Genomic DNA, 288,358 nt, shown 5'->3' on the forward strand with positions numbered 1-288,358 from the left:
TGTATAGATATAATATAAATGTTTATTGTTTATTGTATTTTATTATTTGTTTATTTTATTTTTTAATATCTCTTTTTTTAATTAATTAATTAATTTATTTATTTTTGCTGTGTTGGGTCTTCGTTTCTGTGCAAGGGCTTTCTCTAGTTGTGGCAAGTGGGGGCCACTCTTCATCGTGGTGCACGGGCCTCTCACACACGCAGGCTCAGTAGTTGTGGCTCACAGGTCCAGTTGCTCCGCGGCATGTGGGATCTTCCCAGACCAGGGCTCGAACCCGTGTCCCCTGCATTGGCAGGCAGATTCTCAACCACTGCGCCACCAGGGAAGCCCTATTTGTTTATTTTAAATTTTATGATTTATTTCTTTTTGTTATATTTCCAGCCCACTAACAGAAAATCATGAACATTAATAATTAAAATTTTATCTTTGATATCTTCCTTTCAGTCATGGCAAAATAATAACTTTACACATTTTAAAATGTTTGTTATAATGAGCAATGTTTTTCAAGGAGGTTATAATATATTTTCTTTAGCAGTTATCTCTCAGTCATAAAACATTTCAGTTGACAATGTGCCAGAAACACTTGTGCTATGTGAGGTCAAGGGCTATGGCCTATTTCAGTTACACCTATTAGGTAGAATGAGATTGAGAAGTGGCAAGAGTCCAGGCCCTCAAACACCCTACTCCCATTATGTCACAGCTACACTTCCTTGCCAAACTCCCCAGGGATGAATATGTGGAGAGGATGATACCAGGCAAATATATACTTTTTGCTCCCATGAGCCTTTTGCTACAAATTCGAAGTCCTCAGTTGAGATGGGCATGACCCACTGATGTCTTCCTTTGCCTAGGCTAGAAGCAGACTGTTTGACATTGTGATTTATAGTAAGAAATATATATATATATTTATATTTTTAAATATATATGTATTTAAATATATATATATATTTGGTGTTCCTCCTATTTCTTGCACAGAGCTCCTAAAATCCTTAGAATTCTCTAAGTGATGAAAGCTAAAAGGTATCTTTTGTTATCTTAAAGAGGTGACTTTTGGACCCACACCTAAGGATGAGGACTGACTGCCAGGAGATCCAATTATATGATTAGAGGAAAGGGGAGAGGGGCTGGAGGTTGAATGGATTGATGCCTATGTAATAAAAGCATCCATAAAAACCCAAAATGATGAGGTTTGGAGAGCTTTCCAGTTGGTGAACACATAGAGATTCCCAGAGAGTGGCACCTGGGGAAGCATGGAAGTTCTGAGCCCTTTTCCCCATACCTTGCCTTATGCATATCTTCAATCTGGCTGTTCCTGAGTTACAACCTTTTATATAAAACAATAATCTAGTGAGTAAACAGGTGCCCTGAGTTCTGTGAGCCACAGGAACCTCTGATTTATAACCAGCTGGGCAGAAGCACAGGTGATAACCTGGACTTGGAACTAGTGTCTGAAGTTGGTGGAGGGGCACAGTATCAAGGAACTGAGCCCTTAATCTGTGGAAACCGATGCTCTCTTCTCGTAGATAGTGTCAGAATTGAGTTGAATTGCAGGACACCCACCTGGGTCTGAGAGTTGCTTGGTAGTGTCGGAAACCACCACCACCACATACACACGCACATTGGAATTGGGTCCAGAACCTTTAAACCCCTTTGGACATCCTTTATGTCTCATTTTACATCCTCCCACTCACTTTTTGGTTCCAGAACTGTTGCCACAACAAAATGTAGGAAGGCGTAGCCTGGCAGCTCCTTGTCTGGGCTGCAGCAAGTGTCTCTTTCTTTCTATGAGACTTTTCTTCTGTCACCACGTACGATGCCTTTGGAAGCACTCTCAGCCATTCTGGCGCAACTGAAAGAACCCTTGATAAATGGGAGGACAGGAGTTTGAAAATAAATATCCTCCTCTTCTGTCTCTCCAGCAGGTAATTTTAAGGCACATTCTCCACAGTTCTTATCTCACCTGCCACATGATGGAGAGAGAAAAATCTCAGAGAAACTACAGCTCAGGAAAACTTAGGTGGAGTAAGGAATGAAGGTGAGGAAGAGGAGAAGAGCCTGGCATTCTCTCTAGGCTATGCCCAAATTTTACACATCTTCATAACCCTCCAATGTTCAGCTGAATGTAGCTGGTTAATAGCTGTGTTGAAAAAATGAGTATGTGTAGTACAGTAGGGGAAAAGTAAAGAAATACTTTTCTGGAATATATTTGACTAAATTCCTATGGATAATCTAATGTATTAGCAGTCTAGAAAAATCAGCTTAAAAATTTTGATTTACAATCAGGAGCCTTAAAGTCCTGCAGCCTGAGAAAGGAAAATCACATTCACAGAAAGACAAATGAAAAAGGAGAGGGCTATGTACCAGATGAAGGACCAAGATAAAACCCCAGAAAAACAACTAAATGAAGTGGAGATAGGCAACCTTCTGGAAAAAGAATTCAGAAAAATGATAGTGAAGATGATCCAGGACCTTGGAAAAAGAATGGAGGCAAAGATCGAGAAGATGCAAGAAATGTTTAACAAAGATTAAAGAACAAACAAACAGAGATGAACAATACAATAACTGAAATAAAAACTACATGAAAAGGAATCAATAGCAGAATAACTGAGGCAGAAGAACGGATAAGTGACCTGGAAGACAGAATGGTGGAATTCACTGCTGCGGAAGAGAATAAAGAAAAAAGAATGAAAAGAAATGAAGACAGCCTAAGAGACCTCTGGGACAACATTAAACGCAACAACATTCGCATTATAGGGGTCCCAGAAGGAGAAGATAGAGAGAGAAAGGACCCAAGAAAATATTTGAAGAGATTATAGTCGAAAACTTCCCTAACATGGGAAAGGAAATAGCCACAAGTCCAGGAAGCGCAGAGAGTCCCATACAGGATAAACCCAAGGAGAACCATGCCAAGACACATAGTAATCAAATTGGCAAAAATTAAAGACAAAGACAAATTATTGAAAGCAGCAAGGGAAAAACGACAAATAACATACAAGGGAACTCCCATAAGGTTAACAGCTGATTTCTCAGCAGAAACTCCATAAGCCAGAAGGGAGTGGCATGATATACTTAAAGTGATGAAAGAGAAGGACCTACAACCAAGATTGCTCTACCTGGCAAGGATCTCATTCAGATTCGATGGAGAAATCAAAAGCTTTACAGACAAGCAAAAGCTAAGAGAGTTCAGCACCACCAAACCAGCTCTACAACAAATGCTAAAGGAACTTCTCTAAGTGGGAAACACAAGAGAAGAAAAGGACCTACAAAAACAAACCCAAAACAACTAAGAAAATGGTAATAGTAACATAACTATCGATCATTACCTTAAATGTGAATGGATTAAATGCTCCAACCAAAAGACACTGGCTTGCTGAATGGATACAAAAACAAGACCCATATATATATGCTATCTACAAGAGACCCACTTCAGACCTAGGGACACATAACAGACTGAAAGGGAATGGAAAAAGATATTCCATGCAAATGGAAATCAAAAGAAAGCTGGAGTAGCAATACTCATATCAGATAAAATAGACTTTAAAATAAAGAATATTACAAGAGACAAGGAAGGACACTACATAATGATCAAGGGATCGATCCAAGAAGAAGATATAACAATTATAAATACATATGCACACAACATAGGAGCACCTCAATACATAAGGCAACTGCTAACAGCTATAAAACAGGAAATTGACAGTGACACAATAATAGTGGGGGACTTTAACACCTCACTTACACCAATGGACAGATCATCCAAACAGAAAATTAATAAGGAAACACAAGCTTTAAATGACACAATAGACCAGATAGATTTAATTGATATTTGTAGGACATTCCATCCAAAAACAGCAGATTACACTTTCTTCTCAAGTGCACACGGAACATTCTCCAAGATAGATCACATCTTGGGTCACAAATCAAGCCTCAGTAAATTTAAGAAAATTGAAATCATATCAAGCATCTTTTCTGACCACAACACTATGAGATTAGAAATCAATTACAGGGAAAAAAACGTAAAAAACACAAACACATGGAGCCTAAATAATACGTTACTAAATAACCAAGTGATCACTGAAGAAATCAAAGAAGGAATCAAAAAATACCTAGAGACAAATGACAATGAAAACACGATGATCCAAAACCTATGGGATGCAGCAAAAGCAGTTCTAAGAGGGACATTTATATCTATACAAGCCTACCTCAAGAAACAAGAAAAATCTCAAATAAACAATCTAACCTTACACCTAAAGGAACTAGAGAAAGAAGAACAAACAAAACCCAAAGTTAGCAGAAGGAAAGAAATCAAGATCAGAGCAGAAATAAATGAAATAGAAACAAAGAAAACAATAGCGAAGATCAATGAAACTAAAAGCTGGTTCTTTGAGAAGATAAACAAAATTGATAAACCATTAGCCAGACTCATCAAGAAAAAGAAGGAGAGGACTCAAATCAATAAAATAAGAAATGAAAAAGGAGAAGTTACAACAGACACCGCAGAAATACAGAGCATCCTAAGAGACTACTACAAGCAACTCTGTGCCAATAAAATGGACAACCAGAAAGAAATGGACAAGTTCTTACAAAGATATAACCTTCCAAGACTGAACCAGGAAGAAATAGAAAATATGAACAGACCAATCACAAATAATGAAATTGAAACTGTGATTAAAAATCTTCCAACTTGGACTACCCTGGTGGCACAGTGGTTAAGAATCCGCTTACCAATGCAAGGGACACGGGTTCGAGCCCTGGTGTGGGAAGATCCCACATGCCATGGAGCAACTAAGCCTGTGTGCCACGACTTCTGAGCCTGCACTCTAGAGCCTGTGAGCCACAACTACTGAGCCCGCATACCGCAACTACTGAAGCCCATGCACCTAGAGCCCATGCACCACAACAAGAGAAGCCACTGCAATGAGAAGCCCGTGCACCACAACGAAGAGTAGCCCCTGCTCGGCGCAACTAAAGAAAGCCGACGTGCAGCAATGAAAACCCAACGCAGCCAAAAATAAATAAATAAATAAATTTATTTTTTAAAAAAAATCTTCCAACAAACAAAAGTCCAGAACCAGATGGCTTCACAGGTGAATTCTATCAAACATTTAGAGAAGAGCTAACACCCATCCTTCTCAAACTCTTCCAAAAAATTGCAGAGGAAGGAACACTCCCAAACTCATTCTGTGAGGCCACCATCACCCTGATACCAAAACCAGACAAAGATACTACAAAAAAAAGAAAATTACAGACCAATATCACTGATGAATATAGATGCAGAAATCCTCAACAAAATACTAGCAAACAGAATCCAACAACACATTAAAAGGATCATACACCATGATCAAATGGGATTTATCCCAGGGATGCAAGGATTCTTCAATATACGCAAATCAATCAATGTGATACACCATATTAACAAATTGAAGAATAAAAACCATATGATCATGTCAATAGATGCAGAAAAAGCTTTTGACAAAATTCAACACCCATTTATGATAAAAACTTTCCAGAAAGTGGGCATAGAGGGAACCTACCTCAACATAATAAAGGCCATATACAACAAACCCACAGCGACCATCATTCTCAATGGTGAAAAACTGAGAGCATTTCCTCTAAGATCAGGGACAAGGCAAGGATGTCCACTCTCACCACCATTATTCAACATAGTTTTGGAAGTCCTAGCCAGGGCAATCAGAGAAGAAAAAGAAATAAAAGGAATACAAATTGGAAAAGAAGAAGTAAAACTGTCACTGTTTGCAGATGACATGATACTATACATAGAGAATCCTAAAGATGCCACCAGAAAACTACTAGAGATAATGAATTTGGTAAAGTTGCAGGATACAAAATTAATGCACAGAAATCTCTTGCATTCCTATACACTAATGATGAACATTCTGAAAGAGAAATTAAGGAAACACTCCCATTTACCATTGCAACAAAAAGAATAAAATACCTAGGAATAAACCTACCTAGGGAGACAAAAGACCTGTATGCAGAAAACTATAAGACACTGATGAAAGAAATAAAAGATGACACAAACAGATGGAGAGATATACCATGTTCTTGGATTGGAAGAATCAATATTGTGAAAATGACTATACTCCCCAAAGCAATCTACAGATTCAATGAAATCCCTATCAAATTACCAATGGCATTTTTTACGGAGCTAGAACAAAAAATCTTAAAATTTGTATGGAGACACAAAAGACCCCGAATAGCCAAAGCAGTCTTGAGGGAAAAAAACGGAGCTGGAGGAATCAGACTCCCTGACTTCAGACTATACTACAAAGCTACAGTAATCAAGACAATATGGCACGGGCACAAAAAACAGAAACATAGATCAATGGAACAAGATAGAAAGCCCAGAGATAAACCCACGCACCTATGGTCAACTAATCTATGTCAAAGGAGACAAGGATATACGATGGAGAAAAGACAGTCTCTTCAATAAGTGGTGCTGGGAAAACTGGACAGCTACATGTAAAAGAATGAAATTAGAACACTCCCTAACACCATACACAAAAATAAACTCAAAATGGATTAGAGACCTAAATGTAAGATCGAACACTATAAAACTCTTAGAGGAAAACATAGAAAGAAGAATACTCTTTGACATAAATCACAGCAAGATCTTTTTTTTTTTAATTTATTAATTAATTTATTTATTTTTGGCTGTGTTGGGTCTTCGTTTCTGTGTGCGGGCTTTCTCTAGTTGCGGCGAGCGGGGGCCACTCTTCATCGTGGTGCGTGGGCCTCTCACTGTCGCGGCCTCTCTTGTTGCAGAGCACAGGCTCCAGACGCGCAGGCTCAGTAGTTGTGGTTCACGGGCTTTGTTGCTCCGCAGCATGTGTTATCTTCCCAGACCAGGGCTCGAACCCATGTACCCTGCATTGGCAGGCAGACTCTCAACCACTGCGCCACCAGGGAAGCCCAGCAAGATCTTTTTTGATCCACCTCCTCGAGTAATGGAAATAAAAACAAAAATAAATAAATGGGACCTAATGAAACTTCAAAGCTTTTCCACAGCAAAGGAAACCATAAACAAGACAAAAAGGCAACCCTCAGAATGGGAGAAAGTATTTGCAAACGAATCAATGGACAAAGGATTAATCTCCAAATATATAAACAGCTCATGCAGCTCAATATTAAAAAAACAAAAAACCCAGTCCAAAAATGGGCAGAAGACCTAAATAGACATTTCTCCAAAGAAGACATACAGATGACCAAGAAACACATGAAAAGCTGCTCAACATCACTAATTATTAGAGAAATGCAAATCAAAACTACAATGAGGTATCACCTCATACCAGTTAGAATGGGCATCCTCAGGAAATGTACAAACAACAAATGCTGGAGAGGGTGTGGAGAAAAGGGAACCCTCTTGCCCTGTTGGTGGGAATGTAAATTGATACAGCCACTATGGAGAACCGTATGGAGGTTCCTTAAAAAACTAAAAATAGAATTACCATATGATCCAGCAATCCCACTACTGGGCATATACCCAGAGAAAACCATAATTCGAAAAGACACATGCACCCCAATGTTCATTGCAGCACTATTTACAATAGCCAGCTCATGGAAGCAACCTAAATGCCCATCGACAGACATATGGATAAAGAAGTTGTGGTACATATATACAATGGAATATTACTCAGCCATATAAAGGAATGAAATTGGGTCATTTTTTGAGACGTGGATGGATCTAGAGACTGTCATACAGAGTGAAGTAAGTCAGAAAGAGAAAAACAAATTTCGTATATTAACGCATATATGTGGAACCTAGAAAAACAGTACAGATGAACCGGTGTGCAGGGCAGTAACTGAGACACAGATGTAGAGAACAAACGTATGGATACCAAGGGGGAAAGCGGTGGGGGGGGGGGGTGGGGGGGGTGTGATGAATTGGGCGATTGGGATTGACGTGTATACACTGATGTGTATAAAATTGATGACTAATAAGAACCTGCTGTATTAAAAGTTTTTTTTAGTAAAAAAATATTAGGAACCTTAGACGCAAGAGGGAGGAGATATGGGGATGTATGTATATGTATAGCTGATTCACTTTGTTATACAGCAGAAACTAACACACCATTGTAAAGCAATTGTACTCCAATAAAGATGTTAAAATAATAATAATAATAATAATAAATAAATATATGGGAGCAGATATTCAAAGAAAAAAAAATTAGGAACCTTGAAAAACACCATGTGTAGTATTTGGCTTCTGATCAGAATTTTTATTGGAATAGGCCTATTATTTCTTCTACAATGAAAATTTTTACTTACATCTTCTTTTTGCAAACAAAACGCTAGCAAGTGTTAGCATGGGTTGATTGGAGGCAAGAGAAGGAAAGCAGGAGGGAACCTGAATAAATGCTAGCAAGGACTTCCCTCCTGCTGATTTTACTATTTTCAAAAGGCAGATGAGAAAGTATGGAATTTATTTAGTGGAATGTTTAATAGTTTTTAAAGAGCTTACTTTCAGTTTAAAAACATTGACAAGGGCTACTGACATTAATTTACTTGAATAGATAGAAATATACTGAATCTTTTATTCCAGAATGTTATAAACAATAAATTTCATGTGTATTTATTGCAAAATCTGCCAAATTGTAATTCTTTTTTTTTTTTTTTTTTTAAATTTATTTATTTATTTATTTATTTATGGCTGTGTTGGGTCTTTGTTTCTGTGCGAGAGCTTTCTCCAGTTGTGGCAAGTGGGGGCCACTCTTCATCGCGGTGCGCGGGCCTCTCACTATCGCGGCCTCTCTTGTTGCGGAGCACAGGCTCCAGACGCGCGGGCTCAGTAATTGTGGCTCACGGGCCCAGCTGCTCCGCGGCACGTGGGATCCTCCGGGACCAGGGCTCGAACCCGTGTCCCCCGCATTGGCAGGCGGACTCTTAACCACAGCGCCACCAGGGAAGCCCCTGTAATTCTTTATAGTGTATTGTTCACCTAAATTTTCACTGTCATAAAGTCATAGCACAGTAAGAGTCTGGAATGCCTGGTATAAATATTTACTAAATGAATTAGAATCAGGGGTAGTTTCCTAACCATTCTGACTCCCTCTGATTCCACCAGGGCTTCTCCAGCTATACCATCACACCCAGAGGGACTCTAGGAGGTAAAGGACCCCATCTTCCAATACAGGAAGGAGCTTACTGGTGTTTTGTTAACAAGAGGTAAGTGTTCATTCAGTGCATTAAATTGGATCCTCAACAAAGTCTCAGGGCAGAAGTAGGTGTCCTGAGGAGGTGGCAAGGGGCCTTGGAAGGGATCAAGTATATCTGTATATACTTTAGTCTCTTATCTTTGATTTGGCACTAATTATGTATGTCTATCCTTTCAGGACCCTAATATTTTATTCTTAAGAGACTTAGCTGAAGTCTTAAAAATAATAAAACTTGCATTAATTTCTGCTATAACAGTTTTAGTTTTCCCCCAAGGTAATAAAGATAACACTGTCAACTAGATAGAGAACAAGTTGGAAAGTTCAAGAAAGAAAGAAAAGCACACGGAAAGAATGGATAGGTCAGAGAATCATAAAATCTTAGTGTTGGAAGATGCTGTACAATAGTGGTTCCTAACTACCGGTCAGTGGGCCAATGCAGAAGAGTGAGAGAGTTTTTACCAACCTTTGGTTAATGAGAGAGAGAGGGAAAGAAATAGAAGGAGAGCATAAAGAGGCGTCACTTTATTTAGAAGGTTTCTTTTCAGGTAATCATAATGTCTTAAAAAATGGACTATAGTGATTTTTGAGCAAATCTGTAAATATACTGTCATTACACTGTTTACCTAACATGAGTAAATTTTACAGCATGTGAATTACTTTTAAAAATAAAGATAATTTTAAAAGTTAAAATAAAAAGAAAAAAGACTGATAAATTCAAGAGTTTGCTGAGCACTGACAAAGTAGAGAAATGCATTGTTCTGCTGTCTGGAGAGATGAGTGGATTTCGAAGAGTTGATTTAGGGTTTTAGAGACATATTGACTAACAAATAGACCCCCACTTGCACTAGCTTTGCCGGAATGCTTTTCCCATTCTCCCACCCACCTCCACCTCCATATTCACAAGGCTGGCTCTTCTTTATCATTTGTATCTCTGGTTTAATATCACCTTTTCATAAAAGTCTTCTCTGACTGCTTAATCCACACTAACTACCATTCATTCTCTATCACATACTATATTTTAATTCTTGCACTGCTGTTTTAACTATCTAATGCGTTTGTGATTTTAAAAGATAACTATTGGTTTTAAAAATTGAAACCATATACAGCCATAACTTACCGTCTACATAAATATGACTTTACTATTCTGCCGTCTTCACTAACAAAACTTTATTCCTCCATCTTCATTGACATGGTTTATTTTTTCAGGAAACTCTTATCCAAAAAGATAAAAGTTACAAACAATATTTGTAAAGTGGCTTTATTGAGATATAATTTACATACCATAAAATTCACCCTTGCTAGATCTATAATGCAGTAGCAGTTATATTTATAGACTTGTACAAAAATCATCATCACAATCTAATTTTAGGATATTTTGGTCACTCCAGAAAGAAACCTTGTGCCCAGTCAATCTCCCTCTCCTCGTGACAGCCTTAGGCAACCACTAATCACTTTCTGTCTCTATAGATTGGCCTATTCTGGACATTTCATATAAATGGATTCATATAGTATGTGATCTTTTGTATCTACCTTCTTTCATTAAAGATAATGTCTTTGAGGCTCATCCATGTTGCAGCATGTATCAGTGCTTCATTCCTTTTAATTGCTAAATAGTATTCTTTGTGTGGATATACTAAATTTTGTTTATCCATTCACCAGCTGATGGACATTTGTATTGTTTTTACCTTTTAGCTATTATGAATAATACTGCTATGAACATTTGTGTAAAAGTTTCTATGTGAGCATATAATCTCACTTCTCTTACAGAAATTCCTAGGAGTAGAATTGTCAGTAACTCTGTTTAACGCTGTAGGAAACTGCCAAACTCTTTTCCAAAAAGTTGCACCATTTTACATTCCCACCAGCAATGCATGAGAGTTCTCATTTCTCCACATCTTTGCCAACACTTGTTATTTTCTATTTGTTTGTTTGTTTGATTATCACTATTCTAGTGGCTATATTTCTTGTGGTATCTTTTGAGGTTTCAATCAACATTTCCCTACTGCCTGATGATACTGAGCATTCTTTCATGAGCTTATTGGCCATTTGTGTATCTTCTTTGGAGAACTGTTTGTTCAAATCTTTTGTCCGTCTTTTAGTTGGGTTTTTTGTCTTTTTATTGTTGAGTTATAAGTTCTTAATATATTCTGGATACAAGTCCCTTATCAAATTATATGATTCATAAATATTTTCTTCTAGTTCGTGGGCTTGCCTTTTACCTTTCTTGTGGTGTTCTTTGAAGTGCAAATGTTCTTAATAATGATGAAGTTCAGTTTATCAAATTTTTCTTCTATCACTTGTGCTTTGATGTTGAATCTAAGAAATCATTGCCTAACCTAGGTAATTTTATAAGTTTTAATTTCTAATTATTCATTGCTAGTATATAAAAATACAGTTCATTTTTGTGTACTGATCTTATATGCAAAGATCTTGTTAAATTCATGTATTAGCTCTAGAACTTTAGGCAATCATGTCAATCACGTCATCTGCAAACAAAGTTTTTCTTTCTTTTCTATCTAAATGCCTTTTATTTTTCTTTAAAGCCCTTCTTCTTAATATTAGTTTTTGTGCTTTTAGTCACTTGGTATGAATCTAACACCTGGCTGCAATTTACTCGTGAATTGACTAAAGTATACAATCTTCCTGACTCTTCGGTTTGTATACATTTTCCTTTGCGAGACACTCAGCTTTCCTTGGCACCAGTTTATTGTAATGAATCAGTTGGTTTCCTGGGCAACTGGACTCAATCATTATGTGAATATTTACATGGTAAACAACATAATAGGCCAGACAGCCATAAATCTAAAATCCCCCATCACACTGTCCCTACGATAGGAATGGAGTTTTGTATCTTTGCTGAAACAATAATTGGGGTGCTTTCATACGAGTTAGCTTTTGTAGTCAATTGTTTACAGAAAAAGAACTTCAAAGAGCTTTAAGGAGCAAGGAGCATACTACCTCTTTTTTGCTTTAGATCTATCTCAGCATCTTAGCACTACAAATAGCATTGCTTGGTACCAGACCATGAGTGATGCCAAAATGTTACCACAGTATTTGACAGCTCCTCTGGGTATTTTGCCGGAAAACAGATCATCAAGTGGCTCTTAATGACTGGTATAGGGTTTGTGGTACAGAAGCCTACGGGCTTTTACCTAATAAATGGGCAGACATTGTACCTTGGTAAAATGATGTCAGACATCATTTGGGGTTCATTTTAGACATCAATACTGCCTCTTGGAAAAGGAAATCTTTAGGTAACAATTAAATGAAGAGAAAAACTGGGGCTTAATTTGAGATCCAAACCCTATCTAATCAAGAGGAATTCTGGACTGCTTTCTTTTCACCTCAATTCTCTTGAATCTGTGCTTTAAAAAAGGCCAGAAAGTTGGGAGGATTTTACATGCTATGAGTTGGAGAATAGTGAAAGTGTTAGACAACGCCATCTGGACTATTGAACTCTTCACTTGAGAAGTTCATAAAATTGGACAGGCAGTACTTCAGAATAGAGCCACACAGTTATGATATTGGCCTCTCAAGGGGAAACAAGTGCTGTTTTAAGGGAAGAATGTTGTGCTTACATGCTTACAGATATCTGTTGAATCTTTAATATTACAAAAATGATCAAGAAAGTAAACAAACAAATCTGTGATATCTTCACATTAGGGATGAGATCTAGTCTCTTGGGTTAACTGTGGCACTTTTGATTCTTGATGAGAAGTGGACTTCAAGCACTGATCATGTGTTTATCCATGATGTAGAGTTTATATGTGTTGTCTGCAGTGTGTTAAATGATGCTGCATAGCCAATGTGTCATCACATGATTCAGTAAATAATCATGCTAAAACAAAACAAAAACAACAGGGAACCCAGGTATTTATGGAGGTTGAAAAACCAAAACCACACCAGAAACCTAATTTGCATGCATGACACCTCAAATAGAGTGGAAAGTGGGGACTGATACGTCCCCAAATGTGAATGCTCTACCCTTCAGCTTAGACTGAAAATTACCACAAGGGGGGGGATATTGAGAACAGGAACCATCTACCCAGCTTACTGTCTGTCTACATTAATATGACTTCACTAATATAACTTAACTTTTCCACTGTCTTCTTCAACTTGATTTTACAATTTCAGGAATCTCTTGCCCAGGAAGAAAAATATTACAAATGACTTTAACTTTGTTTCAGAAACTTTCCAGAAAAATCCATCTAAATGAAATCAAACTCTTCAAATTTTCAATAGATAGCATCAAATAACTATTAACCCACCAAATCTATTTGAAACCCTTGCTTCAACATCATCACCTTGCTTTATCCACCGGTCTTAAACTGTTACATTATGATCCTTACCGAATCTTAACCAAGTCTCCTCACCGCCATTAAAAGACCTCCTTTTTTTTTTGTTTTAATATTTATTTATTTATTTAGTTGTGCCAGGTCTCAGTTGCAACATGCGGGATCTTCCTTGCGGCGTGCGGGATCTTTTAGTTGCAGCATGTGGAATCTAGTTCCCTGACCAGGTATCAAACCTGGGGCCCCTGCGTTGGGAGCATGGAGTCTTAACTGCTGGACCACCAGGGAAGTCTGAAAGACCTCCTTTAACACATCTCTAAAACCTCTTGCTGTCTTCCTGTGGAGATGGAATGAAGACTCAGTCAAGGTTGTGCTCTCCCTTACTATGGTAAAAGTAAATCCAGTTTGGTCCTATCAACAAGTTGTTTCACAATATTTGAGGCGAGCCTTTCAACAGTTTGAGCATAGTCTTTCTCTTTCACTATTATGTATCCATGACAGTAGAGGCCTTGCCTTGCTTGTTAATTCTGAATCTACAATGCCTAGAATAGGCCCAGCAAATAGGGGAGCTGACTACTGTATACATTATTCATTTATATACTCATATTACTGTACTTGGGAATTAATGGGAATATTTTTGGAATAATGTTTACTATGCTTAATCTTAACCTTCTGTGCTAAATTTAAAACCTAATTCTCTTATAAAATATGATTTCACCAAATTGAATTTTTGCTAAATGATAAGCATATCGAAGTGCGGTCTTCTTATTTCTTTAAAACTTTTTTGATGGTAAAATACCCTATATTTTGTAAAAAAAAAATGCCCCTGATAATGACAGAAGAAGTTTCTTAATGTTCTTACTTGGTGTTATGGGTCGAATCATATGCCCCCCAAAATGATGTGTTGGAGTCCTAACTCCCCGTACCTCAGAATGTGACTTCATTTGGAGCTAGGATCTTTACAGAGGTAATCAAATTAAAATGAGTTCATTCGTGTGGGGCCAGATCCAACATACCAAGTGTCCTTATAAAAAGGGGAAATTTGGACACAAACAAGCACACAGGGAGAATGCCATTTGAAGATGAAAGCAGAGGTGCTTCCACAAACCAAGGAATGCAAAGATAGCCAGCAAATCACCAGAAAAAGGGGTATAGTCATAGAAAAGATTCTTCCTCACAGCCCTCAGAAGAAACCAACTCTGGCAACACCTTGATTTCAGATTTCTAGCTACCAGAACTGTAAGACAATAAATTTCTGTTATCTGAGCCACTCAGTGTATGGTACTTTGTGAGCCACAGCGCTAGGAAACTCATAACACTTGGAAAAATAAGGAGTGTTGGTTCTCAAAATTTGGGAAAGACTTACTGCTTCTTTTTAGCTTGTGTTTATTGGCCCTAAAAATCGAAAGCCTAGAAATTATGCTTTAGATATTATGTAATTCTTCAGCTTTCAAACATTTTGGATTTCTTTTTGCTTTTAAAAACTGGGGACCCCAAAAGTTTTTGTTTATGTGGTTTACATCTAATGACATTTACCATATTAGAAATTTAAAAATGGATATTTAATTCATTTAATAATAGTAGTAAACCCATTACATGTTAACATAAATATTTTTATTTTCCAGAACAAAAATAATTTAGTAAGAAGCATGGCATTGTTTTATATTTATGCATTAATGTATGACTTAATAAAAATAATTAGATCATTATATCAGTTATTGCATTCAATCTGTCACAATATTACACCACAGGTAGCCTCCAGAAAACTCAACTGTACACTTATGACAGAATTCAAGTGAAAAAAAGCAAAAAATCTTAGCATTATTATGTAAATGGTTTGATCTCATGGACCACATTTTAAGAATTGCTCTAACCTGGTACTGAAATCTTCTCTGTACTAATATTAATAATGCTTTTACCTATATATAGATTGCTATTTATATACCTCATGGTAACCACAAACCAAAAATCTGCAATAGATACAAGCACAAAAAAGAGAAAGGAATCCAAACATAACACTAAAGATAGTCATGAAATCACGAGGGAAGAGGACAAAAGAAGAAGAAAGGAACTAAAAAGGGCTACAAAAACAATTAACAAAATGACAATAAGTTTATACCTATCAATAATTACTTTAATTGTAAATGGATTAATGCTCCAATCAAAAGCACAGAGTGGCTGAATGGATACAAAAACAAGATCTATATACATGCTGCCTACAAGAAACTCACTTCAGATCTAAATACACACACAGACTGAAAGTGAGGGGATGGAATAAGGTTTTCCATGAAAATGGAAACAAAAAGAAAGCCACAGTAGCAATATTTATACAGACAAAACAGACTTTAAAACAAAGACTGTAACGAGACAAAGAAGGGCATTACATAATGATCAAGGGATCAATACAAGAAGAAGATATAACAATTGTAAATATATATGCACCCAACATAGGAGCACCTAAATGCACAAAGCAAATATTAACAGACATAAAGGGAGAAATTGACAGTAACACAATAATATTAGGGTACTTTAGAATCCAAGGCAATCTACAGATTCAGTGTAATCCTTATCAAAATACCAATGGCATTTTTCACAGAAGTAGAACAAATAATTCTAAAATTTCTATGGAAACAAAAGACCCTGAATAGCCAAAACAATCTTGAGAAAGAAGAACAGAACTGGAGGCATCTTGCTTCCTGACTTCAAACTAGACTACAAAACTACAGTAATCAAAACAGTATGGTACTGACACCAAAACAGACACATAGACCAGTGGAACAGAATAGAGAGCCCAGAAATAAACCCACATGCTTATGGTCAGTTAATCTACAACAAAGAAAGCAAGAATATAGCGTGGGGAAATATAGTCCCTTCAATAAGTGGCACTGGGAAAACTGGACAGCTACATGTAAAAGAATGAGATTAGAACATTTTCTCACACCATTTGCAAATATAAACTCAAAATGGATTAAAGACCTAAATGTAAGACAGGAAACCATAAAATTCCTGGAAGAAAATACAGGCAGAACACTCTGACATAAATCGTAGCAACATTTTTGGGTCTGTCTCCTAAGGCAAAGGAAACAAAAACAAAAATAAACAAATGGGACCTAATTAAACATAAAAGCTTTTGCTCAACAAAGGAAACAAATGAAAAGACAACCTACTCAATGGGAGAAAATATTTGCAAATGATATGACCAATAAAGGGTTAATATCCAAAATATATAAACAGTTCATACAACTCAATATAAAAAATTAAACAACCTGATTTAAAAATGGGCAGAAGACCTGAATAGACAAAGAGGACATACAAATGGCCAATAGGCACACGCAATGATGCACAACATCTCTATCATCAGAGAAGTGCAATCAAAACCACAAAATGTCACCTCACATCTGTCAGAATGGCTGTCATCAAAAAGACCACAAATAATAAGTGTTGGCGAGGATATGTAGAAAAGGGAAACCTCTTACATTGTTGGTGGGAATGTAAACTGTTTCAGCCCCTATGGAAACTGTATGGAGGTTCCTCAAAAAACTAAAACAGAACTACTCAGGATGTATGAATTAAAATATTGTGAAGGAAAAAGAGCAGGCTTTATATACAAACAAGCTGGAATTAAAATATCAGTTCTGCCTACTGTGGCCTTGGGCAAATTACTTAGTCAAATTAAATCCTGGTTTCATCACCTATTATATTAGTCAGGATTAAGTAAATCAACTTTTGGATAGTTTTAGCACAGTGTTTGGAATACAAAAAGTATTGAACAAATGTTAGTTCCCTTTCCCTTTTCCAATTTCCTTTTGTTAGTTTACATTTACAAGAAATCTGATTGCCATTTATGATCTCTGTCCACATACTGAAATTTAATATCTGTTACTGTACAAATATCAAAGAAGACACAAGCCACTTCTGAGATACTAGCGTTGCAAACTGAAGTTAGTGAAAAGAAGAGGACGTAGCGATCATAACATCTGACTCCCCCAAATTCTCACTATCTACTTGAGCTGCAGATATAGCTTGTTAAAGCTAATCTATTATTAGCTCTGTATATGAACGTGGTTAACATTTTCAGGTTAGCTGCAAAGGTGGAAAGTAGAGAATGAGTCACTGAGGAATTTATTGTAGGCACTGAAGGGAAGAAGAAAGGAGTGAGGCTAAGATCCACTTGGGAGGAGAGTCCTGGGTGACTCTAAAGTGGACCACCAGCCGAAAGGAACTGGACGTGGAATGCCACATGCCACCAAGAGGAGAAGGAAGGGGATGTTGACTGTATGGTTTGCCTAATCATAATTATCATTAAAAATATTCTCTCATTTCAAGTTCACAACATTGCTCATAAAAAAGAATGAAATAATGCCATTTGCAGCAACATGGATGGAACTAGAGATTATCACACTAAGTGAAGTAAGTCAGACAAAGACAAATATCATATGATATAGCTTATATGTGGAATCTAAAATACTACACAAATAAACTTATTTACAAAATAGAAACAGACTGACAGACAGAGAATACAAATTTACAGTTACCAAAGGGGAAAGGGGGGGAGGGATAAATTAGAAGTTTGGGATTAAAATATACACACTACTATATATAGAATCAATAACCAGTAAGGACCTACTGTATAGCACAGGGAGCTATACTCACTATTTTGTAATAACCTGTAAGGGAAAAGAATCTGAAAAGGAATATATATATGTGTGTGTGTATATGTATGTATAACTGAATCACTGTGCTGTACACCTGAAACTAACACAATATTGTAAATCAACTGTATTTCAATAAAAATTAAAAGAATAAAGTTCACAACACACCTGTGAGGTAGTTATTATGATTTACATTTTTTTTAACCAATAGTGATGCTCAGAGGGTCGGGTTGGGTTCTTCATACTTAGCTTGCAGGTTAATAGTGCTAGCATTTAAATCCCAGCCTGTCTAGATCTAAAGTCCAGGCTCTTAACATTGTACTCTGGTGTCCTTGAAGAATTTTCCCGAAAGAACAGCTATAAAGGTCTAAGCCAAACTTTAAGCAATTGCCTGCTTCCTAAATGGTAATTCTATGTCCTGGACTTTTGTGAGAATTTGGTCTTTTTCCACCTTCGTCAAGATATGCTGGTGAGAATCGGGCTCATTATAACTGAATCACTTTATCGACACACTTGAGAGGTCATTTTCCTGGAGTATTCTGGCAGGGATTAAAAAATCAAAGTACACAAAATAAACTGAAAACAGTTTTGATTGCCAGCAATTGTATCCAAGAATTTTTAAGATTCTCTTCAAACATGTTGTTCATGACTTGATTTTTTTCTGGGTGGCATTACCAATGTGTATGCCTACGTTTGGAGTTACTCTTAACTGGAAAGAGGCTCTGATTTCTGTGCAAAGACTTCAAGCCAAAAGACAACAATTAAGAAAAGCAATCCGGACAATCATTTGTTTGAAACACCAACGTGGAGAGGAGGAAAGTTAACATAAACATATCATACCTTAGACCTATATTGGAACACCCTGTTTCATATTGGCTACAGGCAATCTTTGAGCCCTTTTTGCTAAAAATCATGTAGTTACCCAGCAGGAATGGTATCATTCCAAACACTGCTGTTAATAAACCTGCTTATTATCCAAACAACCCTGAAACAAGAGACCTGAAATTGATGTTTTGGGTGGTGCTTCCTGCTGCCAGGAGGTGGTGTGTTTGATTTAAAAGACACTGAACCAGGGTTAGATTAAAAATTTAGATCAAAACATTCATGTGAATGGGACATTGAGAAAAAGAATTCTGTTTGGCAGGAAACAACAACCCACGTTTCCTAAAATCTATTTTGATTCAAGTTCAAAATTGATGTAAAAAGACTGGTCAGGCAAACTAATATAAGGAACATTTTAGAATACACTGTGAAAGCTCCATTCACAAATTTATTAACACTGCTGATAGCATAGAATATGCTTGACAAACACTTCTTGATCGTGGAGCCATACACTAATAATGGTCATATGCTTATTTTGTACAGTATTCTCATTATGACCTGTACACGAGGTGATCAATTAAATCAACTAATTTGTTTTGCAACCATGGGATGGAAACTCTGTAGCACTAATGCCATTATTATAGATGTTAAATATATTCCAAAGTATTCAAATACTTTGCTGAGAAATAGAGAAGAAAGCTTTAGGAATAGACAAGGAGAGTGAGAATAGAGAGGGTAAGAAAAAAATTCATTAAAGGAGGAAGTGAAAAATACAAATCTGAGGTAAATATGGAAGCAGTGACAAGATCATGGTAGAGTAGGAATAATTAAAGCTGGGGGAAAGATAATTACTTCTATTTCATGCTTTCAAATGTTTGTTAGAAGTTGGTGAAATAGAATTTTGGGAACAGAGTCCCATGTTAGCCTGTATTCTTAGAAGGGAAAAATTGTGACATATTTTAAACTGTGCTGGCCAGTATGGTAGCCATTACCCATGTGTGGCTAATGAACACTTGAAATGTGGCTAGTGCAAATTGAGATGGGCTGTAATGTAAAACATATACCAATTTCAAGACTTAGTACAAAAAAATGTAAAATGTCTCAATAATCTATTTCACTGATTGCATGTTAAAATGATAACATTATAGACATATTGGGTTAAATAAAATATATTACTTCAATTAATTTCACCTATTTCTTTCAATTTTTTAAAATATGACTATTAGAAAATTGCAAACTATATATGTGGCTAACACTTGTATTGGGCAGTGATGGTCTAAAGAATTGCTGAGGAGAGACTAGACGGACTCTATTCTAGAGTTCCTGAAAGGAGAACAGTCACCTTGCCTACCTATTGTTTTTACCCCTGTCTTTTAGTTGTTTTAGCACCATTGCACATGGTAGACTAGTAAGTGGAACAGAGAAAAACTGGCATGTAAGGGACAGAAGTAGGAGGGAGTAGGGAAGCTATTTGTTCCTCCCCTTGCATAGCCTCCAAAAGAAGTACTTTTTTGTAAGGCAGTATGTTGACATTAGACTTAAGTCTATAATGATATAATAAAAGATATTGAAGAAAGATGTGTAAAAGCCAAAGTGGGAAACATAAAAGTGTTTTTACATGTTTGCTCACTTCCTCAACATCTACCAACAGCCCCCTCCCTGGCCCTCTCCCCCTTCCCAACACACACCCACGCTCCATTTCTAGGTCAAGTAACATAAGAACCTGACTAGGCCGCTAATTAGACTTTTTTGAATGCTCCCTTTTAAAAGTGTATTTCTCATTGTGTGCCTCTGCTAGGGTTCTGAGTAGCAGGAAAATTAATATAATAAAAGTTTTGTTCCAAGATCTCAGGGATGATCACTAGTTAGGGGAGCAGATAGATGAGGTGACGTTGGGTGCTAGACAGAATGTTGACAGGAATTGATAAGGAGTGCTTTAAGGGCAAAAAGCTAGAAATTTATCCTCAAGGTAGACACACATTCAGGGACCTATCCTAGTAAGCAGGTAAGCAGATGAGACTAGGATCTGCCAAAAATATGGGTCAAGTATTTGTTTCAAGTGTGGGTAGGAGATGAGGATCAAGAAAATCTGCCCCATGTGAAAGACAAAAAGGGTTAGCAGAACTTCAGTAGGGCTAACCAGGGGAGGAATGGGTTGCTGTAAAGGACAGTTTAGTCCAACAATGTGAATTGATTCTAGGTGAGTGGTAATGTAAGAATTAGTGCCATGGTGCAGGGCCAGGCCTATCAGCATTATTGTATAGCAGAATATTGTTACTTTTCTAATTAAATAGTACCATTCTTCATTTTCATTTGTATGTCTTTGGGGGTTCAACAGCCCTAACTTTGGAGGCAGCAGTTTAGGGGGCAAAGCCACAGAGCTTTGTGAAGTCTCCTTAATAGTAGGGATGTACCCTAACTTATTCAATCACCTCCCTCCTGATAGACAGTTGTTTTTAATTAGAAGTGCTTCAAAAGCACTAGTATGTTTATTTCTATAGGAGAACCCCAAAGTTGAGAAGATTTGGTCAAAGAGTTAGTTTCCAAAAGAGTTGTAGCAGTGCATGCTCCCAGTATATGAGTATGTATATTTTACTACTACACCCTCCTGGTATTGGATGTTGTAAATTTAAAAAATGTTTGCCAATCCAAGAAAGGAAAATTAGTTTTTAGGTTGTGTGGTAGTGAGGTTGAGTATTTTTTTGTTTATTGTCCTTTCTCATTTCCTCTTCAGTGATTACTTGTTTGTTTCTTTTGATTATTTTCATTACTTTTTGAAAAAATCAATAAAAAATTTTCACATTAGAGTTGTTAACCTTGTATTGTATGTACTATAAATATTTTCTCATGATCTCTCATTTATCTTTTGATGTTTTATGGTGAGTCTTGCCAAAGAAATACTTTAAACTTTAACATAGTTCTATGTCTTTATAGGGGAGGAAAATTTTTTACCTTTACCTTCTTATGTTCATTACTTGGAGTTCTGCAAATTAAACTGACAAATTAATAGGAGAAAAGTTATAAAATTTTTCTTTGTAATTTTACAGACACAGGGGTTCCACAGAAGAGTGAAAACCCAAAAAAGTGGTTGGGCTTGAGTGCTTATATACCATTTTAACAAAGGGTAATAAATTGTGGAGTGACTAGACAAAAGAGGAAGGATTTGGGCTTCTGGGAGTGGTAAATTGTGGGAAGGTAAATATGTGGGAGAAACTAATGGTAGACAAGGGTTATTTAGTAGGGCTTTTTTATGCAGACCCATCTGAGTGTCATCTCCATCTCAGTGATAAGGGGTGTGGAGGAGGGGGACAGCTTCACAAAGGGAAATTTATGCCCTGCTTTTAGTTAGACAGGGGGGCAGAGAGTTCTTCCTGTGTCTGCTTTTTCTCAATTGTCTTCAGCTCAAAATAATCTTTATGCTAAAGTGGCATATTTTGGGGTGGTATATACACATCTTTTATTTTATGGCTTCTAAGTTTCCTTTCTTCTGTAAGAAGTCCCTTCTAACCTAAAGTCATAGTTATTCTTCTAATTTTTCTCCCATTTCATTTTAATTGTATTTTTTATATTTCAATCTATAATCCTTCTAGAATTTATTTTGGCCTATGGTGCAAGGTGGAGGCCTAACTCTGTATCTTCCGTATAGCCAGTTATTGCCATTTGTTGTTAATTTATGAACAAAAACATCCTTTTCCCACTAAACTGAAATGTCACCTTTGTATCAGCGTACAACTTAATTTTTCTGATTCTCTCTGCATTTGAATTTTTTTTCACTATCACTCTTTGATTATAGTAGCTTTGTGGTAAGTTTTTCTATTTAGTAATATAAATTGTCTACTCCCAGCTTTTGCTAATCTTCTTTTTTAAATGTCTTAACGATTCTTAAATACTCATTCTCCATTTACAAATATTGAAATTAGTTATGTTCACCAATTATATTTTTTAAAACATCAGGTCCTATACTTTTCTTTAAAATATATTTCTAGCCATTTTATTGTTATTGTAACTCATGTTGGTTGTAGTAAGAACCTTTCAAAGTAGGGTCCAGGAGTGCTTCTGCCAAAGCATTTTGTATTGGCTCTTGTGTGTGAGCTGAGGACCACTGGTCCCAGGAGTGCTTTTGTTTCGTTTTCTGCTGCCTAAGGAGTGAATAGAAGGAGGAAGGCAGGGAAGAGAGAAAGTTCCATTAGCTATGATTCAGATTTTCTATGAATTCAGTTCTCAGCTAGCTCAGACTCCTGAAGGGTTATCAGAAACTACATAAAATTCTTTGTTCTTTTTTTTTCAGTTTTTGCAGCTTTTATTAAGTGCAATATTCACATCAATATATTTCAGTTAATTAAAAAAAATTATTAGCTATCAGAATGTCCAGTCCAATGGCCATATTTGTTAGATTTAAATATGTCCTGTAGTGAATATTTTCTTTAAAAAGTTCTTAAGTCTGGATTTACTCAGGCTCCTTGAAATAGTCAGTGGGTATTTATTGCAGATCTTCTTTGTTCATGAAATACTGTAACATTACTTGAATACTGATTGTATTCAAATTCACCTGCACTCACTCTTGGTAAAAAAGGGAATAACAGTTTAAATATGCAAATACCTTGATATTCCATTCAATAAACACTAGCCCTAGGCAATTTATACATTAAGCCTGACCAGTCCTACGAGAAAAATATGTCAGTGACTTTAAGGCGCTCTCTATTGCTGAGGAAAAATTAATCTCATTGGACTGACTGATGGCAGGGCTGCTGGTTGATGATAACTTTGTCAACATTTTGGTGGAAAAAACTGAAGAATTCATTAAGGGTCCTAAAGAAGGACTGACTAAAAAAAGAAAAACTCAGAGGACAAACATTAAAAAAACAAAACAAAACCTGCTTATATAGTCATATTTAAAAAATCATATATCTAGGGCTTCCCTGGTGGCGCAGTGGTTAAGAATCCACCTGCCAAGGCCGGGGACACGGGTTCGAGCCCTGGGCTGGGAAGATCCCACATGCTGCGGAGCAACTGAACCCGTGCGCCACAACTACTGAGCCTGCGCTCTAGAGCACGTGAGCCACAACTACTGAGCCCGTGTGCCACAACTACTGAAGCCTGCGCGCCTAGAGCCCGTGCTCCGCAACAAGAGAAGCCACCGCGTGAGAAGCCCACGCACCGCAACGAAGAGTAGCCCCCCTTGCCGCAACCAGAGGAAAGCCCGCATGCAGCAACAAAGACCCAACACAGCCAAAAATAAAATAAAATAAAATAAAATAAAATAAAAAATAATGTATCTATATATTCTATCTATATATACTATACATATTTTTATGATTGTTTGGGGAGTTTTTCAAGGGCACTTTGAGTACATTTAACTTTTTTTTTTTGGCTGCACTGTGCAGCTTGCAGGATGTTAGTTCCCCGACCAGGGATTGAACCCTGGCCATGGCAGTGAAAGCACCCAGTCTTACCTAGTGGACCACCAGGGAATTCCCTGAGTATATTTAACTTTTGCTTGCAGATTAACTTGAGAATTTAATTCCTGTGAAGGATGGAACTTAATGGTGGGAAGGTGCCAAGAATTATGAAAAATATAGGAAAATATATGACATAGTTTCTGCCTTCAAGGAACTTGAAACAGCAATATATTTAATGGGGCAGTATTACAAATGTGGGACATTAAGTAATACAGCATATCATGAATGACAAAATGTGTGGTCAAACCATTACTATGTAACTGCTGAATGAATTGATGAATGAATGAATGGACACAGATTATTCAAACATTATACATTTCCCCATTTATTAAACCTGATTCTTCATCTAGAATATACTCAATTTCTAGCAATCTTCTTTTAAAAGCAATTAAAATTGCAAGAGTAAAACATGCTTATTTAAAAAATTCAGCTGGTTATAGAGCAAAAGTTTCTTCCCGTCCCCATTCACCAATGGGGTAACATTTTACAGTTTATGTATCCAAATTTTGTATGCCATACACATACACATACTTTAAAAGGATGCTATATATATATATATATATATATATATATATATATATATATAGTCTTTCTGAAGCTGATTTTCAATTGAGTACCTACTGATCTACATCATTATTTTTAGTGCCTGCACAGTGTCAGTATATCAGCTACTAAATTATCATAACTTACAGTATTTAATCATTTCCTTATTGGTAAACACGTAGGTTATTTTCTACTTTCCACTGTTAAAAACAGTACATCACTTAATAGCTTTACACACCCTTATGTCAGATTATCTATAAAATAAATTCCCAGAAATCTAGTGAATCTTTCAAATTTCAGTTTGATAGAGTCTGAAGATGTTCTGTTATGGCTTGGTTTGAACTGATCAGTTTAGGTCAATCGATGCTCTTAGATGTGAGGATGATCTGGTGGTAACATCAAGATCAGAGTTAGAGGGTTTTTTTGTTTGTTTGTTTTTGCCTAACAACATGTTGTCTGTCCTTCCTTTCCTTTCTGTACACTTTTCGGATCAAGGACACATTGCGCGGTCCTTGGCAAAGGAAAATGACACTGTTGTCCCAAGAATCTCATAGGACAACCACATAGTAATCTTGTAAAATGGTCTGTAAGAGGGGGGGAAAAATTTGTCGCTTTCTAACACTTATCCTCAAAAATGTTATTTGGGACCAGGAACCTTTCCGACCACTCCATTTTCAATCTGTTGCTGGAATAAGGTGATTGGCGCACTTGGCTTTTTGTCTCCCTCAAACAGGGGAGGGAAAGAGGTTAAAAGCCCTGACTGTGCCGCGACAGGTCTCAGGAGACCCAAAGAAACCCCGTACTAAGTATGCGGAGGGTTCGTTTCTTCCTTCCGGCTGTAGCTCGTGCTTAAGAGACGGCAGAGGGGTAAAAACGTCCGGACTCGGTTAGTGCTTTTATTCTCTCCTTTCCTGGAAGTGAAGAAAATTCAGCATGTCTCGATCCACTTCAGAAACAAGAGGATCCTCTCACGAGCCACCCGGCAGCAACACCAACCCCGCTCCCGCACTTCTCTCTGGACCTAAGTAGGGAGAGAGACAAAAGAAACTGAACGGAAAAGGACCGAGCAGAGACGGCACTCCGCGGAATAACAGCGGTGGGCGCCTCGCCCTTCCACAACTCCCGCGTCGCCGCGGGCCCCGCCTTTCAGGGGCGGAGCTGAGCCCTCCTTCCGGGTTGCAGGCGGAAGTGGACGAATTTGAATTGTGTGGGCCGTTGGATGGGGCAGCTCCCGGATGGCGTGTGGCGCAGCGCGAGAAGGGAAAAGTGACACGGCCGCTCTGGAACTTCTGCCCAGCGCGCCTCGGTGAGTGGATGGCGAACGGCAAGGAACTGAGTATTTCAGGGGGAGAAGCGGAACCGTCGGATGGCACAGGGGGTCGGGAGGCGGGACAGTATAGCGGGGGCCTCGGAGTGCCTTTGGGGGTGTCGGGTGGTGGGGCCGGACGTGGGGACTTTGGGAAGTCGGGGCAGACGGTTGGCGCACACAGGCCAACTCTATAGAGTACTGAGGATTCAGAAGCCAGACCGCCCCCGAGATTAAACCTTGTTTAATCTCTGACTTTCTGGTAATCGCAGTTCAGTATTTCCGCCAATTCGTCTCGAACGCTGAAGCTTCAACAGTAGTTATTGCTAAAGCTTTACCGTAAGCAAAAGAATCTTTCTTTATTAAAGATGGAAGGTTGGGGGCAGGTTTAGAATGAAGAGATCCTCTGGGGGAATCCGAGTACCTCCGAAGAGGAGTAGTCTTTATTACTCTGGACCGCAGGTAATTGACAGCCTTTGAAATGCCTGGTGGGGATTTAAACTGAAATCTGAGTATCCTTTGTGTTCAAAACACGGATATTTTTCTTTCACGGTTGACGTTTTTCACGTAACGCAAAAATCCGAGACTCTTGCTCATTTAAACTGGCTATGTTGTAACAGCGGTGATTCACAGGGGTCTTAGTTTGCTAACAATAGGGATGAGGTTTAGTTCCACAGACCTGCCTTTTCACCCCCTTCATTCATTGGCCAACTGGGTTATTGGGGAGTCATTTTGAAAGTACTCTACTAATGTTTCCAGCTTCGGGTTTTCTCTGTTTCGGTTTTTTGTTTTATTTATTTTTAATGACTGACTATCTCAGATATCAAACTCTAACCTACTAACAAAGTCATGCTTTCTGGAATAATTTAAATGTGTATCCTACATGTAAACTATAAGTGAGCATTTAAGTGTGTAGAAATTTTATATCTTGCCTTATTGAAAACTGTCAGAGTAATTTTGTTGCTTTATAGGATCAGATATTTTATGCTTCTTTTAAGGTTTTAACACCAGGGTATCTTACCATATAAATGTATAAATTTCTTTTAAAAAGTAGGATTTAATAATATTCAGAATAAACGTTCCTTCATCCATGCTGGCTACTCCTACTCTCCCATCCCTGGTAATGAACTTTTGTTTCGTTATTAGCCAGGAAAAATAAATTTAAATATTCAGTAGTTATCGTTAAAATTTAAACATTTTGTGTAGGACTGCAGCAAAGATATAAGCTATACTTTGTTAAGCTTTGCTTATTCAAACCTTAAGATTCTGTTTATTTCATATAAGCTACCAGCAAATGGTAATTTCCAAAAAAGGTTAGTCTCTACATTTTAATCTGTTCCTTTTCCTTACCTGGACTCTTTTCTTTGGATTTTTGCTCTATCTACCTAAATCAGTGAGTTTCAACTTTTATTGTGTACACATTACCTTGAAGGGTTTGTCAAGTGCTGATTCCTGTATTTCCGATCTCAGAGATTCTGATCCCATAGGTCTGGAGGATGGGGTTCTGTAAATTTAACTTGAAGGTTAGAAAACTTGACCAGAATTTTTAAAACACTGACTTGATCTTTCTTAGAGAGGCATTGTAATATGTTGGTTAAGGGCATGAAACTGGACCCAGATTGCTTGCATTTGAATTTCATCTCCACGACTTGGTAGTTGCCTGACCCTAAGGAAGCTGCTTAACCTTTCAGTGCTTCCGATTCCCTCAACTATAGTGGAGATAATAACAATACCTATCTTGTAGGGCTGTTGGGAGAATCAAATGAATCAGTACGTATTAAAATCTTAGAATAGTGTGTGGCACATAGTAAATGATACATATATCTCCTATTATATTGGGTAACTAAGCATTGTGCAGTATTTACATTCATTATCTCATTAATCTTCGCAAATAACACTGAGATATGTACTGGAATTTTCACATAAGAAAACTGAGGCTAAGAGAGGTTCTGTAATTTGTTCTCACACAACTAGTAAAATGTTTAACTGGGGTCAAAAACTAGATTTAGTTAGAAAATTTATAACTGTTACTGATTGATTGATTGTAATGCTTCCTGCCCCTGTCTGCAATCTCTCCTTCCAAATGTTGCTCTATAAAAATCTCTGATGGCTTCCCATTGTCTACCATATATATTTCAAATTTCTTAGCTTTTTCTTTTTTCTTTTTTTTTTTTTTTACAAAGCCCTTCTCAATCTGGTTCCAACCTCTGTTTTTAAGAATCAGCTTCATCCGCGATGAGGAGTGGACCCCACTTGCCGCAACTGGGGGAAGCCCTCGCACAGAGGCGAAGACCCAACACAACCAAAAATAAATAAATTAAAAAAAAAAAAAAAAAAAGAATCAGCTTCATAATATTCCACCATTTTTTTCCAACCTGTGATGTTCTGTCATACTACCACAATTCTCCAAATCTATTCTCTATCATGTTTATGCATACTTAGCCATTGACCTTTTTTATTTCTCCTTAAAATTTTATCCAGTGGGTTTCACATACTTTCCTAGACTTCCCCCAGTAGAGTGCTTCTTCCTCAGTGCAGTTTAGTTGCAAACAAAATAGCACTAGACTGAGAGCTCCCATCTTCTTTGTCTCTGTATCTGCAATTCTAGGTGCAGAACAGTGAGTAAGTATCCTTACAGTCTGAAACTGTGTATGTTCAGGGTGTGTTAACAGTTTTAACACATTGTATCTTATTAAGCTGAAAAAGTTAAAAATTAAAAGATGACAATATAATTCTGTGTAGGTTAGTAGAGGGATTTTAGTGATAGCATATAGTTTGTAAATTTCACAACTATGGAAAAATAAGTATTGAAATTGTAGGCTCAGAAGACATGTCATGTGGGAAAAAATTTAGAGCAGTATTTGCTAATATTCACAGAACTCCAAATGTTTTATACATATTTCTCACTTAGCCTTTACAGCCGTTTTATTATTATCCCTATATTAAGGTGAAGAAACTGAAGCACTGAAAGATTTAGTAACTTTAAAAAAAAAAGCTTTTTTTTTTTTTGTCTGTTTGTTTTTGGGTTTTTTTTGCATTTAATTTCCTCCTGTGCAGGATTTTTTTTTTAATTATAAGAATGATATATGTTAAGTGTAATTTAAGAATTAACTTTATAACAGAGAATTAGCCTCATTTGTACATGAATGTTCACTTCTACAGTAATTCAATTCTATATATATATATATATATATATATTTTTTTTTTTTTTTTTTTTTTTTTTTGGCCACACCACACAGCATGCGGGATCTTAGTTCCCTGACCAGGGGTCGAACCTGCACCCCCTGCAGTGGAAGTGTGGAGTCTTAACCACTGGACTGCCAGGGAAGTCCCAACATTAATTCAATTCTAAATTAAGGAAATATTGGGAAATTAAAACCAGAAACGTTTGCCTTTCCTTTTCAGTTTGAACAGATAAGACTGTTACCTGACCTCCTTGCCCACAACCTTTTCTTTGAAAACCTGCCAACGTTGTAGGCACATCATTCTAAGGACCAGTGGGCAGTGGGTAAGGGGTTGGACTAAGGAGCATATGATCCTAATAATGCTCTCATCCCACATACCTTCTCCAGCCAAAGTAGCACCATGTATTTGAATCAGAGCTGAATATCTGATGCAGGCTAAACCATTCACATTGTTTCTTCTTGAATTTGGAATTGGGATACCAAGAAACTATTGGTAACCAAGCTGGAAAGGTCTTTATGTGCTGAGATGACAATGGAGTGATGAAGAAACATGAACAGTGCGCATAGGGAGCCAATATATAGAGAGGGAGGGAGGGAAAACCTATTTCTGGAAGACTAGCTATAAAGTAAGTCAATATAAACATAACTTTATTGCTTTTCCTTTTTTTAAGACTATATTTTTATTTTTTATTTTTTAAGACAAAACATAACTTTCAAATATTTTTTATAAACACATTTTACATGAAGCAAAAAAGTTTATTCATTACTGTATTAACTAATTAGGGTTTTCAACTGTTTTTTTTAAATTAATATTTATTGGAGTATAGTTGCTTTATAATGTTGTGCTAGTTTCTGCTGCACAGCAAAGTGAATCAGCTATATGTATACATATATCCCCTCTTTTTTGGAGTTCCTTCCCATTTAGGTCTCCACAGAGCATTGAGTAGAGTTCCCTGAGCTGTACAGTGGGTTCTCATTAGTTATCTATTTTATACATAGTATCAGTAGTGTATTTATCTCAATCCCAATGTCCCAATTCATCCCACCCCCCTTCTTTCCCCCCTTGGTGTCCATATGTTTGTCCTCTACATCTTTGTCTCCATTTCTGCTTTGCTAATAAGAAGGAGTATATTTTTATAGGAGCAGTTTTAGGTTCACAGCAAAATTGAGGGGAAGATGGTAGAGATTTCCCATGTACCCCACCCCCACACATGCATAACCTCTCCCATTATCAACATCCCCCGCTAGGGTGGTACATTTGTTATAACTGATGAGCTTACATTGACACAAGGTAATCACTCAAAGTCTATAGTTTAAATTATTGTTCACTCTGGGTGTTATACATTCTATGGGTTTGGACAAATGAATGATGACATGTATCTATTATTATGGTATCATACACAGTATTTTCACTGTTTTAAAAATCATATGTGCTTCACCTACTCATCCCTCCTTTGCCCTTTGTAACCACTGATCTTTTTACTATCTCCATAGTTTTGCCTCTTCCAGAATATCATATAGGTGGAATCATACAGTATGTAGCCTTTTCAGATTGGCTTCTTTAACTTAGTAATATGCATTTAGGTTTCCCCCATGTCTTTTCATGGCTTGATAGCTTTTTTTTTTTTTCTTAGCACTGAATAATATTTCATTGTCTGGGTGTACCATAGTTTGTTTATCTGTTCATCTACTGAAGGAGATCTTAGGTGCTTCCAGGTTTTGGCAATTATGAATAAAGATGCTGTAAACATCTGTGTGAAGGTTTTGATGTGGACATAAGTTTTTACCACCTTTGGGTAAACACCAAGGTGAGTGTTGTCCTTACTGATTCTCTTTGTGCCGGATCTATCCATTTCTGATAGAGGGGATGTTGAGGGCTCCAACTAGGGTTGTGTATTCATCTGCTTCTCTTTGCAGTTCTATTAGTTTTTGCCTCATATATTTTAACATTCTGTTGTTAGGTACATACATGTTAAGTATTTTATACCTTCTTGGGAAATTGACCCCTTTATCATTATGTAATGTCCTTCTTTATTCCTGATAAATTTCCTTACTTTGAAGTCTGCTGTTTCTGAAATTAATATAGCTACTCCTGCTTTCTTTTGATTAATGTTAGCATGGTATATTTTCTCCATCTGTTTACTTTTAATCTGTGTATAAAGTGGACATCTTGAGACAACGTATAGTTAGGTCTTATTTTTTGATCCACTCTGACAAATCTTTTTTTTTTTTAACATCTTTATTGGAGTATAATTGCTTTACAATGGTGTGTTAGTTTCTGCTTTATAACAGTGAATCGGTTATACATATACATGTATCCCCATATCTCTTCCCTCTTGTGTCTCCCTCCCTCCCACCCTCCCTATCCCACCCCTCTAGGTGGTTACAAAGCACTGAGCTGATCTCCCTGTGTTGTGCGGCTGCTTCCCACTAGCTATCGGTTTTACATTTGATAGTGTATATATGTCCATGCCACTCTCTCACTTTGTCCCAGCTTACCCTTCCCCCTCCCCGCGTCCTCAAGTCCATTCTCTAGTAGGTCTTCGTCTTTAAATCTGTCTTTTAATTGGTGCATTTAGACCATTGACGTTCAAAGTGATTATTGATATAGTTAGATTAATGGCTACCATATTTGTTACTGTTTTCTATTTGCTACCCTTGTTCTTTGTTCCTATATTTGTCTCTACTCTTTTTCTGTCTTTTGTGATTTTTTTTAAACAAGGATCTGTCTTTTCATTTATTTATTTTTATTTATTTATTTATTTTGGCTGCATTGGGTCTTCGTTGTGGCATCTGGGATCTTTGTTGCAGCATGCAGGATCTTTTTTTGTTGTTGCAGCACATGGGCTCTTTGTTGCAGTGTGTGGGCTTCTCTCTAGTTGTGGCCTGTGGGTTTTCTCTCTCTAGTTGTGGTGCACGGGCTCCAGAGTGTGTGGGTTCTGTAGGTTGCGGCATGTGGGCTCTCTAGTTGAGGTGCACATGCTCAGTAGTTGTGGTGTGCACGGGCTTAGTTGCCCTGCGGCATGTGGGATCTTAGTTCCCCAACAAGGGATCGAACCTGCATCCCCTGCATTTGAAGGCGGATTCTTTACCACTGGACTGCCAGGAAAGTCCCTGCTTTTTGTGATTTTAACTGAGCATTTTATGTGATTTTCTCTCCTTTCTTAAGATATCAGTTATACTCTTTTAACTTTTTTTAGTGGTTGCCCTAGAGTTTGCAGTACACAACTAATACATAATCAAATACATGGGTGCTATTGTTATTTTGAAAAACTGTTAACTCATTATTAAGAATAAGAAAAATAAAACAGTTTATTTTACCTTTACTTATTCTTTGCCTGATACTTTATGTAGATCTGAATTTCTGATCTATATCATTTTCTTTCTCTCTCAAGAACTTTTAACATTTCTCACAAGGCAGGTTTACTGGCAAAATATTCCATCAGTTTTTGTTTGAGGAAGTCTTTATTTCTCTTACATTTCTGAAGGGTAATTTCACAGGATACAGAATTCTAGGTTGGTTTTTCTCCTCCCTCCCACCCCCCAATGCTTTAAATATTTCACTCCACTCTCTTTTTGCTTGCATTGTTTCTGAGAAGTTGGATATAATTCCTGCCTTTGTTCCTCTATAGGTAAGATTTTTTTTCCCCCTGTAGCTTTTTTTCAGGATTTTTTTCTTTACCATTGATTTTCTGTAGTTTGAAATGATAGACCTAGGTGTAGTTTTTTGGCAGTTATCCTGCTTGGTTTTCTGGAACTTTCTGGATCTGTGGTTTGGTATCTGACATTAATTTGTTATTGTTTCAAATATTTCTCCTGTTCCTTTCTCTCTTCTGGTATTCCTAGAACACTTTTGTTACACTGTCTGTGGTGTCTCACAGTCCTTGGATATTATGTTGTTTTTTTTCAGTTTTTGTCCTCTTTGCTTTTTAGTTTTCAAAGCTTCTGTCGAGTTATCTTTAAGCTCAGAGGTCTCTCCTCAGCCTTGTCCCATCTACTAGTAATCCTATCAAACAATTCTTCGTTTCCATTAATATTTTTGATCTGTAGCATTTCTTTCTGATTCTTTCTTAGAATTTCCATTTCTCTGCTTACATTGCCTGTCTGGTCTTGTGTATTGTCTACTTTATCCATTAGCGCCCTTAGCATATTAATCATAATTTCAAATTCCTGTTCTGATAAATCCAACATCCCTGTCATGTTTGGTTCTGATGTTTGCTCTGCCTTTTCAAATTGTGCTTTTTGCTCTTTGATATGTCTTGTAAGTTTTTTCTTGATAGCCAGACATGAGGTACTGAGTAAAAGGAATTGTTGTAAATAAGCCATTAGTACCATGGTGGTAAGGTGTGGAAGAAGGGGAAGTGTTTTATAGTCCTGTGATTTAAGTCTCAGTCTTTTTGTGAGCCTATGCCTCTGGACTTTGAAGTTCACAAGTATCTCAGCTTTTTTCTCCCCTCTTATGTGGGATGGCTACATTATGCTGGAGTTGGGTGTTTCCTTTCCCTGGGTCATTTAGGCTCTGATAATACCCCAGCAGCTTAGGCTCTGGTTAACTAGTTTCTCTTGAGGGCAGGCCTTATTAAGAAGAACAGAGTGCTTTGGTGTATTTCAAAATGGCACCTTTTCCCCTCCCCTTGCCAAAATCACAAGGGGATTTTTCTCTGATATTTACTGTGGACCCTCGCTGAGTTCCTGGTGATAAATCTCACAGTATTGTGAGAGGCCCCATGATTGGATGCCCCTTGAGTTTTTAACTCTCAAAGTTGTCCACACTGAGCCTCCAGCAATCAATTAGTCAATTATAGTTCAGGTTTTCCCACTGCAGTGCTGGATCCTACAGCAGTTTCAGCTGGTAACTCTGCTCAGGTAAGCTGTGACTCCCTGTATTCACCTTTCTCTCCAGTCTTGGAGGCAGTGGCTTGCTGTGTCCTCCCTTCTTACAGATCCAAGAAGTGTTGTTGGTTTTTCAGTCTTTTCAGCTCTTGCTCTTTGGATGGGGGGATGACTTACAAGCTTCTTACCTGGTGCTTTTCCTTTTAATTTAAATAAATATCTTTATTTTTTAATGGTGGTTGTTAACTTTTAAACATCTGTCTGGTAATATAATAGTATAGAATAAAATTAACCCATTTTAAGAGTATATAGTTCAGTGAGTTTTAGTAATTGTATTTCATTATATGAATATTCCACTATTTGTTTTATCAGTTGTCTGTTGATAGGCATTTAGGTTGTTTATAGTTTTTGGCTATTACAGGTAAAACAGCTATGGACATTTGTGTACAGTGAACATATGCCTTTATTTCTCTTGGTTGTGTCATATGGTAGGTGTCCATTTAACTTTTTTTATTGTAATAAAATTCACATTCATAAAATTAACCATTTTGAAGTATACAATTCAGTGCCATTTAGTACATTCACAGTGTTGTGCAACCATCACCTCTGTCTAGTTCCAAAACATTTTCATCACCCCAAAAGGAAAACTCATACCCATTAGGCAGTCACTTCACATTTCCTATTTCGCCATCCCTAGGAACCACAAATCTGCTTTATGTCTCTATGGATTTACCTATTCTAGATATTTCATATAAGTGGGATTATACAATATCTGACCTTTTGTTTCTGGCCTCTCTTACTTAGTATGTTTTTGAGGTTCATCCATGTTGTCGCATAAATCAGTACTACATATTTTTTAATAGCGGAATAATATTCTATTGTATGGATATACCACATTTTGTATACCTGTTAATCAGTTGACAGACAAATGAGTTGTTTCTGTTTTTTAGCTATAGTGAATAGTGCTGTTATGAACATCTTTGTACAAGTTTTTGTTTGAATACCTGTTTTCAAATCTTTTCAGTAAGTACAGGTTTCCCCAGCCATCTGAAAGTAGAACATTCCTGTGGAACCTTTTGTAGGCTGAAATAGCATAGAGTGAAGAAGTAATTATCTTTTTTTATAAAGGTGAAAATCTTTTTTTTGATTTCTTTGGTTAGCAAAAACAGGTATTAATACAGGTCTTTTGTAGAAGTGAAGTGGCATAAAGGGAACTTTTGACAAGTGGGGAATACCTGTACCTAGTGTGATTGTTGGGTGATGTGGCAACTCTCTGATGTGTTGAACAACTGCCAAACTGTTGGTCCATAGTAGCTGTACCATTTTACATTCCCATTAGCAATGTATGAGGGTTCCAATTTCTCCATATCCTTTGCAGTGCTTATTTTAAAAAATTATCATCACCTTAGCAGGCATCAAGTGGTATTCTCATTGTTGTTTTCATTTGCATATCCCTAAGGAGTAATGATGTTGAGCATTTTTTTATGTGCTTGTTGACCATTTAAGTATTTTCTTTGGAGAAATGTCTATTCAGATCCTTTCCCTATTTTTAAGTTCTGTTATTTGTCTTTTTGTTGTTGAGTTCTAAGAGTTTCTTACATATTCTGGATATTAGATCCTTATCAAGTATATGATTTTCAAATATTTTCTTCCATTTTGGGGATTGTGTTTTCACTGTCTTGATTACGTAGTCCAATTTATTTATTTATTTATTTGCTGCTATGATTTTGGTGTCATACATAAGGAACCGTTGCCAAATCCAAGGTCGTGAAGATTTACATAATACTATGTTTTCTTTTAAGATTTTTATAGTTTTGGCTCTTAACTTACTAAATCTTGAATCCATTTTGAGTTAATTTTTGTATCTAGTGTGAGGTAGAGGTCCAACTTTATTCCTTTACATGAGGCTACCCAATTGTCACAGCACCATTTGCTGAGGAGACTATTCTTTCTCCATTCAATGGTTTTGACATCCTTGTTGAAAATTAATTGATCATATATGTATGTGTTTATTTCTTGACTCTTAACTTTTTCTCTATGTTTTTCCTTATGCCAGTCCCATCCCACCTTTTTTAAATTACTGTAGCTTTGTAGTAAGTTTTCAAATTGGGAAGTATGATTCATTCAACTTTTTCTTTTTGCATTGTTTTGACTATTCAAGGTCCCTTGTAATTTCTTATGAATTTTAGGATCAGGTTTTCCATTTCTACAAAAATGGCCATGGATTTTGATAAGGATTACACTGAATCTGTAGATTGCTTTGGGGAGTATGGCCATCTTAACAATATTAAGTCTTTCAACCATGAACAGAGTTCTTTCCATTTATTTGGGTTCTTTAATTTCTTTTTGCAATATTTAATGGCTTTCAGTGTACAAATCTTGCACCTCTTTGTTACATCTATTCCTAAGTAGTTCATTCTTTTTGATGGTATTGTAAATGAAATGGATTTCTTAATTTTCTTTATGGATTGTTCTTTGCTATCGTGTAGAAATTTGTCTGATTTTTTTGTGTGTTCACCTTGTGTCCTGCCACTTTGCTGAATTTGTTTATTAACTCACAGTGTTTTATGAATTCATTAGGATTTCCTGCATATAAGATCATGGCTTCTGCAAGAAGAGCTACTTCTTGCTTTCAGTTTGGATGCTTTTTATTTCTTTTCTTGCCTAATTGTTCTGGCTAGAACTTCTAGTACAATGTTGAATAGATATGGTGAGAGTGAACATCATTGTTTTGCTCTGGATCTTATGTGGAAAGTTTCCAGTTTTTCACCATTGAGTTTGATGTCAGCTGGGTTTTTCAAAGATGCTCTTTATCATGCTGAGGAAGTTGCCTTCTATTCCTAGATTGATGAGTATTTTTTATCATGAAAGAGTGTTGGATTTTGTCAAATGACTAGTCTAGCTAAAGGTTTGTCAATTTAGTTGATCTTTTTAAGGAACCAACTTTTGATTTTACTCTCTTGTTTTTCTTTTCTTTACATTTATCTCCACTCTAATCTTTATGAATTCTTTCCTTCTACTAGGTTTGGTTTTAGTTTGCTCTTCTTTTTCTAGCTCCTTGAGGTATAAAGTTAAGTTATTGTTTTGGGATCTTCTTTTTCAGTGTCTGCATTACAGACGTAAATTTCCCTCTGATCACTTTTTGCTGTATACTGTAGATTTTTAGTATGTTATGTTCTCATTTTCATCAGTCTCTAAGTATTTTCTAATTTCCCTGTGGTTTCTTCTTCCCTCTTTTGCTTGTTTAAGATTGTGTTGTTTTATCCCTACATTTTTGAGAATTTTTCAGTGTTCCTTCTTTCATTTGCTTGTTGGCCATGTCCTATTTCTTTTCTGAAGTGTATGTTCAACTCCCAAGCTCATTTTTTGAGGCCAACATTACCCTGATACCAAAGCCAGCTAAAGACACTACAAGAAAAGCGAACTATAGGCCAATATCCCTGATGAGTATAGATGCAGAAATTCTCAGCAAAACACTAGCAAACTAAATTCAGCAGCACATTAGAAGGATCATACATCATGACCAACCAGGATTTATCCCTGTGTGCACACTAATGGAAGGAGAAATAAAAATCAAAGTCATCTCAAAAGGTGCAGGAAAACGTTTAACAAAATTTAACATCCCTTCGTGATAAAAATTCTCAACAAATTGGGTATAGAAGGGATGTACCTCAACATTATAAGGGCCGTACATGACAAGCCCACAGCTAACATCATACTCAACGGTAAAAGGTTGAAAACTTTTCCTGTAAGATCAGGAACAAGATAGGGTACCCACTCTCTCCACTCCTATTCAGTATAGTACTGGAAGTCCTAGCCAGGGCAGTCAGGCAAGAAAAAGTTATATCCATGAGAAAAAGAAAGTTTTTATCCATGTCAGAAAAGAGGAAGTAAAAATGTCTGTTTGCAGAGGACATGATCTTATTTATTGAAAATCCTAAGGATCCCACCAAAAAAACTGTAAGAACAGCCATGCAGCTAGAATGAGAGGGAGTTTGGCTTACTTTATTGTGTTAGTTATCTATTGCTGTGTAACAAATCACTCCAAAACTTGGTGCCTTAAAACAACAGACATTTATTATCTGACAGTTTCTGTGGGTCAGAAATTCGGGAGCAGCTTAGCTGTGTGGTCTGCCTTAGGGTCTCCCATGAAGTTGCTCTCAGGCTGTCAGCCAGGCTGCAGTCTTATGAAGGCCTGAGTGGGGCTGGACAATTTACTTCTAAAATGGCTCACTCGTATGATGTGGGTAAATGCCTCAGTTCTTTGCCAAGCAGACCTCTCCAAGCAGCACCTTAAAAGAAAGCCTTTATGACGTGGCAGCCAGTTTCCACCAGTGCAGGTGATCCATGACAGAGAGCAAGGAGAAAGTCATGATGCCTTTTATAACCTGGTTACACTTTGTCATTTCTGCCAGGCTTTTTGGTGGAAGTTACTAAGCATAGCCACAGTCAAGGAGAAGGAAATCAGGCTCCACATTTTGAAGGGGGAGGAGTATCAAACTGGTGTCACTGACCAAGTGGAGGTAAGCAGTGCAAGAGACTCAGAATACCTCTTGATAGTGGCTTCCTGGAGCTCTTCATTAAATTGTTAATGATTTCTCAAGGAAGGGGGGAATGCTTTGATATTATTTCTAAGACCAAGACTGTTGTTAAGACTTGGGCTGTTATTGAGATATATACTTACCTAGCATTGTTTTCCTCCTTCCACTTAGGAAGTCTTAAAATTCATGTACTGGAAAGAAAACAAATGATAAAATCCAACTAAAAATATGTGAATTTTTTTTTCTGAAGTTTTGGTTTGGAGACTGTTGATTGAAATAAAGAAATTCATCACCAGGATTTAGCAACAAAAGTTTTATTTCGGATGCTGTGGATTAGTAAGAAAGCTGATGTGAACCAGTCAAAAATATGAATTTTGTAATATCTTTAGAACATTATCCGATTCGGGGATAACTTTTTTTTTCTTTTAATTTATTTATTTAATTTATTTATTTTTGGCTGCAATGGGTCTTTGTTGCCGTGTGCGGGCTTTCTCTAGTTGTGGAGAGCGGGGGCTACTCTTCATCGTGGTGTGTGGGCTTCTCATTGCGGTGGCTTCTCTTGTTGCGGAGCACAGGCTCTAGGCGCGTGGGCTCAGTAGTTGTGGCTCTTGGGCTCTAGAGCGCAGGCTCAGTAGTTGTGGGGCACGGGCTTAGTTGCTCCAGGGTATGTGGGATCTTCCCAGACCAGGGCTTGAACCCGCGTCCCCTGCATTGGCAGGCGGACTCCTCACCACTACACTACCAGGGAAGCCCTCAGGGGTAACTTTTAATTTGGTGTAATCTTTTTTATTTTAATAATTTATTTATATTTTTGGCTGCATTGGGTCTTCGTTGCGGTGCGTGGGCTTCTCACTGTGATGGCCTCCTCCACTGCGGAGCACAGGCTCCAGGCGCACGGGCTTCAGCAGTTGCAGCACTCAGGCTTCAGCAGTTGTAGCACGCAGGCCCAGCAGCTGTGGCTCGCGGGCTCCAGAGCGCAGGCTGAGCAGCTGTGGCACATGGGCCCAGCCACTCCACGGCACGTGGGAGCCTCCCAGACCAGGGCCTGAACCTGAGTACCCCTGCACTGGCAGGGGGACTCCCAACCACTGCGCCACCAGGGAAGTCCCTAATTTGATATAATCTTAAACTTAGAAAAAAGTTATATGAATAGTAAAAGGAACTCCTATATACCCTTTAAACAGGTTCACCAATTATTTATGTTTTGTGACATTTGCCTTATTCTTTCACCTCTCCTAGCCTAGTCAGCCTAAAACCACCAGGGATAAATCTGTAGTCTGATAAAATTAGGTTTGTTGACTCATTGCAATGAGAGAGGTCGCAGACCCGAGGAACCACAAGACTTCGCACCAAGCAAAGGGTAAAATAGATTTCCTATAACATATTGGAGAAGGGTGGCATTGACGTGAAATTTAAATGAAGTAGTGTTTTAATGGGGTCAAAGCGAAGCCAAGGCTGTGTGTAAAAGAGTCAACATCAGATCTGAGCTACGAAGTGGGCCTAGGGTGTTTCCTTGAAAACTACAAAAGTAAGAGGAGGACTGTTGTGTTCAGAAAGCTCTTATCTGTAGTTCTGTACCTCCGTTAGAAACCGAGATTTTTTCTCTCTATCAAAGTTGTTTACTTAGATCCTCTTAGCAAAAGTAGGATATTTCAGAAAGTTTACTTAAGTCCCTTCCAGTCATCTTCCCACTTGAGAGACAAACACTGTTCTAATATTTTTCATGATAGATTAGTTTTGCCTGTCCTAGAACTTCATATGAATGGAATGATGTGGATAAGAATAGTGTACAGTTTCTTTCACTTAGCATAATATTTATAAGATTCATCTGTTTTGTTGCATCCTGCAGCACTTGTTACCTTTTCATTGCTAAGTAGTATTGCATTTTATTAATATACTTCAATTTTTTTATCCATTTTCCTGTTGATAGACTTCTAGGCTGCCAGTTTTGGAGTATCATGAAGGTGGCTACTATGAACTTTTTTGTATAAAGTTTTTTGTCTATATGTTTTTTATTTCTCTTGGATGTATACCTGGGTGTGAAATTCCTACATCAAAGGCTAAGTTCATGGGCATATGTTTAACTTCTATAAAACTACTAAAACTTTTCAAAATGATTATTCCATTTTGATTATTGTTGATTATTCACATCAACAGTTTATGAGAGTTCCCCAGTTGTTTCATATCCTGTCCAATGTTTGGTGTTGATAGTCTTTTTAATCTTAGCCATTATTACAGGTATAAAGTAGTCTTTCATAGTGGTTTTAATTTTTATCATCTTAACTACCAGTGATGTTGAGCATATTTTCATTTGTTTATTGGCCATTTGTATATTTTCCTTCATGAAGTGTCTGTTCATGTCTTTTGCCCATTTCTTTAAATGTTTGCTTTATATTATTGTAGGAGTTCTTTATGTATTCTGGGTATAAGTCTTTGTCAGACACATCTTTTACAAATATTTTCTCCCAGTGTGTGGCATACATAATTCACTTTCTTAATGGTATCTTTTGATGAGTGGAAGCTTTTAGTTTTGATGAAGTATAATGCATTACTTTTTCTTTTAAAACTTTTATAGTTTTAGCTTTTACAGTAAGGTCTATGATCCACTTGAAATTAATTTTTATTTATGGTGTAAAGTGTGAATCTCAAGGTTCATTTGTTTTCCATGTGGAGATCCATTTTTTTCCAGCATCATTTGTTGAAAAGACTTTTCTTTTTCTCACTGAATTGCTTTGGTACCTTTGTTAAAAATCAAGTGACTGGAAAAGTCTGGGTCTGTTTCTAGGCTCTTTATTTTTGTTCCATTGGTCTATGTGGAATACTGTATATTAATACACTTTGAAAAACTATATAGAATACTTATTAGATTGGTACAAATAGGAAAAACCTTTCCCGTTCATGTTTTGATAGCACTGGAGAGCTTTCGTATGATCATCTTGTAGCCAGTGATATTTGGAGGCTTTTCAGCATGGTACTCTATATATTCCTATGCTACTTTTTTTGTGACATGCGAGATTGATGTTCACTTTTATTCTCTTCTATTGTAAAGATGAGAAAACACTTGTGTAGTACAGAGTTCTGAGGCTAGTAAGTAAGAAACTTCAGGTACCTTTCTTTAAGTAGCATAGCTGTCTATACATATATTATAAAGATCTAGACAGAACTTCATTGCACTGTCCAACCAAGAGAGATGCCTTGGGTCCTTGCATTGATAGTTTGAAGGGAAAGAGGAGGAGAAGACAGAGCCACGTAGAAATTGTGATTTCCTTATAAAGCAAAATTAGTCTATAACCGTGTAAGTTACCTATATTTTGGACCTCAATCATTATTCTGAATTACAGTAAACTTAAAAGTAAGCAGTAGTTGCAATTCATCTGCACAGGGGAGAGGGGTAAGAAATTAGAAGCTGGAGAGATTGGATCTCAAATATAAATCTGTGTTGTTGGGATACTAACTAAATATTATTTATAAGTTAAAATGTTTATGTTTACTCTAGGTGAAGGACTGTTATTGTGTGTTTATGGAATTTTCTGCAATAGATTTGTGAAACTGCTAGAAATTAGAAAGTGTAGGTCTCTTTGTTCCTGGTATGTCCTGCAGTCCTGGCTCCTTTCCACTAAATGCCAGTAGTCATCTTAATCTTTTTGGTAACTAAAAAACATTCCCTCTAATTTCAACACTGTCCCCAGAATTTACCACCCTTGTTGAGAATTACTGGTCTTAGATTTGGAAAGGTGAGAAAATTAAGTACTAGAGTAAAAAATGATGCAACGTATTTGTAATCATACACTGACTAAATCTAATTAAAATGGATAATTTGAGAATTTTAAAATTAAAATGGCTGATTGTATATTCTTATTTTTCCTAGTAAAATGAATGAAAGTAAGCCTGGAGGCTCACAGAATCCCAGTAAGTAACCATATTTAAAATATTTTCAAATTTAATTTAAAATGTTAAGATATTTTACTCTTGCTTTTTTATTACAATGAATCTTTTTAGACTGGTACTCAAACAATAGGAATGAATTTCCTGATATTCTTAGTTCATGTTTCTGTATACTAAAATATAATGTTGTGTGTATTCATTTCAACAAAAATCTGCTAGAAAAGGATAATTTGCCAAATATTATTTGTATTCTCTATGTGTATTTATCAAGTATGGTTTGTATCTGAATAAAACAGTATTACTTATTTAATAAATATGATTTTTTTACCTTTTTGTGTGATTTTTCTTCTTACAAAAGATAAAATGCAGATGAGAACAATTTAAACAACGTATGAAAGTTTAACGTGAAAAGGAAAACTTGCCTATTAGCGCCCACAACAGCCTCCTCAAACAGATGTAGACCTTTGCTTTTAGTTGTTTTCTTCATTTATTAGTTATAAACAGTACATATTGATTAGCTACTATGGAAGATGAAAATTTTAAATTGTTACTTTATACTCCTTTGCCACTACTTCTCCCTGATCTACCCTTTATAAAATTTATTTTTTGATTCCCTCTCAAAGTATTACACTTAAAACTCTGTATCTTGACTCTCACTTATAGAGTATCTGTTAACTCCATATCATGTTGGATAAGGAAATTTGTGCTCTTAAACCTCCTCTACTTTGCTTTCCTGCTTTTACCTACAGACTTCTATCAACTGTGCTAATAGTTCTGAAACTTAGTAATTCACGGACTACCTTCATATATTTGCCAAATGGAAATACGACCTATTACTGTTATTAATATTTTTCTTAAGATTGACTCAGTTTTTTACTTACATGAATGTGTTCATTTTATTATTGTAACATAACCAGTATCATTTGCTGGAGTATAGTAGAAGATGGTCTTAATAAATATAATGAAGTCAGAACAATTGTACTGAATTTTAAACATTAAAATTAAACAACAGCAAAGTACAAATAAAAAGAAAGGTAACCTGCATGCCTGAAACCTAGTCTGTTCTGTGTCCAAGGGTCTCGGTACTGGGCAAAGGGAGGAGGAGAACAGATGGAAAGCACAGGTCCACAGCATATAGCAGATGCAGCTCCATCCAGCATTCACCTTAAGGACTCCTCTTATGTAATCTCAGCTAATTCCTTGTATTCCTCTTCCTCTTGATAGCTGCATGCACACTTACAGCTGAAAGTATAGGCACTGGGGATGAAGAAGTTAAGGCGGGAGCTGCTGGTGTAAGGTGTCCAGTAAACAAATGGCAATTTGCTGCAATTAATGTGGTCAGGTACTCTGTATGGGGGAGGAAGGGGAGCTGAAACCTTTTAAAAGATTGAGGGAAGGGCCTTTCAGTTACTGCTTATTAAGCTGGAGTGAGGGAGGACAAATATAGGGGGGATGTTTCACAATATTAAGTATTAGCTCATGCTGTTTCTTTCCAGTCCTGCAATCTATTTTCTGAGTAGCCTATTAAGAGATACAGTATATTTTCAACACATAACATCCATTCTTGATTACATGTATTAGTTAAGGTAAATAAGACTAGCTGCTGTAATAGGTAAACCCTGAAGTTTTAATGGTTAATACAGTAAACATTTATTACTAGTCATGTTACAGTTCAATATGGAGTGGTTAGGGGAGATTGGACAGGTAGGGAGTTTCTGCTCCATGCAGTCATTTAGATTCACGTTCATTTCATCTTGTATTGGTTTGCCGCCTTGAGATGCTCAGAGTCTTTGCAGCTACTGATTTTCTTATTGTTTTATTAGTATGGTATTAGAAATTTGCTGAACAGGTAAATATCATAAGATAGAAAGGATTGGTAATTATAGTACTAACATTCAGTGCTATCTGTGTGCCCTTTTAATTATATTGCCGTATACTCTCTCATTTAATCCTCATTAAGGCGTAGTTTGAGGTAGGTGCTATTGTTGTCCTTATTTTTAAGATGAGGAGCTGGAACGATAAAGTGTTTATGTGACTTGTTCAAGGTTACACAGCAAGAGTGTGGAGCCAAGTCTTAACTCAGATCTCCCTGACTCTACAATTTGCCTTTAAGAAATTTTTTTTATTATTGTGGTAAAATACATATAACATATCAATAGAATTCATCATTTTAACTATTTTGAAGGGTACGATTTGATGGCACTTCATACATTCACAGTGTTGTGCAACCGTTACCACTATCTAGTTCCAAAACATTATCTTTCCCCCAAAAGAAAACTCTATCCATTAGGCAGTCACTTCTCATTTCCCCTGTCCTCAACCCGTGGAGACTACCAGCCTGCTTTTTGTCTGTCTCTGTGGATTTACCTATTTTGGATAATGTAATCTATTGTATAAATGGAATCATATAATATGTGACCTTTTGTGCTTGTATTCTTTGACTTGGCATAATGTTTCTAGGCTCATCCGTGTTGTAGCATGTATCAGTATTTCATTGCTTTTTATAGCTGAAAGATACTCCATTGTATGGATATGGTATATTTTGTTTACCCATTCATCCATCCATTGATGGAAATTTGATTTGTTTTCCTTTTTGGCTATTGTGAACAGTGCTAATGTGAACATTAGTGTACAAATATTTGAACATCTGTTTACTCAGGAGTGGAATTGTTATATCACATGGTAACTGTGTTTAACTTTTTGAGGAACTGCTGACTATTTTCCAAAGTGGCTGTACCATTTTACATTTCAACTAGCAGTATATGAGGGTTCTGATTTCACCAGCTCCTTGCCAGCATTTGTTATTATCTGACATTTTTATTGTAGCCATCTTAGTGGGTGTGAAGTGGTATCTCATTGTGGGATTTGCATTTCCCTGATGACTGATGATATTAAGCATCTTTTAATGTGCTTATTGGCTATTTTATATCTTCTTTGGAGAAATGTTTATTCAGATCCTTTGTCCCGTTTTAAAATTGAGTTGTGTGTTTATTGTTGGGTTGTAATACTTATATACTCTGGACATTAGACCCTTAAAAGGTATATGATTTCCAAGTATATTTAACCATTCTGTAGATTATCTTTTCACTTTGTTGATAGTGTTCTTTGATGCACAAAAATTTTAAACTTTGATGAAGTCCAATTTATCTATTATTTTTAATTTTTTTTTTAAAGATTTATTGATTGATTGATTGATTGATTGCTATGTTGGGTCTTCGTTTCTGTGCTAGGGCTTTCTCCAGTTGTGGCAAGTGGGGGCCACTCTTCATCGCGGTGCGCGGGCCTCTCACTATCGCGGCCTCTCTTGTTGCGGAGCACAGGCTCCAGACGCGCAGGCTCAGTAGTTGTGGCTCACGGGCCTAGTTGCTCCGCGGCATGTGGGATCCTCCCAGACCAGGGCTCGAACCCGTGTCCCCTGCATTAGCAGGCAGATTCCAACCACTGCGCCACCAGGGAAGCCCCAATTTATCTATTATTACTTTTGCTTTTGGTGTCACGTGATATCTGAAAAACCATTCCCAAACCACGGTTTTGAAGATTTACCCCTGCATTTTCTTCTAAGAAAGAGTTTTATAGTTTTGGCTCTTATGTTTAAGTCTTTGATCTATTTTGAATTAATTTTTGTATAAGGTATGAGATAAGGATTTAATTTATTATCTTGCATGTGGCTATCCAATTGCAATTGTCCCAGCCCCATTTGTTAAAGAGTCTATTCTTTCCCCATGGAATGATCTTGGAATACTTGTTCAAAATTAATTGACCATAGATGTATGGTCATTCTGGATTCTTTTCCATTGATCTATATGTCTATCTGTATGTCATTACCACACTTGATTTCTGTAGCTTTGTTGTAAGTTTTGAGTCTTCTCTCTTTGTCTAGCTAAAGGTTTGCCAGTTTTGTTGACCTTTTCAAAGAACCAACTTTGTTTATATTTATTCTATTGTTTTCCTATTCTCTATGTCATTTATCTCTGTTCTAATCTTTATTATTTCCTTTCTTCTGCTAGTTTTGGGTTTAGTTTGTTCTTTTTCTGGTTCTTTAAGGTTAAAATAAAGTCATTGATTTGGGATCTTTCCTTTTTCATATAGGCTTGTTATATGAGTCTACAAGCCTAAAGATCAGCCAGAGGTGAAAGCTTGGAGTTTCTAGGGTCATTTCTGAGCATGCATCCAGTCCTGGGCATGTGGTGTCCTTCTAGATTCCCTGGTATATTTGGGAGCTTTTCAAAGCCCTTATTTTCCTATGTATCTTCCTTTTCCAGACTCTTCTTTCCTAGCCTTTTTGGTCTGTGACCTGCTTACCCTGTCTTTTATCCTTTGCTTCAAGCTGCTGCCTCTAGTATATTTGTCTTAAATGTTTTTGACAGTCAGACTCCAGCCCTGAGAAAGTTCTGAGGCAGGTGAAACAAGGGCAGGCATCTGAGCCGGTCCCTTGGGGAGCCACCACACAGGTCAGAACACACAATCACATTTCTTTGACAAGGTCCATATTACCTCCTCTTAGACAATCCACACCAGGAACATGGGCCTAAGGAACAATACACATTGAACATGGGCCTAAGGCCATTGCCCAGCTGGAGAGTGGGGGATGGTTGGCAGGTAAGTTAAAATGCCACAAATCTCTCATCAAATTTTGGCAGCTTGTTTCTTTATTAAGCATTCTTTTGATTATTTTAAGTTTTTAAATCAGATTTCAGATTTTCTGAAAAGTTAATTCTGATGGTTTTGGCAGCATAACCAAATGCACAACCAGCATTTGGCAGGTTTTATTGCTTTAGAGAGATGGAGGCGTTTCAGAGTTTCCTAATCGGTTGTTTTCAATGAGTTGCCATTTTAACAACACACTGGGATTCATCATTAAAGATTAATGAAAAAAATGTAAAGTCACATTATTGTTTTAGAAGTATGTATTGGAAGTTTTACTTTACTGATAACAATATAAAGTGATTTGCTCTCTCAAAAAGAATTGAACACATCAATTGAGAGAAGCACCAATTCCATAGGGTTTTTTTTTGTTTTTGTTTAAAATATTTTTATATCTATTACTTTTTTCACTGTTAGCATGTGTTTTCTGTCGAAAAAATGATGACTGTCCTATTAAATATGGAGAAAAGAAAACTAATGAGAAATGGAATCTCACTGTACATTACTATTGTTTGGTGAGTATAATTTTTAATTAAATCCTAGCAATCTGATATTCTTCTAAAGAAGAGAATTCGATCCTGATGGCTGGTTTCTGAGAAATGGATAAGTCATTTAACTTTTCTGGATCTCCTTTTGCTTATATGTAAAAATAAGATTTTTCATTTATCAGATTCTAAGATTCTGAAATTACTTGGTACGTAGAAATACCTGTCATCCTTACCTGCTTATTTTTGTCTAACCCTTTGGGGCCTCAGTGGAAAAAAGGAGAAAATGGTTAGGTCTCTAAGGGAGTTGTTCATTTTACTACTTTGTTTTCATTATTGCTAGTGATAAATCTCAGAAAAGACTTGTTTGAAGGCTTAAGAAGTAAAAGAAAAGTATTTTATTTCACAGAGAACCTGGAAAGAAAAGTTCTGACTAAAGGTAATAAATATTTGTGTAAAAGGAAATAGGTTAATTTATGTGTCACTCAGAAGAAAGAAAAATTGATGTCATATTGAGAATTAGTCTCTCATTTGTTCCGCATTCCCTCTACCAACTTCTCACCTCACTGAATCTGCCTTAAGATATCAGTGGCACCATGAGCACATGCAGCATTTCTTGGCTCTTGTATTAGTTATATATTGCTGCTTAACTAATTATCCTGAAATTTAGCAGCTTAAGCAACATTTATTATCTCAAATGGTTTCTTTTTTTTAATTAATTTTTATTTTTATAGTTGATTTACAATGTTGTGTTAGTTTCTGCTGTACAGCAAAGTGAATCAGTTATACATATACATATATTCACTCTTTTTTAGATTCTTTTCCCATATAGGTCGTTACAGAGTATTGAGTAGAGTTCTCTGTGCTATGTGGTAGGTTCTTATTATCTATTTTATATATAGTAGTGTGTATGTGTCAATCCCAATCTCCCAATATAGCCCTCCCTCCCCCCAACTTCCCCCTTGGTAACCATAAGTTTGTTTTCTACATCTGTGACTATTTCTGTTCTCAAATGGTTTCTGAAGGACGGGAATCTGGTATTGGCTGAGCTGGGTGGTTCTGGCTCAGGGTCTCTCATGAGGATGCAATTGAGATGTCAGCCGTGGTTCAGTCATCTGAAAGCTTGACTGGGCTGGAATATCCATCTCCAGTGGCTCACTCACGTGGCTTTTGGCCTCAGTTCCTCCTAACTGTTGGCAGAAGGTCTCAGTTCCGTACTTCCTGGGCTATAGGGCTGCTCACAGCACGACATCTGCCTTCTCCCAGAGGAAGTGATAAAAGAGAGAGACAGAGGGATAGATATACACTAAGATGGAACCATATGACCTAGTTTTTACAGTTGCATACCACTGTTACTTTTGCTTTATTCTGTTAGAGGTGAGTCGTTAATTCTAGCCCACACTTAAGGGGAAGGAATTAGTTCCCACCACTTTAAGGAAGGAGTATCAACAAATTTGTGGACATATTTTTATACCCGCAACAGCATCCATGTTAAAACTCTTTAGATGCTTCCTTGAGAAATCATCTAACATAAATTCTTGGTGGTTCTCTAAAATTTGTAGACTGGTCTAGGAACCTACCTACTTTGTACCAAGATTTAAGGGACCATGAAGTTGACATTCCAAACGTATTTGTAAGTTAGAGCCTTATAGTTTGCATCACAAAAGAAAACCTTTTCATTTTTCTAAAGAGTGTATTTTACTTTTTATGTAGTAGAGTTAGGAGAACTATTTTATTAGTCAGTGGGTTATTTTTTCATAATTCTTACATAACATATATCACTTTTGGGTTTTTTTAAGGATATATTATACTGATTAAAATAAAACTCTGATCACACATCTGAAGTATGTTGGAGTTATTTAATATGCTTAAGTTGGTCATATCAGAATTTCCCTTATTTATTAATGAGTATATTAATCCTGAAACATACTGACCCTAGGCTCAACACTTATAAGATTCTATTTCATTGTGAACACGAAAGTATAGTAATGTTATAAATGGTAATGGAATGTTAGAGCTGAAAGAGACTTGGAAACAACCTAGTCTGTTGTTTTTATTTCTGTGTTTAATGTCAGAAACATTAAATTACTTGCCTAGGCTTTCAGAAAGTTGAACACAGAGCCTGGTTTGCAAAGTCAGGATTTCTTATTCACAGTCTCATGCTTTTTCTTGATTCATGTTCCTTTAACATATTTAAATTGAAGTTAAAACAGATTTTTCAAAATTCGTTTGCATTAACTACAATTCAGTAGATTCCCTATAAATATGCCTTTTATGATTCAGAATCCAGCGAGATTTCAAGTTAACCTGAAATATCACTGATAATTATCTCCATAGTATTCGTTATTATTACATATACACCTTTAAGTATTTGCCACTTTTTTTTCCCCTAAAGCTTGATTATAAGTGTTTTTTGTTGTTTTTCTTCCTTTGTTTTTCTGTTATTTTCTGTAATACTTTTTAGAAACCAGTTTGGTTACATGAACTGTTAATATACAGTGTCTTCCAAATCAAAGAATGTGAGTAGCCTCTTACTTTGACCATGAAAAATAACTATTATAGGTAAGAGATACTTAAAATTTGAGTTGTTTTATGCCCATTTTTTATTGGAATATTATAGGTATATATTTTTTATTCCAAACTAGTTTCTTAGAGTTTATTTTCTAATTGAGAATATATTCATAGTTGATGTCAAGTGGAATTTGGCAGAGGGGTAAAGAAGAAGAAGGAGTTTATGGTTTTCTAATAGAAGATATCAGGAAAGAAGTGACTAGGGCTTCGAAACTGGTAAGTAAATTATTTTACTCATTACACCTAATACCATAAATATTGTCAATACTAAGGAAGTCTGTTCTATCACTTTCTTTACTAGAAATCTGTAAGATATTGTTTTTACGTTCCAATGCTTATTTTTGTCAAATACATTAAATCTTAGAAGAACATTTTGCTAAACCAACCCTGGATAAGATATGTGATGATACTGATTTCACTTCCTTATCTTCTTCCGACCTACCCATCATTTCATCCACTCTTACCATCAGAATTATGACCATACTTCCACTCAGCTGTTATTCAGACCTTCAATCCTGAGGCAACCCAACTATTCACTTTTCATTCTTATACCTCATTTGTTGGGTTGGAATGAAAGATTGACATGGAAATTACACAACTATACAGACTAATAATTTATGATCTCCACATCTCTTGTGGCTCTTCTGTGACATGGTGTTCTTGTGTTCCATGCCTTCTGTTCTCCAAGACAGATATTCTAAACCTTAACTCCTTACTCATTCAGTTATAATTTGTGAATCTTCTGTGTGATAGCTTACTATATTATGTGCAAGGAACAGACTATAGGTCTCCATGTGGCCTGAGTAGAAATAATGAGAGTTAAGAGAATGAGAAGATTGGAAGTACAGTGGCGTCTGTTCAGAGAATGTGATAATGGAATTGATGATTTCCATGGTGGAGCAGTTTTGGGTGATGAGAGGATTCTTCGTTACACTGGAGTGGTGATGAAGTGCATTGACACATTTTAGTTGAGGAAGTCAAAGAAAGGTTGTCCCATCAGTGCAGAAGTCATTTAGAATGACAGCAAGAATTAAAATACAGAGAAAGGTGCCAAAGTCTGGAGGTGGAGAACTGATCAGGAAATTATTAGATGGCAGAGAGTAGATGTCATTAGGTTCAAAGGACCAGATCTTTTTAAGTCTGATAGAGTAGTGGCCTACAATCTGCAACACAGAACTAAAATAATGTTCTGCTTGTCCTCCTTCCTGCCTCTATCCATATCCCACTCCCACTCCTTGCCAAGTGTGGAAATTAAGGAGGATGGAAAAGTAAGCAGCTTCATTCAAGAGATTCTATAAGGGAAGCATGCAGAGACCTTTATTTTAGTTGAGACAAAGAAATGGAAGCAATTATTTTTAAAGATGTTGAAGATGCAGAGGAGTTAACAGTAAAATAGAGGTTCTAAGGCACAAGGGAAAACCTTGGGAAAAAGGTTAACAGTGGCATTTATCTAAGGGCCATGTGGGAGTATTAGTATCAAAATTTCTCAATCTTCTGGTGATAGTGAACTTGTCATGAAACATGGCCTCTAAGGGTCCCCTTGCAGTTTGGAAATGTTTTCTTAAGACATCTGTAACCTCTCTGAGTATACTGTGAACCTTTGAGAATATCTTGATACTGAAGAGGCGTCTCTATTTGTGACCTTATAGTAGAATTCCATACGTCAGTTTACAGGGAGAGCCTCAGGTTGGCAAAGTATACAACCTGGTGTTGCTTGACGGGTCAGCAGTATAATCCCTCCATCAGTGGCCATTATAATTGTCATCTCAAGGGTTCCAAGATATTTTAGGTACTGTTCTGTTTTTTACTAATGATTGATTCATCTAATAGTCTTTCTCTTTATATACCACCGTTATATTTAAGTTAGTGGCAGTGGTGTTGTATTTGTTTGCTAGGGCTGCTGTAATAGATTACCACAGACTGGGTTGCTTGAAACAGAAATTTATTCTCTCACAATTCTGGAGACTGAAAGTTCCAAATCAAGATGTTAGAGGGATTGATTCTTTCTGGAAGCTCTGAGGGATAATCTGTTCCATGCTTCTCTTCGAACTTCTGATGTCTGCTTGGCAACCTTTGGCATTCCTTGGTTTGTGGCAGCATAACTCCAATCTCTGCTTCCATCTTCATGTGGCCTCCCCCTGTGTGTGTGTCTTAAATCTCCCTCTCCTTTTACTTATAAGGACACCAGCCTTTTGATTGAGGGACTGCTCTAAATCCAAGATGAACTCATCTTGAAATCTTTAGCTTTCAAGATACTTGTAAGCTAAAGATAGCTTTGTAGATACTTGTAAATCAAGTATCTACAAAGACCTTGTTTCCAAATAAGGTCACATTCAAAGGTACCAGGAATTAGGACTTGAACATATCTTTTGAGGGAATCACTACTTAACCTACTGTGGGTATCTAACACTTTTTCATTTGGTTAGGATAGAGTGATCCTAGCCAATATCTTACAGATTGGTTTTTAGTATTGTTTTGATGTTGTCCTTAATAAATATTTCCTAACTATGTGTTTTCTATTGAAATTTGAATGACACTTTCATGTATAACCATTATGTTTGCAAACCCTTCAGTTTAAAATATTTTAGCAGATAGGAAGGAAACGAAGCTTCTTGGGTTAGAGGTTTCCTTTACCAGAAATTGTTATGGGAGTGAATCTTTAGTCCCTTTAGATTGTTTCTGGGTAGAACAGTTTTTTTCAGGAAATTTCTTTAATAAAATATCTTCACAGCTGTTGTATGATGAAAATAATTTTCAGACTCTCCACAAAGAATATACATTTATACCTCGGTCTTATCTATAGTACTCAAGTTTTGTACATGTTATAACTCCTATTTTTATACTTTCTTTTAGAAATGCTGTATTTGCAAGAAAACCGGTGCTTCAATTGGATGTGTCGCACCCCGATGTAAACGAAGTTATCATTTCCCATGCGGACTTCAGAGAGAATGTATTTTCCAGTTCACTGGCAATTTTGCGTGAGTTAATTAACTGTTGAATATGAAAGAAAATGTAAAAGAAAAATGGAAAATGGGTATGGATCTCCCAATTATATAATTCCTTTGTCAAATTTCTTTTCAAAGCTGCATTGAGGTTATATGTATACTTTAGATATGTGTGTGTGGGTGTGTGTACATATATATATATATAATTTCTGTCCCCTTCCTTTATGATCATTTCTATTTGCAAAGTCTGGAGAATTGCAATATCTGTAATGGACTTAATGATTAATATTCACCTCTAGCTTTCAGCTCTAGAATATAATATGGAACTGTTAATATACTCATATTCAGTGAAAATTTCCATCTTACATAATTCTAGATTTCATGTCATTCTTTAGATTTAATAGTTTACTTTTCTTTCACAGGGACATATGTGTTTCTCATTGAGTAAAGTGAAGGCATGTAAATTTGGTGGAGTCCAAAAAATAAATATTATGCCCTGGGATGCCCCTAAAAATATTTGCTTCTTGACTTCAGCTCTAAACATCAAGATTTTATGAATTTTGGTATTTGGTATCATGAGTGCTCTATTTCTTTTAGTCTTTGTGCTCTTGACCTATTTAATGGATTGTTATCTATGAAAATTGCAGTTTAGAAAATACAAATGGAAATACATTTAGTGGGTTAAGAATAAGTTATTATTTGCATTTTATTTGTTATATTATTAATATATTATTTTTAAGTTTAAGTTCCTTCCTTTGATTTTGTGCAAGGTTGAGTACAGTGGTGTGTATACTCTGTTGCTAACAGTATTACATAGGATTCTCAACATAATATTAGTTACTGAAATTCTGTGAAGTAAATCTCACCAGCAAAAGGTTCACATTTTGAAAATTCAGCTCTCCTTAGTTATAGCTTATGAGACTGATTTATAGTGCCGTTGTTCCAGTCTGTTGTAGGTTAATTACGAGAGAGACGAATGAATTTTCTCTTATAAATGTGAATTGTAAAGCTAGTCTAGTTGTGCTATATAATTTATTAGATGTTTGAAAATAATATACGTTTTTAGGTCATTTTGTTGGAACCATCGACCTGTTCAGATAATTACATCTAATAATTATAGAGACTCCTTACCATGCACCATTTGCTTGGAATTTATTGAGCCTATTCCAACTTACAGCATATTACGAAGTCCTTGTTGTAAGAATGCTTGGTTCCATAGAGACTGTTTACAGGTAAGATGTTTTGTCAGCTTTTTCTGGTATAAAATTTGTTGCTTGCTGATTTGAATTTTAAATTAGAAAAAATTGATGTGTATTTTAGCTCTTACTACTTGTAACTTTTAAAACAGCTTTATTGAATCAAATTTTACATATAAAATTCACCCTATTGAAGTGTACAATTAATGTTTTAATAAGTACTTTAGATACTACCTTTTAATGTATATTTACACTTTTAAAATTTTGTTGTTTTTACCCAAGGATTTTGTTGTATTTCACAATGAATAATATACAGATTTTAATTCCCAAGTTCATTTATATATTTAAGCTTAGAAAACCAAGATATGTGAAATAATTAACTGTAAGCTAAGATAATTTAATGTTAAGAGGTCTGTTTTTTTAGCTGTAGTAAACACTTTATCATAACTTTTTGACAGTAAACTGATTACTGTCTAATGAACTGATATTAATATTAGTTCTTTGAGAGCCACCTTGTATGTCAAACCTGACGACAAGTTTTCAAGTAAATGAAATATCATAAAACACACATTAAACAATTTAGTTTCTTCAATTCAGAAGATAATTTAAAATTTTAAAAAGATCCCAGTTATTAATAATGTCCAATATATAGTATAAATGTGTGAAAGTGCCAATTGATAGACAATTATAGTTGATAGAATGCCAAGTGACAAAGGGTTCACTTAAGTTTATACTGTTTTTTAAAGCTTGGCTTTTATTATTGTTCAGTAAAATGAAATGTTATTATTGATACAAATTAACTACAAAAGTTCTTTTTTTTAAGTTAGGAGATGTAAATCCTCTTATATTTCAACAAAATCTTAAAAGTACTACCAGTAGTCAAAGTAGTAAAGCTTGATTACTTTCTGTTTTTTTGTATGAGCCTTGAACTCTTATTCTTAGTATTAGTTAGTTATTATTAGTTATCAGTTAAAAGTGGTAGGATGAAGCCTATTTTGTTGGGTAAATATTAGAAATCCTGTTCTTTCTTACAAAGAAGTGTTTGTAAAGGGATCTAGAGAGTGCAGTTCATAAACATCATGAAGTGCTATCTTTACCTATTGAGGAAGAAGTTCACATTATGTGAGAATCTTTAAAAGGTAATTTATCTTAATTCAGGGTTTGTATTTGAATGAATTGAATGTAATTGCTGCCAAATGTATCATCTTGTTAACTTTGTAATAATAGTATGTTATTTTTCAGGACAAATAAGATTTGCCTCATTATGCATTAATAATGAAACAGAGAGAGGTTCTCAAATTTGACCTAGTATTCATAGGACTTTTTGTGAACTCCAAAAATACCAAGTTTCTAATTCTGTCATTAAAAAGTAGAAATAGTACTACTAACAAAAATGTAGGTCTACTTTATGCAGATATAAGGTCATGGCCCCATGGACACCTGTCTGTGATATAAATATTAACAAGCAAGCAATTATTACTTGGTTAGAGCACACCAGGACAGAGCTAATTCTTGAGTCATGTTCCTTAAAGGAACTCCAGTGGCTTTTCCACTCTGATACAAGTCTTAACTGAAATAGTAAATGGAGTCTACCCTGTTTAGGTAGCTATAATAATACCCAAAGAAATTTTTTTTTAATCTCTGAACTCTATTAATATAAAAGAGTTGAAGGAAGAACAAACCTATGCAGTAGGATGAGAATTGTATGTGGTTAAGCAAATTTCATTTGTGACCACTACAAATGCTATATACATTGGGATTCTGTGAGGAGAGACTATAGATTAATATCAAAGAAATTGATTTTTCACTCTGTATGCAGAGAATTGTCACTATTCTTGTTTAGTTTGGATGTCTCCATCATTGCTGTGGCCTTGTTGGTATCTTTCATATGTCCTATGCTGTTTTTCTTTTCTCCGTGCTAGACACTTCCTTGTATCATATCCTATACTTAGTAAGATCTTGGTATCTGTGTACAATTGCTCAAAGATCCTTTAGGTTCAGCAGAGATTTCATTAACTTGTTGCTTCCCTCTCACCTGTTATGTGTGTGCTACCTGCTAGTTGTTTGAACCTGGATTCCTCTTTGTCTGCTTCTTTCTTCACCATCCACAAATCATTCTCCAAGTCTGTCAGGTCTGCTTAATATTTTTGGTGTATCCTTTTTTGTTGCTACCCTCTGCCTTAAACCCTTTGTGATTTCACTTCAGACACTTTTTTTTTTAAACTAGACTTTTGCCGGAGGCCACTAACTCCTGCATGCCTTATTCTCTGTCAATTCTTCACACTACTGACTTTGATTTACCTGTCTATTTTAATTACCTAGTTCAGTATGATCAGCATGTAATTTCTAAGTATATTATTATTAGTTCCCCAATCACATGTACTCTTTTGCCACTGAGACTTGATATATGCTATTCCCTCTCCTTGTATCGTCTTTTGTACTATTTTCCTGGCAAACCCCTACTTCTTTCAAACTTAGCTTTGACCGTACCATCCCTGTGACATTTTTGTCAGGCTCTTACATAAACTTAAGTACTTCTTCCTTTCTCTTCTGTATATACTTTTTATTTATTTGTTTAGTTATTTTAAAATAAATTTATTTATTTATTTTTGGCTGTGTTGGGTCTTCGTTGCTGCGCGCGGGCTTTCTCTGGTTGCAGTGAGCAGGGGCTACTCTTCGTTGCAGTGCGCGGGCTTCTCATTGCGGTGGCTTCTCTTGTTGCAGAGCACGGGCTCTAGGCACGCAGGCTTCAGTAGTTGTGGCTCGTGGGCTCTAGGCGTGCAGGCTTGAGTAGTTGTGGCGCATGGGCTTAGTTCTGCGGCATGTGGGATCTTCCCGGACCAGGTCTCGAACCCGTGTCCCCTGCATTGGCAGGCGGATTCTTAACCACTGCGCCACCAGGGAAGCCCTCTCTTCCATAGATACTTTTTAAAAAATACTTTTAGGACTTCCCTGGTGGCGCAGTGGTTAAGAATCCGCCTGCCAATGCAGGGGACACGGGTTCGAGACCTGGTCCGGGAAGATCCCACATGCCGCAGAACAACTAAGCCCATGCGCCACAACTACTCAAGCCTGCACGCCTAGAGCCCGTGCTCCGCAACAAGAGAAGCCACCACAATGAGAAGCCCATGCACCGCAACAAAGAGTAGCCCCCACTCGCTGCAACTAGAGAAAGCCCGCATGCAGCAGCAAAGACCCAATGCAGCCATAAATAAATAAATAAATGCATAAAAAAACTAATAATACTTTTATAGTATATGCCTACTCACAAGAATTCCTTGAAACAGGATCTAAGTCATTTTATGTTTCTATTTTTGGTACTAGCATAGTGTTTGGCGCCTATATAGTAGGGATTAAATATTTATTAAATGAGTGTGTGCTACTAGCTTTTTAAACTGGTGATTGGCTACTCTTTCTCTCTTTCTGCTGCTTCTGTATTTTTATTTGCTGAAGCAGTGAGAATAGGTTTTATGCTTCTCCCCCTTAGGAAGAAAACTTACAGAGACTGAGTTAAAAACAGAACCAATGATGCTTTATATGTAACATTTATTTAAACATCCTTCCTAGATGAAGTAACTGAAGATGTTTACTGTTTTATTCACAGAGAGTGATGGACAACACAATATTTGGGAACAGAAATGACATTAGATACAAAGGGTTGAGAAACACATATGGGTGATAGATGTAAAGAACAGTCAATTCATTAGCTTAATTTTTTTTCCCATTGGGAGAAATATCCCCAAATTTTAGCAGTGGGGTAACTTAGTTTATCAAAGTTTATGAACCACAAACATAAAAAATAAGTTTCCATAATATATATGTGAAAAGTAGCACACACGTTCTATTAGCTATATAATTCATAACCTGATAACCTGTTAAATTATTAATCATATATTTTCTATTTTCCACTATAGGTTCAAGCAATAAATGCAGGAGTGTTTTTCTTTAGGTGCACAATATGCAATAATAGTGATATATTTCAGGAAGAGATGTTGAGAATGGGAATTCATATTCCTGAAAAGTGAGTAACATTTAGCCTTTTGATGAAAAGAGGTTTTAAATATAGGATTTAATAACAATGGAAATAATCATTTATGTCTGATTAATGACTCATGGACAAGCAGCCATTTCAAATAGGGAAATGTAAAACCATCCCCACCACCTTTCCTCCTCCCCAGATTGCTAGTTCTTGAGAACCAGGTACTGTGACTTAAACGTCTCATTAGTTATTTATAGTCTCTTTTTTTTTTTTTTTTTTTTTTTTTTTTTAATATTTTTGCCTTGTTTTGTGTCCTCAATTGGTTTTTCACTTCAGTTACTTTTTTTTTTTTTTTTTTAATTAATTAATTAATTTATTTATTTATTTTTGGCTGTGTTGGGTCTTCGTTTCTGTGCGAGGGCTTTCTCTAGTTGTGGCAAGTGGGGGCCACTCTTCATCGCGCTGCGCAGGCCTCTCACCATCGCGGCCTCTCCCGCTGCGGAGCACAGGCTCCAGATGCGCAGGCTCAGCAACTGTGGCTCACGGGCCCAGCCGCTCCGCGGCACGTGGGATCTTCCCAGGCCAGGGCCCGAACCTGCGTCTCCTGCATTAGCAGGCAGGTTCTCAACCACTGCGCCACCAGGGAAGCCCTATAGTCTCTTAATAATTGTACACCTCACTTGTGTACAATATTGATTGATTGATTGATACACAAGTATAATAGGCTTCAAAATGGTATGTATAAATTATTTGAGAGAATCAAGATGTGGTTTAAAATGTATAAGAAGAATTTTCTTAATACTTAAAGGTGAGGAATCCAGAAATATGGTACTAAACTTGAAATTCAAAAAATTGGAAGTAAAATATTAGGAAAAATGTAAGTTTCAGAAAATTTCTACTTAATTTTTCATTTAGCATTTGAAATTCACTGTGAGACTAATTAACTGTAGGATAAAATGACACTAAGGGATTTATATCTTGAAGTGAATGATTAATCCTAAAAAGAACAAGTTTTATCCTTGTTCCTAAGTTTTTATTTTTAGAAGAGTTTTTATTTTTAGATTCATTATCAGTCCTTTTATGTAACATTTTAGGCCAAAGTATATTTTATATCTTGCTTCATTTACAGAGATGCATCTTGGGAATTAGAGGAAAATGCTTATCAAGAGCTTCTGCAGCACTATGAGCATTGTGATGTCCGAAGATGTCGTTGCAAAGAAGGGCGAGACTATAATGTGCCTGACAGGTATATGGGGAAGTTCAGTTGTGCTTAGTGTCCTTTTTTAAACCTTCAGCTTGAGAAAGTAGGTTTTCTAGTTACTGAAATGTACTTTTGCTCTTAGGATGTTTGAAATTTTAACTTGACATGAGGTATATTTATTAAGTGTATATTTACATCTGTTTACAGAGAAATTATTGCAGTTGGCATAACTGTAACTTTTGTGGTGTGTTTTCATGAGGCTCTGTTTTCTAGAGCTCTACTGTGGTAGCCAGTAACCACAGGTGGCTGTTGAGCACTTTAAATGTGGCTATTCCAAATTGAGAGGTGTCGTAAGTGTAAAATACACACCAAAGACTAATGTGTGTCTGAGTTTACTAGGACTGCCATAACAAAATACCACAAACCGGGTGGCTTAAACAACAGAAATTTTTCTTCTCAGAATCCTAGAGGCTAGACATCCAAGATAAAGACATTGGCAGGTTGATTTCTTTTGAAGCCTCTCTCCTTGGCTTGCACATGGCTTCCTTCCAGCTGTGTCCTTCTGTCTGTGCCTTAATCTTTTTTTCTTATTAGGATACCAGTCATATTGGATTAGGACCCACGCATATGGCCTCATTTTATCTTAATTATCCCTTTAAAGGCCCTATCTCCAACTACAGTCACATTATGAAGTACTGGGTGTTAGGTCTTCAACATATGAATTCTGGGCGTGACAGAATTCAGCCTGTAACAGTAAGAAAAAAAGACCTTAAAATATCTTGTTAATAATTTTTTAAATTGATTACATGCCAAACAAAATGACTATGTTTTGGAAATACTCAAATTTATTTCACCTGTTTCTTTTACCTTTTTAAATCTGGTTACTAGGAAAGTTTAAATTACATATATGATTTACATTATATTTCTATTGGAAGACACTGTTCTAGAGGTTAAGAAACTAGATTAATCTATCAGTGTTTGTTTTGGATCATTATAAAAAGGATTTGGCATTTGAAATTTATTGATTACTCTTTTGTAGTATCCGTAGACATTGGCTATAATGTTAACAATCGTTTTTTGCCTTCTCTGTACACTATACTGTGTGGGGTATTAGAAATCAAGAGTATCTTTATTTTTTAAGATGCAGGATAAAAAGTAACAAATCTAATTTTGTTGAAATTTTTATAGGAAATTTTGATAAATTTTTATCCCTGTTATATAGTCTTAATGAATATGACAAACTGAAACTTAAAGTGCAGAGCAGAATATTGGGAGCCTTATCTCTTATGGAAAGTGATTTGGCTAGGTGAGGTACTACTTATTTTGGAAGACTCAGCTGAAGTCTTGTAAGCTTTGGAAAGTTTCCCCTAAGAAACTCTTACTATTCCTGATTCCCTGTTCTGGGCTGGGTTTTCCCTTCATTGTGCTTGTTACAATAGAGTTGACATTGTTTAAATTTGTCTTTGCCATTAGACTAAAGATTCATTAAGGGTGGAGGTCTCATTGAAGATGTCAAGTAATGTGTATTCTTGCCTAAGTTACTTGATCTGGTGACCCTGATTATTCATCTGTAAACACTAATAATACCCTGCTCAAGGGTTGTGCTGAGGTAGAGATGAGATTAATGTATATAAATGTGCTTTGTAGACAGTAAAGCACTTTAGAGTTCTAAGAAGCAATATATTCATTAATAATGATATTTTCTAAATTCATTTTAGGCTATTTTGATTAACTAATATACATATTTCTTGTATACCTCTGGTCACCTAATCATTTGCTACCAAACTCCCTTTTCTTTCTGGCAGCTACTTTGCCTTTTCTCCTAGGACACAGAGTCCTGCTATCTGAATGCTTTCTTTGCAGTCTCACTCCCTCTCATCCTAGTGATAGGAAGGTAATTTTGCTGAAAGGCAGCATGGTGGAGTGGTTAGGAGCATGGGTCTGAAGCCAGGTAAACTGGATTGGAAGCCTCACTCTGAGACTTACTAGCAGTGTGAACTTGTTTGGGCAAGCAATTTACCCCTCTATGCTTTGGTTTCCTCTTCTTCAAAATGGAGGTAACCTTCTGAAATTTTCCAACCTTCTGAAATTTTTCCAACCTTCTGAAACTTTACATGTAAAGAGTGAGAACTGGGCCTGGTGTATAAGCACTCGTTAGCTGTCATCTTTCTTTCTCTTCATCATCAGTTGGCAGAACTGTCTGGGGAAGAGAGGGAGACACATAGAGGACATACCCCTACACACCCATACCCACACAGAGGGAGATTCACCCACACCTACCAGAGGTGAAGTTATGCAACTAAGTCTCCTATCACCCACATATCCACACACTCAGGGAGTATATCCATTTCTGTACAGACGGATGTATTCATAACCAAACAAAGAGGAGGCTGCACGCTATAACCCACACCCGTACAGAAAATGTGAATGCTGACTGGCACGTGTCACACAACACAGTGGGGAAACATTGGGAGTGTGGGATTGAGGGGAAAAGATGAGAGAGAATATGAATGCGGGTCAGGTAGTAAGTCTGGATCCTGTTGAGCTGCACAGTACTTGGGGTGTCTGAGCAAGCTTGTTACAGGAAATAATTCCTCACCTTGAATGGGAAAGATAGTATTTTAGGTAAGATAATGTATTTACTGAATGCTTCTTCCATTTCAGACATACTTTGGGTATATGTGCATGTACATGCTGATATTTAGTTTAGGTATTTTAAGATAGAGAATATTTAAAGAAGGAAGTTACCAACATAATAAATGAAATGGGGAAAAAAACTACTTTAGGAAAAAGTAATGCAGTATCAAAGCAAATAATTTATTTTCCTTCCTTGGGTAAAAGGGTTGGTTGTGTGTGTGAGGTGGCCAGTGGGGTGTGCAGTGGTGCTGATGGTCAGAATTAGACTAAGTTAATACCACATGTAAATAATCTGCTTCTCTTTATGTCCCCAGCAAATGGGAAATAAAGCGCTGTCAGTGTTGTGGTTCTCGCGGAACACATTTAGCCTGTTCCTCACTACAATCATGGGAACAAAATTGGGAATGTTTGGAATGTAGAGGTATTCTTTACAATTCAGGTAATATTTTGTCATTTTGAATAAAGATGTTTTTATTTAAATGCATATTATTAAAAAGTTTCTACCTATATTCCTATTATACTAACATTGGGTTTTAAATCTGTAGGTGATTTCCAAAAAGCCAAAAAACACACATTACCTAACACTAATGTGGGAATAACTGATTGTTTGTTGGAGGAATCCTCACCTAAATTACCCAGACAGTCTCCTGGAGCCCAGCGTAAAGATCTGCTGAGGTGTGTATTTTGAATTGGAGAAAAATATAAAACTCCTGTTTTGAGAAAATTATAACAGGAAGTAGCTATATACACTTAGAGTATTAGCTGTTCTCAGAGTAGTTTGGAAGGGTATTTTTCAAACTGCAGTCCCTAATCTGATGTAGAAGGATGATCCATGGACATTGCCCCTAACAGGATTATTTTGAGTACATTAATTCCAATTACAGATGGAGAAACTGAGGCAGGGAACAGTTGAGTTAGCCCAGATAATTGTCTGGAGGTCTTGTTAGGACACTGGTTGCCTGGCCTCATGCTCAGAGGTTCTGATTCTGTGTATCTGCTGCGGGGCTTAAGAAGCTGCATTTCTAACAAGCTTCCAGGCGCGGCAGCTGCTGCTGTCGCTGGTCTGGGGCCACGCTTTGAGAATTAATAGTATAAACTGAAAAGTACTATTTAAAGGAGTGTGAGTTCTGTTTAAAATATGTGACCTCTTAAAAATATAGTTCTCTCATACAGTAAGCAGAGATTACATTTGCTCTAGTTTTAAAGGATCTGGTGAAAATGAAATAAGATGCAGTTAAAAGCAGAAACTAACACACCATTGTAAAGCAATTATACTCCAATAAAGATGTTAGGAAAAAAAAAAAAGATGCAGTTAAGCAAGTATGTCCAGAGAGGTAAGAGTTTGAACTTTTGACTCTTATACCTAAATCCAGTGAATTGTATAACGTTAGGTGATTTTAATTTGGTAGAAGATTGGATAGAGGGAATCAAGAATTTAGAACTAAGGTTATCAAATAACTTTTTGGTTCCACTGGCGGCCATTGTTTGCTTTTGGGTGGGAGTTGGGGAAGAACTTCTTTCTATTCTTTTTTTATTTGGCTGTGTAACTGCTGTGACACGTAAAGTACTTTAGAGTACTTACCTCTATGTTTAAATTCATGTTTTATAGGCAAGGCAGCAAATTTAGAAGAGATATTTCGACTCTAATAATAGAGCTAGGATTCCAAATTAAAAAAAAAACTAAAAGATTATTTATCAACAAAGCCAATATCTGGAATAGTGCCTTAGATGGATTCAGAAATCAAAACTTTAATCCTTCATATACAATTGAAATAGCATATGTTAATGAAAATGATCATTTTGGAAAAGAGCAGCCTGGATCAAAGCAAGAATTCCTAAGTCTCTTAATGCAGCAACTTGAGAACTCACCATTGTTTGAAGGGTCCTTGTCAAAGAACTTGTCTCTCAATTCTCAAGGTAACTATTTTCTTTATTATTGTACATACTGAATACACCATGTGTTAAGAAAGAGATAGCAGGTTAGAATCGATACTCAATACCTGTGGTCAAAATGTATAATCACTTTGTTACTAAAATAATGATAGAATCACAGAAAAGGGGGGAAGTGATGTTTTTTCAAATAAATTTTGTAGTGAAACATTTTTTATTTTAGAATATCCTTAATTTCTTTATGACAATATCCTCCTTAAAGTGATTCCATAATTAAGTATAACTTCTTAAAAATGTACTTTATTTTAATTTTAATTCATTTGAATAGAGTGGCCAAATGGGATGAATGAGTTTTTGAGCTCTTCTTGTTCATATATTTGAAATTTGCAGTTGGCATGTTTCTTCACAACCTAGGATTTTTATAACATATTTTTTGGTTCACATATAACAGATTTTTAGCATACTTTTGCTTTCAAGAGTTTTTTTTTTTTATTTAACAGAATTATGTATATGGTACTTTTCTGTCTTTACTTCTGGTAAGGAATTAATGTGGTTAAAACAGGCATCTCAAAACACTGGTTAATTCTAGCATTCTTTTTTTAGGAGCTTTTATAACCACTTTTGCTGTAATAGGAATTTGAGAGAGAGTGAGAAGACATATCATCCCATTTGACTTCCTTCTATGTTTTCTTTAGAACTTCCTCACCATTGCCTGAAGTATCATTGAAATAATTGAGAAACTACCAAGGATCATTAGTACTATGTATAGTACACACAGTTTAATTCTATACTCCCTTTAAAAAAAAAACAAAAACGCTCCAAGTAATCAGTATGTTAACTCATGGCAGTTTTGGTACAGTGGAGAGAGTACATGGAATTTAAGTCACAAAATCTGAGTTCAGTTTGTACACATCTGCTTCAGTAGCTTTATTTCCCTAGATTAATTGCATAGCCTCTCTGGATCTCAGTTTCTTCATCTGTAAGATGTGACTACTAATATGTAGTATATAAGGTTATTGTTGAGATTTTATTATTATTTCAGGTATTGTTAATGTTACTTATTAATAAATTACTTTGAATTTTTAGAAAAAATAAAGGAAAATTTACATGATATCTTTTGACTTATCAAAGTAGCTAAAACATTTTAAATGACACATTGAAAAATATTGTGATGATACGGTAAGATAGCATATAGTGTTGAGAGTTAATTTGTATCATTTTGTATATCAACAACCTTAAAATTGTTCATATCCTTTGAACCACTAATACCGTATGTAGGAATCTATCCTAATATTCGAAGATATATAAACAAGAATGTGTAAATAGATGTTGACTGTAACATTGTGTCTCATGTAGTTGAAACTGGGCTAGCCAGTAATAAGGGGATGGTTTACATTGCAGCACATCTGTAAATTAGTTTGAATGCATTCATTAACTGTATATTTGAATAATTTCAAGTATATTTTAAAAATTTATAATACGGTAAGTGGAAAAAGACAGAAGCCAAACTATTTATGTATATATTTATATGCACATGAGACATATTATAAATACACCAAAGTGTGTACACTGGTTATTATGGTGGTAGGATTATAGGTGATTTTATAAAAAGATTTTCTGTATTTACATATTTTTCTACAATAGATTGTTACTTTGAATTCAGAAAAAAAATTTGTAAAATTGTATATTTTAGTTGAAATTTATATTTTATACATTATTATACCTTCTATGAATTAGGTTATTTTACATTTGTCTAATGCTTGGATTTTTTAATTTTTAATTTATTATACATGTATTAATTACATATGATGGTTATATAATAATGAAGTGTATTTGATATATTTTATCTGTATTTACAGCTCTGAAAGAGAATCTTTACTATGAAGCTGGCAAAATGCTTGCCATTTCTTTGGTTCATGGTGGTCCTTCACCTGGTTTCTTTTCTAAAACCTTGTTTAACTGCCTTGTTTATGGACCAGAAAGTACCCAACCAATTTTAGACGACGTCTCAGACTTTGATGTGGCACAGATTATAATCAGGGTAAGAAATGTACCTGTCTGTTCAGATGTAGACTATGTTCTACGTGTATTTGAATATAAATGATGGATCTGCAATAGAATAATACTCTTTGTGGAGTAGTTAAGAGGTGTCAATATTTTTGTTTACCAACAAAGTTAACAACCATTTAAGAGACAGATGTAAAGGGCAGGCAGCTAGAGATCAAAGTGCCATGTTTAATGTTGATAAAATCAATTGGATAATGTGACTTAGATCTGTGGTCAGAATGGCTTGCTAACACTCCTCAGAACTAGATGGATTTATCTGCCCTGCCAGGGACAACATAAGGCAGGTTCCTTGTTGCATGCTCAAGAGCAGATGAAAGTGCACTTTCCTGTCGTCAGTGGAGCTGAAGAAAGGATGGTTACCAGCAGAAAATTTATCCTTCCTCCTACAGGGAGATATGAGTGATGGGTGGAGAGAAAGACCAGGCTGAATTTCTTCTCTGTGGAAACAGTTGGGGAGACTCAGTGTTCCTCCCCTCAAAATAGTTACCATTTATTAAGCCCTGTACTACACATGTTATCTGTACAAACTCAGTTTACTTATCATAATACCCTATAAGTAACATTGCCCATGTGTTACTGATTTAGAAAGTAATGAAACAGTTGAGAAAATGAAATCCAATTCAACTTTTCTTCCCTTAACTTGTCCCATACTTAAGCCTACTCTATCCATTGTCTCAGTTAATAGGCAATATAGTTAAATGGTTAAAAACAAATGCTCAGAAGTCAGATTTTACTTTGAAATAACTGATATAAGCTATGTGACCTTGGGCATGTTGGGTTAATCTTGTTAAGCCTCAAGTTTCTAAACCAGAAAGTAAGAAACCTCGAAATGTGTTATTTTAATAATTCTATGTATTTTGCCCAAGACTCCTCATTCTAAAATGGTATTTTAAACTGACCCTTTAACCCTTCAATTTAGTTTTTCTTTTGTCCTCTTTACCAGAAAAAATGTACTTTAACTTCATTGTCTCCACTTCCTCTTTCCTACTCATTTAACTTGCAGTCAGACTTCTGTTCCCCCCACTACTCTTCTGAGTTAGCTAGTTCATTGCTGATATGCAGGGATCTAAATCTCCACATGCAAAGGCCTTTCTTTCCTAATTCCTCATCTCCTCTGACTTCTGCAATCACCACTGTATTTGAATTCATCTCTATTGTTTTCTATAATATCTACTCCCTCCTACTTTCGACTACTACTGTCTTTTTTGATGCTTCTTCTTCCTACCCCTAAAACTTAGGTAATTTTCAGTGTTGTCTTAACAGTCCTCCTTCTATACTATTTGGAAAGAGTTTCCTCATCTATAACCTTTCTGATGATTTCCAGACCTGTATTTTTGAGCCCCTAGATGTTTATATCCAGATAAGATCTGGATCTTCCTACCAAACTGAGCACAGCATGTTTAGGACGGAACTAATTTTTTTCCCAGAATTTGGTTTTTTGCCTGATTTTCCTTTCTTTTCAAGAGATTTCTTATTTCCAAGTTATTCTGGAGACAGGGTTGTTTTCATTCTTCCATACTCCATTTATCAGTTTGTGTCAAGTCATCTGTCTCTAACAGTGGCCTTTCCTTCTTATTTCTAGTATGCTTACTATACCAAACTCAGGTTATATCTAAGTTTTTTGTTTTTTTTTTAATTTTATTTATTTATTTATGGCTGTGTTGGGTCTTCGTTTCTGTGCGAGGGCTTTCTATTTGCGGCAAGTGGGGGCCACTCTTCATTGCGGTGCGCGGGCCTCTCACTATCGCGGCCTTTCCTGTTGCAGAGCACAGGCTCCAGACGCGCAGGCTCAGCAATTGTGGCTCACGGGCCTAGTCGCTCCGCGGCATGTGGGATCTTCCCAGGCCAGGGCTCGAACCCGTGTCCCCTGCATTGACAGGCAGATTCTCAACCACTGCGCCACCAGGGAAGCCCCAGGTTATATCTAAGTTTAAACAATTAAGATATTATTCTAATCATCTTCTTCAGTATGATTCTTTCACCTGATTCTCTATTGAATGGAGTTCGAGTTCTTCATTAGGGCACTTAGAGCTCTTCTCATGGCTTTACTAACTCCAGTTTTTGTACTCCTAGCCAGTGTTCTTTCACTGATTTAGTCAACAGATATATCTACAAGGTGCTATGTACCCCATACGGTTTTTTGTTTGTTTTTATTATTTATTTGGTTCTGCCAGGTCTTAGTTGTGGCAGGCGGGCTCCTTGGTTGCAGCCGGTGAGCTCCTTAGTTGTGGCATGGGAACTCTTAGTTGCGACATGCATGTGGGATCTAGTTCCCTGACCAGGGATCAAACCCAGGCCCCCTGCATTGGGAATGCGGAATCTTAACTACTGTGCCACCAGGGAACTCCCTGTATCCCATACTGTTTTATCACTGAAGATAAAGTAGTGAACCAAACAAAGCCCCTGCCTTCTTGGAATTTACATATTAGAGGAACGACAAGGTAAATAAATATATAATATACTATCATGTAGTAAAATATATTATAAAAATAGAACAGAATAAGAGGAAGGATATCTTTTCCAAGATAATGCTTGGGGTATAGTAAGTTAAAGCATAGGCTAAGCTTCTGTAACAAAGAGACCCAAAAGACAATGGCTCAAAAAAGGCAGATATTTATTTTTTTCTAAAATCTAGATTTTAGATTAGGGCTTGGTAAACTATAGCCGTAGGCCAAGTCTTGCCTGCTGCCTTTTTAAAGTTTTATTGGAACACAAACACACCCATTTGTTATGAGTCTGTGACTGCTTTTACACTACAGTTGTGGAGTTTAGTAGTTGTGACAAGCACCATATGGCCCACAAAGCATAAAATGCTATCTGGCCTTTACAGAAATGGCTCCTGTTTTAGAGGTACAATTGTGATACACCAAGTCACCCAGAGAATTGGATTCCTTCCTCTTGTTTTGTAACCATTTAGGATATTGTCTTCACAGCTGAAGTTTGCTGTACAGGGAGAAAGTGGAAGTAGAGTGCAGGAAAATTTGACACATTTTCACTCATGTCCCATTGGACAGCTCTTAGTCACATAAGGCCACACTAGCTTTAAGGAAAGTTTGGCCATATGCCCAGCTAAAACTTAGGGTGATGGGTTTGGGAGGATGAGAACATATACCCAACTATTAGAGTGTGAAGGTAGTTTGAACAAGGGTAGTCAGGAAAAACTTCTGAGATCACAGGAGAGATCTGAAATAATTGAGGGAATCATGTAAATACCTGGAAGAAGAATTTTTTGGAAGAAAGAAATACCAAGGAGATTTTCCATTCAAATGGACTTTGACTGCCTTCTAATTTTATCTTTCTCCCTCTGTAACTTTGTTCAAGAGCTAACCTATGTGGAAGTGTCTGGCACATAAATGGTTAAGTATATCTTTGTTTATGCTGTTCCCTCAAATACTCTTGAGTGTATCCATTTTTTTGTCTCAGCTATTCTTTCTTTCATGAAATCTCTGCAGGTCCTCTTTCTTGCCTCTCTAGTGCTATGTAACTGTTCTATGTCAGTTACCACCTTTTATGGAAGTAATTTCCTATATTAAAGTGGCATTATAGTCTAGATTTCTTGAAACCTAGGTTTTGGCAGAAATATTCAGTATTTATTAAACTGGATTATCAGACATTTATTCTAGGAAAATAATTCTTAGTATACTTCCACTTCACCCAGGTGTACTCAAGAATTGAATATAAAGTAATGTGTCATTTGAAATGTAAATATCTTTCACAAGTAAATGAGTCAACTGGGTGTATTTTCTTCTTCATTACAGATAAATACTGCAGCAACTATGACTGACTTAAACTCTTTAATAAATGAATATTATAACTACTTAGAGCTTATTGGATGCCTAAGACTTATAACATCATTAAGTGATAAATATATGTTGGCAAAAGACATACTTGTTTATCATGTAATTAAGAGAGTCCAAGCACCTTTTGAAAGGTAAGTTGTTCATATGTTAAGGATTCTCTCAAATTACACGTTTAAAGTGGTTAATTGTCTTACAATGTGAGATATATTTGATAAAATGTAAATGGTATTTTAAACTAGTGCTTTAAAACTAACCTCTTAAGGATGAATACTGTTCTTACCATTCTACACAGAATTGCTTAAATGTATACTGCTTAGGTAGGAAAAGTAATCGTTATCTCAATTTATAATTAATTTTTCTAAATAAAAATTATTTTTATGTCCTCACACGCTATTTTTTTAATAGTGGGAAATCTAAAATATATATGAAAGTAGGCAGAGTGATACACCATGTAATCACCACCCAGATCTAACAGTTATCAACCAACCGGTGGCCAGTCTCGTTTAGCTAGCCTTCCCTTGTTATTGACTCCAGTTTTATTTTCAAGCAAATTTTAAAATTTCAGTATCATTAATCTATGTATTTAATGTATTCAAAACTGTTATAGTTGCTATCCTTACTGAAGTTCAGAATGTCTCATCTTTAACCAGTATAAACCTCTTTATGTTGTTTCTTTTGAGTTCTTTTGATGTTGACCCTTAATGGTCTTTGATAGCCTTCTTGCTATATGGTATGACAAGGTGTTTCATGCTCCTTTTGTACATTCTGACCTAATGAGCTTTGTTTCTTTGAATGGGAAATGGTATTTCAAATCCACAATCTGGATGCTAGGGATGCTTGTTTTTGCCACGTTGGTCATAGTTTCTAGGCCTTTTCAGTGGACTAAAAGAAGAAATATAGAGGTTTTTTGTTGGGTTTTTTTTTTTTTTTTAAGGTAAAATACATCATGGGTTTCTACTGATACTTCAGATTCACTACTACAAGATTTTTGACTTTTTCTTTGTCCCATGTTCATAATCCCAGTTCTCAAAGACATTGGTGAATTAGAGTATGAAGTAATTCCTTGATTTATTCCACATTTTGTAAATAATAGTCACAGAATAATAATGCCAACATTATCATCAGTAACATAACATTATTAAAAATAGGTTAAACTTGTTTTTCTAATTCTTTTTGTTCTAGGGCTATGCAGTCAAATTACTGTGTTTTAAAGTCATTTGGCATAGTTATTTTCTTTGTTGTATATTACTAACTGGGTATACATTTTATTTTCATTTTTTATCTTATTTTTTCTTTTTACTGACTTTTATTAAAGTTTGATTTTATTTTAAAATTATATAAAATGTTTGCATGATTCCAAAGTCAAATCTATAATGAAAGTACATTGAAAGAACTCAGCTCTGTCATACAAATTATATTAAGATAAGTATAGCTTTCATCCTTATCACATCTACCTTCCATCCCCTATGAAGTAATTATTTTAGTGGCTTTTACTGTTTATCCTTCCATTATTTTTTTTAAATGATAGCAGATAAATATATGAGTATATGTGTGTGTGTATATTCATTTCTTTTATTAGATAAATAGTAACATACCATTCACCCTTTTTCCTCCTCATTTTTTACTTGACAGTATATAGTCCTCATTCTTTTTTTAGAGCTCTACAGAACTTTAGCACTCTTCCAAATTAAAATTTAATATGACATCGTAAGCTTAAACAGTTGTAAAGGATATAATTTCCAATACTTATATTATTTTAATAAATTTATTTATTTATTTATTTTTGGCTGCATTGGGTCCTCATTGCTGTGCGCGGGCTTTCTCTAGTTGCGGCAAGCGGGGGCTACTCTTCGTTGCAGTGTGCGGGCCTGTCATTGCGGTGGCTTCTCTTGTTGTGGAGCATGGGCTCTAGGCGCGCGGGCCTCAGCAGTTGTGGCGCACAGACTCAGCAGTTGTGGCTCGCAGGCTCTAGAACACAGGCTCAGCAGTTGTAGCACACAGGCCCAGCTACTCCACGGCAATGTGGGATCTTCCCAGACCAGGGCTCAAACCCATGTCCCCTGCATTGGCAGGTGGACTCTTAACCACTGAGCCACCAGGGAAGCCCTCCAATGTATTTTTAATACTGCAATTAAAGTAACAGTGTTACATAACTGTTTAAAATATATCCAAGTGTCTTCTGACTATAAGACTCTTACATAGCAAAATTTTCTTACAGTTAGAATTACCATTCATAATTATGATTAATACACAGAATAATCCAAATATACTATAAATTTTAATACAGTTATTTAAAAACTTATTTGAAATGTATCTCTTAATGACATAGATGTACAAAATATTTTTTCCCAAGGAATTCATATGTCTACAGATGTATTTTTTTCTCATTGCTAAGTTAGATAATTCATTGCTGTTTGTTTATTTTGTGTGTGTGTGTGTTTATAGGTATGAGTAGTCTAGTTGTCAGGAAAGGCTTCCCTATCTGTATAAGTGGTGTTTAAATTAAACCCTGATTTATAAACAGGAGTTAGGCAGATCAAGATGAAGAGGGCAAGAGAAAAGAAGCTGAAGACTGATCCCTCCTTTTATGTGAAAGATAAATCATATAGCAAAAAACAATGTTTTAAATATATCTGAGCTCAAGAGTCCTGTAGATGTCAGAAATAACAAGGAAATCAAAAGCCATAGTACCTCTTTATTCCTGCCCTGCAACTAGGTTCATCATGGGGTAGGAGGGCGAAGTTGTGGGGGAAGTGAGAGTAGCATCGACATATATACACTACCGAATGTAAAATAGTTGGCTGGTGGGAAGCTGCAGCATAGTACAGGGAGATTGGCTCAGTGCTTTGAGATGACCTAGAGGGGTGGGTTAGGGAGGATGGGAGGGAGGCTCAAGAGGGAGGGGATATGGGGACATGTGTATGCATATGGCTGATTCACTTTGTTGTGCAACAGAAACTAACACGGTATTGTGAAGTAATTATACTCCAATAAAGATCTATTAAAAAAAAAAAAGCCATAGTACCCTAAATGTCATATGAAATCAGAACCCTCAGTTTGCCCCAAACTTGGGTTTGGCATTCTGAATGGACCCCCCAGTCCAAACCAAAGACATTAACAAAGTAATCGGTCTTAGGATTCATAGTACTTATAGAGTGCCAGGCAAAAGCAAATACATAACAGTGTTTAGGGAAATTTCTACATCTGAGCCTGATGGGAATGCTAAGGTTACATTGCTAAAGAAGAGGAGGTTCCAATAAAAGACAAAACACAACCATCCTAAACAGCAAGTATTGGGAATAGCACATCAAGGATTTAAATAACAGGACAAACTGAGACATAAAAAGTGTTATTACAGTGATTTAAAAGAAAAAAAAACCCCAAACATAAAATGTGAAATGAATCAAATAGTGCTTCTAAGTTGAAAAATGATCATAGACTTCCAGTTGTGGATAACATGGAATAGACACTCTTCTCTCTATTCTTCCTGATAAGTACAGTTAAAAACCCTGAACAGTGTTTATAAAACAAACTTAAGAAGACTTTTGAAAGGTAGAGAGATGAAAGCAGACCAGCTGGGGATCTCAGCAAGGACACAGCAGAGAGAAGTCTGGACATTCTTATTTGAAGGAAAACTAAACGATCTGTCACCAGCAGATCTACCCTAAAAGAATGCCTATGGGAATTTTTTGAAATAGAAAGCAAATTATTAAAGGTGGAATCTTGGAACATCAGGAAGGAAGAAAGAATAATTAAAAGAATAAAAGCATGTTTCCTTCTCTTGTGTCTACTAAATTATGTTTGACGGTTGAGGCAAAAATTACAGCATTCTCTAATGTGGTTCACAATGTATATAAAAGAAATACTTAGGAAATTATAAACAGCAAAAGGCAAAGGGACATGAAGGGAAGTAATGTTTCTATAGTTGAACTGATAAAATGTTGGCAGCAGTAAATTATTACATTTTTTTAAAAATCTGCTCATAGAGATACACTCAAAACACTATAGATAAAGATGGAATCTAAAAAAATATTCAAGCAGCCAACAGGAAAACAAGGAAAATGAAACAGAAACAAAAATGATCATGGAAATGAAACTTGGTGGTTGTTAAATGCTAGGCCATTGAAGAGAAAAGAGAGAAAAAGACTGAAACAAGAAATGTCATGAAAGTTAGAATAAGAGCACCCACATATATATTTGACAAAAGAGACGGAGGCTGGGCAATATTATAGAAAATGCTGCTTGAGAAGTTCTTCAGGTTCACAGGGTTTAACATGCTGAAGTGTAGTGTACTTTGTGATGAAATAGTGTTCTGAGCAAAAAGACATTATTGTAAAAATGAGCATCAATTATACTGGACGCCTTTTTTTCAGTGACATCAACGTTAAAAACAGACAGCCAAGATAGTAACTTCACAGAGCTAGTTACGTTATCATTCAAGAGAGAGGAGGAAATAAAGACATTTTGAGACAGATTTACTTCTCTCCTGGAGAGATTAATAAAGTACCTACTTAAGGAAGAAAGAAATTGAACCCAGAAGGAAAAAGTAAGTTACAAGCACCAGGAGTAAGCAAAGAAATGAAAAAACCTGAATAAATAAAAACAAGCATTGGCCATTTAAAAGACAACTAAATTTTGGTAAGAAATGGTTAAAATAATTAAAATACTAGCTAAAGGTTCATCTGTAAGAAGAGAATGGACATTGTATTTATTGTTTTAAGGAACTTGTATTCTTGAGGTAGTAGTGGGGAAGCATTAATTACCTTTAGATTGTTAAGCCAAGTATATATATTTTAAGGGAAAACTCTAAACAGGAACAGAGTGTGTAACTTCCAAACCAGTTTGATGGGGGTGGGGGTAGAAATAAAGAAAACATATTTAATCATACAGTGAACAGAAAAAGAGGGATGAAAACAAGCAAGGAAAAACACATGTTCAAAGAAAACATAAGACAGAAAACATAGGTAATTATATTACATGTAAATAGCTTAGATTCATATTAAAAAAAAGAGGATCTTAAATTGCATTGCAAATAAATGACTTTAAAGCAAAAAAAGAGAGAAGGAAATTCTCATAATCTTTTTAAAAAGCCTTGTCCTTAAATGACCCTAATAGTGTTAAAAAGAACAAATTCTTTAGGATTCAGCAGTCTTGAATCTATTTGTACCTAGCAACATGGCCTCAAAATTTACTAACAATTCTGAGGACTGTTTATAAAAGGAAGCAAGGCAGGTAGAACATCAAAAAAAAAATCTTGCTTTAGTGCACTCCACTAATAGATTAAAAGAGAAAAATCAAACAATCTTCATACAGTTATACATGCGAAAAAAGCAATTGCTACATTTAAACATTTATACATAATTTTAAGCTAACAATTTGAAATATCCTTATAAAGATTATCTAGTAAAGATTCAGCAAACATTATCCTTAATGAAGTGTGATAGACATTCCTCTTAAGGCCATGACAAGCCTGGGATACATATAATTACCCCCTTCATTTCTACACTATGCAGGAGGTCCTAGTAGAGCAGCAAGACTAAATGAATAAGTGAATGTTATTAAGGATTGGAAGAATTAAAATTATCATTGGTAGTCTACATGACTGTCCAACTAAAATAATCTTAGAACTTCTTCTGTAAAGAGTGTAGCAAGGTTACAAGAGGTAGAGGACTCTAACAGGGAGGTGTGCAAGTGAGAAGGAATGGTAAAGAAAGTTGTTAATTTTAGAGTAACTAAACACTGATTGTACAAAAAATTAATGTTTACTTTGGGGATTTATGATACAAGGTGGAACAAAATGTTTAAGTAGCATAGGAAGAGAGAGCTACCAGAATTGCAAGTGTTCTAAGGTCTTTGTATTGTTCAGGAAGAGGGTAAATACCTGATTCACTTTAGATTTCAAATATGCCAATTAAAATTTTGAGGTAACCATTTAAAAAATAAGAACTAGTATAACTTTTTAAATAGAAGGTAAATTGGAATTTTTTAAAAAAAATACAAAAATTGGCAGGAAGGAATAAAAAATTTTTTTGTAATTCAGTACAGTTGCCCAAAATAAAGTGACAGAACTAGTTTCCTAAATGTAGTAATAACTATTACTATATAACAATTAGAAAAAATTACTCTCAAAAAGGCAAATTGCAGAAAAATAAGTATACAGTATGGTACCATTATTGGAAAGTTTCAAAACAAGCAAACCAATACTAGTTATTTTTTAGGGATACATATAGAGTGAAACTAAAATGAAATGCAGGCTATAGTAAAAATTTCAGAATAGGTAAATAGCAGTTTCAGATAGTTTTCTTTGTAAAAGGAGAGAAGGGAAACTGATGAATGGGCAGATTTAGTTGAGTGAATAGAATGTTTTCTTAAAAATAATCTGAGCAAATATAAAATGTTGATGTCTTTCAAAATCAAGTTACAGTCGTGGTTTTCTGTTATTTCCTGGATTTTTATATAAGCTTGAAATATTTCATTTTATAGCTACTTTATTTATTTATTTATTTATTTTTGGCTGTGTTGGGTCTTCAGTTCGTGCGTGGGCTTTCTCTGGTTACGGCAAGTGGGGGCCACTCTTCATCGCGGTACGGGGACCGCTCTTCATCGCGGTGCGCGGGCCTTTCACTATCGCGGCCCCTCCCGTTGCGGGGCACAGGCTCCAGACGCGCAGGCTCAGCAGCTGTGGCCCACGGGCCCAGCTGCTCCGCGGCATGTGGGATCTTCCCAGACCAGGGCTCGAACCCGTGTCCCCTGCATTAGCAGGCAGACTCTCAACCACTGCGCCACCAGGGAAGCCCGAAATATTTCATTTTAATTAAAAGTAAAATTATAAAGGTGAACTTAAGTTTGGCTGAAATTTGCTTCAAAGGTAGGTGTAAGGTGAAAGTTAAAAGCAAGCAAGAAAGGCAGCAATTGTATTGTGGAGGACCTTAAAAGCCATGTTAAGGAGTTTGGACTTTATTTCATGTGCAGAGTGTGTATTATTAGTTTTCTATGGCAGTTGTAAAAAATTATCACAAACTGAGTGGCTTAAAACAACAGAAATTTATTCTCCTAGTTTTGGAGGCTAGAAGTCCAAAGTCTTGGTGTTGGCAGGGCTTCATTCTTTCTGGGAATTTAGGAAGAGAATCCATTCTTTGCTTCTTTTAGCTTCTGGTGGCTTGTGGTTGCATAACTCCAATCTCTGAATCTATATCACATGGCCTTTTCCTCTCTGTGTATCTTTTATAAAGACAGTTGTCATTCGACTTAGGGTGAGCCCAGATAACCTAGGTAGAATGATTTCAAGATCGTTAACTTAATTACATCTGCCTGGACCCTTTTTCCAACTAACATCACATTCACAGGTTCCAGGGAATAGGATGTGGACATATGTTTTGGGGGCCTCCATCCAACATACCTAAGGATGAATGACAGTACGGGGGTTTACATGGAAAATCAACTTGGAAGCTTACACACCTGGTACAACAACAGTTCCACTGGTATATGGAGAAATGAGCAGATAAAAGGGATTTCAAAAAAGGAAATTCATAGGATTTGTAATTAGGAGTGGCAGAGGGAAGAGTTAAGAATGACTTTCAGATTTAGCTACACTAATAGGATGAATAATGGAGGCATTTGTTGTCACTTACAGTTCTGATTTTGGTAGTAAGGTAATTAGCTTTCTTTTGGACTTAATAAGTTTGGTTGCTTGGAATATGTGGTACCCAGTAGTCTGTTGGGTATATATTCTGGGCTGGAAATAATAGATTTTATAGTTAATGAACATAAACCTGCTCAAATAAAGCCATGGGATATGGTAAGAAAAAAGAGAAATTTGCCTTGTTACAGATCCATGAGGGACAAACAGTAACATTTAAGGCAAAGCAAAGAAAGAAGAAGCTTTGTAAGAGACTCGGAAAGTCTGGCCAGAGATATAAGGGGAAACCAGGAGACTGGTCCCATACGTCATTCATGCACTTAGGGCAGTTATTCCTGAGATGTAGAAAGGAGTGGAGGGAAAGTGAATAGGAAATTTTAAAAAGGAGACAGTAAATGTAGGTAAGTCTTTCACATAGGTTGTCTCAAAGGAAAGCAGATGGGATTGAGTGAATTTTTTCCCTTATTCAAAAATGGGAAAGATAGGCATATTTTTGTGCTCTTGAGGAAGAGCTAATAGAAGGGAAGATGAGTCAGTGTAGCAGGGTACCTGAGGAGGTGGATAGGGAATCCAGAGCCACAGTTAGGGCTTAGTCAGTCTGGTAGGCAAAAATGGTATCTTCTTCATTCTTTGCTTATTAGTGAGAATGTGCATTTTTAAAAATTCATTTGTTACTTGTATTTTCTTAATGCATTCATATTTTGTATTTCCTATTGAGTTCTTGTAGAAAAATGATTTGTATTTTTGTTATATTAGAGAAATTAGTGCTCTATCATGTATCAGTGTTTTCCCACTTTGTTTTGTCTTTGTTAATTTTTTTTAGCAATACGTAAGTTTTAAATTTTTATGTGGCTCAAGTTTATGATTCTTTTTCTTTGCAGTCTTTCATTTTATACTAACTAGCTTTGAAGTGTAAAATTTTAGATATCTACTTTTTTCCTCTTAATAAAAAATTGTTAGCTTAATTTTAAAACTATTCCATAAAGCCAAACAATGTAGGCATGTAAAATATTCATTTTATATTAATACATTTGCTTGTTATTGATTTGAAAATATCATATCACATAAAGTGTATCCATAGTTTTCTGTGTTTTTCCTTTTTTTTCTGTCTTTTTCACACATATATGTGATAGTAAATTAGCTAGAAATGTTCATTCCAAACATATGTGTATGAATGTTGGCTCATTATTTTTCTTCTCTTAAGTTTTAAACAGGGTCTGAAAACTCTTGGTGTTTTGGAGAAAATTCAGACTTATCCAGAAGCATTTTGTAACATCTTCTGTCATAAACCTGAGAATCTTTCCACAAAAATTCTTAGTGATCTTTTTACAGTACACACATTATCTGACGTACAGGCTTTGGGGTTTTGGAACAGTTACTTACAGGCTGTTGAGGGTATGTTGATGTTTTATTTTTATTTAACTGTCTTAGAAACTTTGTTTTGGGATATTTATTTCTTTGAGTTTTGCTTTTTATAGTAAGACTTTAACTACTTATTTACAAAACTTGTTTCAAAACAAGTTTATATGACTGAGTTGAAAGTGATAGGAAAGGTTACATAGTAAAGTTATATTTTTCGGTTGTTTTCCTCTAGGTAATTTGAAGTGAGAGGCATTCTTCCTAGAAAACTTTAAATATACGGGTGATTGCCACAGCACAGGATAGTCTCAAAGCTAGTCATTTACTTCACCTTTTTAAATTTTAAGTTAAATTGAATTATTCCTCATCCATTGGTCAGCATGGTAATGATATTTATCATCAAGCCTTAGCAATGTAAATTCATTCTGTTTAATATGGTATAAAACAATTTAACTTTTAGTTGAAAATTTTTTAGCTAGGTTGTTTGGGTGTTTTATACCATCTTAGTTTTTCCTTTGTTGAAATAGTTTATCAAATAGCAATGGTCTAGAAGTGGTTTAAAATTGTTTGTAGGATCATATCCCCGAAAGATGGAGGTTCAAAACCTACTGCACCTCTTGGACTATATGATAATTTTATATTAAGGAAGACATTTAAATATACAGTGAGTAGGTCAACCAAATGATTGTATGAGTCCTACTTTGAAATTCAAATAAACATGTATTCAGTATACCGTTTTCCTATTACTACACTTAGTGATTTAGTTTGCCTCTTATGCATCTACTGTTAATGTGGGTGTCTCTGCCTTTCAACATGTCTAGTCTAGTTGGGGAAGAGTCTATGATGGTAGCAATATATAACATGGATTTTTTTTTCTTTTTTTCCTTTTTTGGTATTCTTTTCAGATGGTAAATCTACAGTAACAATGGAAGACATTCTTATTTTTGCTACTGGTTGCAGTTCCATTCCACCTGCTGGATTTAAACCCACTCCATCAATTGAGTGCCTTCATATGGATTTTCCTGTTGGAAACAAGTGTAATAACTGCTTAGCTCTTCCTATCACCAGTACCTATAAAGAATTTCAAGAAAATATGGACTTTGCCATAAAAAACACTCTAAGATTAGAAAAGGAAGAAAATTCTCACTTCATTGGACATTAACTGTTTTGAACAAAGAGACGCTTCTTTAAAAGCTGCTGTTGATACTTTTTGTTTCAGAAATCTGTCCATCATCACTTTTGAGCAAACTTGGCCCAATAAAACATATGATATGAACATAAAGGAATATTTTGGCTACTTAAGCTAAAAAGTTTTTTTGTTAAGGTGTACCAGTCAGAGTTGATACTTTTCTATTTTCTTAATATACATGCTTCATAAACCTCAATATAAATACTTTTAGAATGGCTGTACAGACTTTCAAGTATAGTGGCATGCTATATATAAGAAAACTTGTACTCACTGTTTTTGTAAATTGGGATTAGCTATAGGATGCCACAGTGATTTTTCTAGTTTTATGCAATTTTCAAATTATTACTTATTTTATTTTAAAGCATTAAATAGGAAAGCTAAATGATAAATCTTGTTATATAAATGAAAGGCATATATTTTGGGGTATGTGTTATATGTATCCTTTTCTAGGATGGCACTAAATTCGTTGTTAAAAATGTTTTTAGATTATTAAGTTATGTTAAAATAGATCCACACTGCAATTAGATTATGCCTAAGGGGAAGTATTATATTAAAAAGCAGAATTGCACAAATATTCTAGAATCTATGGACATTCCATAGTCTTAAAACACTTCTGAGGTGGATTAAAATACATTTGAAAATCCCTAAGTAAGTGTCTTCTTTAAAGCCTTTGGCTTTAATCATAGGAATTTTGTTTTTTCCTGTATCCCATGTGTGGCATTAGACCACATTATGTCTGATCCACATTTTAGGTTATCTGAATAGAATGATCTCTGTGGATTGCCATTTGGTAGGTTTGGCTATTTGACAGTTATTTATTATCAAGATGGTTGTATGAAAGGTAAGCTGGCACCATTGCATTATATAGTTATCTTCTTTGCTTTTGAAAGATACCTGTTATATAAACAATGTAGAAATGTGTAAGAAAGAATTACAAATAGAATGAAAAACCCACTCTAATCTCAACCATGCAGAATTAACTGTTATCCTTCTATAAACTCTTCCATTTCCTTTCTTTTTTAACTTTATTAATGCTACTAAAAGTCAAAGAATACCTAGAAGTAACAAGGAATTATGTAATAACAATTTGAAGATACCTAATCCCGTAGTTGTGTCACCATATTTGTACTCTTGCAAAAGAAGAAACTGGAAAAGTCTAATGTCCCTAATCTGTTACTGAATATAAATGGGTTTTTCACCAGAATAAATCGTATGAGAGGTAAAATGCTTGATTTTAAGCACATTTTTCTTGCTACATAAAGCAGGTATCAGCCGTCGTATTCTCATCCTCTCTAAGAAGCATCCTTAAATTATTGATATTTTTAAAGACAAATGACAGGATTGGTTTGATACTGGTAATAAATCTCTTATTAATACCAAAGGAAAACTAAAACATAATCCTAGTATAATTTTGTTACATTTTCTAACAGACCCCGCAAATTAAAGTTTAACTTGAAGGTTTTAAAACATTAAACAAGGCATTTCTTTGTCTTGTGTTGAATTCTGTTAAATTATCAAAAGTAATTAAAGGATCAATTATCAAAAAAGGTTTAACCTCACCATACAGCTTTTATTCCAAATGTGTTGATAAACTGGATATTTTATTTCTTAACCTACCTAGTTTTTATAAAATTTTAAAAGCCATTAAACCAATACAAACCAGAAAACCTAATTAAAGCTATTTTCTGGTTATCTGTAGTTTGAATTCATTTAATTACAGTGGTAATTAAAGCTGTTAAAGCTCACATGCTTTTTGGGTGGGGAGGGCTGGTGGGGAGGCAGTGTGCTTGGGTTGGCTACAATTAAAAACAGTGTTTCAATTCTTTTATGTGTAGACAGGGCCTTAGGGATAAGGTGATGTAAATTACTTAGTATATTCACATTTTAAAGTGAAGTGTAAATATTCATATTGCAAAATATTTTCTGGCTTTAAGGATGTTCCATCAGTATGATTTTAGATTAATCTTTACAGTCAAGATATGTCAGAGAAACCTGTAGGTTATTTTCTGCATTGTTACTATGTCAAATGGTTGGTATTATGTTTGTTCTTTTTCTGTTCATTGTTATAGCCAATGCATAGTTCCTACTGACAGATTTTAAAAAGGAATTATGCTATAAACCTTTATAAATGTGTATATGTATTTCTTAAATATTTCAATGGTCTAAATGCCATATATTTCAAGCTTGTTTTCTGTTACTCTCATTATCAAGAAAAAGCATAAATTCGCCTTGTATGCATCTACTGTTAATGGTCTTAGGTTAGTTTTATACTCATTTTTTTTAAACAATTTTAAATTTTAAGGTGTGAGAACTGCATCTGAAGGCATTTTATACAATTCTCTACTATTCTTGTACTTAGTCATTTTACTATTTTAGTATTTAAGGTAAAGATTCTTTAAAATATCTCATCAGAAACTAGCTCATGACTTTATACTTTGTAATATTTAATTTCCATATTATAAATTAGTCATTATTTGTTTGGGTGAAGTAAAAAGCTTTCATTTGATTACTAACTTGAGAATTTACTTTGGCTTCTGCTTTATTCCAAACTTCTTATAATTTTTCCCCTAATTATATGGAAGCTCTTGGAACTTTTGTACTCAATGCTAAATGTGCAGTAAAGGAGAATGTGATATAATAGGTAAGTTTTCTCGGTGACTTTGCCTTTTACATTCAGTCATTATAAGAAAATGATTAGAACAAGATTCTATTTATAAATGTGTAATTCTTATATATAGTGCTTATCACAGCTTTGTTGCTAATTTTACAATAAGCTATTAAACTAGGTTTATGCTCTAAGTGATGCAATGTAAAGCATAAAAACACATTGATGGATTACTTGAATGTGTATTACGTATAGTTTAGGAAAATTTGGATTGCTTTGAAGAAATCCTATTTTCAAGTTCTCATTTTGACTGTTATCTTTTCAAATTGCCAAACATATTCCAATGTCTACTGTATGCCAGGTATTATGTTAGGTGATAGTTTATGTCAGCCTAGTTTCCCTTTTTTTAAAAGACTTAAGATACAACAAAAAAAATGACACTTATAATGAAGTTTTCTAAATAAATGTGTTTCTGCTACTAAATGTGAAGTGCTTATATAAACTAAATCAAGTAACTTGTTAGGATTTAACAAGGTTAAGATTCTGACAATACTGTGTAGATAATAGATCCTTTCCCCATTTGAGAGATCCTGCAAGCAGTTATTGGCTGACACCTAGGAACCTCTCTTGAATGAGCTGTCCTGAGGTATTCTCTGTTAAAACTATCCCCTAATGTAAAATAATAGTTTGCCAGAATAATTATATTATTTTAGCCAAAAATCTGGATAGGTAGAGTCAGTTAAACGGCTAAAAAAATTAGGTTAACTAACACTCTAACAGCCATAGTTTAATCCTTTCCTTATTCTAATAACACATTACAAATACCTTACTCAGTCTTAGCATTACAGGGACTGTTTGTTTACTGCCACTGTTCTGTGGGACATATATTTCCTATACATTTGTTTGCCCACACTATGTGCACTCCTTGGTCAGGACAGTTTTTATCATTTCAAATGTATATACTGTACACAAATGTTAAACATGCCTTAGTGTTCTATGTCATATGAGTCATATATTTTGGGAGGTCTATGCTAGAGCTCTGAAATGGTTAGATAGATTTGCATTTGAAAGTAGAAGTAACCAAATTAACAAGATTGGGCTCTCCGATGTTGACAGTGGGAAAGCCTGTTTATTTTATATTCCATGAAGACAAAAAATTAAGTAGAACTTTCCCATAGGGCAGGAACTGTCATCTCTGTTTAAATGCAACACACCTAGATCATTGGTGATTCCACTTTTTTTTATTCCACATATAGGAAGCAGTAAAAAATCAGCTATAAGATGAGTATGGTCTGAGGATCTAATATATAACGTGACTGTAGTTAACTGTACTGTATAATTGAAATATGCTAAGAGAGTAGAATGCAAAAGTTTTCACCAAAAAATAAATATATATATATATATATATGTGTGTGTGTGTGTGAGATGATAGATGTGGTAAATAACTAAGTGGGGGGAATTCTTTCACAATGTATACATATATATCATATCATCACAATGTACGTTTCAGATATGTTGCCAGATTTATCAATTATACCCTCAAAAAAGGTGGAAAAAATTTACACAAGGAAAAAAAAAGAATGTAGGTCCAGTTCTAGGGTGTTCCCTAATGGCATTAAGAATGAGATCACCTGTCTTTAAGTTTCATAAAAATAAACTTTTGTGTTTTGTTTAAAAAATTTGCTCTTTATGTAATTGTTGGGGTAACTTAATTTCTCATAAATTCAAAAAGTTAAGTTTTCAGACCAGTTTTTGAGGCACAGGGTCTATAATTTCATTTCAGAATTTGGTGAAGCTTCAGAATGAACATATTCAATAACTAATGCAATATCCTAAGTGAACTCTGTTGACCATATGGGAAATGAGTTGTGTCCATTTTTGACATCCAGTAAAAAAAATCTATGGATTAAATTAGAAATCATTAATATTGGATACATTTTGTCATCACATGGCTTTGTGTACATTAAGACACCTGCACTATCCACTTACACCCTCTGCCAAAGTAATGTTTTGTGATTTTGCAGTTACTAAAAGGAGGAAAATACGAACTGCCATTTTGCACCTTCCTGGCTTCTGTGTCCATGCAGGCAAAACAACCCCATGCAGCTAGACCATTATGCCTAACAGATGAGATTAAGAAATCTGCCTGATTAGAGCAATGCTACGAAGCCGCCTGTTTCCCAGAAAAGGAGCAAACGGGAAACCCCTCCTGCTGCACTGGGGAAACAGAAGGGAGCTAGCATTTAAGTGCCAATTTTGTTCCAGGAGCTTCATTTACTTTAGTCCTGTGATCCTTAAGCTCCTAGATTATTACCACCACAAGAGATCTGTAGACGACCAAACTAACAGTTCAGTACTTAGGTCCTTAGCACTACAACACGCTCCTGCCCTAAGAGCTCACTTTAAAGCAGCTACCCTTTGAGAAGCTGTGGCTTGATTAGACAGGATAAAAATTCCTACTATTCCGCCGCTGGAAAGTAAACACTGCCAGGTGTTCGGGTATTATTCCCACGTTGGGTCTCTAAGTTTTGTGGAGAGAGCTGAGAGTATGGGAGGGTCACCCTGGAGGAGGCGGGGTTCGGCCTTCTATGGTCCCGCCCCTCCGATCTTTGCTTCCGGGGCGGTCGGGGAGGCCACGTCAACATCGGGCTCTGCTCTCAAGCCGGGCAGTGTATGGTGGGAGTCAAGATGGCGGCGGCCGCAGCAGCCAGTATTCGAGAGAGACAAACAGGTACCGACTTATTCCCTTCTCTTCCCTGCGGTTTTGTGCCTGCCGTGAGGACATATTCCTCCTCTTGTCGCCCTCACTTGGTCGCGGTGCGTGCAGTTCGGAGACGGACCTCCAATAGTTTAATCCCGTTCTCAGACCATCGAGAGCCCTTCCCCTTTTGAGTTTTTAGGGAAGAGATGCCGTTAGCTTGAGAACTCGGCTCTCAGATGTGGTGCCGCAGAGGGGGCTTCAGGGGTGAGCGGGTTGCTGCGGTCCTGCTCTTGTCTCTTTCCTACTGGGCCTCAAAAGGCCATGGCGACCAGATCTGGCACCTGGCATTTCCCGCCCCGTGTTGCCACTTATGAGGTCTTCAGGTTTGTTTCTGCGCGTGGTTAAGTTCTCTCCCATTTTAATGTTGAGAGTTTCATTTTCTGGCACTTACACCACAGTTAAAAATTTAGATGCTCTTTTCAGAGCAGATTACATTCTGCCATTTCTCTCCTGTGGACCAGTCTTTGGGGGTACCTGAAGAGAAACGCCTTGTGATAAAGATTTCCGTCTTCAGCATGCTGGAATGGGATATAAGAATGGCAAAACGCATGAATTAATACCTTTCCCATTTTAATTATTTGGCAAATCAGTGTTTTTAAACTACGCATTATTAGTTTCATGTTTAGCAGAGCATGGTTATATAGCTTCCATTTATACCGTGAAGTATAGTTTTTAAAAATACATATTCTTTCCCTTGAGCTTTGATATTTTTTCCACCTTAGATAATTTTAGTTTTGCCTTATTTTTTGGAAACTTCTGATGGCAACTTGGTTTATACCTGTTAGCTAATTGTCTTGAAAGTTGGCAAACTGTTAATTCTGAGAAGCTAATAGAGATAAGCCATTAAGAATTTGCATATTTGGAAGTTCTGTCTCTTTTAATTATGTTCTTTTGCATATAAATCGGAATAGGAATATAACTGGTTACAATTAATATGATCTACAGAAAGGATTTTGGCTGTACTTGATTCCTTCCTTTGGAATTCAAAGAAAAATTAATGATAGACTTCAATCTACTAACGACACACAGTGCATAATGAGTTGTGTTCTGCATTTCCCCAATAGATAATGTAGTGTAAGCTATCAGATGAAGTCAGGTGTAACTTAAATATATGAAAGTCCAAATAAAATTTGGGAAATAACTGCCATTCATTACATCTGTGTAAGCAAATAGAAGCCCCACTTGTCTTTGCACTATGGTTCTGACAGCTTAATGAACCTCAATGAATTAGGTCATACTACATATTAAAATAAAAAATAACATGTTAAGGGAGACTCTGTACCAATATAAGGGAGCTTTTTGAAAAATGAAGTTTGGATGGTAGTAATTTTTATATGCAGAAACTTTGTAGAATGTTAAAGTCTAGTAGTATAATATGGATTTCTGCAGAAATAAACTTCATTGTAGCAAGATTTCACATCATTACTACATAGATTATGCCAGGTTTATCAAATTAGTACTCCAGTTGAGTTCTGTCTTACTTTGGGAGAAAGGTAAACTATGTTCTATAGTAGGACAAGTAAACATTTCCCTGATGCCTATTGAGAATGTTTTGGGAAATAAATCACAATTGAGTCTTAGACCATGTACTTTATTAACAAATCCATTGTGTCAAAATCCCTGTTAACAAGTTAGCCAAGGCTCAGAAATGGGGAAATTCACCAAGATGGAGCTGAGAAGGCAAGCGTGGGAATACCTGCTGATAGGGGCTTCTTTCAGTTACCGAAGCTCTGGAGAACACCATGTACCTGGAACTCATATGTACCACAGGCTGTGATTCTTCCTAGGTGTCCTCTGTAAACTATTGTCACATCTGTGAGCTTCTGAAGTAGGTCTAAATTATGGGCGATGTATATTATTGGCTGGACATTAGGTACTAACATTTTACCAACAAATCACCTCTGTATCTCTACACATATATAAATATATCACTGAAGTGCAATCTCTTATTATTTTAACCTGCTTCAAGAAATAAGCATTGAATAGAAGTTTTTCTAGTGAGTGAATATGCTATAAATTGATACGCAGGTGATTTGAGTAGTATAATCTTCTCTGGTAGGTGTTTAGCTTGTAGATTATTCTGTATTACTTAATAAAACCTAATCCAAATGCTTTTTAAAAATCAACCAAGTAGGGCTTCCCTGGTGGCGCAGTGGTTGAGAATCTGCCTGCTAATGCAGGGGACACGGGTTCGAGCCCTGGTCTGGGAAGATCCCACATGCCACGGAGCAGCTGGGCCCGTGAGCCACAATTGCTGAGCCTGCGCGTCTGGAGCCTGTGCCCCGCAACGGGAGGGGCCGCGATGGAGAAAGGCCCGCGCACCGCGATGAAGAGCGGTCCCCGCACCGCGATGAAGAGTGGCCCCCGCTTGCCGCAACTGGAGAAAGCCCTCGCACGAACCGAAGACCCAATACAGACAAAAATAAATAAATTAATTAATTAAAAAGAAAATCCTTAAAAAAAAAAAAAGTCAACCAAGTAGATTTTAGGGTTACCAATCATTTAAACATTTAATCAGATAACTACTACCCTCCCTTGAATATTTGGCCGTCTCAACTTCACATAAAAGTGTATCAAGATTTTTATTTCCCTTAGAAAATATTTGAGTCTGCTGTAACACATGAACAGATGAGCAGTAAAAACCACAAAATAAGACATAGAGTGTAACTGCTATGATTATAGAATTGTATATTTTTTAAGCAGGAGTTATCAGTTACCTACCACATCTATAGGAAAGTCTCACTAGTGAATCTGACAGGATAAATTGGCCGTAGAATGCACTCCAGGATAACTAAAAAATAGATCTGCTGTATTTAGGTTTTAAACCATTTAAATATGAACCAATTAAATATATCATAGAGGATTTTTGGTTTTAGAAAAACTTATCTTAATCTATGCTTTCAGCCACACAGTAAATAGAGAACAGCACCAGTTATCTATCGAGGCCACTGCAAGGTCGTGATTGACAATTTCTTTTTGCATCTATATAAAATGTAGTGTAGTATCATCAGGAGACATGGAAAAGGCTTCTTCCTGAACATTTTTCACATTTTAATCTGGGCAAAGACGCTTAAATTAGAAAATCTCCCAGACAACATCCCTTTAGTTGTTGATGAAACTGTCTTACAAAGTCTGATCCTACTTCTACATATGCATTAATATTGATTAATCAGTTTTACTAGAGTGATTTGTGCATTTTGTTTTGAGGTAATAAGTAATAAGTGTGGTGGAAAAATGAAATCCTAAAAACATTGGTAATATTTAATAAGACTGTTTTCATTTCCAGTGGCTTTGAAGCGTATGTTGAATTTTAATGTGCCTCATATTAAAAACAGCACTGGAGAACCAGTATGGAAGGTAAGAGACTTTATGTTAATGGGGATTATTTTCTTTCTCTCAGCCCTTATTGGTGGTGATTGGAGGGAATTTCTTGTTAATACTGAACAGTAGCACATTTTAGTTGTAATGCCTGAATATTTTACTTTTACTTAGCATGGCTTATTAATGTGAATCTTTTTTTTTAAAACTGAAGTATAGTTGATGTACAATATTGTGTTCATTTCAGGTGTACAGCAAAGTGATTCAGTTATACATATAGAATTTTTTCAGATTATTTTCCATTATAGGTTATTACAAGATATTGAATGTATTTCCCTATGTTATACAGTAAATGCTTGTTGTGTATCTATTTTACATACAGTAGTTTGTATCTGTTAATCCGTACTCCTGATTTATCCCTCCCCCCCTTCCCTTTCCCATTTGGTAACCATTAGTTTGTTTTCTATGTCTGTGAGTCTGTTTCTCTTTTTTATATAAATTCATTTCTATTATTTTTTAGATTCCACATATAAGTGATATCGTATAATATTTGTCTTTCTCTCTCTGACTTACTTCACTAGTGTGATATTCTCTAGGTCCATCCATCTTGCTGCAAATAGCAATATTTCATTCTTTTTTATGACTGACTAATATTTCATTGTATACATATACCACATCCTCTTTTTGTTTTTCCTAGTATTGGGAAAATTTTTATTTTATTTTTGAATTTAATTTTATTTATTTGTTTTTTATACAGCAGGTTCTTATTAGTTCTTTATTATATACATATTAGTGTATATATGTCAATCCCAATCTCCCAATTCATCCCGCCACCACCACCACCTCCCTCCCCACCTCGCTATCCCCCCTTGGTGTCCATACGTTGGTTCTCTACATCTGTGTCTCTATTTCTGCCTTGCAAACCAGTTCATTGGTGCCATTTTTCTAGATTCCATATATATGCGTTAATATACGGTATTTGTTTTTCCCTTTCAGTCTTACTTCACTCTCTATGACACTCTCTAGGTCCATCCACGTCTCTACAAATGACCCAATTTCGTTCCTTTTTATGGCTGATTAATATTCCATTGTATGTACGTACCACATCTGCTTTATCCATTCTTCTGTCAGTGGGCATTTAGGTTGCTTCCATGACCTGGGTATTGTAAATAGCGCTGCAATGAACATTGGGGTACATGACTCTTTTTGAATTATGGTTTTCTCTGGGTATATGCCCAGTAGTGGGATTGCTGGGTCATATGGTAATTCCGCTTTTAGTTTTTTAAGGCTGTCCTCCATAGGGGCTGTATCAGTTTACATTCCCACCAACAGTGCAAGAGGGTTCCCTTTTCTCCACACCCTCTCCAGCATTTGCTGTTTGTAGATTTTCTGATGATGCCCTTTCTAACCAGTGTAAGGTGATACCTCATTGTAGTTTTGATTTCCATTTCTCTAATAATTAGTGATGTTCTGCAGCTTTTCATGTGCCTGTGGCCATCTGTATGTCTTCTTTGGAGAATTGTCTATTTAGGTCTTCTGCCCATTTTTTGATTGGTTTTTTTTTTTTTTTATATTGAGCTGCATGAGCTGTTTATATATTTTAGAGATTAATCCTTTGTCCATTGATTCATTTGCAAATATTTTCTCCCATTCTGAGGGCTGTCTTTTTGTCTTGTTTATGGTTTCCTTTGCTGTGCAAAAGCTTTTAAGTTTCATTAGGTCCCATTTGTTTATTTTTCTTTTTATATCCATTACACTAGAAGGTGGGTCAAAAAAGATCTTGCTCTGATTTATGTCAGAGAGTGTTCTTCGTATGTTTTCCTCTAAGAGTTTTATGGTGTTCAGTCTTACATTTAGGTCTTTAATCCATTTTGAGTTTATTTTTGTATATGGTGTTAGGGAGTGTTCTAATTTCATTTTACATGTAGCTGTCCAGTTTTCCCAGCACCACTTATTGAAGAGACTGTCTTTTCTCCACTGTATATTCTTGCCTCTTTTACCACAGCTTAGTTGACCATAGGTGCGTGGGTTTATTTCTGGGCTTTCTATCCTATTCCATTGATCTATATTTCTGTTTTTGTGCCAGTACCGTACTGTCCTGATGACTGTAGCTATGTGGTATAGTCTGAAGTCAGGGAGCCTGATTCCTCCAGCTCCGTTTTTTTCCTTCAAGGCTGCGTTGGCTATTTGGGGTCTTTTGTGTCTCCATACAAATTTTAACATTTTTTGTTCTAGTTCTGTAAAAAAAATGCCACTGGTACTTTGATAGGGATTGCATTGAATCTGTAGATTGCTTTGGGTAGTATAGTCATTTTCACAATGTTGATTCTTCCTATCCAAGAACATGGTATATCTGTCCATCTGTTTCTGTCATCTTTGATTTCTTTCATCAGTGTCTTATAGTTTTCTGAGTACAGGTCTTTTAGGTAGGTTTATTTCTAGCTATTTTATTCTTTTTGTTGCAGTGGTGAATGGGATTGTTTCCTTAATTTCTCTTTCTGATCTTTTGTTGTTAGTGTATAGTAATGCAAGAGATTTCTGTGCATTAATTTTGTATCCTACAGCTTTACCGGATTCATTGATTAGCTCTATTAGTTTTCTCATGGCATCTTTAGGATTAGCTATGTGTAGTATCATGTCATCTGCAAACAGTGACAGTTTTACTTTTTCTTTTCCAATTTGTATTCCTTTTATTTCTTTTTCTTCTCTGATTGCCGTGGCTAGGACTTCCAAAACTATGTTGAATAATGGTGGCAAGAATAGACATCCTTAAAAAAAAAAAAAAAAAAAAAAAGAATAGACATCCTTGTCTATTTCCTGATCTTAGAGGACATGCTTTCAGTTTTTCATCATTGAGAATGATGTTTGCTGTGGGTTTGTCACATATGGCTTCTATTATGTTGAGGTAGGTTCCCTCTATGCCCACTTTCTGGAGAGTTTTTATCAGAAATGGGTGTTGATTTTTGTCAAAAGCTTTTTCTGCATCTGTTGAGAGAATCACATGGTTTTTATTCTTCAATTTGTTAATATGGTGTATCACATTGATTGATTTGCGTATGTTGAAGAATCCTTGCATCCCTGGGCTAAATCCCACTTGATCATGGTGTATGATCCTTTTAATGTGTTGTTGGATTCTGTTTGCTAGTATTTTCTTGAGGATTTTTGCGTCTAAATTCATCAGTGATATTGGTCTGTAATTTTCTTTTTTTGTGGTATCTTTGTCTGGTTTTGATATCAGGGTGATGATGACCTCGTAGAATGAGTTTCATAGTGTTCCTTCCTCTGCAGTTTTTTGGAAGAGTTTGAGAAGGATAGGTGTTAGCTCTTCTCTAAATGTTTGACAGAATTCCCCTGTGACCATCTGGTCCTGGACTTCTGTTTGTTGGAAGATTTTTAATCACAGTTTCAATTTCATTACTTGTGATTGGTCTGTTCATATTTTCTATTTCTTCCTGCTTTGGTCTTGGTAGGTTATACCTTTGTAAGAATTTGTCCATTTCTTCCAGGTTGTCCATTTTATTGGCATAGAGTTCCTTGTAGCAGTCTCTTACGATGCTTTGTATTTCTGCGGTGTCCGTTGTAACTTCTCCTTTTTTATTTCTAATTTTATTTATTTGAGTCCTGTCCCTCTTTTTCTTGATGAGTCTGGCTAAAGGTTTATCAATTTTGTTTATCTTCTCAAAGAACCAGCTTTTAATTTTATTGATCTTTGATATTGTTTTCTTTGTTTCTATTCCATTTATTTCTGCTTTGATCTTTATGATTTCTTTCCTTCTACTAACTTCGGGTTTTGTTTGTTTTTCTTTCTCTAGTTCCTTTAGGTGTAAGGTTAGATTGTTTATTTGAGATTTTTCTTGTTTCTTGAGGTAGGATTGTATTGCTATAAACTTCCCTCTTAGAACTGCTCTTGCTACATCCCATAGGTTTTGGATCGTTGTGTTTTTGTTGTCATTTGTCTCTAGGTATTTTTTGATTTCCTCTTTGATTTCTTCAGTGATATCTTGGTTATTTAGTAATGTATTGTTTAGCCTCCATGTGTTTGTGATTTTTACGGGGTTTTTCCCTGTAATTTATTTCTAATCTCATAGTGCTGTGGTCAGAAAAGTTGCTTGATATGATTTCAATTTTCTTAAATTTACCAAGGCTTGATTTATGACCCAAGATGTGATCTATCCTGGAGAATGTTCCGTGTGCACTTGAGAAGAAAGTGTAATCTGCTGTTTTTGGATGGAATGTCCTACAAATATCAATTAAGTCTATGTGGTCTATTGTGTTATTTAAAGCTTGTGTTTCCTTATTAATTTTCTGTCTAGATGATCCGTTCATTGGTGTAGGTGAGGTGTTAAAGTCCCCCACTATTATTGTGTCACTGTTTATTTCCTCTTTTATAGCTGTTAGCATTTGCCTTATGTATTGAGGTGCTCCTATGTTGTGTGCATATGTATTTATAATTGTTATATCTTCTTCTTGGATTGATCCCTTGATCGTTATGTAGTGTCCTTCCTTGTCTCTTGTAACATTCTCTATTTTAAAGTCTATTTTATCTGATATTAGAATTGCTACTCCAGCTTTCTTTTCATTTCCATTTGCATGGAATATTGTTTTCAATCCCCTCACTTTCAGTCTATATGTGTCCCTAGGTCTGAAGTGGGTCTCTTATAGATAGCATACATATGGGTCTTGTTTTTGTATCCATTCAGCAAACCTGTGTGTTTTGGTTGGAGTATTTAATCCATTCACATTTAAGGTAATTATTGATACGTATGTTCCTGTGACCATTTTCTTAATTGTTTTGGGTTGTTTTTGTAGGTCCTTTTCTTCTCTTGTGTTTCCCGCTCAGAGAAGTTCCTTTAGCATTTGTTGTAGAGCTGGTTTTGCAGTGCTGAATTCTCTTATCTTTTGCTTGTCTGTAAAGCTTTTGATTTCTCCTTCGAATCTGAATGAGATCCCTGCTGGGTAGAGTAATCTTGGTTGTAGGTTCTTCCCTTTCATCACTTTAAATATATTGTGCCACTCCCTTCTGGCTTGTAGAGTTTCTGCTGAGAAATCAGCTGTTAACCTTACGGGAGTTCCCTTGTATGTTATTTGTCGTTTTTCCCTTGTTGCTTTCAATAATTTTTCTTTGTCTTTAATTTTTGCCAATTTGATTACTATGTGTCTCGGCATGTTTCTCCTTGGGTTTTTCCTGCCTGGGACTCTCTGTGTTTCCTAGACTTGGGTGGCTATTTCCTTTCCCATGTTAGGGAATTTTTTGACTATAATCTCTTCAAATATTTTCTCGGGTCCTTTCTCTCTCTCTTCTCCTTCTGGCACCCCTATAATGTGAATGTTGTTGTGTTTAATGTTTTTCCAGAGGTCTCAGGCTGTCTTCATTTCTTTTCATTCTTTTTTCTTAATTTTGTTCTGCGGCAGTGTATTCCACCATTCTTTCAGGTCACTTATCCATTCTTCTACCTCAGTTATTCTGCTATTGATTCCTTCTAGTGTATTTTTCATTTCAGTTATCATATTGTTCATCTCTGTGTTTGTTCTTTAATACTTCTAGGTCTTTGTTAAACATTTCTTGCATCTTCTTGATCTTTGCCTCCATTCTTTTTCCGAGGTCCTGGATCATCTTCACTATCATTATTCTGAATTCTTTTTCTGGCAGGTTGCCTATCTCCACTTCATTTATTGTTTTTCTGGGATTTTATCTTGTTCCTTCATCTGGTACATAGCCTTCTGCCTTTTCATTTTGTCTGTCTTTCTGTGAATGTGGTTTTTGTTCCACAGGCTGCAGGATTGTAGTTCTTCTTGTTTCTCCTCATACCACATCCTCTTAAACCAGTCATCTGTTTATGGGCCCTTGGGTTGTTTCCACATCTTGGCTATTGTAAATAGCGCTGCTATGAACATTGGGGTACATATATCTTTTCAAATTAGAGTTTTCATTTTTTCCAGATATATACCCAAGAGTGGGAATCCTGGATCATATTGTAGCTCTATTTTTAGTTTTTTAAGGAACCTCTGTACTGTTTTCCATAGTGGCTGTACCAGTTTACATTACCACCAGCAGTGTATGAGGGTTCCCTTTTCTCCACACTCTCTCCAGCATTTATTTGTCGACTTTATGATGATAGCCATTCTGACCAATGTGAGGCGATACCTCATTGTGGGTTTGATTTGCATTTCTCTAATGATTAGTGGTGTTGAGCATCTTTTCATGTGCCTGTTTGCCATCTGTATGTCTTCTTTGGAGAGATGTCTATTTAGATCTTCTGCCCATTTTTTGATTGAATTGTTGGTTTTTTTGATATTGAGTTGTATGAGCTGTTAGTATATTTTGGATATTAACCCACTGTTGGCCGCATTACTTGCAAATATTTTCTCTCATAACATTTTTCACAGTACTAGAACAAATAATCCTAAAATTTATATGGAACCAAAAGACCCAGAATTGCCAAAGCAATCCTGAGAAAAAAGAACAAAGCTGGAGGCATAACCCTCCCAGACTTCAGACAATACTACAAAGTTACAGTAGTCCAACAGCATGGTATTGGCACAAAAACAGACAAATAGATCAATGGATCAGAATAGAGAGCCCAGAAAGAGACCCACACACCTACGGTCAATCTATGACAAAGGAGGCAAGAACATACAATGGAGAAAAGACAGTGTCTTCAACAAGTGATGGACAGGTATATGTAAATCAGTGAAATTAGAACATTCCCTCATACCACATACAAAAATAAGTTCAAAATGGTTTAAAGACCTAAATGTCAGATATGACACCATAAAACTCCTAGAAGAGAATATAGGCAAAACATTCTCTGACATAAATCATAGCAGTATTTTCTTATCAATCTCCCAAGGCAAAGGAAATAAAAGCAAAAATAAACAAATGGGACCTAATCAAACTTAAAAGCTTTTGCACAGCTAAGGAAACCATCAACAAAATGAAAAGACAACCTGCAGAATGGGAGAAAATGTGAATCCTTTTTGATAAATATTTTATGGAATGACACAGGCAATGATAATAATATTCATCTAGAGAATCCAGCTGATTTCTTAGGTGGGGCCTCACTGATAGGTCTTTATTCCAGTTGAAGTTTTGTTCCTTAGCTTTACAAATCCAGAATTTTGATCTTGCAAGCTTTCTTAAGGTTACTCAGACTTAGGGATACTGGTCCATTTTAATCAACTAATGAGAGAGTGATCTGTAAACCAGAATGCATTTTATTAATTTATGATATATAAAACTGTCAGTAAAAATGTTAATTGGACCAGAAAGCAATCTATAATCTTTTTCCTTTGAGAAATGCTGGAGAATCTTTTAAAATTCCTATTCTTTGAGCTCCTTCATTCTAAACTTCATGATCACTGTTTCTTTTTCTTCAAAGAGATTATAATACAATTGATTAGGTCTAAACTTGTTAGATTATAGTCAGTTTATACTTCTCTCTTTGTAAGAATCAAAAACAGATCAACTTGGTTACAGTTTGGGGTGTTTTGAAAACTCTCATGAGTCTTGCTAAGTCCTTTGGATTAACTCTAAAGGTGATTAAAGTCATCTGAAAAATGATTTATAATTTAAGCTTTAGCGTGTCCCCTCATTTTCCTCTTCCTTCCTGTTTATTTGTAGTCATCTTCTTATTGCCCTTTGTGTAAACTATACTTGTTTATTCTTTCTAGTGCCTATGTTCAGCATTTGAATTAAATAACTTGAGAATTTCTGGGGTATAGATTTGTGTCAGATTCTTTCCCTACCCATCACTTCTCTATCACAAGATTAATAATACAGATATATTGAGGTGTAAGGAAGGAAGATTTTTGAAGGATATAACATCCAGCCTTTTGTAACTGGAGCAGGAAGATTTTTAGCTTTTCTATCCTTTGTTTGAATGCTGGCATTCAAACAAACCATGTTTTTGTATGACAGTATGTTTTATCCTCTCATTAGCAATTTCTTACTCCATTAAGAATTATTGATTTAGTAGTGGAAAACACCTATTAGTTGAAGGGTCTCTTTTATTTGCCTAAACTCTAAAACTAATTCTGAGTTAGAAGACCCAGTTGGAATACTTACTACTCATCAGAGGTGTCAGTTTTAACACTTTCAGAATGTGAGGAAATGCATGAGATACTTAAATTACTAAATTTTCTTTACAGTCTTGGAACTTGTTAAGCATTAGTTTTGAAAGTGACTAATTTTTACTTCTCTTTTTAGAAAGGATATATGTGAATGGGATAGGGGAGTGTAAGTGAGTCTGCTGTATGTTCCAAGTCCTTTATTATAAACTAAGATGAAGATTTTATAGTCTCTGGTATGTTTTTTAACTTAGAAAAAGTATTTTATAAGAAAAAATTTATATAATAATTTATTTTAGCCCAAGTAATAATGCTTTTAAGAATGGATTACTAGATGAATGGACATTTTGGTAAATAATTATGGAAAATATTAAATTGAGGTAAGTATAAGAATTCAGTATATTAAAATAAAATGTACTTGAACATAATCTTAATATTGGGTTCTCTGTTGACTGTTCACTGATAATAATATTTTAAAAAAACGCATGACTTTTGTTTTGTTTCTGCTAGGTGCTCATTTATGACAGATTTGGCCAAGATATCATCTCTCCTCTGCTATCTGTGAAGGAGCTGAGAGACATGGGAATCACTCTGCATCTGTGAGTTTTAACGTGTTTCTAGTAATGGCATTTGTTTTCAAATACATTGTTTTGTTTTCTTTTGTTTTAATAAATGTATTTATATCTTATTTATTTTTGGCTGCATTGGGTCTTTGTTGCTGCACACGGGCTTTCTCTAGTTGTGGCGAGCGGGGACTACTCTTTGTTGCAGTGCACGGGCTTCTTACTGCGTTGGCTTCTCTTGTTGCAAAGCACAGGCTCTAGGCGCATGGCCTTCAGTAGTTGTGGCCCGTGGGCTCTAGAGCGCAGGCTCAGTAGTTGTGACGCACGGACTTAGTTGCTCTGAGGCATGTGGGATCTTCCCGGACCAGGGCTTGAACCCATGTCCCCTGCAGGCGGATTCTTAAGTATTACACCACCAGGGAAGTCCCTCAAATACATTTTTAAAAATGTCTTTAGCCACCCTGAAATCAAATTACTAAGGGACATTTATCAAGAAAATAGTATTAGGTTATAGTACTTGCATATAGAGAACATTTTTTCCATTATCTTGTTTTATTTAACCCTTTATTTCTGAAGTTAAAAATAATCCTCAGTCTGAGAATTTGAAATTTCATAATTTAAATTTTCTCTCTTGTGTCTTTTCCTACAGACTGGTTTACTCTCTTATGTAAAGGAAAATAACTGGTTGTTTCAAGGTCTCTTTCAGCTCTGAAAATTTTTTATTTCTTTAATTCAAATACACTTTTTAAAAAGAGGAATACCTAAATTAGTATATCATTAATATGAAAAATTTAAGTAACTAGGAAGTAATGACTTAATCACCATAGGGAACTATCTATGTTGTCTTCTTAACTACTAAATTTATTTGATTATATTCCTTATGGTACGTCTCATAAATAAAACAAATTGCATTACTTTGTAGACTTGGCCTAATAGAACAATAGAACATTTAAAGAGGGGCTGTATACATGAATAGGTACTAATACTTTTATGTACTGAAGGAGTCCAGTTTTACGGTGTTCTAACTTAGTTGCATTTTGTTCTTTTATGACGTTATAATCAGTTTTCAGTCTGTGATATTTTAATATATTGAATTATAGTGTGCTCTTTTATTGGGAATGTGGTTTTAGATTTCCAGTGAGTAGCGTATCAGAATCTTGTTAAATTCTTCAATTCTTCAATTTTATATTGAATATTTGTTTTAAATTAATAGAATATTACATTAATTCTAAAATTTACTTTTTAATTTAATATTTCTGAAATTAAGGTCTACTTAATAATGCCATGACATAGTTTAATTGGCAGCATTTTCTGCCTGTTTTAATAATATGTTTTAAAATTGATAGCACCTTAGGTTTGATGAAACGTGGTATTTGGCAGGTTCTTCCTCTCATTTTTATGTCAGACTTAAACTACACATTTGTTGGTGGTGACATGTTAATGCTTATGACCTAAACTGGAGTTAAGCTTGATGCCATCCTTGAAAATGATGGTTTATTATAAGCATTGGTTACTATTGCTACCTTACTATTTAACTCCTTTATTTTATTTTACTAATAAAAAGACTAAAGTTTGTAGAGTTCGAGTGATTGTCCCATGATTGTACAGGTAATTAATAGCAGAGTCGTGTCCAGATTGCTTGACCACTGTTTCTGGGCTGTTTGTCTACTGAACCATAGTGACTCAGAAACAGTGACTAATAACAGTGAGGTCTCAGTACTTCCTTAAGGAGTGACAAGATATTCTGCCAGTTTGAGAGTTGTGCATTCTTGCTGCCCACCTGTTGCTATTGCCATCAGAGCATGAAAGGATTACACAGCTACTCTGGTAAATTCCTGTGCACCTTGCCTCTGACTATTCTTCCTTTTTTGCTGGAGAATACTTCATCAGTTACTTTATATTCTGCAAGCTGGTTTAGGCTGATTTATAGGAAACAATAATTACAGTTTCCAGAACATGAATTGGTGGTTGTAGCCCTTTAGGTAGTTGGACAGCCAGTGTAAGAAGACAACAAACAATGGCTGCCAGCACATTATAATCCTTCTGGTGTTAGCAGTAGCCAAACAGAGGGAAAAAAGTTATCAAATGCAGGCTCACTGGCAGCATGTGCCTCTTTGACTCTCTCCTTTATAAGGATGACTGAAATAATTGTATATATAGAAGGATGTATGTAGATTGTGTATGGAATATTGCGTATAGAAGGATGACTAGAATATTGTAGAAATAGAACATTTCTCATATTTCCTGATATAAGCATGGTGAAATCTTACAGTGGAGAATAAAGATATTTTCTCAGTTGATATTGGGATATTTGAATGAATATACTTCCTGAACTGTAAAAGAGAAAACTATCAAGTGGTACAATCTATAAGATGCTTAGCCGATCTCTTATGCATTCTCTTACGAAGCAACAAGTAGAACAATATAGACTGTCTTAAAGTTTTAAGGAAGCATTCGTATACCTTTCATTTAAAAAATATATTTGATTTTATTTATGGTTAAATTTTTTCATTGCTTCTAAAGATAGTTCCAGCTTTCTGTTTTCCCTCTCAGAGAACTGTACTTTCCTCCCTCTTACCTCCCCCCACCATATTTCTATGAAAAATGGGAATAAAATTGATTTTGAATGTGCTTTAGTTCTCATTCAAGGAGACTATTGGTAGAAGAGACTGACCATAAGCGGTATTAGAAATAAGGTGATTGGAGTACAAGAAATGAAGACTGAGATTAGGATCTTACTAATAAATAATATTAACATTGATATAAGGAGAAGGCTGGGTTAAATAATTAATTGCATCAAGAGCTTTTAGAGTACTGGTCACTGTCCTTGAACTGGTGAACTAGTTTGAGAAATACTGTAAAATTTTTAGCTATCTTTTTAGATAAGTGACTAAGAAAAAAGTTTTATATTCTTTATGTGTCCTAGGCTTTTGCACTCTGATCGAGATCCTATTCCAGATGTTCCTGCAGTGTACTTCGTAATGCCAACTGAAGAAAATATTGACAGAATGTGTCAGGTAATATGAGTTCTTATTTTCCTTATTCTTGAAGGTGGAAACAGATTTTTTTTTCAAAAAAAAAAAATCTTAGATGTCCAGTGCGAAAAATCAGAAATTTCCTTAACCCAATTTCCCACTTCAATTTTTGAGACTATCTTTGAATTTTAAATAGACTGAAAGATTTAAAATTTTTTGGCTGAGGAAACATTATTTTGATTGAGACTGAGTCTGGCTTTAAAAAACAGAAAACCTAACTATATGAGCTTTTAAAAATAAGGTTTTATTTTTCTAAGATAATAGAAAGTCTGAATAGGAAGTCCAGCTTGGTATAGCAGCTCTTTTAAGTAATCAAAGATCCAGGCCCCTTCTGTCTTTTTTTTTTTTTTTTTTTTTTTTTTTCCCTTCTGTCTTTTTGAGCTGTCATCTTTAGTTTGTTGTTTTTCACTGTCTTGCTCCTTGCTTCACGGATGCAAGATGGCAGCTGCAACTTTAGACATCACAATATATGTTCAAGGCAAGAAGAAGGGAGAAATTAACTATGCCAGCCCTGACGGTTGATTTTGGTCAGGAAAGCTAAGCTTTCCCAGAAGCTCCCAGAAGACTTTCATTTATGTCTCACTGGATAGAATTAGCATCAAGGGAGGCCACAAAAGTTAATATTTAGATGAGTGTATTGTCACCCCCAAATAAAATCTGTATTCTTTTAGCAAGGAAGAAGGGGAAAATAGATATTGGATAGGTAGCTAATGGTGTCTGCTGTAAGTCACAAGCATCTTTACTTGTTATTGACCGTTGAATCAAATTACTTTGTTTGTTAGTGAAGGTCACAAATTTTGTGTCCTATAGAGCTAATAATGCCCAGCTTTCTCTTTTACCCTGCATAAACCCAACTATGCCATTTTTAAAAGAAGTACGATTTACCAATCCCTTCTTCTTTTCTTGTTTTAAAACATCTTTATTGACATATAATTTACATACCATACAATTTACCCAAAGCAGTTCATTGGTTTTTAGTATATTCGCACAGGTGTGCAGCCATCACCATAATGAATTAAAGAACATTTTCATCACCTTAACTATTACATCCCCAACCCCTGAACCCCCATCCCTAAGGTACTATTTGTTTCTGTATATTTGCCTGTTCAGCATATTACATATGAATAGAATCATATACATGGTCTGTTGTATCTGGCTTCTTTCTCTTAGCATAATGTTTTCAAAATTCATCCATACTGTAGATGTTATCAGTAGTTCTTTCCTTTTTATTGCTGAATAATATTCCATTGTATGGATATACCAAATTTTGTTTATCCATTTATCATTTGGGTTGTTTCCACCTTTTGGCTGTTGTAAGTAATGCTACTATAAACATTTGTGTACAAGTTTCTGTGTAGGCATATGTTTTCATTTCTCCTGTGTGCATGAACACCTAGGAATGGAATTGCTACGTCAAATGGTAACACCATGGTTAACCTTTTGAGGAATTGCCAGACTATTTTCTGAGGTGGTTGCATCATTTTCTATTCCCTCCAGCAGTGTTTGAGTGTTCCAGTTCCTCCAGATCCTCGCTAGTACTTCTTATTATCTGACATTTTGATTGTAGTCATCCTACTGGGTGTAAAGTGGTATCTCACTGTGGTTTTGATTTGCATTTCCCTGATGACTAATGATATTAAGCATCTTTTCATGTGTTTATTGGCAGTTTGTATCTTTGGAGAAATGTCAATTCAGATCCCTTGTCCAGTTTTAAATTGGGTTGTCTTTTTATTGTTGTTAGAGTACTTTATATATTTTGAATACTGGACCTTTATCAAGTGTATTATTTGCAGATGTTTTCTCCCATCCTGTGGGTTATCTTTTCACTTTCTTAATAGTATCCTGTGGAGCACAAAAATTTTTAATTGTGGTTTTAAACTTAATTTCATTTTTTCTTTAGTTGCCTGTGCTTTTGGTGTCATATTTAAGAAACCATTGCCAGCTCATAATTGCTACTGAACTTGCGGTATTGAAAATACAAATAAATGTGTATTTCTTAGAAAAAGAGAAAGAAACCATTGCCAAATCTCTGTTTTGTTTGAAGATTTTTATAGTTTTGGGGCTTGTATTTAGGTATTTCATACTTTTTGAGTTAATTTTTATATGTGCTATAAGGTAGGTATCCAACTTCATTCTTTTGCATGTGGCTATCCAGTTCTCCCAGCATCCTTTTTTGAAGAGACTGTTCTTTCCCCAATGAAGCCTTGGCAGCCTTGTCAGAAATTAATTAAAAATAGATAAATTGGTTTATTTCTGGACTGTCAGTTCTTTTCCATTGATTTCTGTGTCTGTCCTTATGCCAGTACCACCCTGTCTTGATTAGTCTTGCTTTGTGGCAAGTTTTTTATTTTTTTGTTTTTGTTTTTTTTAGTGTGAGAGAAAACAGATGGAAATAGAAAATCAGAGGTTAAGAAATAACCCTATACTCTTAAACTTGAATTGGAAATATCAGTATGAACTCATGATATATTATCTCCTTAAAAGAAAAAAAAAGGATTTCCTTACTCTGCCCACTGAAAAAGCATAGAAACAGTGACAAACCCATTAACAGTGCACATGCTAGCACATAGACTGCTGTTGACCTGAGACAAAAACACTGCCAAATATTTCTCCAGCAAAGATGGGTTTATTCAGTATTAGCAGAGAATTGCAATTTGGGGTCTGCAACCATGCCAAACCACATGCAAGTCCCGGCATGGCGAAGGAAGGAGAGCACTTATATAGAGAGGAAAAGGACTTGTCAAAGCACCTGGCCAGTAAGATGGGTACCTCAGAGTTCTAGAGGAGTTCCCCAGGTAAGGATAACCTTTTCTAAAAAGACTTTAGCCAAAAAAGAGGTAGTCTGTCTTCAAGGAAAGTCGTCAGTCCAGTGTGAAAATATACAGACCATAACTAAAACAAAGAGCTCATGGCTTTGCATTGGCTGAGTCCTTGCCAGGAAAGGAGTCTGTCTTCTTCCTGTTAGGTTCTATCATCACAGGGTGTGAGAGCTCCCCCTTCTGGTCTCCCAACTCTATTTAATTGAGTTTTTTGTTTATTAACTTATTACATTTTCCTTTTTTTAAATTTAATTTAATTAATTTATTTTTTATACAGCAGGTTCTTATTAGTTATGTATTTTATACATATTAGTGTATATATGTCAATTCCAATCTCCCAATTCATCCCACCAGCACCACCCCCCACCCCACCCCCACTTGCCCCGCTTGGTGTCCAAAAGTTCTCTACATCTGTGTCTCTTATTTCTGCCTTGCAAACCGAATCATCTGTACCATTTTTCTAGATACCACATATATGCGTTAATGTATGATATTTGTTTTTCTCTTTCTGGCTTACTTCACTCTATATGATGGTCTATAGGTCCATCCAAGTCTCTACAAATGACCCAATTTCATTCCTTTATATGGCTGAGTAATATTCCATTGTATATATGTACCACATCTGCTTTATCCATTTGTCTGTCGATGGACATTTAGGTTGCTTCCAAGACCTGGGTATTGTAAATAGTGCTGCAGTGAACATTGGGGTGCATGTGTCTTTTTGAATTACGGTTTTCTCTGGGTATATGCCCAGTAGTGGGATTGCTGGGTCATATGGTAATTCTGTTTTTAGTTTTTTAAGGCTGTTCTCCATAGTGGCTGTATCAGTTTACATTCCCGCCAACAGTGCAAGAGGGTTCCCTTTTCTCCACACCCTCTCCAGCATTTGTTGTTTGTAGATTTTCTAATGATGCCCATTCTAAACAGTGTGAGGTGATACCTCATTGTAGTTTTGCTTTGCACTTCTCTAATAATTAGTGATGTTGCACAGCTTTTCATGTGCCTGTGGCCATCTGTATGTCTTCTTTGGAGAATTGTCTATTTAGGTCTTCTGCCCATTTTTTGATTGGGTGGTTTGTTTTTTTCATATTGAGCTGCCTGAGCTGTTTATATATTTTAGAGATTAATCCTTTGTCCATTGATTCGTTTGCAAATATTTTCTCCCATTCTGAGGGCTGTCCTTTTGTCTTGTTTATGGTTTCCTTTGCTGTGCAAAAGCTTTTAAGTTTCATTAGGTCCCATTTGTTTATTTTTCTTTTTATATCCATTACACTAGAAGGTGGGTCAAAAAAGATCTTGCTCTGATTTATGTCAGAGAATGTTCTTTGTATGTTTTCCTCTGAGAGTTTTAGGGTGTCCAGTCTTAATTTAGGTCTTTAATTCATTTTGAGTTTATTTTTGTGTATCGTGTTAGGGAGTGTTCTAATTTCATTCTTTTACATGTAGCTGTCCAGTTTTCCCAGCACCACTTACTGAAGAGACTGTCTTTTCTCCACTGTATATTCTTGCCTCTTTTATCACAGCTTAGTTGACCATAGGTATGTGGATTTATCTCTGGGGTTTCTGTCCTGTTCCATTGATCTATATTTCTGTTTTTGTGCCAGTACCATACTGTCTTGATGGCTGTAGCTGTGTGGTATAGTCTGAAGTCAGGGAGCCTGATTCCTCCAGCTCCTTTTTTTTCCTTCAAGGCTGCATTGGCTATTCAGGGTCTTTTGTGTCTCCATACAAATTTTAACATTTTTTGTTCTAGTTCTGTAAAAAATGCCATTGGTAATTTGATAGGGATTGCATTGAATCTGTAGATTGCTTTGGGTAGTATAGTCATTTTCACAATGTTGATTCTTCCTATCCAAGAACATGGTATATCTGTCCATCTGTTTCTGTCATCTTTGATTTCTTTCATCAGTGTCTTATAGTTTTCTGAGTACAGGTCTTTTAGGTAGGTTTATTTCTAGCTATTTTATTCTTTTTGTTGCAGTGGTGAATGGGATTGTTTCCTTAATTTCTCTTCCTGATCTTTCGTTGTTAGTGTATAGCAATGCAAGAGATTTCTGTGCATTAATTTTGTATCCTGCAATTTTACCAAATTCATTGATTAGCTCTAGTAGTTTTCTGGTGGCATCTTTAGGTTTATCTATATGTAGTGTCGTGTCATCTGCAAACAGTGACAGTTTTACTTCTTCTTTTCCAATTTGTGTTCCTTTTATTTCTTTTTCTTCTCTGATTGCTGTGGCTAGGACTTCCAAAACTATGTTGAATAATGGTGGCAAGAGTGGACATCCTTGTCTATTTCCTGATCTTAGAGGAAATGCTTTCAGTTTTTCACCATTGAGAATGATGTTTGCTGTAGGTTTGTCACATATGGCTTCTATTATGTTGAGGTAGGTTCCCTCTATGCCCACTTTCTGGAGAGTTTTTATCAGAAATGGGTGTTGATTTTTGTCAAAAGCTTTTTCTGCATCTGTTGAGAGAATCACATGGTTTTTATTCTTCAATTTGTTAATATGGTGTATCACACATTGATTGATTTGTGTATGTTGAAGAATCCTTGCATCCCTGGGCTAAATCCCACTTGATCATGGTGTATGATCCTTTTAATGTGTTGTTGGATTCTGTTTGCTAGTATTTTCTTGAGGATTTTTGCGTCTATATTCATCAGTGATATTGGTCTGTAATTTTCTTTTTTTGTGGTATCTTTGTCTGGTTTTGATATCAGGGTAATGATGGCCTCGTAGAATGAGTTTGGGAGTGTTCCTTCCTCTGCAATTTTTTGGAAGAGTTTGAGAAGGGTAGGTGTTAGCTCTTCTCTAAATGTTTGATAGAATTCACCTGTGAAGCCATATGGTCCTGGACTTTAGTTTGTTGGAAGATTTTTAATCACAGTTTCAATTTCATTACTTGTGATTGGTCTGTTCATGTTTTCTATTACTTCCTGCTTTGGTCTTGGAAGGTTATACCTTTGTAAGAATTTGTCCATTTCTTCCAGGTTGTCCTTTTTATTGGCATAGAGTTCCTTGTAGTAGTCTCTTATGATGCTTTGTATTTCTGCAATGTCCGTTGTAACTTCTCCTTTTTCATTTCTAATTTTATGATTTGAGGCCTCTCCCTGTTTTTCTTGATGAGTGGCTAAAGGTTTATCAATTTTGTTTATCTTCTCAAAGAACCAGCTTTTAGTTTTATTGATCTTTGCTATTGTTTTCTTTGTTTCTATTCCATTTATTTCTGCTTTAATCTTTATGATTTCTTTCCTTCTACTAACTTTGGGTTTTGTTTGTTCTTCTTTGTCTAGTTCCTTTAGGTGTAAGGTTAGATTGTTTATTTGAGATTTTCCTTGTTTCTTGAGGTAGGATTGTATTGCTATAAACTTCCCTCTTAGAACTGCTCTTGCTACATCCCATAGGTTTTGGATCATCGTGTTTTCATTGTCATTTGTGTCTAGGTATTTTTTGATTTCCTCTTTGATTTCTTCAGTGATCTCTTGATTTTTCAGTAACATATTGTTTAGCCTACATGTGTTTCTGATTTTTATGTGTTTTTTTTCCCTGTAATTTACTTCTAATCTCATAGCGTTGTTGTGGTTGGAAAAGATGCTTGATATGATTTCAATTTTCTTCAATTTACTGAAGCTTGATTTGTGACCCAAGATGTGATCTATCCTGGAGAATGTTCCATGTGCACTTGAGAAGAAAGTGTAATCTGCTGTTTTCGGTTAGAATGTCTTACAAATATCAATTAAATCTATGTGGTCTATTGTGTTATTTAAAGCTTGTGTTTCCTTATTAATTTTCTGTCTGGATGATCTGTTCATTGGTGTAGGTGAGGTGTTAAAGTCCCCCACTATTATTGTGTTACTGTTGATTTCCTCTTTTATAGCTGATAGCATTTGCCTTATGTATTGAGGTGCTCCTCTGTTGGGTGCATATGTATTTCTAATTGTTATTTCTTCTTCTTGATCCCTTGATCATTATGTAGTATCCTTCCTTGTCTCTTGTAACATTCTCTATTTTAAAGTCTATTTTGTCTGATATGAGAATTGCTACTCCAGCTTTCTTTTCATTTCCATTTGCATGGAATATCGTTTTCAACCCCCTCACTTTCAGTCTGTATGTGTCCCTAGGTCTGAAGTGGGTCTCTTGTACATAGCATATATATGGGTCTTGTTTTTGATTCCATTCATTGAGCCTGTGTCTTTTGGTTGGAGCATTTAATCTATTCACATTTAAGGTAATTATTGCTATGTATGTTCCTATTACCATTTTAATTGTTTTGGGTTTGTTTTTGTAGGTCCTTTTCTTCTCTTGTGTTTCCCACTCAGAGAAGTTCCTTTAGCATTTGTTGTAGAGCTGGTTTGTGGTGCTGAATTCTCTTAGCTTTTGCTTGTCTGTAAAAGCTTTTGATTTCTCCTTCGAATCTGAATGAGATCCTTGCCAGGTAGAGTAATCTTGATTGTAGATTCTTCCCTTTCATCACTTTAAATATATTGTGCCACTCCCTTCTGGCTTGTAGAGTTTCTCCTGAGAAATCAGCTGTTAACCTTACGGGAGTTCCCTTGTATGTTATTTGTCGTTTTTCCCTTGTTGCTTTCAATAATTTTTCTTTGTCTTTAATTTTTTGTCAATTTCATTAATACATGTCTTGGCGTGTTTCTCCTTGGGTTTATCCTGCCTGGGACTCTCTGTGCTTCCTGGACTTGGGTGGCTATTTCCTTTCCCATGTTAGGGAATTTTTTGACTATAATCTCTTCAAATATTTTCTCAGGTCCTTTCTCACTCTCTTTTCCTTCTGGGACCCCTATAATGCGAATATTGTTGCGTTTAATATTGTTCCAGAGGTCTCTTAGGCTGTCTTCATTTCTTTTCATTCTTTTTTCTTAATTGTATTCCATGACAGTGAATTCCACCATTCTATCCTCCAGGTCACTTATACGTTCTTCTGCCTCAGTTATTCTGCTATTGATTCCTTCCAGTGTAGTTTTCATTTCAGTTATTGTATTGTTCATCTCTGTTTGTTCTTTAATTCTTCTAGGTCTTTGTTAAACATTTCTTGCATCTTCTCGATCTTTGCCTCCATTCTTTTTCCGAGGCCCTGGATCATCTTCATTATCATTATTCTGAATTCTTTTACTGGCAGGTTGCCTATCTCCACTTCATTTAGTTGTTTTTCTGGGGTTTTATCTTGTTCCTTCATCTGGTGCATAGTCCTCTGCCTTTTCATTTAGTCTCTCTTTCTGTGAATGTGGTTTTCGTTCCACGGGCTGCAGGATTGTAGTTCTTCTTGCTTCTGCTCTGTAGCAAGTTTTGAAATTGGGAAGTTGAGTCCTCCAACTTTGTACATTTTTTTTCAACATTGTTTTGGCTTTTCTGGATCCCTTAAATTTTCATATTAATTTTAAGATTAGCTTGTCAGTTTCTATAAAGAAATCAACTGATAAGTATTTCACTTAATCTGTAGATCAATTTGGAGAGTATTGACATCTTTTTTATTTTTTTATTAATTTTTTTTTAATTTTTGAATTTAATTTAATTTATTTTTTTATACAGCAGGTCCTTATTACTCATCAATTTTATACACATCAGTGTATACATGTCAGTCCCAATCGCCCAATTCATCACACCGCCACACCAGCCCCTCCACTGCTTTCCCCCCTTGGTGTCCATACGTTTGTGCTCTACATCTGTGTCTCAATTTCCACCATGCAAACCGGTTCATCTGTACCATTTTTCTAGGTTCCACATATATGCGTTAATATACGATATTTGTTTTTCTCTTTCTGACTTACTTCACTCTGTATGACGGTCTCTAGATACATCCACGTCTCTACAAATGACCCAATTTCGTTACTTTTTATAGCTGAGTAGTATTACATTGTATATATGTACTACATCTTCTTTTTCCATTCGTCTGTCAGTGGGCATTTAGGTTGACTCCATGAGCTGGCTATTGTAAATAGTGCTGAAATGAACATTGAGGTGCATGTGTCTTTTTGAATTATGGTTTTCTCTGGGTATATGCCCAGTAGTGGGATTGCTGGATCATATGGTAATTCTATTTTTAATTTTTTAAGGAACCTCCATACTGTTTTCCATAGTGGCTATATCAATTTACATTCCCACCAACAGTGCAAGAGGGTTCCCTTTTCTCCGCCCTCTCTCCAGCATTTGTTGTTTGCAGATTTTCTGATGATGCCCATTCTAACTGGTGTGACGTGATACCTCATTGTAGTTTTGATTTGCATTTCTCTAATAGTTAGTGGTGTTGAGCAGCTTTTCAAGTGCTTCTTGGCCATCTGTATGTCTTCTTTGGAGAAATGTCTATTTAGGTCTTCTGCCCGTTTTTGGATTGGGTTGTTTGTTTTTTTAGTATTCAGCTGCATGAGCTGCTTATATATTTTGGAGATTAATCCTTTGTCCATTGATTCGTTTGCAAATATTTTCTCCCATTCTGAGGGTTGTCTTTTCGTCTTGTTTATGGTTTCCTTTACTGTGCAAAAGCTTTGAAGTTTCATTGGGTCCCATTTATTTATTTTTGTTTTTATTTCCATTACTCTAAGAGGTGGATCAAAAAAGATCTTGCTGTGATTTATGTCAAAGAGTGTTCCTCCTATGGTTTCTTCTAAGAGTTTTATAGTGTCCTGTCTTACATTTAGGTCTCTAATCCATTTTGAGTTTATTTTTGTGTATAGTGTTAGGGAGTGTTCTAATTTCATTCTTTTATATGTAGCTGTCCAGTTTTCCCAGCACCACTTATTGACGAGACTGTCTTGTCTCCATTGTATATCCTTGCCTCCTTTGTCATAGATTAGTTGACCATAGGTGTGTGGGTTTATCTCTGGGCTTTCTATCTTGTTCCATTGATCTATGTTTCTGTTTTTGTGCCAGTACCATATTGTCTTGATTACTGTAGTTTTGTAGTATAGTCTGACATCAGGGAGTCTGATTCCTCCAGTTCCATATTTTTCCCTCCAGAGTGCTTTGGCTATTCAGGGTCGTTTGTGTCTCCATAGAAATTTTAAGACTTTTTGTTCTAGTTCTGTAAAAAATGCCATTGGTAAATTGATAGGGATTGCATTGAATCTGTAGATTACTCTGGGTAGTATAGCAATTTTCACAATATTGATTCTTCCAATCCAAGAATGTGGTATATCTGTCCATCTGTTGGTATCATCTTTAATTTCTTTCATCAGTGTCTTATAGTTTTCTGCATACAGGTCTTTTGTCTCCCTAGTAAGTTTATTCCTAGGTATTTTATTTTTTTTGTTGCAATGGTAAATGGGAGTGTTTTGGTAATTTCTCTTTCAGATTTTGCATCATTAGTGTATAGGAATGCAAGAGATTTCTGTGCATTAATTTTGTATCCTGCAACTTTACCGAATTTATTGATTAGCTCTAGTAGTTTTCTGGTGGCATCTTTAGGATTCTCTATGTATAGTATCATGTCATCTGCAAACAGTGACAGTTTTACTTCTTCTTTTCCAATTTGTGTTCCTTTTATTTCTTTTTCTTCTCTGATTGCTGTGGCTAGGACTTCCAAAACTATGTTGAATAATAGTGGTGAGAGTGGACATCCTTGTCTTGTTCCTGATCTTAGAGGAAATGCTTTCAGTGTTTCACCATTGAGAATGATATTTGCTGTGGGTTTGTCATATATGGCCTTTATTATGTTGAGGTAGGTTCCCTCTAAGCCCATTTTCTGGAGAGTTTTTATCATAAATTGGTGTTGAATTTTATCAAAAGGTTTTTCTGCATCTATTGAGATGATCATATGCTTTTTATTCTGCAATTTGTTTATATGGTTTATCACATTGATTGATTTACATATATTGAAGAATCCTTCCATCCCTGGGATAAATCCCACTTGATCATGGTGTATGATCCTTTTAATGTGTTGTTGGATTCTGTTTGCTAGCATTTTGTTGAGGATTTTTGCGTCTATATTCATCAGTGATATTGGTCTGTAATTTTCTTTTTTTGTAGTATCTCTGTCTGGTTTTGGTATCAGGGTGATGGTGGCCTCATAGAATGAGTTTGGGAATATTCCTTCCTTCGCAATTTTTGGAAGAGTTTGAGAAGGATGGGTGTTAACTCTTTAAATGATTGATAGAATTCACCTGTGAAGCCATCTGGTCCTGGGCTTTTGTTTTGTTGGATGATTTTTAATCACAGTTTCAATTTCATTACTTGTGATTGGTCTGTTCATATTTTCTATTTCTTCCTGCTTTGGTCTTGGAAGGTTGTACCTTTCTAAGAATTTGTCCATTTCTTCCAGGTTGTCCATTTTTTTGTAATAGAGTTGCTTGTAGTAGTCTCTTCGGATGCTTTGTATTTCTGCAGTGTCTGTTACCTTTTCCTTTTTCATTTCTAATTTTATTGATTTGAGTCCTCTCCCTCTTTTTCTTGATGAGTCTGGCTAATGGTTTATCAATTTTGTTTATCTTCTCAAAGAACAAGCTTTTAGTTTTATTGATCTTTGCTATTGTTTTCTCTGTTTCTATTCCATTTATTTCTGCTCTGATCTTTATGATTTCTTTCCTTCTGCTAATTTTGGGTTTTGTTTGTTCTTCTTTCTCTAGTTCCTTTAGGTGAAAGGTTAGGTTGTTTATTTGAGATTTTTCTTGTTTCTTGAGGTAGGCTTGTATAGCTATAAACTTCCCTCTTAGAACTGCTCTTGCTGCATCCCATAGGTTTTGGATCATCGTGTTTTCATTGTCATTTGTCTCTAGGTATTTTTTGATTTCCTCTTTGATTTCTTCAGTGATCTCTTGATTATTTAGTAACATATTGTTTAGTGTCCATGTGTTTGTGTTTTTTACTTTTTTTCCCCTGTATTTCATTTCTCATCTCATAGCGTTGTGGTCAGAAAAGATGCTTGATATGATTTCAATTTTCTTAAATTTACTGAGGCTTGATTTGTGACCCAAGATGTGATCTGTCCTGGAGAATATTCCATGTGCACTTGAGAAGAAAGTGTAAACTGCTGTTTTTGGATGGAATGTCCTATAAATATCAATTAAATCTATCTGGTCTATTATGTCATTTAAAACTTGTTTTTCCGTATTAATTTTCTGTTTGGTTGATCTGACCATTGGTGTAAGTGAGGTATTAACGTCCCCCACTATTACTGTGTTACAGTCAATTTCCTCTTTTATAGCTGTTAGCAGTTATGCATTGAGCTGTTGCCTTATGTATTGAGGTGCTCCTCTGTTGGGTGCATATATATTTTTAATTGTTATATCTTCTTCTTGGATCGATCCCTTGATCATTATGTAGTGTCTTTCTTTGCTTCTTGTAATAGTCTTTATTTTAAAGTCTATTTTATCTGATATGAGTATTGCCACTCCAGCTTTCTTTTGATTTCCATTTGAATGGAATATCTTTTTCCATCCCCTCACTTTCAGTCTATATGTGTCCCTAGATCTGAAGTGGGTCTCTTGTAGACAGCATATATATGGGTCTTGTTTTTGTATCCATTCAGCAAGCCTGTGTGTTTTGGTTTGGAACATTTAATCCATTCACGTTTAAGGTAATTATCGATATGTATGTTCCTATTACCATTTTCTTAACTGTTTGGGTTTGTTTTTGTAGGTCCTTGTCTTTTCTTGTGTTTCCCACTTAGAGAAGTTCCTTTAGCATTTGTTGAAGAGCTTGGTTGGTGGTGCTGAATTCTCTTAGCTTTTGCTTGTCTGTAAAGCTTTTGATTTCTCCATCGAATCTGAATGAGATCCTTGCCGGATAGCACAGTCTTGGTTGTAGGTCCTTCCCTTTCATCACTTTAAGTATATCATGCCATTCCCTTCTGGCTTATAGAGTTTCTGCTGAGAAATCAGCTGTTAACCTTATGGGAGTTCCCTTGTATGTTATTTGTCGTTTTTCCCTTGCTGCTTTCAATAGTTTTTCGTTGTCTTTAATTTTTGCCAATTTGATTACTATGTGTCTCGGCGTGTTTCTCCTTGGGTTTATCCTGTATGGGACTCTCTGTGCTTCCTGGACTTGGGTAGCTATTTCCTTTCCCATGTTAGGGAAGTTTTCGACTATAATCTCTTCAGATATTTTCTCGGGTCCTTTCTCTCTCTCTTCTCCTTCTTGGACCCCAATAATGCGAAAGTTGTTGCATTTAATGTTGTCCCAGAGGTCTCTTAGGCTGTCTTCATTTCTTTTCATTCTTTTTTCTTTATTCTCTTCTGCAGCAGTGAATTCCACTCTTCTGTCCTCCAGGTCACTTATCCGTTCTTCTGCCTCAGTTATTCTGCTATTGATTCCTTTTCATGTAGTTTTCATTTCAGTTATTGTATTGTTCATCTCTGTTTGTTCTTTAATTCTTCTAGGTCTTTGTTAAACATTTCTTGCATCTTCTCGATCTTTGCCTCCATTCTTTTTCCGAGATCCTGGATCATCTTCACTATCATTATTCTGAATTCTTTTTCTGGCAGGTTGCCTATCTCCACTTCATTTAGTTGTTTTTCTGGGGTTTTATCTTGTTCCTTCATCTGGTGCATAGCGCTCTGCCTTTTCATCTTGTCTATCTTTCTGTGAAAGTGGTTTTTGTTCCACAGGCTGCAAGATTGTAGTTCTTCTTGCTTCTGCTGTCTGCCCTCTGGTGGATGTCGCTATCTAAGAGGCTTGTGCAAGTTTCCTGATGGGAGCGACTGGTGGTGGGTAGAGCTGACCTTTGTTCTGGTGGGCAGAGCTCAGTAAAACTTTAATCCGCTTGACTGCAGATGGGTGTGGCTGGGTTCCCTCCCTGTTGGTTTTTTGGCCTGAGGCAAGCCAACACTGGAGCCTACCTGGGCTCTTTGGTGGGGCTAATGGCGGACTCTGGGAGGGCTCATGCCATGGAGTACTTCCCAGAACTTCTGCTGCCAGTGTCCTTGTCCCCATGGTGAGCCACAGCCACCGCCCGCCTCTGCAGGAGACCCTTCAACACTAGCAGGTAGGTCTGGCTCAGTCTCCCCTGTGGTCACTGCTCCTTCCCCTGGGTCCTGATGCACACACTACTTTGTGTGTGCCCTCCAAGATTTGAGTCTCTGTTTCCCCCAGTCCTGTCAAAGTCCTTCAATCAAATCCCACTAGCCTTCAAAGTCTGATTCTCTAGGAATTCCTCCTCCTGTTGCCGGACCCCCAGGTTGGGAACCTGATGTGGGGCTCAGAACCTTCACTCCAGTGGGTGGACTTCTGTGGTATAAGTGTTCTCCAGTCTGTGAGTCACCCACCCAGCAGCTATGGGATTTGATTTTACTGTGATTGTGCCCTCCTACTGTTCCATTGTGGCTTCTCCTTTGTCTTTGGATGTGGGGCATCTTTTTTGGTGAGTTCCAGTGTCTTCCTGTTGATGATTGTCAGCCATCTTAACAATATTAAATTTTCTGATCTGTGAGCATGGGATATCTTTCTATTTATTTCTATCTTTTAATAATATTTTATACTGTGCAGAATGTAAGTTTTGTACTTCTTTTGCTGAATTTATTCCTTTGTATCTTTTTAATGCTATTGTGAATCGAATCGTTTTCTTAATTTCATTTTTAGTGTTGCTCATTGCAAGTGTGTAAATACCCAGTTGACTTTTATGTATTGATTTTACAACCTGCAACATTGCTCAACTTCTTTTGAAATGTCTCCCTCATTCTTTGATCACTTCCTTACTTTTTTCCATAATAAAATATTCCAGTCTCATCTTGTACTTTCTCTGTCCGAGCCCAAGTTTCAGCCATTTGTCTAAGGAGCCCTGGTTGCTTTTTGTGGAGAATGGTGTTTAGAAATCAGTGTCTGAGCATTAGGTACTCATTGCTGCTAGGATGTCACAGTTCTTGGGTCCTCTCAATGGACAGAGCTGAGAAATATATGTATATCAATATTTATACCAATATTTAATGCTATAAATCTTCCTGCTTATCTCTCTATTTAGACAGATAGATAACCTCTGAAATTGTTTCAATTCAGAAATACAGGATTCATTCTAGCTTTTCCTTCTCCCTTTAAAAATTTATAATTTCTTTTGCTGACAGTGAGAAACATGGCTCCCAACATCCTCAACATAATTACTTATTTATCAATTCTCAATTCCTTAACCAATCTCCCAGTCTTTGTTGAACCACTGCTCTGCTCAGCCACCTTCCTCACACAGGCTCCAGACCCTCAGGTTTTCACATTTCAGCATCTTTGAAATCATATGTATCTTAAAATTGATGGTATGTTACAGAATTTTATTGGCAGCATTCATTCTTCCTTAGTGCTACATAAAACAGCAGTGCCTGTTATAATGACATTATCTTAGATTTGAAGAAATATGCTTATTTAGATATTTATTTGCCTAGAGTTTAAGAATCTAAGTAAATTTGATTTAAGAATTAACATAAGTTTAAATGACACTGTTTTTGGGTGATTGAGAAGGAATAGTTCTAGAATTGGTCATTAGAATTATAACATGTCTGTGTACAGTGAAGGAAATATTTGTTGTATCATCACATGACTAGAAACAGTAGAAGGTAGTGTCTGCCTATTATAATAAGCATTTAAGCTATATAAGAGAGCCACTTCTGGATTTTTTTAAGAAGAATACAAGTATGGTAATTCAAAGCAGTTTTGTATACTACTGTAATGAATAGGATTTTATTGATAATATAATTATAGTATCATAACTTTAATTATTAAAATACATGTCAGTTATATCTGGTAACCAAGTAACCAGTACCTCTTCATAACTTTATTCTCCTGAGATACTTTTTTTGTATCATTTGTATAACCTGTCTTGTAAATATGCATATTATCCTCTAAAACCTTGCTCTTATTGTATCTAAAAGATTTGCATTGGTCATCATCCTTTATACTATCCTATAAGAATGAAGTATTCATTGTATTCATAGGATCTTCGCAATCAACTCTATGAATCATATTATTTAAATTTTATTTCTGCTATTTCAAGAAGTAAACTGGAAGATATTGCAAATGCAGCATTAGCAGCTAGTGCAGTAACACAAGTAGCCAAGGTAAGAGGTTTTGGTTGGCTGATAACATTTTGTTAATGTAAAATTTAGTAATATTCTGAAACCTATAAATCGACATTGGTGTCTAATTTACAAAGGACTGGAACAACCTAAGGAATATTTAGACCCAATACTTCTAGAAAGAGTTCTGATAGTGTAAATTATCTTCAACTTGAACTAGGCAAAATAAACCAAACTAAAGGAACTTATTACTCAATTAATTTGAAAGACATAAATAAAAAGCTGAATCAATTTTTGTTTTGGGCTGGGATTTGTATAATTTTTTTAGCTCAGCTTAGAAATAGTTTGACAGTTGTGTTGTCACAAATTATACCCAAAATATTTTGACATTGTTTTATAAGTGATCACTATAGTCACCATACTATCTTCAGATATTTTGTTAGTTAGGAGAGAGTATCCAAGGGGGCTATATTGCATATTATAAGAAAGAAGGCCAGCAATTCTATATCATAGTCACTTTTAGTCATGTTCGGCTTAATTATAAATAAATCTGTAAAATATTTTCTTGGTTGTAGCCCTGTTTTGCCCTTTGTTTCTTGAATTTGGACAAGATATAACTGAAAATTCTACAGAATGATATAGGGCGAATAAAAGACTAAACAACCATGCATTTAATTCCCATTCTTTCATACTAATAGATTTTTCATTCTTAGATAGTCCACTAACTACTTCTGATTAGTTTTTAAGGCTTGTGTCTTATTATTCTTTCTCTTCCAAAATTTATCATTAGTTTTACATGAAATAATAGGAACAGTTTTCGATTTAACTACATTTAACGTATCTCAGATAGTTTTCTTCATTTTTCTCCTGATTTACACTTCTAAAGAACTAGTGTAACTTTTCCCCACCTATAAATATAGTTCACAGTGTAAAAACAGTTACTATGACTTTCTTAGAGAAGTATGATTAAAATGAATATAAAAATTATAATTGTGGTTTTTCTTCATATTTGATATCCATTCCCATCCCAGCCACAATTTGCTTTAAAATTTTATATCTTCTTAAATTTTGTTTTCTGAAACTGTTACTCTCCTTGATAATTTATTGCGCAGAGTCTTGTTTTTTTTATTGCTTTTTAATGTTAATTTCTCATTCTTGCCCAATTAGGCAATCTACATGCTACATGGTATAATTTTTAGTTATTGAATATAATTATAATTTTTTTCATTTTATCATTAGTAGATTAAATCAAACTAAATGTGCATTCAATATTGTAAAATTGATTTGAAAACCTTTTCTTTTGTTTCTAGGTTTTCGATCAGTATCTCAATTTTATTACTTTGGAAGATGATATGTTTGTATTATGTAATCAAAATAAGGAGCTTGTTTCATATCGTGGTATGTAAAAATAGGAATTTTATAATTCATTGTTAACAAAATGAACAGTGTACTGTAAAAAAACAATAGTAAATATGTTTAGTGCACTCCAAAACCAGCTTTGTTTACAGCACATGAAGAAAACAAGTCTCAGACTGAGTTCTGTCACATGTAGACAACACTTACTAAATCTGTTTTGTAAGCTCAATGAAGGACCAATTATCTGACCTTTTAGTTACCCCACAGCAACTTGCATGAATGGTTCACTCATGGTGAGTAAGACAGTATTTTAGTAGTAAGATTCAGTTAATCTTTTAGTACTTTGACCCTTGGACAAGAACAAGTTTACTTTGCTTCTCTGTGCTTTAGTTTCCAAATCTGTAAAACGGGAATAATAATACTATCTACCTCAGAGTTTTTATGGGAGTTAAATGCATTAGTGTATGTAAAATGCTTGGAAAAGTTACTGGCATATCGTAAGTACTCAGAAAAGGTTGGTTAATGTTGCTATTTGTCAAGATCAGGCAACAACAAAGAGTCAGCAGCTACTAATGTCCTATTATGGAATGAAGTATTGATGTAAGTACCATTCTCAAATATAGGTTGTTAGACACCCTTGATTCTTACACCCTGTTCATGCAGTGGTAGGATTGAGTATTGGTATTTGATCAAATGCTATCTAACCACCTCTGAAGTTTGTATTCCCAGCTTTGATAAACTGACCATTCCTTGGATGTAGATTAAACTTAACAGACGCACACGCATACACACAGTTAACAGACACACATGCATACACACACACACATGCACGCACGCACACGGACACCCACACCGTGTTTTATTGTCTATGCTGATTCTTTTTCTTCGTAAAAACACTTAACATGAGATCTACCCTCTTAACATCTTTAGGTACAATGTTGTATGGCAGATCTCTAGAACTTATTCATCTTGCCTAGCTGAAACTTTGTGCCCATTGATTAGTTATGTCAAATATTTTAAAGAAAATTGCAGACTGTAGAAGATGTGATTAGCCAATTCATAGAAATAATTATTAATTTGATACCTAAGGACTGAGATGTTTGGGGATGACTAGAGTTTCAGAGGTTCTAAAGTAGGGGCCTCCCATGGGGGCATTTGGAAATGTGCAAGGACATTTTTGATTGTCACAATTAGCACTAGCATTTAGTGAGCAGGGACTAGGGATGCAAAATCTGCAGTGTGTAAACCATACTCACACAGAAAATTGTTCTGCTCAAAATGCTAGTGGTATCCTATCATAACACACTGGACCAGGTGGTAAGCTCCCAAGAGAAGAGAGCATGAATCTTTTGGTTTCACTGAGCTCCATAGTATGCCTTCTTGCTGAAATTAAGCAACATCTCTAAATGGGTGTAAGTATTTGCTGAATTGCCCATGTAAGAGATTTTTGACACTACTCTAGTTATTTACAGAAGTCTATTTACATTTAACTGACCTTTAACTTAATTAGCTACTTAAGTTCCATATTTAAAACCTAGTTTCCCTTAAGCCTTTAAGCTAAACTTGTAAATTTTGTTTATAAATCTGTTTATTTGAAAACAAGCACCTTTACTTTTTCTTTGATTAACTCAGATTGAACTGACTAAATTCTAATCAGTCTCATTTAACAAACTTAGTCAACAAACTTAGTTTGTTAAATTTCCTTAAACAGTTTAAGTTGCATTTATAAATTCAGCCTATTAATTTTTTAATTATTTGTTTTTTAATTGATGTATAGTCGATGTACAATATTATGTAAGTTACAGGTGTATAATATAGTGATTCACAATTTTTAAAGGTTATATTCCATTTATAGTTATTATAAAATATTGGCTGTATTCCCTATGCTGTACAATGTATTCTTGTAGCTTATTTTATACATAATAATTTGCACCTCTTAATCCCTACCCCTAAATTGCCCCCCCTTCCCTCTCCCCACTGGTAACCACTTATTTGTTATCTGCAGCTGTGAATCTGCTTCTTTTCTGTTACATTCACTAGTTTGTTGCATTTTTTAGATTCCACTTATAAGTGATACCATGCAGTATTTGTCTTTCTGTCTGACTTATTTCACTTAACATAATACTCTCCAAGTCCATCCATGTTGCTGCAAACAGCAAAATTTCATGATTTTTTATGGCTGAGTAGTTTTAAGTACTTCAAACACCAGACCAGGCAACTTTATAAATCTGACAAACAAAATCTGCCCCAATGTTTAAATAATTATTAAAAATAATTAAATTTATAGGGAGTCTAAATTCATTAAACATTCAAGTGTTTATAAATTTGTTTTCTTATATCTCTCAACTTAAAAATCACAAGTCTGAAATTAATATTGAATTAAAAGTATAAATTTAATTTATTAATTTTAAAGTATAATCACATGCATAATCACCCAGATTCTCAGTAGTATAATTATAATATAATTATTGGGCTAATAATTATTATATTAATAATATAATTATTAATTATTATAATATTACAATTATAATATAATTATAATCTATATAATAGATTGCCCTATACACATTTTACAATATAAGCTCATTTACTCCTCAGAATAACTTAATGAAGTAGGAATTAATATTATTTCTGTTTTCTAGATGAAAAAACTGAGGCACAGATACTAAGTAACTTGATAAGGAAATGGCAAAACCGGGTTACTAAATCCAGGCACTCACTCCAGAGTTAGTGCTCTTAATTATTATGTAATTATGTGGCAAATCCTCTCAAACATTACAAGTGCTTTAATTAATAATCTTAAACAGATTATTCAAAACATAAATCAACCATATTGATATCATGGATTCAATTTTTATCACCTGTTTTCCACGGATTGGGAATTTATCCAATAAAGGACGCAGACTTGTCACCTTAGTTAGACTTAGGCTAATGTCTCAGACCAAGTTGTTGTTGAAAGTGAGTTGAAGTTAGTGATGGACAGTGTTTTGACTGTTGAGGTCAGTTGTTTCAGAGGTGTGGGACTGAAGGGTATGAACCTGAAGGATGGAGGCTTCATATAGATTTTACCTGAACCAGTGACTGGCAGAATGAGCTGAGTATTTCACTGGATTGGTATCCCCTGAATTTACATAATTCACGTTGTATCCTTATGCCATTTCTGTCATCTGATTTGGATAGATGGCAGTCTGCAACACTGAATAGCAGCACGTTTCCTCATCCAGATTATGGTTAAAGTCTTTGTTATTTTTATGTTCTCTGCATGTACCATACTTTCTTTGAACACTCTGATGTATCCAGTTGGATTCTGATTTCCTCTTATGCTGATCACAAGTTGTATTGAATTTTATATTTGTTTTCACATTCAAGATGCTGGGAAATTAAACGTATTATATAGATAATATTTTAGTCCAGTCAGTCTTTTAACAAATAGTTACTGAGCACCTACTTGTCAGACACTGAGCCTAGGTACTCTGAGAGATAGGAAGATGAATAAGGCAAGGTCTTTGACTGTCAAGGAAAGTCTTCACAGCGATGTTTCTTAAAGTGTAGCCCCAACAACCTGTTTTTCAAATGTGGAAGCCATCGCGTAGTAGAGCAGCCAGGATAGCAAAGTCACTGGTTGTCAACCTAGTGAGTAGGCTTGCCACCTTTCCATTTATTCTTCCCTCCTGGCTAGGGACCATTATTACTCTTACCTTTTAAAAACATTTGACATGTTGGTTCTTAAAGTTCCAAGAAAGAAATGGGACAGAAAAGAAAAAAACGTGTAGCCCCAAGTATCACCTGAGGTGTTTGTCAGAATTGCAGATTACCTAGAATTATCCCAAATCTATTGAATTGAATCCCTGAGGGAAAGGGCTAAGAATCTTTCATTTTTAATAGCTTCCAGAGAAACTTCTTTCTCTTCTCTCCTATTCTTAGAATGATTCTTCTATCCACTGAAGTTTGAGAACCACTTAAGTACAGTCTAGTAGATCAGAAAAGAAATTTATATAATTTGTTATAATACAAAGAAAATGTATGTGATGTTGGTCTTGCCGTAGTTGATTTATTGATACATTGTCCTTTTCTGGCAGTATTTGGATAGTAAGATCAGTAGTTTCTTGAGGCCATTTAATGTTTGTGAATAAAATTATGGAAGACGATATTTATTTTCCTATTTGCTCTGGCAAAAATTTTGTATAATTTATGTGGTGGGTTTTTTCTTCTTATTACTGCTCTAATATTGATACTACTCATTACTACTACTGATATTGAGGTGGTATTTTTTTTGAAGTATTATAATTTTTGTGGATACTTGTTCACTTAAAATTTAAAGCATAAAAATTTTTACTTCTTTAACTATTACAAATATTATCAAACTGAATATTGATAGGTGTTGAGTAATAATTTTAACAAAAATAAGGGATAAATTTTGGTCGCTTTCTTCTCCTTTATCTATGTCATTTTAGCCATTAACAGACCAGATATCACAGACACGGAAATGGAAACTGTTATGGACACTATTGTTGACAGCCTCTTTTGCTTTTTTGTTACACTGGGTAAGTTTTCAAACCTTTGTTTATTTCTTGAAAGTAAATTAATTATTTAACAGCTCATTTTAACCTGTTACACTGCAATATGATCCCTTATTATCTATCTAGATCTCTACAGTCCCTCTCTCCAGAGTTGAGATAAAATATACATTCTGTACTATATAAAACCACAATTCTTCTGATAATTTGATGAAGTTAGCATTTAGCAGCTCTCTTGAGTTGTCGCCTTAGATGTCTTTGGTAATTGTAACTTCCTAATATATTGTTTGAATGTTTGCTGGTGGCTTCACCTATGTGCCTGCTAATTTTCTTTTAATATTTCATTTTGAAAAATTTCAAATGCACTTCTAATTGGAGAGATATATGCCTGGTAAGTATTAAGGCAAACTCCCAAGGCTCCAGAAAACAGTAACTTTACGTAAAACACTTATCCAACATATTCTCAAAATTTTAAACATTTCTTTGGAGTATCTAAATTTACTTACAGCTACATTGTGTTTAGTGTCTAATGTATGATTTTATTCGTTACTATTAATAATGGATATGTTTAGAAATCCTCTAATTGCAATTTTAATTTTGCAGACACTGAAAACTTTTCAGTTAAAATGATCCTCACACTACATTAATAAAATTTCTCTCTTTTTCACAAATGAGAAAATTGAGAGATACATGCATAGTTTAGGATATAGACAAAAGCTTGAGGGAATTTGCATACAGATTTCACAGGTCCCTCCTTTCAGGGATTTTTCCCTTTAATTTCCAGCCCTGAACTCCAGGCTTTGATTTCCCAGCTCAGTGAGTCTTCTGTTTTCTGCTTGAGCTCTTTCTCCTCTGTGCCATGCAAACTGGAAAGTACCCTCAAGAGGAAAGCTGGTTAAAAGTGTCTCTCACTGTTCAAGTATTTCTCTTCTTTCAAGAGTTTTACCCTCCTCCACTTTCTGCTTGCTCTCGATTGCTCTCAGTACCTTCAAATGGAGTTGTTGTGTCTTTTTTTGTTTGTTAAAGAACGCACATGTATAACACTTTTAGTCATTAAACAGACATAATTAATCTTTCTATTTTTGCACACAGTCTCCAGAATTTTGCTGAATGCTAGGGTTATTGTGGACATTAAGGTTATTTTTGCTTGATGATAACTATATTTTCAAGGTTAAGGTAGATTGAAAAAGAAGTGTACAGACCACTGAAGTGTTAGAGCCACTTTTATTATGTAGAGTATCAGAAAGTGATTTTTCTCAAAGGAAAAGTTGAAATTACTGCCAACCTGACATAGAAAGATATCAACAGTAAATTAAGTGGAAAAAAAGCAAATTTAAGGATGGTATGCAAAGTATCCTATTTTTGTTTTTTATGCACTCCACACACACACTTATTTAGACTATATGTAGAATATAACCTGGAAACATTCATATCTAATTCTTAATGGGGATTATTTTGGGGTGCTTGAATCAAGAGGATTAACTTTATACATTTCTAATATTATTTGGATTTTCTTAGGACAGACATGTATAGCTTGCCATCAGAAGAGAACAAAGTTTTAAAAAACGTACTAATATTTCATGTTTTTACTTTTACAACTGACTGAGCATGCTTTGTATAGAATCTAAAATGTAAGAATTTCAGCATATAAATATTACAATGTTCTTTGTTTTATGAGATTTTCAGTGCAGTTTGATTTTTTTTCTCATTTTAGGATTTCAGCCTCCAATAAAACTTGGAATAATAGAGAGAAATTTAGAAGTCTAAAATGAGTTGATTTGATAATAAATTGAGGCCAACTTTTAGGAGCATTTTACATTATGCAAAGAATGTGTTTTCTATTGATATTATCTTTTAAATTAGTCAAAGTGCTGATTTAGTCAGTCCATTGAAAAAGTATCATCACACTGATTTACCCACACAATATAAAAACCATGTTTTTCTGACTCCCTCATGTTGTCTTTATAAATGGTAAGGTCTATTTCTGAAACCTTGCTTTTATTCTCAAGATTATAAATCCTTTTATGTTTGTAGCCTGAAATTGTATATATCTATTGTATGTTATTATTTGATGCTGATGTATTTTATAAGTATCCATTTTAATTATTAAGAGCTGAAATCATTGCTAACATCTGTTGTTAAAATAGGTGCTGTCCCTATAATCAGATGTTCAAGAGGAACAGCAGCAGAAATGGTAGCAGTGGTGAGTTCATGCAAATATCCATTGGGGATAAATAATGTGTCAGTTGTTTTCCCTAAATACCTCAAGTATTTTTGTTAATATTAAGTATATATACTAATACAGTTGTTATGGGTTATATATTAAGTGCCAAAGGCAAATATTTTTATTTTATAACATTGGGATTCCACCAAAAATAAAAAGTAATCATTGTGATCATGTGATGAAGTAAAATGATTTATTCCAATGTGAATGTGCTATTCCAGCCCTGTTTCTTTTTTACTCAAATAAATATTCCTCATTTAGCTTTGTCTCTCTAAGTAGTATTTTACACTTATTTGATTCCCCAAATCATTTAATATTTAACTTCATTTAGCAAACATTTATTAACAATTATAATCATTTTTAACATGATGAAGTGTATTTTGCTCTCCCAAAATACTGGAGTAGAACATTCTGTGTAAAGTGAGCATTCAAGAATTTGCTTTAAAGATTAAAAAATAATATATTAGAGAAATTACAGAGTTACTGAAAAGAAGGTAAATGGTATGGAAAGATGGAGGAAGATACACTAACATTTTTGAGTTTTAGTAGCCCAAATGAATCATTGACAGATGGAAGGCTAGTTTCTTTCACATATTCCATTTCTATTCTGGAGCCTCTTGTAACCACCACTATTGAGATAGCTTCCTCGGTGCAGCAAGTTATGCTTTGGGAGAGAGTGTGGGTTATTACTGCAAAACGTTTCCCATACCTAAAGTAAAAATAGTCAACAAAAGTGATTATTAGTGAAATCAGGTCTGAGTCACAATAGAAAAAGCATTGGTCTTTTCAAGTCCAAGTTAGGATAATATTGAATAGTAAAGAAGCTAAAATGTGAGAATTGCTGTTTTGTAAAGGAATTCTAAATTTCTTAGTTCCAAAATTAAGAATACGTTGTGTATTACCAACTGTTCTTCAAGAGTTAATGTAGCACAGGGAACTCTACTCAATATTCTGTGATAACCTATATAAGAAAAGAATCTAAAAAAAGATGAATATATGTATATGTATAACTGAATCACTTTGCTGTACACCTGAAACTAACACAACATTGTAAATCAACTATGCTCCAATAAAATTAAATATTTTTAGAAAAAGTTAATGTAAAATTTCGTTTTTCAGAAACTAGATAAGAAACTTCGGGAAAATCTGAGAGATGCAAGAAACAGTCTTTTTACAGGTGACACACTTGGAGCTGGCCAGTTCAGGTATTATGTTAGTTAATACACCTTATATGCTTGAAAATGAAACATTTTTAGAGTTTCTTGGGTTGTTTTTCCTTGTCTGATAGAATACCCTTATACTGGAAAGTCTAGATCAGGGTTTTGATTCAAATCGTTCTTAAAAATACAAATGGAATATTTTATTTAATTTACCTTCTTTTGTTAGAATTTTCTGTTTTTCATTTTTATCATCTGTAGGATAAATTTTTCTGTTTATACGGCTTTTGAAGTAAGAAGCCACTTCCTTTTAATTATCATTAAGTCTCTTGGTAATGAAAAAAAGTAAGTTGAATAACTTGTGATGCCTATGTCTATTTCTACCTGTCTATTAACTGGTTTCCATTTTTACATTAAAATACTGGCAAAGTATTTTTGTCTTTGTTACCATGTCTAGCATGAGTAGATAATGCCAAAGTTACTGACTGCTCAATTATTATTGAATAGAAATATTTTTTTCAGACTGTCCATTATAGTGTATTTAACTTCTGTTTATTAAAAATAATGGACAGTTTTGGGGTAAGGAAGTAAAGAAACCCACACCAATGGCTGAAAATTATTTCAAGGGGAATAGACAGTATTTTGGAAAATTAATTATTATCCCTAGTTTTAGGTGAATTAATAAGTAAAGCCTGTGAAAATAAACTGATACTCAGTATAACTGCCTTCCAGGAATTATACTCTTATGGTAACCTTTCATAGACTTCATTTTAAGTCAACTTGATGGCTCTTACAGTTTTATATACTATTCCTATAATTTGCAGTTGATACTAACATTGTGTTTCAATTGTTTGTTCAACTGTTTGACCTCCCATGTTACTTTAAACTGTTTTGCAATTTCATTGCTGGTCAAATATTCTTCTAAATAATGATATTTCTTATTAAGTAGAGCAGAGACATCAAATTCTCATCTGATTTTTTTTTCAACAGAAGCAACCACTATGTCATACCTTACTGAACAGTTTCTTTTTTATTGTGCTCTGGTATAAGCCTTAGAAACCAATATAAAGGCACTGTTTTATTTAGATAAATTTTTTTTAGTGTATTCACATAATCATAATATAGTTGTCTTACTTTTAGTTTGTTGTATGCATTTCTAAATTATTTGAATTAGGGGTCAGCAACCTTGTCAGACTATTTATTGTTAAATGTATTTGAATCCAATTGTAGGCTAATGATTCTCAATGAGAATTTGGTAATGTCTAGAGACATGTCAGTCGCCACAACTGGTTAGTTGCTACTGGAATCTAGTGAGGTGCATTATGGGATGCTGCTACACATCCTACACTGCACAGGACAACTCCCCATAATAAGAAATTATCCAGCCACAAATGTCAGTAGTGCTGAGTTAAGAAACCCTGCCGTAGGCTATCCTCCCTGCCCTCCACCTAGCTCTGGAATAATAAACGATAGTAGGTGGTGGTAAGGGTGTCACTCCTACCTTTTTATCGCCAAGTCTTATAATTAATGCAGTTGGGAGTTCACTGTCTTACACCCAGTAGGGTGTAATGAGTTACTGAAATTGTCAGAGGTCTTTCAGGAGAAAATACATATAGTAAATAAAATCAGATAGCAATGCCTATTGAAAATTGACGTGTACTCTTGATACAGTAGTGCCTCTAAAGCGAAATCTCTATGCCTTTTGGAGACACATGGTAACCAGATGACTTTGTGCCTCAATTTGCTTTAAATGTAGTTTATTTCATATCTAAATGATAGTGATGGAGTTAAACAATATATGACGTGTCTGGTAAGTGAGTAATTATATAATTAGTTACTGTTATAGTATAATGTTTTAGTTTCATATCTTATAATGGGATAGGGTTTTGTGAGCCTCTTCTCTTGAGTCTGCTTTTTTGAATTTGTGTTTTCAGGAAAAAATTGGAATTTGTAATTTATGAAACTATTGAACATTTGTATAAATTCGTAAGATCCTACTCTCTGTAATTGTTTTCCCTGAACCTGACAAAGGGTTTTCTTTTTTTCCTTTTATTCAAAAATGTAAAATATAAATCTGAGCAAAAGGAACTTATTCTTACTTTGATAATGATAAAAATTATTCTGTAGAAGTATTTGTATAGATTTTTTCCTTTAAGAAAGTTCCCTAAGTAAGACTTATAATCTAGCATTATACACAGGCTCTAGGTAGTACAACACATTGCTTTACTTGATTGTACTAGAAAATTTTTTAGAAACCAAAGTATTATGGAATGTCAATATTAGTATACTTATTGTTCATATGAAAATGACATATACTGAAAGTAGTAGAAGAATGTAGATTTATACACAGGTATTAAGAGTTACATAATTTTTTTTAATATATTTACAGCTTCCAAAGGCCTTTATTAGTCCTTGTTGACAGAAACATAGATTTGGCAACTCCTTTACACCATACTTGGACATATCAAGCCTTGGTGCATGACGTACTGGTAAGAGGCTAAATATTACCACTTTTTGCTAAAATGTAGTAACATTCAATGGTCTTAATTTAAAATTAACATCATGGCTACAGAAATACAGATGAGAAGGATGGAGCTGACAAATAGAAACAAAAAAGGTGATGGAATTTGGTATCACTAGATGTGGATGCTGGAGAATAGTGAAGCCTTGAGGTTTAAAGTTCCAAATTTATGGTCTTTAAATTACAGGATAAATCAGTGGTATTGTTGGAATGATGGGGAACGAAAGAATGGAGGAAAATGAGTGGCAGGGGTTTTTTTAAATTTTTCATACTGAGTAAGTACATAAATTTGTTCTCCTTGGGAGAAAAGATGTAATTTCTCCTTTTTTTCCTGGGAATCTGTTAAGCCTCATTTTATGGTAAAAATAAATAGTATTTTTTATATTACATCATACGTTTTTTGAAGTAATTCCACATAGGTAATTTCATGCTTAAAACTAAAATCTGTTTTATCCATGCATATATTGATCTACTAAACATTGTAAATAGCATGTGATATACACAGATAAATAAAAACAGCCCCAATCTTCAAAGATAATGGAAAGAAAAGATGTATACAAATAATTTCTGTATAAGACACTATGTAAAAGGGCCAGAATGGTCCCCATTTGTAAGATAGAAAAATTGAGACACAGAAGTTAAAGGATATGAACCTAAATTACTGGCTTTGCCAAGACCAGCACTCTAATTTACTAAATCCTAGCCCAAGCCTCTAGGGATTATAGTATATAATAGCATCATTATTGCAAAGATTGCCTGAAATGTCATACAGAAAGGAAATGAAAGACATGCAATAGATGGTTTTGGTTTAATGGTTTATTTCTTTAAAACACAGACTCTAACTGTAAAGTATTTCTTTTAATAAATCAGATTTTAGGATTACTGATGGAAATTGGCAGTTCTGCACACTTCTCTATCCTAGAGTCCTCTGCGATTCTGGACTCAAGGATAAGTGTCAATGATAGTAGTCAACTCTGATTCAGTAGAGAGAGTGAGAAGAATCAAAGGGACACTGGATCCAACCCTGAGTAACAGAACATGGAAAGTAGTTTTCATAGGTCAATAAGAGGCTGAAGGACCACTATTGGAGTGCCTACTCTTTTTTTTTTTAATTAATTAATTAATTTATTTATTTTTGGCTGTGTTGGGTCTTCGTTTCTGTGCGAGGGCTTTCTCTAGTTGTGGCAAGCGGGGGCCACTCTTCATTGCCGTGCACAGGCCTCTCACTATCGTGGGCTCTCTTGTTGGGAGCACAGGCTCCAGACGCACAGGCTCAGTAGTTGTGGCTCATGGGCCTAGTCGCTCCGCGGCATGTGCGATCCTCCCAGACCAGGGCTCGAACCTGTGTCCCCTGCATTGGCAGGCAGACTCTCAACCACTGCGCCACCAGGGAAGCCCTGGAGTGCCTACCCTTTGACAGAACATTCTAGACCCTGGTTTTAGCAATAAATAAAGCAAATGAAAATATTCCTTTCTTCCTGTATCTTACATTCTAGTAGGAGGGACAGGCAATGAATAAAATAAAATACGTAATATTTCCTAAGGTGAAAAATACTCTCGAGAAAAGTAAAGTTAAGTAATGATGAACAGGATTGCAGTTATTTGTTTTCTTTTTAACATCTTTATTAGAGTATAATTGCTTTACAATGGTGCGTTAGTTTCTGCTTTATAACAAAGTGAATCAGTTATACATATACATATGTTCCCATATCTCTTCCCTCTTGCGTCTCCCTCCCTCCCACCCTCCCTATCCCACCCCTCTAGGTGGTCACAAAGCACTGAGCTGATCTCACTGTGCTATGCGGCTGCTTCCCACTAGCTATCTATTTTACGTTTGATAGTGTATATGTCCATGCCACTCTCTCACTTTGTCCCAGCTTACCCTTCCCCCTCCACATATCCTCAAGTCCATTCTCTAGTAGGTCTGTGTCTTTATTCCCGTCTTGCCCCTAGGTTCTTCATGACATTTTTTTTCTTTTTTTTTTTTCTTTTCCTTTAGATTCCATATATATGTGTTAGCATATGGTATTTATTTTTCTCTTTCTGACTTACTTCACTCTGTATGACAGACTCTGGGTCCATCCACCTCACTACAAATACCTCAATTTCGTTTCTTTTTATGGCTGAGTAATATTCCATTGTATATATGTGCCACATCTTCTTTATCCATTCATCTGTTGATGGACACTCAGGTTGCTTCCATGTCCTGGCTATTGTAAATAGAGCTGCAATGAACATTTTGGTACATGACTCTTTCTGAATTATGGTGTTCTCAGGGTATATGCCCAGTAGTGGGATTACTGGGTCATATGGTAGTTCTATTTTTAGTTTTTTAAGGAACCTCCATACTGTTCTCCATAGTGGCTGTATCAATTTACATTCCCACCAACAGTGCAAGAGTGTTCCCTTTTCTCCACACCCTCTCCAGCATTTATTGTTTCTAGATTTCTTGATGATGGCCATTCTGACTGGTGTGAGATGATATCTCATTGTAGTTTTGATTTGCATTTCTCTAATGATTAATGATGTTGAGCATTTTTTCATGTGTTTGTTGGCAATCTGTATATCTTCTTTGGAGAAATGTCTATTTAGATCTTCTGCCCATTTTAGGATTGGGTTATTTGTTTTTTTCATATTGAGCTGCATGAGCTACTTTTAAATTTTGGAGATTAATCCTTTGTCAGTTGCTTCATTTGCAAATATTTTCTCCCATTCTGAGGGTTGTCATTTGGTCTTGTTTATGGTTTCCTTTGCTGTGCAAAAGCTTTGAAGGTTCATTAGGTCCCATTTGATTATTTTTGTTTTTATTTCCATTTCTTTAGGAGGTGGGTCAAAAAGGATCTTGCTGTGATTTATGTCATACAGTGTTCTGCCTATGTTTTCCTCTAAGAGTTTGATGATGCCTGGCCTTACATTTAGGTCTTTAATCCATTTTGAGTTTATTTTTGTGTATGGTGTTAGGGAGTGTTCTAATTTCATACTTTTACATGTACCTGTCCAGTTTTCCCAGCACCACTTATTGAAGAGGCTGTCTTTCCTCCACTGTATATTCTTACCCCCTTTATCAAAGATAAGGTGACCATATGTGCGTGGGTTTATCTCTGGGCTTTCTATCCTGTTCCATTGATCTATATTTCTGTTTTTGTGCCAGTACCATACTGTCTTGATTACTGTAGCTTTGTAGTATAGTCTGAAGTCAGGGAGCCTGATTCCTCCAGCTCCATTTTTCTTTCTCAAGGTTGCTTTGGCTATTCAGGGTCTTTTGTGTTTCCATACAAATTGTGAAATTTTTTGTTCTAGTTCTGTGAAAAATGTCATTGGTAGTTTGATAGGGATTGCATTGAATCTGTAGATTGCTTTGGGGAGTAGAGTCATTTTCACAATGTTGATTCTTCCAATCCAAGAACATGGTATATTTCTCCATCTATTTGTATCATCTTTAATTTCTTTCATCAGTGTCTTATAATTTTCTGCATACAGGTCTTTTGTCTCCTTAGGTAGGTTTATTCCTAAATATTTTATTCTTTTTGTTGCAGTGGTAAATGGGAGTGTTTTCTTAATTTCACTTTCAGACTTTTCATCATTACTGTGTAGGAATGCAAGAGATTTCTGTGCATTAATTTTGTATCCTGCTACTTTACCAAATTCATTGATTAGCTCTAGTAGTTTTCTGGTAGCATCTTTAGGATTCTCTATGTATAGTATCATGTCATCTGCAAACAGTGACAGCTTTACTTCTTCTTTTCTAATTTGGATTCCTTTTATTTCTTTTTCTTCTCTGATTGCTGTGGCTAAAACTTCCAAAACTATGTTGAATAATAGTGTTGAGAGTGGGCAGCCTTGTCTTGTTCCTGATCTTAGTGGAAATGGTTTCAGCTTTTCACCATTGAGGACGATGTTGGCTGTGTGTGTGTCATATATGGCCCTTATTATGTTGAGGGAAGTTCCCTCTATGCCTGCTTTCTGGAGGGTTTTTATCATAAATTGGTGCTGAATTTTGTCGAAAGCTTCCTCTGCATTGATAGAGATGATCATATGGTTTTTCTCCTTCAATTTGTTAATATGGTGTATCACATTGATTGATTTGCGTATATTGAAGAATCCTTGCATTCCTGGAATAAACCCCACTTGATCATGGTGTATGATCCTTGTAATGTGCTGTTGGATTCTGTTTGCTAGTATTTTGTTGAGGATTTTTGCATCTATGTTCATCAGTGATATTGGCCTGTAGTTTTCTTTCTTTGTGACATCTTTGTCTGGTTTTGGTATCAGGGTGATGGTGGCCTCGTAGAATGAGTTTGGGAGTGTTCCTCCCTCTGCTGTATTTTGGAAGAGTTTGAGAAGGATAGGTGTTAGCTCTTCTCTAAATGTTTGATAGAATTCGCCTGTGAAGCCATCTGGTCCTGGGCTTTTGTTTGTTGGAAGATTGCTCATCACAGTTTCAATTTCAGTGCTTGTGATTGGTCTGTTCATATTTTCTCTTTCTTCCTGGTTCAGTCTCGGCAGGTTGTGCATTTCTAAGAAATTGTCCATTTCTTCCAGGTTGTCCATATTATTGGCATAGAGTTGCTTGTAGTAATCTCTCATAATCCTTTGTATTTCTGCAGTGTCAGTTGTTACTTCTCCTTTTTCATTTCTAATTCTATTGATTTGAGTCTTCTCCCTTTTTTTCTTGATGAGTCTGGCTAATGGTTTATCAATTTTGTTTATCTTCTCAAAGAACCAGCTTTTAATTTTATTGATCTTTGCTATCGTTTCCTTCATTTCTTTTTCATTTATTTCTGATCTGATCTTTATGATTTCTTTCCTTCTGCTAACTTTGGGGGTTTTTTGTTCTTCTTTCTCTAATTGCTTTAGGTGCAAGGTTAGGTTGTTTATTTGAGATGTTTCCTGTTTCTTAAGGTAGGATTGTATTGCTATAAACTTCCCTCTTAGAACTGCTTTTGCTGCATCCCATAGGTTTTGGGTCGTTGTGTCTCCATTGTCATTTGTTTCTAGGTATTTTTTGATTTCCTCTTTGATTTCTTCAGTGATCACTTGGTTATTAAGTAGTGTATTGTTTAGCCTCCATGTGTTTGTATTTTTTACAGATCTTTTCCTGTAATTGATATCTAGTCTCATAGCGTTGTGGTCGGAAAAGGTACTTGATATGATTTCAGTTTTCTTAAATTTACCAAGGCTTGATTTGTGACCCATGATATGATCTATGCTGGAGAATATTCCATGAGCACTTGAGAATCATGTGTATTCTGTTGTTTTTGGGTGGAATGTCCTATAAATATCAATTAAGTCCATCTTGTTTAATGTATCATTTAAAGCTTGTGTTTCCTTATTTATTTTCATTTTGGATGATCTGTCCATTGGTGAAAGTGGGGTGTTAAAGTCCCCTACTATGATTGTGTTACTGTCGATTTCCCCTTTTATGGCTGTTAGCATTTGCCGTATGTATTGAGGTGCTCCTATGGTGGGTGCATAAATATTTACAATTGTTATATTTTCTTCTTGGATCGATCCCTTGATCATTATGTAGTGTCCTTCTTTGTCTCTTGTCATAGTCTTTATTTTAAAGTCTATTTTGTCTGATATGAGAATTGCTCCTCCAGCTTTCTTTTGATTTCCATTTGCATGGAATATCTTTTTCCATCCCCTCCCTTTCAGTCTGTATGTGTCCCTAGGTCTGAAGTGGGTCTCTTGTAGACAGCATATATACGGGTCTTGTTTTTGTATCCATTCAGCGAGTCTGTGTCTTCTGATGGGAGCATTTAATCCATTTACATTTAAGGTAATTATCTATATGTATGTTCCTATTCCCATTTTCGTAATTGTTTTGGGTTTGTTATTGTTGGTCTTTTCCTTCTCTTGTGTTTCCTGCCTAGAGAAGTTCCTTTAGCATTTCTTGTAAAGCTGGTTTGGTGGTGCTGAACTCTCTCAGCTTTTGTTTGTCTGTACAGGTTTTAATTTCTCCATCGAATCTGAATGAGATCCTTGCTGGGTAGAGTAATCTTGGTTGTAGGTTTTTCTCCTTCATCACTTTAAATGTGTTCTGCCACTCCCTTCTGGCTTGCAGAGTTTCTGCTGAAAGATCAGCTCTTACCCTTATGGGGATTCCCTTGCATGTTATTTGCTGTTTTCCCCTTGCTGCTTTCAATAATTTTTCTTCGTATTTAATTTTTGATAGTTTGATTAGTATGTGTCTTGGCGTGTTTCTCCTTGGATTTATCCTGTATGGGACTCTCTGTGCTTCCTGGACTTGATTAACTATTTCCTTTCCCATATTAGGGAAATTTTCACCTATAATCTCTTCAAATATTTTCTCAGTGCCTTTCTTTTTCTCTTCTTCTTCTGGGACCCCTATAATTCGAATGTTGGTGCGTTTAATGTTGTCCCAGAGGTCTCTGAGACTGTCCTCAGTTCTTTTCATTCTTTTTTCTTTATTCTGCTCTGCAGTAGTTATTTCCACTATTTTATCTTCCAGGTCACTTATCCATTCTTCTGCCTCAGTTATTCTGCTATTGATCCCGTCTAGAGTATTTTTAATTTCATTTATTGTGTTGTTCATCATTGTTTGTTTGCTGTTTAGTTCTTCTAGGTCCTTGTTAAACGTTTCTTCTATTTTGTCTATTCTATTTCCAAGATTTTGGATCATCTTTACTATCATTATTCTGAATTCTTTTTCAGGTAGACTGCCTATTTCCTCTTCATTTATTAGGTCTGGTGGGGTTTTACCTTGCTCCTTCATTTACGGTGTGTTTTTCTGTCTTCTCATTTTGCTTAACTTACTTTGTTTGGGGTCTCCTTTTCGCAGGCTGCAGGTTCGTAGTTCCTGTTGTTTTTGGTGTCTGTCCCCAGTGGCTAAGGTTGGTTCAGTGGGTTGTGTAGGCTTCCTGGTGGAGGAGACTAGTGCCTGTGTTCTGGTGGATGAGGCTGGATCTTGTCTTTCTGGTGGGCAGGTCCACGTCTGGTGGTGTGTTTTGGGGTGTCTGTGGCCTTATTATGATTTTAGGCAGCCTCTCTGCTAGTGGATGGGGCTGTGTTCCTATCTTGCTAGTTGTTTGGCATAGGGTGTCCAGCACTGTAGTTTGCTGGTCGTTGAGTGAAGCTGGGTCTTGGCGTTGAGATGGAGATCTCTGGGAGATTTTTGCTGTTTCATATTATGTGGAGCTGGGAGGTCTCGTGTGGACCAGTGTCCTGAAGTTGGCTCTCCCACCTCAGAGGCACAGCACTGACTCCTGACTGGAGCACCAAGAGCTTTTCATCAACACGGCTCAGAATAAAAGGGAGAAAAAATAGAAAGAAAGAGAGAAAGAGGATAAAATAAAATAAAATAAAATAAAGTTATTAAAATAAAGAATAAAAAATAATTATTACGAAAAAAAATTTTTTTTAATTAAAAAAATTTTAAAAAGACAAAAAAATGGACAGACAGAACCCTAGGACAAATGGTGAAAGCAAAACTATACAGACGAAGTCACACACAGAAGCATACACATACACACTCACAAAAAGAGAAAAAGGGGATAAAATAATATATCTTTGCTCCCAAAGTCCACCTCCTCAATTTGGGATGATTCGTTGTCTATTCAGGTATTCCACAGATGCAGGGTACATCTCGTTGATTGTGGAGATTTAATCCTCTGCTCCTGAGGCTGCTGGGAGAGATTTCCCTTTCTCTTCTTTGTTCGCACAGCTCCTGGGGTTCAGCTTTGGATTTGGCCCCACCTCTGCATGTAGGTCGCCTGAGGGCGTCTGTTCTATGCTCAGACAGGACGGGGTTAAAGGAGCAGCTGATTCAGGGGCTCTGGCTCACTCAGGCCAGGGGGTGGGAGGGGTATGGATGCGGGGCGAGCCTGCGGCGGCAGAGGCTGGCAGGACGTTGCACCAGCCTGAGGTGCGCCGTGTGTTCTCCTGGGGAAGTTGTCCCTGGATCACGGGACCCTGGCAGTGGCGGGCTGCACAGGCTCCTGAGAGGGGTGGTGTGGATAGTGACCTGTGCTTGCACACAGGCTTCTTGGTGGCAGCAGCAGCAGCCTTACCGTCTCATGCCCGTCTCTGGGGTCTGTGCTGATAGCCGCGGCTCACGCCCTTCTCTGAAGCTCGTTTAGGCGGCGCTCTGAATCCCCTCTCCTCGCGCACCAGGAAACAAAGAGGTAAGGAAAAGTCTCTTCCCTCTTCGGCCATTCCAGACCTTTTCCTGGACTCCCTCCCGGCTAGCCGTGGCGCACCAGCCCCCTTCAGGCTGTGTTCACGCAGCCAACCCCAGTCCTCTCCCTGGGATCTGACCTCTGAAGCCGGAGCCTCAGCTCCCAGCCCCGCCTCACCCCGGCGGGTGAGCAGACAAGCCTCTCGGGCTGGTGAGTGCTGGTCGGCACCGATTCTCTGTGCGGAAACCTCTCCGCTTTGCCCTCTGCACCCCTGTTGCTGCGCTCTCCTCCGTGGCTCCAAAGCTTCCCCCCTCTGCCACCCGCAGTCTCTGCCTGCGAAGGGCCTTCCTAGTGTGTGGAAACCTTTCCTCCCCAACAGCTCCCTCCCTCTGGTGCAGGTCCCGTCCCTATTCTTTGTCTCTGTTTTTTCTTTTTTCTTTTGCCCTACCCAGGTACATGGGGAGTTACTTGCCTTTTGGGAGGTCTGAGGTCTTCCGCCAGCGTTCAGTAGGTGTTTTATAGGAGCAGTTCCACTTGTAGATGTATTTCTGATGTATCTGTGGGTAGGAAGGTGATCTCCGCGTCTTACTCTTCTGCCATCTTGAAGCTGCCCCCAGGATTGCAGTTTTAAAATTGGGAAGACCTCGCTGAAAAAGAGACATTTGAGGAAAGATCTAATGGAGAGAAGGTAGTGAATTATGTAGCTGTTTGGGAGAATAGCATTCCAGGCAGAAGGATGCCTGATATGTTTAAAAGATGGCAAGGCAGCCAAAGTGGCCAGAGCAAGTAAGGCAGGGAAAAGTAGCAAGAGATGAAGTTAAATAGAACACGGGATGCAATGTAGCATAGGACATTAAAGGCCACTGTAAGAATATTGATTTTTAATTTGAGGGAAGCAGAGAGCCTCACATAGTTTTGAGTAAAGGAATGACATCTGATACACATTTTAAGAGTATCATCCTAGCTACTATATTGAAAAAGACTCTTTGGGGGCATAGGAAGAGTCAAGGAGACCAGTTAGGAGTTGCAGTTATCTTAGCAAGAGATGATGGTGTTTTACACCAAGATGGAAATGGTGAGGGTTGTGATAATCTATTGAATGTAGAGTATAGGATTGACCGATGAATTGGATGTGAGATGTAAGAGAGAGTAGCCAAAGATGACTCCAAAGTTTTGGCCTTTGCAAATGGACAGATGTTCTTTATTGAGATGGGAAAGACGTGGGAGAAGCAGTTTTCGGGGGAAGATCAGAGGTTGAGTTTTGGACATGTTAAATGTGAGATGCCCATTAAGATATTCAAGTGTAGATATCATTAGATAGTTAGATATATGAGCCTGGAGTTAAGGAGAAACATCTAGTCTAGAGAAATAAATTTAGAAGTAGTTCATATATAGATGGCATTTAAAGCCAAGAGGTAAGATGAGATCACCAAGGGAGTGAGTATAGATAGAAGAGAGAAGAGGTCTGAGAACTGATCTCTGAGGCATTTCAGCATTTAGATATTGGCGTGGTGAGTAGGAATGAGCAATATAATATAGGAAGTAGCAGCCAGTGAGGTATGAGAACTAGGTCTGTGTTGTTTTGCAAGCCAGTGAATTAAATGTTTCAAACAGGAGACAGAAATTAACTTGTACAAATGCTGAGGACTAAGAAGTCACCATTGCATGTGGCAGTGTCAGGGTTATTAGTGAATTTGGTAAGAGTGGCTTCTGATCACTCTGATACCAAAACCAGACAAAGATGTCACAAAGAAAGAAAACTACAGGCCAATATCACTGATGAACATAGATGCAAAAATCCTCAACAAAATACTAGCAAACAGAATCCAACAGCACATTACAAGGATCATACACCATGATCAAGTAGGGTTTATTCCAGGAATGCAAGGATTCTTCAATATACGCAAATCAATCAATGTGATACACCATATTAACAAATTGAAGGAGAAAAACCATATGATCATCTCTATCGATTCAGAGAAAGCTTTTGACAAAATTCAACACCTATTTATGGTAAAAAACCCTCCAGAAAGTTGGCATAGAGGGAACTTTCCTCAACATAATAAAGGCCATATATGACAAACCCACAGCCAACATCGTCCTCAATGGTGAAAAGCTGAAACCATTTCCACTAAGATCAGGAACAAGACAAGGTTGCCCACTCTCACCACTATTATTCAACATAGTTTTGGAAGTTTTAGCCACAGCAATCAGAGAAGAAAAAGAAATAAAAGGAATCCAAATTGGAAAAGAAGAAGTAAAGCTGTCACTGTTTGCAGATGACATGATACTATACATAGAGAATCCTAAAGATGCTACCAGAAAACTGCTAGAGCTAATCAATGAATTTGGTAAAGTAGCAGGATACAAAATTAATGCACAGAAATCTCTTGCATTCCTACACAGTAATGATGAAAAATTGGAAAGTGAAATTAAGAAAACACTCCCATTAACATAGCAACAAAAAGAATAAAATATTTAGGAATAAACCTACCTAAGGAGACAAAAGACCTGTATGCAGAAAATTATAAGACACTGATGAAAGAAATTAAAGATGATACAAATAGATGGAGAGATACATGTTCTTGGATTGGAAGAATCAACATTGTGAAAATGACTCTACTCCCCAGTGAAATCTACAGATTCAATGCAATCCCTATCAAACTACCAATGACATTTTTCACAGAACTAGAACAAAAAATTTCACAGTTTGTATGGAAACACAAAAGACCCTGAATAGCCAAAGCAACCTTGAGAAAGAAAAATGGAGCTGGAGGAATCAGGCTCCCTGACTTCAGACTATACTACAAAGCTACAGTGATCAAGACAGTATGGTACTGGCACAAAAACAGAAATACAGATCAATGGAACAGGATAGAAAGCCCAGAGATAAACCCACGCACATATGGTCACCTTATCTTTGACAAAGGAGGCAAGAATATACAGTGGCGAAAAGACAGCCTCTTCAATAAGTGGTGCTGGGAAAACTGGACAGGTACATGTAAAAGTATGAAATTAGAACACTCCCTAACACCATACACAAAAATAAACTCAAAATGGATTAAAGACCTAAATGTAAGGCCAGGCATCATCAAACTCTTAGAGGAAAACATAGGCAGAACACTGTATGACATAAATCACAGCAAGATCCTTTTTGACCCACCTCCTAAAGAAATGGAAATAAAAACAAAAATAAACAAATGAGACCTAATGAAACTTAAAAGCTTTTGCACAGCAAAGGAAACCATAAACAAGATAAAAAGACAGCCCTCAGAATGGGAGAAAATATTTGCAAATGAAGCAACTGACAAAGGATTAATCTCCAAAACATACAAGCAACTCATGCAGCTCAATATCAAAAAAACAAACAACCCAATCCAAAAATGGGCAGAAGACCTAAATAGAGATTTCTCCAAAGAAGATATACAGATTGTCAGCAAACACATGAAAGAATGCCCAACATCATTAATCATTAGAGAAATGCAAATCAAAACTACAATGAGATATCATCTCACACCGGTCAGAATGGCCATCATCAAAAAATCTACAAACAATAAATGCTGGAGAGGGTATGGAGAAAAGGGAACCCTCTTGCACTGTTGCTGGGAATGTAAATTGGTACAGCCACTATGGAGAACAGTGTGGAGGTTCCTTAAAAAACTAAAAATAGAACTACCATATGACCCAGTAATCCCACTACTGGGCATATACCCTGAGAAAACCATAATTCAGAAAGAGTCATGTACCAAAATGTTCATTGCAGCTCTATTTACAATAGCCAAGACATGGAAGCAACCTGAGTGTCCATCAACAGATGAATGGATAAAGAAGATGTGGCACATATATACAATGGAATATTACTCAGCCATAAAAAGGAACGAAACGGAGTTATTTGTAGTGAGGTGGATGGACCTAGAGACTGTCATACAGAGTGAAATAAGTCAGAAAGAGAAAAACAAATACCGTGTACTAGCACGTATATATGGAATCTTAAAAAAAAAAAAAAAAAAGATTGTCAGAAGAACCTAGGGGCAAGACGGGAATAAAGATGCAGACCTACTAGAGAATGGACTTGAGGATACGGGGAAGGGGAAGGGGAAGCTGGGACAAAGTGAGAGAGTGGCATCGACATATATACACTACCAAACGTAAAATAGATAGCTAGTGGGGAGCAGCCGCATAGCACAGGGAGATCAGCTCAGTGCTTTGTGACCACCTAGAGGGGTCGGATAAGGAGAGTGGGAGGGAGGGAGATGCACGAGGGAAGAGATATGGGAACATATGTATATGTATAACTGATTCACTTTGTTATAAAGCAGAAACTGACACACCATTGTAAAGCAATTATACTCTAATAAAGATGTTAAAAAAAAAAAGAGTGGCTTCTGTAGTGTAGGGGTTAAACACTAAAGTGGGTATAAGAGAGATTGGAAGAAGAGGCATAGGTGAGAGAATATAGACAAACCTTGAAAGAGTTTTGCTGTATAGGAGAGCTGAGAAAAGGGGTGACTGCTGGAAGGGGACGTGAAGTCAAAAAAAAGATTTTTAAATGAGAGAAAGTACAGCATGTTTGTGTATTCCCTGTTGGGGAATGATCGAAAGAGAAGAGTTGGTTGTGGAGATAAGAGTGTCCTACAGGTCTGTATGAGGCATTAGTGACCAGGATGACTACAGACCAGGATTTCTCAACCTTGGCATTATTGACATTTTGGGCCTGATAATTCTTTGCTGTAGGGGGCTGTCCTGTGTATTGTAGGATGTTTAGCAGCATCCCTGACCTCTACCCTCTAGATACCAGTAGCAATCCTTAGTTCTGGACAACCAAAATGTCTTCATTGTCAAATATTCCCATGGGTGGAGAGGGGCAAAATTGTCTCTGATGAAGAATTACGGTTATAGGCTGATGATGGGAGTTTAAAAGCTGGAGTTGTTTTAGGGAAGAGGACAAGTGAAGAGTCTGGGAGTAACAAGGAAGACACCTAGCCCAATCCTGGGTCCAGTGGTTTGAGATGTGTGACAAGTAAAAAAAAAAAAAAAAAAAGGTTGTGGTCTGAGAAGGCTACAGGGGATAGCCAGTTAGTGTTCAACTAGAGCAAGAACGTGTTCAGTGGAAGTTGAGAGTAGATGTTCAGAATAGGAGATTTTGCTGATGACTGAGTATGAGTTCCAGAGGGTAGACAGAATGGTTTCAGGAATCCAGTAAGAATGAGAGATGGAATCTGAAAAGGGGTGGCATGATGAGATAGTTTTGGTAGTCTCAAATTAGATTTGGTTGGTGGGGCCCTGCCTGTTGGGTGGGAGCAAGGATCTTAGAGCATACAGATCAGGGGTCACCTCTTCATTCCTGCCAGTGGTGTGTGGAGGCCATATAGCGCATCAAGATACCGGGATCCTTTCTAATTCCTAAACTTCAAGAGTTCCTGGAGGAAATTAAAGTACATGATGCTTTGAGTGCAGGCGATAAGATGTGTGTACAGGTAATTGTAATGTAAAGGAATATGCTGAGTCCCCATTGTCAGAAGAGAAATTACGAAACATAAGTTATGGCAGACATTCCCCAAAACTAGACAAGGCTAATACTGATTTTGAGGGTTTTACTATTGCAGAGTGAAATGAGAATAATAAGGAATATGAAATGAGTTTTTACAACTGACCTTGTATCCTTGTAAGATATACTAATTTTTTATTTTCTACTATTTGAAGTTAAAATATTATTTTAAAAATACAAGACGGTAAAAGTATATGGTAGGGGTTCGGGGGGCTTTGTTCTAATCTTCTTCACTTCACAGAATAAAAAGTTGGAAACCATGTGTTTCCAAGGAATTCAATTCAACAAATATTTATTAAGTTCCTCCTCTGTACCAGATACTGCTGGTCACTGGGCTACAAGGTAAACAAAGAAGACATGATCCCTGCTTGTGTGGAGGTTACAGTAGTGGATTCCTATGGACATTTGGGTTATTGTTGTTTTTATTTTTTGTTATAAATAATAGAGCAATGCACATCTCTAGTTAACTTTCTTTCTTAGGCGAGGTTCTCAGATTCCATATTACCCTTTAAGCCGTCTTTTCTCAGTAACATTATTATTAGAATATTTAGGTCTTGTGAAAATAGTCTCTGAGAAAATTGGATATAACAACCTATACAACTTACATTGAGTTAATCCTGTTCATTAATTTTAATAGACTTTCTAGATGTGAAAAAACTACAACTGAGATATCATAACCAATTGTAAGCAAGCCATTTTTTGTTGATTGTTAAAACTGCAGCTTTTGAGGTTTCTTCCGAGCTTTCAAAATTCTTAATAGTTATACCCTCCACCTCCACAAGATGGAGTAAAAGTTGTAGATGGGAGTTTCAAGTTTAACTTGAAATTGGAGCTTTCTTTTTATATTAAATATCTTTGCCTGAAAATCCAGAACATTGATAATATTTCTATATCAGGCCCTGGAAACTGCTGTGAAAATTCACACGGCCTCTCTGTGTGTCAGAAAGGTGATTGTTGTCCTTTAACATGGGAGATACACTCTTCTGATGAAAAACTTTGCAGTGTCCCTTTCCTTTTCTCAGGATATAAGAAGCAAAATTAGTAATTAGAAAGTCATGATTCCTTTTTGTTGTGTCTTGGTTGCAGGGGCTGTGGATCTGATTGTTCAACTGCAATGAGTAGTTTTAGGCAAAGGGTGGACATTATTTCATTGCCGTGTCTTGTCCTTTAGTTGGCCTTTGTTTTTTTGAATCTTAGGTGCCCTTGTTTGTGCCTTTGGCCCTCTGCTACTGACCCTCATTATTTAAAATATTAAATCAGAATTTGTACTAATTACATAAGGACTTTAGTAAAGTTTATTTTGTTCTTGCCACTCAAGAAGAGAAAAGGAAGTCATTTCCAAGTTAATATATACTTTTAAAACGTTATTAGAAAAACATTTTAGAAGCACTCGTTTTCTTAAAGATATATGACATTCTGCATTTGGTTGATTGTATCTTTGTGGGGTACAATTTGACATTATTTCTCTTTTTTCCAGTATTTCCTGTAAACTGATAGATTTAGAGACTTAATTAGATTTGGCGCAATTCCTTGCCAAAATAAAAGTTACTTTTACTTTGCTTGGCTTTTTTTCTCATGTGAATATAAATCTTAGCTCTGCATAAATAGGTGTTAACATATATTACCCAAATGTAACTTTGTTAATATTAGCTCTGTCTGCCTCTCCTGGTCTGCTTTAACTCATGAAAGGAAAACAAGACCACTGAAGACTTACCCATTTTCCCAGTGGGATTTACTTATATCTGGTGATTTGGCACACCCTTGTCCAGTTTTCTAAGTCAGGAAAGTGTGAATATCAGTGGGAATAGATTAGACTTTACCATGTGAAAACTAATTCTGTTGTCTTCTATACCCATGTCTTCAGTTCCTTTAACATGATTGAGTACAGCACAGAATGTTCTGATTTCCCAATTTTCAAGACTGAAATTACTTTTCCTTATTTGCCTGGCTATTAGTGTGAACAATAGGAATGTTTCTTGCCGCTATTATGTTATTTCTCAAAACTCTTAACATCTTTGATTCCTTTATCATTTTGTGTTTTAAGTATTCCATCAATACTTTAGTAATAATATGCTGTCCTATTTTTAGAGCAGTAATTTTGCTAACAAGTTACTTGTGTTTTGAATGAGCTGTGTGTCATCACCACGGAAATAGTACTTCACTAGAAATTCTAGTTAATAAAGCTTAACTATTTAAAAATGTTTCTTTTCTTCAGTATCTTTGTTTTGTTAGATAACTTTTAAAAACAAAAGTTCTTCTCAGATGTAGCTGTTAACACCTGTTTATTGTACTTTCTTCCTATGTGGATGATGTGCTGTGCCAAGGTGAGGTTAAGGTATGGGATGGGAAAAGGGATTAAATAGGGTTATATTATGTTATGTTTATCCTATGATAATATAAGGAGCCCATAGGAAAGACATAATACTAACAGGTTGAAATACAATATAGTATACTCTTCTTTGTCAAGAGGCTTGTTACACTACTGGCAGTTAGACATCTATATATTTTGCACTCTTTTTTTTTATGTCATAGGGGAAAATGACAAGGAAGTAAGCTATTGTAAAGGATTTATTTGAGAAAGTTACAGGGTATGGTCTAAGGATCCAATCTCAGTATTAATGACCTTTTCCTGTCAAGAGGAAATTAAATTATATTCAGTACATTTAATTTGCTAAGACCTAGAGGTTTAATCATTAAGAACTTATATCTTAGAATGAAGATGATTGTATCACAGTCATGCTAGATAATTTCTCCATATAATTTCTTTTGCTCATCATTCATTTGCTTATTGATATCCATATTTTGTCTCTAGCTCACTATTCTTCAGAGTAGAGTTGAACCATAAAATACTGCTATTACATAAAGGAACCCACAAGTCTAATGCAAGAAGGAGGGAGAAAGAATAGAAAAGATAGCTCACTTTTGTTTTTTTTTTTGTATGTTTGTTTTTTGAGAAAGGGCAAAAAAAATCAAGCCTCACGTGAGTAAAATTATGTCTATGCAGAAAAGCTTAGCAACTATTAGTATGACTGGCTCTTAGCATTTATGTGAAAGGGAGTGCTATTATTATTGTAGCTTCTGTTGTAATTTTTTTTTTTTAATGCGATCCATCAAGTAACAGGTCAGACTGTTAAGACTCTCTAAGAGTTTAAAAATTACATTTAAGGTTATGTTTGTTACTGGAAACAATTAAGCATCAAGAGACGTGGTCAAATAAATGTAGCCAAATATTGGTCTACTATGTAGACATGATAAAAATGAGGTAGATGTGCATATTCAAATACAGGAAGAGCTCAAAATATTGATACATTATTAAATGAGAAAAGTAAAGTACAAAGTATGTATAATGTAATCCCATTCTTTAAAATTTAAAGGATATGTTTGCTGACATATACAAAAATATTTTTCTAGAAGGATACACAAGAACCTTAACACGGTTTTATGTGTTTTTTGAAATTGTAATCATATGCATCTACTACTAAATTAAAATACATAAACAATTAAAGGTACCTTTATGTAACAAAACATTGGACGGAGGTCTTTTAATTTCAGATCTGTATTTTGTCCTTGGAAATAGTAGAAAAGGCAGTAAGAATCTGTGTTATTTTTCTTATTGTAGGCAATGTTCTTAAATTCAGAAAACTGTTATTTAAAACAGAATTACTTTTTCCTAGGATTTCCACTTGAACAGAGTTAATTTGGAAGAGTCTTCGGGAGTGGAGAATTCCCCAGCTGGTGCTAGACCAAAGAGGAAAAACAAGAAGTCTTACGATTTAACTCCAGCTGATAAATTTTGGCAGAAACATAAAGGAAGGTAAATAAGAAAAACAATAAGTAAAAGATTCACCCCCTAAAAAGATATGCAGATGTCATATGACTTAATGGGTTTATAAAAAAAAAAATCAAAACAGGTCACAGTGGTTCATCTACACCATGAATAAGAACTATAATTAAATAGCCTATGGAGCTCTGTTTTATTGCTTAATTTCCTAGTTCTTATGTTGTTTTTGTTCGTTGTTTTGTGGGAGCCACTTCCCTTTTCAATAAGTTCACACCATATGATTTTATAGATTTTACAGATAGTCTTTCTGAATTTCATTTCTGTCCCCATTGACCCTCTGCAGCACCATTTCTACCTTTCATTAAAATCGGTTTCTGTGATAGGGAAACATCAAGGTGTGATTTTCCTTTTTTGTTCCATGTTTGCCTTCATAGAAACCCAATTTTAGATAGCTGTGGAGAAAATACCTAAGCCTGAAAACAAGATTTATTCAAAGTACATTAGAAATAATAGGTGAAAAAATTGTAACAATTTGCCATGTGATTTATTATAAGTAGATACGCAGATCCCATGTGTTGCTATGACCCCTTAAAGTTGAGGTACTTCATGAGCTCAGTAACTGCTATAAAAGTTGTCTAGTGGTCATTATGGCTAGAGGAATCATTCTAAAAAACAAACAAAAAAATCATTCCTCTGAGAAGAAAAGAATGTTGCTCATCAACAATTATGGAAATACAATGTTATTTATTATAATCTGGACTATTTCAACTGTTACTGTATCTATCTATCTGTCTACATATATATATATATATGTATATCTCCTTGATACGGCTGTTCTTTTTGGTCTCATTTATGTTTAAAGAGAAATAGGATATAGACTTGGTTCAATACAATTGGTTTTTTTGTACGTTTTATCTTTTTTTTATTTATAACTTTTTTTTTAAACACTGGAAAATCACATTGCTATAACAAAGAATTTTAGTTTCTCTGCAATGAAAAGTCACTATCTTTCTCTCTGACTAATGCAATTTTGGGTACTGTTATGATTTATTTTAAATTATTTTCTTCTCTTTGGAATCCTATATATAGTCTACATTTCCTTTTAGAATGGTAAAGTGTAAGAATTTACATTATTTATAGAGGATGCAGGATATTTTAAAGTTCACATTCCCTAATAGAAAAACAAAAGCTTAAGAAAACAATTTCTTTATTCATATATGGAAATTTTGAATATTTTCTTTAGACCATATGTTTAGGAACAACTTAAGAGGTCAGTTGAATAGTAAGAACTTTAGTTTTTTGTTTGTCAGGTAGGAAGAGCCCTCACTCTGAATGTCATGCTACAATAGCAATGTGGGCACAGATGCTGGGAGACAGCATAGAGTTAAACAAGCTACTTAAATCTCTCTGAGCTTCATTTTCCTCATCAGTAAAATGTGGGATGATACTTCTACCTATTGTCCTATTTCAGAAGGTTGTTGTGAAGATTGACATAATATAAAGAAGTAACTTGCCCCAAATCATCCAGCTTTCATTGGTAAAACCAGGTATAAAAACCAGTTCTGGCAGATTCTAAAGTCCCTGGTCTTAGCTGTCAGTAGTGTATATGTACCTCACCAAGACTGTGGTCAGAATTAAATGAGACAATAGAGACAGATTCTTAGGATAGTGTTTGTCATATAGTCAACACTCAATAAATACAAGCAGTTATTATCATCTGTTAGCCCTGAGACCTAAAGACACTAGAGATTTTAAGGATCATTTAGTTTAACCAGCACATTTTACCTGCTCACTGCTGTTTTCTGACAACATAGACTCTGCTGGACCTCCGTTAGGGCTTGCAGTTGTCATGTAAAACTGGACTGTGTTTCTCAAAATCCTTTCAGGAGCTTTTGTCATTTCTGTGCTGATCATTAGTGAAGTGTTATCAAGTGTCAGCGTGGAGGAAGGGGGACGTGACCATTTCTTTCTTAAAGGAGAAAAAGCTTCTGGCCTCCCCTAAGGCTGTAGATGAAAAATACTCATGTTATAGCACAGGGAGATCAGCTCGGTGCTTTATGACCACCTAGAGGGGTGGGATAGGGAGGGTGGGAGGGAGATGCAAGAGGGAAGGGATATGGGGATGTATGTATACATATAGCTGATTCACTTTGTTATGCAGCAGAAACTAACACAACACTGTAAAGCAATTATACTCCAATAAAGATGTTAAAAAAAGAAAAAAGAAAAATACTCATGTTAGGAACCATTTCATGGTCAGCATACATTCATCTAGATATATTCAAGATTGATGCTGCATGACACTTTTTCTACCTGAGCTGCTCAGTGATTGCAGATCAGTTGTCTCTGAAGTCTGGAAATCGCTGCTAAACTGCACTTACTGGGAAGATATCAGGGACTGGACCAACAAAACTGTGGCCTAATGTATAGCTGATTCACTTTGCTGTGTAGCGGAAACTAACACAACATTGTTAAGCAGCTATACTCCAGTAAAAATTAATAAAAACAAAACAAACAAAAACTGGGCCCACATTCTATTTTTACCAGTGGTGTTCTAGATATTGAATTTACAGAATTAAAAGATTTTTTTTCACAGTTACAGTTTTTTTCACAGCATGTAATATTTTTTAGTACATCTTTGTAGTTACATGGACCCTTTGACACTATATGTTAGTTTGGCTGGTAATATTTAATTGATGTTTGATATACTGTGGTTTCTCTTCCTTTGTTTTTCAGTCACTTAAATATCTTTTTATTTTTTCTAATAGTGTATAGGTGAAGAGAAAATTGATACAGTTAATGAAAAGAATAGAAATAAAATTTAAATTTGTTTATATGTATAAGTATTATGATATGCATTTTAAAGAGATAGTATTTACAACGTAAATAGATATCACAAGGATATATAGTTGTATTTATCCTAAATGTTTTCTGCCTGTGTTATATATAATATACATTCAAATCTAAATGAATACATTTGAAATAATAATAAATCCTCATTGTATATATTTCAAAATTCACACAAAAATCAATCTTCTAATCTCATACTTATAGTTCCTCTTGTGCAATACTGTTTCAGTCCATTCCCAGAAGTTGCAGAATCAGTTCAGCAAGAACTAGAGTCTTACAGAGCACAGGAAGATGAGGTTAAACGACTTAAAAGCATTATGGTAAGATTCTGTTTACTTTCTTGGAAATATAGGGAAGGAGAAGGACATCTGGAGGGAGAAAGAGGTTAACTTTTTTTCCTTACAAAAATTCAAGGCCATTCATTGCTTTAATAACAAAAAAAATATTCTCAACTTACATAAAAGATCTTTTTAAAAAAGAAATCTAAGTTCTAAGGAGAAGAGTGAACTCTTTAAAAAAATATAAATTTATGATTTGAAAAAATGTATAATGTGAGTATATTTTAGAGATGTATGTTCCAGTGCTGCTCATTTTACTATATTTTTGATCTAACTTCAAATTTCAGCTGTACTATTTATTACTGTGTGACCTGTGGCAAGTCTCTGGGCCTACTTCTTTTTCTTTTTGCTTTTTTTAAATAAATTTATTTATTTATTTTTGGCTGCGTGTGGGCTTTCTCTAGTTATGGCGAGCGGGGGCTACTCTTTGTTGTGGCGCACGGGCTTCTCATTGCGGTGGCTTCTCTTGTTATGGAGCACGGGCTCTAGGCGCACGGGCTTCAGTACTCATGGGACGTGGGCTCAGTAGTTGTGGCTCGCGGGCTCTAGGGCGCAGGCTCAGTAGTTGTGGCGCATGGGCTTAGTTGCTCCACGGCATGTGGGATCTTCCTGGACCAGGGCTCGAACCCGTGTCCCCTGCATAGGCAGGTGGATTCTTAACCACTGTGCCACCAGGCAAGTCTCTGGGCCTATTTCTTTATCTGAAAATGCCAGCTGGTCCTTTTTTTAGTCATCCAACCATTCATTAGATTGGTGGTGACTAGAACTTTTCTGTAACTGTCAAAAATGCAGATGCTTGCTCCTTAGAAGGGAAGAATTATTATCCTGGGTGACCAGAATCTTACTGTTTATCAGTGATCTTAGGAATATATTGATTTTCGTGCTTGGGCTTGGGATTTCTGAGTAGTTACTGGGACCTTTTTTTCCTTCCAGGGACTAGAAGGGGAAGATGAAGGAGCCATAAGTATGCTGTCTGACAATACTGCTAAGTTAACATCAGCCGTTAGGTAAGCAGGCAGTTTATCCTCTTTGAAATCTTTCTGTTGATAAGATTTATTTTGGAGGTTAAAAAATTGATTAATATTTTTCATGATAGGAAATAATAGTAATAGCATATACCTTTAAGACTAAAGAACTAAATTGTGTTTTTAATATGTTCAAGCTGATTTAAGTTCCCTCCTTTTTATATAGCAGATCATTTGTTCCTTTTACTAGTTAGAATTGTATAATGGGGGTAATTTTGCCACCGAGATAGTATCGCTGATAAAGTAAGGTGAGTTATTGTTAATTTTATCATTGCTGCTATTACTTTATTAGCTAAAGTTTAAGCAGTATCTTTTTCATACTTTAAATGCCATCAAGGAGAGAGAGTTTCGTGTTTTAGAAATTTCACATTAATCTGATTTTATTCTAAACCTCCAAATTTTGGAATCAGAAAGTTAAATGGTAGAATAATGATATTTGGGAGGCAGGTTATTTTAAAATAAGAAGCATTTCAACTGTATTAAAGTGGTAAATACTGTATGTGTTCAAGCCTAGAGATTAAGTTCAGTTGATAGTTTAACATGTAATTTTGTCCCTGTTTTACTGTTCCAAGTATCCTCAGAGGAAGCAACCAGGTGTGTGTTTTATTAAAATTTATGTCATTTCCTTAGAGAATTTAATGGTTAATTTTCAATTTTTTGATACTTGTAGTTCTTTGCCAGAACTCCTTGAAAAAAAAAGACTTATTGATCTCCATACAAATGTTGCCACTGCTGTTTTAGAACATATAAAGGTAAATTTAGCTTTTTCTTCCCCGCAATATAGCTACTATTTTTGTAGGGTTTTAGACTTTGTAAGATTCTTTCATATTCATTATCTCGTTGAGCCCTCACTGTAAAGTTAAGAGATATAACTATTGAAGGCAGCATTATTACCTTCATTTTTGCAAATGAGGAAACCAATCCAGGAAGATTAGTGATTTGCCCAAGGTCACATGTTCAGTAAACAGAAGTTAGCATCTGTGATATTTTTATTTACGTTTTATCGTATTACTTTGTTAATAGTAGACCTGTATCTAAACATCAGTAATACAGATTTAGACATCCCTTTTACTATAGTACTATCTAACATATCTATTAATAACATCGCTTCATTATGTAACTTGGTTCTGAACTTTTTAAGTTTTAGATTAGTCTGTTAGCATTATTGCTTCTTACTGTTACCTGCTGTACTGTGATTTTGAAACAAATGTATTGGATATTCTGTATGTTGTTATCATAGTTCTTTTTTCTCATTACTTCATTCATGGTAACTCTGTATCAGCTGGACTTAATCCATTCTTCAGTATTCTACTGTCATTTATTCTCTGGACATGGAACTGAATTCCAGTGACAGATTGATGGTATACTAGAATGTGGCTATCACTGACCCCTACTTTCCATTTGAGATGATAGATTTGAAAAAGCAATGTAAAAAAGCTGAATATGCTTGCTTCCTGTCCAAAGTATTGAGAACAACTTGGATTTATGGAAAAGGGGATTAAACATTTTTCTTTTTTAATGATTTAAAAAGCCTTAGAGCATTAGAAAGGAGCTAATATAGATAGATAATGGAAATTGTACAGCATAGAATTTAAACCTGCATAATTTCTATTAAGCTGACAACCCGATTTTTTTTTTTTCCCACATCTTGATAGTGATGCTTGCTATTTTCATGTACCTACCGGAATAGAAACATAACTGAGCAGTCTATAGATGATTTCTGCTGCTGATATTTTCACTTCAATATGTTGCATCTCTGTAAAGTGGGAAAACGCTGATCAAATTTTTTTACCTGAGATCATTGTCTCCTGTGGAGATAATTTATATAACCGGTAAAATGCAACAGAGAGCTATATTGAGAATTTACTTCACTAGGAAAGTAAAGGCTTTGCTTACAAGGCTAAATATGAAGACTATGAATCTAATATAAAAAGTTAAACAAAAATTTATTGCATTAAAACAAAATATAGGTTCTGCTTTACATCTACTGAACTATAATTATGTAATCAAGATCTTATGATTCATTAAACAAATGTTTCTTGATTACATGCTGTTTATGACAGTTGTTAATAGTCCTATGTGTACCTTGAGATTTAAACTGTTCCGTGGATTTTTTTGACATATAGTTTTTCATTATTTTTTTTCATTATTAAACATTTATTAATTCTTGTATTTTACTTTCTGACTTCAGTTCTCACAGTTGTAAAACCAGGAAAGTGCCAAGCTTAGCTTCTACTTCCAGATTGAATTGTGTAACCCAAAGTAACTAATTATCATACCAATGGAAAGTGCACAGTTTCATCTTATTCATAAAACTTTACAAACATTATCCTGCCACAAATTTATATGAATATACCCTAGGTCAGAGACTAGCGCTTATGGTTTGAGAAAATTCTGGTTAAAGTAATTTACTTACTCAATTATGTTAAGTGGCTCTGTAGGTGTTGTGCTGGGCCCTAGAGATTCTGTAATAAACAGGACAGACAAGTTCTTTGTTCTCTTGGAGCTAATATAGGTAAGCAAATTAGGAAACAGGATAACGTCAGGCATTTAGGTGATATGAAAACACCAAATTAGGGTGATGTGATATGATAGACACTGGCTCAGAGGGCTGTTCTAGAGTAAGTGAAATCACCATCAAAGGAAATCACCTTTGATAAGGTGATGTTTTAATTGAGACCCGAATCACACAAAGGAACCAGTTAGTGAAAATTTCAGGGCCACGTATTCCAGGCAGAGGGACTAATACGTGCTGCAAAGGCCTTAAGGCAGGAACAAATTGTTTTGGAGGACCTAGAAGAAGACTGATGTACTTATAGTGAGGAGAGAAAGAGTGATAGACTATGGGGTCAAGAGAAATAGGGATTTAAGTATGATGAGGTTAATGCCATGATCTGATTTATGTTTTAACAAGAGAATGGTCTGAGCTATGTGAGGGATGGGTGAGTTCTGGAAGTAAGTGGAGAACTGGAAGATGGCTATTATACCTGACTAGGTGAAAAATGGTGTTTTTTAAGGCAAAATTTGCCTACGAAGTTCTTTATGATGCTTATTTATGATTGTATATGAGTTTTTGAGAATCACTTTGTTCTAATAGATGCCGTCTGTCTGAGATACTTTAATAAGCCACCATGCCTGACCCAAAAATTCTGCTTTAAGACCTGGTTGCTTGGCTCTCTTTATAAAGGAACTTGTTTCTTCCAGGGCTGCTAATTGTCTGGCAGAGCATCTTATGCTAAGAAACTAATTTGTCATTCAGGGTGTTAAATACTTGTATATAAAATCTACATATTTTGGAATGATTTTTGTGCTGTAACTCAAGGAAGACACCATATTCCTAGTAGAATCTGATATAAAGAAACTATAAAGGACATTATATATAAGGTCATTCACTTGCAGAGGGAAAATAATGTCATGTATAGAACACAGTATTCCTCATTGGATCATTCTAGGAAACCCAATTAATAGTAGAAGTTTTTTTTTTAAATCATAGATAAAGGAGCATATTTATTTTAAATATTTACATATAAATTATAGTTGTATTTAATAAGCCACATACTCTGAGTTGTTCTGATATAAGAAATTCTATTAGGGCTTCCCTGGTGGCGCAGTGGTTAGGAATCCGCCTGCCAATGCAGGGGACACAAGTTCGAGCCCTGATCCAGGAAGATCCCACATGCCGCAGAGCAACTAAACCCGTGTGCCACAACTACTGACCCTGCTCTCTAGAGCCCGTGAGCCACAACTACTGAGCCTGTGCACCTAGAGCCCGTGCTCTGCAACAAGGGAAGCCACCCAATGAGAAGCCTGCGCACCACAACAAAGAGTAACCCCTGCTCACTGCAACTGGAGAAAAGCCCACGGGCAGCAACAGAAGACCCAATGCAGCCAAAAATTAAATAAATAAATAATAATAAAAAAGAAATTCTATTAGTATGGAAAAATTGGGATGTCTTCTATGAAGAGTCCTGTTTTAGTGTTAACCATCTTTCTTAAGTTATTCTCCCTTGTCAAAACTAGCACGTAAATGCTATTGTTTCCATTTTTTCTCATTACTTCTAGTTATAAAATTTTTTCTTACAGTTTTTCATAATTATTAAATTTCCAGTTTTAAAATATTTACTTTTAAGTGGCATGTTTATTTGTGCCATTATTATGTTACACCATCTGCCCCTGGCTATATAATGTTAATAATAATTAAAGAATTATTTTTCTCCATTATCTCTTTTTTTTTTTTTAATTTTTATTGGAGTATAGTTGCTTAACAATGTTGTGTTAGTTTCTTGCTGTACAGCAAAGTGAATCAGTCATATGTATACATATATCCCCTTTTTTTTTGGTTTTCCTTCCCATTTAGATCACTACAGAGCATTGAGTAGAGTTCCCTGTGCTATACAGTATGTTCTCATTAGTTATCTGTTTTATACATAGTATCAATAGTGTATATATGTCAATCCCAATCTCCCAATTCATCCCACCCCCCCATCATCTCTTACTCTTTTCATTAGAATTTGTTGACCACCTGAACTTTATTTACTTCTTTGTAAACATTTATTCACCTGAGTAGTAAATACTTATTATTAGCAAGAATATTATGACTTTTAATGCAGAGATCTCAGAACACTTCTCTTGGTATTTGTCTTGCAATTTTGCATATTCTTTTGGGGTGTTTAGATTATAGCTGCTTCTTACATTTCTTTAGATGGTTTTCTGAAGCAGAATACTAGAAGAGAAGTCCTGGCAGTTACCCAGTAGTTGATGTTTCAGTGGAAAGATAGAAGGAGCACAGCAGTTTGCAACAAGTTTGGCAAATATTATCATGTAAATGTATTGATATTCTAAGGATTTTAGTGGCTTGGGTCATTAGCGTTGGTCTACTAGATTAAATTGTTGAATCCTCATTTGTTTAAAGTAAACCTTATCTTTTGAAACCTCTTTAGCAATTTTTTCATTTCTAATACAAGTAAGATTTTCCCCCACTTGCTGGTTGTTACAGAATGGATTCTGAGATTACTTAAATAATTTGTAGACAAATTTTAATTTATTTTACTTATTGTTGTCTCACCTGCATAATCACACTGAATTAATTACTCTCTAGCATCAGAAACCTAAGAAAAGGAAAAGTTACCTAGCTGGAAGTCATAGTAGATGAGAGAGAGAAATGACATTGTATGCTTTTTCCCCTAATGCTCTTACATCTGAATGTGCCTTCCCGAGGTAGCCGGCAAAGAATTAGCTGTTAATAAGCTGTTGTGGATCAAGGCTTCATTGGTGCTGAATCTTAATTTTTGTTCTTCTTGTGGAGAAAGTTAAGAGGTACTCAATTAGATCTAAAGACATCATCTGGTCAAGCAAACATGTACTGCCTTAGGTCTACACTCTGAACAAGGTTTAGCCCTTGCTAGCGATGCTAGCTTTTAACTGGAGCCCCTCCTTCAGGGGACTAATTTTTCTTTGGTTCAACTTCACTATCTTTCTTAGGGGAAAATAAGCTTTCAAAATAAAGTAGAAACTGAACTGATCTTCACTAGTCAACACATCAAATAGCTGATGCCCTTTATTCCCTTGGTAAAACAGTGGTTGCTGGCCACATTATTGACATGCTGACATTTGACAGCTAGTATGTTTGAAAGTTGAATTTTTTGCTTACCAAAGAGTTTTTTGTATTTGATTCCAATCTGTTTATGTCAATGGTATGAGTAGGAAAAGAAGATTGTTTCTATAAAACTAAGTTACATGCCTTAGACTCAATGAAGATGGTGATTTAATTATTGCTTAATTTAGTAGCAGGTAAAAAAAAAACACAGAAAAACTGTAAGACATTAGAAAATCTTGAAAAATACTAAAATTGCTTTGTAAATGTTTATAAATTTTTTTATTTCAATTCAAAGAAACAAACTAGAAGTTGTAGGTGATCCCTTATAGGTGTGCATTATGCAAGAAAGAAAAAAATTTCAGTCAGTGAACCTCAGTACTCAAGGGAAAGGTCTTGGATCTACGTCAAGATTGACAGACAATTATACATTTTAGACCTTAAGTTAAAAGGTAGTGTTTAAAATGTTTATATACAACACAGGTCCTTTTTTATTCTTTACATTAACTGACTTTGATTAACTGATCACTACTCTCCTGATCACAGTAGGGAAGAAATTTTACTGTACTATAAATCAGAACATTTCTCTGGCTGGATTTTGACTGATCTCTTTTAAATGATCTCTTGTCCAGTACACATACCAAGTGAATGTTCATATGACCTTAGTGTCTTTTCTTCAAGGCAGGGGAAAATATATCTTGTAGCAGGAAGTCCCCAATGGACATACTGTCGCTATCATCTACCTCTTTTCATCCCAATTATGATTAGTCACTATCAGAACTTAAAGTTTTCTTGACTCCAAGTATGACCAAAGACAGCTCTTGAATGAGTATCCTTCAGTTTCAGATATCCTGAAATATCCTTCAGTTTCTTACTCACTATGAATTTCTGGAGGCTACTTCCACATCCTCAACAAACAAAGTGTGAAATTACCTTTTCCTAGCTCTTTGCTCTCACTTTTCTGCCATCTGCTTTCATGAAGATGAAGCATTGTCATTTAGCAAGACCCAGTTTAATAGATTCATAAACGTTAAATTCATAGAAATAAAGACTTCTCAAAACTCAATAAAGGGAAAGTGAACAACCCAATTTTTAAAAGGGTAAAAGATTTGAACAAAGATTTGACTAAAAAGATACACGGGTGACAAATAAGTTCAGTGTCAACAATCATTAGAAAAATACAACTAAAACCATAGTGCAATACCTCTATACATCTATTAAAATGTCTAAAATTTAAAATATTGATCATGCCAATCTTTGGCAAGGATGCAGAAGAACTAGAACTCTCATATATTGCTGGTAGGAGTGTAAAATGGTACACCCACTTTGGAAAACAGTATCTCTGTTCCTTAAAATGTTAAACACAAACCCATTATATGCTCCAGCCATTCTACTCCTAGGTGTTTACTCAAGATAAATGAAAGCATATACGTTCATTGTACATGAATATTTATAGCAGCTCTTTGTCATAGCCCAAAACTGGAAACAACCCAAATGTCTATCAACAGGTGAATTGAATGAACAAATATGGTATATCTATACAATGGGATATTCTACAATTAAAAGGAAGATACTATTAATACATACAGTATGTATTGTTGGATGAATCTCAGAGTAATTGCACTGAGTGAAAGATGAATGGATGAATCTCAGAGTAATTACACTGAGTGAAAGAAGCCACACACACACACACAAAGTACATAATCTATAATTGCATTTACATAAAATTCATAAAAATGCAAGCTAATCTATAGTGACAGAAAGCAGGACATAGAGAAGGGTGTTGGAGGGCCAAAAGGAAAGAAGTACATTGAGAAAATTTCCTTGGGTGATGAATGATATGTTCAGTGTTTGGATTGTGTTCATGGTTTCATGGGTATATACATATGTTAAAACTGAACAAATTCTGTGTATTGTATGTCATTATACATCAATAAAAGTGAAAAATTCAAACAAAGCTTAGTGTTCATCTATTTCAGGTCTTTTATAGATAAGAAAACAGATTTTAATTAAGTCATTGAGAAAGCCAAAGACTAATTTTGGTAATGTGAATTTTTGGCATTGCGTTTTAAGTGACATAGAATATTAAGAAACAGAGAATATGCTACGTAATTTGTGAGTGGGTAAACCCGGGAGTTTTTTACAGACTTTTCCCTTATAGGAATATGCAGTAGGTTAAATGCAGAGAGTAGAAGCAGAATTGAGATGAACAGTCAAATGTTTAAAATAAAAGGAGAGGACAGATGCATTCCTTACTTTTTTAAATAGATTTCTCACATTTTATTTATTTATTTATACCTTGACTTGTTCTACAGAATTTGAGGTCACTTACAATGACAACACATAGAATAGCAGAACAGAGAATAATTCATGAGCACCAGGGATATACAAATCAAAGTAGAAAGTAAAAAATCAAACATAGCCCTTGTAATTCCTCAGTCCTGTAGCACCCACTTTCCAAAGTCCTTCACGAACCTCCTGTGGAACTAGGATTTTCAAGCTAGAAGGAACGGTGGGACAGAGTTTTTAGTAGATTCCACAAATTAGTGAGGTTTCTTCCTTGGTGAAATAAGGTTAAAAATAAAATTTACTGTATCCCCCTCTTGGAGATTCATAATGCAGTATAATATACACATTTTATTTTATTTTTTAAAATTTATTTATTTATTTATTTTTGGCTGCATTGGGTCTTCGTTGCTGCACGCAAGCTTTCTCTAGCTGCGGCGAGCGGGGGCTACTCTTCGTTGCATAGCACGGGCTTCTTATTGTGGTGGCTTCTCTTGTTGCGCAGCATGGGCTCTAGACGCGCGGACTTCAGTAGTTGTGGCTCACGGGCTCTAGAGCGCAGGTTCAGTAGTTATGGCACACGGGCTTAGTTGCTTCACGGCACGTGGGATCTTCCCAGAGCAGGGCTCAAGCCCGTGTCCCCTGCATTGGCAAGTGGATTCTTAACCACTGTGCCACCAGGGAAGCCCAATATATGCATTTAAAAAACTTATTTAGCCAATATTTCTCAAACTCCGTTGACTTTGGAACACCTCTAGGGATTATTTCTTATAACCAACTCTGAGAACTAGCATTCTGCAGAACATGTTTTGTGAAATATTCTTCATTTAATCAGTGAAGGAAATAAGATACACTTCTCATATCTCCAGAAAAGGTTAAATGTTCCCTAGTTAATGGCAGAGTTGGAACTCAAACCTGGAACTTTTTGTATTTTGTCTTGTTATCTCTTTACCATACCATTTATCATTGTTATTCAGTTTCAGTCCGGTTCAGTTTATCAAGTAAAGTCACGAAATGTTTCATTTAAAGAAATGCCTTAAAGAATTTTGCATTCATTTACCTGACTCCTTCTGATACTGCCATTTTTGCTTTCTTTTCTCTATACTTATTGATCACCTACAATGTACAGTTCTGTAGACGGTTCTTATTTTAATCGAGTGAAAATATTTACACCCTGATTGTTATGTGAGTACTAGAGCACCTTTAAAAAACATGTATATTAAGATACTATGTAAATGAACGTGTTTTTACTACAGTGCCTTATAGAGTGCTTTACACTTCACAAATATTTTATTATCAAACATAGCATCCTCAGATCATGATCGTTGGCTGAAAAATATGAACATGTGATGTATTTTTTCCCTTTTAAAGAGAACAAACTTCTTTTGTGCACTTGTATATCAGATAATTTAACTTAATAGATATGTTCTCTCATTCTACAGAGGAAAACAAATCTCAGAGGTACTTAGTACATGACTTGAGACCAACTGCCAGAGCCTGAACTTGAACTTTGGCTTTTGACTTTTAAATCCCGTACTCTGTCTACTGTGCTGTAGTTCCTTAAAACATAATCACCAAAAATGTAATGAGAATGGTTTTGCTCTTTTATAATCCCTTTAGAGTAACCATGGGTTCAAAAGTAATGTAAACAAGCAAAAGTAGAAGTAGGGAGCCCCAGTTGTCTTATTAAAATATTTGACCAATGTGTTCATTCATTCATTTTAAAAATACTCAGTTGGCCTAGTCTTTTATGTCCATGAATGCTTAAATAGGAAATGAAAATTTAGTCAACTTCTAAATTGTTTCGTAAAACAAGTATACTTTTTAAAATAATGGATTTGTTTTAAAGGTCAGTTATGTTGAAATACCAATAAATACCTCAAGAAAAATTCCATGCTAGGGTTACTTATTGACTGTCATAGCGAACATGAATACATACAAATATATGTATGTATTATATGCTTTGTGTATTCATTGTCAATGTAAGACTACAGTCCTAAAGCTATCTTTTTTTTGAAGCACATGCAAAATCATATCTGTGTTGTTTTCCTTTGGTTTGAGTTATTTTATATAATATCTATGGAGAAGTAAAAGTGAAAGGTGTTATTATTCAAAGCTACACAAATCTTTCCAAGATATTGCAAACTCTCCATTAAATGTGGCCCTTTCTTTTGTTTTACATTAGATGCATGTCTTTTTTGGCTTTAGGTTTTTTTTAATTAATAGACTATTTTTTTAGAGCAGTTTTATGTTTGCAGGAAAATGAGTGAAAAGTACAGAGGATTTCCATGTATCTTCTTACCCACCCATCCCCAGTTTCCCCTGTTATTAATCTCTTGCATTAATGTGGTACATTTGTTACAATTGATAAGCCAGTATTAATACATTATTAATACCGACTAAAGTCTGTAGTTACATTAGGGTTCACTCTTTGTGTTGTACATTCTGTGGGTTTTGACAAATGTATAATGACATGTATCCATCATTACAATATCATACTGTTCAAGTGCTCTAAAATCCCCTGTGCTCCACCTATATATCCCTCCCCCAAATCCCTGACAACCACTGATTTTTTACTGTCTCCACAGTATTGTTTTCCAGAATATCAGATAGTTGGAATCATACAGTATGTAACTTTTCATTCAGAGTAGTTTCTTTTATTTAGTAAAATGCATTTAAGACCCTTCTGTGTCTTTTCATGACTTAATAGCTCATTTCTTTTTATTGCTAATTAATATTCCATTGTCTGGATGTACCATAGTTTATTTATTCATTCAGTTATTGAAGGACATCTTGGTTGCTCCCAACTCTTGGCATTTATGAATAAAGCTGCTATACACATCCATGTGATGGTTTTGGGGTGGACATAAGTTTTCAACTCCTTCCGGTAAATATCTAAGAGCATGATTGCTGGATCATATGGCCAGAGTATGTTTAGAATTGTAAAAAACTGCCAACTGCCAAACTGTCTTCCAAGGTGGCTGTACCATTTTGCATTCCCATCAGCAGTGAATGAGAGTTCCTATTGCTTCATATCTTCACCAGCATCTGGTGTTGCCAGTGTTGGATTTTAGTCATTCTGATAGGTATGTAGTGTGTCTTTTTTTTATATATGATGTCCTATTTTTTGTACATACTTTATTTTTATTGAAGTATAGTTGATTTATATACAATGTCATGTTAGTTTCATGTGTACAGCAGTGATTCATTTATATACACACTCTTTTTCAGATTCTTTTCCCTTATAGGTTATTACATATACATACTTTTATTATTTATTTAATTTTATTTATTTATTTATTTTATTTTTGGCCGCTCCACAGCAGCATGCGGGATCTTAGTTCCCCGACCAGGGATCGATCCCACGCCCCCTGCATTGGAAGGGTGGAGTCTTAACCACTGGACTGCCAGGGAAGTCCCAAGTGTGTCTTATTTTAATTTGCAATTTTCTGATGTCATACGATGTGAAGCATCTTTTCATACACTTACTTGCCATCTGCCTATCTTCTTTCATGAAACGTCTGTTCAGGTCTTTGGCCCATCTTTAAATTGTATTTTGTTTTCTTATTGCTGAATTTTAAGAGTTCTTTGTATTTGGGGTGGGGGCTGGCGATTAGAATCCCGTCATGGCTGTGTCTTTGCAATTATCTTATCCCAGTCAATGGCTTGTCTTCTCATTCTCTTGGTAGTATCTTTCACAGAACAGAGGCCTCTAATTTTAATCAAGTCCATCTTTTTAATTATTTCTTTCATGGATCGTGCCTTTGGTGTTCTATCTAAAAATTCATCACTATACCCAGGTCATCTAAATTTTCTCCTGGTATCTTTTAGGAGTTTTAGTTTTGCATTTACATTTAGGTCTGTGATAAATTTTGAGTCAATTTTTGTGAAAGGTGTTGGGTATGTCATTTTTTTTTTGCATGTGGATGTCCAGTTGTTCCTTCACCATTTGTTGAAAAGACTTTCCTCCTCCATTGAATTGCATTTGCGCTTCTGTCAAAGATTAGTAAACTGTATTTGCGTGAGTCTGTTTCTGTACTATCATTGATATATTTGTCTGGTTTTTTTTCACAAACACCACACTGTCTTAATTATTGCAGCTTTTAAGTTAAGCATTAAAATCAGGTGTTGTCAGTCGTCCATCCTTTTTTTTTTTCCTCCTTCAATAATGTGTTGACTATTCTGCGTCTTTCCTCTCTCCATATAAACCTTAGAATGAGTTTGTCAATATCCACCAAATAACCTGCTGAGATTTTGACTGGAATTGTGTTGAATCTATAGATCAAGTGGGAAGAACTGACATCTTGACAATAATGAGTCTACCTATTCATAAATAAGAAATATCTCTTCATTTATTTTTTGAGTACTAATGAAAATGGTATTTCCTTTAATTTCAAAGTTCAATTGTCCATTGCTAGTATATTGGAAACCGGTTGACTTTTGTATATTAACCTTGTGTCCTACAATCTTGCTATAATCACTTATTAGTTCCAGGAGATTTTTTGGTGTTTCTTTGGGATTTTCTACATAGACAGTAGTGTCATCTGCAAACAAAGACAGCTTTATTCTTCCTTCCCAATCTGTATGCTTTTTATTTCCTTTTCTTGTTTATTGCATTAGCTAGGACTTCTAGTACAAGGTTGAGTAGGAGTGTGAGAGGGAACATCTTTACCTTGTTCCTGATCTTAGCAAGAAAACATCTAGTTCGTTTGCATTCTATTTTCTGGAAGAGATTGTAGAGATTTGGAATGATTTCTTTCTTAAATATTTGGCAGAATTCACTAGTAACTCACCTAGACCTGATGCTTTCTATTTTGGAAAGCTATTCATTATTGGTCAATTTCTTTAATAATATAGGCCTATTCATTCCATAAGTGAGTTTTGATAGATTGTGTCTTTCAAGGAATTGGTTCATTTCATCTAGGTTATCAAATTTATGGGCACAGAGTTGTTTAAAATATTTTTATTATCCTTTTAATGTCATGGGATCAGTAATGATGGCCCCTCTTTCATTTCTGATACTATTTATGTCTTCTTTTCTTTATTCTTTGTTAACCTGGCTAGAAGTTTTACCAATTTGTTTGATCATTTCAAAGAACCAGCTTTTGGTTCCAGTGATTTTTCTCTAGTGATTTCTTGTTTTTAATTTCATTGATTTCTGCTCTGATTTTTATCATTTCTTTTCTTCTGTTTACTTGGATTTAATTTGCTGTTCTTTTCCTGGGTATATCTTTTGAGAGTTCAACACATTAGTGAGATAAAACTAAATGAGAGTTATGATAAAATAAGACATAACAGTTTACAGGTGCCATATAAACCTGTTTTCTCCAGAAATATTATAGACAAAGCAATTTTTTGTATTTCATTATAATAAGGTTGCTAATATTATTATTTTAATATTTGTCATCTATAAAGATCATTTCATATACATTTAAAATTTCTTATTACATAGATCATTTTTGTTAGAATTTAAATATTTTTAGTAGTAGTCAATATATATCATAAATTTATAGATTAAATAAACTTGTTTTCTTATTCTAAAACAGATTTAAGTCAGCTTCCACGACTAACACATACAGCAGAAATCATGAAATAGAAACTCACAATAGTTTCTATATAGTTATAATTGTAATTCTCAAATTTGGCTTTGAATTTTCTGGCAACCACAGTAAAGAGATACGATTAAATTCTTGAAAAATTTCTCAGAAAGAATTTGTTTTTTATTCTAAGCAAAGTGTTCCTTAGTATTGTGTCACAAAAGACATTGTTCATATTGGGCATTATCTAGAGTGAATTTAGTGATGTAACAATGCAATATTTTAATATCAGTTACTGTCATGGATTTTACACGGCAGCTTAATGAACGTTAAGGGCATAATATTAAAATATAATTCATTGAGGGCAGTTTTATGAGTGACCAATGTAATAAAGTCTAAGTTTATAGCGTTCTAGTGTTTTTTTTCTTACACTAAGAATAGAATTTTTAGTATCTAAAGTGGAAATATTTTGCATTCTATAAATAATATAATAATATCACTTTTTTAAATTGGCTGGATTTAGGTAGCAGAGAAGTTGAGGTTACGCCTTCTGATTTGGGCCTGGAATGCTAGAAACTCAGTGTTCTTGGTAGAGAGAAAAATGCATATATTTGGAAATGAGATAACTAACTAGTAAGGTTGATAGCCTGTTGTAGAAATTGAAGATCCTAATCAGGTTCCTCACCTTGACAGTATACTGTCCCATCTCTGCACAGAAGTGAGGTAGAAGTATAATGATGAATTTTATTCAAGATTTCTAAGTCACTGTGGCATATGAGCAAATGCTCCAGAATAAATATTCTCAGCCAGCTGTGCTATAGAACACCTTAAATATTTTCATGGAACATCCAGTTTTAGTGCAACATAATTTTTCACGTTAGCAAACCCATATAAACCCACTGTCATGAAATGCAGCAAAAAATACACCTAAATAACTAAAAATATATTAACATGCTATTGTGTTATATTATGAAAGGCAATTGAGTTTTAGAGAATTCCAGTCATCTTGTGGGGCACAAGGCATAAAATAATGAACAAATAATAGCTTAGTATAATCTAGACTTTATACTCTAGTGACATATACAGACCACAGACTATTATAATACAGCATACAGAGGCCATTCACCTGGAGAAAGAGTTATCCAAAACAGCCTTGAATGATGATAGGAACTACACATTTAAAAAAGAAAGGAAAAACAAGAAAAGGCTAGAGTATAAAGGATCTTCAACTTAAGATTAGGTTATATCCTAAAAGTATAGTTCTAAGTTCATTTTAGCTTAAGGATATACTTTCCTATAGACATTAACATGGCAAATAGGTCCCTGTCCTACAAACCCTATTTAATTCATAATCTGGAATGTTTCAAATGTTGTGTTGCAGCAAAGAAGGGTTTATCATCCCCTCTCTCTCCTGTAAGAAGTACTGGTAGAAGAATATTGGGATTCTTAGTAGTGAAAGGGAGTAATAACTGTCTAATCCCTTCTTGTCTTTACTTTTACTGCTGACTAGGGAATAGAATTGGGGCTTGGAGAAGAAGGAAGACCAAGAAATAGCACTCTAGTCTTTGTCATCACCTCAGTCTATGACTGAGGTTGTAGCTAGCAGTGAATAGGGAGTCCCAGAATGGTGGTGTCTGTAGCTAGGATAAACAGAGGAATGGTAAAAGAGAAGGAAAAAAATCCCCCACAGTCGTAGGAAGGAAAAAGGAATTCCTTTTATGTCCTGTATGGGTCATCCATATATCTTCCTAGGTAATGGGTTCTCAAAAGGCAAGAAATGCATACTACTTATACATCCCGAATGACTTGAGGGTTTTTAGAAGTGTCCCTTCTTTTGTTCTTTTTAAACCCAGTAGACTATTGGCTGTCACCAGTCAAAAAATGCCATACACACAGACATATACATAACACTTTACACTTTATTTCAAATTAACAAAATTATAAATACAGTTACAGGTAAATGACAATTCAGTACATTTAGTTGGATAATATATATAAAATGCATATATATGTGGTTAATTTGATGTGAATGTTGACACAGTGCACTGAGAAATGAAAAACATCAGCCTGATTGTCCACTGATAACTCTGAAATTGGGAGAAAAACACTAGAATTTTTTTTTTAAATCAGATTCTTCTCTTATCTCTTCTAAAGGGATTTTTAGGAAATTCATGGCTCTCAGAGTTTATATTCACTAGATATAATTTGTATTCCATATATAGTCTTATTTTTCTGTAATATTCCCTTCTTGGTCATTTATTCTTGATATTTATTGAAGCTACCAAAAATCTGTGTATTATCTTGACCTTGTTATTTTGTTTTATATTTTTAATTTGTCTATTTTCTATGTAACTCTTGTTATCCAATTTTTGTCGTCCTTTGAATCCATATTGTAGAAGAATAATCAATCTTTGGGACAGAAGTTGTTTCTCTTAGTATTTTCCCTTATTTCAAAGAAGTGAAAAAGGACCGACCTATAGATATTATGTCTCTGGACAAAGTAACCTTTTACCACATATATGTAAATTATGTGTATTACCAAAAAACCCCAAATATATACTAATTGACACATATACTTTCTTTCATAAAGCATATACAAAGGAAGCAATAAATTGTTCTTGAGGAAAATGTAATTTTCCCTACTCTTTATCTGTGGTGTACATTGGAGTCTGACCTGGATTTGAATCTCAACTCTCTACTACTTCTACTCTGGTAACCTTGAATAAATTTATGTTTCTTTGTGTCTGTTTCTTCATCTTTAAAACGGGACTAATAATTCCTAGCTCATAGTGTTATCTGGAGAATTAAATGAGATAATCTAAGTTTGTAGTTTTTAAACACTGTTCTCTGGTACCCTAGAGCTCAATAGAGACATTTAATGGGTCACTTGTATCTTTATGTTTAGGGTTCTGCAGAAGATTTGGTTTGAGAAAGAGGGTCCTGAGGTTCTCTGTTTAAAAACATTTGAAAGCCATAGCTGTAAGTAAAGTGCCTTGCACATAATAGATACTGAACAGATACTAGTTCTTTCATGCAGGTTAGAAAATCTCCACTCCTTTCTCTCCCACATGAGGCTCCCTTCCAAGCAGTGTATTGAAATGCTATGTTATTTTTCTTTAACTCCTTTATTGAGATATAATTCACATACCATACAATTCACCTATTTAAAGTGTACAATTTAGTGGTTTTTAGTATATTCACAGAGTTATGCAACCATAATCACAATGCAATTTTAGAACATTATCATCACCTTCAAAAGAAACTCCACCCATTAGCAGTCGAATTAACTTGTTTTTGAATTCTGTTTCCATTGTTAATTAGAAGTTAAACTGTGGGTAAGTTAATACATCAAGAAGAGCAAAATGAATCTAATGTCTGTACCTCCACAGTGAACCATGTTTCTTCATTGATTTATGGAGGTACAGACATTAGATTCCATTATGGCATTTAGCCTACTTAATTTTATATATTAAATCACTAGAGACTTGATTCTTTACATTTTTCACTTCTAGAAGTTCATTTATCTACTTTCATAACTTTTAAAGAGGACTACTTGATCTGTATGTCCCGCTCTTAGCTTAGACATTCAACAAATATTTTATGAAGTACTTGTTATGAGCCAGGTGCTGTGTTAGACTCCTAGGGTTAAACAATTAATTAGACACACTTTAAGGAGTTTACAGTTTTAGAAGGGTAACAGGTAAACCAAAGACAGTAATGTGGTGTGATCATTATTATGGAGAAGTGTACAAAGTGCTGTCAGTACACACTTAAGGAATTAATAAATTCTCCCAGTGAAGAAGATTGGGGGAGGGGCAGGAAAGGGAAAGAACAGAGACTGAAGAGTTACAGAGAGGCTGCAAAGAGGCTGGACCTTGAAAAATGAGTAGAATTCACTGGGCAGGTGATGGAGGAGAAATACATTCTGAAAAAGCTAAGAGTATAATCCAAGCCTAAGCCTTGAGGATTAAAAGCATACACTACGTTTAATGAAAGTCAGTGAGTTAATTGATGTGACTAGAGGGAAATGAACCTAGTGAATAGTGATAAAACAGAAAAGTTGGCTGGAGCAGATTGGGAGGGCCCAAAAGTCAGCCTAACACCTTATTTTATCACCTTCCCCCTTCCATTCCTAGCTTTACTCTACAGATAATTAGCCTATCCCAATCTAATATTTATATTAACATAGTTCCTACTACTATTATCCTAGTTCCCCAGGAGTTATCTTTGACTTTTTTCACTAGCTTCCTTTCCATATACATTCTCATGTTAATTATTAAGTATCTGTCTCTTCCTTTCCATTCACACTGTCACCACCATGTTCTCTTTCCTAGGATCTCCTTTCTATTTCTTTTGCTCATTTTAGATATTACATTTTTCCATTCCTAGGACTTTACCTCTCATCTACTTTGTTATTCAAAGTAGCTTTATACAGTAGTTAAAATGGTTCCTGTATCAGGGAATCTGAAGAATATGAAGAGCCATTTATAAAAAGGAAAACTCTGACAGAGTTTATTAACTCTTATCTAGACTTCACTAGTAAGGAAATTCTCCATGTACTGGTTATATTGAGTGAAAACAAGAGACAGAAGAGTATAGTATATTACCTTTTGTGGCAGAAAGCAGAGGGATCTTAGGGTATAGATACTATTTGCATACAGAAAGTGAAAAACTATAGGAGAAATAAAGAATATCCAAAGAAGCAGGTGGAAATTGGGTGGAAAAGGACAGGAGTGAAGACAGGTCTCAATGTATTTACCTTTTCATGTTGTTTGGATTTTCAAACGGAATATTTCATCTGTTTAAAGCTCTGGCCTTGTGTGCCGCTGCAGGGGAGTGGGATTGAGGGACTCTGGTTGATTGCCTGTTGCCTCATATATGAAATCACTCCTGAGTCTGCCACTCGGATCTATCCACTCTGATTATGCCTTGGTATGATCCCTTTAACTGAAATGAACTCTGTCTATCCATGTCCCCAAATCACTTTCAAAACAATTCAAAACTCATCGCTTCCTTCTCCACAATTGGTTAATTATTTATTTCATTCTGTCATCTGAGCTTGATATATTTATTTATATTCTATATTTATATTTTGGTTCTTTGTTGGTATCTCATAAGTATTCTCATTTATTTCATGAATGGTTTCTACTTAGATTGGTAATACCTTCAGTAGTAAAGCATGTTCTTTTCTCTCTTTTGCCTTATTTGAAGCATAATTTAATAGATACTCGATAATTTTTATTTACCTTGGATTATCCTAACATGTTAATTTCATTTGGATAATTTTAATCAACGAATTTTAAATTAGAAAAGCTGCCATACGGAAAAGCTAAGTTTGACTACTTTTCCATTATCTAAACTTCAAAGTATTAAGTAGGAAAATAGTTTATTTAAAAACCATTGAAAATAATTAGGGTAACTTTCCGGTTAGGATGAAAATATCTGAATTTACTCACTAAAAAAGTAAATGTAACACGACCACTTGACATTAATTTGGATGGAATACAGTGTTATTTGTATGCTAGTTACTAATTAATACAATAATTGAGATTTGTGTGATTTTTTTCTTTGCTAATATATGACATGCAGAGTTAATTCTGAATTTATAAGTAAAATATGATAAATATAATAGTCAATCTGTCATTTTTTTTACATTAACTATATGATCAAAAGTAAGAAACTTTAAATTCTACTAGGAAATGAACATTTGTTTTTCAAATTGATCATAGAAAATAGAAACTTGTAAGCTGAGAGTCCTTTAGTATGTTTTTATTACTTGATGTATTCTAATCTGACACTTAACTTTGAAACAGGCAAGAAAATTGGATGTATATTTTGAATATGAAGAAAAAATAATGAGCAAAACTACTCTGGATAAATCTCTTCTAGATATAATATCAGACCCTGATGGTATGTACCATGAATTTGAGGTTAATGTAAGTTTTACTTCTGATGAATCCAGCATTTTCAATTTGAGTAAAATCTGAATAGAATCATTGTTTTTCTCACAATCTTTGCTATTAATGAGATAATTAAGTGAGCTATTTCCTGTTGAGAAGTTTGTAGCATAGCAGTTACTAAGGTTGAAAAATGATTTACATTTTATTTTATTGAACTTTTCTTTGATGGTATGTAAGTGTTTTTTTTGTGGGGGGAGAGGTATTTAAGCACTTTTTATATTCATTTGTTTAAAGTGATACATTTGAAGCTCAGTTTCTGCTGGCTCCAGGAAGATTTGAAGGTAAAATATTCAAAGCAAGCGTCTCTAAGTGATGCAGTTTCTAATTACTTTGGTTTCACCCTAAAGTGTTTCCTAAAAAAATGTATCTAAAACTGAATTTTGTTTTAAATATTTAGGGAACTCACTTTTTTTAAACACCTTTATTGGAGTATAATTGCTTTACAATGGTGTGTTAGTTTCTGCTTTATAACAAAGTGAATCAGCTATACATATACATATATCCCCATATCTCCTCCCCCTTGCGTCTCCTTCCCACCCTCCCTATCCCACCCCTCTAGGTGGTCACAAAGCACCGAGCTGATCTCCCTGTGCTATGAGGCTGCTTCCCAATAGCTATCTACTTTACATTGGTTAGTATACATAAGTCCATGCCACTCTCTCACTTTGTCCCAGCTTACCCTTCCCCCTACCCGTGTCCTCAAGTCCATTCTCTACATCTGCGTCTTTATTCCTGTCCTGCCTCTAGGTTCTTCAGAACCTTTTTTTTTTTTTTTTTTTTTTTTAGATTCCATATATAGGTGTTAGCATACAGTATTTATTTTTCTCTTTCTGACTTACTTCACTCTGTATGGCAGTCTCTAGGTTCCTCCACCTCACTACAGATAACTCAATTTCGTTTCTTTTTATGGCTAATATTCCATTGTGTATATGTGCCACATCTTCTTTATCCATTCATCTGTTGATGGACACTTAGGTTGCTTCCATGTCCTGGCTATTGTAAATAGAGCTGCAATGAACATTGTGGTGCATGGCTTTTTTTTTTTTTTTTTTTTTCGTATATGGCCTTTATTATGTTGAGGTAGTTTCCCTCTATGCCCACTTTCTGGAGAGTTTTTATCATAAATGGGTGTTGAATTTTGTCAAAAGCTTTTTCTGCATCTATTGAGATAATCATATGGGTTTTCTCCTTCAATTTGTTGATATGGTATGTCACATTGATTGATTTGCGTATATTGAAGAATCCTTGCATCCCTGGGATAAATCCCACTTGATCATGGTGTATGATCCTTTTAATGTGTTGTTGGATTCTGTTTGCTAGTATTTTGTAGAGGATTTTTACATCTATATTCATCAATGATATTGGTCTGTAATTTTCTATTTTTGTAGTATGTTTGTCTGGTTTTGGTATCAGGGTGATGGTGGCTTCACAGAATGAGTTTGGGAGTGTTCCTTCGTCTGCAATTTTTTGGAAGAGTTTGAGAAGGATAGGTGTTAGCTCTTCTCTAAATGTTTGATAGAATTCACCTGTGAAGCCATCTGGTCCTGGACTTTTGTTTCTTGGAAGATTTCTTGCATCTTCTCAATCTTTGCCTCCATTCTTTTTCCGAGGTCCTGGATCATCTTCACTCTCATTATTCTGAATTCTTTTTCTGGAAGATTGCCTATCTCCATTTCATTTAGTTGTTTTTCTGGGGTTCTATCTTGTTCCTTCATCTGGTACATAGCCCTCTGCCTTTTCATCTTGTCTGTCTTTCTGTGAATGTGGTTTTTGTTCCACAGGCTGCAGGATTGTAGTTCTTCTTGCTTCTGCTCTCTGCCCTCTGGTGGATGAGGATATATAAGAGGCTTGTCCATGACTCTTTTTGAATTATGGTTTTCTCAGGATATATGCCCAGTAGTGGGATTGCTGGGTCGTATAGTAGTTCTGTTTTTAGTTTTTTAAGGAACCTCCATACTGTTCTCCATAGTGGCTGTATCAATTTACATTCCCAACAACAGTGCAGGAGGGTTCCCTTTTCTCCACACCCTCTCCAGCATTTATTGTTTGTAGATTTTTTGATAATGGCCATTCTGACTGGTGTGAGGTGATACCTCATTGTAGTTTTGACTTGCATTTCTCTAATGATTAGTAATGTAGAGCAGCCTTTCATGTGTTTGTTGGCAATCTGTATATCTTCTTTGGAGAAATGTCTGTTTAGCTCTTCTGCCCATTTTTGGATTGGGTTGTTTGTGTTTTTGATATTGAGCTGCATGAGCCGCTTGTAAATTTTGGAGATTAATCCTTTGTTAGTTGCTTCAATTGCAAATATTTTCTCCCATTCTGAGAGTTGTCTTTTCGTCTTGTTTATGGTTTCCTTTGCTGTGCAAAAGCTTTTAAGTTTCATTAGGTCCCATTTGTTTGTTTTTGTTTTTATTTCCATTTCTCTAGGAGGTGGGTCAAAAAGGATCTTGCTGTGATTTATGTCATAGAGTGTTCTGCCTATGCTTTTTCCTCTAAGAGTTTTGTAGTATCTGGTCTTACATTTAGGTTTTTAATCCATTTTAAGTTTATTTTTGTGTATGGTATTAGGGAGTGTTCTAATTTCATTTTTTTACATGTAGCTGTCCAGGTTTCCCAGCACCACTTATTGAAGATGCTGTCTTTTCTCCATTGTATATTCTTGCCTCCTTTATCAAAAATAAGGTGACCATATGTGCGTGGGTTTATCTCTGTGCTTTCTATCCAGTTCCATTGATCTATATTTCTGTTTTTGTGCCAGTACCATATTGTCTTGATTACTGTAGCTTTGTACTATAGTCTGAAGTCTGGGAGCCTGATTCCTCCAGCTCTGTTTTTCTTTCTCAAGATTGCTTTGGCTATTCGGGATCTTTTGTGTTCCAAACAAATTGTGCAACTTTTTGTTGTAGTTCTGTGAAAAATGCTATTGGTAGTTTGATAGGGATTGCATTTAATCTGTAGATTGCTTTGGGTAGTACAGTCATTTTCACAATGTTGATTCTTCCAAGAACATGGTATATCTTTCTATCTGTTTCTATCATCTTTAATTTCTTTCATCAGTGTCTCATAGTTTTCTGCATACAGGTCTTTTGTCTCCTTAGATAGGTTTATTCCTAGGTGTTTTATTCTTTTTGTTGCAATGGTAAATGAGAGTGTTTCCTTAATTTCTCTTTCAGATTTTTCATCATTAGTGTGTAGGAATGCAAGAGATTTCTGTGCATTAATTTTGTACCCCGTTACTTTACCAAATTCATTGGTTAGCTCTAGTAGTTTTCTGGTAACATCTTTAGGATGCTCTATGTATAGTATCATGTCATCTGTAAACAGTGACAGCTTTACTTCTTCTTTTCCTATTTGGATTCCTTTTATATCTTTTTCTTCTCTGATTGCCGTGGCTAAAACTTCTAAAACTATGTTGAATAATAGTGGTGAGAGTGGACAACCTTGTCTTGTTCCTGATATTAGAGGAAATGGTTTCAGTTTTTCATCATTGCGAATGATGTTGGCTGTGCGTTTGTCATATATGGCCTATATTAGGTTGAGGGAAGTTCCCTCTATGCCTACTATATGGAGAGTTTTTATCATAAATGGGTGTTGAATTTTGTTGAAAGCTTTTTCTGCATCTATTGAGATGATCATATGGTTTTTATTCTTCAATTTGTTATTATGGTGTGTCACATTGATTGATTTGCGTATAGTGAAGAATCCTTGCATTCCTGGGATAAACCCCACTTGATCATGGTGTATGATCCTTTTAATGTGTTGTTGGATTCTGTTTGCTAGTATTTTGTTGGGTATTTTTGCATCTATGTTCATCAGTGATAATTGGCCTGTAGTTTTCTTTCTTTGTGACGTCTTTGTCTGGTTTTGGTATCAGCGTAATGGTGGCCTTGTAGAATGAGTTTGGGAGTGTTCCTCCCTCTGCTATATTTTGGAAGAGTTTGAGAAGGATAGGTGTTAGCTCTTCTCTAAATGTTTGATAGAATTCACCTGTGAAGCCATCTGGTCATGGGCTTTTGTTTTTTGGAAGATTTTTAATCACAGTCTCAATTTCAGTACTTGTGATTGGTCAGTTTATATTTTCTATTTCTTCCTGGTTCAGTCTCGGAAGGTTGTGCTTTTCTAAGAATTTGTCCATTTTTCCACGTTGTTCATTTTATTGGCATAGAGTTGCTTGTAGTAATCTCTTGTGATCCTCTGTTTTTCTGCAATGTCAGTTGTTACCTCTCCTTTTTCATTTCTAATTGTATTGATTTGAGTCTTCTCCCTTTTTTTCTTAATGAGTCTGGCTAATGGTTTGTCAACTTTTAGTTTTATTGATCTTTGCTATCGTTTCCTTCATTTCTTTTTCATTTATTTCTGATCTGATCTTTATGATTTGTTTCCTTCTGCTAACTCTGGGGGTTTTTTTGTTCTTCTTTCTCTAATTGCTTTAGGTGTAAGGTTAGGTTGTTTATTTGAGATGTTTCTTGTTTCTTGAGATAGGACTATATTGCTATAAACATCCCTCTTAGAACTGCTTTTGCTGCATCCCATAGATTTTGGGTCATCGTGTTTTCATTGTCATTTGTTTCTAGGTATTTTTTGATTTCCTCTTTGATTTCTTCAGTGATCTCTTGGTTATTTACTAGTGTATTGTTTAGCCTGATGTGTTTGTATTTTTTACAGTTTTTTTCCTGTAATTGATATCTAGTCTCATAGCATTGTAGTTGGAAAATGTACTTGATACAATTTCAATTTTCTTAAATTTACCAAGCCTTGATTTGTGACCCATGATATGATCTATCCTGGAGAATGTTCCATCAGCACTTGAGAAGAAAGTGTATCCTGTTGTTTTTGGATGGAATGTCCTATAAATATCAACGAAGTCCATTTTGTTTAATGTATCATTTAAAACTTGTGTTTCCTTATTTATTTTCATTTTGGATGATCTGTCCATTAGAGAAAGCGGGGTGTTAAAGTCCCCTACTATGATTGTGTTACTGTCGATTTCCCCTTTTATGGCTATTAGCATTTGCCTTAGGTATTGAGGTGCTCCTATGTTGGGTGCATAAATATTTCCAATTCTTATATCTTCTCCTTGGATTGATCCCTTGATCATTATGTAGTGTCCTTCTTTGTCTCTTGTAATAGTCTTTATTTTAAAGTCTATTTTGTCTGATATGAGAATTGCTCCTCCAGCTTTCTTTTGATTTCCATTTGCATGGAATATCTTTTTCCATCCCCTCCCTTTCAGTCTGTATGTGTCCCTAGGTCTGAAGTGAGTCTCTTGTAGACAGCATATATACGGGTCGTGTTTTTGTATCCATTCAGCCAGTCTGTATCTTTTGGTGGGAGCATTTAATCTATTTACATTTAAGGTAGTTATCGATATTTATGTGCCTATTACCATTTTCTTAATAGTTTTCAGTTTGTTATTGGAGGTCTTTTCCTTCTCTTGTGTTTCCTGATTACTTGATTACTTGAGAGTAATCTTGGTTGTAGGTTTTTCCCGTTCTTCACTTTAAATATGTCCTGCCACTCCCTTCTGGCTTGCAGAGTTTCTGCTGAAAGTTCAGCTGTTAACCTTATAGGGATTCCCTTGTATGTTATTTGTTGTTTTTCCCTTGCTGCTTTTAATATTTTTTCTTTGTACTTAATTTTTGAAAGTTTGACTAATATGTGTCTTAGCGTGTTTCTCCTTGGATTTTTCCTGTATCGGACTCTCTGTGCTTCCTGGACTTGATTGACTATTTACTTTCCCATATTAGAGAAGTTTTCAACTATAATCTCTTCAAATATTGTCTCAGTCCCTTTCTTTTTCTCTTCTTCTTCTGGGACCCCTATAATTCGAATATTGGTGTGTTTAATGTTGTCCCAGAGGTCTCTGAGACTGTCCTCAATTCTTTTCATTCTTTTTTCTTTATTCTGCTTTGCAGTAGTTATTTCCACTATTTTATGTTCCAGGTCACTTATCCGTTCTTCTGCCTCGGTTATTCTGCTATTGATTCCTTCTAGAGAATTTTTAATTTTATTTGTTGTGTTGTTCATCATTGTTTGTTTGCTCTTAATTTTTCCAGGTCCTTGTTAAACGTTTCTTGTAATTTCTCCATTCTATTTCCAAGATTTTGGATCATCTTTACTGCCCTTATTCTGAATTCTTTTTCATGTAGACTGCCTATTTCCCCTTCATTTGTTTGGTGTGGTGGGTTTTTACCTTGCTTCTTCATCTGCTGTGTGTTTCTCTGTCTTCTCATTTTGCTTAACTTACTGTGTTTGGGGTCTCCTTTTCACAGGCTGCAGGTTCATAGTTCCCGTTGTTTTTGGTGTCTGCCCCTAGTGGCTAAGGTTGGTTCAGTGGGTTGTGTAGGCTTCCTGGTGGAGAGGACTGGTGCCTGTGTTCTGGTGGATGAGGCTGGATCTTGTCTTTCTGGTGGGCAGGTCCATGTCTGGTGGTGTGTTTTGGGGTGTCTGTGGCCTTATTATGATTTTAGGCAGCCTCTCTGCTATTGGGTGGGGTTGTTTTCTTATCTTGCTAGTTGTTTGGCATAGGGTGTCCAGCACTGTAGCTTGCTGGTCGTTGAGTGGAGCTGGGTCTTTGCATTGAGATGGAGATCTCTGGGAGAGCTTTCGCTGTTTGATATTACATGGAGCTGAGAGGTCTCTGTTGGACCAGTGTCCTGAAGTTGGCTCTCCCACCTCAGAGGCACAGGCCTGACACCCCACCAGAGCACCAAGACCCTGTCAGCCACACGGCATGTGGCAGGCGAAGTAATGGTCCCCCAAAGACAGGAACATCCAAATCCCTGGAACCTTCTGGTTGGTGTGCGGCCATGGGGACCCGGAGCTGCCGGAGGGGCAGGGCGGTGGCCTGAGGTGCACAGGGTGACCTGGTGTCCTCGGGGTCAGAGCCGGGCCATCTGCACCACCTGCGCCGCCCAGCGCGCCAGGGACTCCACCTGGGTTTGACAGGCGTCTGCACCCTGGATTCACGTCCGAGGCCCCTGGGAATTCACTTTTAGAGAAACTCTGTAGACAATCCCTTTATATTTATATTTATCTAAATATGTGTTTGTTAGATTTTCTTAAAACAAGATATAACTATTTGTACTTAGAAAATATAATCTAATCATTGTTTTCAATCATAATGATTATAAGATCTTCTTAGGGTTTTAGCCACTAAAATTCTCTAAACTTTACAGGCTTGATAATTTCAGAAGAGTTTTCAATTCAAATCTCAGCTCTTTTGAAAAATGAATAAAAAGCATATAAGCTATTTAGCTTATATTTTACATATAAGCTCTTCAAGTAAATAATAGTGGTTTTTGAGTTACAGTTTTGGTATGACTTTTAGATTTTATATCACGTTGGAAAGTAAGTTTAAAATTTTTTTTGACTTGTTTGTAATTAAAGGGTTGTATTCATAAAAACTTCTGAGAAACCATAGTATTTCTCACACTTTTAAAACGTTAGATTTGTGGGGAGAACATAACATTTTGAAGATATGTGTACTTTACAATTAAAAATATGAAAAATACATCTAAGTCCATCACTTCTGAGCTATTCCTTGTTATTTACAATAAGTTTTGAGTAAAGTTGAAGCAATTAAGTGTGTTGATTAAAAACAGCAATCAGAACCTTTCTTTTTCCTTTCCCTTACTTTCTCAAACCATTTATTATTAAAGACATTAAGTAGAGCAGAGCAAGGTAGGCATTCATGCAAAGTAGCAGTGTAGTACCACTTCAGCCCAGAACAAGATATCAGAACCTGAACAGGATGAGAAGGGCATCCACATATCCGGTAGAGGGAGGGTTGGTAATCCAGCCTGAAGTGTCAAAGTCCAAGTGAAGTGAGCGGAGTGTCCACATGTGGGAGCAGTTCCGCACAGGGTATAGGAGTCCTATCAGATTAAGGAGGGTGACCCTGCATGGGACAAACCAAACATTGGCTCAGGTGGGGTGAGAATTATAGCCAGGCATGTGGGTGAGTCCATTGTAGAGAATCAGAGCCCAAGTGGAGGAGACGACGTCCATGCAGGCAAGGGGACAGTGGCAGAGATAAGATATTTGTTACATACAGAGGACTGGATAAATAAGTAAATATACTGGGTAATAAAAAGGGAGCCAGGTTTCCCACTCTCAGAAATGGAAGTTATAACTATGGAAACGAAGAAAACTAGAATGAACCCTTGTAATATTGGATTGGAATTGGAGGTGCTGATGTAGACTTGGTGTTTTTGTGAAATACTTGCCAAATAGAGAAATAAATATAGATATGCGTGTGTGTGTGTACACATATATATGTATTCCCTAACTCTGCCAACTGAGAAGGGCTAGGAGCAACAGTTCCCCAGTAGTAAAAATTTTAGCCTTATATATTCCACTTTCCACTAGGACTCGTTGGAGTATGGTTGATTCCAGGGAGAGAAAGTACAAAATGAGCCTGAAACATTTTCTTGTGTCAGAAAGCAAGAAAAGTACTTAAAACATGATGGAACATGTCCAAAGGACCCAGAAGTCAGCTTGAAGAGGCTATGCTGTGTGCTGTGGATATTAAAAACACCAGCAGGAACCCACAGGCCCCTAAAACTCTGAGGGAGGGGAACCTTTCTCTCGTATCTTAGGAGCCATTGCCCCAAGAGCCTACAGCAAGCCCCGTTCCTCTTTTTCTTTTTGTCCTCTAACTGCTTTGTCATAGTTGCAGGAAATACACAATGGAGCAGGGTACCTAAAGCCAAAGCTTTCTGGCTGGAGCACTAAAAAGGGAAGGCCAAGGAAACTGGAAAGTACCAGGGAGATTGCAGAAGGAAGGAGCTCAGGAAAGCAACCCCGTAAAGTTGTTTATGAATTCCTGGGCTCACCTCTGAGTTGTACGTGCATGAATGTGATCCTAAAGAGCATTCCAAAGACTGAGAGGTGAAGGACTAGATGACCTCCAAGTTCCCATACTGGCTGCTGGGCAGTGGGACAGATCCCAGTAGCACTGCAAACATTTAAAAAATAGAATCCATGATGGAAACGGCTCACAGAGGCTGGTAGGAGCTTTGGTCTGAACCCATCGAGGCTAATTACCTGCTAAAACAAAAATATCAGCTTTCTCCTAGGATTTAAACAAAACCCTGAATCTAGTAACCTACTTCAGTATATCTAAAATACAATATTTATTTGTAAGCATGAGAATGTTGGAGAACCTGTCATTGATCTTTATTACCAGTCTTTGTCATATTTAGGGAGTAAGGATAATTTGAAGATAGAAAATCAATGGGTCATCAGTCAATATGTTTTGAAAAAATTATTCTTGTTTTTATTCTATAATAAAGTATAACAATTCTGAGTTCTTACATATTGGGACACACTTTGAAGTGAGAGTGCATATTGGTATTTGTTGAATAGTGAAACTGAGTTACCCATGACCAGTGCCTTATCACTTTGCATCGAAGTACACCCAGTAACTGAGGGGAAAATAAAAGGATTCTCTGGACAGTCTCAGACTTTGGATAATAGGAGTAGTAGCTCAAAGGATGCACTGTAAGCAAGAAATCTCTCTGAAATCTTTTGTTTTGTCTTAAAATTTCAGGCAGATATAATCTGCATAATACAATGGTGTTTATTATACTATAGACATATGGTTTTTCCAAATCTTCATAGACCCTTCAGAAAGGGGAGAAATGTATATTTAGTGGCTCCAGTTTCAAAAGTATGACCTTAGGCTCAGTTAGGTGATTTTAGCCAGCAGGTTTTCATAACCCAGTACCTAAGGGGACCATGCAACTGGTTTCCCAGGATAGTCCCATTTATATACCAGTTGTCCTTACATACTTATTACTAGCATCCCCCTTTTCATCTCAAAAGTGTGCTATTTTAGAATTGTATGATTATCCTACCTATACCTTTTTGAGTTTAGATCTGAAACATAAATTACAACGCTATAGACAGTTTGGAAGATAGAATAGAGATGCTTCCATAGCTCATCCCTGTAATCCCATAGTATTTAATCTTTTTCCATATCTGTGTTTTACATGGTTGTAATTTAGTGCCTATAACGTTAAATCATTTGAATCAAGAACCTTAGTTTGTCTTGTCACATTTATGTATGCCTTGAGTTAATAGTGTTGACTATAATACATAACAACCAGAATTATGAAAGTCTTTTTTTCCTTATCTATTTTCCCCTTTGTAGCAGGAACTCCAGAAGATAAAATGCGGCTGTTTCTTATCTATTACATAAGTGCACAGCAAGCACCTTCTGAGGTATGTTCTCTGCATTCAGTTATTGGGAGGAAGGGAGAATACTCGCTTGTTTCAGAAAATAGAAGTAAAAATCACTGTAACCAAATAATTACTTCATTCCTTCCTTTAAAAGAAAAACAATTTCTTAAGGCTAGTTCTATTTACCGCTGGATATTATAGCAGTATTTATTGTCACCAAGAGAACTATTTACTCTTGAAATATCTCACCACTTTTAAGTTGTTAGAATATGAACTGAATTCGTGACCAAAATTCTTATTTCTGGAAAATAACTATTCTAAACTAAGTTAACTAAGTTTGCTCTGCCTTTTGAAAGATTGATCCTATCATTTCTCATGATGTGATGATCCTAGAAGTTCCATTTCTTTAAGCTATAGCCACTAATACTTATTTTCCTTACAAGGAATTTAGCTTTAACCTAAAGTAAAAGTTTGGTAATATTTTGCAGTTGTTTTAAAACTAATGTCCAGGGACTTCCCTGGTGGCATAGTGGTTAAGAATCCGCCTGCCAGTGCAGGGGGATACGAGTTTGATCCCTGGCCCAGGAAGATCCCACGTGCCGCGGAGCAACTAAGCCCGTGCGCCACAACTACTGAGCCTACGCTCTAGAGCCTGTGAGCCACAACTACTGAGCCCTCAACTACTGAAGCCCGTGTGCCTAGAGCCCGTGCTCCGCAACAAGAGAAGCCACCACAATGAGAAGCACCCGCACTGCAGATAGAGAAACTCCACGCGCAGCAACGAAGACCCAACGCAGCCAAAAATAAACAAACAAATTTTTTAAAAAAACAAAAAAAAACTAGTGTCCATTATAGAATATAGAGAAGTCACTTGGAGGAAAATATCTAAATTTCCAAAAGTTATATAAATATTGTATCAATAATTTCCTAAGATTAAACTTCAGATTCACATCTATCATTTGATCCATATAAAAATAAAGTTGAGAAGACTGTATTGCAGTAAAAAAGCTACTTTTTATATCAATAAATTTCTAAGAATGATTGGAAAATAATCTATCTTCCTTTCTAGATTTTTTTCTCACTGGAAGAGTAGATTGTGGGATATTTTGTTGCTTTCTTTTTCTGTAATAAGCCATCAATTGCTTTTGATGAAAAAAATTTTTTTAAGTATGTAGAGGTAATACTCTACTCTGAAGGAAAGCAGTGATTTTGCTATCAGTCTTGTTGCTGGGTTAGAGACCTGTTAACTCTTTCTAATGTTAACTTCGTATAATTTTACTGGATGAGCAACTAGCATAAGGAACTTGGGAATGACACCTAGAATGATATGGCTGTTGTAAACTCCTTTCCTTTGCTGGTAGCAATTATTTTTCTAATGTCGGTAGATTGTAAGGCTTCTTTTTGTTTGGCATGTTAAAACAGCAAAGTAAACTCAATATTTGCTTTAGGTCAATTCTGCTTTATCCTAAGAATACATTTCTTGACTTTTATTTTAATTCAGTAAGAAAGTTCAGTAGTCCCCCCTTATCCAAGAGAAATATGTTCCAAGACCCACAGTGGATGCCTGAAACCATGGAGAGTACCAAACGCCCCCCCCCACTACCATATATACTGTTTTTCTTCTATACATACATACATACATACCTATGATAAAGTTTAATTTATAAATTAGGCACAGTAAGAGATTAACAACAATAACTAATAATAAAATAGAATAATTATAACAATATGCTATAATAAAAGTTATGTTAATGTGGACTCTCAAAATATATTGTACTGTAGTCATCCTTCCTATGATGATGATGTGAGCTGATAAAATGCCTGCATGATGAGATGAAGTGAGGTGAATGACACAGGCATGGTGATGTAGCATTAGGCTACTATTGACCTTCTGACTGAAGGAGAATCATCTGCTTCAGATGATCCTGTGTCATCAAGCCATGATGGTGTCGATTGTTAGATGTCAGGAGCAGATGATGTCAATGGTTGGGGCAGGACTGATCAGGAAAGCACAAGTTTTCATCACACTACTCAAAACGGCACACAATATGAATTGTTTATTTCTGGGAATTTCCATTTAGTATTTTCAGACCTCAGTTGACCACAGCAACTGAAACCATGGAAAGCAAAACTGCTGAAGGGAGGGGATTACTGTATAGTTTTCTTTCTAGAAACATCTCTGTCATTAATGGGGGTGTTCCTTTAAGGGATTCTAATAGCCTATTTATATTTTCTTAGGAATATATGATTTTAAAACTTAATGCAGTTTCCCTTAATTTGACCACATTACTTTATTTCATTTATTTTTGGTAAGAATTATGTCTTTTCATAAGTTTAAGTGGTCATTAAGAGGCTTGAAGCAAATTTTGACTACTGATGTAATAGCCCCCAAAATGCAAAGTAGTGAACATCTCTGATTTGATGGTGAGCTTAAAAGTTTCTTTCTTTTAAATTTTTATAATGGAGTCACTGTGATGATAGGCTCCTGTGACATATACGAATTCAACTAGACTTTACTCATCAGGAAATAAAAAAAGAGTAAGAAAGAAAACTATTTAAAAAGTGTAGGACACGTGCTGTTCAGTTAATAAATTTGGGCGTCTGCAGTGAATATGAGATGGGATAACCTGAATCTGCAGGTCCCCTAAGTCAACGTCATTCCCCTCATGTTTCCAATTTTGGAATATTCTTGATCAAGCCAGATCTTTCATTTAATGCTTATCCCAAGGACAAGCAATCTATGTCAACAGTGGAGGAAAAACTGACTCTGTTGGGCTTACTGAGGGATGACAAAATACTGTACTTTATAGGTGATTTGGGAGCCTGTCAAAGGTAATTTTCATTATACGTGATTTTTATCTCAAATGCTCATTTGGGTACTCCCTTAAGATACCACTCCACTCTACTTAGGTGCTCATGCCTTTAATCTAACTTTCTGATTAATCCAATGACAACAAACAAAATGGTCTCTTTCATGAAAGTAAAATTTTTTGTCATATGATTCTTTTCTTATTTCAGGCTGATTTGGAGCAATACAAAAAAGCTTTAACTGATGCTGGATGCAACCTTAATCCCTTACAATATATCAAACAGTGGAAGTAAGTTTTATTCTTCAGTTCTTACCATTTAAGAGAGTACAATGGAAGTTGAGTTCCCAAGAAAATGGGAATGTTACTAAGAAAACTGAACAGTGCCTTAGTATTTTTTTTTTATTCAATGGCATAAATATTTCCTTATCTCCCCCACCCTTTCCACAACTTTATATAAAATAGTGATGCCTTTCTTTCCCAGACATATTTTTTCCTATATTTTCTTCAAAGATGTGAGATGAGAAAGACTGAAATGTTGTGGGTCAAATGTCTCAAAAACATTTTTAAAATGTTTTAATTTCACTAATAATCAGAGAAATGCAGATTAATATAATGCAAAGATTTAGAAAATATCGTGCCAAGGATCCAGGAAAATTAACTGATGCATTTATACTCTACTATTAGAAATATAAATTGTCAAAATTTTGCTGGCTGGTATAAAAAGTTTTTTAAAAGAATAGCTTTGACCTAGCACTTCTCTTAAGAATTAATCCCGAAGAAGAAATTGGAGTTGTAAAATCTTAGAAGCAATTGTAATAATCAAATTTTGAAAATCAACCTGAATGTCAAGGATTGAAATTATGTCATTTCCACAGGAATGCAACTGAGTCATTAAAAATCTTGTTGTGGAAGACTTATTCTAATGACCATTGAGAAATGGCCATGTTATGTTACAAAGTGAAATATAGTTTACTATTCAATGATTTGTTTGATAAATAACTTCCTTTGTCTCAGTGACTAAGGACTCTTCTAGACATTAAGAATACAATAGTGGGGCTTCCCTGGTGTCGCAGTGGTTAAGAATCCTCCTGCCAATGCAGGGGACACGGGTTCGAGCCCTGGCCCGGGAAGATCCCACATGCTGCAGAGCAACTAAGCCCACACACCACAACTATTGAGCCTGCGCCCTAGAGCTCACGTGCCACAACTACTGAGCCCACGTGCCACAACTACAGAAGCCCGTGCGCCTAGAGCCCGTGCTCTGCAACAAGAGAAGCCACTGCAATGAGAAGCCCGCACACCGCAACAAAGAGTAACCCCTGCTCGCCACAACCAGAGAAAGCCCATGCACGGCAACAAAGACCCAACGCAGCCAAAAATAAAAATAAATAAATAAATAAATAAAATTTTTTTAAAACAGAATACAATAGTAAACATGCTATGGAAGGCTCCTACTTTCACTGAATTTACATTTGTGTTGAGGGAACAATAAGTCAACAAATAAGCAAACAAATGAACAGAGTTCTGTTAAACCATATTCACCATATTAAGTGATATAAAGAAAATAAAACTAAGTGATAAGATCTTAATTTGTTGGGTATTAGCTAAATTTGTTGAGGAGATCAGGGTAAACCTCTGGGTAGGTAACACTTGAGCCAAAACTTAGATGACATTTTTTACATTACGATCCCTATTATATATCCATTTATCCATCCATTTGTGTGTGTGTGTGTGTATGGACATACACATATATACATATAACTGCATAGCTAAAATGCTGTTCACTTAAATGCTAATAGTGGGTAACTCCGAGTAGTAGAATTTTTTTCCTTTTGGATTCTTTTCTTTATTTCCAAATTTTCTACAACAGTATCTTCAGATTATTTCTTAAAATAATTTTTTTTAAGACTAGAGGATGGAATATGCTTCTGATCTCACGTGTATCAAAAAAATATGCATAGAAGAGAAATATACCAAATTATTAACAGGGGATACCTCTGAGTTGTGAGTTTATGATTGCGTTTTATTTTCTATATTTCTGTTTGGGTTTTTTTCCAATTTGCTTTTATTTCACTGTTTTCTTTTTTTTTGAGTTTTATTTTATTTATTTTTTATACAGCAGGTTCTTATTAGTTATCTATTTTTTACATATTAGTATATATATGTCAATCCCAATCTCCCAATTCATCCTACCACCACCACAACCCCCCGCCACTTTCCCCCTTTGGTGTCCATACGTTTGTTCTCTACATCTGTGTCTCTGTTTCTACCCTGCAAATCAGTTCATCTGTACCATTTTTCTAGGTTCCACATATGCGTTAATATACGATATTTGTTTTTCACTTTCTGACTTCACTCTGTATGACAGTCTCTAGATCCATCCACGTCTCTGCAAATAACCCAATTTCGTACCTTTTTATGGCTGAGTAATATTCCATTGTATATGTGTACCACATCTTCTTTATCCATTCGTCTGTCAGTGAACATGTAGGTTGCTTCCATGAACTGGCTATTGTAAATAGTGCTGCAATGAACATTGGGGTGCATGTGTCTTTTTGAATTATGGTTTTCTCTGGTATGTGCCCAGTAGTGGGATTGCTGGGTCATATGGTAATTCTATTTTTAGTTTTTCAAGGAACCTCCATACTGTTCTCCATAGTGGCTGTATCAATTTGCATTCCCACCAACAGTGCAAGAGGGTTCCCTTTTCTCCACACCCTCTCCAGCATTTGTTGTTTGTAGATATTCTAATGATGCCCATTCTAACTGGTGTGAGGTGATACCTCATTGTCGTTTTGATTTGCATTTCTCTAATAGTGATGTTGAGCAGCTTTTCATGTGCTTCTGGCCATCTCTATGTCTTCTCTGGAGAAATGTCTGTTTAGGTCTTCTGCCCATTTTTTGATTGGGTTGTTAGTTTTTTTAATATTGAGCTGCATGAGCTGTTTATATATTTTGGAAATTAATCCATTGTCCGTTGATTCTTTTGCAAATATTTTCTCCCATTATGAGGGTTGTCTTTTCGACTTGTTTGTAGTTTCCTTTGTTTTGCAAAAGCTTTTAAGTTTCATTAGGTCCCATTTTTTTATTTTTGTTTTTATTTCCATTACTCTAGGAGGTGGATCCGAAAAGATCTTGCTGTGATTTATATCAAAGAGTGTTCTTCTTCTTCCTATGTGTTCCTCTAAGAGTTTTATAGTGTCCAGTCTTACATTTATGTCTCTAATCATTTTGAGTTTATTTTTGTGTATGGTGTTAGGGAGTGTTCTAATTTCATTATTTTACATGTAGCTGTCCATTTTTCCCAGCACCACTTATTGAAGAGACTGTCTTTTCTACATTGTATATCCTTGCCTCCTTTGTCGTAGATTAGTTGACCATAGGTGCATGGGTTTATCTCTGGGCTTTCTATCCTGTCCATTGATCTATATTTCTGTTTTTGTGCCAGTACCATATTGTCTTGATTACTGTAGCTTTGTAGTATAGTCTGAAGTCAGGGAGCCTGATTTCTCCAGCTCCGTTTTTTTCCCTCAAGACTGCTTTGGCTATTCGGGGTCTTTTGTGTCTCCATACAAATTTTAAGATTTTTTGTTCTAGTTCTGTAAAACATGCCACTGGTACTTTGATAGGGATTGCATTGAATCTGTAGATTGCTTTGGGTAGTATAGTCATTTTCACAGTATTGATTATTCCAATCCAAGAACATGGTATATCTCCATCTGTTTGTGTCATCTTTCATTTCTTTCATCAGTGTCTTATAGTCTTCTGAGTACAGGTCTTTTACCTCCTTAGGAAGATTTATTCCTAGGTATTTTATTCTTTTTGTTGCAATGGTGAGTGGGATTGTTTCCTTATTTCTCTTTCTGATCTTTCGTTGTCGGTGCATAGGAATGCAAGAGATTTCTGTGCATTAATTTTGTGTCCTGCAACTTTACCAAATTCATTGATTAGCTCCAGTAGTTTTCTGGTGGCATCTTTAGGATTCTCTATGTATAGTATCATGTCATCTGCAAACAGTGACAGTTTTACTTCTTCTTTTCCAATTTATATTCCTTTTATTTCTTTTTCTTCTTTGATTGCTGTGGCTAAAACTTCCTAAATTATGTTGAATAATAGTGGTGAGAGTGGGCACCCTTGTCTTGTTCCTGATCTAAGAGGAAATGCTTTCAGTTTTTCACCATTGAGAATGATGTTTGCTGTGGGTTTCTCATATATGGCTTTTATTATGTTGAGGTAGGTTCCCTCTATGCCCACTTCCTGGAGAGTTTTTATCATAAATGGGTGTTGAATTTTGTCAAAAGCTTTTCTGCATCTGTTGAGATGATCATATGGTTTTTCTCCTTCAATTTGTTAATATGTTGTATCACATTGATTGATTTGCATATATTGAAGAATCCTTGCATTCCTGGCATAAATCCCACTTGACTATGGTGTATGATCCTTTTAATGTGTTGTTGGATTCTGTTTGCTAGTATTTTCTTGAGGATTTTTGCGTCTATATTCATCAGTGATATAGGTCTGTAATTTTCTTTTTTTGTAGTATCTTTGTCTGGTTTTGGTATCAGGTTGATGGTGGCTTCACAGAATGAGTTTGGGAGTGTTCCTTCCTCTGCAATTTTTGGTAAAGTTTGAGAAGGATGGGTGTTAGCTCTTCTCTAAATGTTTGATAGAATTCCCTGTGAAGCCATCTGGTCCTGGACTTTTGTTTGTTGGAAGATTTTTAATCACAGTTTCAATTTCATTACTTGTGATTGGTCTGTTCATATTTTCTATTTCTTCCTGGTTCAGGCTTGGAAGGTTATACCTTTCTAAGAATTTGTCCATTTCTTCCAGGTTGTCCATTTTATTGTAATAGAATTGCTTGTAGTAGTCTCTTATGATGCTTTGTATTTCTGCGGTGTCCATTGTAACTTCTCCTTTTTCATTTCTAATTTTATTGATTTGAGTCCTCTTCCTCTTTTTCTTGATGAGTAGCTAAAGGTTTATCAATTTTATCTTCTCAAACAACCAGCTTTTAGTTTTATTGATTTTTGCTCTTGTTTTCTTTGTTTCTATTTCATTTATTTCTGCTGTGATCTTTATGATTACTTTCCTTCTACTAACTCTGGGTTTTGTTTGTTCTTTCTCTAGTTCCTTTAAGTATAAGGTTAGATTGTTTATTTGAGATTTTTCTTGTTTTTTGAGGTAGGCTTGTATTGCTATAAACTTCTCTCTTACAACTGCTTTTGTTGCATCCCATAGGTTTTTCATCATCGTGTTTTCGTTGTAATTTGTCTCTAGGTATTTTTTTATTTCCTCTTTGATTTCTTCAGTGATCTCCTGGTTATTTAATAGCATACTGTTTAGCCTCCATGTGTTTGTGTTTTTTACGTTTTTTCCCCTGTAATTGATTTCTAATCTCATAACATTGTGGTCGGAAAAGATGCTTGATATGATTTCAATTTTCTTATATTTACCGAGGCTTGATTTATGACCCAAGATGTTATCTATCTTGTCGAATGTTCCATGTGCACTTGAGAAGAAAGTGTAATCTGCTGTTTTTGGATGGAATGTCCTATAAATATTAATTAAATCTATCTGGTCTATTGTGTCATTTAAAGCTTGTGTTTCCTTATTAATTTTCTGTCTGGGTGATCTGTCCATTGGTGTAAGTGAGCTGTTAAAGTCCCCCACTATTACTGTGTTACTATCAATTTCCTCTTTTATAGCTGTCAGCAGTTGTCTTATGTATTGAGGTGCTCCTATGTTGGGTGCATATATATTTATAATTGTTATATCTTCTTCTTGGATCAATCCCTTGATCATTATGTAGTGTCTTTCTTTGCTTCTTGTAATAGTCTTTATTTTAAAGTCTGTTTTATCTGATATTAGAATTGCTACTCCAGCTTTCTTTTGATTTCCATTTGCATGGAATATCTTTTTCCATCCCCTCACTTTCAGTCTGTTATGTGTCCCTAGGGCTGAAGTGGGTCTCTTGTAGATAGCATATATATGGGTCTTGTTTTTGTATCCATTCAGCAAGCCTGTGTCTTTTGGTTGGAGCATTAATCCATTCACGTTTAAGGTAATTATCAATATGTATGTTCCTGTTACCATTTTCTTAATTATTATGGGTTTGTTTTCATAGGTCCTTTTCTTCTCTTGTGTTTCCCACTTAGAGAAGTTCCTTCAGCATTTGTTATAGAGCTGGTTTGGTGGTGCAGAATTCTCTTACCTTTTGCTTGTCTGTAAAGCTTTTGATTTCTCCGTTGAATCTGAATGAGATCCTTGCTGGGTAGAGTAATCTTGGTTGTAGGTTCTTCCCTTTCATCACTTTAAATATATCATGCCACTCCCTTCTGGCTTGTAGAGTTTCTGCTGAGAAATCAGCTGTTAACCTTATGGGAGTTCCCTTGTATGTTATTTGTCATTTTTCCCTTGTTGCTTTTAATAATTTTTCTTTGTCTTTAATTTTTGTCAATTTGATTACTGTGTGTCTCGGCATGTTTCTCCTTGGGTTTATCCTGTATGGGACTCTCTGCGCTGCCTGGACTTGGGTGGCTATTTCCTTTCCCATGTTAGGGAAGTTTTTGACTATAATCTCTTCAGATATTTTCTCAGGTCCTTTCTCTCTTCTTCTCCTTCTGGGACTCCTATAATGCGAAAGTTGTTGCGTTTAATGTTGTCCCAGAGGTCTCTTAGGCTGTCTTCATTTCTTTTCATTCTTTTTTCTTTATTCTGTTCCACAGCAGTGAATTCCACCATTCTGTCTTCCAGGTCACTTATCCGTTCTTCTGCCTCAGTTATTCTGCTATTGATTCCTTCTAGTGTATTTTTCATTTCAGTTATTGTATTGTTCATCTCTGTTTGTTTGTTTTTTAATTCTTCTAGATCTTTGTTAAACATTTCTTGTATCTTCTCGATCTTTGCCTCCATTCTTTTTCCGAGGTCCTGGATCATCTTCACTATCATTATTCTGAATTTTTTTTCCGGAAGGTTGCCTATCTCCACTTCATTTAGTTGTTTTTCTGGGGTTTTATCTTGTTCTTTCATCTGGTACATAGTCCTCTGAGTTTTCATTTTGTCTATCTTTCTGTGAATGTGGTTTTCCTTCCACAGGCTGCAGAATTGTAGTTCTTCTTGCTTCTGCTGTCTGCCCTCTTCACTGTGTTCTTATGATAAGAAAAAAGTAGACAACAAACCTTAGTTTAACAAAAGAAACCGAAAACTGTCTTTTCTAATTTTTATAACATATACACTTAAATATTTGGCTGTGTCATATGTGTCATTGTGTTTTACATTATGACTTATGTGGAACTCCGTAATCAAATATTTGGTGTTAAAAGAGGAAAAGCAGTCTTGGGCATCATTTTACATGGTTACAAAATATTCAATATATAATTTCTAATTTGTAACATTCTTCTTTCTAATTATAAGGGTTATATCAGTTTATTGAAGAAAATTTTAGAAAACTCAGAAAGGTATAAAGAAAGTAAAAATTTACCTGTAGTCTCCCCATTCAGAGTCTACAGTAAACCGTAGTGTGTATCCTTCTATATGCATATTACATATTTATATTTTTAATCAGGAAATCATTGTTATAGATGCAGTTTGTATTCTAGTTTTCCAATAACTTTCATTATGCCAGTTTTTCATCGTCTTAAATACAGCTGACCCTAGAACAACTTGGGGGTTAGGGACACCAACCCTCTGCACAGTTAGAAATCCAAGTATTACTTTACAGTGGGCTGGCCCTCTGTATCCCTGGTTCTGCATCCATGGATTCAGCCAACCACAGATCATGTAGTACTGTAGTATTTATTGATAAAAATATGAGTATAAGTGGACCTGCGTAGTTCAAACCCATGTTGCTCAAGGTTCCAGCTGCAGTCTCCAATGGTAGTATTTAGTGTTTGCATGATATTCAGCCATATAAACGTATTATTCTTTATTTAACCCTTTATTACTTAGAGACAGTTAGATACATATTATTTATATTTAGATATTGCTATTTCTGGTGAAAAATAAATTTTTGTTAAAGACAGAAATTCCAGCCTACTGCTGAAAACAGCTGATTCAAATCCTCCTTTCAGAACAAAATTGTGATTTTTGTGTTTGGGATTTCTCTAATGGTATCAGCAAATTTTGTCCAGATTGAAATAGAATATTTTAAGCATTTCATCTTCCACATCTTAGTGACTCCCATTCTTTTTTTACTCTCATAATGTTTTCTTGTATTTAGGTAGGATTTTTTTCCATTTACAAAAGCATTTGAAATGATTAGGAATTATAAAAATATTGATTCACATAAAAATGTTTATGGCATGCTATTATTAAAATGTTATAGAACAGTATGTACAATATACTAATTTTGTTTTTAAAGTATATATGTTGTATATGCATATGTTCAAAGATTAGAAGAATATATGCCGAAATCCTAACAGTGGTTACTTCTTAGTGGTAGGGTTCTTCTGGGAGCATTCTGTTTTCTGGATTCTCTACAGTGAACATACTCCCAGAAGGAAAATATTTTTTAAAACATAGCTAAGTGCCATATTTTTGCAGAGCTGTCAAGAATTCTATAGTTTAGTTAAAGACATTCTAGACATTCATTTAGAAAGATTTGAAAATAAATGACTATATGCAATTCAGTATAAAAGTGTATATGTAACTAAAAGGAAATATCATTGAGTAGTAGAATTAGAATAGTGTTAATGAAGAAAGTGGTGGTTTTGAGCTGAATCTTAAAAGGAAATGTACAGTTTTTTATTGGAGAAGACAGTGAGTTTATACCCCCAAAGGACAGCATCCCAAAGGCATGTGTCTGGGAATGAGAGAGTATAGAATGTGGAGAATAGTAAAGAGACTAAACTTAATCAGTATGTGATTGTTCTTTTAAACAGAAAGTCTCTATTTCATGTTAATGATCAGATATTTAAAAAAGAAAAGAGAAATCCTGAAGTTTGGGGAACTAATGCATTTGTGTTTTTTAAAGAATTTCACTGTTTTAGTACCAGTTGCTCTCTACTTGAACATTATTTTTCATGGTTACAAATTATACAATCAATGTATAATTGTTTCAGTGTTAATTGTACTGAAACACTATTAGTTGAAAAATTTCTTTTCAGAAACTGCATAGTAAAACTTATGGTTAGTCAGTAGATATTTTAATGCCATGATACTAAATGTTAGCTCAAATAATCAGAGTTTAAATATAACTTTCTTATGTCATAGGGCATTTGCCAAGATGGCTTCAGCTCCTACCAGCTATGGCAACACTACCACTAAACCAATGGGGTAAGTATTTTTAACAATTCTGATTGAATAAGTCTGGTACTCCAGACCATAATTGGACTTTCGTGCCTTAAAAACACAGTGTGACACTTTGGATGCAGAAAGTTTTCATTGTGATACAGAACAACTGTCAGCATGCCTTTAGCTTCCGTAGGTAGTTTAAATTCTGTATTTTACATGGTATGGCTTTGTATGCTTCCTTGTTCTTAAAACATGTTTTTCATTTTCAGAAGATACATGAAGTTTAAAAACTGTTTTTATATCAATGTTGATAATATAGACTTGAAGCTAGACACTGAAGACCTAGCTTCAAGATGGAACTAGGCATACTGCTAAATGATAGAGAGGAAATCCTCAGGGCTGGGTATGACTTCTGACTCCAGAAAATCCTGTACAGTATGTGTGGTTTTCAGAGGAGCTGAACAAAGTGATTCTAACCGCTCTTTTCCGTACCATACTAACTTCAAATTCCTAGTTTATTTTTGGAGCTTAGAACAAAAGCATGAAACTGGAGGAAAACCAGTTTACCTACCCCGAGCTGCCAGTTTTAATGAAACAGTTTCCAAAAAGTAAAAGTACTTGGCCTAAGGCTGGGCCTTGTAAGCGCTTGGCAGAATGAATCCATCTGGCCTCACCTTCAGACAGTGCTTTGCAGGTGAGCCCACTAACTCCCTGAGAGTTACCTGGTACCTGGGAATTGCCTCAGAACTGTCCACTCCAACAGAGATTACTTTCTCTTGTTTTTGTCAAAGAAATGATTTCCATCCTGTCCATCTCTTCATTTCAGAGGGGAGTAGGACAAGATAGGAAAAATGAAAATATATTTGGAAAATAACTCTCATGCATTTAATGAAACAGACTTTCCAGTTCTTTGTCTTAAAATCTTACTGAATCTTAAAAGCCTATTAGATTTCTTATGGATTTTGTAGTTGAGGATTTTAATAAAATGTGTTATAAGAAAACCTTGGATGATTTGAAGGCTTTCCCTAGCCTTCTTTTTTTTTTAATTAATTTTTATTGGAATATAGTGCTTTACAATGTGTTAGTTTCTACTGTACAGCAAAGTGAATCAACTATACGTATACATATATCCTCTCTTTTTTGGATTTCCTTCCCATTTAGATCACCACAGAGCATTGAGTAGAGTTCCCTGTGCTTAAACAGTAGGTTCCGTTAGTTATCTCCCTAGCCTTCTAATATCAAAATGCAAAATTACCATTCTGTCCCACAAAGCATCTTTTGATTCCATGTGAGAGACTTTTTGAACCACAAATATAAAACCAATATGGCAAGTCATTTGTGTTATTTTTGTTGTTAAAAATTCAGACACTAAACAGTCTTCTGAGTTGAGGTAGAATTCATCAAGTATGTTGTGCTTCACATTTTTATATGATAGATTTTGTGTATGAGGGGAGAAAGTATACAATGCAGGATTAGGTCTAGCAGCTATGATATAGAGAACACAGTAACTTTTGACCTATTCATAATACTTATAGACATATATGTTTTGAATATGTCAGTGTGTTTTGAACTCCTAAAGTGAGTCATCTGAATTACTATCTTTTTTTTAATTGAAGTATCGTTGATTTGCAATGCTGTGTTAATTTTTGCTGTACAGTAAAGTGATTCAGTTATACATACATATACATTTTTTAATATTTTAGATTACTATCTTTAATTTATTGTTTTAACATTAAGACAATCAGGAAAGCAAGGAATTCTCTTCAGTTAATAATTTGCTTAAATACTATAGCTAAGGCTTAGCAATTAAAATGTTTATATTGAGGGCAGCTCTCAATTTTTATATTTTATTAATATCAACTAGTCAGAAAGTTTTATTACTATTTCATTGTTAAATAAAATTGTGGCAGTGATGTCCATGGAAGCAGAAATTCTCAGGTCACTTCTGTTTAGTGAAAACAAAGGTGGTAGGCACAGAGAGCATCAGCATGTATTGTGTAATCAGACAAGTATCTGTCTGTAATTGGAGAGTTAATTTGTACTTAGTGCAGTCCTCTTCTTTTGCACCTAGTCTCTTATCACGAGTCATGAATACAGGATCACAGTTTGTGATGGAAGGAGTGAAGAACCTGGTATTGAAACAGCAAGTAAGTACAATTGTTAGAAAACACACTGGTAACTTTTGAATATAAATGTTGGCAGGTTGATTGCTCAGATAGAGCAACTTCTACATATATTCAAGTACAAATATTAGGAATAAAATAAAATCAAGAGGTCCTTTACTGGTATATTTAAGGATGTGAGGATGTTTTACAGGTATAGTTCACAACTCTGTAATTTTATGCTTTTTTTTTTTTCAATTTGCTAATTGGACTTTACTGACATTTTGATTTCCTTTAACTATTAGAAGGTTTGTGAAAGTATATTAATTGAAAAAAAATGAACTTAACCTTAGAATAATGAACTGTTACATAAATGCATATCATTTAAGTTTTAACGTATATTAGGAGAATATTAATAAGCTAATAGCCTTAATAGTCTAAAAGCCTGTGTAAATTAAAATAAAAATATTTTAAGTAGAACATATGTTTTGAAATAATGTAACTATAGCTTGATTTCATACTTCATTTTGGAATAACAGTCTTAGTTTTAAACATAAGACTTTTTTTAATGACTTTTGTATTTTTGTTGTTTTCCTGTTATTCTCATATATAGATATTTCTGCTTCAGAGTCATCATTAATTGATTTGGTTTGTTTTCAAACTGGACTTGTTTTTAACTTTTTGTTATGGAAATTTTCAAATACACGTTAGTATGTCAAACTCTCCTGAGCCCTTCACCAAGCTTCGATACTCAACATCGTGCCATTCTTGTTTCATCTTCCCCACTTATATTTTTTTATTTGATTTATTTTTAACTGGGATATTTTAAGGCAAATCTGAGATATAATATTTCACACATAAATACTACAGTTTGTAGTGAGAAGGATTTTAAAGGCCAAATTAAGAAAAGAAATAGAGTTAATTATCAGTTATTCAGATCTGAATATTAAGTGTTTACTTACTTGTTTTCAGAATAAACTAGATCTTTTGTTTCTCTGAACTTCTTCCACACTTTTTATCTTTCTTATGATGTTTACCTGTGGTATTTTGTATTAACATTATTTATATTTTACTTCTTTTTTTTCCAGTTTTATTGAGATACAATTGATACATATTGTTTTACTTATTTTTTTTTTTAAACATTTCTAGTTATTTGCTGGGACTCAATGCTAAATTATATGGTTCCTGAGCTTTTTTTTTTTTTTTTTTTTTTTTTAATTTATTTTTGGCTGTGTTGGGTCTTCGTTTCTGTGCGAGGGCTTTCTCTAGTTGCGGCAAGCGGGGGCCACTCTTCATCGCGGTGCGCGGGCCTCTCACTATCATGGCCTCTCTTGTTGCGGAGCACAGGCTCCAGACGCGCAGGCTCAGTAGTTGTGGCTCACGGGCCTAGTTGCTCCGCGGCATGTGGGATCTTCCCAGACCAGGGCTCGAACCCGTGTCCCCTGCATTGGCAGGCAGATTCTCAACCACTGCGCCACCAGGGAAGCCCCTGTTTTACTTATTGATGGCAAAGAATTTTTTTCCCCATCTTTGAGTTTTCCATAGCAGTTTGCAGAAAGTAGGTATTCAATTTTTGTTTGAATAAGTGAATAAGATTTTATTGTAAAAAAAAAATGTAAGGTTAATAAAGAACAGTGAAAAATCCTAATTTGCTGTCTTTAACTAAAAGGCTGATTACTTCCTAACTTTCCTTCAGAGACATTCCAGATTGCTTTACTTCCTAAGTACTTGGGAAGACTTTTTAGCTTCATTATCACTCTTAGGAATTATTTTCAGTCCTTCCCATTCTGTCTCTCTTCTCGTAAGAGGCTACTACTAAATACTTAATCCACTTTTTTACTGGTTCACAGTACTTCCCTGAGTCAGTTTATCTTTACTCTCTTAGGCTACTGAAGGTGAAGAGACATAAAAATAGGAGGTTGGGCACAACATACTGTACTTACAGTTTAACCTAGCACCTGTTAAAGAAAAAATTACTCATGGCACTCACTAAAGTACAGTAAGGCAGACTTTATTCGGGGGGACCATTGAGAAAGATGTTGGGACCACCACAATGGAGTTTTGAAGTCTGGGAGAGAGACTGGGCTTAAGTACAAATACAACAAGGAAAAGTGGGAATTTATAGCCAAGGAGCAGGGTGTAGGGTATCAGTGGTTGGAAAATTACTAAGAGGAAATATCAGGGATAAAGGGGGATCCTGGCTAAACCAACCTAACAGAATTCTTGCTGAAAGCAGGCTAATGTGATTGGACATCACCTGGGAGGTGGTAGAAGGTGAGGAACCCGATGAGATACTGAGGGTGGTTAGATACCGAGGATGGAGGTGCTGGCTATAAGCTGACTTTAGCAGGATTCTTTCTAAAATTGGACAATGCAGAGATGGACACAGAAGTCCACAGTTCGAGGCCCAGTTGAAAAAGTTCAAAGAGCCTGAGTAGAATCTCGTCTAGGAGAGAATCTTTGTCATAGCACTCTATTTATTATCAACTATGGACAAGATGATTTCATATGTGAGACAAAGGGGGAACCACCAGTTTCTAAGACTACGTCTGCCTTTTGCTAGATAGACTGGCTATTGTATAACTACGTATAGTTAAATTTAGTTTTAAGGAAAATTACATATTTTACTTAACATGCCACTGTTAGAAGGAAATCCCAGTAGTAAGATTCCCTAAACAAAGGAATCCTTATCACAAATAACTGATAGCATTGAGAAATTACAGGCTTTAATCTTTTTTTTAAATATTTATTTATTTTTGGCTGCACTGGGTCTTCCTTGCTGCACGCGGACTTTCTCTAGTTGGAGTGAGTGGGGGCTACTCTTCCTTGCAGTGTGAGGGCTTCTCATTGTGGTGGCTTCTCTTGTTGTGGAGCACAGGCTCTAGGCACACGGGCTTCAGTAGTTGTGGCACGTGGGCTCAGTAGTTGTGGCACACGGGCTTAGTTGCTCCATGGCATGTGGGATCTTCCCGGACCAGGGATCGAACCCATGTCCCCTGCATTAGCAGGCAGATTCTTAACCATTGCGCCACCAGGGAAGTCCTTTTAATCTTTTAAATGATCAAATTTACTTTTGGAACTTATTACCTTAGAGTCACATGATATACATCCCCAAATGATGCCTGTAAGAAGGGTCTAAAGTGATCGACAAATATTTTATTGTGCTAACACAACAGTGTATTTTATTTAAAGTTAAGTTTATAAAATATAAAAACAGATTATCCTCTGTGACCTCAAATCCTTTTGCTTTTCTTAACATTGCAAATAACATACTGCTTTGATATAGGCAGTTTCTCACTTACAGAAGTAAAATATGAAATGACTGGTGGTTACCTCTTTCTACATCACATTTCTATCACCACTGCTAAGAGAGCCAGGCTGGTTTTTTAAATAGATGTTAATAAGACTTTTTAGGAAATATTTATTGATTTGGGGGACACTGGTTATTGATTGGGGATAGTGATTCATTATATATTGTGAAGTAAAAATAAAAGTCATTATAAAACAGTAAATTCAATATGATCTTTTTGTTTTTGTTTAAAAAAAGAAAAAAATAGAAGATACTCAAGGATATATAACTAGGTTTTAAATGTTAGTTTTTCTAGGTGAGAGTATTCACCTCTGATTACTTCCATATGATAAATTACTAGACTTGAATTATGGAATCAAGAGTGAACATTTCTAATTGTTCTCAGTAAATGTTACCAAATTGCTGTCCAGAAAAGTTGTACCAATTTGCAGTGATTTACAGCACCTGTTTCTCTATATCCCTCCCAGACTTTGACCTGTGTGTATGTGTATGTGTGTAATCTTTGTAAATTTAATACTTTTAAAAAGTCTCTTGTTCTAGAAATATTTAAACTCGTAGAAAGCCATTTTTAAAGTTACACTGTCCTAACGTTGTAAAATTTAGAGGAACTGCTACAGGTAGATATAGGGCAGGTTGGGAACTGAGAAAAATGTCAGAGAAGAGACTGGAAGAGATGAATTCTTTGTTTCACACTTGTAAAATTCTGTTTAATTTATGCCTCTTAAGTCTCTAAGTATTTGTTCCAATTTTTTATCAGAATAAACATTTTAAGCTATAAAAAAATTAGATAGAATAGGATGTCTTGTCATGTCCAGTTTTCTAGGTCACTTATAAGAGCCTTTTATACTTTTTTGTTTCTTGGGCAGCATAAGTTTTATGTATCACAAGTATTAGCTATCACATAAAACCATTTGATATTCGCAGATTTGAAATATATTTATGTGAGGATAATTGTACAAGAACGTGATGATGAATAATGTAGTGCTAAGTTGCATAATTAAAAAGTCTTCTATTTCACTTTCTTTGGCTTGTTTGCTTAAATAATCCCTCTTTTAAAAATGAATTAACAACAAATAAATTGCAAGCAGTGGAATTCAGTAGATTAAAAAAGACTTAAAAGATATATCACCTAATTGCAATGTATAGCCCTTATTAACATTATAATTTGAACAATGAAACTGTAAGAAATAAATTTATGGAGCAGGAAAATTTTGATACTGACTAGATATTGAGCTGTATTAAGAAATATTTGCTGATTATTTTAGGTGCAATAGTAGTGTTATAGGGTGTTTTTTTCTTTTAGGAGTTCTTATATTGTGGAGATATATATACTGAAATAGTTATTGATAAAATGATTTGATATTGGGGACTTGTTTTAAAACAGCCTAGGGAGTGGGGAGTGAGAGTATAGATAAAATAAGAATTTGCCATGAGCTGATAATTGTTGAACCTGAATAATGGAAATTGGATGTGTTTTATTGGGTCTAGGTAATCCTGTTTCTTGATTTTATTGCCATTAATATGCTATGGTTTTGGAAAAAATACCACTTTATATATTTTATTCTTTCCTCATCTGTAAGATGTGGATATTGGATTCACTCTGTAGATCCCTTCTGATTTATAATTTTAAAATTTTGGAAATAGATGATCCATCTTATTCCCCTTCCTCCTATCTACTTCACTGACAACTTTCCAATATCCGCATACTCCATCTTATTCTTTACTTGGCTAATACAGTCTTCCAGATAAGTATTCTCTTCAAGAAGGTACACATACTGCTTTTCATTCTTCAGGACTTTGATAATCAAGACAGCAGCAACTCTTGTCCCAACTTCACTGCCTAGTTCATCGTCAGAGTATCATCCCAAATCCAAGGCTACCGGTTGGGGGGGGGGGGGGGATAGCGAGGGGGGGGAGTTAGAAATAGTCACCATAGACCAGATGGCAATACAGGGCAACAAGTGGCTAATCCTAGGAGAATTAGAGGGGAAAAATGTTTTTAACTGTTTTGAATATAGGACTGTATTACGTTTTTTAGATTGTCTGTTTTTTAATTTCTTTGCATATTTTATTTTTATTTTGTTTTTAAGCAATTATGCCATCAGAGACAAAATTAACATTGCTTTTATTTAAACTTTTCCAGTGACTAAAATCGTAAAACGTGACTATGGTCATAAAACTATTAAGGATTTTTAGAAATTAATTTCTCACTGTATTTTTTTCTTCCAGTAATGTTTCTAGTTCATATATTTGAAATTTGAACACCTTGGAAATAGTGATCCTTAATTTAGGCTGTTCACATGTATGGGACTCTATCTCTCAAATCTAAATATATATAGAGGCTTTCTACTAATAAAAATTTAGTTAGTAACCTAGACAATAACATTTTTCATTTTATTTCTGAAACAGTTTCTAAAAACAATGAAAAATATGCTTGGGAATTTTTAAAATAATGGGCTTTCATTTGATTAAATTTCATTTGTACCTCTGTTATTGAGGTACACAATTTTTTTGTGTCTTTAAAGATGAGTGAACAGACCATTTGTTGAGTGAAGAAAATTGTATGGTTTTGTTCTGCTGTTTTCTCTCTGTTAGCTGCCACGGTTCAGTTTTTTCAATTAGTAGAACTTAGTTATCTTGTATATAAATTATTATCAATATAAAATTCATTTTAAAATGATTAAGTCTTCATGTAGGCCAGATAGAGCATTAGTTGATGACAGAGCTCTCAGAAGTTGTTTCCTGAAGTACTCTTTCTTAGGCCTTTAAAGACATTGTGTATTTCCTTTATCATTTTCTACACTGCGAGTTTTCCTTAATGTGTGACAGTGTGTGAATTATTGTGTGGTGTGGCAGTAGTAGATGACTCTTTTGGTGTTATCTGGTTGTAAAGACCAAACAAAAACATAAAGATTTGTCTCTGGGCTCTTAAACTTTTGAACTGTACTGCTAGAAAGAAATTTTTCTTGTGTTATTTAATGACCTATTCACTGGCAGGCTTATCTTCAGATACAGCAGAGATATGAAATGCAAAGTAAAATTTAACTGTACCTTTTAGAAAAATCTTATTTTTATACTAAATGAAATATTCAAATTTCCAGTTATTTTCACAAATACAATAAAAGTAATATGACTCATATGGCTTTATCAGTTATATAAAATCTTTTCTGAACTTTTCTCCATTGCACATGTCTAATACCATAGTACAATTCAGAGAGCTAAATGGAGAATTAAAAGTAAATAGAGAAATGGATATAAAATTAATTTTAGTAAAATGTTATAATTTATAATGTTGCCTTGCTCCAGAATTCTTTTTATTGTTCCTGTTATGTTGCAAAGTACTTCATCTTTTGTTGGTGTTACTTAGAACAAATTTGTAACTGTAGTTTTTTCTTTTGAATAAAGCATTTTTATAGATTTAAATCTGTACCCAGTTATTCTTTAGAGAAAGTTATGGTATAGACTTACATTCTTAAGTGAACAAACTCAAGTTTATTTGAAACAAAACTTATAAGGTAAAATTTTGAGCTCTCTTTTTCAAATTCTAAATAGAATTCAGGAAGTACATTCAGTTATCTTGAACATTTCGTGCTTGTGTTTATATTAAGAAGTTCCTGGCCAACAAAAATATCAGAGAATAATGAAATAGCTTTAATTTTACTTGCCTAAGATTATCTTGAAAGATTTTTACTTGCCGATCTAGAGAAAGAAAAAGGAAAAAGAAATGCTTATTTTCTGTCTGGGCAAAGCAGCATTTTCCTTAGTGATGGTCCACTTTAGTAACAATAAAATGTTTTATGACCTAAAGAAAATAAAACTTGTAAAATAGTAATGTGTTATCTACAGTTATTTGAATAATGAGATTTAATGTTGCCTCTGTTGTATGAAATCTCTAAGATACAAAACTATTCTTTCCAGAATATTCTGTACAGTTCACAAAGGAAATATCAGTTCAAAGTGGGCAGAATACCATCCCAGTAGGAAGGTACTTTGAATAGGCATAATAGTCACTTAGTAAATTTTCTGTACCCAATGTGTTGTTACGTTCAAAATAATGGTTAAAATGGTCAGATTGAAACATAGCAATAGTATTTCATATCCCCATGCATGTAAGCATGTCAAGGGGCAATCTTCTGTCAACACCAGTGTTATACATTTTATGTTCAAAGTGGAATGTGTTCTGTAAGAAGATAATGTAGTATGTCATTGAAAATTTGGAATTTATCCCAGGCAAAATTAAAGCAGTCAATAAAGTGTGTGCATCCATTTCCCCATTTTTTCAAAGAACACAAGTATCTTTTTGGCTAGAAGAATATACATTAGAAATGAAAAAACTCTGTTAGGTCATTTAATCTCATATATTTCTGCAAACTTAAAGTACTATTTTTTAAATAAACAAACCTGCAGAAAGGAAATGAAAAAAAGGGGGTGGGGATTCTTACTCAATTGAAACAAAAGCTTACAATTACTGGTGTTAAAAAGCAGACATCCAACAAAGTAAAAAGCCCAAATATGTATTTGTACTAAAACCTGGATACACCTACACATTTTTAAAAATTACGTTTTTTCTATGGAACCTTGAGTAATGCCAAGGGTATTTACAACTATGACACCATTCACAGAATACTTAATCTTAGAATGTGTTTAATTGAAAGGTAAGCATACTGAACTATAGAATGATTAGGTTGTTTTGCTACTAGAGAAGAATTTTGGTTTGTTATTTCTTCTAATATTTAACAAAATACTCACTGATCTCTTCCACAGAATCTACCTGTTACTCGTATTTTAGACAATCTCATGGAGATGAAGTCAAACCCTGTGAGTAGCATATAACACTGTACTTGTAAATTCTTGAACATACCAGACTATATACAAAAAGTGATAAACTCAGAGTTTGTTGTGGGCTTAATCACAGCAGACTACATGATGGAAAGGAAAGAGTCCATGTTCTCAAACAGCCTTTTTTAGCCGTTATCACAGATAATGGGAATTGGTTTCTCGGCTGCTACATCACTCTGGCCAGCTTTCATCCAAAGTAAATGTAGATTATATCCTATATATGTCCTAAGGAGCAAGTTTCTATAAATAAAAAAGAACTAGTGAGCATCAGTTGGTGTACTATAAAGAGTACCAGATCAGTTTAATTTTATGAAATTAAATTAGGAGAGGAGTGCATAGTAAAAATTCTAAGTGCATGTATTCAGATGGCACTAAGTTCTTTGGGCTGAAAAGTAAATTGAGAGAGATAAATTGTTTGATGAAGAGATAAATGGGTAAATAAATATGAGCATTTACTTAAAGAATGGGTTTTCAAGCTATCTGTTTATAATTCAAGAAAGGAATGTAAAAATCAACACAATCTGTTTCATAAAAGAGCCCATCCTGTTACTGTGGCAACTAGAAAGAGAGTGGTTATCTGGAATAGAGAAAAGCCGCATGATCCAAACCCTCGTTTGGGTTGATCTGGATCACTATAGACTTGGCATCAAGACTTAGGATACCAGGCTGAGAGAGAGAGTGAGAACAGAATCTTCAGTTAAATATGTCATTATTTTGTAATTGTTAAAACATTATTATAACATTAAAGGAAATTAGCAAAAACAAATTTTAAAATCTGTCCATGTGAAAACAAAGATATAGTGTTATAAAAAAGCCCAAAAAGGGGCAATTACAGTTATGAAAGGAATGAGAGAATTGTGTATAATGATAAGCTAAAAAGGATTGGATTCTTCTATCTGGGAATCAATATAGAGAAAGTGGTATACAATGTAGTAAAAGTAGATTTATTACTACATCCTAGAATATATGAAGAAGGAATGCTTCTTTTTTTTTTTTAAAATTTTTTCCCTGGTCATTTTAATTTTATGGGATTTTTTTTAAATTTATTTTTGGGTGTGTTGGGTCTTTGTTTCTGTGCGAGGGCTTTCTCTAGTTGCGGCAAGCGGGGGCCACTCTTCATCGCAGTGCGCAGGCCTCTCACTGTCGCGGCCTCTCTTGTTGCGGAGCACAGGCTCCAGACGTGCAGGCTCAGTAGTTGTGGCTCACGGGCCCAGTTGCTCCACGGCATGTGGGATCTTCCCAGACCAGGGCTCGAACCCGTGTCTCCTGCATTGGCAGGCAGATTCTCAACCACTGCGCCACCAGGGAAGCCCAGGAATGATTCTTGAAAAGCCTGAGAGAAGTATGATTTATGATTAATTGTCTTATAGACTACTACTTCATAATAGGCAGTAAATTTCTGGAAGATATTATCCCAAACGATAATAAAGATTAAAAATATAAACAAATGCAAAATTTTAGACACCATGTCCACAAGGGGTTAGGCAAGTTCAGGATATTTTGTTGCTGTCCCTAATCTAGAAGTCGAGATGATGGATAAGGACAATAATAATGATAATAGCTAACATTTATTGTGCATTTCTTTAGCCAGGAACCAGTCAAAACATTTTTCATATAGCTCATTTAATCCTCATTCGAACCTTCTAAGAAAAATACTATTTTTTTAAATTATTCTCATTTTATAGATGAAGAAACTGTGGCACAATTAACTTGCCCAAGGACACACAGCTAATAAATGGCAGAGCTGGACAGGCCACATTTTCCACCACTGTGCTATATTGATTAGGGCAAGAGCCATGCCCTTCATAGAATCATAGAACTTTAGAGTTTAATGAAACTGTAGAATCTTAACTGTGAAGGAGAGGAAACGAAGAGATATTAAGTGACTTTTCCCAAGGCACACTATTTTTAATAACAGAATTGGAACCAAAAACCCACTACTTCTGAATTCCTGCCTACTACTCATTCCAACATATACACACCTTCCACATTTCTGTCATAGACATACAGATGGCTAAATTATGGGTCTTATTCAGATGTTTCTCCAAGTTCTGTAAGTTCATTTATCAGTTCTGTTGACTTTGACTTTATAACTGAAGGCACATTACTACAGACAGATATTTTTTAATTCATTAGAAAAAGTAAAAATTTTCAGCTTTGAAAGCATTTTTTCATCCATCTGCTAGATGAGACAGATGCCTGCTCCCTCTCTTATCCCTGTCTTGTTCCCATATTGACAAATTGATTTGGAAGCTTTGAAGAGATTAACAAAGTGTACTAAGTTAGACCTGACTAATCATCTTGAGTATATCATATCTCAAAGGCTTTAAAATGCTATAACCTAATTCTAGATGAATTCTTATCACTAACGTTTATTAAGTGTTCTTTGATTTGTCTTGATTGGATATAATGAAAGAAAGGGATTAGGCAAGATATGAGGTAAGTTTCATCTTCCCATGTACATCTGGCTAGTAGTGGTTTCCTGGAGCAAAGTGTTGAAGGATTATGGCACTGCCTTTGGGTTCAGGGAGAGTTCTGTGATTGATTAGCATCGTCCACCATTGAATGCAGGACTGGGTAGTGGCAACAATGCATGGTTTGTCATTGATCACGTTTGGGTAGGTTCATCCAGAAAAGAACCAGAAAACATTTCAGAAAAGAATGAGTTCCTTTGGCTGATTGTACCATGGAGGGCAAAGGAGGCAGAGATTAGGAAGTGACTACATTATAAACAGTAAAGCAGTACTTTCCAGCTCCTTTAATATCAAGAAGCTAGTTTCCAATGTAGTATGGAGGTCAGCAACCCCTTATCCACAACTTCTGAAGTCCAAAGAGTTCTGAAAACTAAGAGATTTTATATAACTCATTTGGTGGCAAAACCTAACCTTAACTCAAGTTGAGGTTCTTCGTACTTTTGATTTATCCTACTTTTTGTTAATGTTCATCTATTTAGCTCCAGAAATATTAACGTGTTAGATGATGGGGTGCTGCCCGCTAGGAATATTATATTATATATAGTTTATGCATGATATTATCTATCTGCAATTTTTTAAATTCAGAATTCCAAAATACATCTAACTGCAGAGGTTTCAATTATGAGAGACTGTGAACCTGTATTAGGTATTCTGGACATTCAGTAAAATCATAGACATATAATAATAATATAATAAATTCTAAAAGCAAAAATATTTAAGTATATTAGGTAATAAAACAGGTATATTTATTTTTCTTAGTTACTCTTTTTTGAAGTATAGTTGATTTTACAGTGTTGTGTTAGTTTCAGGTATACAGCAAAGTGATTCAGTTATATATATATATTCTTTTTCAGATTCTTTTCCCTTATAGATTATTATAGAATATTGAATATAGTTCCCTGTGCTATACAGTAGGTCCTTGTTGGTTATCTATTTTATATATAGTAGTATTCTTATGCTAATCCTAAACACCTAATTTATCCCTCCGCCCCTTCCCCGCCTTGGTAACCATAAATTTGTTGTCTATGTCAAAACAGGTATATTTTTGAGAAGCAATGTGCATAGTGGTTAAGAGCTGGGGCATTGAAACTAGACTACCTGGGTTCAAATCCTGGAGTTCCCACACTTACTTGTCATGTGACTTTAGGAAAGTTAAAATAACTTCTCTGTACCCCAACTTGCCCATCTGAAAAATAGGGATAATAATAACTACCTCATAGGTGATACGGGATTATGTAATTTTGCTTGGAACAATGTTTAACACCCAGTAAGTGCTCGGTAAATGTTGGTGGTGGTTACCCACTCTACCAAATTAATAGATTCATTAGTAGATTCATCAGGTATTCTTAAAATAAGCCAAACTTGAACTTTCTAAAGAAAAATTCCATAGTCATGGTAAAGTTCTCTTTTTTTTTTAATAGGAAACTGATGACTATAGATATTTTGATCCCAAAATGCTGCGGGGCAATGACAGGTAAGCAGCTCTTGTCTTGTGTAATTTGTTGTAGGTTTCCCCACCCTCACCAAGAACGGAAATAACTTTACTGATTTTTTGTTATAAATCAGTAACTGCTTATTATTAAAAAATCAAACTATATAGAAAACTGGTAAGTAAACAGTATGTATAATCTCTTTACCCAGAGGTAATCATTGGTAATTATACTTAACACTTTGATGCTTTTCCTTCCAAGTGTATACATGCAAAAAAATACATTTAGATGTTTGTTGTTTTTAATGAAATGATGAGGGTATTACAAACTGTGTGTGGGTGAAGAGAATTTGGATAATCTGTGTGTTTTTAAATGAATATTCTTATTGGACGAAATGAAAAGATGGGAGCTTTATGTTAGATACCAGTTGTTGGCTTTTTATTTAACTGGTCCATAAAATCTAAGCCCCTGGGAATCATTGCTGTGAATACTTTTTTATAGCAATGAAACATTCTGCAAATAATTTATGTACTTTATGACAAACATGGTATGATATGGTAAGGTATTTGTTAACTTTATTCTGGATATTATTTTTTAAGATTTAATCCATGGTGGTATGAAAAATAGCCTACAAGATACAGAAAAAGAATAGGCAGAATTAGGAGGGAAAAACCTTCCTGGAGGGATGGTCTTTAGCACCAAAACTTGGGTGAAGCTTCTTTATTGCCTATACCCTATGTTTGGGATCTTTAGAACTTTGTCTTTGCTCTATCCCAAGCTTTCACATCTTTGTAGGTAGTCAGAACAGATAATCTAGTCACTAGAAAGTTGATTATTAGATTGTTTTGGTAACCTAAAAGATTATTCTTTTTTCTGAACTTATCAGAAACACTACCAAAGTTACAAAAGAAGCTGCTGGTAGCAACTGCAGCTGGCAAGAAAGAATTTGACAAAGAATAAATTATAGAAGGGAGAGAATGAGGAGTGACAGCTAATGGGTATGGGGCTTCTTTGGCGAGTGATTAAAATGTTCTGAAATGAGACAGTGGTGATGGTTGTACAACTCTGCAAATATTCTAAAAACCACTGATTGTACACTTTAAAATGGTGGATTTGCAACTCTTGATGTTCTCGAGCTTACAATTTTTCCTTCCTTGTATTTGCATCAGTAGATATATTTTGCTTTTTAGAAACTTCTGAGAAATTCTTTTAATCTTCCCTATAGTTTATGCATGATAATGAGGAGGAATATTAGCATTGATAAGACAGTGAAACACAGTTTCATTTTTTAATAGACTCAGCCTTCTCTTGAGCTGTCTCATCACAATTAGATCTTGGTTTTTAATAACTAGTAATGCTGTGCTATTTAAGTCTCACTTCTCATCTCATGTCTACTCTTAGAGGAACTTAAAGCACTCTAGAAGGAAGTTTGTGAGGCGTTTCTGTCAAGGCAGCTACTGGCTCCTTCTATGGAATGTTGACACAGGCCACAGAAATGAGGAAAAGATGGAACTGTGGAATCAGCCTCTGAATAATTGAGAGGTTATAATAGCTCTCTCCCCTTGGTTGAGATTTTCAAAAATGGCTTGTGAGGAAAACCTAAGTTATCTTTGTAAAGCCTATTTTAGCACTCAAATATATATTTGACTCACAAAAGCTTTGAAAATTGTGTTTATTAAAAGATCTCTTTGACACCAAGAAAGTATTTTTGAAATATATTACAAATATATAAATGTGTAATTAATATATAAATATTAAAAAGCTATAGCAAAATACACATCCCTTCTTCCCTCCCCTCTTTCCTTCCTAAATTGTTATCCTTCACATACATGCGTTTGCACAGTTTTTTCACAAATGTAGATACCCACAAACTAATCTGTTGAGTATGGTAAAAATTTTACATAATTTACTACTAAAGTATATATTTTATTAATTCACCTTATACCCAGATTTCCACTCCTCGTGGGAACTGTTGCTCAGTCTTTCCTTTTCCCTCTCAGTCTTCTCCTAGAATTTTATTTTTAAGTCAACAAGTTGTCCCATTCCCTTTTAGACACTGAGATATGTACTTCATCTAGCTGTTCCTCTGAATCCCACTTCACTACCTGGCTCAAAGAAGGTGAAGGAAGAAGAATTGTAAATACATAGCTAATAGTGCGTGTGTGTGTTTCCCATGCCTATTTTATCCTTAAGTAAAGCTTTGGGTGAAATTGTTGTGTGTGTTTTTTGTTGTTGTTCTTACAGCTCAGTTCCAAGGAACAAAAATCCATTCCAAGAGGTAAGTTCATATAAAAATCCTCTGTCCCTGAAATGGAAGGATGAAAGGTAACCAAGCAGTCTTGAAGAATATCTTTGTCCTAAACATAGCTTTATGATGGTTACTGTATGGCAGTCTTGATAAATCCAATTCTATGTACCTAAGATTCTTTATAAATGACAAATTCAAAAATGACTTTTGGAAAAAGCCCTTTGGATTTATTTTGTATTGTTTAATTGAAGGATGAAGTTTATTTTCCTCAGAATTGTTTCTGAAAAATCTCTACTTCATTTCACTACTCAATAGAAATTAGAAATTTATAAATTTATAGACTTTTTTAAGAAATAAATTTCTTTATAATTGAAGTAGCATCAGGCACTTAGGTAAAAAAATACTAGCTAGCAAGGGATCACATCCTAAGTTGTGGAATGGGCTCCAGACTAAACCCCATGTTTGAGAGTTAAAATACTGTTTTAACTATTTCTTTTAACTTACCTATTTTTTTTCTGTTTGCATTTTTAGGCAATTGTTTTTGTGGTGGGAGGAGGCAACTACATTGAATATCAAAATCTTGTTGACTACATAAAGGTACATTTGACCTTTGTATTCTTTTATCATTTGAGGTTTCACAGTTGTTCCCTGTCTTTCACATACTAACATTGTCTGGTGGCTCCCCTGATTCTTGCACAAGCCCTTTTCTAGAGGTAGTTTAAAAATCCAGCAGACAGGGGAAAATGCCCATATGGTCATTGTTTTCCTGTCACATTCATTTCTGGCCTAAAATTTTACTTGATTTGGAAAATAATGTATCTTATTGATGTAATGTACTTTGCAGCTCTCTTATTTTGACTTTAAATGTTTAGATACCTCAAATAAGCCCCTGTTCCAAAAAAGTCTCCCTTGGTGAGATGATTTACTGAGCCCCATTTACCTGAATAATAAGCACTTTTCTCTCATCTTATTGACCTAAGTCAGCAACATACTTCGAACAAACTTGGAATGTCTGCTTTTCCAGCAAACAGGTGCTTTAGAGGTAGCACATTAGAAGTGGTGTGCTATTCAAAACTGACAGCAGCAGGGAGTGACAGACAACTAAGCAAAAGAATATGAAGGGAAAGGTGTAACTTGAAGAGCAAAAACACCATTTAAAATGTAGAGGCAACAGAACTAGTGACTGTTGCAATGACATTTTGTAATCTTCATTTATTCACTTAATATTGAATAATGATTACTCCTTATGTCCTGTATTACATAAGACTTCAATAAAGGTAGAGGTTTTGGTACAGCAGGAGAAAAGAATACATAGGCAGATGTCCCAGAGCTTCAAAACCACCAGGTACCTCCAAGGATCCTAGCTCAGTTGCACGTAACATGCTTCAGAAAGTGAACCACCACTAAGATCTATACCTTGGTCTCAGGGGAGCATCCGTCTTATACTAGGAGAGGTCGTTTATACCCCTCTCTGTTCACATAGCCAGCATCAGGCTGCATGACTAGGCTCAAAGGCAAAAACCAAGGGAACATAACAGAAACTAGGTGTAAACCATCAATCTGTACAATTTTTATTTTTAAACAGTGCTGACAAGCTAGTGCAAGTTGTCCCTTGGTCGGTCTGTGAACCTTGGGCAGGACTATATTAATCTATTTCATTCAAGTTTGGCCAAGGGTCAACAACATGATTGGTTCCAGGTGTGTTCCCAAGGATAAACACAGGGTTACAACAGACCAGCTGAAATTAATCCTGTACTTATACCCCATCCTTGGTTAAGCTTTCATAATTACATTTGTCAGCATTCTTTCTGCTTTTTTTTTTTTTTACATTATAGGACAGAAAAACAGGAAGGATAAAAAACCAAAATACTAACCATTTGTATAGTGTAGTGACTGAAACGCAGGTATAACTTTAAAGAAACATTGCAGTTTACCAGATATTCCAGTGCAAACTTGTTTTTAATCATGGTTAGGCCTCACAACTCTTACCTCTCTTCACCACAGAAATTTTAATTTTGTGAATGTATTAATAAGTTGAATCGATGTAACAATTAATTGTTTATTAACTAAGTCTAGTTCTTTCTCTGATCAATCACCTCCATCAGAACAACATCAGGGTTATCAGTGGTAGATATGTAAGCCCACCAAGTTATTCTTTACTTGGTTTCAGGTTACAAAATATTTTTTTTACCTTGATTATTACCCTCCACCCACAAAAACATGGTGTATAGGTAGTAGGGCACATGATACTATGACTCATCAGGCATGTTACAGGTATTTTATGTCCCTGTATCCAGGCACCTTTCTTAACAGATCATCACTCAGGTTCATATTTACACAATGGTCTTTGGCTCTTTTGTTGAACAGTTTCTTTTGTACACATTTGAGCAGCAACAATATCCTAATTTTGCCTCCCGAAAGGGGTGCCCTGGAATATATAAAACCTATAAAATGAGAATACGTAAAACAAAAGGAAGCATTAGAATTATTCTAGGTGTTTATCCCCTAGATGTTATTGGCATCATCAAAACATAGCACGTGAATAAGCCCAGATTAAATCCTTCATAAACCTCCCAGAACCCATCTTGGACCTTCAGCTTCAAATAAAGGAGGCTATTTCTGCAGGTGTTATGGGCATCTATAAATATAGGTAAGAGTATTATTCTGTTGCTCTCAGCCTCTTGCAAGGTACCAAGATGATATTAGCTTTTTCTTTTCTTTTTTTGGTATTATTTACTTATTGGCTACATTCCTGAGAATCAAGACTTCTCCATCGTCCATGTGTCATTAATTCTTACCCAGAATTTGGCCCTTTGTTTAGAAGACGATCAGATTCAGCAAGACGCTTGATGCACAGAGCTGGCAACAGTATGAGATTGGCCAGTACTTTCCCCTTTCTTCATTCCCAGTCATAGGAGGCAAGTAGGATAAGTGCGAGTTTATAGGACTGTGTTATCCACTGGTTAGTACAGATGCAGAAACTATTAATCCCAGTTTACACAGATGAAAAGAAGAAACATCCCATACCATCATTCCTCAGACAGATTTAGAGGTATTGTCTTGATGTCTTGCTTGCAGTTAATCCTTTCTTCAGACCTTGTAAATGTGATTCATGTCCCTGTACTACAGGATCAGGCAGAGAAAAAGAAACATTTTTAGAATTGCAGGAGAAATTTTTAGTGGTTTCTGTGTTACTACCCCACTTCCTCCCTCCCCTGTTTTTCCTAAGGTATCTCAACAATCTCTTTGCTGTTGATTCCCCCTTTAATTAAATGCCTGTTATGTTTTAACACACATTCTGTCATGCAAGCCACTCTTTCTGTCTCTTATTAGAAAGAGATGTGCCTAATTTAGAAAGTAGATGTTTCAAATGTCAGTTTCAGTTTTCAGTCAGTCCACTACTTTGTGTTTGGTAAGGTATATGATGTCGGTCTATTGTGTATGCTTCTTAGCATGCTGTTGAACTGCACCTGCAGCAAAATGGGTTCCTTTGTCAAGTGATGTATATAAAGGAAGTCCAAATTGAAACAGTTTCTGCTGTGATGTTAAAGGTGTTAAAGGTATTTGTTTTAGTCACCAGGTGTATAAGTCCAAATCCAAAATGAGTGTCTATTCTGGGTAAAACCTATTGCTGTCCACCTGGAACCATAGGTAATGGGCCAGTGTAATTCTATGTAAACATGTATTTGGAATTGCTGGGTCATAATAACTGTGTTTAACCATGTGAGGAACTACCAGATTGTTTCCAAAAACAATGTAAAATGCACCATTTTACATTCCCACCAGCAGTGTATGAGGGTTCTGATTTCTCCACATCATTGCCAGGACTTATCTGACTTTTTGATTTCGGCCTTACTAGTGGGTGTGAAGTGGTATCTCATTGTGGCTTTGATTGCATTTCCATGATGACTTAAATGATGTCAAGCATCTTTGCATGTGCTTATTGGCCATTTGTATATCTTCTTTGGAGAAATGTCTGTTGAGATCCTTTGCCCATTTTTTAATTGGGTTATTTTGCCTTTTTACTACTGACTTGTAAGAGTTCTTTATATAGTCTAGATACAAGTCCCTTATCTTGATATATGATTGCAAATATTTTCTCCCATTCTTTGATCTTTTCACCTTCTACCTGGTGTCCTTTAAAGTACAAACCTTTATTTTTTCTTTTGTTGCATGTGCTTTTGGTGTCATATCTAGGAATTCTTTGCCAAAGCCAAGGTCATGAAAATTTACTCCTGTGTTTTCTTCTATAGGTTTTATAGTTTTTGCTCTTACATTTAGGTCTTTGATCCATTTTGAGTTAATTTTTGTGTATAGAATAAAGTCCAGCTTCATTCTTTTACATATGGCTATCCAGGTTGTCCTAGCACCATTTATTGAAAAGACTATTTTTCCCCACTGAGTGGTCTTGTAATAGAGGGAGGCAGTGTGCAGCCCTTAGCACGCAGCCTTTGCTGGGTGCCATTACTGGGCAACCCATTACCAGGCAACGGTTACTGAGAGACCACTAACTAGAGCCGGGGTTAGGAGGTCCCACTCAGTCATTGGTCGGCAGAGTGGTGGTCATCAGGTGGAGCGAGGTAAGAGGCAGATCCTGGCCTCCTCCCTGGGGCCCTCCAGCTCACCCAGCCTCAGGCCAGCAGATGAGCTAGAGGGCGCCAGGGAACAGGCTGGGGGCTGTGTCCTGCAGAGCTCTAGAGCCCTCGCCAAGGCCACCCACTGGCCAGGCACGGGCCTTGAGGTGGCAGTGAACCTCTCCCCCATCCCTACCTCCATGACCTGATGGCGGCGGCAGTCTGCATGGGACACAGCCTGCGGGACCTGGCCCCCGCCATTTGGGCGGCCTGAGGAGCCTGAGGGCCAGTTGGGTCCTGGGTGCCTGGCTCCCTCAGTGATGACAGCTGGGCAGGGTCTGGGGACCTGGCCCTGAGGGAGCCACCAACTGAGATCTGCCTCCTCTTAGCCAGGACCTGGACCTTGGAAGGTGAAAGTTGTGCCTTGGGACCTTGCCCTTTCTTGTCAGAACAGAGAATAACATTTGTTTGGTGGAGATTTACAGGAACATTGTTACCTGACCATGACCTGACCTCAAGAACAAAGGATCTGACACCAAGAAGTTTGCAACAACTAACCAAGCCCTTCCTCACTTCTCCTATAAAAAGGTCTTTGCTGAAAGCTTTCGGGGAGTTTGGGGATTTTAAGGCATGAGCCACCCATCTCCTTGCATGGCCCTGCAATAAACCTTTCTCTGTTCCAAACTTCGATGTCTTGGTATTGTTTGGCCTCACTGTGCGTCAGGCACATGGACTTGCGTTTTGGTAACAGTCTTGGCAGGCTTGTTGAAAATCAGTTGACCATACATGTATGGGTTTATTTCTGGACTCTCAACTCTATCCCATTGATCCATAGGTCTATCCTTGAGCCGGTACTACAGTGTAGTAAGTTTTGAAATCAGGATATGTGAGTCCTCCTACTTTATCCTTTTTCAAGATTGTTTTGGATTTTCTGGGTTCCTTGCAATTCCGTATGAATTTGAGGATCAGCTGTTAATGGCAGTTGGATTCTGATTAATAGGGATTTCATTGAACCTATAGATAAGATGAAAATACTCCCCAAAACTTAACACTATTAAGTCTTCTAATCCATGACATGGACTGTTTTTCCGTTTATTTACATCTTTTTCTTTCAACATTTTTTGGTTCCTTTGCAGTTTGTTGTTATTTTCAGAGTTTAAGCTTTGTATTTCTTTGAGGTTTACTCCTATGTATTTTTTATGCTATTATGGATGGAATTGTTTGCATTTCATTTTTGCAACAGTATAGAAATCTGATTGTTATATATTGATCTTGTGTTCAGCAACCCTATTGAACTCATTTATTAGTTCTGATAGTTTTTTTTTTTTTTTTTGGATTTTTAGGATTTTCTATATACAAGATCATGTTAACTCTGAATAGAATTAGTTTAACTTCTTCCTTAACCTATCTGGAATGTTTTTCTTGCCTAGCCACCCTGGCTAGAACCTCCAGTACAATATTTAATAGAAGAGTCCAGAGCAGACCTCTTTATCTTCTTCCTGATCTTAGGGATAAAGCATCCAATCTTTCACCATTAAGTTTGCTGTTACCTATGGGTTTTTAATAGAGCCATTAATGTTTAGTAGCTGCTAAGACATGTAGTTTAATTATCCTGAGAATTCTTTGTTTTTTAATCCCGTTTGGTCTTACTGTTTCCTTTGTTCTGAGTAATCTTCATCTTCATCTTCTTCCTATCATTCAGCCCCATTCAGGGGAAACTGAGCTAGTAGGTCTATGACAGCCTCCCTCATGACATTGGAAACCCATGTTAGTGCAACCTTGTACTATGAAACAAAACTTATGGCTTATGCCTACAAGAGACTTGTAGTTGAGAATTTATCTAACATGGCACTTGATTTATACCAGTTCACAAAACAACGGGCAAGTGCCATTTTTGTTGGGAAGGCAAAGAAAATACTATAATGGTTCTAGGTGATTTATTTAGTAATGATGTTAGTCTAACTTACAATGTAACTGCTATTTGGTATAACACTGATGTATTTGATAAAAATTAATTGGATTGATTTTTAACAAGACATTTGATAATACTGATATCAATGACCAAATGTATTGGGAATTTTACTTAAAGCCACCACAAGTTGTTCTTTTGATGGAAGGTGATTGGCTAGGGAATTAACTAGATTTAGTTAATAATTAATTGTTACATTGAATCAAGGTATTAGTACATTAGTTCAATTTTTAATGGAAGGAAGAAATATCAAATTTGTGCATAATTAAGAATAAATTTACACTGAAATATTACTAAACTGCAGTGTTAAAAATTAAAGCTATACCTACCTTACTGGATGATACAAAAGATTAGAATTTTTGTGTTTATCTTTGTTTTTGTATTCTATAAATGCTATAAAAGATGAAAAATGATGACAAATAATTAGAATTAAGAAAGCTTGTCAAGAGTGGAGAGGGAATGTACTTATATAAGCACAAGATTAATCTCAGCTAGTTAATATACCCTGTGCTAACGTTTGGCCAACCCTGAATGAAATGTATTAACTAGTGTTTAAAATAGGCCTGTGCTAGGGTCCAAGATAGACTAGGGGGCAACTTGCACTAGCTTCTCAACATTCTTTAACGGAAAATGTAAAGATTGATTTGCACCTGGTTTCTGTCATGTTTTCTTGTTTCTGCTGTTAAGCCTAGTCACAGAGCCTGATTCTGGCTATGTGATTAGAGAGGTATAAAAGACCCTTCCTTGGACAAGACTGGGGCTCCACTGAGACCAGGGTATCTCCACTGTATCTTGGTGGTTCACAACTGAAAATGAAATGTGTCATATTACTGAGATGGGGTCCTGGGAGCTGTGCCTAGAAGTTTTGGACCCCTCTCATGTTTCCCTATGTACTGTGACCTCTACCCTTTTGTGAGTATAGCCTCGAGAATCCCAATTATATGACCCTATTTAATGGCTGCACGTACCATCTCATTTTGAAGAAAAGGAGAGTGAGGTGTGACTTTCGTTTTACTTGTTCTCAGAGAAGGTCAACTAGAACATTTATTAAGCCAGCGATGTTATTCGGCTCATACATCACAGAGAAACATCCTTATCTTGTATTACAAAGCTGTAATTCTTTTTGTTCCTGATTAATTAATCATATTTGCTTTGTTATGGAATAAACTTTTTACTTTACAAAAGAAATCTTACAAATTTGCCTTCAAGTTCACAATACATGTAAGAATTTCAGCATTAAGAACTTACCAAAATTGTCCAGTCACAAAGTTTTGACTGCTTGTAATTGGGTTCCAACATTCTGTCAAAATTCAGAATGAAATTCATAGAGTTACAGAATGGAATAGGGTATATTAAGACATAAATACTGTATTATCACAAATGAGCCTGAAATGACAGTCCATGCTACTCACACCATATCCTACTTCCAGTGTAACAAAACTTGAAGAATGTTTTCTTCAAGTAGTTACAGATCTTACATTGGAAGAATGTTGGCCTAAGATTTTATAAATAATTGTGGCTCCCATGAAATGTGTCAGTAATCACATTCCTTCTGTTTTCAGTGTAAATGGCACTAGAAGTGTACCTACCACCTATATTTTGAGGAAAAAAAAAAAACTATGCCCATTTCACTCCTTTATTCCATGTAATTTTAGGATAGATATGTGTACACTAAAATCCAATACTCCCCCCCCAAAAAAAATTAAAACTTTTAAGAATAACAAAAAGTCTTACTAGGTTTAACCCCTCTTCTTGGGAATATTGAAAATATTACTTGTTACTTGTATCTGAGTTCTGTATCTGATTTTTTACAGGGGAAACAAGGCAAGCACATCTTATATGGCTGCAGTGAACTTTTTAATGCTACACAGTTCATAAAACAGGTAAAGTGTACTTTTTAGATTGTTTCTGTTAACATACCCTAAGTTGCTGTTGATATTTTTCAGAAGAGAGCAAGATAATCATGTTCATCTGAACCAGCTGAAACTAAAAGCCATAGAGCTAAAAGAATGTAAGGTTTTACCATGGACAACTATAAAGGAAACTCTTATAAGTAACATTTCCATTATCCCAAATCTATGAAAAGGTAAATTTAATTCAGAAAATTTTTAATTGGAGTAGTGTTACTCACTTAGGCTAAATTCGGTTCAGCATTTCCTTGACATACTGTCCACATTTCTGACTTTGCCAAGCTGATAAATTAAGTAACCTTATTAAGGGGTTGTATGTGCTCAGTAGATACAACAGAATTACATTCACCTTGCAAGTTAATGACAGCAGTAGCTGAGGTGTACAGTCTTTACATTCTTTTACTATTGTTCCCACTACTGTTCTCAGTAATTACATTAACTTCAACTTTTTAAAGCTTAAACTACCTGAGATGCTCAATAGGCTGACCAATAATATCCATTCACCTTTGCCTTGGCTGCCATAAAAATCATAACTGTACCCTGTGTTCGTTTTTAGCAGCTCTTCCTAGCATCTTTTTCTAGCACAAGTTTCTTACCCACATTATATGGTTCTTGTGTTTTTAACCTTAATGTGGTGGCCCAGTGGTATTATGAGAATTTCAGACATACAGAAAAACTGAAGAGAATTTGCATTGAACACGTGCATACTCCCCATTAACATTTTATTGTACTTGCTTTATAAGATACCTGTCCATCTTTCCATTCTTCATTCTATTCCTTGCTCCACCTTTATTAATTTCAGAGTAAATTGTAGCTATCAGTACACTTCCCCCTTAATACTTCATTGCCAATATCATTAACTAGATTTCATTATTTGTTTAGTTTGTTGTTGTTGTTTTACCTTTGGAGATAAAATTTACAATAGTGAAATACACGTATCTTAAGTGTACATTCCTAACTTTGTCAGATGTTTCGTTCACCTGAGTATAACCCAAACCCCTATCAAGATACAGAACCATTACACCACAGAGTTCCTTTATGGCCTTTGCCAGCCAATCCTTGCTCCTAGTCGAAGCCTGCTCCCAAAACACTGTCTTGATGTTTTTCCACCATAGATTAGTCTTGCCTATTTTAGAACATCATGTAAATGGAATTTTTCTTCGTTAGGTTAACTAGAAGATTCTCAATTTTATTAATCCTTTTAATGAACCAGATGGTGTTAATGCTAATTTCCTCTATTTGTTTTCTTTTTTTTTAACCCTTGAATTGTATTTTATTTTTTTTGAATTTTACTTATTTTTTTTTTACACTGGAGATTCTTATTACTTATCTATTTTATACTCTATTTGTTTTCTGTTCATTGGTTTCTACTTTTTATTATTTCCTTTGTGTTGATTACTTTGGGTTTACTTTGTTCTTCTTTTACTAGCTTCTGATATTGGATAATCATTAAGTCATTAACTTTAGTTTTTCTTTTCTAAAATAAGCATTGAAAATCATAAAATTTAAACTCTTGCCAAACACTGCTTTAGCCACATTCTACAAATGTTGATGTTATGTTTTTATTACCATTGTTGAAAATATCTTTAATTTACCTGGTAGTTTATTCTTTAGCGAATGTATAGAGATCTATTGTTGTTTCAAGTATTTGTGCGTTTCTAGATATCTTACTCATACTCATTTCTAATTTAATTCCCTTTTTGTCATAGAACATTCTATACATAAGTTCATTATTTCAGAATTTATTTAAATTCCTTTTCTGGCCCAACATATGGTCTATCTTGTTAAGCACTCCATATGCACTTAAAAAAGAACATGCATTATGCAGAAGTTGAAGGAAGGGTTCTATAAACATTAATTTGGTCAAGGTAGTTGATAGCATTACTTAGATCCTCTATGTCTTTATTGATTTTTTTTTTTTTTTTGGTCTAGTTCTATCAGGTATTGAAAGATTGGTATTAAAATCTCTGACTGTGATTGTGGAATTGTCTCTTCCTTTAGTTCTGTCAATTTCTGCTTTTCGTGTTTTTAAGTTCTGTTATTAGGTACATACAGACTTATGATTATTGTATATTCCTGATGAATGGATTCTTTTATATGCAATATTCCTCTACATATCTGGTAATGCTCTTTGTCTTGAGGTCTGCTTTATCTGACATTAATATAGCCACCCTAGCATTCTTACACTTAGTTTGCATCTTATAACTTTTCCATCTGTTTACTTTCAACTTGTCTATGAATTTATATTTAAAGCATATATCTTGTAGGTAGAATATAATTGGATCTTGTGTTGTTTTTTTTTAAAACCATTATACAGTCTCTTTTAATTGGAGTCTATTGGTCTGTTAACATCTAATGTAATTATTAATATGATTAGATTTAGGTCTAGCACTTTACTATTTCCTCTGTTCCTCTTTCCTACCTTTCTTTGTATTACTTGAACACTTTTTAGAATTCTACTTTAATTCATCCACAGATTTTTTTTTAGCTATATGTCTGCATTACGAATTTAGGGTTGCTCTGTTATGCCACTTGTGTTAAATGTAGAAACCTTGCAACCATACATACCCTCAACATTTATGCTGTGATTGTCATATTTTACATCTACATACATCATTAACCTCACAAGACAGTAGACAGTGTTACCATTTGTGCTTCAGTCATGTTTATAATAAAGACATAAATCTTTGCATTTATATGGATATAAATTCCAGTGCTCTTCATCCCTACTTATAGCTTTTCTTTTTTTTCTTTTTTTTTGGCTGCATTGGGTCTGCATTGCTGCACGTGGGCTTTCTCTAGTTGCCATAAGCGGAGTCTACTCATTGTTGCGATGCACGGAAATTCTCATTGCAGTGGCTTCTCTTGTTGCAGAGCACGGGCTCTAGGTGCGTGGGCTTCAGTAGTTGTGGCACACAGGCTCTAGTGCACAGGCTCAGTAGTTGTGGTGCACGGGCTTAGTTGCTCCGCGGCATGTAGGATCTTCCTGGACCAGGGCTCGAACCCTGTATCCCCTCCATTGGCAGGCGGATTCTTAACCACTGTGCCACCAGGGAAGTCCCTCTACTTATAGATTTTAATTTCCATCTGTTGACTGAAAAACTTTTAGCATTCACTGTAGCTCTGGTATGCTAGCAGTGAGTTCTCTTAATTTTTTATTAGATGAAAATGTCTTTATTTCACCTTTATTCTTAAATAATTATATATATATATATATATATATATATATATACACACACACATCTGTACATATGTACATATATATAAATATTTTTTCTGGATACAAAATTCTGATAGACAGTTTTTCAGCACTTTAAAGATGTCAGTCCACTGTCGTCTGTCCTTCATTGTTTCTTATAGGAAGTCAGCAGCCATTCAGATCAGTGTAAATTTTTTTTTAACATCTTTATTGGAGTATAATTGCTTTACAATGGTGTGTTAGTTTCTGCTTTATAACAAAGTGAATCAGTTATACATATACATATATCCCCGTATCTCTTGCATCTCCCTCCCTCCCACCCTCCCTATCCCACCCCTCTAGGTGGTCACAAAGCACCAAGCTGATCTCCCTGTGCTATGAGGCTGCTTCCCACTAGCTATCTATTTTACGTTTGGTAGTGTATATATGTCCATGCCACTCTCTCACTTTGTCCCAGCTTATCCTTACCCCTTCCCGTATCCTCAAGTCCATTCTCTAGTAGGTCTGCGTCTTTATTCCGATCTTGCCCCTAGGTTCTTCATGACCTTTTTTTTTAGATTCCATATATATGTGTTAGCATATTATATTTGTTTTTCTCTTTCTGACTTACTTCACTCTGTATGACAGACTCTAGGTCTATCCACCTCATTACAAATAACTCAATTTCGTTTCTTTTTATGGCTGAGTAATATTCCATTGTATATATGTGCCACATCTTCTTTATCCATTCATCTGTTGTGGACACTTAGGTCGCTTCCATGTCCTGGCTATTGTAAATAGAGCTGCAATGAACATTTTGGTACATGACCCTTTTTGAATTATGGTTTTCTCAGGGTCAGATCAGTGTAAATTTATATGTAATGCATAATCTCTCTCTGGTGCTTTCAAGATTTTATCATTATCTTTGGTTTTCAGCAATTTAATTATAATGTATCTATGCATGACTTCTGTGTATCTTGCTTGGGGATCACTGAGCTTCCTGAATCTATAAATTTATACCTTCACCAAATTTAGGGAATTTTCAGCTGTTAGTTCTTCAAGAATTTTTATGCCCATTTTTGTCTCTCCTTTTGGGACTCCATTTACATTTATGTTTAACTTTTTATAGTGTCCCACAAATCCCTGAGGATTCTGTTCTTTAACATCTATAAGTTGCTCTGTCTTCAGATTCAATAAGTCTTTCTTCTGCTATCTCCATTCTGCTGTTTGATGTATTTACCAGTTCTTTAATTTTCACTTGTATTTTTAAATAATGTAGTTTATATTTTTATGTTGAGATTTCCTTTTTTCATTCATTGTGAGCCTATTTTTCATTATTTCATTGAGGATATTGTCCTAGCTGCTTTTAAAATGTGGTCTACTATGGGCCCACCCTTGGGGTCCAGTGGTTAAGACACTGCACTTCCAATGCAAGGGGTACAGGTTCAATCCCTGGTTGGGGAAGTAGGATCCCATATGCCATGCAGCATGGCCAAAAAAAAACCCTGGTCTATTATTACTACACGTGGATCATCTCACTGTTGGTTTCCATTGTCTTTCCCCCTAGAGAATGGCTCCATTTTCCTGTTTCTTCATATGTTTACTAATGTTAGATTGTATCCTTTACATTTTGAATGTTATATTTTGGAAACTGAATTCTATTTCTCTGAAGAGTGTTGGTCAGAACCAAAGTCCAAACTCTGTCTCTTGGGCAGCAGTTCAAATCCCACCTGTTTGTTAGTCTCTCTCATTCATGAGTGGTTCAGGGTTTCACCATAGATTTAGGAAGTCTATATACAGAATTTAGGGCTCCCTCACATTGGCCCTCTCCAGGATTTCCCCCTCACTTTCCAGTAGCTTTAGTTGCCCCCAAACTCTTTCCTCTGGTTTTTCAGGCCAGAAAGACTGCAGGTTTTCTGTCAGTTTTAGCTGCCAGTATAGCACCAACTGTGGCCTGCCTTCAGGCTAAGAGCCACAGAACCAGAGAACTCAGTCCATGCTATTCCCTCCTTCCAAGTGTTGATTCTGTTCCAGAAGCCACCTGCTTTCAGTTGCTCCCCATTGCCTACAGGTAGTTGGTTTTTGTATTTGTTTAAAGTTTATAATTTCTCTCTCTCTCTCTCTCATAGACTTGGTGCAATAGTTTACCCAGCCTTCCAGAATTGAAAGCCTTTTCCCTTCCTTTTAATTATCTTTAGAAATATATTAAATGTATTTCTAATTTCCTTTAGAAATAAAATGTATAGAAAAGTGAACTGTCAGCAGTAAAGTCACACATGATGTTGCTTTTCTTTACATTTTCATACTGTTAATATTAATTTTTTTATTCTCAGGTTTTTGTTTTCCATTACTTGAATTTACTCCTATATAATGTTTACACATCTTTTTGCCATGACAGTTTTTAAATATCTACGAATCTTAAACATTTGAGTTAGTGGTGAATATTGAATGAAAGTGTATTATTCTAGAAATGCAGTGCATGAAATAGAAAGCCTGGATTTTACCATGATAAAAGTGTGCATTTAAGGTGTTTACAAATATAATTGAAGCCCAAGTTTCTTTTGTGATTAAAAACAGTAATATTTATGATTTTATGTTTTGTTTTGTTTTGTTTTAGCTGTCACAACTTGGACAAAAATAACACAGAAGAACCTTAACATGAGAATCTATTTAGAACTTGGATAAATGTAAAAAGTCAAAAGAGCCAGATGTTTCCTTTCTTCATATCAATGTCCTAACAGTGAAACTTAGAGTTATTTGTTAATTTTTAAGGAAATTCTATACTTAATATAATGTGTACTGATTAAAACAATAAAGCATTTCAGAAATAAATTTTAACATTGTACATTATCTCTCCTGTTATGTTTGACAAATGAGAAAGAAAGTACTTTGGAAGGAAGGAAAGCTCTGTCTGAATATAATGTTAAAATATTAATATAATAACCAATATGTTATGATTGAAGCTAGTAAAAGTTTAAGAATGTACTATACAAGTGTTATTTGATTGGTTCATGAATCTCCTACATCTCCTAAATTGTATGCATTTTAATTGTAAAATTACCTTCCCATGGTTTGTTTCCCATGTTGCCTCTAGATTTTATAGCCACTTTAATGTCTCTTCTCTGTCTGGCACACCTACATACATTTTATCACATAAAATCCCTCCTTTATATAATGTCAAAAGTCAAACATTAACATCTGGAATGGACAAATACAAAATATTATCCTGTAAAGTTCTAAATAATATGTAAAAGTAAGTGTTAAATTTGATTCTAACCTTCCTATCTGCCTGGCACGCAGCACTAAAAAGGAATGTTGATCAGTTATATATCTCAAGGCAGTCATAAGATAAAAGCAAACCAATCGCTCCAGAGAAAAAAACTGTTCCTATTATAAAGGCCAGGGAGCTTTTCCTCCTAATGAGCCTCATCAAGAGAAATCTGTAGTGTTACAGACAACATCCTGATGATAATAGATAAAACAACAGATTAATTAACAGAACTGCTTCTTTCTGCACCCCCATCTACCATGAGTCAATGCCATGGTACCAAAGCACAGGTCAAGAAAAATAATTCTAGGTGGGTAGTGGTTGGCTAATCTGACTTATTCCTGGGATGAAATTTAAAGCATGTTTGGACTGCTATAACAAATTACCATAGGCTGGGTGGCTTATACAACAAACATGTATTTCTCACAATTCTGGATGCTGGGAATTCTAAGATCAAGGTACCAGCAGATCCACTGTCTGGTGAGAACCTTCTTCCTGATTTGCAGACAGCCATGTGTCCTCACATGGTGGAGAGTACAGAGCAAGCTCTGGTCCCTCCATCCCCTTTTAAAGGCACTAATCCCATTGTGGGGACTCCACCCCATGACCTCATCCAAACCCAGTTACCTCCCAAAGACCCTACCTCCAAATACCATTACATTGGGGAAAAGACAGTCTCTTCAATAAATGGTGCTGGGAAAACTGGACAGCTACACGTAAAAGAATGAAATTAGAACATTCTTTAACACCATACACAAAAACAAACTCAAAATGGATTAAAGACCTAAACGTAAGACCTAATACTATAAAGCTCTTAGAGGAAAACATAGGCAGAACATTTTTGACATAAATGGAGCAATATCTTTTTTGATCCATCTCCTAGAGCAATGGAGATAAAGACAAAAATAAACAAACGGGACCTAATTAAACTCAAAAGCTTTTTTGCACACAAAGGAAACCATAAAAAAAATGAAAAGGCAACCCACATAATGGGAGAAAATATTCGCAATGTTACCGAGGAGGGATTCATTTCCAAAATTTACAAACAGCTCATCCAGCTCAATATCAAAAAAACAAACAACCCAATCAGAAAGTGGACAGAAGACCTGAATAGACATTTCTCCAAAGAAAACATACTGATGGCCAACAGGCACATGAGAAGATGCTCAACATTGCTGATTATTAAAGAAATGCAAATCAAAACTACAATGAGACATCACCTCACACCAGTCAGAATGACCGTCATCAAAAACTCTACAAACAATAAATGCTGGAGTGGGTGTGGAGGAAAGGGAACATAAATGTCCCTAAGTGCAAACTAAATGTCCATCAACAGAGGAATGGATAAGGAAGATGTGGTACATACATACAATGGAATATTATTCAGCCATTAAAAATAATGAAATAATGCCATACTGCCATTTGCAGCAACATGAATAGACCTGGAGATTATCATAATAGGTGAAATAAATCAGAGAAAGACAAATATCATATGATATCGCTTATATGGGAAAGCTAAAAAAAAAAAATTATACAAATGAACTTATTTACAAAACAGAAACAGACTCACAGACTTAGAAAACAAACTTACGGTTACCAAAGGGGAAAGGTGGGGGGGGAGGGATAAATTGGGAGTTTGGGATTGACATATACACACTACTACATTTAAAATAAACAACAAACAAGGACTGTATAGCACAGGGAACTCTGATCAATATTCTGTAACAATCTAAATGGGAAAAGAATTTGAAAAAGAATAGATATGTGTATACGTATAACAGAATCACTTTCCTGTACACCTGAAACTAACACAACATTGTAAATCAACTGTACTCTAATACAAAATAAAGATAAATACCATTACATTGGTGATTAAGGCTTCAGCATTTGAATTTGTGGGAGACACATTCAGTCCATAGCACTACATCTGCCAAAGTGGCTGGCACTCAGGGCTTCAGGAGAGACCATTATGCAAAGACAATAAGGCTAATCAAGGTGATAAGCTACAGAGGAGAAAAAGCAACGTCCCTGTCTCCTTAGAAATGGAGAAGTCAGACTCTAAATAAATGTTCAGAATGCTCTTTTCTTGTTACCTTTGCATTTTAAAATGAGTTAGGGTCAGAATGGCCATCATTAAAAAGTCTACAATTGAATGCTGGAGAGGGTGTGGAGAAAAGGGAACCCTCCTGCACTGTTGGTGGGAATGTAAATTGATACAGCCACTATGGAGAACAGTATGGAGGGTCCTTAAAAAACTAAAACTACAACTACCATATGACACAGCAATCCTACTACTGGGCATATACCCTGAGAAAAACATAATTCAAAAAGATACATGTACCACAATGTTCATTGCAGCACTATTTACAATAGCCAGGACATGGACGCAACCTAGATGTCCATTGACAGATGAATGGATAAAGAAGATGTGGCACATATATACAATGGAATATTACTCAGCCATAAAAAGGAACGAAACTGAGTTATTTGTAATGAGGTGGATGGACCTAGAGTCTGTCATACAGAGTGAAGTAAGTCAGAAAGAAAAAAACAAATACTGTATGCTAACACACATATATGGAATCTAAAAAAAACGGTACTGATGAACCTAGTGGCAGGGCAGGAATAAAGACAGATGTAGAGAAGGGGCTTGAGGACATGGGGAAGGGGAAGCTGGGACAAAATGAGAGAGTAGCATTGACATATATATGCTACCAAATATAATATGGATGGCTAGTGGGAAGCTGTTGCATAGCACAGGGAGATCAGCTCGATGCTTTGTGACCACCTAGAGGGGTGGGATAGGGAGGGTGGGAGGGAGGCTCAAGAGAGGGGATATGGGGATATATGTATACATATAGCTGATTCACTTTGTTGTGTGGCAGAAACTAACACAACATTGTAAAGGAATTATACTCCAATAAAGATTAAAAAAACTAAACAACAACAACAAAAAAACATAATCCACTGTTTGAAGCAAATATAAAACAGTATATTTAAAAAAAAACCAAAAAAGCAAAAAGATACATGCACCCTTGTGTTCATAGTAGCACTAGTCACAATAGCCAAAACATGGAAACAACCTAAATGTCCATCAACTGATGAATGGATAAAGAAGATGTGGTACATATACACAGTGGCCATTAAGAGAGAATGAAATAATGCTATTTGCAGCAACATGGATGCAGCTAGGGATTATCATACTAAGTGAAGTAAGTCAGAAAGAGAAAGACAAATACCATTCGATATCACTTATATGTGGAATCTAAAATATGGCACAAATGAACCTCTCTACAAAACAGAAACAGACTCACAGACATAGAGAACAGACTTGTGGTTGCCAAGGGGGGGTGGGGGAGGGAGAGGGATGGACTGGGAGTTTGGGGTTACTAGATGCAAACTATTACATTTAGAATGGATAAAAAACAAGGTCCTACTGTAAAGCACAGGGAACTATATTCAATATCCTGTGATAAACCATAATGGAAAAGAATATAAATATATATATATGTGTGTGTGTGTATAACTGAGTCACTTTGCTGTACAGCAGAGATTACCACAACACTGTAAATCAACTCTACTAAAATTTTAAAAATTGAAGAAAAAAATGAGTTAGAAAAATAGTCTTGTCAATGAATGTACAGTAATTTCTTTCAAGCTTGCCTTAAGTTCATATAAAATGTTCTGATACAGAAACATTTTTGTGGGACTATAAAGGTTTTGGGCCTTTTAAAGAAATCTCTGGGGAAACTTTGGCCTTTCTCAAACTGTCCAAGCTTAGTCCCATTTGTCCTGGTGTGCGTTACCTAGCATGGTCATCCACAATATTGCCAGGGTCACAGTTGCTGCTATCTTGGGCTAGGGAGCTCAGCAAGTCTGAACCAGCAAGGCCAGAGTTTGACTGATTCAGAAACCAGTTTCATCTGTCTCCACAAGGGTTATTCTCTTCAGAGGAATTGATTCCTGCCCCGAGAAAGCTCAGGTGAGAGGCAAAGATCAATAGGAAAGGGAACTGCTCTGCCAGGTGATTTACAAAAGTTGCATGCATCAATTAATCCTCACAACAGCACTGTCAAGTAGGTGGTACAGCTCCAATTTTATATATGGAAGCAAAACTCAGAGGGTTAAATACCCTGCTCAAAGTCATGGCTGGTACATGGTGGAGCCAAAGACAGCATGCACATCTGTCTGCTCCAAGTCCCACTGCTGAAAATCTCCTGGCTGAGGAAGCAGGAAGCTTGGAGTCTTGCCAAGCCACTCCTCACCGATCAACCTGAGTCAGTCACTTTACCCCTCTTTTTCCTCCTGTGCATAATGAGTGGTACAGAGCAGGGGCATCTAACATGGGGCCCTCCAGGCCATGCAGCTCACCTGAACCAGCCAGCTCAGGATGTTCAACAAAACAAACACCTTACCAATGAGCTCACACACAGGAACTGGCAGACTCAGCCGCCTGTCTGAAAGAATTTGAGTAGTTTGGCATAAATGTGGGAAAGGTCAGATGGGGCTCTGCAATGAAAGGGAAAGGCAAAATTAAAAAGGACTGAGAGGAAATTCAAATCAAGACGGAAGTTTGCCCTGAAACGGAAGCTTCTGTTTCCTCACCATTGGGTACTTTTGTGCTGTGACAAACTGCAAGACACACCCCATCACGGTGTGATCTAAACTGTGAATTTTCAACTCATGCCCTTAAAATTCACAATTTTTAAGTAATATTCAAAAGAAGGTGAATAGAAGTTGTGTGAAGACTTTTTAACTTACTTCAGTAGACCCAGATCATCGTACCATAGACATTTGGAGAAATTTTTTCACGATTTTTTAAGATTGCAAGGCACAGAGCAACCTGACTCCAGGGGCTGATGAGACTGTACTGAGGTGACATGTGACTAAAGAAAACTGGAAACTGAATTTCTGATTTGTTATAGTGACCACATCAAATTGGACATAGACTTAGCAGAGAGAACTAGGGACTATTCAACTTCGCTTTGGTGAATTGCCCTGGGTTCAACAGAATCATAAATCTCAAAAGTTTATATCCAGTGTTATTTACAATAGCCAAGACAAGGAAGCAACCCAAGTGTCCATCAACAGACGAATGGACAAAGAAGATGTGGTACATATATACAATGGAATATTACTCAGCCATAAAAAAGAATGAAATTTTGCCATTTTCAGCAACAGGGATGGACTTGAAGGTTATTATGCTAAGTGAAATAAGTCAGACACAGAAAGACAATACAGTATGATATCACTTATATGTGGAATCTAAAAATACAACAAACTAGTGAATATAGCAAAAAAGTAACAGATTCACAGATATAGAGAACAAACCAGTGGTTACCAGTGGGGAGAGTGAAGGGGAGAGGGGCAATATAGGGGTAGGGGATTAAGAGGTACAAACTATTAAACTATTATGCATAAAATAAGCTACATGGATATATTATACAATTCAGGGAATATAGCAAATATTTTATAATAACTAAATGGAGTATAACCTTTAGAAATTGTGAATCACTATACTGTACACCTGTAACATATAATATTATACATCAATTATACTTCAATTTTAAAAAGTTTATATCCAAAGAAGTTTCTGGATGTTGATGAGTGTGTACCAGGCTTTAAATGTTTGTAGCTACTACCACCGGCATTTTTCACAGAACTAGAACAAAAAATTTCACAATTTGTATGGAAACAGAAAAGACCCCGAATAGCCAAAGCAATCTTCAGAACGAAAAATGGAGCTGGAGGAATCAGGCTCCCTGACTTCAGACTATATTACAAAGCTACAGTAATCAAGACAGTATGGTACTGGCACAAAAACAGAAATATAGATCAATGGAACAGGATAGAAAGCCCAGAGATAAACCCACGCACATATGGTCACCTTATCTTTGATAAAGGAGGCAAGCATATACAGTGGAGAAAAGACAGCCTCTTCAATAAATGGTGCTGGGAATACTGGACAGCTACATGTAAAAGCATGAAATTAGAGCACTCCCTAACACCATACACAAAAATAAACTCAAAATGGATTAAAGACCTAAATGTAAGGCCAGACACTATCAAACTCTTAGAGGAAAACATAGGCAGAACACTCTATGACATAAATCACAGCAAGATCCTTTTTGACCCACCTCCTAGAGAAATGGAAATAAAAACAAAAATAAACATATGGGACCTAATGAAACTTAAAAGCTTTTGCACCGCAAAGAAAACCATAAACAAGAGGAAAAGACAACCCTCAGAATGGGAGAAAATATTTGCAAATGAAGCAACTGACAAAGGATTAATCTCCAAAATTTACAAGCAGCTCATGCAGCTCAATAACAAAAAAACAAACAACCCAATCCAAAAATGGGCAGAAGACCTAAATAGACATTTCTCCCAAGAAGATATACAGATTGTCAGCAAACACATGAAAGAATGCCCAACATCATTAATCATTAGAGAAATGCAAATCAAAACTACAATGAGATATCATCTCACACCAGTCAGAATGACCATCATCAAAAAATCTACAAACAATAAATGCTGGAGAGGGTGTGGAGAAAAGGGAACACTCTTGCACTGTTGGTGGGAATGTAAATTGATACAGCCACTATGGAGAACAGTATGGAGGTTCCTTAAAAAACTAAAAATAGAACTACCATACGACCCAGCAACCCCACTAGTGGGCATATACCCTGAAAAAACCATAATTCAAAAAGAGTCATGTACCAAAATGTTCATTGCAGCTCTATTTACAATAGCCAGGACATGGAAGCAACCTAAGTGTCCATCATCGGATGAATGGATAAAGAAGATGTGGCACATATATACAATGGAATATTACTCAGCCATAAAAAGAAACGAAATTGAGTTATTGTAGTGAGGTGGATGGAGTTAGAGTCTGTCATACAGGGTGAAGTAAGTTAGAAAGAGAAAAAGAAATACAGTATGCTAACGCATATATATGGAATCTAAGGGGAAAAAAAAAAAGGTCACGAAGAACCTAGTGGTAAGACGGGAATAAAGACACAGACCTACTAGAGAATGGACTTGAGGATATGGGGAGGGGGAAGGGTAAGCTGGGACAAAGTGAGAGTGGCATGGACATATATACACTACCAAATGTAAAATAGATAGCTAGTGGGAGGCAACCGCATAGCACAGGGAGATCAGCTCGGTGCTTTGTGACCACCTAGAGGGGTGGGATAGGGAGGGTGGGAGGGAGGGAGATGCAAGAGGATAGAGATATGGGAACATATGTATATGTATAACTGATTCACTTTGTTATAAAGCAGAAACTAACACACCATTGTAAAGCGATTATACTCCAATAAAGATGTTAAAAAAAAAAAAAGAGAGAGAAGGAAAAAAATTAAGGTAGAAAAAAAATGTTTGTAGCTGCTTTTATCATGGAAACCTCAGGATGATTCTAAATTATCAATCATCAACCCCATCAATGTGGCTCAGTTTCAAGAGGAACAGCAGATTGTGTTAAAAGCAAGCTCTATGTACGAAGATGACACGGTATCCTAAGAATCCAGAGACAGCTACATCAACTCCAGGACTCTTCTGAAGGACCATGGCTAAGTGGCTGTAATAACATGTTGACTTTTCTGCCAGTATCCTGTTCCCTGATTTTTGTCACCCCAATCTTTGCTTCCTCTTCTTTCACCATGTGACTCAGGAGGAGCCGACACCATTCCTGACAAGTAAATGGTTAAGGGATAGATAAGTAAACAAATCCAGCCAAGGAGAGGCAATTAGATTCCTGCTGCGACAAAACAGGGTCACTCTCTTTTCTGCTGGACTTAAACTGGACGGCCTTAAATATGAGGTTGTCGATATTGCCACAAGATGCATGAGAATGAAACCAATGCAGAGCCCAGAGATGTCCTAATGACATCATTTGAACCCGCTGGGTTCAAATCTGAGTGTTGGAGCCAGAGGCAGACACAGTAAAATGCAACGGATGATTGCAACATCCTTTGAAAGCCAAAGAAATGTAAACCAGACAAAACATAAGAAACAGTGATTTTTCAGACAATGGATGTCGGGAAGCACAGGACAGGGATCCCTAAGAGAAGAAAACAAACAAGATGAGCCCTACAATTGCACCAGCTTACTTTTTTCAGGGTGCAGCACAGGCAGGGCTGGCCCAGATGAGACAGAGTTGGACATCTGGGAAGGTTGAGGCAGCTTGAGGTCATAGGGTAGAATAATGGAAAGAAGAAAGCTACACAGGTAGAGAGTTCTAGAGATCTTCAGAGGGTCAGATGAATACTGATCAGTACCTGTGTGTGAAGAAACTACCCAAGGTAGGGAAAGAACTACCTAAAAGAGTTATACAGGGAGCAGGAACAATTGTCTTTGCTCTTATTGGGTCAGAAATAGTATCTGTTCCCATCAACCAATTACCTCATAAATCATGCAGGGATTGGCAAAGTACTCCAAAGGGTTTTGCCTCAGTAGTGGGGAAAATTAGCCTGACTAAATGCTATTGTGGTCCCATCTAACAAACCTTAAAAGCAAAATTCAAAAGCAGTGTTTCTAAGTAACTTAACCTTGTGCAAAAAAAGCTCAAGAATAGAGAAATACAAACATATCTAAGCCACCAACAAGATACAAGTTACAGCATCTAATAAATCATACTAATGTTCTCTTAGGTCAGTCTACCAAAGCAATAGAAATAAAAGCAAAAATAAACAAATGGGACCTAATCAAAATTATAAGCTTTTGCACAGCAAAGGAAAGCATAAAAAAAAGAAAAGAACCTACGGACTGGGAGAAAATATTTGCAAATGATGTGACCAATAAGGAGTTAATTTCCAAAGTATACCAACACCTCATACAACTCAACAACAAAAAACAAACAACCCAATCAAAAAATGGGCAGAAGACCTAAATAGACATTTCTCCAAAGAAGACATACAGATGGCCAACAGGAATATGAAAAGATGCTCAACATCACTAATTATTAGAGAAATGCAAATCAAAACTACAGTGAGGTATCACCTAACACCTGTCAGAATGGCCATGATTAAAGAGTCTAAAAATAAGAAATGCTGAAAAGGGTGAGGAGAAAAGGGAACCCTCCTACACTGTTGGTGAGAATGTAAATTGGTGCAGACACTATGGAGAACAGTATGGAGGTTCCTCAAAAAACTAAAACTAGAGTTGCCATATGATCCAGCAATCCCACTCCTGGGTATATATCTGAAGAACACTCTAACTTGAAAAGATACATGCACCCCAATGTTCATAGCAGCACTATTACAATAGCCAAGACATGGAAACAACCTAAATGTCCATCAACAGATGAATGGATAAAGAAGATGTGGTGCATATATATAATGGCTTACTACTCAGCCATAAAAAAGAAGAAATGATGCCATTTGTAGCAACATGGATGAACCTAGAGATTATCATACCAAGCAAAGTAAGTCAGACAGAGAAAGACAAATATCATATGATATCACTTATATGTGGAATCTAAAATATGACACAAATGAACTTATCTACAAAACAGACTCACAGACATAGAAGAACAGACTTGCAGTTGCCAAGAGGGAGGGGAGTGGGGAAAGGTTGGATTGGGCGTTTGGGACTAGCAGATGCAAGCTACTGCATATAGAATAGATAAACAACAAGGTCCTGTTGTATAGCACGGGGAACTATATTCAGTATCCTGTAATAAACCATAATGGAAAAGAGTATGAAAAAAAAAAATATAATATATATATATATATATATATATATATATATATATATAACTGAATCACTTTGCTGTACACCAGAAACTAACACAACATTGTACATCAACTATACTTCAATTAAAAAAAAATTAGTGTCTAAAATCCAATCAAAACTTATCAGATAAAATTATAGGACAATAAAGCACACAATGAAGAGAAAAATTCTCAATAGAAACCTACCCAGAAATGCCAGGGCTGACAGAATTAATAGACAAAGACATTAAAACAATTATTATAACTACATTCCATATATTCAAGAAGGTAGAAGAAAGTTTAAGCATTTTTAAGTAATGATGTAGAGGATATTTTTTAAAAAGCCCCCATTGAACTTAATAGAAATAAAACATTCAATGTCTCAGATTAAAAATTTGCTAGATATATTTGTAGAATAATCATATTTATAAATTGAACTTAAAGCTTAAGAAGACCTGGGCTTTTTCAGTTTTGGGTTTAATGAACCAAAAGTCAACTTTTTAAACAAAAGTGTTTTCTATGACCAAAAACTTACAGTGACAGCCTTAAGACATACCTGAAGCTCTTTTATGCCAATTACCTGAGTCAATAAATTCACTTTTTGGCTTAAGACAGTTTGAGAGGACTTTCTGCCATTTGCAAAACAAAACAAAACAGAAACAAAAACAAACAAAAAAGCCATGAAATAGTTGCCAAATTCTGGAAGTTATATCAGTCTAACTGATTCTGGGAAAACACATTCTCTTTCACAGAGCTGCTAAAACCAATGCTGACACCTACTATCAACAGAAACGTGGATGTAGATTCAGAATTGAGATGTGTCTGCAGAATACAAGCCATAAATCAAGAACTCCCTAGTCTGTTAGATATAAGAATTCTCATTGATTTTCATATTTGACCAGTTACTTACACTAGGCCTAAAACTATGAACCTTTGTGAGAATAAAATTGATTAAACTGTTTATGGACTACTTTCTGTTTGTGCTGCTAAAATGTTTTTAATTGTTAATTCTGTGAGTAATTTTTTACATTATGCAGTTTACACACAAACAAATTTCTGATCACGTATCCTCTACTTAAAAAACAAAAGACAACTTGGATTAGACAATCCTCAAGTGCCCTACCATAATTAATATTCTAAGATTACAACCAAACTTACAGAAAACTGATTTATAAACCTGTATTCCAATTTATTGATAAGTTAACGTACTAAAAATCAGCAGTGGTCAATTGCATGGGTCATACCTTATGAGAGGCAGAAGACCAAAGAAGAGGAAATTAACAGCTTTAAACTTCTGTTATCGGACAAGGACTTTCTTAGGTGTTTTAAATATTAGCTCATTTAATCCTCATAAAACCCCTAAAAAAATAGGTAATACTATTCCTGCTTTGCAGATGAGGAAATATAAGTTCAGAATTCAGCCACTATACAAGGTCACTCAGTTAGTAAGTGGTGGAATTTGTACTGCTCAGATCTGAGTCTAGAGCTTTTTCTTTTGAAATGAGGAATTAGAGGATATTAGGAAAATTAGGATATTAGAAATTAGAGGACATAGAGGTTAGAGATACTAAGAGATACTTCTACCAAGTTATTTCAGCCTGATGACTTGTCTAAGTATAGCTGTCCCTTGGTATCCATGGGGATGGGTTCCAGGACCCCCATAGATACCAAAATCCATGAATGCTCAAGTCCCTTATATAAAATGGTATAGTATCTGCATATAACCTAAGCACATCCTCCTCTATACTTTAGATCATCTCTAGATTACTTATAATACCTTATACAATGTAAGCGCTATGTAAATAGTTGCCAGTGTGGAGCAAATTCAAGTTTTGCTTTTTAGAACTTTCTGGAATTTTTTTAAAAAATATTTTTGATCCACAGCTAGTTGAATTCACAGATGCAGAACCAGAGGATATGGAGGGCCAAATGTATATGTTTGCTCAATAACCAGGACTGACTAGCAGAGGCTGGTACTTACAGTAAATGTTTGATGGGAGGTTAGATGATAGATGAATGAACATTCTAGCCACAAACCCTCATTCACTGACTCTGTTTCAGAAATCCAGTGTGGCCATGTGCCCTCATTCATTCATTCAAGTAAACAAACATTTATTAAAAGCCTCTTATGTGCAAAATACTCTGGGGATGCTAGAGTTACAAAGTCAAAAAGACACAATTATAACTTCCCTCATTTCCCAAAAGATTGGAGACAGTATCTTGACTTCTTCTAGCCAGTGTATAAGGAGTTACACCATTTTCAGAAATGAAGTTTCTAAATCATAGTGCAGGGTGGTAGGTTGTAAGAAAACCCTTGAGCAATAAGCTAGTTCTTGTTGGGTTCAATTAGACCTAGTACAGGCAACCCTTAGCACGTGAATGGTCCTCAGCTCTATCTACTTCCTTCAGATAGTTGCCTTTCTGTCCTTGAAAGAGGAAGTCCTTTCCAGTATCTTTCCTAGATGCTGGTGCTTTTTCGGGGCAAGCTGAAAACATATCTTCATTAAATAAATGAGAACATATCCATACCGTGGAACCCTGTGCATCTGCAAAAAGTAATAAAGAAGCTCTTGCTGTACTATTATGGGATAGTCTACAAGACTACAGATATATTGTTAAGTTAAAAAAAAAAGATGCAGGGCTTCCCTGGTGGCGCAGTGGTTGAGAATCTGCCTGCCAATGCAGGGGACACGGGTTCGAGCCCTGGTTTGGGAAGATCCCACATGCCGCGGAGCAACTAGGCCCGTGAGCCACAACTACTGAGCCTGCGCGTCTGGAGCCTGTGCTCCGCAACAGGAGAGGCCGCGACAGTGAGAGGCCCGCGCACCGCGATGAAGAGTGGCCCCCACTCGCTGCAACTAGAGAAAGCCCTCGCACAGAAACGAAGACCCAACACAGCCAAAAAATAAAAATAAATAAATAAATAAATAAAGTGTAAAATTAAAAAAAAAAAAAAAAGATGCAGAACACTGCATATAGTATTCTATGTGTAAAAAAAGAAAAAAGAAAGTATGTACACTTATTATATGTCTATAGAATAGCTCAGGAAGGATACACAAGAAATTGGTAATAGTGTTTGCTTCCTGGAAAGGGTGCCTGGGGTACAGGTATGTGAGGGAGACCTAGAGGCTTTTCATTGTTTACCTTTTATATATTTTGAATTTAGTACCATATGTGCATTATGTATTTCATTAAAATTGAGTCGGGGGGAGAGACCTTTTGTGGTATACCAGGAGACAATAGATTGTTTCAGGTCACAAAATCTAATTGCAAATCTGATAGGATCTTTTAAGTTCCCATTTTACTTTCTCTCTCCATAGCATTTAACATTGTTGTCTACTCCCTTCTTAAAATTCTCCTTCTTTAGCCTCCATGACTTAAAAGTACCATTTGATTTGCCATCTGTTCCTGTCATTCCTGAGATTCAGACACCCTGGATAAGAATCAAGGGAAGAAAGTATCATTGGCTTTGTCATAGAATACTTTGTATAGGAACAGCTGGTTTTACCACATCTTGCCATTTGTGAAAAATCAAGAACAGCTATGCAACACTACACAGGTTGATATTAATGTCTATATTAAAAAATACTAATCTACAACTGAGCATTGGAGCCAGACTGCCTGAATTCAACCCCAGCCTTATCTCCTCTTACCTGTGTGGCCCCAGGCAAGCTCCTTAATTTCTGAAAGCTTCAACCTCCTCACCTCTACAAAGGGGAAATAATTTTACAATCTCATAAAATTGTTGTGCAGATTAAATGACATAATCCATGAAAGTGCTAGTTACAAGGTCTGAAGCTCGGTCCATGTCAGCTATGACTAAGTCCCACGATGTAAGTTTCTTGAGGGCAGGACTCTGTGATCCACTCAGGGGACAGCTAAGTGGTCCAGCAGAGACCTTTCCTGCCACAAGGTGCTATGAGCGCCTTGGGAGTGGTTCTCACAAACAAGAACCCAGGAGCCAGGCCCTCAACACTGCAACCTTTGGGCTCCACGTGGCTACATCAGGGACGTGCCCGAGACCTTCCTAAAGACTCTGGTGTCACTCTGTTGTTCAAGAAGCCTGCTGTGGCCAAGACACAAGTCCTTGGGCATAGGAGCAAGATTATATAGACAGCAAAGCAAAGTTCTCTGCCCCATTCTACACTTCTCTCAGCTGCTAAAAGTTGGTGTCAAAGGTGCAGCCCTCCTCTGTGTACACAATCCTATTCCTCCAGTCAGGAAGGTAAGACCCTCACCAGCCTCTCTGTAGCCATCTGTTCAAATATCTCCTCTTGGAGAACCACAAAATGTCCCAAGTTGTCCCCTATGCTGTAGTAACAGGAAGGGAAGGAAATAAATCAACCAATTTTCTCGTTCCTCAGATGTCATCTGTGATTTGCTCTGCCTCTCTCCTGGCACAGTGTCTGATGTGATCCCCCCGTGTGGTCTGCAGGTGGGTAATGCGTGCCAGCTATCACCTCTCTCCTGGCTGCCCATGTGGCAAACCTGCCAATGTCTACACCCGTGGATCTGCCTTGGCATGAACTCTGAATCCTAACATGACACCAAGAGGCTGCTCCTGCGTCTCAACAAAGACCAGGATTCAGCCTCACGATCCCCGGCATTCAGGTGCCCTGAATTCAGAGAAATGTTTGGTGGCCCAAGATCCTGATGCTGACATCAGAATCCAGCCCTGGAAACAATCCTTTGGCTCCAGAGTGCTTGGTACTCAGGTTTCTAATAAACTGCTTGTGTTTAGAAGGAAAGCTGTCCAAAGGCGAGAGTGAAAGAGACCACTTTGATTTTGAAGTTGGTAAAATAAGGATAATAGTTTACAAAATGTAGAAATAAGCTCCCACTTCAAGGAGACCTTTGTCCTCTTTAGGCAAACGCCCTTCTCAGCTGATGTTTTCTTTCCTTCTTCCACCTCCTCACAAACCCCACCTTTCATATCAATAGGGAACTCCAAGGTTGATAGATTTAGCCCAAATATATCCAGAAAATAGGTGCCCAAGGATAAGAAAAATTAAAGAAGCTTTTCCCAACTGCTTTTAAATATTCCAATTTAATTTACCTTCTAACTCCCATGTCCCTGTGCACGCTTACTAAGGAGCTAGAGCATTGTATCATCTGACCTCAGGCTATGTCCTCATCTCTGCCCATCGGGACTGGATGTCTTGTTTTCAAAAATTATAATGAAATTATTTCATTTTAACAGAAGGAAAAAGAGAGGATGGTAATAAGTGAATAGAGAGCATTGGGGTTTGGGAGCCATTGCCTTATTCTCTCAAATGAAAACTTCTGGAACTGTAAGACAGAAGAAGCTCAGGATTGAAGGGGCCTCCAAGTGGCCCAGTCTAACTGTTCAAATCCCCTCTATTACACCTGCACCAACCTGGCCCCCACCCAGCCCAGCAGTCCTTCAGGGTCAGGGCTGTACCTTCTTTCTGAGGCAATCAGACACATCCTTGGACAGCTGAGCCAGACTATAGGAAAGCTCAGGAAATTCCACCTTCACACATGCACGAGCAGGTCAAACTTCTGACACTATGCTTCTTTTCATCACCTAATTATAAAGGTACCAACCTGTCTTCAAGGAAATGCTTATCAATCAGCCATCAGAGAGCAGGCAATCTGAGAACTGCAGGTGCACATATAAGCAGAAGTCTTCTTAAAGAGAGAAGCCTCACTAATTCTCCAAAAGTCTTCACTTTCGAAGCCACCCTAGATCCTGACACAGTGTTTATGAGTCCCACTTACTAAAAGCATCTCTTCTGCAGAGTAACATGGTTATACACAAAGAATAGCATCCACCATATTCATATAATAAATAGGTCTGCTGGCATCCTCCCAGATGAAAGGCACTCACCACGAGGAGGCAAACACTAGGAAGGCTTTGTCAGCACAGTAAAACTCAGGCATCAGATTGAAGCCAACCTTCCTTTTGCCTATCTTTTGTTTTCTGTGGTGCACCCATGTACCTAAAGAAATGGGCCTTGTGGTCATCAGCAGGCAAAGACCACAGCAGGCTCAGCATTTCACTCACTTTCAGTTTCAGTGGAGATGTTCAATTGTGTATAAAGGAGAAAAGAAAGAGGAAAATCCAAATACCCTGGAAACGTTCTGCTTATTCTAAACTCTAAGGTTTCTGTCAGAAGAAATTATATCAGGTAGATACACATACACACACAAAATAAAGGATGAAGATCTTTCACTTAATTCCTCCTTAAGAAATGTATGCCTCATATAAGAGTTGCAAAAGTAATAAAAGCTTAATATAGACCACCTACAAAGCCATGAAATACACCAATGGACAGATCATTGAGACAGAAAATAAATCTGGAAATACAGGCCTTAAATGACACATTAGAACAGATGGACTTAATTGACATTTATAGAACATTCCATCCAAAAGCAGCAGAATACACTTTCCTCTCAACTGCACACAGAACATTCTCCAGGATAGATCACATCTTGGGCCACAGATCAAGCCTTGGTAAATTAAAAAAAAAAAAAACTGAAATCATATCAAGCATCTTTTCCAATGACAACGCTATGAGATTAGAAATAAATTACAGGGAAAAAAACACAAACACTTGGAAGCTAAACAATATGTTACTAAACAACGAATGGATCACTGACTAAATCAAAGAGGAAATTAAAAAACGCCTAGAAACAAATGAAAATGAAAGCACAATGATCCAAAACCTACGGGATGCAACAAAAGCAGTTCTAAGAGGGAAGTTTATAGCAATACAATCTTACCTCAGGAAACAAGAAAAATCTCAAATAAACAACCTAACCTTACACCTAAAGCAACTAGAGAAAGAAGAACAAACAAAACCCAGAGGTAGTAGAAGGAAAGAAATCATAAAGTTCAAAGCAGAAATAAATAGAGATGAAGAAAATAGAAAAAATCCATGAAACTAAAAGCTGGTTCTTTGAAAAGATAAACAAAGTTGATGAACCTTTAGCCAGACTGATCAGGAAAAAAAGGGAGACGGCTCAAATCTGTAAAATTAGAAAAGAAAAAGGAGAAGTTACAACTGACATCACAGAAATACAGAGGATCATAAGAGATTACTGCAAACAACTATATGCCAATAAAATGGACAACCTAGAAGAAATGGACAAATTCTTAGCAAGGTACAACCTTCCAAGAATGATCCAGGAAGAAACAGAAAATATGAACAGACCAACCATTCGAAACTGTGATTTTAAAAATTCCAACAGGAGAGAGACCTTCAAGATGGTGGAGGAGTAAGACGTGGAGATCACCTCCCTCCCCACAAATACATCAGAAATACATCTACACGTGGAACAACTCCTACAGAACACCTACTGAATGCTGGCAGAAGACCTCAGACTTCCCAAAAGGCAAGAAACTCCCCCACGTACCTGGGTAGGTCAAAAGAAAAAACAGAGACAAAAGAATAGGGACAGGCCCTGCACCTCGGGGAGGGAGCTGTGAAGGAGGAAAAGTTTCCACACACTAAGAGGCCCCTTCACTGGTGGAGATGGCAGGTGGGCGGGGGGGAAGCTTCAGAGCAATGGAGGAGAGCACAGCAACAGGGGTGCAGAGGACAAAGCGGAGAGATTCCCACACAGAGGATCAGTGCCGACAAGCACTCACTAGCTTGAGAGGCTTGTCTGCTCAACCTGTGGGGTGGGGCGGGGCTGGGAGCTGAGGCTCGGGCTTCTGAGGTCAGATCCCAGGGAGAGGACTGGGGCTGGCTGCGTGAAAACAGCCTGAAGGGGGCTAGTGTGCCACAGCTAGCAGGGAGGGAGTCCGGGAAAAAGTCTGGACCTGCCTAAAAGGCAAGAGACAACTGTTTCAGGGTGCACGAGGAGAGGGAATTCAGAGCACTGCCTAAACAAGCTCTAGAGATGGGTGTGAGCCACGGCTATCAGTGCGGACACCAGAGACGGGCATGAGACGCTAAGGCTGCTGCTGCCGCCACCAAGAAGCCTGTGTGCAAGCACAGGTCACTCTCCACACCGCCCCTCCCGGGAGCCTCTACAGCCTGCCACTGCCAGGGTCCCATGATCCAGGGACAACTTCCCTGGAAGAACACATGGCATGCCTCAGGCTGTTGCAACGTCATGCTGGCCTCTGCCACTGCAGGCTTGCCCCGCATTCTGTACCCCTCCCTCCCCATGGCCTGAGTGAGCCAGAGCCACCTAATCAGCTGCTACTTTAACCCCCCCCCCGTCCTGTTTGAGCAAAGAACAGACACCCGCAGGTGACCTACATGCAGAGGCGGGTCTAAATCCAAAGGTGAACCCCAGGAGCTGTGCAAACAAAGAAGAGAAAGAGAAATTTCTCCCAGCAGCCTCAGGAGCAGCAGATGAAATCTCCAGAATCAACTTGATGTACCCTGCATCTCTGAAATACCTGAATAGACAACAGGTCATCCCAAAATTGAGATGGTGGACTTTGGGAGCAACTGTAGACTTGGGGTTTTCTTTCTGCATCTAATTTATTTCTGGTTTTATGTTTATCTTAGTTTAGTATTTAGAGTTTATTATCATTAGTAGATTTGTTTATTGATTTGATTGCTCTCTCTTTTTTAAATATATAGATATGTATGGGTTTTTTTTCTCTTTTTGTGAGTGTGTATGTGTATGCTTCTTTGTGAGAGTTTGTCTGTATAGCTTTACTTTTACCATTTGTCCTAGGGTTCTGTCTGTCCGTTTTGTATTGTTTGTAGTATAGTTTTTAAGCACTTGTTATCACTGGTGGATTTGTTTTTTGGCTTGGTTGTTCTCTTCTTTCTTTCTTTCATTTTTATTACTTTTTAATTTTTTTATTTTTAATAATTATTTTTTTATTTTAATAACTTTCTTTTCTTTTCTCTTTCCTTCCTTTCTTTCCTTCTTTCTTTCCTTCTCTCTTTCCTTCTCTCTTTCCTTCTTTCTCTCTTTCCTTCTTTCTCTCTTTCCTTCTTTCTCTCTTTCCTTCTTTCTCTCTTCCTTCTTTCTCTCTTTCCTTCTTTCTCTCCTTCCTTCTTTCTCTCCTTCTTTCCTTCTTTCCTTCCTTCTTTCCTTCTTTCCTTCTTTCTTTCCTTCCTTCCTTCCTTCTCCCTTTTCTTCTGAACCGTGTGGCTGACAGGGTCTTGGTGATCCGGCTGGGTGTCAGGCCTGTGCTCTGAGGTGGGAGAGCCAAGTTCAAGACCTTGGACCACAAGAGAACTCCTGGCTCCACATAATAACAAATGGCGAAAGCTTTCCCAGAGATCTCCATTTCAACGCTAAGACCCAGCTCCACTCAACAACCAGCAAGCTACAGTGCTGAACACTCTATGCCAAACAACTAGCAAGACAGGAACACAACGCCACCCATTAGCAGAGAGGCTGCCTAAAATCATAATAAGGTCAAAGACACCCCAAAACATACCACCGGGCATGGTCCTGCCCACCAGAAAGACAAGATCCAGCCTCATCTACGAAAACACAAGCACCAGTCCCCTCCACCAGGAAGCCTACACAACCCACTGAACTAACCTTAGCCACTGGGAGCAGACACCAAAAACAACAGGAACTACGAACCTTCAGCCTGGGAAAAGAAGACCCCAAACACAGTAAGTTAAGCAAAATGAGAAGACAGAGAAACACACAGCAGATGAAGGAGCAATGCAAAAACCCACCAGACCAACAATGAAGAGGAGATAGGCAGTCTACCTGAAAAAGAATTCAGTGTAATGATAGTAAAGATGATCCAAATCTTGGAAATAGAATGGAGAAAATACAAGAAATGATTAACAAGGACCTAGAAGAACTAAAGAGCAAACAAACAATAATGAACAACACAATAAATGAAATTAAAAATTCTCTAGAAGAAATCAATAGCAGTATAACTGAGACAGAGGAACAGATAAGTGACCTGGAAGATAAAATAGTGGAAATAACTACCGCAGAGCAGAATAAAGAAAAAAGAATGAAAAGAATTGAGGAAAGTCTCAGAGATCTCTGCGACAATATTAAATGCACCAACATTTGAATTATAGGGGTCCCAGAAGAAGAAGAGAAAAGGAAAAGGACTGAGAAAATGTTTGAAGAGATTATAGTTGAAAACTTCCCTAATATGGGAAAGGAAATAGTCAATCAAGTCCAGGAAGAACAAAGAGTCCAATACAGCATGTATCCAAGGAGAAACATGCCAAGACACATATTAAACAAGCTACCAAAAATTAAATACAAAGAAAAAATATTAAAAGCAGCAAGGGAAAAACAACAAATAACATACAAGGGAATCCCCATAAGGTTAACAGCAGATCTTTCAGCAGAAACTCTGCAAGTGAGAAGCGAGTAGCAGGACATATTTAAAGTGATGAAAGGGAAAAACCTAAAACCAAGATTACTCTACCCAGCAAGGATCTCTTTCAGATTCAACGGAGAAATTGAAACTGTTACAGAGAAGCAAAAGCTAAGAGAATTCAGCACCACAAAACCAGCTCTACAACAAATGCCAAAGGAACTCCGCTAGGCAGGAAACACAAGAGAAGGAAAAGACCTACAATAACAAACCCCAAACAATTAAGAAAATGGTCATAGGAACATACATATCAATAACTACCTTAAATGTAAATGGATTAAATGCTCCAACCAAAAGACATAGACTGGCTGAATGGATACAAAAACAAGACCTGTATATCTGCATCTACAGGAGACCCACTTCAGACCTAGGGACACATACAGACTGAAAGTGAGGGGATGGAAAAAGATATTCCATGCAAATGGAAATAAGCTGGAGTAGCAATTCTCATATCAGACAAAGTAGACTTTAAAATAAAGACTATTACAAGAGACAAAGATGGACACTACATAATGATCAAGGGATCAACCCAAAAAGAAGATATAACAATTGTAAATATTTATGCACCCAACACAGGAGCACCTGAATACATAAGGCAAATGCTAATAGCCATAAATGGGGAAATCAACAGTAACACAATCATAGCAAGGAACATTAACACCCCACTTTCACCAATGGACAGATCATCCAAAATGAAAATAAATATGGAAACACAAGCTTTAAATTATACATTGAAAAAGATGGACTTAATTGATATTTATAGGACATTCCACCCAAAAACAACAGAATACACTTTCTTCTCAAGTGGTCATGGAACATTCTCCAGCATAGATCATATCCTGGGTCAAAAATCAGGCCATGGTAAATTTAAGAAAATTGAAATCGTATCAAGTATCTTTTCTGACCACAACGCTATGAGACTAGTTATGAATTACAGGAAAAAATCTGTAAAAAATACAAACACATGGAGGTTAAACAATGCACTACTTAATAACCAAGAGATCACTGAAGAAATCAAAGAGGAAAACACAAAATACCTAGAAGAAAGTGACAATGAACACAAGACGATTCGAAACCTATGGGATGCAGCAAAAGCAGTTCTAAGAGGGAAGTTTATAGCTATACAAGCCTACCTCAAGAAACAAGAAACATCTCAAATAAACAACTTAACCTTACACCTAAAGCAATTAGAGAAAGAAGAACAAAAAACCCCCAACGTTAGCAGAAGGAAAGAAATCATAAAGATCAGATCAGAAATAAATGAAAAAGAAATGAAGGAAACAATAGCAAAGATCAATAAACCTAAAAGCTGGTTCTTTGAGAAGATAAACAAAACTGACAAACCATTAGCCAGACTCATCAAGAAAAAAAGGGAGAAGACTCAAATCAATAGAATTAGAAATTAAAAAGGAGAAGTAACAAATGACACTGCAGAAATACAAAGGATCATGAGAGATTACTACAAGCAACTCTATGCCAATAAAATGGACAACCTGGAAGAAATGGACAAATTCTTAGAAAAGCAACCTTCCAAGACTGAACTAGGAAGAAGTAGAAAATATAAACAGACCAATCACAAGCACTGAGATTGAAACTGTGATTAAAAATCTTCCAACAGGGCTTCCCTGGTGGCGCAGTGGTTGAGAATCTGCCTGCCAATGCAGGGGACACGGGTTCGAGCCCTGGTCTGGGAGGATCCCACATGCCGCAGAGCAACTGGGCCCGTGAGCCACAACTACTGAGCCTGCGCGTCTGGAGCCTGTGCTCCGCAACAAGAGAGGCCGCGATAGTGAGAGGCCCGCGCACCGCGATGAAGAGTGGCCTCCGCTTGCCACAACTAGAGAAAGCCCTCGCACAGAAACGAAGACCCAACACAGCCATAAATAAATAAATAAATAAATTAAAAAAAAAAAAAAAAAATCTTCCAACAAACAAAAGCCCAGGACCAGATGGCTTCACAGGCGAATTCTATCAAACATTTAGAGAAGAGCTAACACCTATCCTTCTCAAACTCTTCCAAAATATAGCAGAGGGAGGAACACTCCCAAAGTCATTCTACGAGGCCACCATCACCCTGATACCAAAATCAGAAAAAGATGCTACACAGAAAGAAAACTACAGGCCAATATCACTGATGAACATAGATGCAAAAATCCTCAACAAAATACTGGCAAACAGAATCCAACAGCACATTAAAAGGATCATACATTATGATCAAGTGGGGTTTATCCCAGGAATGCAAGGATTCTTTCATATAGGCAAATCAATCAATGTGATACACCATATTAACAAATTGAAGAAGAAGAACCATATGATCATCTCAATAGATGCAGAAAAAGCTTTCAACAAAATTCAACACCCATTTATATAAAAACCCTCCAGAAAGTAGGAATAGAAGGAACTTACCTCAACATAATAAAGGCCATATATGACAAACCCACAGCCAACATTGTTCTCAATGGTGAAAAACTGAAACCATTTCCTCTAAGATCAGGTTGTCCACTCTCACCACTACTATTCAACATAGTTTTGGAAGTTTTAACCACGGCAATCAGGGAAGAAAAAGAAATAAAAGGAATCCAAATTGGAAAAGAAGAAGTAAAGCTGTCACTGTTTGCAGATAACATGATACTATACATAGAGAATCCTAAAGATGCTACCAGAAAACTACTTGAGCTAATCAATGAATTCGGTAAAGTAGCAGGATACAAAATTAAGGCACAGAAATCTCTTGCATTCCTCTATGGTAATGATGAAAATCTGAAAGAGAAATTAAGGAAACACTCCCATTTACCACTGCAACAAAAAGAATAAAATACCTAGGAATAAACCTATCTAAGGAGACAAAAGACCTGCATGCAGAAAACTATAAGACACTGATGAAAGAAATTAAAGATGATACAGACAGATGGAGAGATATACCATGTTCTTGGATTGGAAGAATCAACATTGTGAAAATGACTCTACTACCCAAAGCAATCTACAGATTCAATGCAATCCCTATCAAACTACCAATGGCATTTTCACAGAACTAGAACAAAAAATTTCACAATTTGTATGGAAACACAAAAGACTCCAAATAGCCAAAGCAATCTTGAGAAAGAAAAACACAGCTGGAAGAATCAGACCCCCAGACTTCAAACTATACTACAAAGCTACAGTAATCAAGACAGTATGGTACTGGCACAAAAACAGAAATATAGATCAATGGAACAAGAAAACCCAGATATAAAACCATGCACATATGGTCACCTTATTTTTGATAAAGGATGCAAGAATATACAATGGAGAAAAGACAGCCTCTTCAATAAGTAGTGCTGGGATAATTGGATAGCTACATGTAAAAGAATGAAATTGGAACGCTCCCTAACACCATACACAAAAATAAACTCAAAATGGATTAACGACCTAAATGAAAGGCCAGACACTATAAAACTCTTAGAGGAAAACATAGGCAGAACACTCTATGACATAAATCACAGAAAGATCCTTTTTGACCCACCTCCTACAGAAATGGAAATAAAAACAAAAATAAACATATGGGACCTAATGAAACTTAAAAGCTTTTGCACAGCAAGGAAACCATAAACAAGAGGAAAAGACAACCCTCAGAATGGGAGAAAATATTTGCAAATGAAGCAACTGACAAAGGATTAATCTCCAAAATTTACAAGCAGCTCATGTAGCTCAATATCAAAAAAACAAACAACCCAATCCAAAAATGGGCAGAAGACCTAAATAGACATTTCTCCAAAGAAGATATACAGATTGCCCACAAACACATGAAAGAATGCTCAACATCACTAATCATTAGAGAAATGCAAATCAAAACTACAATGAGATATCATCTCACACCAGTCAGAATGGCCATCATCAATAAATCTACAAACAATAAATGCTGGAGAGGGTGTGGAGAAAAGGGAACACTCTTGCACTGTTGGTGGGAATGTAAATTGATACAGCCACTATGGAGAACAGTATAGAGGTTCCTTAAAAAACTAAAAATAGAACTACCCTACTACCCAGCAATCCCACTAGTGGGCATATACCCTGAGAAAACCATAATTCAAAAGGAGTCATGTACCAAAATGTTCACTGCAGCTCTATTTACAATAGCCAGGACATGGAAGCAACCTAAGTGTCCATCAACAGATGAATGGATAAAGGAGATATGGCACATATATACAATGGAATATTACTCAGCCATAAAAAGAAACGAAATTGAGTTGGATGGACCTAGAGTCTGTCATACAGAGTGAAGGAAGTCAGAAAGAGAAAAACAAATACAGTATGCTAACACATATATATGGAATCTAAAAAAAAAAAAAAGGTCATGAAGAACCTAGGGACAAAATGGGAATAAAGACACAGACCTACTAGAGAATGGACTTGAGGATATGGGGAGGGGGAAGGGTAAGTTGGGACAAAGTGAGAGAGTGGCATGGACATATAAACACTACCAAATGTAAAATAGATAGCTAGAGGCAAGCAGCCGCATAGCACAGGGAGATCAGCTCAGTGCTTTGTGACCACCTAGAGGGGTGGGATAGGGAGGGTGGGAGGGAGGGAGACGCAAGAGGGAAGAGATATGGGAACATATGTATATGTATAACTGATTCACTTTCTTATAAAGCAGAAACTAACACACCATTGTAAAGCAATTATACTCCAATAAAGATGTTATAAAATAAATAAATAAATAAAAATTAAAAAACAAAACAAAACAAATGGGACCTAAGGAAACTTAAAAGCTTTTACACAGCAAAGTAAAACATAAACAAGATGAAAAGACAACCCTCAGAATGGGAGAAAGTATTTGCAAATGAAGCAACTGACAAAGGATTATTCTCCAAAATTTGTATGCCACTTATGCAGCTCAATATGAAAAAAACAAACAACCCAATCCAAAAATGGGCAGAAGACCTAAATAAACATCTCTCCAAAGAACATATACAGATTGCCAACAAACACATGAAAGGATGCTCAACATCACTAATCATTAGAGAAATGCAAATCAAAACTACAATGAGGTATTACCTCACATCGGTCAGAATGGCCATCATCAAAAAACCTACAAACAATAAATGCTGGAGAGGGTTTGGAGAAAAGGGAACCCTCCTGAATTGTTAGTAGGAATGTAAATTGATACAGTGACTATGGAGAACAGTATGGAGGTTCCTTACAAAACTAAAAATACAACTACCATATGACCCAGCAATCCCAGTACTAGGCATATGCCCTGAGAAAACCATAATTCAAAAAGTGTAATGTACCACAATGTTCATTGCAGCTCTTTTTACAATAGCCAGGAAATGGAAGCAACTTAAGTGCCCATCAACAGATGAATGGATAAAGAAGATGTGGCACATATACACAATGGAATATTACTCAGCCATAAAAAGAAACGAAATTGAGTTATTTGTAGTGAGGTGGATGGAGTTAGAGTCTGTCATACAGAGTGAAGGAAGTCAGAAAGAGATAAACAAATACTGTATCCTAACACATATGTATGGGATCTTAAAGAAAAAAAAAAGGTTCTGAAGAACCTAGGGGCAGGACAGGAATAAGCCACAGACATAGAGAATAGACTTGAGGACACTGGGATGGGGAAGGGTAAGCTGGGACGAAGTGAGAGAGTGGCATGGACATATACATACTACGAAATGTAAAATAGATAGCTTGTGGGAAGCAGCCACATAGCACAGGGAGATCAGGTCGTTGCTTTGTGACCACCTAGACGGGTGGGATAGAGAGGGTGGGAGGGAGATGCAAGAGGGAGGAGATATGGGGATATATGTATATGTATAGCTGATTCACTTTGTTATAAAGCAGAAACTAACACACTATTGTAAAGCAATTATACTGCAATAAAGATGTTAAAAAAAAATAAATGAATAAATAAAAATAAAAACTTCCAAGAAACAAAAGTCTAGGACCAGATGGATTCACATGCAAATTCTAACAAACATCAAGAGAAGAATTAACACCTATCCTTCTGAAACTATTTCAAAAAAATTCAGAGAAAGGAATACTCCCAAGCTCATTCTACAAGGCCATGATCATCCTGATACCAAAACCAGACAAAGATACCACAAAAAAAGAAAAGCACAGGCCAAAATCACTGATGAACACAGAGGCAAAACTCCTCGAAAAAATACTAGCAAACTGAATCCAACACATTGAAAGGATCATACACCATGATCAAGTGGGATTTATCCAAGGGATGCAAGAATTCTTTAATATAAGCAAATCAATCAACATGATATACTATATTAACAAACTGAAGAATAAAAACCATATGATAATCTCAATAGATGCAGAAAAATATTTTGACAAAATTCAACACCCATTTATGATAAAAAACTCTCCAGAAAGTGGGTAGAGGGAACATACCTCAACATAATAAAGGCCATATATGACAAACCCACAGCTAACATCATTCTCTATGGTGAAAAACTTAAAGCATTTCCTCTAAGATCAGGAAGACAAGGATGTCCACTCTCACCACTATTATTCAACTTAGTTTTGGAAGTCCTAGCCACGGCAATCAGAGAAGAAAAAGAAATTAAAGGAATACGAATTAGAAAAGAAGAAGTAAAACTGTCACTGTTTGCAGATGACATGATACTATACATAGAGAATCCTAAAGATGCTACCAGAAAACTGCTAGAGCTGAGTAATCAATTTGGTAAAGTTGCAGGATACAAAATTAATACACAGAAATCTCTTGAATTCCTATCCACTAAGAAAAGATCAGAAGGAGAAATTAGGGAAACAATCCCATTTACCATCGCATCAATACGAATAAAATACCTAGGAACAAACCTACCTAAGGAGGCAAAAGACCTGTACTCAGAAATCTATAAGATGCTGATGAAAGAAATCAAAGATGACACAAACAGATGGAGAGATATACCATGTTCTTACATTGAAAGAATCAAGATTGTCAAAATGACTATACTACCCAAAGCAATCTACAGATTCAATGCAATCCCTATCAAATTACCAATGGCATTTTTCACAGAACTAGAACAAAAAATTTCACAGTTCGTATGGAAACACAAAAAGACCCTGAAGAGCCAAAGCAATCTTGAGAAAGAAAAACGGAGCTGGAGGAATCAGGCGTCCTGACTTCAGACTATGCTACAAAGCTACAGTCATCAAAACAGTGTGGTAGTGGCACAAAAAGAGAAATATAGATCTATGGAACAGGATAGAAAGTCCAGAGATTACACCCAAGCACCTATGGTCAGCTAATCTATGACAAAGAGGCAAAAATATACAATGGATTAAAGACAGTCTCTTCAATAAGTGGTGCTGGGAAAAGTGGACAGCTACATGTAAAAGAATGAAATTAGAACACTCCTTCACCCCATACACAAAAATAAACTCAAAATGAATTAAAGACCTAAATATAAGGTCACACACTATAAAACTCTTAGAGGAAAACATAAGCAGAACACTCTTTGATATAAATCACAGCAATAACTTTTTTGATCCTCCTACTAGAGTTATGAAAATAAAAACGAAAATAAACAAATTAAACTTAAAATCTCTTGCAGAGCAAAGGAAACCATAAACAAAAAGAAAAGATAACACACAGACTGGGAGAAAACATTTGCAAACAAAGAGACTAACAGGGATTAATCTCCAAAATATACAAACACCTCATGCAGCTCAATATCAAAAAAAAAACAAACAATCCAATCAAAAAATGGGCAGAAGATCTAATGTTTAAATAGACATTTCTCCAAAGAAGACATATAGATGGTCAGAAAGTACATGAAAAAATGCTCAACATCACTAATTATTAGAGAAATGCAAATCAAAACTATAATGAGGTGTCACCTCACAAAAACCAGTCAGAATGTCCATCATCAAAAAATCTACAAACAATAAATGCTGGCAAGAGTGTGGAGAAAAGGAACCCTCCTACATTGTTGGTGGGAATGTAAGTTGGTACAACCATTATGGAGAAGAGTATGGAGGTTCCTTAAAAAACTAAATATAGAACTACCATATGATCTAGCAATCCCACCCCTAGGCATATATCTGGAGAAAACTCTAATTTGAAAACATACATGCACCCCCAATGTTCATGGCAGCACTATTAACAATAGCCAAGACATGGAAGCAACCTAAATGTCCATCAAGAGACAAATGGATAGAGAAAATGTGGTACATATATACAGTGGAATATTAGTCAGCCATAAAAAGCACAAAATAATGCCATTTGCAGCAACATGAAATGGACCTAGAGATTATCATACTAAGTGAAGTAAGTCAGACAAAGACAAATATGATATCACTTACATGCGGAATCTAATTTTTAAAATGAAACAAATGAACTTATTTACGAAACAGAAACAGACTCATAGATCTTGAAATCAAACTTATGGTTACCAAAGGGGAAACATGGGGGGAAATGATAAATTAGGAGTTTGTGATTAACATATACACACTACCATATATAAAAAAGATAACAAATAAGGATCTACTGTATAGCACAGGGAACTCTACTCAATATTCTGTAATAACCTATATGGGAAAAGAATCAGAAAAAGAATGGATATATATAGATAGCTGATTCACTTTGTTGTACACCTGAAACTAACACAACATTGTAAATCAACTATACTCCAATAAAAATGTTAAAAGTTAAAAATTAAAAAAAAAAAGAAAGCCATGAAAATACCAAGCATGATGAGGAGCCAGCAGGAGTGGCAGTATTTCGAAGAAAAACTGATTGCATGTAGATGTGTGTGCATGTGACCATTTATGTGTGTGTGTGTATTCTTGATATATATATATACATACACACACACAAACCAGATATCATGATGGCATGATGGTTAATTTTGTGTCAACCACGGGGTGTCCAGATTAAACATTATTTCTGGGTATGTCTCTGAGGGTGTTTCTTGATGAGATTAGCATTTGAATCTGTGGGATCAGTAAAGTAGATTGCCCTCCCCAGTGTGGGTGGGCAGTGGTGTTGATTCTGTTTCCTGTTCCCTGTTTCCCTGGATAACAATAATATAGGTAGATGATGGATGGATGGATGGATAGATACATAGACAAACAAACAGACAGAAAGAAATATATAAACAGAGAGCAATACTTACAAAGCAGGCCTGAGGCATCAATAAAAATAATGATTGTAACAACCACTGACTAAGCATCTCGCATGTGCTGGGAACTGGCCAAGCATTTTACATATGCGCCCTGGGGTTGCAGGTGGGCAGGAGAGGATTTAAAGTCGCTGGCTGTGAAGTTAAAGCATCACCATTCAAGAGTTCTTCTGGGTGCACAACACAGCCAATGACTCTTTGCCGGTATGGAGCACCTCACTGGTTTTCCCTGAGCCACATAAGAGAAAAATGAATTCCTGTCCATTGCTTGAATTCTGACATGGGTAATGAAGAAGGGTGAGAGCCAAGAGAAGTAACTTGAGGAAGGAAATCACCATTAAATGAGGAAGAAATATAGGGAAAACAGCCCTCTGGGGACTATCTGGGGGTCCTGGAAAGGAAGGATCCTGGGGTAAAAATAAACTATGCCACTAAAGCCCAACCCATGCTGTTGGAAGTGCCCCATTCCAAGGAGGTGAGGTGGGTGATAAAAGCTGCTACCACTATGGGTCCTGCCATCTCTCAACTAGAACTGGACAAAAGGGGGGAAAGGTATTTTCCTTCTGGTTGGAGAGAAAGAGTTCAGTGGGAAGATGGTCAGGTGGCTGGAAGAAAGACCCTAAAAAACTATCATGTCAAAAGAATTACAGATTCACAGGAGTAGCCTAGACACAGTGGATGACCACCTCAGGCCCACTGGGGACTCCCAAAGGGCACAAGAACAGGCAGACAAGGGTCTGCCCAGGTGACATTAGAGGCATTGAGCAGCAGACCATATGTTTTACACTATGCTGGGGAGCCTGTAACATTCAAAATACACACTTTCTCTCCTCTGGCCTTACTACAACTCCATGAGACAGGTACTCATATAACCACTTTACAAGTGAGAAAAACTGAGGCATAGAGAAGTTTTCTAGCATCCCAGGTATAGAAAGGTAAGTCACAGTGCTGAGATTAGAAGCCAAGACTATGATTCCAAAGACTCTGCCCTTCACCTCACTTTGCTGCCCATCCTCTTAGCAGCATTCGGATTATCTGGATGAAGGCCCAGACATGTGTAGGGAGACAAGTGATATATTAGTGTGAATGCTGTGCTATCATAGCTTAGTTATGAATAGCAGGGTCTGACATCCTGGCCGTCCCTGACAGCTTGTATGGGATCTACTTCACCCTACCCTGGGCATGAGATGGCTAGATGCCTTCCAGTCACAGTGAAGTGCCTCCAGCAAGAACCTTGAGCACCTAACTCTTGTTTGGCTCTTTCTGAGGAAGACCATGATATTTACAGGCCCTGCTACCCTACACGCATTCTACAGCACATGACCTACCACCTTGGCCATTGGTGATTAGATTGGAGTGGCCTCAACCTATAAGCTGGCGTGGAGCAATCTCAGCCCGAGAAGGGAATCCCATACTGGATGGTGGCTGAATCAAACGATCTTCTCTCTTAAGAGGTTTGCAGAAGAAGAAGCAGTTGGTAGCAGGCGCAAAAGAAGAAAGACATTCAGAGGCAGTCAGAACAAAGAGCGCTAGAGTGACTGAACCCGGGTGACGGCGGGCAGCTAGCTAATCTCGTGAAGTCCCGATGCTGAAGGGAAAAGAAAAGACTCTGCCACTAGAGTCACGGGCATCCTGATTGACCTTCTGGTGACTGAACTATTTTCCAGACTCAAGAGGCCCAGCTGCAGGACGGTTCCTGGGTGTCCATGGGCCTGGCAATGTGACTACAACCTAGGTCTGTGTGAATCCTTGGGGTGAAGCCATCCAGTCTTTGAGTTAGTCTGAGTGAGTCTCCAATCATGCAGCTAGCAACCATCAAAAGAATTATACTGTTAAACCAACAATCAACCAGTGTCACTTAATATTTCAATAAAAATATTTTGGGAATGGTCACTTCTTCCAACATAACCTCAAGACCCAGCAGTGGCAAAGCCAGACACAGACAATAGCTGCAGACAGCATGATTTATGGGGAGCGCACCTGGCTTTGCTTTTCCATGCTGTTATCACCTTGTTAGTATTCCTGGTCCTCTTCCTAAATTAGCCCCCATATCTCCATCAACTTATCCACACTCATGACCTTGTTCTCCATCTGACAATGAGATTCTGACACTCCTGGGAGTTGGGTAGCAAAAAAACACTGAAAAAAAAAACCTATTACATTAGCTGGAGTCTTCTACTGTCATCTTCTTCTTAAGAACTTTGCCCTGTCTTTGTTGGTTTTTGTCTACTTCCTTGGGCCAATCAACAACCAAAGGCAACAGTGTTCTGGCCTCCTTTCAGGCACTGCAGAACACGACATGCTAGTCAAGGTTTACCACTAATGTGTTTATTTTCTTCTGAATTTTAACAAACATGACTGCTGCCATACCTTCAAGGCACACAGCTGGCCTCAACCAAGAATCACATTGTGCTTTTCTCATGCCTGGGACTTTGGATAGCTATGGGGCTAGGAAAATCTCAGTGAACCCCTTGGCCTGGACTCTGATTTATTGCTGTTATTAGGAAGGCCCAAAAATATTTAAGACTTTATTTTGAAGAAAATAATGTTTCTTCAGGTGTGAGAGATTGTTAATGTACTATTTCTAAGTCTCTTTCCACCATACCAGATCTTGACAATGCCTGTTATAGAATCTAAGCGGTAAAAGTTTGCAGTATACTAACTTTACCTACTCATTACACTGTAAGTTGTTACTACACTGTGAGTCTCTCTAGTATAGAGACAAAGTTTAATTCATCTCAGTCTCCCAGTCTCCCCCACCCCAGCATGATGCCTGATACATGAAATGATGGAATGATGGAGGGAGAGAGAAAGGGAATAAGAGGGAGAGCTGAATGAATGAATGAATTTCAGGACCATACAACAAAACTGTAAATTTCATACTATACCATCTCCTGAACACATCCATCACCAGGTAAAAAGGTGATAAAGCACAAACTGCCTGTCTTAGTCCTGACTTTTCCTGACCCCCACAGTCTTCTTTCAGGTCAAATTAACCTTTGAAATATGCAAGTTTTGTGATGTGAAAAAATAGACTAAATCATCAAAGTCCTCAGCCTCTAAGAAAGACCAGAACTGCCCTGTTTATGTCTATAACAATGGGGCTATTCTCTTCATGTTTTTAAGGAAATGTTTGGAAATTTCACTGAGCTGTGTAGCCTTACTGGATGTCCTCCTAAATGCCCTCCACTAAGAGTTATTCTAGAACAGGGCTATGCTAGCTATAATAAGCACATGAATTACTTTTAAGCTAAAATTTAAATGTTAAATTATGTAGCTGAAACTCTTACTAGCCAAACAAGCTATTTTAAGAATTGGCAACATCTTTATCTAGTTTTTCCAATGTGGTTGGAAATTTGTACATACTGCACTTTCAACTATTTCACTGAAGTTCAAAATCAACATTATTAACATGTAAAATAAAAGCTAATTTTTGAGAAGACTTCCACAGAAGTCAGATGTCTCTGAACTGGGTTTCCAGCAGCATTGACCTTGGTGAGATGAACAGTGAGAACGGTATCCCTGACAGCTCATATAGCAGGATGACATTATGTAGGTAAAGTCATCTCTAAGTTGGCAGAAGGTCAATACAATTTACACTGCGAAGGATACCAATTCCTCGCAAGTGAAGTTTCACCCTCATAGAGCTGATATTCTAGAGAGGGAACATAGAAAATAAACAACAAATTGGATAAATTACCTATTATGTTAAAAGATTATAAATTCTACTGGAAAAAGAAAAAGTGTTGCAAAGTCGGGGGTGGGAAATGTGTTGGAGAGAGTAGTATTAAGTAGTCCAGGGCTGGCTTTGTTAAAAAAGGTCAGAGTTAACCAAAGACTTGAAGGAGATGAAGCTTTGAAGAAATGCTGTGAGATTTTTTCATAAAAGGAGTCTCACCACCATGACCCAGACATCCAGGATAAGCTGGCCCTCAGGATTCCAACAGAGACGCTGGGGGTGAAGACAAGAAGACAGGCGAACAATCCCAGCATTCCTCTGCTCTTCCTCAGGGTAAGATGCTGGCCCTGGTTCCCAGTCATGCACATCCGAGTTGTTAGTGAGCTGGGACACAAGCAGGTGTTCTAATGACAAAGCCCCTTCCCTTCCCACTGCTCCCGGCTGCCTCTGTAGTAATTATGGGCCCCTAGCATCATCTTCCATGGATAATTGTCAGAGAAGCTTTATCCTAGGTCCATTCTTATTAAATAAATTTGTATATCCATCCTTGAGATACAGTCATGGCAATGAAGATTGATATCCGGTCGTATTTACATATTCACGAAACTGAATTTTGATCTGAGAATTTTACCACTGAGCAGACTTAAACCATACCCACAATTGATAATGCTTATTAGACTGAGTGATCACCCAACTCTCTGTCTTGTCAGTTGGGCTGCTATATAACAAATTACCACAGACTGGGTGGCTTAAGTAACAAACACTTATTTCTCACAGTTCTGGAGGCTGGGAAGCCCAAGATCAAAGTGCCGGCTGATCCAATGTCCGACAAGGGGCTGCTTCCTAATTTGCCAACGGCCATTTTCTCATTGTACCCTCACACAGTGAAGAGCAGAGGGAGGAAGCAAGCTCTCTCAAGTCTCTTCTTCAAAGGACGCTGATGCCATCCGTGAAGGCTCCACCCTCGTGACCTAATTATCTCCCTAAGGCCCCACCTTTGAACACCATTGCATAGGGGATTAGGATTTCAACATATGAATTCTGAGGAAACACAAACATTCAGTTCATGGCACTATACAAAATCATTTTTAACAATGTTGTAAACTTAGATTAACAGTAAGTCTATAAATGTCTATACACTTTGGATTTCATTATAGTCCACAGCATTCAGATGTTGTTTACCCTTTCAAATTTAAAAAACCCTCTATAACGTTCTCCTTTCTCTTTGGGTCTTCATCAGGGCTTCCAGGGATCTGGTTAACCTTGGCCCAAAGCCCAGTGCCTTAGGCTAAAATAGCCAAAAGCCTTCCACTTCTTTCTAGGTGTTCTTGTAGTTTACTTCCTCTCAGTTTCCATGTTCCCTCGTCTGCCCTGGCTGCCCTCTCCAACGCATGTATGTTCAGAGCCTAGTCCCTACATTGTGTGTGTGTGTGTGTGTGTGTGTGTGTATGTGTTAAAATACAAAACAAAATTTACCATTTTAAAGTTTTCAATTGCGTGATATTAAGTACATTCTCAATGTTGTACAATTTTCACCACTATCTAGTTCCAGAACTTTCTCATCACCCCAAACAGAAACCCCATAACCATTAAGCAGTCAATCCATATTACATACTAGCAACCAGTAGTAATCTGCTTTCTATCCCTGTGAATTTGCCTAGTCTGGTTATTTCATATAAATGGTATGATATAACATGTGGCATTTTGTGTCTGGCTTCTTGCACTTAGCATAGTGTTTTCATGGTTTATCCATGTTGTAGCCTGTAATAGTACTTCATTCCTTTCAATGGTTAAATAATATTCCATTGTATAGATGTACCACATTTTATTTGTCCATTCATCCATTGATGGACATTTGGGTTACTTCCAACTTTCATGTAAAAGTTTTTTAGTTGAACATCTGTTTTCAATTCTTTCCTACATTAATTTTGTTTCTTTTTTAAAGCCTCTCATTCCAAGCATGATATGAAGTTGGTAACTTTACTGATGACATGGGACATCATGAGGAGGAGTCATGAGGTGTCACATTACAAACAAGCTGCTTCCCACCATCTCTCTGTCTCCAGATCCTTGGTCTCCTGCAGGGGCCATGGACAAATCTCCCATCTTTTCACTCAGATTTGTTCTCTTCTCAGTGAGGTTCCATGAGGTCTCATTTTTTTTTAACCCAAGAAAGTTTGTCAAGGAAGTTCTTCTAAACAAAACATCCCTCTTGCTGAAAGGAATTCTGCTGAATACAATTTCTTTCTCTTGTTACATAAAGACCTTTGCAGAACTGGCATAGGGCAATAAACTGATAAACCCAAGAAGGCAGAAATCACACAACCTTCGTGGATTTCCTATGCTGAGGGAAAGGATTTCTGCACTAATTTCTGCCCCTCAGGTAACCCATTAGTTAATTGTGCACTAATAGTCAATAAAATTGGGACTTAAATCAAGAAAAGCATCTTTGGGGAATCTGACATAACAGTATAAAGCTCCCAAACAAAGCAGTGGGATGGTCTAGCTGTTTGATTTGGGCCTAGGTCCCTGACGCATTTCACAGTTAGCCTCCGTCCTCTCCTTGTCTTTCTTTACAGAACACCAAGAGATAGGACAAGATGACCAGAAAATCTAGGATCTAGCTAGAATTAAAATGGAAAAGTTACTCAGCTTGACACTGCTACTGGGATGGAAATGGTCCAACAATTGTACATTCAACTACAGACAATCTGAACAGTGGCTATAGTAGCAAGAAACAGAAGAGAGCAACTTTCTTATTGAGTTTAATGTAACAAACTTGCTGATGCTATTACATGCCAGACACTGTATGAAGCACTAGGAATACACTAATGAATCAGATTTAGCCCATCCCTCAAAGGATTCCCATTCAGTAGACAAAGAAAGACATCCAAACAAACAATTATAAGGTTATGTGATACTAGACTGAACAAAAGTTAATGGAGAAGGTAGAGAAGTAGAGGGAAGATGGAAGAACAAACACATGACAGCACATGAGAGGACTGTTAATCACTGAGTCCACCTCTTCCATTTCCTTTGTTGTAGCCCTATTTCAACCCCTCATGACTTTCATCTGACCTTCTGAATTTATTTGCTAACTGGCCTTGTAGTCTCTTAGGCTCTCCTCCCTACAGACTACTCTCCACTCTGTCACCAGGCTTACTCATATAAAATTCAAGTCTGATAATAATGATCACTCACTAAGCACTTTTAGGGGTCAGGAGTTGTGTTAAGCATTTTACATATATTATTTTCTTCCATCCTTATCTAACAAATGAGGAAGCTGAATGACAGTTTGCTCAAGATCACCTAGCAAGTAAAGTTAGTGATAAGGTAAGTGGTAGAGATGGCATTCAAAATCAGTTGTGTCTGAACCCTTTTTCGTTTGACCTTAACTGCTACCATACATTGTCTCTTCTATCAGCCAAAATCCTTTGTTGCGTAAAACTGATTTAAATAGAAAAGGGGTTTATTAAAAGAATATTAAGTGTAGTTCTGCTTCCACTTAAGATGTAGAAAATCACAAGACACCCTAACAATATAGAAAACTGAATAATGTAGTGTAAAAATTTTTACTTTTGGTGAGCCTATCAGATCAAAAGTGCCTGCTAAAAGTTACAGGTAGAAGACATAGACTGAGAAAATCTCTCCAGCGTTCTGAGCCACTGACAAAGCATAAGGTAACAGCAGCCCATCACCAGAGGAATTTGAAGTCTGTGGTACACTGAATGTAACCATAGAAACTACAAAATTCAAGCCCATCTAAACTACTGACAAGACTGACTCAACACTCCACAGCAATGGCCTGGCAGAATAAAAATTATACCTGATTCTGATTTACCTCACTCTCTGCTGTTCTATACACAGTGTCCAGCATCCAGGGATAAGTACAAGTATTACCAAAAGCAAGAAAATATAAGCCATTTTCAAGACACATAACAATAAACAGAACCAGACCCATAAGCCAGATACAGTATACCAGATATTGAAACTACTGGAAAGGAATTTTAAAGTCACTGTAAGTAATGTGTTAAAAGAGCCAGTGGAACAGGTAAACAATATGCATAACAGATGTAGAATTTCAGCCAATAGATGGAAATTAATTTTTAAAAAAGTCAAATGGAAATTCTGGAAAAAGAAACCCTTTAATGGGTATATCAGTAGACTACACACAACAGAGAAAAGAATTAGTGAACTTGAAAATAGGTAAATAGGAATTATGCAACCTGAAGCATGAGAAGAAAAAAGAGTAAGGGGAAAAAGAGCATCTAAGATATTGTGGAATAACATCAAGTAAGAGTAATTGAAGATGCAAAAATAGAAGACATAAAGAATGGGGCAGAAAGAATATTTGAAGAGATTATGGCCATTTTCCAAAATTAACAAGCCACAGAACCAAGGAGCTCAGAGAACCCCAAACAGAATAAATTTAAAACACACACACACTCAAGCATACACACACATACCTAAACACATCAGAATCAAACTGCTAGAAATCAATGTTAAAGAGAAAACCTAGATAGCATCCAGAAAAATAAGAAACATTACATAATAAGAAAGAGAGATAAGATATACAGCAAGCTCTTGTCAGAAAATATGAAAGCCAGAAGACAACAGAAGTGACAATGTGTTTTTGTACTAAAAAACAAAAACAAAAAAAGTCAACTGAGAATTTTGCACCCAGCAATAATCTTTCAAAAGTAATAATTAAATAAAGACCTTTCCAGACAAATAAGAACAGAGAATTCATTGCTAGCACTGATGTACTACAATAATGTTCTCTAGGCAGAAAGATTGAAATTAGATGAAAATTTGGATTTATACAAAGAACTGAAGAGTCCTGAAGATGGTAAAAAATAGATGTAAATTTTTAAAAGTTTCTTCCTTAGTTTTAAACTTTTAAAAAGATTATTGACTGTCTAAAGCATAAATAGTAACTATATATTTGGAGGTTAATAACATATATAGAAGCAACAGGTGAAACAGTAGCACAAAAGATGGAAGAAAAGAAATGAAAGTATATAGTTATAAGATATTATTTGAAGGTTAAGTGTGAAAAGTTAAAGATGTATATTGTGATCCCAAGAGTAAAGCTTTTAAAAAATACAGGTAACTAATGAGCCAATAGTAAAGACAAATAGAATTATTTTTAAAAACCCAATAACTTTGAAAGAACACAGGAAAAGAATAAAAACAAAGAAAAGATGGGACAAGTGGAAAATCACTAGCAAGATGGTAGATGTAAATCCAACCACATAAATGATTACATAAAATGTACATGGTCTAACATAATTAAGAGGTAGAGATTGTAAGATTGAAAGAAAAAAGCCATTGAAAAGGATGTCACTTTAAATATAAAGACATAGATACATTAAAAGTAAAATAATGGGAAAAGATATACTATAATATGCAAGCACTACTAAAAAGGGAGCTAGAGTAACTATATTAATGTCCAACAAAGTAGACTTTACAGAAAAGAATATTTCCAGAGGTAAAGAGAAATATTACCTATAGATAATGGGGTCAATTAATCAAGAAGACATAGTAATCTTAAATGTCTTTGTAGCTAATAACAGAGCCTTCAAAATATATGAGGGACAATTGATGTAACTAAAAGGAAAAATAGACAAATTCTCAACTATATTTAAAGACTTCAACACACTCTTCTCTTAGTATTTGATAGAAGAAGCTGCCGAATAAACATTTTTCAAGTGAACATGGAACATTCATCAGGATGGACCATATTTTGGGCCATAAAACAACTTTCAACAAATATAAAAGCACTGAATCACACAAAATATGTCCTCTGAACATGTTGGAAATAGATGAGAAATCAATAATAGAAAGATTCCTGAAGATTTAGAAACTAAACAACCCACTCTTAGATAACCCTTGAACCAAAGAATAAATCATAAGAAATTAGTAAATATTTTGAATGGAATAAAAATGAAAATACAGTATATCAAAATTTGTTGAATGCAGCTAAAACAGTACCTGGAGGAAAATTTATAGCATTAAATGCTTATATTAGAAAAAAAGAAAAGTCTTAAATCAATAATCTAAGTTTCTATATTAAAAAACTAAGAAGAGTAGGTTATCAAAATAAGCTGAAGGAGCAAATGATAAAGAGCAGAAACCAAAGAAATAAAAAAGTGAAAATTAATACAGGAAATTCATAAAACTAAAAGCTAGTTCTTTGAAAAGTTCAATAAAATGTATAAACCTTTAGCCAGACTAATCAAGAAAAAAGAAGGAAGATACAAATTATCAATATTAGGAATTAAAGAAGAAACATCACTAGAGAGCTTACAGATATTGAAAGGATAATAAGGAAAAATTTGAATCAATTAAGGCAAATAAATTTGATAACAGATAAAATGGATGACATAATTTATTTGAAAGTTCACTTTTTAAAAAGATTAACATGAATAACCCTATATTTATTAAGCCTAGGGCTCTAGGATTGGAGCCCTAGTTTTAAAACTTCCCTCAAAGAAAATTTCATGCCCAGATGAGTTCATTGATGAGTTGTACCAAACTTTTAAGGAAGAAGTAATATCAATTATACACAGTCTCTTCCTAATTCATCCTATGAGGTCAGCATTGCCTTGATACCAAAACCAGAAAAAGACATTACAAGAAAAGAAAACTAACTATGAAAATTCCTTCCCAAAATATAAGCAAATTGAATCCAGCAGAAAAAAGAAATAATATTACATCAGGACCAAGTAGCGTCAATGCAAAGTTGGTTCAACATTTGAACCAACTTTTGAAAAAAATCAATTGTAATTCACCATATTAACAGAAAGAGAAAAATTCCAATGATGATCTCAATAAATGCAGAAAAAACATTTGGCAACATTCAACATTCATTCATGATAAAAGCTATCAGCAAACTAGTATAACTGGCATTTCTGAAACTGGTAAAGAACACATATGAAAACTTACAGTTATCATCATACTTAGTGGTGAAAAACCAAATCCTTTCCCTTTAAAAGTAAGTCTGCTCCATAAAATAGATAGACAGCAAGGACCTACTCTATAACACAGGGAACTGTATTCAATGTCTTGTAATAACTATAATGGAAAAGAATCTGAAAAAAAAAAAAATATATATATATATACAAAAATGAATCACTTTGCTGTACACCTGAAACTGACACAGCATTGTAAATCAACTACACTTCAAATACACACACACGCACACACATACACACACACACACAAATTAGGTCTGCTCTCCATCAGCAACTCTCATAAGTCTAATGTGTACCATTCTCCACTCAAAGGAGGGGCACTAAGCCCACATCTTGGGGGAAAACAAATCAGGCTAGATGGCATTGGAGCATCCTCTTGTCAGAAAGCCATAAGGCTTTAAACACCAGCCGTGCTAATAGGACAAAGCAACCAACCTCACTCTGTAGCATCAATAATTATATGATAATTATTTTATTATTGTTATTGTCATTCTTATTGGATGAGTTGAATCTGTGAAAGACCATGAGTTGATGATGACAATCCAAAAAGGAAAGTTCCAAATAGAAAAAGAGTGCAAAAAATGTAGTTGTAACACACAAGAATGATGACTGTAATAGGATAGGTTTAACTTTTTTATTTTGATACATAATGTTAACACACATGGGTACTTCGCTTTTTTATTAAGTAGACATCTGTTTATAAAGTATATGTACTTACTTGTCCCCACCTGGGTAAGGAAAGCAACTCACAGACCTGTGAGAAATCAAATAGTCCCAGACAACAGGAACTGTGAGCTGCTCACATACAATAACCAAGGAGAAGGTGAGGACGACAGCATGTTCTGAGAACTAATTAGCCAACTCTCCTAGAGTCCTGCTAACTCCACAAACTCAATTCCTCCTCGTCTAGGAAGTGAAGCCTTCAGGTGACCAAATAAATGTAACAAAATAATATATCGGTGGGAATACATGAATTTTCAAAACTGCAAAAGTCCCCATCAATGTATCAAACAGGACAACAGGTTATATACTGCTGCCCAAGTGAGAATGAAAGCCCATGATTTTGAGGAAAGACATCAGGTTGCAAAAAATTAAAACCCATGAGACATTTAGGTTGCTTCCATGACCTGACTATTGTAAATAGTGCTGCAATGAACATTGGGGTGCATATGTCTTTTTGAATTATGGTTTTCTCAGGGTATATACCCAGTAGTGGGATTGCTGGGTCATATGGTAGTTCTATTTTTAGTTTTTTAAGGAACCGCCATACTATTCTCCATAGTGGCTAAATGTCCATCGACAGATGAATGGATAAAGTAGATGTGGTACATATATACAATGGAATATTACTCAGCCATAAAAAGGAATGAAACTAGGTCATTTGTAGAGATGTGGATGGACCTAGAGAGTGTTATACAGAGTGAAGTAAGTCAGAAAGAGAAAAACAAATATTGTATATTAACACATATGTATATATGTAACACAAATATCATATATTCCACATATTGGAATCTAGAATAATGGTATAGATGATCTTATTTGCAAAGCAGAAATAGAGACACAGACGTAGAGAACAAACGTATGGACACCAAGGGGGGAAAGCGGGGGTGGCGGGGGTGGGATGAATTGGGAGATTGGGAATGACATATATACACTATTGATACTATGTGTAAAATAGATAACTAATGAGAACCTGTTGTATAGCACAGGGAACTCTACTCAGTGGTCTGCGGTGACCTAAATGGGAAGGAAATCCAAAAAAAGAGGGGATATATGTATACATATAGCTGATGCACTTCGCTGTACAGCAGAAACTAACACAACATTGTAAAGCAACTATACCCCCCCCCAAAAAAAACCTATGAGAAAGGTATGACTTAAGAAGTCTTACAGACATAACAGAAAGGAAGCTCAGCTGGTGACCCGCGGCGTGGTGACAGTCCCCTTGGACCACCAGAGCAAGTTTTGAGTCCTGACCAAGAATCAATTGATCAAACACCCAGTTCCAGTAACCTCAGCTGGACTAAGATGACATTTCTTTTTCTTTTCAGTCTGATCAGATTTTTGAAAGCCCAGAAAAGATTAAAAATAATATTACAGAAAGCCTAGGAGGATAACCAAATAAATAAAGCAATGATCCAAGGAAGCAGAGGGCAGGAGACTCCAGATTTGGTGGGGACTGACGCTTTTACAATTCGCCTTCTTTTTCTTAAATAGGGTCACACAAAGTAAGGTATAAAAGTAAATATACCTTACTTATAAAAGTAAGGTATAAAAGTATAAAACTAAATATGCATCTAGACAAAAGAAGGAGCCTTGTAAGAAGCTGTACAAGTGAAGAAGCTGTACAAGTAAAGAAGCTGTACAAACTTCACGAAAATGAAGTCTGCTCCCACTGATTCCATTCAACAGTCTTCAAAAAGAGGTCTTAGCCAGAGCAATAAGGAAATAAAAATCATATAGATTACAAAGGAGCAGATATAACTATCTTTATTTACAGTTGACAAGATTATCTTCACAGAGAATCTTAAAGAATCTATAAAAAAAAAAGAGCTATAAAAATTGATAGGTGAGTGTACCAAGGTTGCAGGATACAAAATTAATTGCAAAAATCAGGGACTTCCCTGGTGGCCCAGTGGTTAAGACTCCATGCTCCCAATGCAGGGGGCCCAGGTTCGATCCCTGGTCAGGGAACTAGATCCCACATTCATGCCGCAACCAAGAGTTTGCATGCCACAACTAAGGAGCCCTCGAGCCACAACTAAGGAGCCCGCCTGCTGCAACTAAGATCTGGTGCAACCAAATAAATAAATAAATAAATATTTTTAAAAATTCAATTGTATATACTAGCCATGAACCACTGAAAACTGAAATTTAAAAACTATATCATTTACAAGTATAAGACATAAGAAATGAAAACTATCATGAGACATCACTACATACCTACTAAATGATTAAAATTAATATAACTGACAATATCAAATGTCACAGAGGATGCAGAGCAACTGGGAATGCAAAATGATATAACCACTCTGGAAAACAATTTGGCAGTTTCTTTTAAAGTTTAACATATACTTACTATATAACCCAGTGATTTCATTCCTAGGTATTTACCTAAGAAAAATAAATACATATGTCTACACAAGGACTTGTACATGAACATTCACAGCAGTTTGTATATAATAGGCAGAAACTGGAAAGAAACCAAATGTCCATCAACTGGTGAATGGATAAACCAATTATGATATAATCAAATATTATTCAACAATAAAAAGGAATGAATTGTTACACACAACATGGATGAATCTCAAAAGCATTATACTAAGTGAAAAAAAAGTCAGACACAAAAGCCTCATATTGTATGATCCATTTATATGAGGGTTTGGAAAAGGCAAAACTCCTAGGACAAAGAGATCAAATGACGGGCTGGGAACAGGGAGAGAGGACTGACTATAAAGGGGCATAAAGGAACTTTCTGGGGTGATGGGAATAGTCTGTATTATGATATAGGTTACACATCTGAATACACTTGGCAAAACTCACTGAATTATAAACTTTAAAAGGGTATATCTTATTGTCAGTGAGTTATACCTCAATAGACATGACATGGAAGGAAGAAAGGAAAGAAAGAATGAAGGAAAGAAGGGGAAAGAATGAAGAGGAAAGGAAAGAAAGATAACTGGATTGGATAGTTCACAGGATCTCTTGGAAAGTTGGAGAAACCAGCTTTAGAGGCTATGTAGCCAGCAGTCATGTCCAAAATCATGCTGGGGTGACAGTGAGGTAATAACATCATTGCTGATGCTGGGCAGAGACACTACAGCTTCCACCACTACCCCAAAACAGCGGACACTAGGCCCTGACCCTCAGGTGCTTGCCCCCTGCTGCCTCTAGGAATGAATGCTCCGTCTCCAGAAATGGATTTTTCTTGGTGTCCCTGCTTCTTCATGTCACGATTTAGGTCTGGAGTGGAGACATCTGACTGGCAGAGCCTAGGTCATATGCCCACTCCTCAACTGCATGTGAGACTGGGAGACAGAGTACACAACACTTTCAGCTTCTGCAGAGACGCAGACTCTGCATCGCAAGGTGGGGAACTCCTCTAACACAGGAAGCAGGTTCCCTACTGTCTCTCCAGCATAATTCTGGAAGAGTGAAAAGTGTGCACTACGCCTCCCACATCATGACACTGATGAAGAATTTTAGATGAATGCCCAGTGCCTGACCCTGATCTGTCTTCCTAACTTCAGCATCCTCTCGCCCCACCACCTGACTGGCTCTAATCACTTAGGAATTGTCACTGCCCCTTGCAGCTTGTTCATTTTCATGGACTCGGCTATGCTCTCAATGTCCTCCTCCCCCATCTCCATCTAAGGAGCTCCTACTCATTTATCGAAGCCCACTTCAGGTAAGCCTTACCCAAATCTATGGGCAACACGAACCAGGCCCTTTCCATATTCTGCTCTACGATAGAATTTAGCAGGTACGAAATTAATAGATGCTTGGTAGATGAGAACTGTCTTTCTCCAAAATAAAAGAAGAGAAAGATGTACTTTTAAAATAAAATAAAATAACTAACATTTAAAGCTCTACTCATATAGTCAAAAGTAATAACAACATTTTTTATGTTTTCCAGAAATTCTGAACCAACAGATGACCTTTGGCCCAGTATCCTTATTCCTCACCCTGTCCTGAAAGATTCTCCCTTAACAAATGAGTCAAGTTAAGACATATCTGCAAACTCTCCCTAAGCCAAGAAACACAGAGCAATGAAACACCCTCAGATCCCAAAGAGGCCCAAGACCAGGTCCAGTCTAAGCCTGAAGCCAAGATGAAAACACGGTATACAGCTGACATTTGTTGTGAAATGCTTCTCACTGACAACTAGCAAAGTCAACAATTTGATTGCACATCCTAAATTACTCTTGCAAAACAAACAAATGAAATATAGCTAATAGATACAGCTGACCTGAAACAGAAATAACTGCCTTAGTCACTTCTGTCCCCACTAACTGACCAGGCGACCAGCATGAAGGAGGGTAGTCCCAGGGCACAGCATTCGGGGATTGCGCCCACTGGAAGCCCATGAATGCCTGGTGTGGAGGTTAGATCCCACAGCCTCCCATATTTCACATCCCCTGGCTGTCACTGGTCTTGTGCTAGGTGAGAAGTCACTGACCCATCAACTCCATTTCACCTGGACCCCAAGTCAGCTTTGTGTTCATCTCTCTGTTTGGACATTCTTCCCTCTACAAAGATCCCTTCACAGCAATTTATTCTGACTTCCTTGTTTAAGATGGCAGCGCGCCCTTTGCTCCCTTTCATCTTTGCTTTTCCCTCTACAGTAGCCTTCTGAGCACATAAGGGTTTTGAATCTCTTATTTGTGCATTTTTACATTTTCAATTCCATTTTTAAGGCTGCATGAAGTCTATTATGAAGTCCCTCCCTCCCCCAACACATTTGTTAATTTCAACAACGGACAGGCTGCTAGCAGAAGCTGACGGCCAAGGAGAGGTAAGAAAAGGGAAATCTGAAAGAAAAATGTGTTCGGCCCAGGTTAAATGAGTCACAGTGGGCATCCAGAGCTGCTGCAACCACCCTGCCACACCTTGTCCCACTTCAACAAAGATCACCCCTGCTTGTCCACCTCATGGGACCTGAGAACAGCTCCCAGGGGCAAGAGAGGCCATCCCACTTACCCAGCTCCCAACAACCATTCCTAAGGACTTTCAGAGTGGAACATTAAAAAAAAAATTTTTTTTCCACAAGGGAGAGAGAGTCTGAAATCATTAGCAAAGGAAAATCCCAAGAGATCGCATAGCTTTCCCAAACAAACTCTCTAGACTTGGGAACACATACTGTACCCATTTTGTACGTAGAGAGAAAAACGTTTTATAACCCGACAAAGAAGTTACATAAACAACACTATCCCCTTTGTTGGTTTCTTTTTTTAAAAGGATTGTTTTGAAAATAGATAATTTTACTGATCCAGGAGCCAAGAATTGTTGTTCTGTCTTGAGGAGTTGTTGGATGTCCCTTCTGGCAGGACTGTTTGTTTGCCTAAGATTATGCATGCTTGCTGGGGACATAAAAATGAGCTCCTCCAAGCGCTCGGGATTGGACAGAGCTGCACCTGCGTGGAGCTTGGTGCATGTTGGCCCTGGCTCTCAAGGAGAACCAGCTTGCTCTCACCCACTCAACTTAGGATTTCCTCAAATCAAAGCTTTTTCTTATTGAGGCTACAGAGGTGGATGAGAGTGCAGGGTTGAGGCTATCTTTACATGCAGCCTGACCAGGTAAATGATACTCAGAAAAGGAACATACAGCCTGACGGTGTCCAGAGCAAGCAGGCAAAGGGCAAGAAGAGATAAGAGGAAAGGTCAACTGCCAGGTAAAACACATCAAAATAGAGCTAATTATCTTGAGGCTAGTATTTCTGGTAAAAGGGCATACCAAAAAAAGAAATGAAGAAAGCTCCAAGAGAACATTGGTTGTAAACAAGTACACTCCACAGAAATCTGGTTCCATCCCTGCTCAATCTCAAATGAGATGTTTCAGATGAACCTGAGGAAATAGTTACGGAATCCCCGCTACTCTAAAGTATGGTTGCTCTTTTGCAAAATAATAGCGTACAACCTAGCGGGAAGGAAACGAACAGTACATAATGCTTATGCTTCGTGTATGTAAATCTGCTTGAAATAGAAGTACAGAAACTTCTCCTACAAATGGCTGCTCCTCAATCCAAAAACACAGAACAGGTGACTCTAAGAAAGAGGACCAAAGCTAAACTTCCTTGCCATGAGAATGCATCCCATGGATGCACTCTGTGAGGCAGATATCTGAAAAAAAATTTCTTCTGCTACAATCACAAGCCTCTGTGGTTTGAGTTTTCTCCTCTTTAATTATGTCCACTCAGAATAGTAATTTGGACATTAAATGTTCTTCCCCAAGAAAACGATGAAAAACAAGTCTTTGAGAAGTTATACGTGGTGTGTAATGCCACACAATGTTTTTAAACCCACAATGTCAGTGTTCACTTTTTCTATGCAATACCACCTCAAAAATATCCAAGTCCTTTCCTTAAATATCGAAGCTTCTCAGGGTGGAAACTCATTCACTGCCCTGATCCCACTACCAACCACAGAGCCTAACTCATAGCGGCGCTCAAGAAATATTAGTTGAATTATCATTAATATGAACAAACGTACACAAAGTTACAACTATCTACTTCCAGTTTCTGGACAATGCCTTTCCTGCAAATGCTGTCAGCAGAGTCATGTTTTGAGCAGAGGGGAATGTTTTTAAATTGGCACATCAATATTTAAAGAAGGAGTGGAGGGTCTATACTTGTTGATTTACAAAAACACATTGATTTTATTCATTTTGAGCTGAGAATCAACTTGGGAACATGAGAGGAGGTAGAAATGTGGGCATGTTGATTCTTGAGAGACCTTGCCAGTCAGCGACTGCTGTACCTCAACACAAGTGCATTCTTTGCTATTTTTCTTGGAAAATGATGAGAGAGGGCAGTGAGCATGTCTTATCAGCTTCCAGGTGTAGGCAGTCCGCCCAGCTGCTTCAAACAGGGAAGGAGGGACGGAGAGGGACAGCCAGTAATGGAACCCAGGATACGCCTGCTGGGGCAAGAGCCTTTTCAGATACAATCCCCGATTATTCCCATGTCACCTGGACTTCCCACTGTTCCCTTTGATTTTTAAAATATCCCAAGCAACACACATAAGGGAAGGTTTTGTTTACATTAGAGAGGACATAACTGAAAACAAACAACTAGGCTGCACTATTTCTCACTCTTTCAAACCTGTTAACCCTTGTGATGGTAATGATGGAAACAAAAGGAAGAAAAAAAGAAAAACAATCGTCCTCCAGTTGAAAGCAGACATGCCTTCTATGAGGATTTGATCATTAGGCAGTGTTTAAAGTCTATTTTACACTGATCTGAAATCATCTACCTCTCCCTTCTTCCCTAGTGTCCAGGATGAGGCAGATGATTCTTCCTGTGTCCCTTTCACGTGCAGTAAATTTGCTGGGGAAGGATGGCACGTTTCTGACTCTTCCCTGTCCTCTTAGTTTTGGTCCTTATGTCTTCCATAGTTGCCACTGAAGCACTGGCTTTTCCCTAGGGAATCCTCTTCTGAACGTATTATTTTTCTGACACCTTTTAAGTGGCTGTGCCCTTTCACGCTGAGAGAAAGCTGTTCCTGCAGCCTTTCTCTCCAACAGTTTCAAAACCTATAACAACATTCTGAAAACAACAATATTTTCCTTGATATGTCAACAAAGTCTAGCAGTGACACACATATGGTACTGAATTTTGAGCTGATGATTCCCATGTGTGAGTTACTACTGAATTTTACTCTCCTGAGTTCTCAGAGGTATTTTGCTATTTTCTGCAGTGTTGAGATGAGTAGCCCTCTTCTAATCTCAGTTAAATTCTCAGAAGGCACTGGAAGTCATGTTCCTTTCCTCTCTAAAATCCCTGGAGAAAGTCTCCTGGATTAGTTTCTCAATATCAGTTGCTGAAAAACATTCGGTAGCTTCAGACTACAAAATAGTTGGGCAATGTGATATTTGCTACATAACAGGTAGACGAAAATGGCAAGGAACAGTATCAAGGCTTTCTGGAAATTTTTAATACAATTTGCAGGATGAGACTTTGAGAGTTACTAATTAAATTTGTTCATTTGTTCACACATAGTTTGAGTGCATATTCACTGTCATACCTTGTGCTAGGAGCTGGGGAACAGCTTCTGTGATTCATCTGCCAGCATAATAATCTTCCCCAGCATTATCTGATTGCACGTGTGAAATTTAGAGTGCTCTAACTTCATCAACACAACAATATTGTGGTGTAATAGATTTTATTTAATCAACACTGTGTCATCTCCCTTGGGAGTACAAGTTTGCACATTTCCAGACACTGGGGAAACAGCTTTCTCCTTAAGCTCCTGAGATTGTCAAGATACTCTGAAACTGCCCTGTTGTGTTGACTGTATACAGACTAGAATACAAACAACTGACCCCAGGCCCATTTGGAGCATCAGCTTGGTAACAAGGACTGAAGTCTAAGACCAACAAGGGACATGTAGCACCCAGCTCATGTAAGGGCTCTGTCAGCAATGCTTTCTGGTAACACAGAGCTGAACGGTGCCAATAAACTCTGCCACACAGGCAGCATACTGTCCAAGATACATGGGTCATCCAAAAACTATGAAGTCAAATTAAGAAGACCAGAATTCCCTTTGAAAGGCCAGCAGACAGCATGGCACCAGCATGACATCAAGCTCCAGACCAACATCAACTTCTATAAAATCAGTGGTAGCATCTAACCTCCTCTGGTACAGGGCAAAACTTGGACCTACCACAGATGCCACGTCTGACTTCTCCAGCAGTTCCACTAGTGTCACCTTTCAGCACCCTGAATATTAAATACGAGGACGGATCCAGATTCACTTAAATCCTGGGATGTGATTGGTCTACCAAAATTAAAGCCATGTTTATTGCAGTATACGCCCACAGAATGGACAGCAACAACACCAGATCATTCCAGCATAACCTTTGGGAGGTAAGTGGCTTCTGGATGGTGGTTATAGAGGTGATACACACACACACACACACACACACACACGTGCAATTTCTAACTAGCCCAACATCAATTTCACATTAATTGTATCTTAGAAAGAGAAGCAGAAAGTTCGGGTTGGGTTTCTAGGTAGATTATTTGGGGGCGGGGAGGGCGGGCGAATCTTAATCTCTTGCTCTACTAAATACCTCCCAGCTCTTCTCCTCTGCTCCTCACTGAAACAGCTAATGAGTGAAAGCTAATACTGCGCCCAACAACAGAATTGTCAGATCATGAGGACAAGAACATAAGAGCATATCTCTGCTATTTGACTTTTTTCCCTTGAGGAATCTGAAAAATAGTCACTCACTTACCTAGAACAGAGTAAGAACTCCTTTCCAAGTTTCCAGGTCTTCACCCAAAGGCCCTTCTGCTAGATAAGAGCAAAGGAGAGAGTTTTAAAACTAAGCCAGCTGAACTACTTAACTGATGAGGCATTCCCAGTAAGGCCTGCAACCTATAACATTTAATTGTAGGTTACAAACTAGGAAATTAAGGACTCTCAGCTCAGGTATCTGGGGGTAAAAGAAAGCACACTAATTAGACGTAATGCCTGATTGTATTCAGGTGCTCTATTTAGGAATCATAGTCCTTAATCAAAAAGTGAGGGGGTTTGTTTTTAAAAAATCATTCCAACAGAGTGAAGTTCAGTACAGAAAAGAGATGGGGAAAATGGAAAAACAAGTTCACAAGCATGGTGCGTTTAGCTTGTATTGAATTCATAATTTTGAAAAACTGGTGTATGACATTTCACTGCATAACTCCCAAAATGATAGCAATGTTAATATGTAAATTCACAATGAAAAAGTCCCAAGGAAAGGGTGAGCTGTAAACTCCATTAGAATTCATCTAGTTCATCCACCCTAACTTTATAGATGAAAAGACCAGATGCCATGTCTATGGATTAGTAAAAACCATGGGCAATGCAGGCTGTAGTCAAGCAAACACAGCAACCCTAATCCTGCACAAAACCTGAGGACCTCTGAGACAGCCTCCCCACTACACCGGCTCTGCCATCTTTCCAAAACTACATCTGGTTTGCGGAAGACTTGAAGATGGTCCAGAGAAGAGAACAAAAGTTACTGGAAGAATAGAAAAAGGGGCCACAAAGAAAGATGAGAAACAAATGGAAGTAGAGCAAAGAATGTTGTGGAAGATGACATTGCTGGGTAATGGTTTCTCTGATATCCCCACAGGGTAAAGATAGGCCTCGCGTTGCATGTAAGGAAGTGTTTAACCATCTGAACTATTTTTAAATATTCACTTCCGCAGCATTAAGTACATTCACATTGTTGTGCTACCATAACTGCATCCAAAGAACTCTTTTCATCTTGCGAAATTGAAACTCTTTATCCATTAAACACTGATTCCCCATTGCCCCCTCCCCCCAGGCCCGGCAACCACCATTCTACTTTCTGTCCTACCAGTTTGACTACCCTAGGTACCTCACTGAAGTAGAATCATACAGTATTTGTCCTCTGTGACTGGTTTATTTCACTTAGCATAATGTCCTCAAGCTAAAGGATTATTTTTAAGAAGGCATTTAACAAGTATTAGTTGAGGATGCTGACCAGCTGTTTTCCATCTTCCATAAGAACAAAGAAAACAAGAGAAAATGAGTTTAAATGGCAAGGGTAGAAAAAGCTGTCAGATGCTGGAATATAAACTCATTTAAAGAAAAGACTATGCTTTTTCTTTAGCACTTACAGAAGTGCTGTAAACAATGAGTTAACATATTTAAGTTGACTTATTTCCTTATGATAAGATCTCTTAAAATTATTAAATTAATTCAACAAGCCCTAATTGAGCCTCTGATTGTAATGGTGTGGAAAGTACTAAAGAAATAGAACATATTGTCCTTTTCCTTGAAAAACATACAATTTATTCCAGGAAACAGTATAACTTTCTTCTAGTTCTTACAGTACTTACCATCTCTGCCATAAGCCAGGGATGGCAAATAGCTTTCAATTTAAGCACCAACTCATCAACTGTTAGAGACGGCCAAGAACACTGGGATGAATCATGTGCCCAAGACTGGGTCACAGAAAAGACACTGTAATTAGTTATTGTTGTTTGTTGTGGGTCAAGAAGGGACAAGCAAGGGTAAAAGTGTCATATTCTGGCCATTCCTCTCAAAACCCTTGTAATTTGTTATGCATTATTGATTGCTTAACAACCATCAATATTTGTTTCATGGGCTTCCCTGGTGGCGCAGTGGTTGGGAGTCTGCCTGCCAATGCAGGGGACACGGGTTCGAGCCCTGGTCTGGGAGGAGCCCACATGCTGCGGAGCAACTAAGCCCGTGAGCCACAACTACTGAGCCTGCGTGTCTGGAGCCTGTGCCCCGCAACAAGAGAGGCTGCGATGGTGAGAGGCCCGTGCACCGCGATGAAGAGTGGCCCCCGCACCACGATGAAGAGTGGCCCCCACTTGCCGCAACTAGAGAAAGCCCTCGCACGAAAAGAAAACCCAACACAGCCATAAATAAATAAATAAATAAATAAATAAAGTAGCTATTAATTTAAAATATATATATATATATTTGTTTCATGTCTGTCTCTCCAGCTAAAATTAGCTTCACAATAGTCATTGGTACTGTAGCTTCTATTGGGTTGGCCAAAAAGTGCCTTCTGTTTTTAAGTAAAAACAAAAGACACATTTTTCATTTTTACCAAGAACTTTATTGCACAACGTATTCACCCTTTTTCCCACTACCTTCTGCCATTTTCCAGGCAACTTCATAATTCCATCTTCCCAAAACATTTTAATTTTTTGAGCAAAGAACTGGTCCAGGTGCCTTTTACAGTCTTCTGGGGAATTGAAATTTTTTCCATTAAGAGAATTTTGTAAAGACTGAAATAAATGGAAATCTGAAGGTGCAATATCTGGTGAATACAGCGGATGAATCAGAACTTCCCAGCCAAGCTGTAACAGTTTTTGCTTTGTCATCAAAGAAACATGCGGTCTTGCATTATCCTGATGGAAGATTTTGTGTTTTCTGTTGACTACTTCTGGATGCTTTTCGTCGAGTGCTGCTTTCAGTTGTTCTAACTGGGAGCAGTACTTGTTGGAATTAATCAGTTGGTTTTCGGGAAGGAGCTCATAATAGAGGACTCCCTTCCAATCCCACCATATACACAACATCACGTTCTTTGGATGAAGACTGGACTTTGGTGTGGTTGCTGGTGGTTCATTTTGCTTGCCCCACGATCTCTTCCATTCCACATTATTGTACACTATCCACTTTTCATCTCCCGTCACGATTTGTTTTAAAAACAGAACCTTTTTGTTACATTTAAGTAGAGAATTCCAGGCAGAAATACAGCCAAGAAGGTTTTTTTCCCTTAACTTATGTGGAACCCAAACATCAAAGTGATTAACATAACCAAGCTAATGCAGATGATTTTCAACACTTGATTTGGATATTTTGAGTATGTCGGCTATCTCCCGCATGGTATAACATTGATTGTTCTCAATTAATGTCTCAGTTTGATTGCTATCAACTTCAACTGGTCTACCCCACCTTGGAGCAATGTCCAGTGAGAAATCTCCAGCACAAAACTTTGCAAACCACTTTTGACACGTTTGATCAGTCCCAGCACTTTCTCCATACACTGCACAAATCTTTTTTTGCGTTTCAGTTGCATTTTTACCTTTCTTGAAATAATAAAGCATAATATGCTGAAAATGTTGCTTTTTTCCTTCCATCTTCAATATTAAAATGGCTACACAAAAATTCACCAATTTTGATAAGTTCCTTTTTAAATGCACACTGATGTGAGAGCTGTCACAATACAATCTAACAAAATTGTTTCGAATGAAGTTAAAGACAACTAAATGCCACTAAAGCCATCTTACAGAAAGAAACGAATGAACATTTTGGCCAAGCCAATACATATTCAGTATGCCCACAAAATAGGACAGTACTAGGAACTATATAAACACACAACAATGTGACAAGAAATAGTTAGGGAGAGGGCTTCTGGGAAGATGGCAGAGTAGGAAGCACCAGGAATCTCTCTCCCCACCTAGACAGCAATTGCACCAGCAGAATCTGCCTGATGTAACCATTTTGGAATCCTGGAGCATGCTGAAGTTCTGCAACCTCCAGGGGAAGACTTGGATGGCAAATTGTGGTCCATTTCAGTCCATTGCAGCTCTTACCACAGCAGCAGCTACCTATCTCCTACCTTCAGCCATGTGTCAGGCACTTGTGCATGTGTGCCTGGAGCAGGTTGCACACAGCGTACAGGAGTTAGGGTGGGCAAAAAGACCCTGTCCTCCAAATACCAGTGATCTGTGCTCTGCTTGATTGCTGACTGCTGATTGTGCAAACGAAAAGGTGGGCAGCCATTGTTGTTGCACCTCCCCCCCCCCCCCGTTATTGCAAACCCCTCTCCTTGTGGCTAAAGTGATTCCCACAGGATTTAAAAGGCTGGTGCTCATCCCCTTATCTCTGTCATTTTTCTTTTTTAATCCTTTTAGGAACCAGGTATTAGCAAACTAGGATATTCATAAATAACTGTATGTATGGGGGAAATTAGAAAGTGACTACATGTGCCCAGGGAAAGTCTCACAAAAGAGAGAGAAAAGGGCTGAGAGAATATTTGAAAAAAAAAGTGGCTGAAAACTTACCAAATTTGATGAAAGATGTGAATGTAAGTGTCCAAGAATCTCAATGAACTCCAAGTAAAATGGACTTGAAAAGACCCATACCTAGGCACATTATAATCAAACTTTTGAAAGACAGGAGAGAATCTTGAAAGCAGCAAGAGAGAAGCACTCATCACAGTCAAGGGATCTTTAGTAAGATTATAAGCAGATTTCTCATCAGAAACTTTGGAGGCCAGAAGACAGTGGGCCGATATATTCTAAGTGCTCAAAGAAAAAAATCAATCAAGAATCCTATGTCTGCTGAGGACACAGGGAGGGGGAAGGGTAAGCTGGGATGAAGTGAGAGAGTGTCATGGACTTACATATACTACCAAATGTAAAATAGATAGCTAGTGGGAAGCAGCCACATAGCACAGGGAGATCAACTCAGTGTTTTGTGACCACCTAGAGGGGTGGGATAGGGAGTGTGGGAGGGAGATGCAAGAGGGATGAGATATAGGGATATATGTATATGTATAGCTGATTCACTTTGTTATAAAGCAGAAACTAACACACCATTGTAAAGCAATTATACTCCAATAAAGATGTTAAAAAAAAAAAAAAGAATCCTATGTCTGGCAAAACGGTCCTCCAAAAGTGAGGGAGAAATTAAGACATTCCTCTGTAAACAAATGCTGAGGGAGCTCATGACCACTAGACCTGCCCTGAAAGATATGCTCAAGGGAGTCCTGTAGGAGGAAATGAAAGGATACTAGACAGTAACCCAAAGGCACATGAAGAAATGCAATCTCAATAAAGGTAAATACATGGGCAATTATAAAAGCTGGGATTATTTTAACAACTTTTTAAACTCTGTCTTTTCTACACGGTTTAAGAAGCTGATACATTTTTAAAAATTTTTGTCTAAAAGCTAGTATTATTTTAACTTTGGTTTATAATTCCACATTTTTGTTTTCTACATATTTTAAGAGACTAATGCATTTAAAAGAATTATTAGGGACTTCCCTGGTGGTCCAGTGGTAAAGAATCTGCCTGACAATGCAGGGGACACAAGCTCAATCCCTGGTCAGGGAACTAAGATTGCACATGCCACAGGGCAAATAAGCCTGCGTGTCACAACTAGAGCCCACGTGCTGCAAACTACAGAGCCCACACACCCTGGAGCCTGCGCACCACAACTAGAGAAGAGAAAACCCGAACACTACAGCTAGAGAGAAGCCCGCACACCACAATGAAGAGCCCGCACTCCGCAACAAAAGATCCCACACGCCTCAACAAAGATCCCGCCTGCCGCAACTAAGACCCGATGCAGCCAAAAATAGATTAAATAAATAAATAATAAATCTTTAAAATAAAATAAAAGAATTATTAGTTTGTGTTTTAGGGCACACAATGTATTAAGATGAAACTTTGTGACATCAACAACTGAAAGGTGTGGGGATAGAGCTATAAAGGAGCAGATTTTTTGTATGTTATTTTAGTGAAGCTGGTATAAATTCAAATTACAGTGTTATAACTTTAGGGTGTTGAATGTAACCCCCACGGTAACTACAAAATAAAAATGATAGAATATACACAAAAATAAATGAGAAAGGAATTTAAACATTTCATTACCAATAATATCAACTAAACACAAAAGGAGACAGTAATAGAGGAAATGAGGGACAAAAAAGCTCTAGGCATACAGAAAACAAATAGCAAAATGACAAAAGTCCCTTCTTAACAAGAATTACTTTGAATATAAGTGGGTTAAACTCTTCAATCAAAAGACAGAGATTGTCAGAATGGATAAAAATACATACTCCAACTGTACGCTGTCTACAAGAAACTCACTTGAGATTCAAATATGCGAATACATTGAGAGTGAAAGAATGGAAAAAGATATTCCATGTATATAGTAACCAAAAGAGAGCAGGGGTGGCTGTACTAATATCAGACAAAATAGACTTTAAATCTAAAAAGTTTCCAAGAGACGAAGGACATTATATATTAATAAAAAGTTTAATACTGCAAGAAGATATAACAATTATAAAAACTTATCCACCTAATGACAGGCCAAATGGGATTTATTACAGCAATGTAAGGATGGTTTGACATATGAAAATTGATCACTGTAATATACCACATTAACCACATTATCATCTCAATTGATGCAAAAAAGCTTTTGACAAAACTCAACATCCTTTCATGATAAAAACACTTAACAGATTAGGAACAGAAGAAAACCACTGCAACATAATAAAAGCCAGATATGGAAGACCCCCAACAAACATTATACTCAATGGTGAAAGACTGAAAACTTTTCCGCTAAGGTCAGGAACAAGACAAGGATGCCCACTTTCACCACTTCTATTAAACATGGCACTGGAAGTTCTATCCAGAGCCACTAGGCAAGAAAAACAGATAGAAGGAATCCAAATTGGAAAGAAAGAAGTAAAATTATCTCTGTTCACAGATAATATAATATTATATCCAAAAAACCCTGACGATTATACACACACACACACACACACACAAACTGTTAGAACCAATAAAAAAATTCAGCAAAGTAGCAGGATACAAAGTCAACACACAAAAATCAGTTGCATTTCTATACACTAACAATGAACAATCTGAAAAGGAAATTACAAAAACAATTCCAGTTAGAATAACATCGAAAAGAATAAAATACTTAGGAATTAACCAAAGAGGTGAAACACATGAAAACTACAAAACACTGCTAAAAGAAATTAGAGAAGACATAAATAGATGGAAACACATCTCATGTTCATGGACTGAAAGACTTGATATTGTTAAGATGTTAATACTACCCAATGCAATCTACAGACTGAAAGCAATCCCTGCCAAAATCCCATGAAGTTTTTTCAGAGATAGAGAAACCCAACCTAAAATTCATATGGAATCTCAAGGGACCCTGAATAACCAAAATTACTTTGAAAAAGAAGAACAAAGCTGATGACTCACACTTCCTGATTTCAAAACTTACCATAAAGCTATAGTAATCAAAACAGTGTGGTACTGGCATAATGACAAACATACAGACCAATGGAATAGAACAGAGAACCCAGAAATAAATCCTCACAAATGTGGTCAAATGATTTTTGACAAGGGTGCCAAGACCATTCAATGGGGATAGGACATTCTTTTCAATAAATGGTCCTGGGAAGACTAGGTATCTACATGCAAGAGAATGAAATTGGACTGTTAACCTAACACCATATTCATAAATTAAAATGGATTAAAGACCTATATGCAAGAACTAAAATTATAAGACTCTTAGAAGAAAACATAGGGAAAAACTTCACGACATTGGATTTGGCAGTGTTTCTTGGAAATGACACAAAAGGCAGAGGCAACAACAACAAACAATAGACAAATTGGACTTCATGAAAATTTTAAAATGTTGTGCACAAAAGACACTATCAACAGAATAAAAAGGCAACCCACCTTTTTGGGAGAAAATGTTAGCAAACACCTCATAAAGGATTAATATTCTGAATATACAGTGAACTCCTAAAACTCAACAACAAAACCTGATTCAAAAATGGGCAAAAGACTTGAATAGACATTTCTCCAAAGAATATATACAAATGGCTAATAAGAACATGAAAAGATACTCAATATCATTAATCATTAGGGAAATGTAAATCAAAACTACAATGAGATATCATCTCATACCCATTATGATGGCTACTATCAGAACAACAGAAAATAACAAGCACTGGCAAGAATGTAGAGAAATTGAACCCTTGTACACTGTTGATGGGAATGTATAAATGGTACAACTGCTGTGGAAAAGAGTATGGCAGTTCATCAAAATATTAAAAATAGAAATACCATATGACCCAGCAATTCAACTTCTGGATATATACCCAAAAGAATTGAAATCAGGCTCTTGAAGAGATATTTGTACACCCATGTCCGTAGCACAATTATTCACAGTAGCTAAAATGTGAAAGCAACCCAAGTGTCCATAAAGCAAACTGTGGTATATATATTGAAATATTATCCAGCCTTAAAAAGGAAGGAAATTCTGACATATGCTACAACATGAATGAACCTTGAGTACATTATGCTAAATGCAATAAACCAATCACAAAAAGACAAATACTGTAATGATTCCACTTATATGAGATACTTAGAGTAGACAAAATCATAGAGACAGAAAGTAGAATGGTGGTTGCCACGGGCTGGGAGGAGGGGGGGAATAGGGAGTTATCATTTAATGTTTATAGAGTTTCTGTTTCATAAGATGAAAAGAGCTATGGAGATGGATGGTAGTGATGTTGCACAGCATTATGAATGTATTTAATACCAGTAAACTGTATCTTTAAAATGATTATGATGGTACATTTTAAGTTATGTGTATTTTACCAAAACTTTAAAAAAACTAGAAGAAAAAAGAAATGGCTACCAGGTCAACTACCTTGTCCATTACTCATCCCTTTACCTGCTCTCTGGATCCTATCCTCATCTCCATCCTCTTGGTCCCTGCTCCATTAATATTCTTTCTCTTTCCTTTATCTTCATCCTTTTCTTCTCCATTTACTCTTTCTTCAAAGCACATGAACATGCTTCATCTCTTCCATAAGTGAAAAACAACTACCGTTCCTAGGCCTATGTGCTCCCAATTTCTGGACTATTTTTTCTCTTGTCCTTCACAGTGAAACAGAGAAAAACTGGTCAAAAAAGGCTACCTCATCTCCCAGTCCTCTTTGGAGCCTTGCAGTCTGAGCCTTACATCATGGAGCCCCCTGAAAACATTTTTTGCACTCATCACCAGTTACCTATTAGTGTCCAGATTCAATGCACTCTTTTCAGCTCTTATAAAATTGCCTCTCTGGAATATCAGATGCCCTTAATCTCTCCATCCTTCTTAGAGTTATTTCACTCTTGATTTTGGTTATGACATCTCCCTGGTTATTTCTCTTCCCTCTCTGGCTGCTCCTTCTAACCACAATTTTAAATGGCTGTGTCCCCATGGGTCAGTTCCTCTTCCTTTCTCACCACACAAACTCTTTCTGAGTAATCTCTCAACAACCACATTTTATATCTGATTGCCCAACTGCCTCCCGCATAAGCCAACTGAATAACCCATGCACTTTTATTTTAACACATCCAAAATTAAACTCATTGTCTTTCTTCCCATTGTCCTCCCTCCACACACCCTATTTCCCATCAGCTTTTTTTAATAAATTTATTTATTATTTTATTTATTTATTTTGGCTGTGTTGGGTCTTCGTTGCTGCGTACGGGCTTCTAATTGCGGTGGCTTCTCTTGTTGCAGAGCACAGGCTATAGGCGTGCAGTCTTCAGTAGTTGTGGTGTGTGGGCTCAGTAGTTGTGGCATGCAGGCTCTAGAGCACAGGCTCAGTAGTTGTGGTGCACGGGCTTAGTTGCTCCGCAGCCTGTGGGATCTTCCCGGACCAGGGCTCAAACCCATGTCCCCTGCCTTGGCAGGTGGATTCTTAACCACTGTGCCACCAGGGAAGCCCTATTTCCTATCATCTTGATGATTAGCACCTTCATCCATACAGCTGTCCAAGCCAGAAAACTGAGAGTCATCCAAATTTCTCCCTGTTCTTTTATTCTCCCATCTAGTCACTCTACCATTGTTAGTTCTTTCTCCTTGATATTTTTCATATATATTTTCTTCTCTGCATTCCCACTGTCAGTGTCCTAGCTCAGGCTTTCATCATCTCTCACCTGGACAACAGCAACTAACCTATAACTGGTGTTCTTGCCTCCATTCTGGTTCCATCGTGCCACCTTTAGAGCAAACATCCTAGCCCACAAATCTGTTCATATTGCTCCCTTGCTCAAAATTCTTTAATGGCTCCTCATTGCCTATTATCCTTTGAATCTCAATGCCAAGATGAAATCCTCTCTATTAGCTAGGACTCTTTAAGCAAAAAGAAATGCATCTTTTTTTTCAATTAATTTATTTATTTTTGGCTGCATTGGGTCTTCGTTGCTGTATGCAGGCTTTCTCTAGTTGTGGTGAGTCAGGGCTACTCTTCATTGTGGTGCACAGGCTTCTCATTGTGGTGGCTTCTCTTGTTGCGGAGCACGGGCTCTAGGCGCATGGGCTTCAGTAGTTGTGGCATGCACGCTCAGTAGTTGTGGTGCACGAGCTTAGTTGCTCCATGGCATGTGGGATCTTCCCAGACCAGGGATTGAACCCTTGTCCCCTGCATTGGCAGGTGGGTTCTTAACCACTGCACCACCAGGGAAGTCCCAAGAAATGCATCTTGACTGGCTTAAGCTCAAGGGGAATTTACTGGGTTATGTAGCTAGAAAGTATACTAGAGAAGATCACAAATGTGATTCAGCAATTCCTCAAAACCATGCCCCAGCCTAGTCTCTCAACCCAAAAGGTTATTCACTTAATGCTTCTGCTTTACTCTAAATTTTGATTCAGTTAATGTGCTTAAAGAGTATTTTTTTAAAATTTATTTTATGTATTGATTTTTGGCTGCGTTGGGTCTTTGTTGCTGCACGTGGGCTTTCTCTAGTTGTGGCGAGTGGGGGCTACTCTTCGTTGTGGTGCGTGGGCTTCTCACTGTGGTGGCTTCTCTTGTTGTGGAGCACGGGCTGTAGGCATACGGGCTTCAGTAGCTGTAGCGCGGGGGCTCTAAAGCACAGGCTCAGTACTTGTGACACATGGGCTCAGTTGCTCCACGGCATGTGGGTCTTCCCGGACCAGGGCTCGAACCCATGTCCCCTGCATTGGCAGGTGGATTCTTAACCACTGCGCCACCAGGGAAGCCCTTAAAGAGTAGTTTTAAAGACAACAGCTGTAGTAATCTAGTTATAGTAATGAGGTGTAAAAGAGTTTTCTCCTAGTTAGCTGTCCTATTATGTCTATCAATAACTAGTATTTTTTTTACGGACTCTTTCACTGTAATAGAAATAAGAGAAGCACATGAAAGAGTTTAAGCTGATCAAAAATAACTGATGAAATTAATGGAATAAGTAAATAAATATTTCTGTGATATCAGACTTAAAAAAAAAAAAACAGAAGCAGTCAATAATGAAAATAATTGTTCCTAAAGGTGACTCTGAAATTCTCTCTGATCTAGTTTTAAATACCTCAAAGACACTGTCCTAGCAATAACAAGATAAAATTTAAAAAGGAAAGAGACAGGGAATTCCCTGGCAGTCTAGTGGTTAGGACTCCACGCTCTCACTGCTGAAGGCCTGGGTTCAATCCCTGGTAAACTAAAAATCCCATAAGCTACAGGGGGTGGACAAAGAAACAAAAAACAAACAAAAACCAAAAAAAAAAAAAAAAACAGCAAAAAAAGAAAAAGAGGAAAGAGGAAAGAGACATTATTAGAATGCAGTCACATCCATTTGTTTATGTATTATCTATGGCTGCCTTTGCTCTACAACTGCAGGGTTCAGTAACTAAAACAGAAACTCTATGATTCACAAAGTTATAAATATTTACTATCTGACTTTTTATAGAAAAAGCTTGCTGATCCCTGCCTACACAAATAGAAGAAGAAATTTCTTTATTTACTAGTGACCATGAAGAGGGGCTTTGGATCTATGATTCAAGATTTCTACAGTAATACATGATTGCACTTATTGTATCAAATCAAGTCATGTATTTCTATGGAGTCTCTTACTGAGATACCAACCCCTCTCTTTGTCTTTTTATTTTTTGTAATTTTGGGCAGGGTGTGAGTGATGTAATATGTAGTGACATGTGATCAATATGTGTATCAGATCAGAAACAATGACCTAGAGCACAAATTGATGAGATTACAGGGGCTGAAGGAAATGAGTAAGTCCACTTGCCTTCACTGTTCATGTCTGTTTCAGGAAAACCTTGAAGGTTCAGGCAAATGCACTCCAAAAGCAACATGCCAATAGGCCATTTGCAGATTGTTTCCTATCTTTAAATCTCCCAGATCCTGTCTGTACTTCATTGGGATTAAAGAAGTATTGGTTCATGCTCAATATCATTAGCCATCAGGAAATTCAAATCAAAACCACAAAGAGATACTATTTCACACCTACAAGCCTGGCTATACTAAAAAAGACAGGTAATAACAAATGTTGGGAATGTTGTGGAGAAACTGGAATCCTCATATGCTGCTGGTGGAATTGTAAAATGGTGCAGCTACTTTGGAAAATAGTTTGGCAGTTTCTCAAAAGGTTAAATACAGAGTTACTGTATGACCTAGCAATTCCACTCTTAGGTATATACCCAAGAGACGTGAAAACATATGTCCACACAAAAACTTATAAATGAATGTTAATAGTGGCATCATTCATAAAAGTCGAAAAATGGAAACAATCCAAATGCCCACTAACTGGACAAACAATGGAAAAATAAAATCTGCTTCATCTATGCAATGGGATATTATTCAGTTATAAAACAGAATGAAGTAGTGAAACATGTTATACCATGGATGAAATCTGAAATATTATGCTAAGCAAAAGAAATGACAAAGACTCTCTCCTTGACCAAACTTTAGTGAGGCTTCTCTAAGCCTTTCCTTGGCTAGGCCTCATCTTAGGGCCTTGTCTTTAGACCTGCATAACCCAGTTTTAGACAGAGTCCTGCTAAGTCCTTTTAGCAAGAATTCCCACTCTCAGTATATGATCACCTTCAATATCTGATCAAATTCCTCATTCCCCACCATCCCTCATGTGATATTTGGTTACCCTGGTCTGCCTTCAGGCAGTGCTGTTAGTTCAGTTGAGTAGGAAATTTCCCTACATTTGATGGCTCCACTTAGTAATTTTCCATCCACCAATTCTCCCCACCACCACCGCGGCCTTCTCCTTAGCCATAAATCCCCACTGTCCATGCTGTCTTCAGAATTCAGCCCAGTTCTATACTGAGGCCTCTTTCCCCCTATTGCAATAGTTCTTGAATAAAAGCTATTTTTACTACTTCAACTACTGTCTCTGGTTTCCTTTAAGAGAAGCCAATCACAGAAGATCATATATTGTATGATCCATTTATATGAAATATCCAAAATAGGTGAATTGAGAGAGATGTAAAGTCGATTGGTTATTGCCTAGGGATAGGGGACTTGGTGGGGGAGAGTCTACTAATGGGTACAGAGTTTTTCTGGGGGGTGATGAAAATGTTCTAAAATTGATTGTGGTGATGGTTGCTCAACTCTGAGTGTATATTTAAAACCACTGAACTGTACACTTTAAAATGGATGAATTACATATTATGTGAATCATATCTTAATAAAGCTGTTTAAAAAAGAGCATTGGTTATATTCTTTGGATTATGAAAAAAGAGGGAAATTCAAGTACTTTATTTATGAGCAAGATTTTTAGGATTTTTAAAAATTAAAATAGGACAATACATTACATGCACATTGTGGTTCCAAAAAATACTAAGTAGTGTGAATAATATATTCTATAGAGTATAACAGTTTACAAAATATTTTCAGATCTTTATCTGATTGTGACAACTAGTAATTACTTCCATTCTAGAGCATGTACTATGGACTAGGCAATACGCTGGGTGCTTTGCTATATTTATCTTTTTTTTTTTTTAATAAATTTATTTATTTATTTATTTTTGGCTGCACTGGGTCTTCGTTGCTGCAAGCAGGCTTTCTCTAGTTGCGGTGAGCAGGGGCTACTCTTCATTGCGGTGTGGGGTCTTCTCATTGTGGTGGCTTCTCTTGTTGCAGAGCATGGGCTCTAGGCACGCGGGCTTCAGTAGTTGTGGCATGCAGGCTCAGTAGTTGTGGCTCACGGGCTTAGTTGATCCGCGGCATGTGGGATCTTCCCTGACCAGGGATCAAACCCATGTCCCCTGCATTGGCAGGTGGATTCTCAACCACTGCGCCACCAGGGAAGTCCTGCTACATTATCTTTTACAACAGCCCTGTGCCCCAAATTAGAAATGATTATTCCTACTTTACAAGTGAGGTAACAGGTAAAAAAAGGTAAGTTGCTCACCCATAACTAATAAGTTGTAGAACTCAAGCTTAATACAACATCCCACCTCTAAATTCTATGCTGTATTCTCTGAATCAATATTTTTAGAGGTATAGGGGAAAAAATATGTTGATACCAAAATTCAAGAAAAGCATCTAATCTCCATCTATTTACTAAAACTAGAAAAGAGATCACATTTAGTATAGGCTCTGGCATAAAATAAGCATTCAATAAATATCAGTCATCAGTATTATTATTATTATTATTCTCCAATTTAGTGACCTTTTTGCCTCATTTAACCTTTCTGAATCTTTTGCAGGTTTTGGTACTAGTGATTTTCCTCCTTCTTCCTAAAACTTTATCTTCCCTGGGGTTTCATGACACCATGATTTCTTTTTTTTTTTTTTTTACCCTACTGAAAGCTCCTCAGTTTCTTAGATATGACACCAAATGCATGCTCCATTAAGAAAAAATAATAAACTGGACTTTATCAAAATTAGAAACATTTGTTCTCCAAAAGATACCATTAAGAAAATGAAAAGGTTGAGAAAAAATGTTTGTAAATCCTATATCTCATAAAGGAGGTATAACCAGCATGTGTGTGTCTTTATATATGCATGTGTGTGTGTATATATATATTTATAATTCAATAAGAAGACAAACAACCCAATTAACAAATGGGCAAATGATTTGAAATGACACTTCACCAGAGAGGACACACGAATAGCTAATAAGTAAAGATGTTCAACATTATTTGTCACTAGGAAAATGCAGTAAAATGTAAATGTAAAATGACAGTAAAATACCATTACTCACTCATTAGAATGGCTGTTAAAGAAGACAATAACAATTGTTAGAAGGATGTGGAGAATGCTCCTACATTGCTGGTAGGGATGTAAATTGGTACAGCAGCTTTGGAAAGCATTCAGCAGTTTCTTAGAAAGTTAAGTATAAACTTACCATATCACCCAGAGATTCCACTCCTTTCTATCTACCCCAAAGAAACAAAACCGTAAGTCTACACAAAGACTTTTATGTAAATAATCATAGCAGCTTATTCAGAGTACCCCCAAACCGGAAATAATCCCAATTTCTATCACTAGTGACTAGACGAACACAATGTGGTATACAACAGAATACCATTCAGCAACATAAAAGAGCAAATTACTGATATAGATAGATAGATATAGCTATCTGCAACAACATGAATGAGCTTAAAAAATATGCTGAGTGAAAGAAGCTAGACAGGGACTTCCCTGGTGACACAGTGGTTAAGAATCCGCCTGCCAATGCAGGGGACACGGGTTTGATCCCTGGTTCAGGAAGATCCCACATGCCACAGAGCAACGAAGCCCCTGTGCCACAACTACTGAGCCTGCGCTCTACAGCCCGCGAGCCACAACTACTGAAGCCCACACACCTAGAGCCCACGCTCCACAACAAGGAAGCCACCGCAATGAGAAGCCCGTGCACCACAACGAAGAGTAGCCCCCGTTCACCGCAACTAGAGAAAGCCAATGTGCAGCAACGAAGACCCAACGCAGCCAAAAATAAATTTTAAAAAAATTTTTTTAAAAAGAAAGAAGCTAGACACAAAAGACCACATA

General features: G+C 36.3%; 2 protein-coding genes across 6 annotated transcripts; both read left to right on the forward strand.

Annotated features, from left to right (window-relative positions):
* Positions 1 to 26,110: 26,110 nt before the first annotated feature.
* Positions 26,111 to 80,944, forward strand: G2E3 (G2/M-phase specific E3 ubiquitin protein ligase). 5 transcript variants are annotated; one of them, XM_057543043.1, is made up of 16 exons: positions 26,141 to 26,250; positions 38,684 to 38,791; positions 42,678 to 42,718; positions 47,756 to 47,853; positions 50,509 to 50,610; positions 53,248 to 53,372; positions 54,406 to 54,571; positions 58,450 to 58,556; positions 59,644 to 59,760; positions 62,667 to 62,791; positions 62,898 to 63,027; positions 63,962 to 64,269; positions 66,102 to 66,283; positions 70,068 to 70,240; positions 78,953 to 79,143; positions 80,013 to 80,944. In XM_057543043.1, the coding sequence occupies exons 3-16, from the start codon at positions 42,682 to 42,684 to the stop codon at positions 80,267 to 80,269; spliced, it is 2,118 nt and encodes a 705-aa protein (XP_057399026.1). In that variant the 5' UTR covers positions 26,141 to 26,250; positions 38,684 to 38,791; positions 42,678 to 42,681; the 3' UTR covers positions 80,270 to 80,944. The 5 variants fall into 5 exon arrangements, with proteins under 5 accessions (XP_007180734.1, XP_057399027.1, XP_007180736.1 ...); XM_007180672.3 differs by lacking the exon at positions 38,684 to 38,791 and having other exon boundaries at positions 26,111 to 26,250; XM_057543044.1 differs by lacking the exon at positions 38,684 to 38,791 and having other exon boundaries at positions 26,111 to 26,250; positions 54,517 to 54,571.
* A 4,585-nt stretch (positions 80,945 to 85,529) lies between these two features.
* On the forward strand, positions 85,530 to 222,354 carry SCFD1 (sec1 family domain containing 1). Its single transcript, XM_007180675.3, has 25 exons — positions 85,530 to 85,632; positions 88,949 to 89,019; positions 97,558 to 97,646; positions 100,537 to 100,627; positions 116,324 to 116,446; positions 117,715 to 117,802; positions 122,215 to 122,304; positions 124,425 to 124,480; positions 125,621 to 125,706; positions 128,048 to 128,147; positions 145,543 to 145,682; positions 148,729 to 148,819; positions 149,771 to 149,844; positions 150,533 to 150,614; positions 169,092 to 169,188; positions 179,398 to 179,468; positions 182,445 to 182,524; positions 191,450 to 191,512; positions 193,542 to 193,617; positions 201,647 to 201,700; positions 205,617 to 205,669; positions 207,870 to 207,903; positions 208,405 to 208,470; positions 216,231 to 216,299; positions 222,122 to 222,354. Exons 1-25 carry the CDS (start codon positions 85,575 to 85,577, stop codon positions 222,143 to 222,145), a joined length of 1,926 nt encoding a protein of 641 aa, XP_007180737.1. The 5' UTR covers positions 85,530 to 85,574; the 3' UTR covers positions 222,146 to 222,354.
* The last annotated feature ends 66,004 nt before the right edge of the window (positions 222,355 to 288,358 follow it).

This window comes from Balaenoptera acutorostrata, chromosome 3 (assembly GCF_949987535.1).
Source record: "Balaenoptera acutorostrata chromosome 3, mBalAcu1.1, whole genome shotgun sequence".
In the NCBI taxonomy this organism is placed as follows: domain Eukaryota; kingdom Metazoa; phylum Chordata; class Mammalia; order Artiodactyla; family Balaenopteridae; genus Balaenoptera; species Balaenoptera acutorostrata.

Coding starts and splice junctions, on each gene's coding strand:
- G2E3 (XM_007180672.3), top strand. CDS start 26,180: ATGGCGTGTGGCGCAGCGCGAGAAGGGAAAAGTGACACGGCCGCTCTG. Junction 54,572..58,449: donor TCCATAGAGACTGTTTACAG/GTAAGATGTTTT, acceptor TTTCCACTATAG/GTTCAAGCAATAAATGCAGG. Junction 64,270..66,101: donor CTTGTCTCTCAATTCTCAAG/GTAACTATTTTC, acceptor CTGTATTTACAG/CTCTGAAAGAGAATCTTTAC.
- SCFD1 (XM_007180675.3), top strand. CDS start 85,575: ATGGTGGGAGTCAAGATGGCGGCGGCCGCAGCAGCCAGTATTCGAGAG. Junction 125,707..128,047: donor CTTGGAGCTGGCCAGTTCAG/GTATTATGTTAG, acceptor ATATATTTACAG/CTTCCAAAGGCCTTTATTAG. Junction 145,683..148,728: donor TGGCAGAAACATAAAGGAAG/GTAAATAAGAAA, acceptor ATACTGTTTCAG/TCCATTCCCAGAAGTTGCAG.